General features: G+C 39.1%; 3 protein-coding genes across 10 annotated transcripts; 1 reads left to right on the forward strand and 2 right to left on the reverse strand.

Annotated features, from left to right (window-relative positions):
* Positions 1-90289: 90289 nt before the first annotated feature.
* CCDC90B (coiled-coil domain containing 90B) lies at positions 90290-139707 on the forward strand. Of its 5 annotated transcripts, none has more exons than XM_047070813.1 (9): positions 90290-90748; positions 95484-95603; positions 97785-97888; positions 116950-117051; positions 117696-117737; positions 117830-117901; positions 117997-118050; positions 119293-119407; positions 134273-134486. In XM_047070813.1, exons 1-9 carry the CDS (start codon positions 90649-90651, stop codon positions 134419-134421), a joined length of 858 nt encoding a protein of 285 aa, XP_046926769.1. In that variant the 5' UTR covers positions 90290-90648; the 3' UTR covers positions 134422-134486. The 5 variants fall into 5 exon arrangements, with proteins under 5 accessions (XP_046926769.1, XP_046926765.1, XP_046926764.1 ...); XM_047070809.1 differs by lacking the exon at positions 134273-134486 and adding an exon at positions 139210-139707 and having other exon boundaries at positions 90297-90748; positions 118004-118050; XM_047070808.1 differs by lacking the exon at positions 134273-134486 and adding an exon at positions 139210-139707 and having other exon boundaries at positions 90303-90748.
* Positions 139708-142436: 2729 nt separating this feature from the next.
* Positions 142437-217122, reverse strand: ANKRD42 (ankyrin repeat domain 42). The gene is made up of 14 exons (XM_047071972.1): positions 217086-217122; positions 216100-217053; positions 212639-212802; positions 200417-200524; positions 197130-197249; positions 195667-195802; positions 185942-186142; positions 182012-182137; positions 177848-177953; positions 173742-173917; positions 150873-150999; positions 147683-147824; positions 144030-144109; positions 142437-142473 (listed from the first exon to the last, which is right to left on the reverse strand). The coding sequence occupies exons 1-14, from the start codon at positions 217120-217122 to the stop codon at positions 142437-142439; spliced, it is 2514 nt and encodes an 837-aa protein (XP_046927928.1).
* Positions 217123-224569: 7447 nt separating this feature from the next.
* Positions 224570-247630, reverse strand: PCF11 (PCF11 cleavage and polyadenylation factor subunit). Of its 4 annotated transcripts, none has more exons than XM_047072556.1 (16): positions 247142-247630; positions 243306-243431; positions 241211-241399; positions 240663-240857; positions 238600-239717; positions 238032-238212; positions 237835-237925; positions 235332-236896; positions 233685-233784; positions 231032-231151; positions 230420-230522; positions 228346-228529; positions 227681-227836; positions 227338-227430; positions 226794-226829; positions 224570-225681 (listed from the first exon to the last, which is right to left on the reverse strand). In XM_047072556.1, the coding sequence occupies exons 1-16, from the start codon at positions 247331-247333 to the stop codon at positions 225466-225468; spliced, it is 4665 nt and encodes a 1554-aa protein (XP_046928512.1). In that variant the 5' UTR covers positions 247334-247630; the 3' UTR covers positions 224570-225465. The 4 variants fall into 4 exon arrangements, with proteins under 4 accessions (XP_046928512.1, XP_046928511.1, XP_046928510.1 ...); XM_047072555.1 differs by having other exon boundaries at positions 230420-230525; XM_047072554.1 differs by having other exon boundaries at positions 237442-237925.
* Between the last annotated feature and the right edge of the window lie 40728 nt (positions 247631-288358).

Below are 288358 nucleotides of genomic sequence, written 5' to 3' on the forward strand. Positions count from 1 at the left end.
CTTTTCTACCACACCACAAGCTGCAATGCCAGTCATTTTTAAATAAACTCCGTATCTTAGAATAGTTTTAGATTAATAGAAAGAGTACAAAAACAGTACAGAGGATTCCCATGTTGTGGCAGGGTCCCCTCCCAAAGGGAAAAAAACCTCAAGGCAACCTGGCTATACACGGATGTGACAACATCCCTGGTGACCTTGTAACTTGAGACCACTTAATCAGACTGCCTGTTCATGTTACCATATATGGGAGACAAAGAAGTAAAAAGTATATAAAAAACTACACCACGTGACGTTCGGGTCTCAATTCTTCCGGTACTAACCCAACTGAGTGGTGCTGGCAGGAATAAAGTTGCTTCCTGGAAAGAAAAGCCTCGGTGTCAGGACTCTGTGCAAGAATCCTGCTACAATATGTCCATCAACCAGTTTCTTGTATTGCTAACTACTTGTCCTGATTAATTGAAGCAATGCTTATAATGTGTTGTTAACTCAAGTCCATACTTTATTCAGATTTCCTTCATTTTTACCTTTTTCTCCTCCTGGATTCCATTCAGGATACCATATTACATTTAGTCATCAACTCTCCTTAGTTCTCTTGGCCATGATAGTTTCTCAGACTTCCCTTGTTTTGTTTTGTGTTTTTAAGTTTATTTATTTATTTTGAGAGAGAGATAGCATGAGCAGAGGAGGAGCCGAGGTAGAGGAAGAGAGAGAATCCCAAGCAGGGTCCACACTGTCAGCGCAGAGCCCAGCTCAGGGTTCGATCTCACGAACTGTGGAATCATGACCTGAGCAGAAATCGAGTCAGAAGTTCAGCTGACTGAGCCACCCAGGTGCCCCAGATTTCCCTTGTTCTTGATGACCTGGACAGTGCAGAGGAGTACTGGTCAAGTATTTTATAGAATGCCCCTCACTTGGGCTCTGTCTGGTGTTTTCTCATGATTAGACTGGGGTAATGTGTTTAGGGAAAGAAAACTACAGAGCTGAAATGTCATTCTCATCACATCATATCTAGGGTACATGACCTGATCACTGTTGATATTATTAACCATGTTCTCCTGGTTGAGGTATTTTTTTTCAAGTTTTTCTCTGTAAAGTCACATTTATCCCCTGTTATGAATGTTTTATAATTTGGGTTATAACTCAATACAACTTTATTTTGTTACTCAAATTGTTTCAGCTTTGGCCATTGAGAGTGCTTTCATTTGGCTCCTGGGTTCCCTTCACATATCCCCATCAATGTGGATTTTTTTTTTAATTCTTCCTTATTTTCTGGCTCTATGAGAGGTCCAGGCTCATTTTGTATATTTTTTGCCTGTATCCTAAAATGAGCCACTTTTCTAAGGTACCCTGGTTCCTTTTATTGGAGAATAATATTAGAAACTGGAATCTTGGAACTAAATGTGCTCACAGCTACTAGGGTGTCATTTCACAGGCTGGCAGAGCAAGGGGATAAATGTGTATACATTATATTTATACACATACCTACAATATTTCCAAATGTAACCATCTGTATCTATATTAAGCTAAGCATGAGTTCATACTGATGTCTCCATTCTTATCCATTACCACATGGATTATTCCAGCCTTCTCCCCTTGCTTCTCCCCTACTCACAACAGTGAGAAACCTAATGTCAATCATTTTTTCATCTCTTTATTTCACTGTGACTAGCTGATCCAGGATAGGACCTCTGCTCAGGAAAGTCATAAAGAACCTTCTAATCTCTCACCTTGTGGCTTTTTATTAGTGTCTTGATTATTTCAGGCTCCCACTACTTCTTTCCAAACTTGATAAACATCTAGACTCTCTCCCATCCAGAGCACAGAAAAATAGCGAGTAACTGATTTAAAGGGCAACAAATCCCACCTCATATGAGAGAGAATTTCAGTCAAAAATTTGAGGGTTCATATTGTTTCTTTCTTTATCACCACTTCAACTGATTAATTCTTAGCCTTTGACTTGCCTTGTATCCTAATCATGTTTAGATGAACTCAAATACAGTAATTTATACAATGATTAGAATTGTCAACTCTCTTGCCCCTGCTTCCCACAGTCTCCACAGATGGCACCTGGGTTCCAGAGTGTTTACATCACTTGATGGCATCATGAGGATGGGTGAGCTTCTGTTCCCCAAACCTGACCAGAGTCTCCTGCTCCCACTCACTGCCAATATGATGGTCCCATCTGTCTCTCTTTATACTCTGGCTCAACTCCCTTTTGGATCATTCTTGAAAAGGCTTTAGCAAAAAGGAAAGATGAAATTATCCACAAGCGAATTGTGAATTGTGTATTATGCTGCTTGTATAAGTTAGGCTTCTTTAGTCAAAGGTGTAAGAAGAAATATTTGGAAAATATTAATGTAGATTTACATCCACATAACCTGGTCCTCTCCATAGCCAAGTTACTCACCTTTCTTGGCAGAAGGTAGGGGATGGGGTTGACAGAGGGGGAACTGGGTTCTTAAAGAAGGAATAGAAAGAAAGGTGGTAATCAGTTACTGACATTTTAAAACCAGGCAAATGGATTTGAAAGTCTACATTTCTTTTGTTTTTATTTTACATATCAGCCTGATATAGAATTTTTCCCATGGTATAAATAAGAGGGCCTTAAAACTAGAGACAGAAAAGGAAGTATATAAAATAGAAGTAAAAGAGAAGCCCACCCCTTATAATCCAAGGCTATTGAAGACAGAAGGTGGGTTAGAAGCAGAGAAAAGAAAGAGGTGAAGGGGTAGACAATCAGACTGTGCACTGTTCTTCTCCCTGGGATGAAACCCTGGCAAGACGAAGAAAACAATTAGGACAGAGGGGTCCCAGCCCACTCCCTATTTGGAATCCTAAGAGGAGGTCACTTGGTGGGCTAGTCACCCCAATGTGTCCATAAGAACCTGGGGACTGGCCACATCAAAGTAAAGCTTGAGGTCCAGCATGGTCAGAAAAGGATGACCAAAGCTCAACTCTCCCAGTCTTCCCTCTTCTTCCATAGGATATATTGGAAGCCAGCAACTCCCACTGGGCCCTGGGCTGGAGAAGTAGAGGTAACTGAGTCTGAGAGCCAGGTTTCTAACCCTGAGATCTACTGTAGTGAGAGGTGACTCAGCAAAGAATGATGGGCTTTACCCCACACCCCATCCCACCCCAACCAGTAGCCAATGGAGGATATGCAGAGGTGCAGTGGAGATTTTAGAGGTGGGATTGGCAGCCAAGAAGTACCACAGCCTCTGCCAGCCTAGAGAGACCAGACTGCAAGTAACACCAGCTTTGACTTTAGACACAAATGTCAGCAGGGCAAGCATCGCTGTAGTGGACGAGGAACATCCTGGAGATAACAGACTAGTATCATGGAAAGCAGGGAGGTCAGAAGATATCACATAAACCCAAAGAACCCTTTTCTTCCTGCTGCCAAGAGGACACAGTGAGCCACACCCTGTCTCATTCACCTCTGACCGTAAACTCCAACCAACTTAATCAACCAGTGTTATGGAAGTCAGCTGGGCAACTCACAGAATTAAAGCTGCAGCAGGAGCCTGGGATGGAGGGGGAGGGGGGGAAATAACTCCAGCTGGTGGGAACTGAAGAGAGAAAGGCCCTCAAGAAACGAGGGATACTCTTACTAGACACAGAAGGAAGGGAAGCTAAACGGGCAACACAGCAGATGTTCACGGCTTTCCTGTTAGTGAACGGGAGGCCTGGTCCAGAAAGCAATCATTCATTCATTCAACAAATACGTATTGAGCTGAGTGGTGGAACAGGACTACAAAACTGAATCAGCCGTGGCCCCTGACCTCCAGAGTTTACAGTCCGGTGGGAACGGCCAGTGGGAAGAGCTCTATCACCTGCCTGGAGGGTGGAGCATCCTCACAATGGGAGGAAAGAGCAGTGAATTCTCATTGGAGGTGTCAGGAAAGCCTGGCGTCTGAGCTGTGCCTAGGAAGCAGAGCAGTGAAAGAGGAAAGGAGGGTAGGGAAAAGGCAGGAAGCCTGAAGAGAAGCAGACAAGTTGGAAAGCACATGCACTATTAGGGAAATGCCAGTAGGCAGGCATGGCTGCCACGCAGAAGGCTTGATGAAATGTTGAAGAAGCGGGAAAGAAAGGCCAGAAAGAGAGCGTCGTAAATGCAAGGTAAGAGAGTGTGGCTTCGCCCCGCGGGCAACGGGGAGCTACTTCACCTTTTAAGATGAGATCTGTGTTTTGGAATGTTCGCTCTGGCAGCGGTGTGGGGAGCGGGTTTGGGAAGGAAGAGATGGAAGCCTCTAGTCCGTGGATCAAAGGACAAAGGATGAAGAGGGCAATGGACTGTCAGAGCTGCTGGAGGAGTTTTCCCCAGAAAAGGGTGTTGGCAAGGGTTCTTAACTCTCCGCAGCACCCTGTCAAAGGCCAACTCATCAGCAGACACCCAGGATCTCTCTACTTTTGCCTTTTCATGGGTCGTAGCCCTGTCATTACACCCTGGCTCTTCCTCACCAGTCTGTCCTCCTCCTGCTGGCTCACACCAATGTGCAGACACACGGGGATCTCTCTTCTCTGAAAATATTCTTTTTTTCAGATAATTTTTTTAAATTCCAGTTTAGCATACAGTATTATACTAGTTTCTAATGTACCATATAGTAATTCTATATGTACTATATACTGATTCAACAATCATAAAAATACCCTTGATGCTATAGTCTACTGCCCAGTCTTTCTGTTCTGCCTCCTTAGAAGGGGCTTCTGTCCTCAGGTTTTTTTTCCTGGTTGTGATACGGCCACTGCAGTCCCCATCATCTTGTCTGCCATCCAAGCAGAAGATGGGAGAGAGCTCAGTCAGTCCCTTTATAAGAGCTTTTATATACGTAAAACTTCCTGCCCCTTGTCAGGTACTCCGTAACTAAATGTTTGTTGAGTTATGGGTCAAAACAAAAAGGTAAACATACAACATTTACATTTAATTTCTCCCAAAAACCTTGTAATTTAGTATCTTTATCCCCATTTTATAGATGAGCAAACTGAGGATCAGAGAGTTTTAGGCTGCTTCCACATCTCTCCAGGCGATCAGTCACCCCAATGGGTCATTTTTGTGCTTTATAGTTGACCAGAAAGTCAAGAAAACAACACTTGTTGCTTAATAGGAGGCAAAGAATTGAAAAGTCATCCAAGATTTCATTATCTTCCCCCAGCTAATTGGGACTCATTAAAAAACCTGATTCTGAAGGCAGGAAGAAATCATTTTAATTAGCAATGAGATAGACTTTTCCTCCTCAGCAACAAGTCCAGAATCTCAATTTATGCTGAAGGAGGCTTTAATTACCAAGAAAAGTGGCTGTTTCTGTGAAGGATAGAGAAAATACGGAAGTTGGTCCCCGTCCTTTGCGACTTCTAAAGGCATTCTACATCTCTCAAAGATTGCAGTTGTCTGTGGTAGCCAGTTTAACCACAAATATTTCCCATTAGATGGTTACATTTTTATCCACCTCATTCATATTGATCTGTGTAAGGTCAGGAAGGGCAAAGCTAGGCTAGAAAGTAACAATTAAATGCCTCCCTTTACTTCCTCTTACACTTGCTACCAATTTTATATCATTTTGGGCACTTCAATTAGTGTGTTAACAACTCTAAGAAGCCTTACTGTTAAGAAACGTTTTTAAATTCTATTTAATCCAGATTTCCCAAACTTACTTCAGCATGGAACTCCTTGCTCACAGTATGTGTAGTAGATGGTCTCCAAAGTTGGCCACCAATACTTCCTCCATTCCTGTATGCACATGCTGTGCCCCTCCATCGATAGATAGTCTATCTCCTCTCCCCTTGAATGTAAGCTGGCCTTGTCATTTACCTTGTTGAATGGAATGTGGTAAGAGTGATGCTGTGTCAAATCTGGGTCTAGCCCTTAAGAGACATGACAGATTCTTCTGCTCTCTGGGAAACTGTTACCCTGAAAAAGCCCATCTACATGACTAGAGAGAGAAGTCTAGCTAGGAGTCCATTTGGGAAATGATTTTCCTAGCATGACCTAGCTACCTGGGCCAGATCCAGCTCTCCTGATTCCCTGTCCAGTGCTCTGTGTGTGATACCACTGATCTGCCTGTCAGAGAGCTTGTTGTTGATCTCACAGATGGTTTAATTCAACACATTGGGATTTTTTTTATTTTAAATATGAAATTTATTGTCAAATTGGTTTCATACAACACCCAGTGCTTATCCCAGCAGGTGCCCTCCTCAATGCCCATCACCCACTTTCCTCTCCCTCCCACCCCCCCCCATCAACCCTCAGTTTATTCTCAGTTTTTAAGACTCTCTTATGGTTTGCCTCCCTCCCTCTCTAACTTTTTTTTTTCCTTCCCCTCCCCAATGGTCTTCTGTTAAGTTTCTCAGGATCCACATAAGAGTGAAAACGTATGGTATCTGTCTTTCTCTGTATGACTTATTTCACCTCACATAACACTTTCCAGTTCCATCCATGTTGCTACAAAAAGCCATATTTCATTCTTTCCCATTGTCATGTAGTATTCCATTGTGTATATATACCACAATTTCTTTATCCATTCATCAGTTGATGGACATTTAGGCTCTTTCCATAATTTGGCTATCGTTGAGAGTGCTGCTATGAACATTGGGGTACAAGTGCCCCTATGCATCAGTACTCCTGTATCCCTTGGATAAATTCCTAGCAGTGCTATGGCTGGGTCATAGGGTAGATCTATTTTTAATTTTTTGAGGAACCTCCACACTGTTTTCCAGAGTGGCTGCACCTATTTGCATTCCCACCAACAGTGCAAGAGGGTTCCCCTTTCTCCACATCCTCGCCAGCATCTGTAGTCTCCTGATTTGTTCATTTTAGCCACTCTGGCATGAGGTGATATCTGAGTGTGGTTTTGATTTGTATTTCCCTGATGAGGAGTGACGTTGAGCATCTTTTCATGTGCCTGTTGGCCATCTGGATGTCTTCTTTAGAGAAGTGTCTATTCATGTTAACACATTGGGATTTTAAGTCATTAGAGACTCTTAGAAACTTGAGTCTAGTTCATTCTAGACTCATTATTGCAGTTTTATTTACTTTCCTAACTTTTCCCACTAAGAAGTCTCCACTTATTCTTGTGGTTTACATAGAAGCCCTCTTCCCCTCCTGATAACATCTAAATAGTAGTAAAGAACTCAAGTTCTGTATCATTCACTCAGAATTCAATTCACTCCACTTATTGTCCACTAGACAACTTACTGGCTTACAAAAGTTCATTCAGCCCTCTGAGTCTCAACTTCTTCATCAACAAATGAGGATATAAAAATGCCTGCCAATTATTTAATTATTAGTACTTTTTATTTTGTTCCACTGCTATAGTTTTATTACTACTGATTTTTTTTCCATTTTTTGTGAACCAGAGTCAAACTACCAATCAGAACTTGAGATAGATAATCAGTGTTACCCCTGTGAGCTAAAATAATTTTTGCTAAAAGATAAGAAGATTGATGTCTTGGTTCACCTGAGTGGACTTTGGCAGGTAAATAGTTACTATTTGCTGGGTTTGGGAAGATACTAGAAAGAATTTGGTCTATCGTTATTTACAGTGACCCCTAAAGAAGCACTGGCCAAGAGAACACCCTTTCCAGCTTTGATGTTCTAAAATTATATAGACATCCTCCTTCCCCCCAAAATTCCCTGTCAAAGGTGCCACAACTTCCAAAAGGCTCACATCCCTCCATGGGCTGCACAGGACTCTCCCCAGTGAGGTAACCCCATATGCATGGATGGTGGAAGGACAGCCTGCAGATCTATGGCCCAGTTTTCAGGTATAAATTCATGTGATCAGTCTGCCATTTGGATCCATTGCTCTTTGTACCAGAGTTGATCTTTAAGGATAAGTAAGTACTATCCAAGTAAAGGGGATTTGGAGGACAGTATCTCAAGGATAAGGGGTGAGTAACAGCCTGGTTGCTAAGTGTCCAGTAAGAGGGCAGGTTAAAAAATCCATTAACAACCACAGCCTCTTAAAATAACCTTTTTAAATGAAAGTTGCCCCATCAATATCCCTATACCTACATTTTTTCAGGAAGTAACAAGATTCCCCCCCCCCCTTTGGGACTCAAATGCCAGAGTGAAGTACTCTCTGATATTTGTGATTTGGCATTTGTTTTCAAGGTCTTTTGCATTTCTTGTTTGAGAGATGTTTTTCTGACTAAACTTGATAGTCTTTTTTCTGCAATTTCAAAATAACCTGTTAGCCTCCACAGGCTTGGTTATTAACTTTCCATTACTATCACTCTAAAGCTATCCATCAATAGCTTCAATCCACTGTGCTTAAATCTCTATGAAAACTCCCACCTCCCTGCTTTTGCCCATACTGCACCCCCCAGTATTTGATTTCTTTTCTAACCCTCCTCAATCTTCATTTGTACAAGTCCCACGTATCTGTATCCTTTTTTCTTCCATGTTGACTCTGAACACTCTTAAAGCACATTATTCTTCTTTTTATGTTTATTTTTTTTTGAGAGAGCATGTACATGACTGGACGAGGGGCAGAGAGAGAGAGAGAGAGAATCCCAAGCAGGCTCTGTGCTGTCAGCTCAGAGCCCTACACTAGGCTCCATCTCACCAATTGTGAGATAATGACCCAAGCTGAAATCAAGAGTCGGATGCCTAACCAGCTAAGCCACCCAGGCGCCCCACTCTTAAATCACTTTAAAATATTCTCCCTTGTATTGCTATCCTGGTGAAGACCACCAACTCTGGAATTAGCCCTGGTTTGTATTTCAGTTCTAGAATCTATTACACATGTAACCTAGGGCAAGTTACTTAATCTCTCTAGACTTTAGGTTCCTCATTTCTGAAACATAGGTAATAGCACCTGATTCACAGAGACTGTTGTATGGATTAAATAAGAAAGTGATCAGAAGTGAATTAGTCAGGGTCCCAGCAGTAACCAGACCACCCAACCATAGTAAGATAATTCTGGGAGATGAGGGCAGAGCGGGGAGCAGTATGTTGGTGCCAGCTCATAAGATGAGATAGTTAGATTTTCAGGAATTTTTTGCAAGCCAGTTGTTAAATATGGCCATTATTTTAAAAATTGTATAAATTCAAATAAATTACATTTAGAACAAAGGTAATAAATACTTAAAATCCATTACTCCCTAATTATTACATTTTACTATCATAAATGCCCTTGTGGATATTTAACATCTATTGTATCTGTGTGGTAGGAATATTATATAATGTATGCTACAGTGGATCTTTTCCCAAATTCATGCCCAATGACATGCCATTGGCACTCTGAAATCAGCCATGGCGGGAATATTCACATCAGAGAAAGTGGCAAATGCTATACAAATCAGGACTTTCTCCTCCCACCTCCCCTGCCCCCAGAGACCTGGCTGTTAAAATATTTATCATCAGGAGCATGTATAGGGAAATCACAAGAGATCTTACACTACCTGTTGGCTTTTATCACCTCTAAATTCAAAAAGACGACAAGAAGAAGCAGTTACCCAGATTCTAGGAAAGAGTAAGTTGTGAAGAGAGGTGTACTACAACAGGTACTATAACCTCTTTGGTCAAGGAACACCACCAAACAGAAGTGACATGGGAAGAAGAGAGCCAGAGGCATAAATCCCTGACCTCCCTCTCCTCCTCCCTTTACTGCTTCATTCTCCCACCTCCTTCCAATGAGGGCTAACCAGATCTCAGATGGCAAAGGGGCCCAAACAGGCCAGTATCCTGGAACAGAGAGTGGGGTACAGGAGTGACTCGGTCAAATGGAAGGACAAATGGGGAATATCCTACCTGGTAAAACAGTGCTGTATCTGGTACATAACAGAGGCTCAGTGAACATTCTCTATTATTGTTAGTTCAACTCAACAAAAATGTATTAAGTGTTATGCTGAACATCCTTCCCTCAAGAAGTCCACAGCCCAGTGAAGAGCTATATAAATAAATTATACATCAGTGTGCAATGTACTATTATTAATGAAGATAGTCTTTCTCTCCCATTAGATGACAAGCCCCAACAGAGCAGAAACTATGATCAACAATCAATAAATATCTGTTGAATAGATGTACTCTCACTTCTCCTCAGTGCCCAGTACTGTTTATTATGGAATCTTTTAAAGGAAGCAGGTAGGAAGGCAGCTAATAATTTCTGAGTGCCTCTATGTACCAAGGACTTTCCATATATTATCTTATTTCATCACCAAAATAAAAGAGTGTAAAACAGCATGTTAAAATTGAAGTTGATAGTGAAGAGCCAAGATGATAAATATCAGATACAAAATAGTGCTAGCCCCACCACGAGGAGGAAGTTTTCAAATTGATGGCCAAGTAATAGTTAGACAACCTGCACATATCAAATACCAGGTTGTTGAAAGAGAGACAAGATTTTGAGTACTGATTTTGTGAAGATGATTTTGTATTCAATGGAGTGCTGGGAGCCCCCTCTGTGGGGACAGAGAGGGAGTGTTCTTGCTCTCTCAACTCAAGCTTAATGTGGAGCACTTCAGTATGACTACATCCAGATCCTAAGCTTTGTCTCCTGGAGTTTGGAGGCATAGGAATTTGGCATCAGAGTCCAATCCAGGGAATCTAGCAGCCAAGAGAAATGGCTGACCAATTCCTTTGGTAACACGCCTGGCAAAGTTGTAGCTTCTGAGATCAGGTTGAATTCCCTGAGATTTTTGATGAGTGGGCATTCCTAAGTACCAGACGTCAAACATACAGAAGATGCCATTGTGGAGGCATTCTAAATTCTGTCCAAGAGAACCTCCTAGTGGGTACGAGGGGACCCAGCAGGTAGTCTGTTGGAGCACCACTAAAGAACAGGAAACTAGGAGTGCAGGGTCTGAGAAACAGAGTTGCAGATGAGAGAAGTCAGCAGGAGGGCCTCCAAAGATACACAAATGGCCCACAGGAGAAAGAATCAGTAATTGCACACCTGTAACTCAGAGATGCCAAAGAAACAGCGGTAGCACCCACCATGTTCCCTTTCCCCTTGATCCCCTCTCCTGCTGCATCTGATCCAGGAAGGGACTGAAAGAGATGCCAGAGGAAACCGGAAATGGTGAATACAAACAGAAAGCAGGCCAGGCAGCTACCTCACCCCCAGACTGAGTTGCAAGTAGGGGAGAAGATTTAACTTAAGTTCATAGAATGGATTATTATGTAAGACTGTAAACATTCTTAATTACCAAATAGAGATTGTATTTTTTGGCTTAATATGACCTTCGGACTTTCTATCACCTAAACGTAAGCATAGCATTTATGAAACCTGACCAATTTCATTCAGTGGAAAGCTAAAAATATCATCTATTGAATAAATTTTAAAGGAACTATGGAAAACAAAATTAAGTTGTATCTGATTATATGCCACATTTGCTTGATTTAAGGATTATAAGAGGTATAAGTATCCCCATTTTATAAATGAGCAAATGAAAATTCATACAAGAGCCCAAATCGGACAACCCATAAGTGGTCAGACCAGAATTCAAAACAATTCTGACCCTAGTGTCACTGTTCCTTGTTTCTACATTAATTCTGCCTGTGATCCTGGAATGTTACAGCTGGAAGTGATGATTATTTTAGCTTATGTAACCTTACTTTCTCATGTTAAATAGCAAAAAGTTTATATATATTGGCGCTTATTATATAACTGGCATAGTACTAAACATTTCATATGTATAATCTCCTTACAACACCTCCCATGAAATACAGATCTCTGATATGCAAATGAGGAAACCGAGATCCAGAACAGTTAAGTATTCTCAAGTTCATACAGCTAATAAATAGCAGAACCAAGATTTGAACCCTGGTTATCTGACTCCACACCCACTATGCACTAGCCACTAAGCACTAAGACTCAGAGAAATTAAATCTTTTTAAGATTATACCAGAAATGAGCCAAATGTAAACTGGTTCTTCTGATTCTTAAGCCATTACCCTTTCACTGCAAAAGCTACAAGACAGAAGAAGAAGGAGATTATAAACACTTATTAATGTATGCTGATGCATGATGTGATAGTTACCAAGAGAAAATTTTCTCTCATGGATATTTGAACGATGGAACAAAACAATTAGCAAGATGACACAATGAGATGGGAATTTAGCCCTAACTTTTTAAGTACGTGAATCTGCCAAACTTGTGTATGTACCTTATACTGACAATTTTATTACCTTTCTCCCGGGGCCCCCAAAAGTATCAACATAGCCAGCCCCAAACCTCACTTGCTTTTGGACTCTACTTGTCTGACTGGTAATGGACTTCCTTTCACTCCTTATTTACTTCTGTTGTATTTATAAAATTTCATGGTTCACTTCTAGCAAAATGTTGTGAAGAGCACAGTCCATGCTACCAAACGTGATTTCAAAAAAACTCAAGTCTATTACTTGTATATCTCAAACACCATGAAAGGACCACAAAGTCAGAACCTTTCTTAAATCCCCTTTCATCTCTCCTAGCCTCTGCCTCCCATCTGGCAACTGGTCCCTTCTATATCTTGCAACACTTCCTTTGAATTCCAGCCAGCCTCCTTGCCACATACTTCCTATGAACCTCTCTTCCCTTTTCCTCCAGGTTCTCCATTAAAAAAGGCCAACAACTGGTAAGGCAAGTAGAACCTGCTCAATGGGAAGGGTACCAGTTGGGAGCTTTCATACTTTGATAGATGCATCTCATCTATCAGTGGAGTCACCAGAACTCTTACCTAGTTTGGCCAATAGATGAAACCAGCAGGTGTTTTGAATAGCAGCTCTTAGCAGATGCTGTTGAACAGGAATGCTTACGTTTCTCTTGGAGTTGCTTATTGAAAGACTAGGGATTCATGTTGAACATCAGAGGAGACTCAGTCTCCACTTTGCTCCTCTGGCTGCAATCCAGGAGGGTGGACAGAGGGCTGTGGGTGGAGGGGGAGCAAGGAGGCTGAAGTCTGGTCAGGTTGCCAGGAGAGCCAAACAGGATTACTACTTTGGTGGCAATTTACACCTATTATGTGTGTCTGCTTTGTTAAACCTGTAAGTCTCCCTCCCCGCCACCTTCCGACAAAGAGGTTGGAATTTTATTTCTGATACCATAATGGGGGAGGACTAACAGGTCCAGTCAGGGAAGGGAGAATAAATCTTTTGAACCGGTGACCCTCCAAATGGTGGATACAAAATTGCATATACAGCCACCTAAAATGGTGTTTTTGAACAGCATTGAACAACCTTGGGAAATGCTCACAACAAAATAAGTAGGATACAAATTGTGTAGCTTGTTACAAGCATAATCCTGATTGTTTGGAGAGAAAGAGTATGTACCTGGAAAAAAAAATTAGCTACATTTATCTCTGGAGCTAGATGATTTTTTCCTTTTATTTGTTCTTCTTTGCATATCCTAATGTGTTATCATTTTAAGTAAAAGTTTTAGAAATTAAGAAAAATAAGTAGGGGGCCTGTGTGGCTCAGTCAGTTAAGCGTCTGACTTCGGCTCAGGTCATGATCTCACGGTTCATGACTTGGAGCCTGCCTGGGGCTCTGTGCTGACAGCTCAGAGCCTGGAGCCTGCTTCGGACTCTGTGTCTTCCTCTCTTTCTACCCCTCCCCCCACTCACGCTCTGTCTCTCTCAAAAATAAATAAACATTTTTTTGGGAATGCAAGCTGGTGCAGCCACTCTGGAAAACAGTATGAAGGTTCCTCAAAAAACTAAAAATAGAACTACCCTACGACCCAGCAATTGCACTTCTAGGCATTTATTCATGGGATACAAGTGTGCTGTTTTGAAGGGACACATGCACCCCCATGTTTATAGCAGCACTATCAACAATAGCCAAAGTATGGAAAGAGCCCAAATGTCCATCGATGGATGAATGGATAAAGAAGATGTAGTATATATATACAATGGAGTATTACTCGGCAATCAAAAAGAATGAAATCTTGCCATTTGCAACTACATGGATGGAACTGGAGGGTATTATGCTAAGTGAAATTAGTCAGCCAGAGAAAGACAAAAATCATGACTTCCCTCATATGAGGAATTTAAGAGACAAAACAGATGAACATAAGGGAATGGAAACAAAAATAATATAAAAACAGGGAGGGGGACAAAACAGAAGAGATGCATAAATATGGAGAACAAACTGAGGGTTACTGGAGGCGTTGTGGGAGGGGGGATGGGCTAAATGGGTAAGGGGCACTAAGGAATCTACTCCTGAAATCATTGTTGCACTATATGCTACTAATTTGGATGTAAATTTTAAAAAATAAAAAATAAAATTAAAAAATAAATATATAAATAAATAAATAAATAAGTAAACATTTTTTTTAATTAGAAAAAGAAGTAAAACATAATCCAGACAGTGAGTATGTCTCCAGTGGCCCACAGGTGCTCAAGGACCTCACCATTCAGACTCACCTATGCCCTCAAATGCTCCCCAGTCTCCTGGAACTGCTCCATGGGGTCCTCACCGGCTCACCCCATCAGCCCTTCCTCCTTTCTGACCAGCACTGGTTCCCATGGTCCTAACTCTACCAACACCTTGCACTCCAGGGAAGATGTAGACTTTGGGGGTATTTATAGTAGGCAGCAGCTATGCAGAGGGCAAGGCAGGTAGGGAGAAGAAGCAAGTGACTGGGCTCATTTTATGTAGCAAATGACAGCAAGATGCTCATGGTCACATTTGCCTCTGTAAGGAGGTAGAGCACGGCATCTGGAGAAGCCTCCTCTGACACACAATCAAGGGCATCTCTACACAAAGCTAAATCTAGCTGCTGTATCTCCATGGAAACAAATGCAGTCTTTATCTTAAAGCTTCTTTTTAATGAAGCACAATTTGTGGGCAACATGATCATCTTCAATATGCCTATAAACGTTTCCAGAAAACATGGCTGCTGGCCAGAAGAACGTGGGGACTCGAGTCTTGGAGGTTGAGGGCCTGATTTTGTCAGCTCACCAGATAGCCCCGTCTCTCCTATATGAACTCAAACAAATAAGCTCATAAGAGACTGATAGGTGATGAGAAAGCCAACTCATTAATTGAAAATTAAAATAACATTAAATATAGAGTTATGGCCATATGACCTAGCAATTCCACTTCTGGGTATATACCCACACTAAAATGTGTACATGAATGTTTATAGCAGCATTATTCATAATAATCCAAAAGGAAAAACAAATCAGCTGATGAATGGATAAAGGTGATCTGTCCATATAGTGGAATATTACTGGATGATAAAAAGGAATGAAGTGCTGATAAATGCTACAATATGGATGGACCTTGAAAAAATTATGCTAAGTGAAGGAAGCCAGACACAAAAGGTCACATATTGTAGGATTCCATTTATGTGAAATGTCCAGAACAGGCAGATTCACAGAGACAGAAGGTAGATTCATGGTTGTCAGGAGTGGGGAGGAGGGAGAAATAGGGAGTGACTGGTAGCAGGTGCAGGCTGGCTTTGTGGGTCAGTAGAAATGTTGTGGAATTGGATAGTGGTGATAAAAATCCTGGCTGCTTAGAGGACAAGATCATCACAGTAGCTCACCCTCCAGGCCCCTGGATGTGAATTGAATCATAGCCAGAATATTTGATAAGCATTGATTTTGAGCAAGAAGGTATTTTGCTTAAAAACTGTAGTAATTGATCCGATCCCTGGGCGTGGCCCTGCTCACTGCTCGGATAGAACTACTTGGCTGGTACACAGGTCCCATGGCTGGCCCCCAGCCACCCAAATGGATACAAGCTTGAAAAAAGGATCAATTCTAGACCATTCCTGCTTCCATTTGGTGATGTTTCTATTACATTTCAGCCTGACCCAGGATTGTTCAGGCCTCGAGCATGACAGAACCTGCCATTCTTGTCTGTATCCAGACAGGGATGGGATGGGCAGAACAAACAGAAAGGAGGTGTTAAAATATGACAATTCTTACAACCATCCAGCCGGAAACTGACAGCTAGTCTGAGGTCTAATACCCCCATTCCATATAGACAGCCTTCTATGGACACTTGGGGCCCATCTAGAACCATTCCAAATTCTTAGAATCTTGTTATGAACAGCTGAAACTTCTGAGTGAGCATCTGGCTGAGTTTGGGGCAGCCTCCTGGAGGGTAGAGTGGAGAAACAGCCATCACATTGCCTGGTACACTCACTGCACAATTAACCCCAATGAGCCGTTTATTTGTTGACCTTGGGCTAGTTGATAAAGAATGACAGATCGAGAAGGATCCACTGGGATGGCTATGAAGGCAGTTTTCTCTTCTGAATAATGGATCTGTCCTATCAACACAACTGTGCTTTGAAAGCAAAAGTCTCTGACCCAACTAGAAGCATCAACAGCATGAAGAAGCTAAGGCAAAGCCAGACATGTGGTGCTCTCCATTGGATACCCTTTCTCACTTGGTGAAACCCATCTTCCCAGCTTTCCTGCCTTCTTTTCTAAACTTTAACACTTACAGAAACAGCAGCTGTTAATTTAGATGCCTCTCTTGCAAAAGGCTGTCATGTTAATTTGGTCTGTATTATCTCCGCTCAATTCACGTTCCCCACCCTCTAGCTGCACACCCATGGAGCTACATCCCTCCGTCCTCTTGACTTCTTCTTGGCCTCTTTCAACAAAGGATTTCTACAGAAATGACTACATCTACATGGCCTTTGAGGGATTTCCTTTATTTCTTATGAATTAAGGAAATAGATTTCTTAAACTATAAAATACATTTTTTATCCTTCCCTTTTAAATAATAATGAAAACTTCCCAAGAAACTTAACATTGCCACCAGAATTAATCACAAGTAGAGGTAAAGAAATGTTTTAATGTGTCCTTGTTTCTCCTACCCACTTCTTTGCCTCTGTTCCCATTTCTCTTAACTGGTGGCAAGTTAGGAAACTTAATTTTGTCCTAAAAAAGCTAAACAGCCACATTGGAGTATCCGGGGTGTCACTTTAGGCCAGATACAGAGAATTAAAACACCACATATATTTTATAATTGAACCCCAGTCAGCATTATTTTTCTACAATCCCTTCTCAATTCAGTCCCAGCTTGCATCACCATAACAACTTATATCCCATAATAAACAGAAAAATCATTAGATGAATGACAGCGGGAGAGGCTAGCTTACTATTTGTTTTTTGGGATTTTTTTTTCTGGGTGAGGAGTGGGGATATCAGTAAAGTATACTATCTCATTTCATGACATACATGCTAACTCATTTAGGCTCAGAAATTTCAGAGCTATTTAACCACTCCCAACTTCAGTCACTGACATGACCCTTGATGTGTGTGCCTCTTCCAATCATCCAGATCATAGAAGGGGTAAAGTTTTCTTGTTTTATTTTTATTTTATTTTATTTTATTTTATTTTATTTTATTTTATTTCATTTTAGAAAGAGAGCAAGTGGGGAAGAGGAGTAGTGGGAGAGAGAGACTATTAGGTGGGCTCCACGGTCAGCTTGGGGATCTATTCCACGAACCTGAGATCATGACCTGAGCCAAAATCAAGAGTCAGACCCTCAACTGATTGAGCCACCCAGGAACTCCAAGTTTTCTTGTTTTAATCAGCACAGCCTTGGATAGGACAACCTGCAAAACAAAAGAGCCACAATGAGAGACAAAAGAGAGTTTGTTTGGAATCAAAGAATTGCAATTCAGGGATCACAAATTGGGGTAAATATCCAAATAATACTCTTTCTCCCTCTGCCCCTCCCCTGCTCACATACTTGTTCTCTTTCTCTTTCTCTCTCTCAAAATAAATAAATTTAAAAAAAATAAAGTTCCTGCTTATAGGGTGAAAACAAGGTTTTTATGAGGAAAATAAATGGGGCAATTACATGAGTTGAGAGAAATTAATAGTTTTTCTATGGGTGTTAATAAATTTTCTCTGGGTGTTAACAAGCTAAGCAACCCTAGGTAGCTAACAGCTGATTTTATCTTCAGAAAGTCCATAACTATCAGTCTTGTGATTAAAATGTATTTGCCTCCTGACTTCTCAAATTTCTGTTTAGAACAGTCACTATTTTGGGGCGCCTGGGTGACTCAGTCAGAGTTAAGAATCTGACTTTGGCTCAGGTCATTATCTCATGGTTCGTGGGTTCGAGCTCTACATCAGGCTCTGTGCTGATAGCTCAGAGCCTGGAGCAGACTTCAGATTCTGTCTCTACCTCTCTCTGTCTCTGCCCCTCCCCCACTTGTGCTCTGTCTCTCTCAAAAATAAATAAACATTAAAAAATTTTTTTACAACAGTCACTGTTTTGCACAGTGCAAAAATTTCAACCCAGTTCAAACAAAAGTAAGTAGGCTGGTTTCTCTACTATGGCCACTCAGACTCCATTTTAAAATGGCTCTAGTCATGTCAGGTTTTCACATGTGTTCTGACACCAGTCTGAACATTTTTCTATGTTCTACTCCACTGAATTCTAATGATATGTTTACTTAATTACCTCTCCTCCTAGACTGAAATAGCCAGGAGAGCGGGAGCCATATCTTCTTTTTCACTTGAGTTTCTATGCCTAGAACAGAGAAGGTGCTCAATAAATATTGCCTGGAATAGAGGCATTATTGGATTTAAAAATCATGGGTTCCAAGAAGATCAGCAGTAACTTAAAAATAACTGAACTGGCCACTTGTTTATGGAAATTAGGCATAAATTACCAGTGCATTGACTACCTGGCCCAAGCCATTCAAGGTCATAGTGGAACAACCATAGTCATTTTCCCCTAAACTTTGTTATTATAAAAAAGTTTCATACATGAAGAAAAGTTACCCAAACAGTAGTATAATGAACATCTTTACACATACAAGCTAAGTAACAAAATGTTGACAGTCGTTAATGTCTAGCCATATTTGGCTTATATCTATAAAATTCTAGATATTTTTTAAAATAGCTATCATGTTTCATAAAAAGAAAGTCTTCATAGAACATCTAAAGCAAAGCTATTAAAAGATCATTCTATTGGGGCACCTGGGTGGCTCAGTGGATTAAGCATCTGACTCTTAATTTCGGCTCAAGTAATGATCTCAGGATTGGTGAGTTTCAGCCAGCATCTGGCTCTGTGTTGACTGCCAGGAGCCTGCTTGGGATTTTCTTTCTCCCTCTCTCTCTGCCCCTCCCCCACCCTCTCTCTGTCTCTGTCTCTCTCTCTCTCTCTCTCTCTCTCTCCCTCAAAATAAATTAAAAAACATTAAAAATTTTTCTTTAAAAGATCATTCTATTGCCTACGAAATGAAATCCAGATCCCTGATACAGGTTTTCAAGGCCTTTTGTGATCTGCATCTTATTAACTTTCCTTTTTGGATTTATCTGTTCCTGCCCTTTCACTGTATACTCTTCTCTAGCCAGGCTGAACTGCTTTAAATTCTAGAACCCACATCCAGTTTTCTCCTTCCTCTGGATCTTTGTACATGCTGTTCACTTTACTTGGTACATTTTACCTCCACCTGCCTTCATCTAGATTATTTGTACTTTGCATTTGAATGTAAGTATCTTCCCCTTCTGCCAGGTATTCCTGACAAGTCCAGTGCTTAGAAGCTTCCACCATTGTTCCCCTGGTCCTCCTATCAGAGTTCTTAAAACGTGGTGTGCCATAATTAAAAAAAAAAAAAAGTTGTTTCTGCCACCCTTTCCTGGCATGCAGTTCTTAAAACCCTTGGAATCTCCAAATTGATAAGTACCAGTCTGTATGCTAATAAGGCTGGGGTCTAGGGGCTCCAGAATAAGGCTTGTTGCTAGGTGAATGAATCCCAGGTTTAGAGGGTTGGAGTTTTCAGCTCCATCCCTGACTTCTGGGGTGGGGAAAGGAGCTAGAGGTTGAATCAGTCACTAATGGCCAGTGATTTAATTAATCGTGTTTACATAATGAAGCCTCTGTTAAAAAAAAAAAAACTAACTGAAAGTGTTCAGAATGCTTCTGGAATTGTAAACAGGTGGAGATGTTAGACAGGTGGTGTGCCTGGAGAGGGCATAATGGAAGCTCCTCACTCACCCCTTCCCACATACCTTGCCCTATGCATCTTTTTCATCTGGTTATTCCTGAGTTGTATGCTTTTATTAATTAAAACGAAAAACAAAAAACAAAACAAAAACCTGGTAATCCAGTAAGTAAACTGTTTGCCAAGTTCTATGAGCTATTCTAGCAAATTATCAAACCTAAGGAGGGGTTGTGGGAACCCTCAATATATAATCAGTCGATCAGAAGTACAGGTGACAAACGGGATTTGTAACTGGTATTTGAGGGGAAAGGGGGGAAGTCTTGTGAAGCTGAGTCCTTAACCTATGGGATATGAGCCTAACTGCAGCTAAGGTGGCATCAGAATTGAATTAAATTGTAGGATACCGAATCAGGGCCTACTGACAATGGGAAAATAGCTTGGTGTGGCAAATCCATACATCCGGTATCAAAGGTATTGAAAGAAGCAGAGGAAAAACAGGAGTTTTCCATTAATTGGTGAGTAGAAGGAGCAGAGGAGTCTTTTCCTTCACCTGGCCTTTGTCTTTGTCCCCTAGACCTGACTTAGATAATAAGGACTGTGTGTCATTGATCTCTGCATCTTCCGTACCTAGACATGTCTTTCTACATAGTAAGTGTTCAGTGAATATTTGTTTTAAGAATAAATTCATGAAGAAGCGCTAGACTAGACATTATAGAACTCGAGCAACCTTATGTCGTTGGCAAAACTTTCCCTCTTTTGGCCTTAGTTTCCCCATTTGTGCTCAGTGATCTGTAATGTTCCTTCCAGACCTCAGACATCATCATTGCATAGTGTAGAAGGGAGAAGCCTCTACAGCTACCAAATGCCAAACAGTTCCTATGGCAACCGCAGCTTCCATTAGCCCAGATCTGCAGAATTTCTACCTGAATGCCTTAGACACTAGGAGATTTCAGAGGTCCTCCCTTCTTCCAGAGGCCACCCAGAGGCAGATTATATGATCTGTCTTCACCTCTTAGCTGACCCTTCCATCCGGGGTCTGTTTCTGAGGCCCCCAGAGATTTAGCAGATAGGTGCTATAGAAGCAGCATGCCTGCAGGAAGCTTTTCCCCTCTCTGTGCCCACCACTGCTGAATATTCAGGTTAGTTCCTGCTGAATGCGAGACAGAGTCCTAATAAAAGCTGACTCAAAGGGGGGGAACCAGGAAATCACATTAAGTATAACATATGGCATTTGTAGAGAGCTTTCCACTTACACCAGCTCAGCTGAGTCTCATGTCAACCAGGGAAAGCGATTGTTGTTATCCCTATTTCACAAATGAGGAAATCGAAGCTTAGCTCAGAGAATTAAAAGGATTTCCTAAGGTCACAAAGTTAGACTGAGGAAAGAATGATTTAAAGACAAGTCTGATTTGAAAGCCTGTGTTCTTTTGTGTTGTTATTGGTGTTCTTTTTGTTTTTTGCATTGTCAGCACAGAGCCCAATATGGGGCTTGAACCCACAAACCATAAGACCTGAGTCTAAATCAAGAACCCGATACTTAACCAACTGAGCCACCAGGTGCCCCTGTGTTCTTAACCACTGGCAGTTACTGCCTCACAGTCAAGCAGGTACCAGTGAGACCTTAGCACTATATGCTTGCAAAAAATGGGATTCCTGGAACTGATGAGATATCAGGGCCTCACCAGCAGTCCAAGCTCCCAACTATAAAAGAGACTTTAAGGCTGTCTGGAGCTCGTTCAATGTCCAATTGACTAGATAAGGCAGAACCTTGAATATACCAGACTCTGGAAGAATGCAAGGCTACAGGATTGTGAGGACAACCACAGCTTCCCAACACCCTAGGTGTCACCTTTACTTCATTTAATTCTCTCAAAAAAATCTATGAGTGGCAGGTTATTGTGCCCATTTTACAGATAGAGACAGTAAAGCTCAAAAAGTGACTTGTCCAAAGCTAAATAACAAGGAAATCACCTAAAGAGCTTATTCTAGGGGCGCCTGGGTGGCTCATTTGGTTAAGCATCTGACTGTTGATTTCAGTTCCTGTCATGATCTCAAGGTTGTGAGATCAAGAACAAGCCCTACATCAGGTTCCATACCTGGCTGGCAGCCTGCTTAAGATTTTCTCTCTCCTTCTCTCTCTGCCCCTCACCATGCACATGCACCATGCATGTGCAAGAAAGAAAGGAAGAAAGAAAGTGTATCCTAGATCTTCTGATTAGAATCCCAGTGTCCAAAGCACTAGAATTTTAATCATTCTGTTAGAAGGTGGAGAAGAGTCAGTAAAGTATCCTCCAAACTGAGAAGTCACTTTAAGACTGAAAAATGAAGCAAATGACTCCATACCAGGAGTCATTTTATTCAGGGTTACTTACTGACATTAGGGGATGGAGCAGGTGACATCCAGGTGCTATGCAGCTATTCTCCACAAAGCCCAGACCTTAATCTACAGCTTTTATAGAGCGAGGGATATTGTAGTTAGGTTAAACAGTAGTCACATAAAGTGGTGCCGTCTGTGTGCCAAAGGGAAGACCAGAACAAGCCTTCCTGCATTCCCATCAGGGCATACTAACCTCCAAGGGGCTTGGAACATGTAGCCCTGACGGAGGTCTTTACACAGACCTGGACAAGATAGAGGGCCAAAGATGCAGCCAGTGCTGGTAATGCTCCTATACATCCCTAATCACAGAAGGCATCATCAGCCTAGAGGATAATGATAACGGCCACCATTTATTGAGAACTATGTGTCCCAAAGGCTAGAAAGTTAATGGACTCATCTAATGTTAAATATTCTCTCCCATTCTCACAACAATCCCAGGGGGTAGATATGACTGTCCCACTTTATAGACTGGGAAACTGAGGATAGGTGAAGTATAATATTGTGATTTGTAATAAGAAATATTTATTTAGTCTTTATTTCTGGCACAAACCTACTAAAACCCTTGGAATCTCCTAAGCAATGAAAACAATAAAGATGTCTTTCATTACATTGATGAGATGAGTTTTGGGACCATGTCTAAGGATGGAGGCTGGTTGTCAGGAGGGATTAGGAAGTTGGAATTTTCAGTCCCACCATTTGACCTCTGGGGAAGAAAAAGAGGCTTGAGATTGAGTTCAGTCACCAATGATCACTGATTTAATCAATCACGTTTATGCCTTCTAAGAAAACAAAATACAGGGTTCAGAGAGCTTCCACGTTGGTAAACGTGTGGAGATTTGTGGGAGAATGGTGCCCCTGAAGAGGGCATCGTTGTTCTGCACCCTTCCCCCATACATTGCCCTATGCATCTTTTCCATTTGGCTTTTGATTTGTATCCTTTAATACCTCTTGTAATAAATCAGTGGTGAGTAAACACATTTCCTGGGTTCCATGAGCCACTCTAGCAAATTAATCCAACACAAAGAGGGGAATATGGAAACTTGTGATTTATAGCCAGTTGGTCAGAAGTACAGGTAACAACCTGGGTTTGTGACTGACATCTGAAGTAGAGGGTGGTTTGTGGGACTGAGCCCTTAACCTGTGGAATCTGATGTTATCTCCAGCAAATTAGTATCAGAATTGAGTGGAATTATGGAACACCCAGCAGGTGTTGAAGAAATTACTTGTTGGTGTGAGAAACGCATGTGAGCACACACACACAAATGGGTGCTCAGAACTTTCTATGAAAGAACTTACCTAAGATCACATAGAATGTAACTGGTAGCAGATGATTTTCAACTCAGTCTCCTCCAGATGGAACCCAGACTTGTAAGGAACTGACAAAAATTTACTTTCTCTCCACCTTGCTCACACTGATAGATTCCTCAGTTTAGCAAGCTCTGTCTGTATCAGTGTCTTCGCTGCATGTGACCCAAAATAATAATAGCTTAATGATTGGACATTAGTTTTCTTTCACACAAGAAAGTCCCAGAGATTGGCAGCCCAGGGATGGCATGGCAACTTCAAAATGATCAGGAACCCATGCCCCAACCAGTACACTCCTCTGCCATTCTTAGGATGTATTCCTCACCCTTAGAGTCCAAGGGGTTGTCCGAATTCCAGCCACCGTGCTCAAATTCCAAACAATAAGATAAAGGAAGGGATGGACAATAGTGTACTGCCTTCCATTAACAAACTCTCTGGAATTACTATATAACATATGCATTCCCTTATCCCTGGCCAAACTTAGTCATACCTAGCTTCCACACTTATCTGCTAGGGAGGCTGGCAACCATATCATTCAACAGGGCATTCTGTTACTAAGGAGGAAGGGAAATGTGGAAACTAACAGTGCTAGTCAGACCATCCTACAAAACTCAACACTAGTTTCATCTCTTCCTTGAAGCTCTTCTGACCACTGAAGCGTAATGTGATTTCACCCTTCTCTGAACCCTTATCACACTTACCGATATGGCTTTTAGCATGCACTGTATTAGCTTCTGTATTATTTATGTGCCAGCTATCATGCTAGATAGGAAAGGTAGAAGGATGATAGCAGGATAGACATATCTGGGTCATGAAAATGGATATAGGTATGGATATGAATAATCTAGATGTAGCTATAAATAAAGATATAAATACAAACTTTCAATGGGTAGTGGAGTGGTTTAGAAAAAGCATGGACTTTGGAGTCAATTAGATCCAAGTTCAAGTCGTATTTTTACCTGTAATTTTTACCTGCAAATTTGTACATTAATTAACATAAGCCTTGATTTTGTGATCTATAAAATGAAGGACATAATTACACCTACCTCATAAAATTGTGATGGTTTCATAAGATAATGCATGTAAAGGACTTAACACTATGCCAGGAGCATAGTAAGTGCTCATTAAATATTAGCCACTTTTCTTCTCTTTCATTCCTCACAATGGCCCTATGAGATTGATCATCCTTACTTATAAAAGAGGAAAATGAGGCTCAGAAAGTTAAAGATCTTGCCTAGTAACAATGCTAGTGGGGGTACTTCTGAAACATAAACTCAAATCTGATTTCAAATCCTGAGCTCTTAGTTCATGACCCCTGTCTCCTGCCTCTTTTCACCCCTGGCATGTCTAATACACAATAGGCTTTCTGGTATTGTCTGCTGTAACAAATCTTTCTGTTCAAAGGCCTTCTAGGTTATTAGCTCCACTGCACAGTGAAATACAGGGAAAAGTATTTTTAATTTTCAGGATAAGGATCATTTCCATCTGAAATCCATATAGGGTGGAAAATCAGATTAGAAAGATTTTATTTAGAAAGAAATTAGCTCAAGGCAGCCTTTTTGACTAGCAGAGGAATAATGAGGAAAAGCAGATGCATCTGCGTAAAACATCAAGCTGCTCTCCCTTGGAGATGAAATTTTGCATTCCAAGCTGCATACTTCATCTGCTCCAGGTACAAAACCATTTGAGTGTCTTTCTCACTACGAATCAAGATATTTTCATAAGCAATAACTCAATTTTGAGACATAATTGCCCTTGGGAAGGGAAGATTCAGCACACCCACATTCAAATTTCTAAAACTTAAGAGGTAAGCTCAGTCCGTTGTAACTGAAAACCGAAGCAGGAGGGCGCTCCGGCTGAGCTCTGATGGGCTGGGGTGCAGACTAGATTCCCTTTACAGTCCTCTAAGTGCAGTACTTCATGTGAATAGGCACAGATTCCATATCAAAACTCTGGATCTCTAGCTCCAGACACTGCTATGTAACAAGCCACTTTCCCTCTTTGCATTTCAATTGTAGCTCAATAAAATGAGAAATTTGGGCTCTCTGACCATTTAGGTCTCTTCTAGCCAAAAGCATATTTTATAAACCTGGGATTAATTCTGGGCATTTACAGAGGATTAAGTAAGGCACATTAAATGTCCCAGGTCAGTTATTAATTTGTTTTGTCTGCTGAATTTGTTTTTTCTAAGATACCATTTTTCCTTCATATTTTTTCATCTTTGAGGGAGTGATCTTACTCAAGATTCACACTCTATATAAGATATTACATATTGTTGATGTTTTTATGAATTGTTTTTAATCTAACATCTCTATAGCATTTTACACTCTCCAGAGCAATTCCACTGTCATTATCTCTCTCAGTTTTCACCATTAGCCCCTGAGACTAGAACAATATTATGGATACAGTGGGGGAAAGCATGAATTTGAGAATCAAGGAGCCTGAGGACAAATTCTAGCTCAACCCTTTATAAGTCAGGAAAACCTTTCCAAACCTTCCAGTTTCCATATCTGCAAAACTGGGAAGATGGTAACAATAAAATGAGGTTTTTGTGTGTAAAACACCTAGCGGCCTAATAGCTGGTTTTTACCTTTATCTTGGGAGGTCACTAAAAGGCCAGAGAGTTAGGAGACTCTTCTAAGGTTAAGAGCTGCTCAGGGCAACATCAAACAAGAGGGCGGTGAGGGACTGACCAAATTTGAGATACCTACAAAAAGTGTACTTTGGTTTTCTCATATATTTGTTTGAAAGATAAGGAATGCATAAGTGAAGAGGGACTGAGGAAAGTGTCCATCTACACTGGGGAGCTCAAGAATTCTGGAACATCTGGTCAACCCAGTCATTCATCCTTGCATCCAAGGAACATTGAGGATATACTATTTACAAAAATACCTGCCAGACCTCTGGAGGGGAAGAAAAAAAATGAAAACACTTGGGGGTTAGAATGAGGCCTAAGGCACAGGTTTCTTTTCTCTATACCTTATTGAGGTAATGGAGTCCACAGGGCTGGTGGTGAGCTCTGAAAGGGTTCCTAAGTCACTGGTTAATCCAGCACGACACTGGGTACTGGAGACATCCATACTTGTCCCCTTCAAGTTGTTTGTGGTCTAGAGAAGACACAACAATGGTCCCAGGAAAGATATGAGTACTCAGAGATGTCATGGAAGGGAAGGTGCTTCTGTGTGGGAAGATCACAAAGGCTTCTCAGAGAAGGTGATATTAGAGCTGAATCTTGAAGGTAAGTCTTCAGAGGAGTTTATCAGACTGACAAGAGGAAGAAATCATTCCAGGCAGAGGTGAGACAGAGCCTAGAGCATTTTGGAAACCACAGTTAGTTAGGGATTTATAGGGAAGTAGAAGAGATAAGACCAGAGATAGGTGGTCGGAGGAGATCCTAAAGGCTTTGGATGAAATTGGAAAAGACTTAACTCTATAGGCAGTGAGGAGCCAGTGCAGGTAAGTGAGGAAGTAATCCATCCACTTGCTCTCTGATAGATCCTACTGACACTCAGAGATGGACCTCAGTGGGAGAGAGAGAAGATAAAAACGAATCATACGCAAACTTGTGGACATTTCTAGTCACCTGAAAGGAACAAAACTTTGGTTATTTTTCTTTAAAATTTAGAGGGAAACTAATCACTTTTCCAAAAGCTTCCTCTTTCCAGGCAGCTGTGTTTTAGTAGGCTAGACTTGAATCTAGTTTAAATATTGGCTTTCTCACTTTCTATATGTGTGGAAGTGGACAGATTTCTGAAACTCCCTACCTCAATTCCATCATCTGTATAATGACAATTTTCCTAACTTGTGGAGTTATTGTGTGATTAGGATAATGTATATAAAAGATTGCATGTTCAAAAGTTACCTTGAAGGGTGCCTGTATGGCTCAGTCAGTTGAGCAACCTATTCTTAATTTTGGCTTGGGTCATGATCTCACAGTCATGAGACTGACCCCCAAATCAGGCTCTCGGCTGGACATGGAGTCTGCTTAAGATCCTCCCCGCCCTTCCCCCACTGACTCATGCATGCTCTCACTCTTGCGCTCACTCTCTCTCTCTCTCTCTCTCTCTCTCAAAAACAAAAGTTACCTTGATAAATGATATCTATGTTATTCTACTGTTTTCATTTTAATTTGCCAGAGTCAGCACCCCAAGTACATTTAAATATGACTTAATTTAGGGTGTTCAACATATAAAAATTCAATTTACCCAGGGTGTTCCAGAAACACATTTATTCTTTAAAAGGAATTGTGCCACCGTCTTCTTTGTAGCTCTCTATCTGTCCCTGAAGGTCAGATTCTTAAAATGTTGGGTGGGAGTTGGAGAAGAGGGAAGATACGCAGGAAACTGTTAAATCATTAAATTAGACGTTTCATTTGAATCATATGGCGACACCTAACCTTTCTCAATTTTCTTTTGATTTTTCTCTTTATAGCTCTAGTCACCTCAGACAAACCAATTAAACTTCATAAACCCTTGAAGGATTATGTGTTCCCAGCTCAGCCTCACTTAGAATTTCAAATGAGACGCCATCTTCGCAGAGAATACTCAATTGTTCCTTTATCAACTTCTGTGATTTCTCAATGTCAGTCATTCAGGCATCCTTTATTAGGTGATTTCTATTCCTGGTGGGGAATATAAAGAGGACAAAAAGGCAAATTATTCAGATGCAGAATTAACAGTCTGGGCTCTTTGCAAAGCCCCCAAAGGGCTTTGTATACCTCCCAGTTCAAAGCCACCTTACAGTTTACAAGTCACTTTGCAGTTTTTAAGGCACTATAGTTTTTAATTCCTTGCAAGAACTCTGGGATGTATTCTAATCAGCATTTTGCAAGTGAGGAACTGTTGGTCAGGGAAGGTTTGTGACCTACTCAGAAGATCAAGAGTTAGCAAGACACAGAATTGGTGCTTCAACCCAGGTCTCTCAGACTCAAGGTTCAGGTCTGCTAAAACACAGTGGCCTGAAAACCTGAGCCTGAGAAAATTTAATGAAAAGGCAAATTATCCTAGATTTATTTAAATACATTTTGCAGCCAATGCAGCTACATTTTCTCCAGAGGAAAGTAGACTTATTGAGTTACAATAATATATAGACACAGTTTGGAAATGTGTCTCTTTTCACTTAATAACTACAAAATGTTTTAAAGGCTTTAAAAAAATGTATTCATTTAACACATGCTTACTGAGTGCCCTGTAAGCACCTGGCACTGTTGTTATGTATTAAGAATACAACAATGAACAAAATAGGCAAAACCCTCATTCTCGGGGAGCTTACATGCTAAAGAAGGAGATGAACAGAAAACAAGTGTATAAGATGGTGATAAAGGCTGTTAAGAAAAATAAAGCAGGAAAAAGGATTATGTAGGTGCTGGGAAGCCAAAATCATTTAATATAAACCTCCATAAGAAAGAGCTGTGGAATTGATGTCAGTGGACACCGAGGCTCCATCACTTTGTAGCTTTGAGTTGTGAGGAGTTATTCTAATTACCTAATGTGAGTCTCTCTGTCTTCATCCATAAGGCTGCACAGGGTTATTGGGAGACTTGATGACGAAGGTAGTACCTCTTGCACAAAGAAGGCCCTCAGAAAGCATTAATATCCTTCCTATCTCCCGTTAGCATTGTTAAAAGATAAACTGAGGCATACGTAGGGGAGGAAGATTTTTTCCTCCTTCCCTTCTAGGTTCTTTGGCCAACCTAATAATTAAATTGACCTGAGACAGATGAACAGAAGAAAAATTTAATTTCATATGTAAGTGAACTCATAAAAATGAGACTCAGGGGCGCCTGGGTGGCTCAGATGTTCAAGCATCCGACTTCGGCCCAGGTCATGATCCCACGTTTTGTGGGTTTGAGCCCTGTGTCAGGCTCTGTGCTGACAGCTCAGAGCCTGGAGCCTGCTTCAGATTATGTGTCTCCATCTCTCTCTCTGTCCCTCCCCTGCTTGTACTCTCTCTCCCAAAAATAAATTTAAAAAAAAATGAGTCTCAAACGATCAAAGCAGGCCACTTTTACACATTTTAGACAAAAAACAATAAATTTGTGAAGAGTTGACAAGATAAAGATGTTTGGGCTTGAGGCAGCAAATTAATCAAGAAGTAGGAAGGTTTGTTTATACAGCCTTCTCATCCCTGAGTTCTCTCTCTCTGGCAATAAGGATGCCTATACCCCTCCAGGTGCAGGGAGGGTACCCTTCACATGGGGAATTTTTTTCCTGGTCTCAGGAGAACAGAGTATTCTTCTTTAAAAATTTTTCTTTTGAAGGTTATTTATTTTTTGAGACAGAAAGCATGATCAGGGGAAGGGCAGAAAGAGAGGGAGAGAGAGCATCCCAAGCAGGCTCTGCATTGTCAGTGCAATGCCTAATGCGGGGCCCAATCCCATGAACTGCAAGATCATGACCTGAGCTGAAACCAAGAGCTGGACACTCAACCGACTGAGCCACACAGGTGCCCCCAGAGCATTCTTCTTGCACTGGTTATTTCTTAAGTAACCTTAATTCAAAATAATCAGTATGCCAAAATTGCTTATTTGGGGACTGCCTGCCTTGAACCCCATCACATATTGAAAATTTTAATAGGTTATTTGAGGCAAAGTCAATTCTAATTGGGCAGCACCAAACTGGAAGTTGTTAGGAATTCTCCATCCAGTGGAGCCAGGGACCCACAGAAGTTGTGAAGTAATAAGTATTGTTTTTAGATACTAAGTTTGGGGTGATTTGTTATGCAGCCATAGATAACCAATAAATTTCTCTTCCTTAATATTTTATTCCCATTTTGGATATAAAAAAAGCCAAACAAATATTTCAACTTAATTTTGAATTAGAACAGGTATCTCAAATGTTGATTTTAACATCTTTACCTGTTTTCATCCTCCCATTAGTGATCAGGGTGACTCAAAGAGATGTTGGTGGATTCTCATATGAAAGAGATCTTGAGTCCAAGAAGATTTCATCATAAATAAGGCATATGGGGCGCCTGGGTGTCTCAGTCAGTTAAGTGTCCAACTTCAGCTCGGGTCATGATCTCACAGTCCATGGATTTGAGCCCTGCGTGGACCTCTGTGCTGACAGCTCAGAGCCTGGAGCCTGCTTTGGATTCTGTGTCTCCCTCTCTCTCTGCCCCTCTCCCACTCATGCTCTGTCTCTCTCTGTCTCTTGAAAATGAGTAAATGTTAAAAAAAAATTTAAAATAAATAGGGCATATATATTTTTAAATAAAAGTAACACAAGTAAACGGTTTAAAAATACAGAGAGCATGCAGAATTAAAAGCAAAAGACATTTTTCCTGCTAGTCCTAGTATTACTTTCCAGAAATAATGCCTATTAACACATTTTTAATCTTTCCAGGAAGTAAATCTCTCACACATATACCACATACATGCTTTTCCATGTACACATATGGAAATAAACTATTCATACTGTTAGTTAATTTTTTGACCCCTTTCACCCTGGAGATCTTCCTTTGCCAGTCCATGCATACCTATGTTCATGGTTATTTTGTAGTCTGTTTTGTGGTTATACCATAATTTTTCTAGTTCCTTGCTTTTGGACCTTTAGATTGCTTTCCTTCTTTTTTAAAACTCTTAAAACTAGTGCTATAATGACTTGCATATGTCAGTAAGTCTATAGAAACATTCTTAGCAGTGAAATCGTAGTTAAAAGCATGTACATTTGAAGTTTTATGAATATTAATAAATTCAGGGTGCCAGGATGGCTGGGTCGGTTGAGTGACCGACTTCGGCTCAGGTCACGATCTCACAGTTTGTGAGTTTGAGCTCCGTGTCGGGCTCTGTGCTGACAGCTCAGAGCCTGAAGCCTGCTTCTGATTCTGTGTCTCCCTCTCTCTCTGTGTCTCCCACTCATGCTCTGTCTCTCTGTGTCTCAGAAATAAACATAAAAATATATATATTAATGAATTCCTCTTCAAATTATTGAAACAATTTACAATTCCACTGTCAGTATATAAAAGTGCCTGTTGGTTTTTTGTTCTTGTTGTTAACCTACCTCACCAACACTAAGTGTTAATAAACTTAAACTTTTGCCTATCTCATAAGTAAAAATCACAAAGTATTTTTCTAGGAATTACTCAAAGAGCTTTGGTTGGCTGTGGACCAGACGCTTTTATTTTTTATTTTTATTTTTTAAAGTTTCATTTATTTAGTTAGCACGAGTACAATAGGGGCATAGAGGGGTGGGGGGAGGAGAGAGAATCCCAAGCAGGTTCCACACTGTCAGTGCAGAGCTCTGTGCGGGGCTCAAACGTGCAGGATCATATGAGATCATGACCTGAACCGAAATCAAGAGTCGGATGCTCAACCAAGTGAGCCACCCAGGCCCAGACGCTTTTATTTTCAGTGGTTTTTCCTGAGCACTTTTAGTCAGCACGTATCTCAAGACATTTTATCTTTAGATGTTTCTGGTACTCCTGTGATTTGCACCTCTAAGTCAACACATATTCCATGGCACAGAGATAATATTATCAACAACAAAAAAATTCCAAGGGCAGGATTTTAACCCATTTACTGTGGGTAAGCTCCTTCTTAGACTAAGTGTGAGATATCTTAAATAGTCATTTTCAGTGGGTGAAATTCAATATCAGGAGAAAACATTCCACATTCAGAAACATGGAGAGAAGTCATTAGTAAGACATTAGATATAAAGCAAAAAATTCAGAACACTAGTGATATTCCTCTAAGATTTCATATTTTTTTCAATGTTTTTAAACAGGTCAGGTTTTCATCTTACATTCCTTATCTTTTCCTTAGGGAAAAGACCCAGATCTCTGAAAGCAAAAACACTTCTTAGATTTGCTTAACTTGAAATCTCACCCATCTAAAATATAGATATATAATGGGATTGGATGAAATGGAAGTTGTTAACAAGAAAAAATGTGAAAAATCAAGGAAAAGGAAAGCTAACATTTTTTTGGAGCACCTATTATTTGACAAATGCTTTACATACATTATCTCTTTGAATATTGACAAGATCTCCATGAGATAAAATGTATTATCCCTGTATTCCTTGGCTAGGGTTGCCATAACAAGTACCACAGACTAGGTGGCTTAAGCAACAGAAATTTATCATTTCATAGTTGTGTAAGAATTGAAGTCCAAGATCAAGGTGTTGGATGACTTAGTTTCTTCTGAGGCCTCTCTCCTCAGCTTGTGGATGGTTATTTTCCCTGTGATTTCACATGGACTTGTCTCTAGGCGTTTAGATGTGAGGCAGCATGAATGTCATAAATATACACTACAGGGACTTAATCTACACATTTTAGCAGTGGTCAACAGACCATAGACCAAATATTGCTTCTATAGGCACTCCACAAAGAAGAGTGCCAGGTGTTATCTTGGTAGGTAACACTAAGGACATGGCCAAAAATCAGAGCATGAACATATGGGCTACATCCTGGAAGGGAGAATGTGATGTGGAGGTCAGTGTGCCTGTATATTGAATTTATATTCCCAAGTCTATAATTCTTATCTGACCTAACACTCCAGATACATATATTCTTCCTATAATTATATGTAGGAAGACAGGTATAACACCATGAAAAGTGCAATGTGTCTTAAAGAGGCAGAAATTCATTCATTAATTGGCAAGCATTTATTCAATAGGCATGCTAGGCACTAGGAATAAAAATACCAGCATGACACAACCTTTACTCTGAAATTAGCCACAGTCTGGTGAAGGAAGGGACTATGATGTGAGGTAGCGAGTTCATATGTTACAAAGTCTGGGTGGAAGGTTGGGGGAGATCACCAGGGAGAGGGCTTGTGAGGGATGGCGGTCACAGAGGGTAATATCGGGATGTCAGTTATTCAACTGGTTCTTTCATTCTGGTATATACTTCAAAGCTATGGAAAGAGGTTGGGTTCACCTCTTTCATGAAAATGTTTAGAATATTTCCCCTCTTGCTTGTGTGATATTTTAGACAGTGAATCATGGACTTGCAAGATTCTTTGAAGTTCTTTGAAGGCTGGAATCAGATCTAACCCAAGCACCTTGAATGAATCCAGCACATAATTGGTACTCAGAAAACACTTTCCTAACCAGATGGAATTATATATAGAAGTTAAAGCTCTTCTCAGCTTTAGACCTCTGTTTTCTTCACTATAAAATAAAAGGTATAGACTAGACCAGGTAATTTCTGAGGTCCACTAGTGCCAACAATCTGAATGCACCTTGCATACTTTCTTAGAAGAATCAGGGCCACTTGGGTGGCTCAGTCAGTTAAGCATCAGACTCTTGATTTCAGTTCAGGTCATGATCTTGCATTGGTGAGTTCGAGCCCCACATCAGGTTCCGTGCTTACAGAGGAGCCTGCTTTGAATTCTCTCTCTCTCTCTCTCTCTCTCTCTCTCTCTCCCATCTCCTTCCCCTCCCCTGCTCTATCTATCATAATAAATAAACTTTATAAAGAATATTCAGCTTTTTGGCTCAGTTCAAGCCAAATATTTGCAAATTAATTTATTAGAAACCTGTGGATCCCAGCTGTTGAGAGTTTGGTAGATGGCTGATTTCTTTCTGTCTGGAGCAGCTGAGGCTATGTCTATGAAATGTCAAAATAACCATTGAGCTCTGTCAAACAGCTCATCAGTGCTGATTGAAGGGAGGGCAGCCAATTCCCCAGTCTGAAGGGAACAGTCAGTTCAGTTAGAATGCTTACTCTTATGACCTCAGGCAGATACAAATCTCATTCACTTGGTCTTTATTGTCCTCAAAGGCATAGGCTCAACATCCCTGCTAATCATTAGAAAAGGAAATTATGGTAGAGATTCATGCCTTGAGATCATTTATGTAAAAGCTTTTTTGCAACTATAACATGCCATCAGAATGTGACTTACTATATTACTGCTAATAGTGGTGGTGTTATGGAAAAAAATCTGGAAAAAGATAACAGCGAACTGCTAGCAGTGTTTATATATAAAAGGTGAGATTAAAAGGTACTTTCTTAGATTTGTATTTCTATCATGTTTGAATTTAAAACAATGAATTGATAAAAATTTTGTACTAAAAAAACCAATTGACATAAAAAGATAAGTAATGTGACCTTGTCTGGGTATAGTATTGTTTTGTAAGAATTTTAACAACTCCTTGTCCCTGGGCAGGGACTTACTTGGAGTCCTGATGTTGCCATATTCTAGCTGGTGGGGAGAGTCTAGCCACCCAACATTACGAACTTTGTTTCTTTATGTGTAAAATGAGGATAAAACGGTCCACCTCCCTGACCCAGTGAGAGGACTTTAAGAGGAAAATCTGAAAACACAACAGTCTAAAGAAAATCAAATTAGTATTATCATCTGACTGGATCTTTCCAGCAACCATGTTGCTTTTGGCTGGATTTCTTATCTCTCGATTTATGAATGATGCAACGAAAGCCCAGACAGGTTAAGTAAATGGTTTCAGACAAGAAGGCTAGTTAGCCCAGAGGTCTATTTTCTATTTGCATATTTTTGTGCATATGTTTTTATGCATTTTTATTTGCCCAGGGCTATGGCATCACTTGCATGTCATTGTCTTCAAAAATAAAAAAAAAAAAGAATGCAAGTATAGAAGAAGGAAATCTCAGTTAAATCTACCGTTAGCGAAAGAAAAGAACCATGAATTCAAGCCCTATTGAGGGCTGCCAAATGTAATTTTCCCCAGCTTTATTTATCTCCATAGGCAATTAAGTAGAAAGCACAAAAGATGAGAGAGAAAAAAATATCTCATTTCAAACTAAAACAAGCTATATTCTTTGTGCTGCCTCTTCCCTTCCCCCACACCCCACTTTAGCTGCAGCCTCTAGAAATGCCTGTGAATTCTTAACATGTTGAGGCTCGGTCTCATGTTTCACAGTTCCTGAAATGACAGATATTGTACAGGTTGTCGCCGTGAGTGGCAGATCCGAAGGCTGGGGGCTCAGCTGCCTCCATCATTCAGAGCGGAACTGCCAAGAGTTGTTTCTTTACCATTCCAGGTAGGCATGGTTGGCTCTGCCACCAGCCAGCTGTTTGGTCTTGGACAACACGTTTAACTTTTTTGAGCCTCTATTTTCTCTTCTGTATAGTAGGTATATCGATATGTACTTTGTAGAGTTTTTTGCAAAAATTATATGAGATAATGCACACAGGATTAACTGAAATTAATAACTAAAGTACCTAGTGGGGGGTTGGGATGTGGTACGTGCTCAAAAACTGCTTGCTGCCTGTAAGAAGTGTTGTAGTAGAAGAACTAAGTCCCTGACTCTGATCCAGGCAGCCTAGGATTGAATGCGGGCTCTGACAATTACTAGTGTGCACTTGACAAAGTCATTTTATCTTCTCTGCTCCACCCCTGGAGAGTGGAAATAATGGCAGTGCCTATATTATAAGGATTATGAGATGCTTAGAACAGTGTCTGTTAAATTGCAGAGAGGTCCTATATGATCTAAACTGCCATGTGGGAAGTAAAGAAAGAGAGGGAACCATCAAAGGCACAGTCATTCACAACACAACTGTCTTGAGATCCAACAGCACCCCCAACCTCTGAATCTGTCCCTGTTCCTCGCTCCCCACTCTGTCCTCTGTCAGCCACCTGGCTTCTGTCACTGACTTTGCAGCTGTCCTTAAGCCTCTTCAACAACAGTAACCTGCATTCAAATTCCTCAACAGAAAGGGCTTGATTGGTATAGTTTCTCCCTCATGGCTCCCTTTCCCTAAGGCACAGATTGCAGCCAGGTCACATTAGAAGCTGCTGGCCTGTCTCATGCCCAGTCAGTTCATAGTCATGACCACAGTTGCAAAGTCACAATCCAAAGCCCAGCAACTCCTGTCCCAGTAAGGTGGCCACAGGAGTGGCAAGCATTTTGAAATATGGTTTTGTAACCATCATAGTCATAGGTGGTGTTCTAGAGGAGTCTATAAATGCTAGGGAAGCCCAAAGGCAAGGGAGGTAGGTTAGTCCTGTGGGGAGAGTTGGGGAAGCATGCCCAGAGCAAGGCTTATCTGCCAGAGGCTCTGTGTGAGGAAAAGATGGGGAAAGCATTCTAGGCGGAAGGCAAAAGGTAGACGAAGGCAGGGGCATGTGAGCAGAGGTGGCCTTTGCACTTTCCATCACACAACATCCAATCATCTCTCCTACACCTTTGACAACACTTTTTATAAATTCCTCATTTCTGTTGAGGATTTCTAAAAAAAATGCCACTCAACTTTATGGAAATAAGTCTATTTCATATCTCATCAATTTACACCATGTTTTAGTGAATTATATATTAACAATAACTACAGTGGTAATAAGATCATATAGAACTGACTCTCATTAAGCAATCACTGTTAACTGGTAACTCAGTGGGACTGAAAGTCTGCACACAAACAAGAGAGTAACCTCTGACCTGCAAGAACTCGGCCTTCCACAGACATCAGTGAGAACGTTTACAGAGGAAACAGAGAGCCCCAGCTAACTTGGGAAGGTAACAACATGAAGGTTAGTTAAAAGAACTTCTATAAAAACCAAGGACACAGGGATGCATTTCTTTGGGAAGAAAGGTACACTGGATACCACAGCACTGCCAGAAGTGACCAGGGCTAGATACAGAATGCTTCTAGGGGAGGTCCTCTCTTCTACATACTCCTTTGACTAGTGGGCAGTCCCACTGCCTGTCACCACCAATCTGGCCTTTCCCAAAGTGCAATGGTTCTTAAAGAGACAGTTCTTCTGATCTCCTGCAGGCTTGCTTCCTGCCATCTGGTAGGAGGTGGCGGTAGCCATGGAGCTGGGCCAGAGCACATCTCTGCATATACCTGGCAGATAGAAGGCAGTTTTGCATTTTATGGAGAAAGGGGGAGCATTGGGGTCTCTGTGCTCATTTTTCATGGCATGCCATGCCTTCAGAAATAATATATACATAAAGAAGCATGTTAGGCTTGGCAGACCTCTGGTCCCTGAAGCTGTGTGCATGCAAGAGCAGCCTGTATTTCCTGGGAAGTTGGCCCCATTCCCTCTATGGGATGCTTGCCCAAGAAAGGACAGCAGACCAGGTCTGTCCCTGCAGCCCGGTAAGAAAAGCATGCCAAAAATGGACATGTCAAGTGACAGGGGACAGAGAGAACAAATGGTGACATAAAAGTCAGGGAGATTCATGCTTCAACCAGGAGAGAGATACACATGGAGTGAGCAGGAATTCTATAAATGTGTGGTGACTGGATAAATATATCCCTCTCTTGTTACGTGTGTGTGTGTGTGTGTGTGTGTGTGTGTGTGTGTGTGTGTCAGCCTGCCGTTGGGGGCCACCAAGTCTTCTGTGTTCTCATAGCATGGTAACCTATAACTGCTATATTAGGATGAGTCACAGTAACTTAATTATGTGCTTACTTGTTGATCTCCACACCAAACTGAAAACCACACAGGAGCAGGGACTATATACTTCATCCTTAGATTCTCAGGAACTAACACAGACATAAATGCTTATAATCGTTTGGTGAATGAAGGAAGGAATGAAAAAATTAATGACAGTTTATATAACATTAAAAAAATTAATGTTTATTTATTTTTGAAAGAGACAGAGAGTGAGCAGGGAAAGGGCAAAGAGAGGAAGACACAGAATCTGAAGCAGGCATCAGGCTCTGAGCTGTCAGCACAGAGCCTGACACAGGGCTCGAACCCACGGACCATGAGATCATGACCTGAGCTGAAGTCAGATGCTTAACTGAGTGAGCCACCCAGGTGCCCCTATAGAGCATTTTTATAGTCAATATCTCACTTGATCTTCTCCCTAAAACATGGTGAATTAGGAAAAGCAGGTTTCATTGACCCCATTTTATAGGTGAGAAAGCAACCTCAGCAAGGCCCAAGGAGCAACTGGAGTAAGTGACAAAGACTTTACTCAGAGTAGAACTTTAATCTCAGATTTCCTTCCTAGGGAAAAATAAAATGAGAAAATATCACCTCCTGATGAGGGAGAGGAGACAGAGATCTCTGGTCTGACTCCCTGGCTTTGTGGGCAGGGAGATCAAGACAGAACTAGTTAGTGGCAGGATGGAGGCTTGAACCCAGACCCTCGCTTCTCAGCCCCACCTATGGTCCTGGTCAGCATCCAGAGCCTCTCTCTGCCTATCTGGGTACTGGTCCAGTTGACCTGGATGCTGGTGCTGACAGAGTGACAGGCAAGGAATCGATGATAAAAGGCCAGGAGAACAGACAGCATGGGGCCTGTGTTGCTGTCAACTGTGCCAAGAGTAGGGATGCCAAGAAGTCACCTGCCCAGCTGTGCCAGACACCGTTTTGGTCCTGCTGCTGAGAGATACACTAAATCCAAAGGAACCAGGTTCCTTTGTTTAACTGTCTCCTCTGGAGTCTTAGCAGCTTTTCTCTTCACTTAAAAAAACAAGATAGAATTAAGTTTATCCTCCAACCTCTCACATAAATCATGTTAGCAGATATTTGTCCCAGTACCAGGAAAACAATACCCATGATCAGTGCTTTGGCCAGGAGTAGCTTGCAAAGTTTCAGAGGGGTGAGAGGAAGACAGCCCAGCACAGCAGCTCTGATACGGGTCCTGCTCTATAATAGCCACCATTGGGACCCAGCCCACACACCCTTCGTCCGGTCCATCAGCAGCTACAGTATACAATCTCCAGGACACTGCAGCTTTGACTCTGCATTTCTCTAGTCCCTCACCTGTGGAGGAGCACCTAAAATTTGTTCAGCCCATAGGGCAGCCCAGAAGTACCAGCCAAGGACCGTCTTCAACCAATGAGGGACAAGAGCCTGGAAAAATACCCCACCTCCAAATGGGACAATTTATCTAAACAATTGCCCAGGTGGCAACTCATCTAAATAATTACCCTGGGCATCTTTTAGCAGAACATATATAACTTCCTGATACTGGGATCTATAAGTGGTTTCTCATCTCCGAAGGTACAACAGAGCCAGATGACTGTTTGCAGGACATTGTAATCATGGTGACGGTTCCTATTATGGGCCAGGTGTTCTGTATTCTCCTAAGTCTTATAATAGCCCTGTCATAACAGTGTTACCATTACTCCATGTTGTAGATGTGGAAACTAAGGTGTGGAGGAATTAAATTAACTTAAAATTAACTTGCCCAAGGTCCTACAGCTGCTCAGCAGTAGAGCCAGAATACAAACTTGGATCTGCTCAGCTTTGAAGGAAGCCTGTGTATTCTTTCCAACTATCTCCTGCTGTCTCCTAGGCCTCAGATTGCATTATTTCCCACACTGCATTCCAGAGAAAAAAGCAGGTTGAAATAGGAACTGAGAGTCCAGCTTCAATCAAAGAGTCTGATCAGCAATATCTAGGGATCCTTCCAATTCTGAAGTTCAAAGACAAGACAATGTTTCCACACTTGTGCTTGCAGTCATAAAATCCTCTACAAAAACAATTTGCTATTAAACCTTTAAAACTTCTCTGATTCTCAGCTTGCAATGGTCTGTGGTCATTTGTTCCTATTTGCCCCCTCCTCACCTCTCTGTACCCCATCTCCAGTGTAAGAAGACCCACAATGTGTAACCATTTTGAACTTTCTGGAAGAGGTAACTGGGTGATTAAAAAACTTTATGTAATGTAGGAGTGGCACACTTTTTCTGTAGGGGACCAGACAATAGTAAATATTTTAAGCTTTGTGGGTCACATATGGTTCCACTGCAACCATACAACTTTGCCTTTGTAGAGTAAAAGTAGCCATCAACAATAGCTAAATGAAAGAGCATGGCTGTGTTCCAATTAAACTTTACAAAAACAGGCTACAGGCTAGATTTGGCCCTAAGGCCATAACTGCCCAACGTTCTGACCTAATTGATGCAAACAAAGAATTTGGAATTAATCTTTAGTGAATGTAAAGTTTCAGTTTGGGAAGGAGAAGTTCTGCAGATGAATAGTGGTGACGGTTCTACAGTATTGTGAATGTACTGAATGACACTGACCTATACACTTAAAAATGGGTAAAATAATATGTTTTACGTTATGTATATTTTAATCATAATTTTAAAAATACAGTATGGTTAAGAAAAGTGTGTGTATAGAGAAGAAACTTGGAAACACAAAAACATTTGCTACATTGGGTTAGGCTGTGGGTGACTTTCTTCCATATGTTTGTTGCTATAAAGTGTTTGCAAAGAATAAAAACTTTAACAAAAAAAAATGGGCAAAGGACTCGAATAAGTGGTTCTCCAGAAAAAGATATACAAATGGCCAATAAGCACAAGATGCTCAACATCATTAGTCATCAGGGAAATGTGAACCAAAATCAGGAGATACCACCTCACATACACTAGCATGGCTATAGTAAAAAAAAATAAATAAATGACAAGTGTTACAGAGAGTGTTGAGAAATTGCAATTTTCATACACTGGCTGGTGGGAATGTAAAATGGTGTGAGTGCTTTGGAAAACAGTCTGGCATTTCCTCAAAAGTTTAAATATAGAGTTACCACATGACCCAGCATTTACCTTCACTCCTAGATATGTCCTCAAGAGAAATGAAAACATAAGTTCACATAAAAAATTGTATATGAATGTTCACAACAGCATTATTCATAAATAGCCACAAGTGGAGACAGCCAGTCAGCTGATGAATGGACAAACAAAATGTATATCCTTACATCCCTTCTTTGCCTTCCCTCCTCACTCCACTGCCAAGCCACTTCTCCTTGTCTTCCCATCCTCTGTCCTCAACCAGCTGAAAGATTCTGTAGGTTGGTTCAGGAGACAGGAATGGCAAAGATGGGTTTAAACAGCTGCCAGCTATCACCACCAGTTATTTTGCTCTAGCAATGACCCATGAGCAGAATTCTGAAAGCCGGACTTGTAGGTGATGCCTGGTGTCTAGAGTGCCTCATTTTCACGTCACATCTGCCAACAACTAGGCCACCGATTTGCGACACTCATGCTTCTTAGATGAAGATGACTTGATAGGAACCACTCTGTCACTTCTTAGCTCCTCAACTTTCTGGGAATCTTTTTCCTATTCACAGATTGGCTTTTGAGTGGAAGCTTTGTTTCAAGAATGACCAGCCATGACCTTGTGCATCAAAAGTAGCTGCAGTTGGTCAACTTTTCTATCAATGCTCTGCTCACCTCAAGTCCTGACAAGTTGGGAGAAATCTCCAGATTGACCACGTCTCTGCTCTCAAACATATATATTGACAAGGACAGTGGTCAAGAAAGCAAGACTCAGCTTCTCTATGAGGATTGTAGGGGTCTTGAAACATCATTTATTCCATATCACTGAACTTCCATTATCTCATACTCACAGAGATAGAACATCATTTCTTGACAGTATTTTAAGTTCTGGCATCTACTAATAACTGCTCCCTCATACATTCCACTGCATTTTCCAAAGTGCTTTCACATCAATTATTTCTTTTCTGTTGTACTTTTTTGAGTCTAAAATCAGGCACTTATTCATTAAATTCTCCCTTATTATAATAGTTATTTTTATAAATTTCTAATTACTGATTTATCTGAACCTTAAAAAAATTATAGTAATTCTATTATAAATGTTCATTTCTATTATGGTTTCTCATTTAATCCATAAATTATTTAATAATGTGGGGTTTTTTTTTAGTTTCCATACCAGTTTCTTTTTTAGCTATTGCTTCTTGTACCCCACTCCTTCCCCTGAGTTCAATTTCAGTACTCCAAAGGTTTCAGAACCTTTAGAGGTTCTTTCAGAAAGAGTCTATGAGTGATACATTTTCTCAGCCTTTATCTGAAATTGTCTTCATTTTTCCTTCACTCTCTAATGAAAAGTTAACTATGTGTAGAATTTGTAGTTGGGGATTACTTTATCTCTCAGCGCTTAGAAGATGCTTATTCCATCATCTACTGGCCTTTATTGTTGACAGAGAAAAGTCTGCAGATTCTCTGCTTTTCCTTCTAGCTGTATTTAAGATTTTTGGTTAAAAAGATTTGATCTTTGGGGTTTCACATTTTCACTATAAAATGCCTACCTACAGTATTTATTTTTAAATTGTTATTATTATCTTTAATACTGTTTGGGACTCATTAGAATTCTTTTTTTTTTTTTAATTTTTTTTTTCAACGTTTATTTATTTTTGGGACAGAGAGAGACAGAGCATGAACGGGGCAGGGGCAGAGAGAGAGGGAGACACAGAATCGGAAATGGGCTCCAGGCTCTAAGCCATCAGCCCAGAGCCTGATGCGGGGCTCGAACTCACGGACCGCGAGATCGTGACCTGGCTGAAGTCAGACGCTTAACCGACTGCGCCACCCAGGCGCCCCTCATTGGGATTCTTAAATCTGAAGATGTCTTACATAAGTTCTAGAAAATTCTCAGTCATTATTTTTGAATGTTAACTATTTTTTTGAGCTCCTATGAAACCTATTAAACTTCTCCTATCCTCCCCCACTTATTAATATTTCACTAAATTTGCCATATCTTTATCTCTCAGTGCTCATTTTCTCTGTGCCTATAAATTAGATTTAGTGGATATTTTTAAAAGTAATTTAAAGAATCAGCTTTACCTATCTATTGACTTTTTTAAATTATTATAGCTTTCCTTTTTATTTTTATTTTTATTTTTTTGCATCTTTTTTTTAATATGAAATTTATTGTCAAATTGGTTTCCATACAGTACCCAGTGCTCATCCCAACAGGTGCCCTCCTCAATACCCATCACCTACCCACCTCTCCCTCCCACTCCCCATAAACCCTCAGTTTGTTCTCAGTTTTTAGGAGTAGCTTTCCTTTTTAGAGGTATAAATCATGATTTGTTTATTTTTGTTTTAGTTTTATAAACCCTACCTAGTACTTTTCAAATCTACCTGCTCTTTTTTGCACAGTGCCTTTTTCTTAGAATTTCAATTTCTTTTTTGTGCTTCTTTAACTATCTCTAAACAATACTTATAGTCTCTCATTTGGTTATGAAATTCTTGGCGCTCTCTCGTTTTTGTTCATTTTTGCTCATTGCTTCCTTATGGATTTGAAAGTTTGCTATCTTAAGCTTGCCTCCAGCCAGGCTTTGCTCTTAGAATCCTGTACAGCTTGGGATGAGAGAGATTCCTCTAAATTGTGACAAAAGGAATCAGGAGCCAACTTGAAGCAGCTCCCACTGGACAAAAATGGGACAACTCAAGCTTAAGAAGAATAATAGCTGTAATTCTTGGTGGGAATGCAAGCTGGTACAGCCACTCTGGAACACAGTATGGAGGTTCCTCAAAAAACTAAAACTAGAACTACCCTACGACCCAGCAATTGCACTACTAGGCATTTATCCACAGGATACAGGTGTGCTGTTTCAAAGGGGCACATGCACCCCCATGTTTATAGCAGCACTATCAACAATAGCCAAAGTATGGAAAGTGCCCAAATGTCCATCTATGGATGAATGGATAAAGAAGATGTGGTATATATATATACAGTGGAGTATTACTCGGCAATCAAAATCAAAAAAAGAATGAAATCTTGCCATTTGCAACCACGTGGATGGAACTGGGTATTATGCTAAGTGAAATTAGTCAGTCAGGGAAAGACAAAAATCATATGACTTCACTCATATGAGGACTTTATGAGACAAAACAGATGAACATAAGGGAAGGGAAACAAAAACAGGGAGGGGGACAAAACGGAAGAGACTCATAAATATGGACAACACACTGAAGGTTACTGGAGGGGTTGTGGGGGAGGGATGGGCTAAATGGGTAAGGGGCACTAAGGAATCTACTCCTGAAATCATTGTTGCACTATATGCCAACTTTTCCAAAATTTAATTTGGATGTAAATTTTAAAAAATAAAAAATAAAATTAAAAAAAAAGAATAGCTGTAATTTATTGGGATACTTCATATATGTTTAAAGTCATGAGTTATGACACATTAAAAAATTTTATTAGTCACCTTTTGGTGACTTATGTAAAGGTAACTGAAGAGTTGATAAGAAGTGTTCCTTTATAGAAGAATTCCAATAAATAGATGGAGAATAAATAATACAATGAGAAATCACCATTTTGTAACTTGAGTTGATATAAAAGTTGTCAATGATCATCAATGACTGCTAATGTCATACAGAAGTATGCAGGACCAAACATGCTTTTAAATAGAAATATACAATCCTATTGTCACCATTGCAACTTTTAACACAAACTTGAGTGCCACAAAGTTTCAGTTTTTGAATGGCAGAATATGATTTTAAGCATTTAAACATGTGGAGAGACCATTAGGCTTATTTTGTACTGAGTTATCAATATTTTCCTAAGAGGTAGTCATTGACATTGAATCATTTTCCTGTAGCATATAGCTACACAATTCAAAAATATATATTCTATATTCTGTAGGCCCAGTTATTTGAGCACACCAGAAATCTCAATTTGCTTCCTTTAGGTGCTTTACAGGTAACAACCCATACCTATTGGGTCCCCCATTGGGTAACCACATGGTATCCACAGCCATTTGTAGGACAACTTCCTATACCCATTAACCCTGCCCCTAGGCAGATAAGCTCAGCTTTAAATGACCTCATAGAGATAAATAGATTAAGAAAGAAATTTTAAAACCCACAAACATTAACAGGACTTAGTTGAGGCAGCAAAAGAATTGTGGCATCTAATTTTCTGTGAACCCAAGCATAATTTAACAATAGCAGTTTATTATTCATAGTCTTAGGAGACGCTCAGAGCCACAGAAAGTAGCTGAGCCCTTGGTGAGAAATGAAATCAGGCATCTCAAGAGAAAAGCTTCTAGAAAAGTCTGTTGCAGTTGTCCTCTTCTGATTGATACAATGAATTTTATTAACTCTTTTCTATTAATGATGTGAGGACCTAACCAACTCAATCAAAAGTCCTTATTTTTAATCCTCTCTGCCATTTGTTTCTGGTACATTGGGTTCCTGGGTCTTTTGTGAAAAGGCTGGGAATGTGAAAGGCAAAGTGTCAAGGTCTGAATGGAAATCAAGCATGAGGACTTATTATAGACCCAGGTGAACTGGAAATGAAATAAACAGTCACTATACCCCAAACAGGAAACCACTAATTAGATTTTTTTTTAGCTGAGCATAAATGCCTCCTAAGCTGCATGTTAATACAGGAACTCACTGTATATTGATTCAATTTACTTGAATCAAAGGATGCACTGGCTGATTGTGTCCCCAGAGGCTTAATTGTGCTGAACATCCTACATTATTCGTTGTATTGAAATGTAAATAATGTCATAAGCCACCATTTGTGTCTACAGTGTTTTGAAGCTGGTCATTCTAAATTATTATTTTTGTCTTGGCCTTGGGAAAGTGTCAAAAATGGCCAAAACTCATTCCTAGGTCAGACATACAAACACATCTGTATTAATAAAATGCAGAGCAGGACCATAAGTTTAAGTCCCTGGACTAGTCTGACAATCAACTAAGAATCTTCATCCATGAAACAGTCCTCAGTAAGGGTGTGAGATTGACAAAACTTAGAGTTGTTGTCAGGTAACAACGAAGCTCTAAAAGCATAGCCTGCTTTTGATAATTGTATTACATCAGGAGGGAAGCAGGAAGGATCTGAAGAGAGCTCAACTAGGACCTAAAAAAAGAGTAAATGCAAAGTGGGGAACTATTTGCTTGGTAGAAAGGCAACACAGGAAGATTGAACACATAACACTTGAAGACATAAGACTAACTTTTCATCCTGATACAGCTGAATTCAGTCCATCATCAGAATAAACTGAGAACCAATCAGACATACACACAGAGCTCAGAGGATAGGGCAAATATTTTGGATGGATGGATGGATGGATGGATATCCTTGGGTTAACTTTCTGTCAGAGCAATCTGTCTCCCAGGATCATCAAGGTTTAGAGAACAATGGTGGCTACCTAATTTTGAAACTTCCTCATATGCCCCCCACTGCATCCCCTACCCCCTGAGCAAGAAATCTGCAGGGAAGGAGCTTAAAACTATATGAGACCAGAAATGGTAACCCCAGGAAACATTTCTTTGGGGAGAAGTACAAGATACAAAGAAAAGGGGTGGACTAATTGGAGACAAGGCCATCAGTAATAGGAAAGAAATAATGGAGGAAAGTTAAGGATCCTACAGAAACAAAATATAAGACATGCCCATCCCCCCCATCAGAGCACCATTAGATGACACTATTTTCCATAAAAGAAACTGCATAGAAGAGGATAAAATTCATAGAAGAGGGTGCTCCTACACTATAAACTTTGTCCATGAAGTTAATTGGGATAGAAGCAGACACATCCATACAAAAATAACATAAAAATGAAAATGAGAAAATGCAAATCAAAGCCTTTCTACTGATGAAAATTCACTCTAAAACCAATCACAAAACTTAAGAAATCTGTACAGAGAGTGTAGCCTGTTTGGAATTCTCTTTCTCTCTCCCTCTCACCCTCTCTCTCTACTCTCTCCTCTCTCCCTCTCCCTCCCTTCCTCTGTTCCTCTCCCCCACTCACAGATTCTCTTTAAAATAAAATTTTTAAAAAATTTTTTTAAATTTTAAAAATTTTAATTTTTTATTTTTTTTCAACGTTTATTTATTTTTGGGACAGAGAGAGACAGAGCATGAACGGGGGAGGGGCAGAGAGAGAGGGAGACACAAAATCGGAAACAGGCTCCAGGCTCTGAGCCATCAGCCCAGAGCCTGACGCGGGGCTCGAACTCACGGACCGCGAGATCGTGACCTGGCTGAAGTCGGACGCTTAACCGACTGCGCCACCCAGGCGCCCCTTAAAAATTTTAATTTTAATTCAATTGAATTAAAATTAATTTATTAAATTAAATTAATTAAAATTTTAATTTTAATTTAATTAAAATTTAATTAAAATTTAAATTTTCTTAAATTTAAAAATTTAAGAAATCTGTAACACAGAACTCCAAGCTGAAGTAATATTCTCAAACAAGTATTTAAGACTATGGAAGACACCATGGTTCAGAAACACAAAACTTAAGAACATAAAAGGGGTATGGGGGAAATTAAATGAGAGTTGACTGAGCTAAAGGTGGAAAGAGAAGAAAAAGACAAATCACATGAGAAAAAAAGATCAGAATCGTCCCTCCTGAAAGTGTCAGAAAGAGTCTCTCTTTTGCCTCCCTTCCTTTATTTCTCTCCTTCCTTAAATTTTCAGCTCCATCCTGCTCTGCCTGCTGTGTTTATGAGGACAAGTTCTATACCACTTCACCACTGCTACAGCCACCATGTGAAATCCCTAAGTGTCCTGCATCCTGGAGCTTCCTTGTTTTCTTTCTTTTTTTTAATATTTAAAATTTTTTAAATATTTATTTTTGAGAGAGAGAGAGAGAGCACGTGTGAGCATGAGTGGGGGAGGGGGAGGGGCAGACAGAGAGGGAGACACAGAATCTGAAGCAGGCTCCAGGCTCTGAGCTGTCAGCACAGAGCCCGATGTGGGGCTTGAACTCACGGACTGTGAGATCATGACCTGAGCTGAAGCCAGACGCTTAACCGACTAAGCCACCCAGGCGCCCCAGAGCTTCCTTATTTTCAGAGTGGAGCATCTACAAAATAAATAAGCAACATAATTTTATAGCATTGTTATGCTAGAAGAGCCCATCCAAAGAATGTCAATTTCTTTCTTTTCTTACACCCTACCCCACCCCTACTTGAATTTTGGGGTATTAGTATTTATCTTTCCCTTATTTATGCATTTTATCAGGTAAATGCAGTCATATGAATAGAAACTCTCGGGAGTGTGCAAAAATAGTCCCTAGTGTAAACATAGGCTCCTGGGTTCCTATCATATTGTCCAATACTCCACACTCAGGTGAGCCTAAAAGGAGATGGTTTAAGAAACACTATGTAAAACCACATACATTCAAGACCCAAGATTTGTGATAGGTCAAATTCTAACCATTAGAGATTATTTTATGTTGACCACTATTATCATTCCACCAAGAAAAAAAAAATTGCCTTTTATTGCATACCTAAATACATTCAATGAATTCTCCCACTTGATTCCAAAAAGAAGCAAGTACTATTATTTTTCCCTTTTTTCAGATGAGGAACTTAGAGATTGTTCATAATATTTCCCAAGGCTACACAATTAGGAAGGGGTAGAGCCAACATTCAAAACCCAGGTTGGTTTAGCTCCAGTGCCGAGGATCTTTTCCTCCACCACACTGCTCTGGAGAAAACGAGAACTTTACTTAAATTGTACATAGTGATAACTTCTGACTCTAAAAAAAATCCAATGGAAATTTTTAAAATTAAAAAAAAATTTTTAACCAAAAATAAAAAGCAAAACCAAGTAGTTTAGACACAGATGAAAGGAGACTTTGTAAATTAGAAGACAGAATATTTTTTTTTAGATTTTTTTTTTTAAGTAATCTCTATACCCAACATGGGTCTCAAACTCAAAACACTGAGATCAAGAGTCACAAACTTTTCCAAGTGAGCCAGCCAGGTGTCCCTAGAAGACCAAATTTTTTAATTCCCAGAATGTGGCACTGAGAGGCAAAAGGATGAGTAATATAAAAGAAATAATAAGAACACATGGAGAATACACACCAAAGTCTCCCATGGATCTAATAGAATATTCAAAAAGAAATTAAAATAAATGGAGACAGGAAATCTTCAAAAAGATTATGGTTGAAATTTTTCCCAAATCTAATAAATCTATGTGCTCTCATTTCAAAAGTTCAAGTGACAAACAAGATTTTTTCAAAAACATACTACTAGATACAGTCTAGTAAAATTTGTGAAGATTAGAGATCAAGTAAAAGTATTCAAGTCTACAAGAAAATGAGAATTGGTTGGCAGAAGTGTAAACTAGGAATGGCTAAGAGGCTGTGATGTAGTCCAGGTAAGAGATGTTTGGACAAGACTGGCCTCAAGGGCATTGTTGAGAAAATAAACCCATTCAGGATATATTTTGGAAGTCAAAACTAACAGAATTTTATTCCTTTGTCTATTAAGTATTAGTGTCTACCATTTGCTAGAGGTATGCCAGTAGATAAAACAGAAGTGGAGAATGAAGGAAAGAAGTTAATCAAGACTGATTCTTACATTTGGAGCTTGAGCAGTTGGGTAGAAAGTGGTACAATTTCATACAGTTAGGAGCAGCAATTAGCCTTTATTAAGCCCTATTAAGACTATATACTAGGTACTTTATTAACATTATCTAATTTAATTCTCACAATAAACTTATGAGATACATATTTTATCCCTCTATTTTATGCACAGAGAGGGTATATTTGTCCAAGACATCACATTGGACTAAGCCAATATTCGAACACGGGTCTGTTCGAGGCCATATCATATCAAGCAGCTTTATGATTTACAAAGTGCTTTCATACCTGTCCTTTGATTCACACTCACAGCAATCTCATTACATAGGTAGGGAGCTCTCATCATTTTTCCCATTCCATGAATAAGAAAATTCAAGTTCAAAGAAGTTCAATGATTTGTCCTGAGTCAAGCAGGTAGTGAATGACAAGTCTTACACTCATACCCAGGACTCTCCTTCTCCATCTTTTGTAATCTCTCCAGTATACCTTGATGATGTCTCCAAAACCAGAGTCCAAGTGATTTCAGAGAGGGCAGTGTGATGATTCTCCATTCCTAACATGGAGGAGATCCTGAAAAGAATAAGAGGCAGAGAGTAAGAAGAAGAAGGAAGGAAATTTACCAAAAATGGATAAAGGCAATCAAGCTTCTCCCAAATCATTGGTTCTCAAAAATGGGTCCCTGGATTTATTAGCGTCTGCATTATCTGGGAACTTATTAGAAATGCAAATTCTTAGGCCCCACAGCAGGCCTATTATATCAAACTCTGGGTGTAGGTCTGGCAACCTGTTTTTAGAAGCCCTCAGGGGTGATTCTGATACAAGGCAGAGTTTGAGAAACACAGTCTTAAATCATTATCTTCCCAAGACTGTGCCCCTTTTCTAACCCAGCTGAGGAAGTCCCAGCAGCTCTCAAGTCAGCTGCATTTACTTCTAACAGAATAGTATGAATGCTGCTTAAAATCTGATACTGAAACTACATCTGAAGCTTTAGGAAAGGAAATGCAAATAGAACTTCTCTAGCAAACACTTACCCTGGGGTATCTACCCTTTTACTCCATGTGTTCATGAACCCTGATCTTCTAAACTCAAGGTGTATAATTTGATTTTTCTTCCTAATTTTATTGTCTTGCCTTACAGAAAGGTTCTGCAAAGAATCCTTCCAGGAAATAACCAGGTTAACTCCATGCATTTTTCAAGGCTAAATTAGGCAGCATATTGATGTGGCCTCTAGAAAATTAAATGAGTAATGTGTCATCATATATTCACAGTCATGGACATTATTCTTTCATAATTTATAAGCTCCATCTTATTAAGTATTTTTAAATCTGCTTATAATTTTTTCAAAGGATTTCTAGTATTATGTGTATAAACTTATATGTAAATATATATATATATATTTTTTTTTTCCTGAGGATTCCTATCTTAAAAACTTTTGGCTTTCTCACCTTTAAAATTAAATAGCAATACTAAACCCTCAAGATTATTGTGAAGACTAGACACAATACAGTGTTTGTCACCAGTATACACTTAATAAATGGCATCTAATGTGATAGTTTCAGCTTAATCTATTAAATCTAAATTTTCCAAATGGCCCCAAATTTTTCACTCTAATAAAGTTATTAATAGCCTGGGAGAATAATAGGAACTTAAATTTTTAATTTTAAGAAACTTTAAATATAGGAGAGAATAAGTACAGTAAAATAAACCTTATATTTCTCTTTTTCTTAACCATAATACACCAAGTAAGATGTTCTTAAGAGCTGTGGGTTGTCACTATCTAAGTGGGTGTGGAAGAGAAGAAATCACTAACAGAATGGCCCTAGTAGGGGAGAAAGTGCTCACAGAGTGAGGGACTTGAGGACTAATAGGAAAGTGAGTGGTTTCCATCCTACTTCTTCTCTACCAGAGAAGGGTAATGAATGTGTGCAGCCTGTGAGCTCAGGCTGACTGCCTTGGAATTTGGGTTCTATCACTTGCTAGCTCTGTGCTCCTGTGCAAGTCACTTAACGTTTCTGCACCTCATCTCTAAAATGGAGACCAAGGGGTGCCTGGGTGGCTCGGTTGGTAGAGCATGCAACTCTCAATCCCAGGGTTTTGAGTTCAAGCCTCACGTTGGGTGTAGAGCCTACTAGATAAATAGATAGATGATAGATAGATGATAGATAGATAGAAAGATAGATAGAGGCACCTGGGTGACTCAGTCAGTTAAGCATCTGACTCTTGATTTCAGCTCCGATCGTGATTTCATGGCTCATGAGTTCGAGCCCCACATCAGGCTCGACACTGACAATGAGGAGCTTGCTCGGGATTCTCTCTCTCCCTCTCTCTCTGCCCCTCCCCTGATTGCTCACTCTCTGTCTCAAAAAATAAGCTAAAACAACTAATTAATTTTAAAAAGTAAATAAATAAAATGGAGACCAAGAAGCACTTAAATTGCCTGGCACATAAGACAAAAATGTTTTCAAGTGTTTTATATGACCCAAGCACTCTAGGTATATGTGTACAAATTTTTTTAATCCTCAGAACAGTCCTAGGAACTATGATCATTTTACAGCTAAAGAAACTAAGTTACAGAGAAGTTGAATGATTTCCCCCCAGGGTCCCATAGCTAGTTCAGTTGCATACCCAAGATTCAAACCAAGACAGTCTGGATCCAGAACCTTCTTTTCATCTGCTACCCTATATCTCCCTTATAGCAAACAGGAGCATTTATTATCGTCACCACCACCACTTCTGCAGAAAAGATGTATATGTTGTAACTCCACAAAACTGACAACATTGACTAAGTGCCCACTGTGTTCAGAACACAATGTCAGGAACAGTTCTAGAGCTCTGTCACTCCCGTCAGCAGCTTTTTTTTTTTTTAATGTTTATTTATTTTTGAGAGAGAGAGCACGGACAGGGAAGGGTCAGAGAGAGAGGGAGACACAGAATCTGAAGCAGGCTCCAGGCTCTGAGCTGTCAGCACAGAGCCCCGACACAGGGCTAGAACTCACAGACCATGAGATCATGACCTGAGCCGAAGTCGGAGGCTCAACCGACTGAGCCACCCAGGTGGCCCCCATCAGCAACTTCTAATCTATTTGAGGAGATAAAATACACAGAAGTAGGCCAGAATCTACTCACTACTTATCAGATGTGCAAAGGAAAAAGAGGAGGAAGGGAGGAGAGAGAGAGAGAGAGAGGGAGAAGGAGAGGGAGAGGGAGAGAGAGAAGGAGAGGGAGAGGGAGGGAGAGAGAAGGAGCCTGTAGCTCTCATTTCCTATCACTTATTTCACCTTGCTCTCAAGCACTCATCCCACTGATGTGATGGGGGAGAACGTGGGAGGGAGACAGTTGGAAAACATAAAACCTAAGAGAAGATGTGCTTCTTCGCCTTGTTTCCTTCCAGTTCCTGCTGCCTCTGCTATTCCTTGGTCCCTGACTAGCATCCTGTGGGCCTCTCACTGAAGTTAAAGACTGATGTCTTGCTCACTAGCGTGGCCCTACCCTGGTTCTCACTGGGACCACTGGTCCTCTAAGACATCTGCAACTGCTTTGAGGTCACCAGTGCAGGTAGCTGGCCCTGCTCTTTGCTGTGGTATCTCTTCACTTTTAACTACTATGGACAACTCCCCTTCACCTTCTCAGTTCGTCACCCAACATCTCCCAAGTATCCCAATGCCCCAAGACCACACAGAACTTCTGGATCCCCTAGGGAACAGACCATAGAAAACTAAGGCCAAACTCTTGGGCACTTCTTTCAGCAATTCCTACTCTACCATCTAAACACTTCATAGTTAGGAATGTTATGCTAAATTTCGTATTTCTCTTTGGGGTTTACACTGTCTTTGGATCATGTGTGAGGACAGCAGGCCAGGAGATTACATGTTTTCTATCTTTATATTTCTATCTTCTTATCCACCAATATCTGATCCCAGAGTGGGGGGGGGGGACATCATTTGTATCTGCATTTTGCCTCCTCTCCTGACTCCCCTCTTTCACCCAGCACCAGAAGGTCTTCTGATTTCATCTTCCCTCCAGGAAGGGACATTCCTTATATCATAGACTCCTTTCCTCATTCTGGCCTTTTGGTCTAGTCCTATTAGAGAAAATATTTTGGGAAAATAAAATTAAGAAGAGAGGAAAATGCAACAGGAGTTATTTGAAAATATTTTCTCTGTTTCATAGACACACACCATTAAGCTGTCAAGGGGGTTGTGTTAAACACTTGATAAGGTGCTATAAAGTTCAAAGGAGTTCAAGGAGGGAACAATCATCAAAGGTAAAAATAATCCAGGAAGGCTTCCTGAAACCAATGGGATTCAGGCTGAATTTTTAAAATTTTATATTCCTTGGACAAATGGAAAAACCTAACATTGCAGGAAGGGAAAACCAGGTGAGCAATGCCATGGTGTGTGTAAGGTTTCCCATTTGAAGGAAGTGCAAAAGGTTTGTTTAGAAGAACAATGCAATGCAAATTGAGATTGGGCACTAACGGCCAGCTCATGATGGACTTTGAATGCCAGACTAGATGCTGTCACAAATGCTGCCTTTTTCATCCTCTCAGAAACCCCATTAGGTGGGCAATTCCTGTATCCCCATTTTACAGAGGAGGACAGAGGCTCCAAGAAATTAAGTGGCTTAAGACCAAACAGCCAGTTAGTTGCAAAACTTTTTGTCAGTAAGTCTCAGTCTTCACACAGACCAAATAAAGTTATGTTTAACAGCCAGTGCTTCCATCTTCCCCTGTGATGCCTTGCTGAGGAGAAGTTGATATCCATATACCTGGAGTCGTTTTCAGCCTCACCAACACACATATTCACACACGTGCACAAATACATACACATGTGCACACACAGAGTTAGTCTGAGGTCAGCATGGATTTTTTGTGCAGCTTGAACTTTCATCTGTGTGATGTAGGCAGGACAGATACTGTTGGTACTGACAGTTGAAGGCAAATTGAATTTTCTCCTCGACTTTTCCATAGGATGTCGTTTACCAAGCACATCCCTTTTCCATATGCCACAGGCTCTGAAAACATGACCACACAAGGCACAATCACATAATGTTGCTGTTACAAGCTCCATTCAATTTACTTTGAAATGTCATTAAAAATTGCTCCTGTCAGGGGCGCCTGGGTGGCGCAGTCGGTTAAGCGTCCGACTTCAGCCAGGTCACGATCTCGCGGTCCGTGAGTTCGAGCCCCGCGTCGGGCTCTGGGCTGATGGCTCAGAGCCTGGAGCCTGTTTCCGATTCTGTGTCTCCCTCTCTCTCTGCCCCTCCCCCGTTCATGCTCTGTCTCTCTCTGTCCCCAAAAAAAAAAAAAAAAAAAAAAAAATTGCTCCTGTCAGAGTACAGACCTTGGAAATGAGAAAGGCCTGTTGGTTGTTGCTGCAGCTGATGGGCTATCACTGTTTTAGGCCACAGATGGAAACGGGGCAAGGTGGAGAGCTGGGCACAGGGAGAGCCTTTCAACAGGGGATGAATATAAGGGTGTGGGGAGGCTAACAGGCACTGGAGGGGTGGGTAAGGTGCTCAGAAGGGACCAGAGTAAATCAGAACACCCCTCCCAGTCTCCGTTCCCACCTCCCAACTATCTTTATGATGAATAAGACTCTCAAAGCCCTACTCCCTCTCCACTCAACACCTCCACTTGGAAAATTGATAGAGGTCTAGGTATCCTTGAAATGTTCAACTCCAAATTTCCCTTAACCTAATTACAGTTACTTCGTCCCAATTAGGTTAAGTGTACCTACTTTCAATCCTAATCAATTTTTAGCATAGAGGTGTGGATTGTTTGATTCACATTCCTGTCCTTTCCTGCTCATTCCCTCTCTATTTTTAGCTTTTTCTCTTCAACTTCTCTCAGAAAATGGGGCAGAATTCTCAGCTGACTCTGTATCTTAATGGACTCCTGTTTCTCTTGCTTTTTTTCTTGTTTTTAAGCCTATTTACTTACATTATATAATCATACCTATAAGCACAAGCCATTTGTTCTCTAAATCCTACACCAATGGATTTGAGACAAGGAGCAAAGTATATTAAATGTCAGTGCTTTTTAGCACATATTCACCATGAGGGTCAAACCGGGGGTGCCACACACAGAAGACTGTCCTAGTCATAGGTGCTTATGGGGAGACCACTCTGAACTCAGAGCTCTCTCCAGCTCTGGATAAGGCAGGCCAGTTTCTCTGGGCGTGACATGAGTGCTATCTCAGCATTTGTTTGCCTGGTTTCCATCACTGGACTCTAGTGTACAATGAACTCTTTTCCCCAAGGAGAGTCTGTCTGTCCAGAGGTGTACACAGGCATATTATTGCTTTTCTTAACTTTTGAGTATTTTGTTCAATTGCTACATTTTGAATTTCTATTTGTCACCACTTTGTCCTGCACACATGGTCCTCAGGACACACTTTTCCCACACCTTTGGACATTTTCACATTGATCTCTCTAAGACCCTACCCTCCTAGAAAACAACTCCTGGAAAGCCTTCCCTAAGTATGCCCACAAGAGTACAGATGCTTCTTTGTGCTCTCATCATATTTTATACATGAAAGCAACTTTTAGGGGAATCTTCACACTGGAATACAATTGCTTGTTTGCATCTCTGTTTTAAGAGATGCTGGGTGCTAGAGAATAGGGACTCTATTAGGGTCTCCAGAGAAATAGAACCAACAGAATGTGTGTGTGTATAGAAAGAGAAATTAATTTATTCGATGACATTGGTTCATGTTACTGTACAAGCTTGGCTAGTTCAAAATCTGATGGGGGAGGAGGGTAGGTGACAGGCTTGAGACTCAGGAAAGATTTGCAGTTCAAGTCCAAAGGCAGTCTGCTATAGAACCAGAAAGAGGCGATGTTGCAGATGAAGTATGTTAACAGTCTGCTGGAGAATTCCCCTTGCTCAGGGGAGGAGGTCAGCCTTTTGTTCTATTAAGGCCTTCAACTGATTGGATGAGGCCCACCCATATTAGGGATGGCACTCTGCTTTACCCTATGCACATTGGTTTAAATGTCTCATCCAAAAACACTCTCACAGAATAATGTTTAACCAAATATCTGGGCTCCATGGCCCAGACAAGTTGACACATAAAATTAACATATCGCATGGACTTTGTCTCATTTGTCTTTGACATCCTCAGCACCCAGCAAAGTCTTAATAGACAGGATTTTTGTTGAATGAATGATGTCCAATAATTAGAGAAACAACTCTCAGAGACTTGAAACATCCAGTTTAATGTGACCCACACATTTCTTTTTGACTTATCAATAGAATTTTTTAAAATATCCTCTATAAAGTAGCAGTATTCTATTTAGAAATTGATGGAAAATCTGGACCTGTAGGCAAAAATGTTAGTAAAAAATCCTATTAAGAGAAAAATAAGCCTCTATTCAGGGATAAGAAAGGGTATGTCATGGCTGTCCTTAAAACTGAGACCGTATACTCTCATGGTCCTTCTCCTTCAAGGGCCCTGAGTAGAAATGGAAATACATACAGCAAGAACTTTCAAACTAATCCCTAGGCACAGCCTGCACCTTCTCTACCATTGCTGTTACTCTTAAGCCACATGAACCACCAGTAGAGATAGTAATTGATAGAGTGCCGAGTTTTGTCCAACAAATTCGGAGAGGCCACTTTCCCACTTCCTCATTCTTTGGTCTGTGTTTGACTCTTCAAACCTTATATATGTCCCCTGAACTCAGGGGGAGAAGGGAGGTGAATTGGATGTACCACTGTGAATTATACTAAGACTATACTTAATAGAATGTCTTTGAAAGACCCATTATGATATCATAATACAGAGATCACATGTGAGCATTCTACCTAACCAGCAAGAGAAGAAATACTCCCAAAGTTGCTTGAGGATTTTATTCATTTATTCCAGTCCCTTGTTTAATGGCACTAGTGAATTGATCTCCTTCTTTGGGACTCATTTTTGCAGTTTTGATGTAGCTGTACAGTTTTCGAGAGGAGCAAAGTGAGCACTTATTCATTCATTCAAAACCCACTTATTGATGCCCTGTGTTAATCCATGAAGATGAGTATGAACTAGCTCCTGGATTCAAATAGCCCAGTGGGTGGAGGCAGCCATATACAGATGGTATGGTAGCATTATCTGTGTTAACAAAATACTGGACACCAACCAAATGTCTCCAAGAAAAAATAGCAATTATGGAACAGACCCATAATCCCTAAACTTTGGAAACTGGAAGTGACTTCATAACTTACTTGGCAGCAGAGCCTGATATGAACTAACACAAAGCTATTTAGTGTCTGTATTATTCCTCTTAAAGTGAACATTCTCTACCTTTTAACCAGAAATATTCATGTGTTTGATTACCAAATGCCTCTCAAGACACTACTGGGGACATTATGTAATTGATGGCATATATATCCTATTATCTTTATAAAAACAAGCAAAAAAGGCTATATTGGGGGGACTCCTGGCTGGCTTAGTTGGTAGAGCATGTGACTCTTGATCTTGGGGTTGTGAGTTCAAGCCCCACGTTGGGTGTATAGCTTACATAAATGAATGAATGAATGAATGAATGAATGAATGGCTATATGTGAAAACACACTTGGCCCCAGGGATTTTTACTAAAGCCCGAGGACCTGTGTACTGATAGAGTGGGATTCTATCAGCAATGACAATGAATGAGTCACATATAACATCATTGAGTTCCAAAAACATGATGAATGAAAGAAAGCAAGTCACAGAACAAAACATTCAGTATGATACGTGTTTGCTAAAGTTCAAATCCTAACAAACTTAACACTATATTGCTTAGGAGTATGCATATTTTGCCAGTACTTAAAATTGTAACTAAAAGCACAGGACTCATAAACACAGATTGTGAATGGTGGTTCCTCTGTGAGGGGCCCTCAGTTTAAAAGTGATAGAGCAGTTGGTGCACTGGCAGCATTCTGGCACAAATGCTTGATGAAGGCATTCAGGCAGGGTCCCCACTTGGGGCCAGAGAGCATAGGAAGAGAGCCAGTGGGGTGTGAGATGGAGTTATGTGCTCTGCTAATGGGAGGCTGTTATAGTCCTCCTACAATGACTTCTTTGCAAAGTTACTGTGTTGAACCCATACCTAACCAGACAAGTGACTCACTTTTCTAGGCTCTCCTTTCTCTTTGCCCTAGTCTTAACTTCACATGCCCTGATTAGACTAAAGTGGAGTTGGTTCAGATAGAAGCTGGCAATAGGGGATACGCTAAAAATAAAGGCTGCAGTTGTGTGGGGAGCTCTGATGAGAAAGTATGCAATTAATAATCTCCACTCAACAGGAAGCCAAGGTATAATTGATTCATCTCTAAGTTTGCATTCCTGATGTTATGAGCATTTCAAACAATTTATGAAAATTGCTAATGAGAATGCAAACCAATTTGATATTTAGAACAGTTAGCCTCATTAAAAACCAATCACAATCTCTACTCACAGTCCCCCTACCTCATTCTACTTTTGCACACAGAGGCTGCCTCGTTGGATCTGACTGATGAGTAGAGCCTGAGATAAAATTGTAGAATTCTTAAATGTTATAAACTTTAGAGTCAGATGGCAGTGCCCTCAGTAGTTCTTGGGGAAGATGTAAACCTGATTGGGAACAGTGGATGTGAGAGAATAATATTTATCACATATCCTTCATTGTAACTTACTGCAGATTTTCATTCATCCATTTATCCATTCATTCTCTCCTTAGCCAGGCACTGTGCCAGACACTGCAGGTTGGAAAGTTGAATATGGCCCATGCTCTTAAAAATGCTCCCCATTAGAAATGAATACAGGGGCACTTGGGTGGCTCAGTTGGCTAAGTGTCTGACTTTTGATTATGGCTCAGGTCGTGATCTCACAGTTCATGAGTCTGAGACTGCATCGGGCTCACAGCATGGAGTCCCTCTCTCTCTGGCCCCCCATCTCGCTCTCTCTCTCTCTTTCTCTCTCTCTCTCTCTCTCTCTCTCTCTCTCAGAATAAATAACTAAACATTAAAAAAATGAATACAAACAAGAGAACAGACGATTACAAGCAATATAATAAGTGCTGTTACAGAATAAACACAAAGCCAACCGCTGGACAATTCTATAGAATAAATAGACTGCTATTTACTTATGGAATAAAATTAACTGTGCTCTCTGGAGACGTGCATTAAGAGGACCAAAGGTGCTGCTGAAATATAAGGAAGTGCTAAGCAAGGACAGAAAGGCTCCATTAGAAGGTGATATTGAGTTTTGAAGAATGAGTAGCAACCAGCCATGTGAAAGAAGGAAAATGGGAGAGAAGCATGAAGGAACAGTTTTGTTCCTCATGAAATAAGGTTTGTTCTTTAGCTTGAATTATTTGACCATGAAGATATCAAGTCTACTTCCTGTCAGTTCCCTTCATTTTTGAGAAATTTTAAGTTAAAGATTTTTTAGGTTATAAATCTGCAAATTCCATTTGGACAAGGAAAAATTCCTGAAGGTCCAACAGACCAAGTATACGTAACTATCCTGGGGAATCTGGAATTGAAAGCCTATGTGGGAACAAATAAATGTAAAGAATAATAAAAATAGTTTCTATTACTTTAGTGCCCACTCTGCCCCCAGGCCCTAGATGGGGCACTTTGTAAATAACATCTCAGTGAGCCCTTGCAAAAACTGCAAGTGGTGTGCTTTATAGACGTTGCAACTGAGGCTCAAAGCAATAAATTTACCTGCCCAAAGTCACAGAGATAGTACGGGAAGGACTAGTTTTGTTTGATCTCAAGGCTTTGCTCCTGACGAAAATGAAATGAATTAAGAAAGAAATAGTAAAAAGCTTTAAGAAGTCATATAAAGCTCTCGCTGTTCTGGATCTCTCTAACTGTAATTGTGTAGGAGAATCTAACCCACTCTATCACCTCCCATGACCTACAGAAGGACCCACTTCTCCTTGTGTAAATGTAATCAGAATAAAGTAATAGTTTTAAACTTGTATTCTTTTACACTCTTAAGTGATGCACATTTTTGAGAAGCATTTCCATCACTTCCTTACAGGTACAAAATAATCTGTGTAAGTTCCAAGGAAACCACCAGATGGTAACGCTAGCTTCAATAAAATAATCGAGAAGTTACTGTGTGCAGTGGATTTTATTACTGGTCAGAGTTACACAAATATATCCCACTTTCTCCAATGTACAACAACAGAATCCCAGAGAGAACATCGTCCAACAGCTCAAGGGAATAAATAAACAGTATTGATATCAAACCACAATATCCCCTGGCATAAACAACAAAAATAAGCCTTTACTTTCTCTTTTAAAAATTCTGAAGATTTACTTCAGCAAAACATTTCTGAAACACAAGCTTGAATAAAAAGACACCCTCCTGTAACGGTCAAGGTTGTCCAGAGAAACAGAACAAATAGGATGTATATCGAGAGAAAGAGACATTTATTTTAAGGAATTGGCTTACACGATTGTGGGAGCTGGCACTCCCAAATCTGCAGGACAAGCTGGCAGGCTGGAGACTGAGGGAAGAATTAATATTGCAGTCTTGAGTCTGAAGGCCATCTGGAGGCAAAATTCCTCCTTCCTCATTGGACCTGTCTTTTCTCTGAAGGCTTTCGACTGATGAAGCCCATCCACGTTATGGAGGGTAATCTTCTGTACTCAAAGGCTACTGATTTAAATGTTAATCATAACTAAAAAATACCTTCACAGCAACATCCAGACTGGCATTTGACCAAATAACTGAGTGCCACAGCCTGGCCAAGTCAACACATAAAATTAGTCAGCACATCTCCCATATCCCAAATCTCAATAAATGGCAGCACCATGCACCTGACTGCCCAAGTAAGAAACACGAAATCTTCTAGATCCTTTGTCTTCCCTCACCCCACATATGCAAGTTCTAAAAAGACTAACTCCCAAATATTTTTAGACTTAGTTTCTTCCTTCTCAACCCCATGCCTACCACTGAACATATGTATCTTACCTGAGTTATTAAAATGGCCACCTAATAGGATTTCTTGCCTCAAATGTCCTCCTCTTCTTACATTTTGAAATCATTAGACTCCTTTCCCTTCTTAAAATGCTTCAGTGATTCTTCATTGTTTTCTAAAGAAAATCCAAGCTCCCTAAATTATGACCTACAGGTCCCTCATGATCTGGCCCCTGTTTACTTCTCCTGCTTCATCTCCTACCTCTTAATCTTACCCCAAACCTGGACAACTATTTGAAGATGCCAAATACTCCATGAATTTTTCACATTGTGGTGACAGTTCACATGCTGCTCCCTCTGCTAGTAATGTCATGTTCATCTGGCAAATGCCTACTCCTCCATGCTCACGTCCCAAATTTTCCTTCTTCCTTGATCATGCCCACCTTCGCCACCCACACCTCATACCATGCATAGTTACATTCTCCTTTCCCTGAGTTCCCATGGTACTTCGTTCATATTTCTATCAATCTCATTTCATACACACATAATACATCTACTTATATGCTTGTCATCAGTGATTTTGTTAAAAGATTAGATTTTAGTCTTTATCTTTGTACCCACAGTTCAAAGGACAAAGATAATGCCCAGTATAATGCCCAACATGAAGCAAACACCCAACAAATGTTTGCGATGGACTTTTTACTTGTTTGTAAACATCTCCTTTTAGAATTAAGCTCCTTAAAAAATGAGAAAAATAATGGTGTCTGTTTGGTTTACCTGATGTTTTTGGCATAGTGCCTGGTTCATAGGACACAGCTAATAAAGATTTGTCCAATGAATGAGCACCTTTGCTATTAAATTTCATCATCTCAATCTCAAATATTCTTTCAATTTGTCTTTTACCGAAGTCTTCAGCTAGGTAGAAAGGCTCTTGTTGGTATGAACTAGTCTACTTTTTTGTTGTTCTTTATCCTCTTTCCCCCTACCCATCCTAGGTCTAGAAGAATGTTGGATACATGCTACGGATTTAATTGATGCTTTCTGATCAAATGATGAATAAGTTTTACACCTTTCTTGTGTATTCTTTTCTCTGAATCAGAGCTTCCCTATACCAAAACCTATCCCTGAACCTGTTATAGTGAACTGTTGAAAATCAGGCTGAGTGAGTCTACCCAACAAAGTCCACTCTATTCAAGAGAGATGGAGTGCATATCTCTTGTGATTAACCTGTACACGTCTCAGAAAGGCACACATCTGTACTCTCCAAGAGGATTATATTTCATCCTGATGCTCAAATGGATGATGAGGGCAGGGAGAGTCAGAAGGAGGAAAGCCTCTGCAGAAGAAGAGAGTTTCAGAAGGTACCTTGGGACTAAACTGAAGCCAGAGCTTTATGAAGTTGTGGCTTTATCTAGAACCAAAAAGCAACAGCTCACCCTGAGCCAAGCAACTCACTGGTACCTCTTGGGCAAGCATCACCCGGGAGGTAATAAGCCCTTTACATCAACAGTCTTTGATCAGAGTTCTGGGCATCCCAGCCACGTGTACAGCTAAAAGTTTGAACTCCCACATCTCATTCCCACTTTGACTCCTCACTTCTGCTCTATTCCTTTTGACTGTGTCTTCTATTTTAAGTCCAAGTTCAGACCTGAAAGGCCTAAAAACAAATATGACTTCTCCAATGTCACCCCCTTGAACATGGTTTTATAGGATAAACAGTATATCAGAATGGGGCTTTGGGTTAAGGCAGATTTAATAATATCTACTCCATAGATAATCTTAGTCCATTCAGGCCCCTACAACAAAATACCATAAACTGAGTGTCTAATAAACAGCAAACATTTCTTGTAGTTCTGAAGGCTGGGGGGTCTAAGATCAAGGTACTGGCGGATTCAGTGGTGAAAACCTACTTCATGGTTTATAGATGGAGACTTCTTGCTGTGTCCTCACATGATGGAAGGGCTAGGGAGCTTTCTAAGGTCTCTTTTATAAGGACATTAATACAATTCCTGAGGACTCCATCCTTAAAGTCCTGCCTCCAAATATCACATTGGCCATTAGGTTTCAACATATGAATTTTGGAGGAACACAACATTCAGACCATAGCAGGGTAATTTTGTTTATTAAATGAGATAAACAAAAGTAGCTATTAGCATCATTCACCTCTCTTTGTCCTCAAATGTAGGGGTAGATGAGCATATAACCAGACCCAGTCAATTGTCCCACCCTTTCCTTCTGATCACAGTAATTGATAAATGGGCATAAGGCCCAGGTATAACAAATGAGCTCAATGTTTATAAGGTTTGGAAATGGAAAATGGGAGATTAAGTCTCACTTTTCTTTGGAATCATAAGCTCTAAGAATGACATAAGAGTCTAAAAACAAACTCGATAGCCATCTTTACTCCCACATAGAAAGACCCTGGCTGAGAATTAAGCCAATAGATGAAATCTAACCAATACTTACAGGAACTGTATCTTAATATGTCTGAACTTCAGAATCTAGCAGTACATAAAGCTAACTCTGATCTTAGATTTTCCAGTACATGGACTATTGTCTTCCAGTACATGGACTAGTGTCTCTTTTTTGCTTACTCTAATTTGAATTGGGTTTTCATCACATGAAACAGACTATGGAACTATATAGAAGAAGTTCATTTCCTCAGTTTCTAGGGGCCAGATTCCAAAGATGAACAGTAAGGGAAAGGAGTCAAAATCCCTGCTTACTACCATTTGTTCTCAGATCAGGTACCATCTGGCCTTTCTGAAAAACTGTGCATTCTAAAATTTACTGAATCATGTGTTATATCAGGAGGATGCGTAACAAGGAGGATGATAAGAATTTTTAGACAAAAGGATCTACTCTTCTCAGCTAACCAATAAGAAAACCGGATCGTGTCTACAGATCCATTTTTATATCAGTCTGTGTATCTGTCTGGGTTTGGTCTGGCCACTCTAAGCATTCCACCAGAGGGACCTTAATATAGGAACCACTTCATGATTTATCCTGGTATTCAGAGATCTCGGAAGCCATGTAATTCATCTCCAACTTTGTATAGAGAGAAACTGATGCTCAGAGAGACAGTGGGGCATGACCAGAAGTAGAGCTGTTAGAGCTAGATTCAAGTCTAGATTCCTATCTAACCACCTGTCCCACCAGAAAAAGGGCAACCATGTATTTTCAATGCCACCAATACCACCCCTTAGAAGCACAGATAATGGTAAGACACTAAGCTTTAAGGATTTCCTTCTTTCATGCTATGAGATCCTGAGCAGGTTATTTTTTTTATATAAATTTTCTTAACGTTTTTATTATTTTTGAGAGACAGAGAGAGACAGGCCATGAGCAGAGGAGAGGCAGAGAGAGAGGGAGATACAGAATCTGAAGCAGGCTCCAGGCTCAGAGCTGTCAACACAGAGCCTGATGTGGGGCTCAAACCCATGAAGTGGGAGATAGTGACCTGAGCCGAAGTCAGCTGCCCAACTGACTGAGCCACTCAGGCACCCCTAAATCGTGAGCAGGTTATTAACCTCACTCCTCAGAGTGTGACCTCCATACCAGCAGCCTTAGCAATATCTGGGAGGTTGTTGGAAATGCAGAATCTCAAGCCCCACACCAGACCTAATGAAACAGAATCTTATTTTAACAAAATCTCCAGGCAATGTACATACACATTAAAGTTAGAAAAGTATGGACTTAAATTATCTGAACCTCTATTTATTTCTTCATCTGTTAAATGGGATAATAGTACCTACCTTGTGAGATTGTTCCAAAAATTATAAGTAAGGTAACTTGCAAACCATCAGATGCCTTGATTGAAAAGTTTAGATTTTTTTCAAGGAGATTTAAAGTTCAGCCACCTGGCAACATTACAATAAAGGAAATCTTGATACACTGCTTTAATTTAATTCAAATTTCTTATAGCTTATAGTAATGATTACAGTAGGAGCTAGAAAATAATTCAAATTAAGAAACAATATATTTAGTTGTTGGGTTTGGGGGGGGGTAGTCTGCTGTCTTGGCTCATTCCCTAGAGAGACAACCTGGAGCAAGGAATTTACCTTCATTCACTTGAGTATCTGCATCTGTGAAGCAAGGATAACAATGTGTTATGTAGTGATGAGAATTCAGTGAGATAATCCACGAGAAGCACTTGGCACATAGCCTAGCACATGGCTTGTTCCCAGAGAAAACCAGCTGCCATCACCATCATCATCGACTTTGTCACCATCTTTCAGTCGTGTCTTCTAATACGTCCCCCAAGGACTGTGACTTGGGGAGGTCCCAACACAAACACTCAGGACAGGAGCCTGTCTCTCTTTGACGTGAATAATGAATTGAAATCTTCATTTTCCTTTCATAAACATACACTCATCAAGGGCAAGTAAACTCAGGTTTCTCATATTTAAACTTCTCTAACTCCTTACTAGTTCTCTTTGTCCTGGCTAAGGACATTTTTTTTCTAAATGTGTACAGAAAAGCTCAAGATGTTTACATGCAGCCTGCTAACTTCGTTTTTATCTCCTTCAATAGAGCACAAATGATAGCATTTCAGGTGTTGCACAGCTACATTCAGTTCAGAATTACTATATTTTCACCAAGTTTTCATACTATCTGCAATGTGATTCTCCACAGGGGCTTTGCAGAATACTAGGATTCCAGTTACTTAATTTATTTTCCTGCCCCACCAATTATATAGAAAGAGCCACCTCCATTTTTCATATCAGAACAAGTTCCAGAAAAGGAGATTCAATCAGCTCACATTTTGGCATACATACTATATTACCTCAGTACAACCCCTAGGAAGTAACTTAGTCCCAGAGACCTTTGATAACTTAGTAAATGGTAACTGAGTCATGTTGGTAACTTGCCCAAAGTTGCAAAGTTGCAATGTTGTTAGAAAGGACAACACTCAGGTCTTAAAAATTTCAAAGTCGCACAGTCCAGGGTCTCCCAAACCATAAAGCTGGGTTATTCTTCCAGCTAATCTTCTTCTTCTGTAGTCTAAGCCTAATTTATCTTATCCTGCCACCTACATACAAATCTTCAGGAATTCCTTTTTAAGTGTCACTCACCTTTCCCTTCTCACAGATAGCTTCTTGGGAAAAAGTAGTTCAATCCCACTAACCTCAGAGCCAGCCATCTTTGAATGGGAGCAGGTGGACCAAAGTGTGATATGTTCACTCCCTTGAGGGTTAGGGTAAAGAAAGGAGAAGCCTATAAATTGTGAACACCCTGCAGTCACAATCTGGGTTTCTGACTCTGAGCAACTGAGAGCACAGGGAGTAATTGTAGACTCTTGCTTTTGTATTACGCCCGACAATTTTCAAAGCACATTCACATCCTTTGAATCTTCCAACCATCCCATGAGGAGGGCAGAACAGAATTATGGTGCCTCACACTTTCAGGTGAGTAAAATGAGGCTCAGAAAGGCCAAATGATTTTTCCAAAATCACAAAGCTAGTGAGCAATCAGGCTGAAACTAGCTGGAACCAGGCTATCTCTCACACATATTGAAAAAAAAAAAAGCTCAGGATGGATCCTGCTTTAAGCTACTGTTAGAAATGTTCTGATCATCACTTGCTGCTTTAATGGAGATGAACTGGCAGTTAGCTGAGAACAAGAATAGTACACAAACCTACTATCACAAGGAAGCCTGTAGTGGGGTTGGATGTAGAAAGGGGGTGTAGAGAGGAGTTACTAGAGCCAATATCTCAAACTCCATCATTTTATTGAAGACAAGATCTGACCATGCCAGACCAACCCATTTGCAAACGTTTTGGGCTCTGGTCCTAGATCAGGTTCCTGGGGAACAGGGACTTTATGTCTCCACTGGCCAGCACTCTGCTAAGCACAGAGTACATTCTTATACAGGTTTGATGAATGGATTGATTGATTGATTGATTGATTAAAATGTGTCCATGATAACTCCTGGATTTTCTATTTTAAGGTCATTGCCATCAGCTTTGGTTTTCTCCCCACTTCCTCCCTAGTCTCTCTAGCCCAGGGTGGTGTCTGGGCTCTTTTAGCCTATTAAATAGTGCAAGCATCCCTGGTCCTGAGACAGCAGCCTTCAGCTGAACCAGCCAGCAGTTCTTGTTCATTCCTCTCAGACACATCAGATTTGACATTTCCCCCAGCAGAGGGATTTCTTGCTGCAAAACAAAATGAAATCAATACAGTTTTATTAGCCATCTAGTGTAATAAATTTGACCCAGATGACAGCCTCTAGGCTCAATCCAGGCTGAGTCTGAGATCGCAAAGGAACATGTGTAAACACTGTCTACACCTCCAGCCCTCTCCTCTCTGTTCCCAGCACAGTCATCCTGATTCCATCTTTTATCACTCCGCCTGAACTTATGCACAGTCTCTAAATCACTCTCTAGGGCTCCAAGCACTCTGTCTTCTGCCCTTTCTGCACCTGACTCAACATTTCTCCCTCGTGTGGCGTTCAAGGTCCTTCACAATGAGGCTCACCTCTTCTGCTTGATTTTCTCACTGTTCTTTCCTTGCTTAATCATCCTACAGATCAATGGAACCATGCCCCAGATGTAGCACATGATATGTAGCCTCACCTCTGGGCCTTTGCTCATGCTAGTCCCTCTGCCTACAATGCCCTTCTTTACTTCTTTACTAGAATTCCTACTCATCTTTCAAGACCCAGGTCTTCTGGGAAGCCTTCCCCAAGGGCCCCAGAAAGAGGCAGTTTCTCTCTCCTCCATGTTCTCTCAGTATCTTATGTATATCCTGATACCTGGCATATTATCTTTTACTTTTCATTTACTTGTCTCTTCCTTTGCTTGTAAACTTCTGCAAGATGGAGTGTTATTCAACCTCTAGACATCCTTGAAGTCCCCATGCCTACCTTAGTACTCATAAAAGGCACACAAAAGTGTGTTGACCTACACTGAAAGAGTTATTGATTGCCCACATCTCTGGAGAACTTGGGAACGATTGATTCAGGCAATTCACATGTTACAGGCTGGTAAGAGCTACTGAAAGTTAAGGAATGCCCTCATAAGAGTATGCAAATTAGTGAAGACTTTTAGGGTACAATATAACAATATATTTCAACATTTTCAATGTGCAAACCCTGACTTGGCCATTCTACTTCTAGAAATTCTTCCTATAGACATTCTCACACACATGCACTAAGAAATACCTACAGGAATATTCAGTGGAGTTTTGTTGATATCAGAAAAAAAAAGATACAACTTAAGTTCCATTAATAGAAAGAGCAGCTAAAAGGATAATGCCTAACCTTTACCATGTAACACTATGCAATTACTAAAAAGAATGAAATAGACCTGTATGTACTGATTCAGAAAGACATCTGAGATATGACAGGAAATCAAGTTGCAGCACCGTGGAAAGAAAAATACCCCAAACTGTGAACAGTGATTATCTTTAGGACATTTCCATCTTTAGAACAATTTCATTCTGAACTCTATAGATTTCCATACCTTTTTTGTTTTTTAAGCAGAAGCCTCCCCACTTCCTCTCCAGCTTTCAGACTGGATGGACTGGAAGATAAGCCTGGGGCTATTCACAAATCAGAAAAGCTTTTCTGCAGGTGCTCCAAGAAGGAGGTACAGCTGGGACTGATGCTCCCTCCCAGTTGCCAATCAAGTCCCCCCTTTTTGTGCTTAAACATGGGGGGATGGGCAAAGGGAAGGAGAGTGGTTGGAACTGAACAGGAGGCAGGTTGGTGGAGAACTGTGACATCAAAAGCTGCTTCTGCCTCTCTATCCCCTCAAGGCTGCCTTGTCTACACCAGAATAAGAAAGGAAATGAACTTCAGGTACATCAACTAACTGCAAAAATAATCCTCCACCTTCACTTTCAGAGGTATTTCATCTCCCACCCCCCACCCCTCATCCCTCACATCCAGGGCAGTGTCACCCATGGCAGAGAATTCTGTAGACACAGAGGCTGGCCCACCCAGCACTGCCTGCAGAAGACAGGGACACAGCTCCTTGAAAAGAAAAAGGATACAACCACTGAGTGAATTACATGATTTGGTAAATTGCCTAATCTAAACTTTCTCTTTGGATGTATCCCTTGTCTCTGCTTTAAATGGTGGAAAACGGTGCATCTCTAACAAGTTTAGTCAAAGAAAAGACCCCAAAAATGAATATTAAGCTAAATGTAGGGAGATATTATAGACGCAAAGATTATTAAAATCATGAGAATAATTCTTTTCTGATACATTTGAAAGTCTAGATGAAAAATACTACTCTGTTAGAAAATATAAATTGCCAAAAATGATTCAAGAAAAAAAGATGAATTTCTGAATAAGCTACCAATAACCAAGGAAGATACTGAGAAGGGTTTCAAAATATCCCCTTTCAAAAGACACTTAGTTCAGACAGTTTTGCTAGAGAGTTCTACCAAACCTTTAGGAATAAATCAAAGGCAACAGCAACAAAGAGCTATCAAATACCTAGAAATAAGCTTAATAATATGAAAAAAACAATAAAACTTACTGAATGACACCATCGGTCTTGACACACCATATTCTGAATTGGAAGACTTGATATTATGAAATATTGATTCTCCCTAAATTGATCTATAAATATAATTCTTTTTCCAAGGATAATTTCAGTTGGATTTTTAATAGAATTTGGAAAGAATGAGGAATACACTAAAAACCCTTTTTAAGCCTTTAATCGTTTCAATCCAAATATCACCTTTACTTGTAATTTTCTTTATAAAACCTGTGTTTTCTAGTTAAAAATCACCACTTCCTTATATTCTCTTTATTTCCATAAGCAATTAGGTTTCTTCATTGGACTACTATTTTGCAAAAGAAGAAACAAAATTCATTATATTTATAAAATAAACTTAGCCTATTTAATATTTATTATATACCTTACCCTCTGTGTAAATGTAAAAGATTTACATTATCTCATGTAATTCATGCATCCCTCTATAAGACCCCTTCAGTTATAGAAAGTACCATTTCTTTATTTATCACTAAGAAAGAAAAATCTCCACCATTTCATCTATACATCCCAATGTCAGAGCCAATAAAATCAAAAAAGGAAATGTTTTTCAAATCACTGAAGGATGCTATTATCCCCATGGTATAGATAAGAAAACTGAAGTTTATTTAGATTTAAGCCACTTCCCCTCTATTAATTTCTTCCATGCTCTGGCTTGGAAACATCCTGTGTGGATTGTGTTTCCCCATCCATCCCCATCCCACACTTAGAGCTGGTTTTTTGCTTGTTCATTCATTTTTAATTAAGTATGTGCACAAAAACTGCACCACACTTTTCCAAGTAGAAACATTCAATATACTTAACTCCACAAAGGCCAGTACTGTTTTAGGCACTGGGTTCTCTGTGTTGAAAGGCAATTCTAATGTTTCATAGAACCTTAAGACTGGACCCCTCCCTCAGACTATTTCAGGTGCTAAATAGGGCTTTCCCTTTTAAAGCAAACATCTCAGTTTGGGGTAAGGCTGAACGGGAACACTTGAAAAGAGAAGCAGCTTTCCTTAGTTAAAAAAAAAAATTTTAAAGCATTTAGAGACATCTGGGTGGCTCAGTCGATTAAGTGACCAACTCTTGATTTCAGCTCAGGTCATGTTCTCATGATCAAGCCCCAAGTCCAACTCTGTGATTAGCATGGAGTCTGCTTGGAATTCTCTCTCTCTCTCTCTCTCTCTCTCTCTCTCATTCTCCTCTCAAAATAAATAAATAAATATTAAAAATAACATAACCAGGAAATATCATTTATTATTAACTACCTGCAACTTCCATCTTGTCCACTTCCTTGGTTATGACTTCTTGAACCATGCAGACTACGTTTGATTTGCACATAAGTGAAGAATGCACTTCACCCAAGTCTTTCCCAGATTAAACTGCACAGTCCCTTCAATCCTATTTTTTTGTGACATGATTTTTTGGAACCTCATGAACCCAGTCATCCTGTTGAAAATGCCATTTGTAAAATGTTTCTCTTTTAGTTTTTTAAGTTTTTATTTCCATTCCAGTTAGTTAAAATACAGTGTAATATTAGCTTCAGGTGTACAATATAGTGATTCAACACTTCCATACAGCATCTGGTGCTCATCACAGCAAGTGCCCTCCTTAATCCCCTCACCTGTTTAACCATCCCCCACTCCCTCCCCTCTGGTAACCATCAGTTTGTTCTCTATAGTTAAGAATCTGTTTCCTGCTTTATTTCTTTTAAAATATACATATTATTAAAGTGTCAACATAGAAAAAAATGACAGATTATGAAAAAATATTCATAGCATATGTTAGAGGAAGGATAACTATTTCTCTAGTATTTAAATGCCAAAAAAAATCTATACCATATATATACAATATATAATTTTTAAAAATTTAAGAACCTAATTGATACCTGGACAAAAGATATCAGGCCAAAACTCATACAAGGGGATTTACAACTAGTAAACAAACATCTAGAGAAATAATCAACCTCATTAATTAAAAATATAAAGACTAAAAATGATTATGAGGTTCCATCCTATATGTGAAATTAATAAAGGAAAAGAACTTTTTGTCACAATAACATTCAGTGGTATTAAGGGTACAGGGAAGCAGATGAATTCAAAAGTACAAATACCAGGATAAATGTATGCAATTGCTTATAAAACAATTTGACAAGGGGCGCCTGGGTGGCTCAGTCGGTTAAGCGTCCGACTTCAGCTCAGGTCATGATCTCGCGGTCCCGTGAGTTCAAGCCCCGCATCGGGCTCTGTGCTGACCGCTCAGAGCCTGGAGCCTGTTTCGGATTCTGTGTCTCCCTCTCTCTCTGACCCTCCCCCGTTCATGCTCTGTCTCTCTCTGTCTCAAAAATAAATAAATGTTAAAAAAAAAAATTAAAAAAAAAAACAAACAATTTGACAATATATAAAACAAGCAATAATATATATGCTCTTATCCCATAAAGTCAATTCTGGAAGTCAATCTTAAAAATTGAAAATATTCTGGGGCGCCTGGGTGGCTCAGTAGATTGAGCGTCCGACTTCAGCTCAGGTCACTATCTCACAGTTCATGAGTTCAAGCCCCACATCTGGCTCTGTGCTGACAGCTCAGAGCCTGGAGCCTGCTTCGGATTCTGTGTCTCCCTCTCTCTCTGCCCCTCCCCCATTAACACCCTGTCTCTCTCTTTCAAAAATAAATAAACATTAAAAATGTTTTTTTAATTGAAAATATTTTATATTGTTTATAAAAGAAGACTCAAATGTCCAAGAGTTTAAAACCAAGAGATTGGTTTTAAAAATTCAGTCTACAAGGACACCTGAGTGGCTCAGTCGGTTAAGTATCCAACTATTGGTTTAGGCTCAGGTCATGGGATCGAGCCCCTCCTTGGGCTCTGTGCTGATAGAGCATGGAGGCTGCTTGGGATCCTGTCTCTCTCTATGCCCTTCCACCATTCAGGCGCATGCACATGCAAGCTCTCTCTCAAAATAAATAAAATACACTTAAAAAAAATCCAACCGACATTGTCTAATATAATGGTTTAAAAGTCTCTGTGCCCACATGAGAAAATGACAATAATATACAACTTATATTAAACAGTTAATAAAGTTAATATTAAGTTTTTTAAAAAGTAAGCTATAAAGTTATACATGCACTGTTATTTATTGCAACTATGCTTTAAAGAAAAGAACTCATAAGAAAAAAGACTAAATAAATACACCAAAATGTAGATAATTGTTTTATTGAGATAGTGGAATTATTTTTACTTTTTTATTTATACTCTAGCCGGGAGATACACGGAGACTGTAGTCTGGTATACTCTGAGAGCCAGCAAAAATATCTAACACCTCTTCAGGAAAATTCAGTTCAGTGAATCTTTGCTTTGACTAAGAAATTTTATCAAAAGCATTTTTAAAATCACAATAATGCATTTATTTCAAAAGCAAGTGTTTCCAAAAACAATTTTCCTAAAACCACTTTACTCCAGTATCTGGAGGCTGGTAAAAAAAAAAAAAAAAAAAAAACATATCAGTTCGTGAGGGATGCATATATATTTGTATAAAAAAAAATGTCATGGCTATTTTCATTTGGGAACAGATCTTGCAGTTGAAATTATAAATCTGTGCTGTTTTTACCAGAAGTAGATAAAAATATTAAAAGGACAGCCAGGGTAATATCTTGTTAGGAATAACTTCCCAAACAGCTCCTTGAGAACATTTGGCTCTACCCATTTCATTTGCTGGCTATGGTGGAAAGGATCTGAGAGACCCTCTGATCCCACTTGGGACTCTGACCCCAATGCTGACAGATAATAAGACTTTGCGCAAGTTACTTCACTTCTCTAAACCTTAGTTCTCTCATCTGTAGAGTGGGAATAAGAATACTTAGTTACAGAGGCATTGTATCATAAGGAATAAATGAGAAAAGGTGTGCATTTTCAAGAACCTAGCAAAGCAGATGGTTGGACACAGCATCCCATCCTCCTAACAACGGCCCTGAAGATCAGCCAATGGGGCAACTGGCAGGAGATTGGAGACTGGAGGAGAGAAAGGTCACAGTATTTAATCTTTGCACACCCCAGGTCTGGTGACATCTGCCTTCCCCTGCAGCCACAGTTCCCCATGAGACAGTCTTTAAATGGCAGCAACTCTCATCCAGCCTCCAAGACCACCATCTCTTCTCCTTGCTTCTATCAGCCCAGGAGTGATAATAGCTTCCTTCCCTTGCTAGTTTCCAGGGACTCCTTGTGGGATCCTTATCTCTACACCTTTACAAACAATCCCTTCATTTCACACTTGTTTCAAAAATTCCAGCTGAGGAATGCCAGCCATCTCCTTCTGGGACCTGGACGGATCCAAAGCCTTACAAAGAGAAACAAAGAAATAGCACCCTAATGGTCTAGCAATAGAGTGAGGAGCTACACAGTCCTGCTCCTGAGGCCCTGGGTTCTTAATGCACCTCCTGTTGATAATGCATCCTCCTGTGCCTCTTGGGCTCCCTTATGCCTGACTGTGCTAAGGATACCTCGTCTCCCACAAGGTGAGGCCTGTCTTTCAACTTTCCAGTGCTGGGCTCACACATCTGTTTTCCTCACTACTACATATCTCTTCAATAAATGTCCCATTTTCTTGTCCTCACACCACCTTCAATGCCCAAGAGCCTGGAGGACAGGCCTCCACACACTGCTGGTGGCCCCTAGAGCCAGAAAAGCACTTTGCTGCAGCCCCCATTAGCTTAGCGCTTAGCCCGTCAGAAGGAAGAGAGGATGAGGATTCAGATTTGGGCCAGGAGACCTCATACTGTTATCAAGGAGACAAAATAAATGAAATAGGAGCAATTTAGGTCCTGTTACTAAAAGGAAGCTCATGTATATATATTCTCTTCTGACCTAAGCAGTATCCTCTCCAGCTCTTTCTGTGACCATGATTTTCCCATCCTCTACCCTTCAGAGAGGATGCTAGAGCACAGCCTTACATATGTATTCACAATGATCTGCCGCAGTAACTAAGCTGCAGTGGGAAGCAAGCTCTTACTATTCCTTTGTGTCCTGATTTCGTTAACATTTTTAAACTTGCTGTTATCTAATTTTCCATTCTTACACCTGTTCACATATTTCATCTGGATGGCAGCTTGCCACATATTGACCCATAAAATGAGAACCTAAAAACTAAAGGATAAAACCAAGAGTCTGGAGAAAGCTGAAAATGATTTTAACTACTCTTCAGGGATGCTGGAGAGGAGGAAGCCTGTGTAACCACCACGGTTGGACCAGCTAACCACCAAGACCCTTCCAGCTCTGAGAATCTTTGGAAGAGTGGCTTTTGCCTGGAAGGTTAATCTCATGCTAGCAGGCCCAGCCTCATTTACTGCCAGGATCTGTATCCCCGGCCCTCCAGTGGATGGGCGCTAGGGGTGCTCCTTGACTCCTGCCTGCATCACCGTCCTCACCCGGCCTCTAGAGCTGGTCCTGTCCAAAGGCAGGTCTGAGAGTTTCATCCTGAACATCTCCGCACAGGGTAATATCTTGCCCAAGGGGCAGGAAACAGGCCTCTGTACCTCTTCCAGTGCATGCCCTAAACACAGTGCGTTCTCAGAGAATATTTGCTGAATGAATAAGGCTGTGTAGTTCCCGATGCCTCATCCACATCTGGCAGCCTTCCCAGCAGCCACAGGGCAGACACAGAGGTGCACTGGTTTGTGCAGGCCCCTCCAAGGGTCTTTGAACAGGGGCTTCAAAACTGAAAACATAATTGCCCAAACTTCCTTTCACTCAGGTTCTGAATGTGATTTAGTTTCTCTAATCAGATGCCCTGTCCTGAGACTTAAATTCAGAAATTAATTTTGAATTAAATTCTGGGGAGAGAGACAAAGTATGAGGTATCAGTTCTCAGAGTAGAACATTGTTGAACCTCCTTAGGTTCAGAGACCACAGCCGGGACAGCAGCTTCCTGATTTTGGCAAAGGGAGGAACCCTGCAGTGTGATTGGGGGAATCATTTCTGGAAGCTCGTTTTATATTCTGTTTCTTTGACCCTCCCAGTAATTCTGTGAGCCATACGTGCTTTTTCACAAACCCTTTTCTGCTAACCAGGTGAACAGAGTCTGTTATTTCTATGACCTACCCATACACCCTCTCAGACTGATCCTGGCCTTTCACCTTCCATGATTATTCCCCAGATTCAGACTCGTACATGCTTCATCATGACTCAGTTTCCCTAAGCCATATTAACAACTTACTTTGCTAAGGGTCCTGGGCTAGACACTGGAGTTATGGGCATGACAAGGACCTAGTCACTGCCCTCCTGGTGTTTATAGTCTAGTGAGGCAGCTAATTGTGTATTCACATATGTATCATCAGAGATAGGGACTCCAAGAAGGTTTTACATGGGAGATACGTATGTTCTGGAAAGTTCAGTTGGAAGGCGGCACACCTCCAATGCACAAGTGTTCACTGCACACCACTCTGAGCATCTTCTGGAAAGTGAAACAAAGATGAGGAAATGTTTTACAGGATGAAGAATTTTTAAATCTAACACGTGAAAACAACACTTGCTCACCGTAGTGACGCTGACTTCCATAAGGACAACACACACACGTGCCCCACCAACTCTACCCTGTTTCTTCATAATATAAGCTCCTGCCCATTGTTTACAACAGTGCAAGGGACACTCAAGATTTTACCCACCTGTGGCTGCTGGAAAAAAGTATGCTGCTTGTCTTGGAGCTTCCAATGTCCACATTGTGCCATCTCAACCTTATTTCCTGCCACCTCTCCATTCACCCTGAGGCTTGGGAACATCCAACTTTCACCATCCCCAAAACATGGCCTGCCCTGTCCCCTGTGCCTTTTCCCCTTTAACTCTTAAAGTCCTACCCATCCTCCATAGCTCATCTGAGTGCCACCTGCATCAAAAAGACTTCAATCGATCCCTATAGACAGGAAGAACTTTTCCACGTCTGTATTGTAGACCCTTGACATTTACAGATTTTAACATTTTCCATTTTGAACATTTTCAAACGACCCTAAAGGTCTAAGACATGGGCTTCTCTGAAATTTTGTTAAGAAGATTTTGAATCACAGCTGCTGTAAGGCTAGTGTACCGGAAGGTATCACTGAGCTAAAAGGATGTTGAGAAGATTGATATAAACAAGGCCCTGGAGGACAAAGAGGGCAGAGAATGGTGGTGCTTTCTATTTCCACCATCACCTTTATCCCACTCTGTTAAAGAAAAAATTATAAGAGGATTGGTAAGAGATTAGAATCTAGTCCGTGAGCCCCAACAAATGGATCTGGAGGCATCAGGAGATACAAGCCAGGCTCTCTAAGAAGAGAAAAGGGGAAGGTTGGGTAGGGGGGATAGCCAAGGACCAAGGGGAGAACTGAGGCACTGCTGATTGTAAATCAGGGCTCAAGCACCAGATGTCAGGGAGAAGCTCAAGGCCTTAGGACCAGAGAGCTGACCAAGTCCCCAGGAATCTAGCATCAATTGTATTTCCGTAGTCCTTCATCATATCTACAAATAGAGCCTGATAGGATCACAATATTTCTGTTATATTTTTTCTGAATTCCATGTGTAATATGAAGCTATCGAGGATTCCTCAAGTGCAGAGACCCCAAAGACATTGGTACCCTCTGAAATATGAAGGTCCGTGGGACTTGGTGAATGCTTCCATCACTGTGCCTACTACTTGGGGGAGGTTGGGATCCAGCCTTCTTCAATAGACTGGCCAGGGACTTTATCTTGATGGTCTTTTGTGATCTCTATGAGACCACAGATCAAAGTGGGGCAATCATGGCAGTTGTCCACTTGACTATGTTGATTGGTCCGGGAGCAAAATCAAATTAAAACTGTCCTGCAAATCTTTTCCCTTTGGATGTTTGGACTTGGGACCAGAGAAAACTGTCAGTCTCTCTCTGATGGCCAAAGTCAGATGTAAAACTTCTGAGCTGTCAGATGCTGTTTTCCTATCATATAGGAAAAGCCAGACTGCAGTTGAAGAATAGTAATAATTGCTAGCGCTTTTTAAACACCTTCTATGTACCAGGGACCATGCCAGGCTCTTTATGTGCATTAATTCACAACAACCCCAAGAGGTAAATAATATGATTATCCTTGTTTATGAATGAGGAAACTGAGGTAAAGCAAGGCTAAGTAACTTGCTTCATATCACACAGCTAGTAAGTAACAGAGCCTGAGGTCAGCTGGCTCCAGAGCCCATCATCATAACCACGACTCTACCTTGCAGAACCGGCAAAAATAAGAGAGTGAAAATAAGAGATAGTAAGAGGCCTGGTCATGTTCAAGCCCCTGTTCCCGATGTTCCAGACTGCATCTGGAACCATTCTGCCCTGTGTGGGTAGAGAAGGAAGCATGTGCAACCAACATGCAATTGGCTGTCAAGGTGAGTTGGTGCCTCTAGCAACCAAAAAATTCCTGACAAAAAGGTAGAGTCTCCCCAACATGTAGCATGGTGTCCACCACCTTCTTACTCTAAATCTTACTCTTCCCACTCAACTGGACAATCAATGTGAGATTCCAAGTTCAAATAAAATCATAATTTTAAAACCTACAAACAGCCTTCCAGTGCCCCAGAAGAAAGTCAAAAGTACTCCACGTAACAAACAAGGTCCTTCAGGGTCTTGCTCCTGCTTCACCTCTCACCAGTCCCCTGCCCTTGCCCCTTTCCTGTGGTGATCTACAACTAGAAAGAGAAAAATGAGTTTCTATGCTCTCGGGTCCTCTCCCAACCCCACCACCATTTTATCTAAGCTCACCTCAGTTGCTCACAAGTAGTTTGCAGGATTGGTGTCTGCTCTCTGTCCTATTACTATACCTTTATCCAGGGACAGAATGCCAAAGACAGAAGCTCAAGACCTTTGCACTCCCAAAAAAGGACTGCTCCCTTGGCTGACTCTCAAACACTGTCCCCTCAACATTTTCTTTCTTTTAATGTTTATTTTTGAGGGAGTGAGAGAGAGACAAAGTGTGAGTGAAGGAGGGGCAGAGAGAGAGGGAGACACAGAATCTGAAGCAGGCTCCAGGCTCTGAGCTGTCAGCACAGAGCCCAACACGGGGATTGAACTCATGAACTGTGAGATTGTGACCTGAGCTGAAGTCGGATGCTCAACCGACTGACCACCCAGGCACCCCCCGTCAACATTTCTGCCTACTGTGCCTGAGATTTTGCTACCTAATTAAAATGACATATGAGTAAGTGCCCTGCACAGTGCCTAGAACATAGTAGTTGCTCAGTATGTGATATTATCCTTCATTTTTCCTCTCGTCATGTCCTGAGATCCCTATTATTGAAGGGCTATTGTCCTCATCCTGCCCCTGTGAAAGCAACTCAGACCAGACTCCCCACTTCATCTGCCCTGTGGCATATCTGAGAACTATCAGGCCTCCTGTCCAAGTCCTAGTGTCTGATAAGAATGGTTCAAATCCCATTGTTTTAGGTCAGTGTGGGTGCTACTCTGGGTCTGGGTCTGTGGCTGCAGGTGGGCACCAAACAGCCTAGCTGTGCAGAGGGAAGAGCTTCAGAAGCTGACACCCCAGCAGACTCGATAGGGCCTGCCCACACAGCACCTTTCCCTGACCCTAGAGTCACTATAAAAAGAACAAGCTCAAAGCAAGCTGTTCCGGAAGTACCATTCCATCTTCATAGCAATTCTATTTGTGTCAGCAGAAGAAAGAGGGCTGGAGCATCCCATTCTGGTACAATTGGAACAATTACCCCTTAAATGTGATAATTACAGTTTGATCATTTTGTAGGCAAAGGCAAGATTAGTTCCAAGATTTTCTCCTCCTTGTTGGAACTTTCTGTGAAGAAACTGTTTATGTTTCAGGGCCACAGGCTTCATATTTCAGATCCAGATGTGAATGTGCCTGCCTGTCCAAAAGGACATAAATTCTGATGTTTATCTTTGGTGCTGTGCTGCTATTTTAGGAGTGAGCCAAAGCAACTGTCTGGATAATTTAAACCAGAAAGGCTAGACCCTTTGCATCTGCCCATCAACTTAAGAGTTAGCTGTCTTGTCAGACACCATACTGACATCTTAACATCCATTTGACCAAGGTGGCAACGTAAATAGTGGCGTTTTTTAACGTTTTATTTATTTTTGAGAGAGAGAAACAGACTGCAATTGGGGGGGGGGGAGGTGGGCAGAGAGAGAGGGAGACCCAGAATGTGAAGCAGGCTCCAGGTTCTGAGCTGTCAGCACAGAGCCCAATGCAGAGCTCAAACTCATGGACCGTGAGATCATGACCTGAGCTGAAGTTGGATGCTTACCTGACTGAGCCACCCAGGCGCCCCATAAATAGTGTTTTTATCAAGGTCTTGAATACAGAAAAAAAACTGTATTCAGATCACATTTTGTACCTGTAAGTTGCATAAATGATCTGCCCATTCTGGACATCAGAATCTTATCTGCATGACTCAAGGTTTGAAACCTTGATCATGGCCACAAAAAGTTGGGAATAAACAAACCTAACCCATCAAATAAAATACATAGAAATTACTATGCAAATTTTTAAAGCATAAGTATATATGAAATCAATTATAACCACCACAGTGGGATGGGAAGTTATCTTCAGGAATGGCAAAACCATTTGATCCTGAGCCAGGTATATCTAAAGAAATATTTCTTCCCTATTCCTGTCCAGAAAGTCTTCATTTGTCATCCTGATTCTGCCTTACGATCCTTTTCTAGGCCCACACAGCCCACGTTCTGCATGTACTTGCCTTTCATGTCCACCTCTTAGTGTTGAGGTTTTGAGAATTATCAGTCACCCTTTCTGTAGTTCAAGTAAAACCTTAGATTGCAAGTAACTTGTTCTGTGAGTGTTCCTCAAGACGAGCAAACATTTCTAACAAACTTTAACTTGGTAAACGAACAATGTCTTGCAATATGAGTAGTTTGTGAGGCCGAATGTCACATGATCACAACAGAGCCAATGGTTCTTGAAATTCGCTTTGATGTAGAAGTGCTTTGGATTACAAGCATGTTTCTGGAACAAATCATGCTTGCAAACCAAAGTTTTACTGTAGTTCCAAGCTCATGCCTTAAGTGCTGATAGAATCACTACATCATTATTTTTATGGTTCGCATTTATGGCCATCATTCCTAATATGCCAATACAAACATCCACAAAATGCTCAAACTTAAAGAGGTTCACAATCCTGCTGTGCTTTCTGCAGCTGCTTAGAGCTGAACAGTGTCACAAGTGTGCCTTGGGAAGAGTACCACCTCCAGGTGAAGGGCCATCTTCAAGAGATGCCCACCACCCACAGGCTTTCTACCCCTGGCTACTTTTCACGCCTCACAAACATCCCTTCCTGCCCATAGCACTTTGGGGTACTATAGTTTCTCCACTTCCAGTTCTCTCATATCCAGCCACACCTGTTCTGTTCATCTGTAGAGGATACCCTTTTTCATCTCTGGATCTTCCAAAAGCAAACGTTCCCTTTCATAAGGACTTCCCCATCTACTTCAACAAGAAATGGGTCTTGTTGGGTCCAAATATTAAACAGAATTACCATATGACCCTGCAATACTCCTAGGTATTTATACCAAGGAATTGGAAACAGATACTCAAGCAAGTACATGCCCACACATGTTCACAGCAGCACTATCCATTATAGTCAAAAGGTGGAAAGTGCATAAATGGATAAACAAATTGTGGTATGTATATCCAAAGAAAATTATTCAGCCATAAAAAGGAATAGAGTACTGATACATGCTACAACGTGAATGAAACATTATGCTAAGTGAAAGAAGCCAAACACAAAAGGTTGCATGTTGTCTAATTCAATCGATTTCATATGAAACACCCAAAATAGACAAATCCACAGAGACAGAATGCAGAGTGATGGTAACTAAGGGCTGAAGAGCAGGGGGCAGAGAAACCCTGCTTACTAGGTAAAGGGTTTTACATTGCAGTGATGGAAATATTTTGGAACTAGATAGAGGCGGTGGTTGTAAAACATTGTGAATGTATTAAATGATACTGAATTGCTCACTTTAAAATGCTTAATTTGGGTGTGCCTGGATGGCTAGGTCAGTTGTGTCTGACTCTTGATTTCAGCTCAGGGCGTGATTTCGTGGTTTGTGTGTTTAAGCCCTGCATCGGCTCCATGCTGACAGTGTGGGACCTGCTTGGAATTCTCTCTCTCCCTCTCTCTCTCTGCTCTTCCTCCCACTTATGTACTCTCTCTCTCTCTCTCTCTCTCAAAATAAATAAATAAATAAATAAATAAATAAATAACTTTAAATTTTTTTAAATATTAAAAAATAAAATGCTTAATTTTATGTGAATCTCATCTCAAAAAGATAATTGTTTTTAAAGGAAAGAGGCTAAGTTACAGAAGAAGAAGCTACTAGTTAAAGAATGACTTTCTTGATGATGAGAGCTGAAAACAGGGTCAGGATGACTTGGCAAAATTAATCAAGGGCCCCCAAATTCTCACCACAGTGGTGAGATCAGCTTCCGCAAGGGCTGTGTGGAGTCTAGGGCTCCTCTCGAGAGCCTGGCGGAGCAGGCAGGTGAAGCCCTGAACCCAGAGTCTGAAGTCAGGGCTCCGCAGCTTACGAGCCAGCTTGACTTCTCTCGGAGCCTCGGGATCCCTCAGCCGCAAACCCAGAGAACTACCTCCCAGGGCTGTTGTGGGGGTCAGAACAAACAGTAAATAAGAAGGGACTCGTGGCCCACCACAAATACACAGCGCTTACTTTTTGGTTCAGGGTTCAAACTCTAACTTCCTCGTAGTGTGCCCCTTGAACAAGTTATGTAACCTCTCTAAACCTTGTTCTTATCTCTACCTACCTTGCAGGCTTGTTGTGAGGCCTGGCAATAATATGTGCACAGCTTCACACCCTACCTGCTCAGTCCATTGAAGCTAGTATTAAATGGGCAGGGACAGGTCCTGCAGGGAAGGGAAGGAATAAGGGAAAGTGAGCAAAATGAATATTGGGGGTGAAGGTGGGTGTCAGTGGACATGTCACGACCTAGCGCAGGATTGTGGAAACCCAAGGGAAGCATGATCTTTATCTACTAGAAATGGCATACGTCCTGCCCCTTCCCTCTCCTAGATCCATAGCAGACATTGCCAATCAACAGTAGTGTTCTTTCCTACTGCACCGGGATGTGGCCTTGTACAATCCAATGCTTTCTTCTGAGCGGTCCATCGAAAAGAGTTGTCATGAAGATGAAACCTATTTGCCACCCCTGTCTTAGAGAGTTTACATACTGAATGAATGAAAAAAGATGTGAAATAGCCTCTTGGAGGATGAGAGGTCATGTGTCCCTAACAGTAGCCATTATTTCACAGTTTGTGCCCTGTGCCCGATGAAAATAAATGGTGGAGGGGACAGTGATGGTGCGACTTCTCTGTACCGTGTGCAGTGCGTTCAGTTCTGATCTCCACTCCTTACTTGCTCTGTGAACTGAGACACAGGTCACTTCAGTCTTCTGAACCTCAGTTTTCCCATCTGTGAAATAGGAGCAATAATCCCCAACCCATGGAGTTGCTAAGGAGCTCAAATGCGTTCATGTATATGAATGGGCTCCCATGAAGAGATAAAGCAATGTATCAGGAGTTCTTTGGAGACGAATGTCCCACTCCATGATTAGGGAAGGGAGGACATGAGCCACATGAGGCTTTGGCGAGATTTGCCAACACCAGTGCAGAAATTGGCCCTGAAGATGAGGAGACCCTGAAGTCCTTTTTCCCAGGCAGGTTCCTTTGAGATTCAAGGCAGCCAAGCCATCCCATGAGGAAGGTTTCTCTGATCAGGCACCTTGAGGCTGGAGCTATGGACTCTGCCAGGCAAGGGTTTATCTCTGGCCAGGAAAGATCCTGGCTCTCGGAGATCCTCCAGGTTGGTGTCTAGGACAAGAGACCTAGGTGAAATGCATGGCCCTGACTCCCAGAAGTCTAGACGAAAGGACTGAGTAAAGAACAGGCAAACACCCTTTCTTTTTAATGACACTCCCCAGCCTAACACCCTTCAGCGAATCCTCCATAGCCACAAAAGGAGTCAAAGAGAGCTTGAGGGCCAGCCCCACCTGTTCCAACCCCAGCCTCTGAATCCCTCTATCCTCAGCCCATTCTCTCCACCAGCCATTCTCTCAAAAGAATCAGACTCTCCCACGTGTACTTCTGGGCTTTTGCAAGTGCTGTTTCTTTTTGCACACTTCATACCACTATCCACCAACTCCACTTAACTAAATAATTTTTTTACTCATCCTTGCAAATGAAAGACTTCCCAGGGCTTGCTTCCTGCTTTGGGTAGTATAAGCCTCTCTTACACATCCCCTTGGCACCCTTGTCCTTCATCATAGTATTGACTACAGTTAGGCTGATAGCAATCTGAGGGTAGGACTGTGTCTTATGTCTGGATTCTCATGACTTAGCACAGTGTCTGATACCATAAATAGTGCTCAATACGGATTAGTTGAAGGAATAAATGAATAATCAATGAGAGACACTGTCAGGTGTGATGTAACATTGCAAAATATAATAATGTTTTACCAATTCTTTTGTTTTCTTTTTCTTTCCTTTTCTTTTCATCTTTCTCTTTGCTGTAATCAGCAAACTTGTATTGGGTGTCATTGTGTCAGTGCCAGCTCCCTAGTACAATCAGGAAAAAAAGGTCCCAGATTTGTAGGGGATAGAGGATGGTCACTTTCAAGCCATGAAAGTGTGAAATGAAATATAAAATAGCACACAACTTTTGTGACAATGGGCTCTTCTGACTCAAGGATTCACAAAAACTGTAAAATTAGTTGCAGAAATAAAGACAAAGGATGGTCTTCTGTTCTGTCCACATACTCCCTCTAGTGTCAAAAACTCAGAGTAAACTAGGGAAGGAAAAGGAGCCCATTGGGTCCCATCTGTGTCTCAAATCCTCATTCACCTGCTTTAAAAAATGCATTTGGATTCCTTCAGAGCACCTATTCTGAGAGAAAAGGATAATGCAAGGAGTGGCCCAAGCTGCATCTTCTCTCCCTGAGGTCACCAGAGCTACATTCACAGAACTGGAAGGCTACTGGCCATCTCTTGCAATTATGTCCAGCCTGGGTTCCCAGACCTCTGGGCCTCAGAAGAAAAGTACTGGGGTCCTCAGGAGGGACTTGGAATTTCACAATGCCTGAGGAAATTGTACCATCACTGGAGATGAAACTGAAAACCACCAAAAAAATAGGCAAGTATTTTCGCCTTTAGTTGGACATCATCAGCAAAGTGTTGGATCAGCACTACATATGTCCCACTCACTAAGTGGTAGTTATCTATGTCTTAAAATGATAAAAAAATAGGAAATTAAGTAATGGCTTCATGTATGCAGTTGGTAAAGAGTGTAAGATAGCTTTAAATTTGGGATTCATAGGAATAAAAACATAATTAACAGTGGTCCTTCACAATGAAAAAGGTAAGACCCACTCCCCTGCTACACTGTTGGCCTCTGAGGTGTGGATAAACTAGGCTGCTCTCTGAGAGAGAGCACTTCTCATGGCCAGGCCACGTCTTCAGACACTGAGAAGAGCAATGATTCATAAGCCTGTACTACTGAATGGCAAAAAGTGTTTCCTGGAAAGGTACTCAAACCGGCTTTTATCAGTTTGGGTTTAAAAACTCAAAATCAGGGCACCTGGGTAGCTCAGTAGGTTAGGCACCCGACTCTTGATTTCAGCTCAGGTCTGCAGAATATCTGTGAGTGATAAAAATGAGTATCTCATTTCGTGTAATAACTTCTCTGAGACGCTTCCAGAGTCCTGTTTCAATATCAACATTTTGTCCTCAAGACTTTCATTTCCTGTTTTTGTTTGGAAATCTCTGAGGTCTAGAGGTACCTGGGCGGTGCAGTCAGCTAAGTGTACAACTTTTGATTTCGACCAAGCTCATGATCTCACCAACTGTGAGCATGGAGCCTGAGATTTTCTCTCTCCGTCCCCCTTTCCCTCTCCCCTTCTCCTGCTCTTCCATGTGCTCTTTCTCTCTCAAAATAAATAAATAAGCATGTTTTTAAAATAAATGATTTTTTTTAAAAAAACTTTCCAAATCTCCTGAGAGTCTACTGTACAAACTCACTTCCTTAGTCTTTTTATTCCTGTTTTCAGTTTTATCTCCACCCATCCCACCCAATTTTCCAAATGAATCCTGTGCCCCAGTCTATCAGATCTCCTCACCAAATTATGACTATATTTCGAACATATATTGGTTCATTCAACGCACGTTTACCGAAGGCTCATTATGAGCCAGGTATGACGCCAGGTGTTGGAGAAAACAGTGACAGATGTGTCTCGGCCATCATGGAGGATACAAATAGGAAGTGCAGGGGCACGGGCAGGGACACGGGTTCCAACAGGAGTTCCTAACAAAAACACAAAGTCTACATGTGACCGGGGGCACAAAAGAGCTGGCATTTAAACTAGGGTCTGAAGGATAGGAAAGAATTCACCAGGTAAAGAGGAGGAGAAAGTGCTCCAAGATGAGGGAAATACCATTTGTAAAAGCCCCGAAGTGAGGACTGTTGAGATTACTAAATTATCCTTGTTTACGCCAATCCTTTCTCCTAGATCTTATCCCTACAATCTGTGCCTAAGAAAAGCCATTAACACAGGGCTTAAATCTTCTCTCTCCTCGATAACCATGACTGAGAACTATCATCCACAATTGAACTGAAGGATTTCTTCTCTATAACACTTAGATGGCACTAGTCCATCACTGCATTGTGTGGAAGTTATTGGTATACTTGTTCTATTCTCCCAACTAGGTTACAAGTTCTCAGAGAGCAGAAATCTTTGCAAATAGTAGGAACACAAGCAATTGATCAAGCTATGTTTCTTTTAAGTTTTTTTTTTAATTTATTCTTTATTTCGAGAGAGAGACAGAGAGCGTGTGTATGCACACGACAAGAGAGGAGCAGAGAGAGAGCGAGAGACAGAGGGAGTGAGAGAGTGAAAGAGAGAGAATCCTAAGCAGGCTCCACAATGTCAGCACAGAGGCTGATGCGGGGCTCAAACTCAGGATCCAGGAAATTGTGACCTGAGCCGGAGTCAAGAGTTGGTCACTTAACCGACTGAGCCACCCAGGCGCCCCTGAGCTGTGTTTCTTTGCACTCCTCACAACATCTAGCCTTAAAGCTAGCTGGCACTCAGAGATTTCTGTGAGTGAAACTGAAAAAATGAAAATTGTCTTCAAGTCTAGAAAGGCAGTGATTGTTAAGAACTGTGAAGGGTCTGAGATCTTACCCTATTTGCAAATAACAAGTTAGCCAGCCACAATTTCATGAATGCTAACAGAAGACACGAGACTCCTTGGCCAGAGACAGGATGTAATTACTTAAGGCATGGCCAGCGGCCTGAGCCTCGGCATATTACGCAGCTCCCCCAGCCCCCACTCCCATGGTGGTGACATACACAGGCCCAGGCGTGTGCCTGAGTGTGCACTACATCACAGAGAGGAACTCTGAGCAGAAAAACCCAAATCTTTTATAATAGGCAGTAAGCATGGGACGTTTTGCTCCAGAAGGACACTGAATTTCCCAAGGCTCCTCATTATACAAAATTCTTTAAAAAGAGAGTCCATAGCAAAAGGCAGGGAGGGCCTCTGTGTGCAAGACATGCAGAAATGTGAGAGACTCACGGAGAATTACTTCCCAATATTGAGTAAAGTCAACAGGCATTATTAATAAAAGTAGCTCTTGCTTATTGGGTGTTTATATGCGCCAGGCACTGTGCTAATTATTTTACATGCATTACATCTTTTATTCCTGCCAACAAACTTATGAGGAAATATTAACAAATCTATGTGAAAATATTTTTATTAATTAAGGCTTTCAGCATACAAATGGAAAGCAACAATGGAGAGTTTGGAAACACACACAGGTACATCAGGGAGGTCTCAGGGAGTGGTTAGATCTGTTAGCTGAATACTGTCTGGACTCTCGCTCTATCTGCTATTCCTGCTTCTACTTCTGTGCACTTCTCCTGCCCACTGTCAGAGTATGGCTGTCCCAGCTCCCAAATTCAATTGCTGTAGTGCCAACCAGCTTCAGAAGATGATTAAGAATTCCTGACTCGGCTTGCTCGTTCCATGAAAGAGAATGATTGGTGCAGCTTTGGTCACGTGACTAATCAAAATTTCATTTCTGTCGTGGAGTTTTACAGTAATGTAAATAATAACCAATAAATATTAATGTATAAAGAGGTGTAGCTTTTTTCATAATCATTACTTTAGGTAATTAAAAATATTGTGGTCCCACTTACTGGTCTTTATCCTCCAGTAGTCTGTAAGCTCCTCCAGAACAGTAATCATCATAACATTAGGCAGAATTACAGTCATATTGGATATATATATACATGATGTGCATATATGTATACATATGTATACATATATGCATGTGTATATGTCATAACTTTGATGTATGTGTGTATATATAAAGAATTTTTTTAAATAATGATATCATACCGATGAGGTTTTGGGGTGATGGTGGGGGCTCGGGAGCTGGTGACCAAGAAAGAATTCTTGAAGATATCTTTGGTGCAAAAAAGTGATTTTATTAACGCACAGAACACGACCCGTGGGCAGAAAGAGCTACGTCGGTGCTGTGAAGAATGGCTGGTTTTACACTATGGAGTTGGGAAGGTAAAGTCAAAAGGGAGGCCTCCAGAGGGACTTTGATATGCTAAAGACGACTCCTAAAATACCCAAAAACTTGCTATTGTCAAGCTAAGATTGTTGTCCCTCTAGTAAGGCATTAACATTAAGACAGTAGGGGGTTCCTGGAGAAATATTATACTCTGTATTTGAGAATTTAATTTTACCTGCCATTTCCTTCTTGCCTTTGTTTCCCATATCACTATGGAGGGGTGATGTTGGGGGTCCAGGAAACAGTCTACAGGCTTCTGGAGATTAGCAGAATAGATAAGATTGCCTTTTTCTTGCAACTTACTAAGATATTTGCAAACTGATGGAGACCCATGGTCTGTATGACTATGATCTCTATCAATTGGCCATTTGTTTTCTTTCCTTTCCTTTGTCCTTGGTCAGCCAGAAGTGCCTGAGGAATATCACACACATTCCACCTTGGGGGTGGGAGGGGGGATGCTAGCTTGCACTTTGTCCTTAGCCCGCCCCATGCTCCCTCATCTATAGTGACGCTCATAAAATATTCCATGATTCTATAATATTCCCATTTGTATAGTAACTCCAATTATATGACTGTATACTATTCCAATTTGGAACATTTGTGCAAGTTGCTGAATCACCTTGAATATTTAAATTATTTCTTAAGTTTTACTATTATAAATAACATTCCAGGGTTTTAATTCTTAAAAATCTTAGCTACAGTTACGGTTATTTTTTCTCAGAACAGATTTTTAGAAATGAACCTCTGGCTATTCATTTTTATTAGAATTTCATGTATATTATTAAATTGCTTTCTAAAGGTACTAACTTACATTCTTGCCAGCAGTGTAAGTGACCTGATGTAATTGCATATTTGCTGGCATCGATAATTTTTTTTTTAAATTTTAATCAGTAAAACTGGTATATCTTTATGTTTGCTTTTTCATTTAACTGGTGAGATTAAACTGAGTTTTGTTTTGTTTTTCAATTTTTAAATAACCATTTATATTCCCTCTCCATAAATTGCCTGTTAAAGCCCTTGCTGGCAGGAATCAAGTGCTGTTCTTTAATGTGCCTCAGTGCTTACAATGGTGCTTGTTATGCAACTGATGCTGACAAAGCTTTGAAAACAAATAGCTAGAAAAATCTTATTAGAGTAACTGTTTACGGGGCGCCTGGGTGGCGCAGTCGGTTAGGCGTCCGACTTCAGCCAGGTCACGATCTCACGGTCCGTGAGTTCGAGCCCCGCGTCAGGCTCTGGGCTGATGGCTCAGAGCCTGGAGCCTGTTTCCGATTCTGTGTCTCCCTCTCTCTCTGCCCCTCCCCCGTTCATGCTGTGTCTCTCTCTGTCCCAAAAATAAATAAACGTTGAAAAAAAAAATTAAAAAAAAATAGAGTAACTGTTTACATCCTTGTGAGAATAATTAAGCCACTAAAACCCAACCATTGTGGACCACTTTAGAATTTACGAAGAACATATCAACATACTTGAACCCCAGAATTGCTGTGTGTTGTTATTTTTAACATTTTTTCCGTGTGGAACAAAGTCTGAGGTAACAGGTCTCAGAGGGTAAGTGATGAAAAGCAGCACCGCTCTGGAAACGGAGAAATTGTTTCCCTCAAGACCGAAACTAAACTAACTGCAGTTCATCCTCCTGTACACAAGAGGGCAAAGGAGTAGGCCATGAAGCAGCAAGAATGAGCACCTCGCTGGACTACGTTTCCCAGGTTTCTGCGCGATTTCCCGGAATACTCAGCGGATGAGGATTTCAGGTCCCAGGTTGCTGGGCAGTAGGGTGTTACGCAATCTCACACTCAGGGGCGTAATGGCCTCTGGGTTTTCCCCGGGGACTTCCGCTGTTGAGCTGTACCTCATTGCTAGGAAACGGGCGCCAGAAGGTTCTCAGACAAGGTCCCGCTTTCTTAGAGTGGTAACGTCGTGCGCCGGTTGGGAAAGGGCGGTGGAAGGAGCGGAGCCTCTGTGAACCATGCTCGCGAACTGTGGGCCCGTCTGTAAAGAGGCCCGTCTTAACGGTACCGAGGTTAGAATCTGCGCTGGGAAGGACTTTTGCTGCAGGCCGAAAACTACACTTCCCAGAATCCTCGTGGTGCCAGAACTACGTTGCCCGAAAGCCTGAGCGTGATTCAGCCAGCCTCTCACCTCCACCCGCCAGCCTGAAAACAGGAAATGTGGAGTCGCAGCGTTTGGCGGCTCCTGTGCTCTGACGGCTGTGCCGGCCGCCGGGTTTCCATCCTCGGCGGGCGTTTCTCGCCGGCCCTGCGGAGAGGTGAGACGAAACGGCTTGGTGTCGATGCCTGCGTGCTATTTGGGGATATTGCGGGTGGTTCGTGCCTGCTCCGGCGAGCGGTAGACAAGAGTGCCACGCCCCTCCCAGTCCCTGGTGCTGGTGACCCCGCCGCTGCATCTCGCCAGCTTAGATTGGGGCGGGAGGGGCTAGGACTGAGTAGAGAACCGCTTCTCCTCTTTTGAGAGCGAGCCCGTGAAAGCCTGGGGCTCCCACCTGGCTCCACCACTAGAGTCCCTCGGGCTTTTCTTTCTCTGCGCTTGGTTCCTTTTTATTATCAAATGAGGCTGGCAATCCCCGCCCTCTCCGAGGTCTGTCTGGAGTAATCTGTGTGCTGAGAGTTCTGGTTTCTTTCGTTGTTTGTTCAGACATAAGCTGTTATTTGGGTGCTGTCTCGGACCCAGGTTTTTGGTAGACACAGCATGCATTTCAGGTCAGGCCAGCTGTACTTCGCTGTTATTTCCAGTACTCGGCAATCACATTGTAGCCTTTCAAAGCAAAACAAAACGTGAATACTGGAACCTGCAAGTGTTGAACTTGTTAGCACCCTGTTAGCATTGTGTCCTAAAGGACAACCTGACTTGAGAGGTTGAAAGATGATTCCAGAGTCTCCCCGCACTCTTTAAAAACTCTTTAAGGTTGTCCGCGGAATGGGCACTTGGGACTAACCTTAGCATTCTCTGTTCCCCTTCTTAAATCTTCGGTGCCATGAGAAATGAGCCACCCTGTACCCACTATACTTTGTTCCATTTTGCTAATTGCTTCATTTTACTCACACAGTAAGATTGCAGTGGTTGATCTTGGATCTGTGAGACCGCTGTTTAGCTGCCAGGGTCTGTCACAAGGTATTTGGTTATATATTTATATATACTAAATGTGTTTAGCATACATACACATTATGATGGACTAATTTGAAAGCCTTGACCCTGACCCACAGAGGGATCTCCTTTATTATTCAGTTTCTTTTTTAAAGATGAATAAGAGAAGGCATGGGAGGGTGATGCAGTTTGTCTAAGTTTTAATAGTGCTGGATTCCTAGGCCATTACTACTTCCCAAACTAGGCAGAACAGAAATCCTGGGGGTACTTTTTAAAAATACTTAATTTTAAGTCCCACTCCAGAATAACTGAGTCAATCTTCAGGGGTGGAGCCCAGGAATCTCTGTGTTACTTAATTCTGGTAATTCTGATGTAGCTAGCAAAGCACATGTCATCTGACCAGCATATAGAAATAATGTATTAGTAACCAGCTGTGTCACTGAAGTGTTGCAACTCTGAATGTTAGTAAGTTAATATAAAACTTGTAGCTTAGATTTAATGAGACATCATTTTACTTGTGTTATCAAAAGTAAAATCTGGCCTTTTCTGGTAGTCTTGGTGCAAGGTAGGCCAGAGTGCTAATCCAAGATATACAACTTAGTAGCTTTGTGATGCTGGTTAAGTCTTTAAACTGTGAGTTTTTTCTCAGTCTTAAGAAAACTACAAGATAGATATGAAAGAATCGGAAGAAATAATAATGAAATGAAGGGCTTGGGGTTTTGTACAATTGCATACGTTTTGGGAACTTTTAAGGTATTAAGGACCTGTTATCCCACCCTGAGCTAAGAACAGTGATTCTGGTTATTTGTCTCCTCTACCTATTAGTGTGCTTTCAAAGACTTACTCTTAAAAGTGCTTATGAGTTGAAGTACTTGTGACACCCTACTATGGATATCAAATGGCTTTTCCATTTCCTTATTGCCTCTAAAGAAGAGTGCTCTCTAAAGTCCTACTGCAAAGGAGGGGGTCAGCACCCACCTCTTAGGATTGTGAAGACTTAACCAAAGATTACATGACTATTTGAGTACACCAAAGGAATGAATGGTCCACAGATCCTTCTGAATTCTCTGCCCTCCTCATCCCCATAGTAAATAGTGCCCAAGGTAGGAACAGCAAAGGTAATTCACGCATTGGTGAATTTTGCTCATCCTGTTCCTCCTGCCTGGATAACTCCTCTTTAAGATTTACTATCATTAGTATCTTTTCCAGATAGCCATTCTTAACCCTTTATTCTCATTGAGGGCCAAATGTCTCTTCCCTGTATTCCCTTATGGATATACCTTGATAGCACATGATTTAAAACCACAGCCTTTATCTTCATTGTACCCATAACACCTAGCACAGTTCCCTTTCAATGAGCAGCTTTCTACAGAACACTCAGAATTGTATTAGGCATTGGGGATTCAGTGATGAGCAATAACAGGTGTGGTTCTTGCTTACAGGGATTTCATAGTCTAATGCAGTGGTCAGCAAAGTTTTTCTGTAATGAGCCAGGTTACATTTTAGACATTGTGGGCAATACGGTCACTTGCGACTACTCTTGTCATGTTAACATGAAAGCCGCCGTTGATAATACGTAAATCAATGAGCATGGCTGGGTTGCAGTAAAGCTATTTAGAAAAACAGGTGGTGGTGGTGACCTGCAGGCTGTAGTTTGCTGATGTGATTCCTGACCTAGTGGGAAAGGTAAGCAGTTAACAGTCATATAAATGTGTAATTCATGAGGTGTGGCAAAACAGTGTTCTAGGATCCTGTGAACAAGCAACACCTGACGTAAAAGAGTCTGGGCAGGCTTTCTGGAGGAGGAGACATTCAAACTGAACTCAGAAGGATAAACATGAGCAGGCAAAGAAAAGGAGAGCTTTCTTAAGTTTTTCAGAGAATTAAAGAGTTAAAAGAATCCTTAAGAGCAGAGAGCCAAAGAGGGGAGACAGGAGACTGCAGCTGCACCCTGCAGATTGTGGCTGTGTTAGGTATTTGGTGTCTCTCCCATATTCAGTAGGAAGCTGCCTTTTGTGAAAGGCATTCAAATGTTTGTTGACTGAAATCAGAGGAATTGTGCACTAACCTGCCTAGCTCTGAGACCATAACATCTCAGGCAGTTACTTAGCACTTCTGAGCCTGTTTTCCTCATCCATAACATGAGAATTTTAAGGATAAGTATTAGGTGTGAAAGCAGTATCATGTCATATAAATATTACCCTCTCTCCTCCCCCACCAAGTAAACCTTGAATAAAATACTAAACTTCTAATCAAGGAGAGATAACTTCAGGTACTAATCAATCCTAATACAATTGTTACTGGAAATATTGCTGAAACCTGCCCCTCTTTTTCCTCCAATTTTTTCTTTTCCTCCTCAGGTCTAATATTGGCACACAGGCACATTGCTGAACTCTTCTAGATGGCACTCAAAGCCAAAAAGATTGCTGACTGCTGTGCTAATATGTGTGTGTATGTGTTCAAAATTGATCCACTTTTACATCTGATTCCCATTATCTCTAAACAATTTATCTGAGTATTTAAATAAATTGATCTAAAGGACTGGCCATCACTTTTTCATCATTTGAATTTAGAGTTTATATTTAGATAGGTACTGTTTTTAAACCTATCTTTCCTGCCCACTTACTAGTCCACAAAGTCAGCAAAGACATCAGTTATGTCTGGTTTTCTCATCATCCTCTGTACCTGGTGCTCAAGTGTCTGTTGGCTGGAAGGATATTGCTGGAAGGATATAGGAAAGAATTGCATTTTCCCTACAGTACCTACCAGCAAAGCAATACTTGAGGTTGCAGCTGTGTCTTTTTAAGTACCTACGTATATTAAGTGGTTTGGGATAAAAAAGAGAGACAGCATAGGGTGACAGAGCCTGAGCTTTGGAGTCAGAAGACCTGAGTCTGAATTCACTAATGATTCTGTGACTGGAGGTAAAATGCTTTACCTTAGGTTCACTTACCTTATCTAAAATGGATAATGCCACCTTGCCTTTGTAGTATATAAAACATCTAGTACAGTACCTTGTGTTCAATTAATAATTATACTAATTAGCTGTTATTTTACTTAATATATAGTAATAGTAATGAAGTTGAATGTAAACAGAGTTCTTGCTGAAAGAGAATACTTTTTAATGAAATTCACCAGCAATATATGGAAAAGGACCATACTGTGTCTAGGTTAAAAATTGGGAATTTATTGAAATGGTACATTTATTTCAAAGATAAGAAATTTGCTAGGGCTTTTGTGTTGCCTCTAGTAAATACTCCAGGATTTAAAATCAGATTCATTGATTGATTCAACAAAATATTGTGACCCAATTATTTGCCGAGTACCGTTCTAGGTACCGAAGATACAGTGATGAAAAACACAAAGTGTCCTAGAGCTTGTACTCTGGTTCAGAGAGACGAACAAGACGAGTTCAGATTAGAACTGAGGACTGTGATGGAAATAAGCTGGATATGTAGGAGAGTGGGAGTTCAAAAAGCTACTTTATGTGAGGATGTAGGTATAAATTATTATCATAGCTCTGTGAAAGACATCTTAGCACCTAGGAGAGTTGGATGGTTTCCACTCTTCCAGTAATGAGAGACATGACAGTGATATCCAAAGCTTTTGATGTATATTACATTACAACTTTTTACTGACTCTTAACAAATAAAACATCATACTGAAAGAAGGAAAGGAAGCATTTATTGAATGTTTGCCGTGTACAGAGTACTTTTAGACACTTTTCAGATAAAAGAGTCCAAGGCTCAGAGGAACCCGTTTTCTTCCTTGAAATTACAGAATTCCTAAGCAGAAGAGCTAGAACTGTATTGTAAATAGATGAGAGAAATGCTTGAGAAACTAAAGTGGCACACTTGTGTTAGTTCCTACAAGGAAAAAACCCTGTCTTCTCTTTTCAGACTTTTTCACCACCACAACCAAGGAAGGATATGATATGAGGCGAGTGGACCTAACTCCTTTAGAACAAAGGAAATTAACGTTTGATACCCATGCACTGGTTCAGGATTTGGAAACTCATGGTAAGAAACAGATAACTCTTGAAAGAACTTAACAACAGTCATAGTAAATTACCTAGTCAAGACAGTATAATTATTATGGACAATTAAGAATCCGTTGAAATACAAGTGCTATCCATACAGTGGAATATTTTACAGTCATGAAAATGGTATTGCTTGAAGAATATTTACTGATAATGAGAAATACTCAAGATAGAGAACTAACATATAACATTACATATGCAGTATGATTTCAATTATGTAGAAAAAAACTGCAGAGTTTCTAGGCTGATACTAAAGTTCATGTGTAAGTACAAGGACTGCTTAGGAATAGCAAAAAAGAAAAAGGAACAAGCACAAAAAATAACCAGTTGTCAAAACAATAATTTAAATTGTGTGATAATACAGGAATAGAAAAGTTGATAAATGGGGCACCTAGGTGACTCAGTCAGTTAAGTGTCCAGCTTCAGCTCAAGTCATGATCTCACAGTTCATGAGTTCGAGCCCCATGTCAGGCTCACTGCTGTCAGCACAGAGCCTGCTTTGGATCTTCTGTCCCCCTCTCTCTCTGCCCCTTCCCTGCTCATGCACATGCTGTCACTCTCTCTCAAAAATAAATACACTGTAAAAAATAAAAAATAAGAAAAGTTGATTAATAAAATAGAGTTGTATTCAGATAGGTAAACGTAGATATTTTTAGCTAACAATAAGGCATTACAAATTAGGGAAAGAAAGAGCTATTTAATAAATTGATAAGATACATGACTAGCCATTTGAAAAAATAAATTCCAGGTTGATTAAAAGTCAAATGTATGGGTTACCTGGGTGGCTCAGTCAGTTGAGCATCCGACTTCGGCTCGGGTCATGATCTTGCGGTCCATGAGTTGGAGCCCCATGTCGGGCTGTGTGCTGACAGCTCAGAGCCTGGAGCTTGCTTTGGATTCTGTGTCTCCCTTTCTCTCCGTCCCTCCCCCACTCATGCTCTCTCTCTCTCTCGCTGTCTCTCTGTCAAAAATAAATAAACATTAAAAAAAAAAAGTCAAATGTAAAAATATGAGGGAAAAGTTAAAAAAAATGCTAGAATACTTTAAGACTTTTAGATTGAGGAAACAAGACATAAAACTCAAAAGCAGTGAACTAAAGACTGACGTGTGACTACTGAAATATTTAAATCTGTATATCAAAGGGTATCATCTGTAAAGTTAGAAATATTAGGAATAGACATAATAATGAGCCTATTGCTTTAATACACAAAATTCATATGAACCAATAAGGAAATGTTCAGTATCTTATAGGAAAATGGGTAAAGGCCATAAATAGCACACAGAAAAATATAAATAGGCAATAAATATATGTAAGGTGCTTAACTAAGGAAATGCAAATTTTAAGTATAAATAACAATGCTATGCCATTTCATTTTTTAATGCCAATTATAAACTGAAAAAAAAAAAACTAGCAGTATCCAGTGTTGATATAAATATGGGGAAATGGATCAGTGGGAATTAAAATTGCAGAATGCTTTTAGAGAGTAATTTAGCATAATCTGAAATTTTTTATTGTAACCATTTTTTAAAAAGTAAAAAATTTAAGGGTGCCTGCGTGACTCAGTCGGTTAAGCCTCTGACTTTGGATCAGGTCATGATCTCACGGTTTGTGAGTTTGAGCCCCGCGTTGGGCTCTGTGCTGACACTTCAGAGCCTGGAGCCTGCTTCAGATTTCTGTCTCTCTCTCTCTCTCTCTCTCTCTCTCTCTCTCTCTCTGCCCCTTCCCCACTCATGCTCTATCTCTCCCTCTTTCAAAAATAAACAAATATTTTTTTAAAAAGTAAAAAATTTAAATGATGAGGAAAGTTATTCTAGCTGTCTATGTTGATATGGATATCATTTTTTAAAAATATAAACAAAAAAGAAAAAAAAAAAATAAAAAAATAAAAATATAAACATACGTTGGGCGCCTGGGTGGCTCAGTGGGTACACATCCCACTTCGGCTCAGATTGTGATCTCGCAGTCTGTGAGTTGGAGCCCCATGTTGGGCTCTGTGCTGACGGCTCTGAGCCTGGAGCCTGTTTTAGATTCTGTGTCTCCCTCTCTCTCTGACCCTCCCCTGTTCATGCTCTGTCTCTCTCTCAAAAATAAATAAACGTTAAAAAAAATTAAAAAAAATATATATATATATATATACACATATGTATTTGCTCTCTACAGGATTTGACAAAGCACAAGCAGAAACAATTGTATCAGCATTAACCACTTTATCAAATGTCAGCCTGGATAGTATCTATAAGGAGATGGTCACTCGAGCTCAACAGGTAATATTTTCATTATTATCAATTGTGACCATTTCATTAGACAATCTTTTTCATATGGCATCTCTGTCAACCCACCCACCTGCCAAACATACCTGCATCTTTCTCTCTACAAAGGGACCAAAGAACAAAAGCAAAATTCTTCAGTAAAGTTAGTATCTAAAGAGATTGAGGAGTTAGAAGAGTCATAATAAAATTATGGTCACACAGAGAATGAAATTTTGTCAAAGCTTTCGTTGTGTGAGATAATTATATATTATTTGAATTATTTGAGGTGGTGGTAGGTGATGAGTGAAACAACTTCTTCCCCACAGAATACCTACCACAGTAGAAAAGCTGACCTATTAGATAAAAACATTTAACTGCAGTCAGGTGTATGTTCTGATTAACTTTCACAAACGGAAGAGACTTAATTAAACATGGCTGGAAAGGATTTCATTAAGATGCTTTAGATTTGGTTGGGGCGCCTGGGTGGCGCAGTCGGTTAAGCGTCCAACTTCAGCCAGGTCACGATCTCGCGGTCCGTGAGTTCGAGCCCCGCGTCGGGCTCTGGGCTGATGGCTCAGAGCCTGGAGCCTGTTTCCGATTCTGTGTCTCCCTCTCTCTCTGCCCCTCCCCCGTTCATGCTCTGTCTCTCTCTGTCCCAAAAATAAATAAAAAACGTTGAAAAAAAAAAATTAAAAAAAAAAATTAAAAAAAAAAAGATGCTTTAGATTTGGATACACAAATTCTTAAAGTCAGATGATGCCATTTACTAAGAACTTACAGTGAGAGATGCACAGGGCTGTGGATTTCTCACATATTATCTTATGTAATCCCTCTAACAACCTTGCAAAGTAGATAGAATTATTCTACTTTGCCACTGAGGAGAGAATCAGATTAATTTTTTACAGTTGTCATTGTGGTGCTATGGAGAAAAAGAATAATTTTATATAAAACATAGAATAAGCTAAATGAGCTTGACTGTGGAATATAATTGATAAAACTCATAATCGTGAATTAATCACTATGATTAAAAATGTTTACTTTCTGTAATTTTATACACACATACATGTATATTTTCTTTCCCTTGGACTTGACAAATACTTCATTTTTACTTAGGAATTAAGATTTTCCTTCTTTTTTTATTCCTCCTCTCCCAAGAGATGCACTGTTAATACAACGTTGCATTAGTTTCTAATGTACAAAGTAGTGATACACCAATTCTATACATTACTCAGTGTTCCCCCATGATATATGTAGTCACTATCTGTCACTATACAGTTTTTTTTATAAGAGTCTGTTTCTTGGTTTGTGTCTCTCTTTTTTTACCTTTGCCTATTTGTTTCTTAAATTCCACATCTGAGTGAAATCATAAGGTATTTGTCTTTCTCTAACTATTTTACTTAGCATTGTAGTCTCTGCCTCCCTCCATGTTATTGCAAATGGCATGGTTTCATTCTTTTTTTTTTTGGCTGAATAATATTCTATTGTGTATATATACCACATCTATATCCATTCATCATTCGATGAGCACTTGAGCTGCTTCCATAATTTGACTATTGTATATAATACTGCAATAAACATAGAGGGGTATGCATCCCTTTGAGTAAGTGTTTTTGTTTGTTTTTTAATGTTTGTTTATTTTTGAGAGACAAAGTGTGAGCAGGGGAGGGGCAGAGAGAGGAAGACACAGTAGCCAAAGCAGGCTCTGGGCTCTGAGCTGTCAGCACAGAGCCTGGTGTGGGGTCAAACTCACAAACCATGAGACCGTGATCTGAGCCAAAGTTGGATGCTTAACCAGCTGAGCCACCCAGGTGCCCCTTGAATAAGTGTTTTTGTATCTTTTGAGTTAAACACCCAATAGTGCAATTACTAGATTATAGGCTATTTTTCATTTTTTGAGGACCCTCCCTACTGTTTTTTATAGTGGCTACACCAGTTTGCATTCCCACCAACAGTGCAGGAGAGTTCTTTTTCTCCACATCCTCACCAACATGTGTTGTTTCTTCTGTTGTTGATTTTAGCCATTCTGACAAGTATGTGAGGCGAAATCTCATTGTAGTTTTAATTTGCATTTCCCTAACAAGGACTGATGCTGATTGAGCATCTTTTCATGTGTCTGTTAGCCATCTGTATATCTACTTTGGAGAAATGTCTGTTCATGTCTTCTGCCCATTTTTTAATTGGATTATTTGTTTTCTTGGTGTTAAGTTGTGTAAATTCTTTATATATTTTGGAAACTAAGCTGTTATCAGATGTGTCATTTGCAAGTATCTTCTCCCATTTCATAGGTTGCCTTTTAGTTTTGTTGATTGTTTCCTTTGTGCTGCAGAAGCTTTTTATTTTTATGTACTCCCAGTAGTTTTTTGGTTTTTTTTTTTTTTTCCCTTGCCTTGGAAGACATATCTAGAAAAATGTTGCTACTGCTAATGTCAGAGAAATTACTGCCTGTGCTCTCTTACAGGACTTTTCAGTTTCAGGTCTCATATTTATGTGGTTAACTCATTTTGAGTTTATTTTTGGTATGGTGTAGGAAAGTGGTCCACTTTCTTTATTTTGCAAGTAGCTTTCCGGTTTTCCCAGCACCATTTGTTGAAGAGGCTGTCTTTTTCCCATTGCATATTCTTTTCCTCTTGTGTGAAAGATTAATTGACCATATAATTGTGGGTTTATTTCTGGGCTTTCTATTCTGTTCTATTTTGGGGACAATACTATACTGCTTTGATTACTACAGCTTTGTAATATAACTTGAAGTCCAGAATTGTGATGCCTCCAGTTCTGTTTTTCTTTTTCAAAACTGCTATGACCATTCGAGGTCTTTTGTCATTCCATACAAATTTTAAGGTGGTTTGTTCTAGTTCTGTGAAAAATGCTGTTGGTATTTTGATTACATTTAATCTGTAGATTGCTTTGGGTATTATAGACATTTTAACAGTATTTGTTCTTCCAGTCCATGAGCATGGAATATCTTTGCATTTCTTAGTGTTGTCTTCAGTTTCTTTTATCATTGTTTTGGAGTTTTCATAGTACAGGTCTTTTACCTTCTTGATTAAAGTTATTTCTAGGTATTTTATTATATTTGGTGCAATTGTAAGTGGGATTATTAATTTCTCTTTCTACTGTTTCATTATTAGTGTATAGAGTGCAACAGATTTCTATACATTGATTTTGTTTCCTATAATTTTACTGAATTCATTTATCAGTTCTAGTGGGTTTTGGTGGAATCTTTACGGTTTTCTATATATAGTATCATGTCATGTACAAATAGGGAAAGTTTTCCTTCTACCTTACTGATTTGGATGCCTTTTATTTCTTTTTGTTGTCTGATTGCTGTGATTAGAGCTTCCAGTACTGTGTTGAATAAAACTGGTGAGAGTAGACATTCTTGTCTTGTTCCTGACCTTTGGGGAAGAGCTCTCAATTTTTCTCCATTGTGTATGAAGTTGGCTGTGGGTTTGTCATAAAGGCCCTTATTATGTTCTCTCTAAACCTATTTTGTTGGGGCACCTTGGTGGCTCAGTCGGTTAAGCATCCAACTCATGATTTCAGGTAAGGTCATGATCCCACAGTTGTGAGACAGAGCCCCACGTCAGCAACAGAGCCCACTTAAGATTCTCTTTCCCTCTGCCTCTCCCCTGCTTGCACTCTCTAAACAAACAAACAAACCTACTTTTTTGACGGTTTTTATCATGAATGGATGTTGTACCATCTTGAATGCTTTTTCTGCATCTGTCAAAATGATCATATGGTCTTTATCCTTTTTTTTATTATTAATGTGATGTTTCATGTTGATTGATTTGCAAATATTGAACCAGCCTTGCATCCTGGGAATCAATCCCACTTGATTGTGGTCAGTGATATTTTTAATATATTGTTGGATTCAGTTTGCTAATATTTTTGTTGAGGGTTTTTGTATCTATGTTCATCAGAGATACTGGCCTCTAGTTCTCTTTATTTATGATATCTTTATCTAGTTTTAGTTTTCAGTGTAATGCTAGCCTCCTAGAATGAATCTGGAAGTTTTCCTCCCTCTTCTGTTTTTTGGAATAGTTTAAGAAGAGTAGATATTAATTCTCCTTTAAATGTTTGGTAGAATTCACCTGTGAAGCCATCTGGTGCTAGATTTTTGTTGGGAGTTTTTGCTTACTGATTCAATTTCATTACTGGTAATTGGTCTGTTCAGATTTTCTATTCCTGCTTCAGTTTTGGGTGATGATTTGTTTCTAGGAATTTATCCATTTGTTGTAGGTTGTCCAGTTTGTTGGCATATAATTTTTCACAATACTCTCTTACATTTGTTTGTATTTCTGTGGGTTAATTTTCTTCTTTCACTGGTGATTTTGTTTATTTCAGTCTTTTTATTTTAATGAGTCTGGCTAGAGGCTTATCAGTTTTGTTGATCTTTTCAAAGAACCAACTATTGGTTTCATTGATCTCTTTCATTGGGGTTTTTTGTTTTGTTTTGGTTTTTTTGTTTGTTTGTTTGTTTTTTAGATTCTTTGTCATTTATTTCTGCTCTAATCTTTATTTCCTTCCTTCTGCTGGTTTTAGGTTTTGTTCTTTTTCTAGCTGCGTTAGGTATGAGGTTAGGTTGCTTATTTGAGATTTTTCTTGCTTTATGAGGTAGGTCTATATTGCTATAAACTACCTTCTTAACACCACTTTTCTACATCCCAAAGATTTTGGACCTTTGTGTTTTCATTTGCATTTGTTTCCATATAATTTTTTATTTCATCTTTGATTTCTAGGTTTATCAATTCATTGTTTAGTAGCATGTTATTTAACCTCTGTGTATTTGTGCTCTTTCCATATTTTTTTCTTGTGGTTGATTTCTAGTTTCGTGGCATTGTAGTCCGAAAAGATACATAGAATGACTTTGATTTTTTTTTAATTTGTTGAGACTTGTTGTGTGGCCTAATATGTGATCTCTTCTAGAAAATGTTCATGTGCACTTGAAAAGAATGTGTATTCTTCTATTTTAAGGTTGAATGTTCTGAATATATCTGTTAAATCCATCTGGTCCACTATGTCATTCAAAGCCACTGTTTTCTTGTTGATTTTCTGTATGGATGATCTGACCATTGATATAAGTGGGGTGAAGTGGGGTGTTAAAATCCCTTACTGTTATTTTATTACTACTGATTAGTTCCTATGTGTTTGTTGTTAACTGTTTTATGTATTTGGGTGTCACCATGTTGGGTCCATATTTACAGTTGTTATATTTTCTTGTTGGATAGTCCCTTTTATTACAATATTGTGTTCTTCTTTGTTTCGTATTACCATCTTTGTTTTAAATTCTATTGGTCCAGTATAAATGTTGCTACTTCAGCATTCTTTTGATATCCTTTACATGGTAAATGTTTCTTTGTCCCTCACTTTCAATCTGCAGGTGTCTTTAGATCTGAAACAAGTCTTGTGTAGGCAACATATACATGGGTCTTTTCTATCTACTTTGTCACCCCATATCTTTTGATTGGAGCATTTAGTTCATTTACATTTAAAGTAATTATTGATAAATATGTATTTATTGACATTTTGTTACTTTTCTGTGGTTGTTTTTTGTACTTTTTCTCTTATCCTCTTCTTGTTCTCTTTCACAGTTTGCTGGGTTTCTTTAGTGGTAAAGTTGAACTCCCTTCTCTTTAGTCTTTACATATCTGTTACTGGTTTTGATTTCTTTGTATACCATTAGGTTTGCATACAACATCTCCATGTGAAGTTGATGGTCTCATAAGCTTGAACCCATTCTTTACACCCCCGCCCACCCACATTTTATGTATTGATGTCCTATTTTGCATCCTTTTATTTTGTGATTTCCTTGACTGATTTTTACTGATACACCGATTTTCACTTCTTTTGTGTTTCCTGCTTTTTATACAGCCCTTCATTTAGTCCCCTTTAATAATTCTTGTAGGGCTGGGTTAGTGGTTGTCCACTCCTTTACTTTTTCTTTTTTTTGAGAAACCATGTCTCCTATTCTAAATGATTGCCTTGCTGGATAGAATATTCGTGGATGCAGACTTTTTTCTTTTCAGCACTTTGAACATATCATGCCACTCCCTTCTGGCCTGTAAAGTTTCTGCTGAAAAATGCACTGATAGCCTTATGGGGTTTCCTATTTATGTAACTGTCTTTTACTGTGTTTAAATTTTTTTTTTTAACTTTTTAAATTTTTTTGAGAGAGGGATCATGCACACATGAGCACAGGAGAGGAACAGAGAGAGAGGGAGATAGAATCTCAATCTCCATACTCCATGCAGAGCCTGATGCAGGGCTCAGTCCCATAGCCCTGAGATCATGACCTGAGCTGAAATCAAGAACCAGACACTTAACTGAATGAACCACCCAGGCATCCCTAAAATTCTTTATCACTACTTTTTGTTGTTTTAATTACTATGTGTATTTTTGTGCACCTTCTTTGGTTAATATTGTTGGGGGTTCCCTGTGCCTCCTGGATCTGGATATCTGTTTCCTTCCCAGATTAGGGAAGTTTTGAACTATTATTTCTTAAGATAAATTTTCTGCCCCCTTTTCTCTGTTCTTCCTCTGGGATCCCTGTATTGTGAACATTAATTACACTTGTTGGAGTCACTGAGATCCCTAAGTCTGTTCTCATTTTGCACTTTTTTTTTTTTTTTGTCTCTTATATTTGCTCAGCCTGATTACTCTCTCTTACTCTGTTTTCCAGGCCATGAATTTATTCTTCTAATTCCTCTAGCCTGCTATTTAGCTTGTCAAGTATATTTTTGTTTTAAATTTATTGCTCTCTTCATCCCTGAGTGGCTCTTTTTTGTCTTTAAGGGTCTCACAGAATGTCCTCCACTCTTCTCAAATCCCATGAGTATCTTTATGGTCATTACTTTAAATTCTCTATCAGGCACATTATTTATCTCTGTTTTACTTAAGTCTCTTGCTGTGATTTTGTCCTTTTCTTTAATTTGGTTTGGTCTCTTCACTTTACCTAACTCTGTCTGTTTCTGTGTGTTAGGAAATTCAGCTACATCTGCTCTTGAGAGTAGTTGGTGGGATGCTCACTCTTAAGCTGGCTGGTCCTCTTTTATGCAGCTGCTGTGGGTACTGGAGTTGGCTTAAGGACATTCCACAAAGCACACGTGGGTGGGTGATGCAGTTTTAACAAGGTGCACACATCCCCCACAGGTGGTCGGAACACATTGTTGGCAAGGTTTGTGCTAGTCTTCTGGGGGAGAGGACCTTTAGCAGCTGGATTGAGGCAGGTTTAGCTGGAGAAGGTTGGGGTGGTGCAGTGCAAGCAAATTAGGCAGTGAATGCCCACAGGTGCTGGTTCCCACCAGTGGAAGGGTGATTGTGCTGGGGTTGGTGGAGGGAAATGGTACATGCCAGCTCCTTTTTCCCTGGAGATGTCCCTTAAGGAACTCTGAGATTACTAACTCTCCTTCTCAAATGCTCTCATTTTTCAAACTGCTGCCAGTTTTTTTATTGTGTGTGTTTAGGTTTTTTTTTTTTTTTTTTAAACTGATGCTTCTAAGCTGTATCTTCTGGGCTTTTGATGGCTATCTATTTAAGTGTCTCTTTAAGTGTGGGACTCAGCGTTCTGCTGCTCTCAGGGATTTTTAAAGTTGTAGGCTTTAAATCCTTCTGGTTAAGAAATCACCAAATCTAGCCCCTCTCATTTTCAAAGCCAAATCCTGTGGAGATTCGTCTTCCCTGTGTAGGTTCCCTGATGTGATATTCTGTTTCTCACCCCTCTCTGCACCTCACAGCTCCCTTCCTTTGGCAGCCAGACCCATGGGGTTCAGCTCCCCACAATTTCTGTGCCTTTCTACCCTCTTTGATGTGGCTTCTTCTCTACAGTTACTTGTGGAGTTTGTTCTGCTAATCTTGGGTCATTTTCTGGGTTATTTGCATTGATGTGAGTGTCACCAAGTTGTATTCATGGGACAAGGAAAATTTAAAGGCTGCCTATTCTGCCATCTTCCTCAAAAGTCCAAGCTATTGACATTTTTTATAATATTCTTAAATTAGATTTTTAAGTTTACCTATAACCAGTGAATTAAAATTGTGGCTTAAGGAAGTTTTATGCTGGCAATACCATTTAATCCTACATTCAAAGTGCTAAATTTTGGTGTTTTTATGATTAGTGTGTGAAATTAACATCTCATTCCGTCATTGAGCCTAATCCAATTGTTGACCCCACCCCCACCCCAAAGATGTCATGAAAGATGGGTTTGAGGCTCAGGGCCTTGTACTTGATCACTGCAGAAAGACTATACTGTTAAGTACACTCAATCCAAAAATTCAGTTATATTCTGAATTCACATAAAAACTGAATTATAGGGTTTTTTGGTTTTTTTTTTTTTGGTGGAGTTTAGGGCTTAGGGTTCTATGTATAGTATCATGTCATCTGTAGACAGTGAGCATTGTACTTCTTCCTTACCAATTTCTATGCCTTTTATTTCTTTTTCTTGCCTAATAGCTGTGGCTAGAACTTCTAGTACTATGTTGAATAAAATTGGTGAGAGTGGGCACCTTCATCTTGTTCCTGATATTAGAGGAAGAGCTCTCTGTTTTTCACTATTGAGTATGACATTAGCTGTCGGTTTCTCATATGTGGCTTTTATTGTGTTGAGTTATATTCCCTCTGCACCCACTCTTTTGAGAATATTTACATGAATGGATGTTGTATTTTATCAAATACTTATTTTGCATCTATTAAGATGACCATATGGTTTTTACCCTTCCTATTGTTAATGTGATGTACCACACCAATTGGTTTATGAACACTGAACCATCCTTGCATCCCTAGAATAAATCCAACTTAATGGTGGTAAATGATCCTTTTAATGTATTGTTCAGTTCAAAGTTTGGTAATATTTGTTGAGAATTTTGTATCTGTGTTTATCAGAGATGGGCCTGTAGTCTTTTTTTTTTTTGTAAAGTCTGTTTGGTTTTGGTATCAGTGTAATGCCGGCCTCATAGAATGAATTTGGACGTTTTCTGTCATCTATTTTTTGGAATATTTTGAGAAGAGCTGTTAACTCTTCCTTAAATGTTTGGTAGAATTCACCTGTGAATTTGTCTAGTTCTGGACTTTTGTTCATTGGGAGGTTTTTTTTGATTATGTGTTCAGTGTCATTACTAGTTCAGATTTTCTGTTTCTTCCTGGTTTAGTTTTGAAAGTTTGTATCAGTTTCTAGGAATTTATCTATTTCTTCTAGGTTGTCCACTTTGCTGGCATGTAACTTTCTGCAGTATTCTGTTATACGCTTTTCTATTTCTGTGGTGTCAGTTGTTACTTCTGTTTCATCTGATTTTGTGTCCTTTATTTTATTCGCAATGAATCTGGATAAAAGCTTATCAGTTTTGTTTATCTTTTCATAGAATCAGTTTTTTGTTTCATTAATCTTTTTCTATTGTTTTTTAGTCTGTATTTCCTTTATTTCTACTCTCATCTTAATTATTTTCTTCCTTCTACCAACTTCGGGTTTATTTTGTTTTGTTTTTTCTAGTTCCTTTAGGTATAGGGTGAGATTATTTGAAATTTTTCTTGTTTCTTGAGGTAGGCCTGTTTCACTATGCATCTCTTTAGAACTGTTTCACTGTGTCCCACAGACTTTGGAGTATTGTGTTTCATTTTCATTTGTCTCCATATATTTTTTTTTATTTCCTCTTTGATTTCTTCATTGAAGAAATTTGTTGTTTAGTAGCATTTTGTTAACCTCCCTCCCCCCACCCAACACCCTGCCAACAACCCTGTTTGTTCTCTATATATGAGTCTCTTATGGTTTGTTCCCCCTACTTTTTAAAATCTTATTTCTGCTTCCCTTCCCCTATGTTCATTTCTTTTGTATCTTAAATTCCACATATGAGTGAAATCATAGAATATTTGTCTTTTTCTGACTCACTTATTTAACTTAGCATAATATATTCTAGTTCCATCCACATTGTTGCAAATGGCAAGATTTCATTTTTCTTGATCACCAAGTAATATTCCATTATGTATATAATTATATATACATATATATATACCACATCTTTATCAATTTATCAGTCAATGGATATTTGGACTCTTTCCATAATTTAGCTATTGTCAATAGTGCTCCTATAAACACTGGGGTGCCTGTGCCCCTTCAAACCACCACCCCTGTCTCCTTTGGATAAATACCTAGTAGTACAATTGCTGGGTCTAGGGCTAGTTCTATTTTTAATTTTTTGAGGAACCTCTATACTATTTTCCAGAGTGACTGTACCTCTTTGCATTCCTACCAGCAATGCAAAAAGGTTCCCCTTTCTAGGGGCACCTGGGTGGCTCAGTCGGTTAAGCGTCCGACTTCGGCTCAGGTCATGATCTCACGGTCCGTGGGTTCGAGCCCCATGTTGGGCTCTGTGCTGACAGCTCAGAGCCTGGAGCCTGTTTTGGATTCTGTGTCTCCCTCTTTCTCTGACCCTCCCCTGTTCATGCTCTGTGTCTCTCTGTCTCAAAAATAAATAAATGTTAAAAAAAAAAAAAAAAGGAAAAAAAGGTTCCCCTTTCTCCACATCCTCGCCAACATCTGTTGTTGCCTGAGCTGTTAATTTTAGCCATTCTGATGGGTATGAGGTGGTATCTCATTGTGGTTTTGATTTGTATTTCTCTGATGATGAGTGATGTTGAGCATCTTTTCATGTGTCTGTTAGCCATCTGGATGTCTTCCTTTGAAAAGTGTTCATGCCTTTTGCCCATCTCTTCACTGGATTATTTATTTTTGGGGTGTTGAGTTTGATAAGTTCTTTATAGATTTTGGATACTAGCCCTTTATCAGATGTGTCACTTGCACATGTCTTCTCCCATTCCATTGGTTGCTTTTTAGTTTTGCTTATTGTTTCCTTCACTGTGCAGAATCTTTTTATTTTGATGAGCTCCCAATAGTTCATTTTTGTTTTTGTTTACCTTTGCCTCTAGAGATAGGTCAAGTAAGAGGTTGCTGCAGCTAAGGTCAAAGAGGTTGTTGCCTGTTCTCTCCTCTAGGATTTTGATGGCTTCCTGTCTTATGTTTAGGTCTTTTCATCCATTTTGAGTTTATTTTTGTGTATGGTATAAGAGACTGGTCCAGGTTCATTCTTCTACATGTCACTGTCCAGTTTTCCCAGCACCATTTGCTAAAGAGACTTTTTTCCATTGGATATTCTTCGCTGCTTTGTCAAAGATTAGTTGGCCATACGTTTGTGGGTCCATTTCTGGATTCTCTTTTCTGTTCCATTGATCTGTGGGTCTGTTCTTGTGTCAGTACTATACTGTCTTGATGATCACAGCTTTGTAATACAGCTTGATGTCCGCAATTGTGATGCCTCTAGCCTTGGTTTTCTTTTCCAGGATTGCTTTGGCTATTCGGGGTCTTTTCTGGTTCCATACAAATTTTAGGATTATTTTTTCTAGCTCTGTGAATAAGGCTGGTGTTACTTTGATAGGGATTGCATTGAATGTGTAGATTGCTTTGGGTAGTATAGACATTTTCACAATATTTGATTTTCCAATCCATGAGCATGGAATGTTTTTCCATTTCATAAGCTTTCTATAGTTTTCAGTGTATAGATCTTTCACTTTTTTGGTTAGGTGTCTTATGGTTCTTACTACAGTTGTAAATGGGATCAATTCCTCAATTTCTATTTCTGTTGTTTCATTATTGGTATATAGAAATACAACCTATTTCTGTTACTTTGCTGAATTCATGTATCAGTTTTACATGAGGCTGAGCATCTTTTCATATGTCTGTTAGTCATCTGGATGTCTTCCTTTGAAAAGTGTTCATGCCTTTTGCCCATCTCTTCACTGGATTATTTATTTTTGGGGTTTTTTGGTGGAGTCTTTCAGGTTTTCCACATAGAGTATTATGTCATCTGCGAAGAGCAAAAGTTTGACTTCCTCCTTGCTGAGTTGGATGCTTTTTATTTATTTGTGTTGTCTGATTGCTGAGGCCGGACTTCCAGCACTATGTTGGATAACAGTGGTGAGAGTGGACATCCTTGACGTGTTCCTGACTATAGAGGGAAAGCTCTTAGTTTTTTCCCATTGAGGATGATATTAGCAATGGGTCTTTTGTATATGGTGTTTATGATCTTGAGGTATGTTCCTTCTATCCCTACTTTCTTAAGGGTTTTAATCAAGAAAGGATGCTGTATTTTGTCAGATGCTTTTTCTGCATCTGTTGAGATCATGTGGTTCTTAACCTTTCTTGTATCAATGTGATGTATCACATTGATTCACCTGCAGATATTGAACCAGCCCTGCATCCCAGGAATGAATTCCACTTGATGGTGGTAAATAGTTCTTTTAATGTATTGTTAGATCCGGTTTGCTAGTATTTTGTTGAATTTTTGTATACATGTTCATCAGAGAAATTGGTCTGTATTTCTCCTTGTGGGGTCTTTGTCTGGTTTTGGAATCAAGGTAAAACTGGCTTCATAGAATGAGTTTGGAAGTTTTCCTTCCATTTGTATTTTTGGAACAGCTTCAAAAGAATAGGTGTTAACTCTTCTTTAAATGTTCGGTAGATTCCCCTGGGAAGCCATCTGGCCCTGGACTTCTGTTTGTTGGGAGATTTTTGATTGCCGATTCCATTTCTTTACTGGGTATGGATCTGTTAAAAAATTTTTGTTTCTTCCTGTTTCAGTTTTGGTAATTTATATGTTCTTAGGAATTTGTCCATTTCTTCCAGATTGCCCAATTTGTTGGCATATAATTGCTCATAAAATTCTCTTAATATTGTTTATATTTCTCTGCTATTGGTTGTGATTTCTCTACTTTCATTCATGATTTTACTTATTTGGGTCCTTTCCTTTTTCTTTTTGATCCATCTGGCTAGATTAACAATTTTGTTAAATGTTTCAAAGAACCAGCTCCTGGTTTCGTTGACCTGTTCTGTTTTTTGTTTTTTTTTTTATTTTAATACCCTTGATTTCTGCTCTAATCTTTATTATTTCTCTTCTGCTGGTTTTTGGCTTTATTTGCTGTTCCTTTTCCAGTTCCTTTAGGCATAAGATTGTGTATTTGAGACCTTGCTTCCCTCTTTAGGAAGGCCTGGATTGCTATATACTTCCCTTTTATGACTGCCTTTGCTGCATCCCAGAGGTTTTGGGCAGTCGTGTTTTCATTTTCATTCACTTCCATTTACTTTTTAATTTCCTCTTTAACTTTTTGGTTAACCCATTCATTCCTTAGTAGGATGTTCTTTAATCTCCAAGTATTCATGGTCTTTTCAAATTTTTTCTTGTGGATGATTTCCAGTTTCATAGTGATGTTGTCTGAAAATATGCTAGGTATGATCTTGATCTTTGTGTACTTGTTGAGGGCTGATTTATGATCCAGGATGTGATCTATTCTGGAGAATGTCCCATGTGCACTCCAGAAAAATGTGTATTCTGTTGTTTTACAATGAAATTTTCTGAATATATCTCATCTGGTCCAGTGTGTCACTCAAAGCCATTGTTTCCTTGTTGATTTTCTGCCTATATGATCTGTCCATTGTTGTCAATGGGGTATTGAAGTCCCCTACGATTATAGTATTATTATCAATTAGTTTATGTTTGTGATTACTTTATATATTTGGGTGCCTCCACGTTGATATACAATTGTTATATCTTCTTGTGGATAGATCCCCTTTATTATGATATAATGCCCTTCTTCATCTCTTGTTACACTCTTTTGGTTTAAAATATAGTTTGTCTGGGGGCACCTGGGTGGCTCATTCGGTTAAGCATCTGACTTCAGCTCAGGTCACGATCTTGCAGTTCATGAGTTTGAGCCTCACATCGGGCTCTGTGCTGACGGCTCAGAGCCTGGAGCCTGCTTCAGATTCTGTCTCCCTCTCGCTCTCTGCCCCTCCCCCACTCATGCTCTCTCTTAAAAATAAATAAACATTAAAACACATTAAAATAAAATCTAGATTGTCTGATAGAAGTATGGCTACTGCAGCTTTTTTTTGATGACCATTAGCAGTATAGACAGTTCTCCATCCCCTTATTTTCAATCTGAAGGTGTCTTTATGTCTAAAATGAGTCTCTTGTAAGCAGTATATAGATGGGTCTTGTTTTCTTATTCATTCTCTTACATCTTTTGATTGGAGCATTTAGTGCATTGACATTTAGAGTGAGTACTGAAAGATAATCATTTAGTGCTATTGTGTTGCCTGTAGAGTTGGTGTTTCTGGTGACGTTCTCTGGTCCTTTCTAGTCTTTGTTGCTTCTGGTCTTCTTTGTCTTTTTTCCACTCAAAGTGTCCCCCTTAAAATTTCTTGCAGGACTGGTTTAATGGTCATGGACACCTTTAGTTTTTGTTTGGGAAATTATTTCTCTCTCCTGCTGTTTTGAATGATAGTCTTGCTGGATAAAGAATTCGTGGCTGCATGTTTTTCCAATTCAGCATGTTGAATATATCCTGCCATTCCTTTCTGGCCTGTCAAGTTTCTGTGGATAGGTCTGCTGTGAACCTGATCCGTCTTCCCTTATAGATTAAGGATGTTTTTTCCCCCTTGCTGTTTTCATAATTCTTTCCTTGTCTTGTGTATTTTGTGAATTTGAGTATGATATGCCTTGGTGATGGGTTTTTGTTGAATCTAATGGGAGTTGTCTGTGCTTCCTGGGTTTTGATGTCTGTGTGCTTCCCCAGATTAGGCAAGGTTTCTTCTATAATTTGCTCACATAAACCTTCTGTCCCTTTTGCTCTCTCTTCATCTTCTGGGACTCCTATGGTTTAGATGTTATTCCTTTTTAATGAATCCCTGAGTTCTCTAAGTCCTGTATTGTGATCTTTTGCTTTGTTCTACCCCTTTTTTTATCTACTTTGTTTCACTCTTTATCTACTTCATCATTCTCCATAATTTTACCATCTATATTGCCGATTCGCTGTTCTGCTTTGTCCATCGTTGCCATTGTGGCATCCATTGAAGATTGCATCTCGGTTATAGCATTTTTAATTTTGGCCTAACTAGATTTTATTTTTTTATCTCTGTAGAAATGCATTCTATGGTGTCTTTGCTTTTTTCAACCTGAGTTAGTATTCTTAGTATCGTGGTTCTAAATTCTAGTACAGACATCTTACTTATGTCTGTGTTGACTAAATCCCTGGCTGTCATTTCTTCCCATTCTTTCTTTTGGGGTGAATTCCTTTGTTTTTTTTCATTTTGGAGGAAGGATAAAAATTAATAAAATAAAAAATAAAAATTATAAACAAAACAAAGTCAAAGGAAGCCAGATCCTAGGTTTGTTTCAATCTCCTTGTTGAAAGAAACTTTATAGAATGTAGAAAATAAAGGAAAAGGAAAGGGGGGAAAAAGTGTAAATAAATAAGTTTTTTCTCTGTATTTAAGAGATAAAAGAAAACCAAAGTAAAGAAAATGAGCAAATAAATGAGCCAGCAAATAGAATGAAACCCAAAAGAATTTATATCCACTTTCCCCTAGAACTGAAACTATGAAGCACTCTATAGTCCATATACTAAGCAGGTGGAGTGACTTGTGCTGGTCTTCTAGGGGATGGCTTGGAGGGCACAGTTGGGCAGGGCTTGGTGTAACAGCTCCGTTCTCCACTAGATGGTGCTGCTTAGCTTGCTGGGCTGGATCTGTGTGTTTGTGTACCTGTGCATGTGCGGTTGAGGTGGAATTGACTTCACCCAGCTCCCTAATCTCTGGCTCAGGAACTTCGCAATCTCACCAACCCACAGTCAAGCACCGCTCCTTTGTCTCAGGTCCTGTTCACTCCCTGCCTCTACCCTGTCTGTCTAAGCTGTCTGCCTGCGAGACAAACCTCCTTCTCGAGATTTATCTCAGATGGGGTTGTGTTTCAAAACCCCACACTTTGGAAACCCCCACCGACTCTCTGGGGAGGGTCTCACTGAGCATTGGCCGGAAGCCAGCTTGCCCCAGAAAACGTTTGTGTGGTCACACGGTGGCAGAGGTTCAGAGATTATGGCAGTCCGTAACACACAGTTGATGCCAGGTTTCACAGCACTCTGGCATCTTTGTCCCAATACCAGCAAACATGGCTGCTCTCTGGGGTCCTCTGGGACCTTTGCCCACCAGGAGGCCGTATGGTATCTACCAAATGCACTCCATGCAGGGGAACCACTTTTCCCTATGTGGCATATGGACCCCTCAAACCCCACTGCCTGCTCCTGGGGATTCTCCCTACTTCCTCACCAGAGCACCACCAGGCACGGGGCTCTGAATCTTCAGACTCTGCGCTCCACTGTGTATAGAATCCTGGTGGTATTGAAGCCCTTTCCTTTCTCCCTGTCAATGGTTTTGGGGAACAGATTTCTTGTTCAGTCCCCTGCAAGTATTTTTACTCTTTCTCTCTCAAACTACTTTCAGGGCAAGTGCTTTTCTTGTGCACAATCCTGATGTACCACACTCTACCCCTTTATTTTTTCTTAGTCTTCTCTCCACAAAAACAGCTCCCTACCCTCTGTGGCTTTTCTCTCCCCCAGTTCACCTCTGCACACCATGTATCTGCCGAGTTCTGTAGCTCAGGTTATACGGATTGTTGCATAAATCCTCAGATCAATTTCCTAGGTGTTCAAAATGGTTTGGTGCTGATCTAGCTGTGTTTCAGGGATGAGACAAGCTCAGGGTCTCTATACTTCTCTGCCATCTTAACTCCTTCCTCTGGCCTGTATAATTTCTGCAGGGAAATCAGCCCATGGTCTTATGGGGTTTCCTTGTATGTAACTCATTGCTTCTCTCCTTCTGTTTTTAAACTTCTCTCTTTATCTTTAATCTTTGGTATTTTAATTATTACTTACTGTGTGGACCTCCTTGGCTTCATCTTGTTTGGTACTTCTGCACTTATCGAACCTAGATACCTGTTTTCTTCCCAGAGATAAGGGAGGTTTTCAGCTATCATTTCTTCAAATAAGTTTTCTGCCTCCCCCCGCACCCCGTGTCTTTTCTCCTTCTGGGACCTCTATAATGCAGATGTTCTTGCTTGATTTTGTCTAAGAGAGTCCTTAACCTATCCCTGTGTTTTTTTTCTTTTTACTGTTCAGCTTGGGTGCTTTCCATTATCCTCTTTTCCATATCATTAATATGTTCTTTTCCATTCTCTAATCTGTTGATTCCTTCCAGTTTATTTTTCATTTATTGTGTTCTTCAACTTGGTTCTTTTTTTTTTAATTTTTTTTTAACATTTATTTATTTTTTGAGACAGAGAGAGACAGAGCATGAATGGGGGAGGGGCAGAGAGAGAGGGAGACACAGAATCGGAAGCAGGCTCCAGGCTCTGAGCCATCAGCCCAGAGCCTGACGCGGGGCTCGAACTCACGGACCACGAGATCATGACCTGAGCCGAAGTTGGACGCTCAACTGACTGAGCCACCCAGGTGCCCCAACTTGGTTCTTTTTTATATGCTATCTCTTTGTTCAAGTTCTCACCAAGTTTATGCACTCTGCTGTCCAGTCCAGTGGGCATCTTTATGTCCATAATTTTGAAGTATTTATCAGGCATACTTATTTCCATTTTATTTAGTTCTGTTTCTGAGGTTTAGGCTTTGTTCATTCGTTTGAAGCAAATTCTTTTGTCTCTTCCTCTTGCTTTACTTTGTGAGTTACACACAACAGCTACCTTTTCAAAGTAGGATGATCTTGTGTATAGTCAAGTCATCCCCTGTGGAGAATGTGTGTCTGGTGACATTAGCTGGCTTTCTGAATATGTGGCTGTCATGGGTGTTGGGGCACTTCATGTTAGGGCCACTTTGGTGGGATGGCCAGAGCCAAAGTGGGTACAGGCCAGAACTGTCTTCGGGCTTTCCACATAGAGGTGCATCCTGGCCAGACAGCTGAAGTTGAAGTGGGTGCAAGCTGGAGGTTCCCAAGGCTCTCAGTGCAGAGGGCCCCCAGGCAGGACAACTGGTGCTATAAAGGGTATCATTTGGGGGGCAAGCCCAGTGTTCTTGCCATGGAACATACCCTGGTAAGATAACTGAAACTGAAAAGGTTCCAATCTGGGAGGTCTTGCGACTCTCTGTGGAATTAATGCCCTGGCAAGACAGTTTAAGCTGAAGTGAGCATGAGCCAGGGTGGTCCGGGGGCTCTCTGCATAGACGGCACCATAAGAGAGTACCTGGTGCTGAAATGAGTGCAAGCCAGGGGTAAGTGCAAGCCCAAGACACACCCTGGTCAGGTTGCTGCAGCTGCTGCAGGGTATGGACCACTGGATCCCTGGACACACTCCACAGAGTGTGCCCTGATGAGTTGTCTGGAGTCAAATTAGCCACGAGCTAATTTGGAAAGGTAACAGGATGCTCTGAGCTGGGGGTGTCATGCCACATCATCTGGAGTTTAAGTGCTGGGATCCTGGAGTGTTCTGGGGTGCTTTGTACCTGCCTTACCTCGGAAGGTGAGCTGTTGTGAACACTGACCAGGGGTATTCTGGTGTCTCCACGCTGGGGCCACAACACTGTGCTGGTTTGGGCTGGGGGCCTAGTGTTTGCTGAAGTGGTAGGCTGGCTATGGTGCCCAGACCCTACTCCTGTCTGTGCTCTAAAAATGGAAGGGGAACGTAAACAGTGATGCTCACCAGCCCCTCAGAACTAGAGAGTCCCAGCAGCACTCTCTGGAAGAGTTCGAGGGCTGGATCTTTTATATTCTAGTTGCCCTTTTAAACCTCAGCATTTTTTCTTTATCCCAGGGCAGATGAATCTGCTCATGGTCATTCAGTACTGTCCCTCTTACTGCAGTTCTCAGTGTCTGCAGTTCTCAGTGTCAGGATTAGGGATTCCCTTCATTACTGTGCTTCTGTCTCTCTTGCCTTTCTCTTTGTGGTATATTTTTTGTTGTGCAGAAGCTGGCCGGTTAGCCCTGAGGTGTCCTTCAGGAGGAAATGCTTTATAAATAGGTATAGATTTGGTGTATCCATGGAGGAGGTGACTTCAGGGTCCTCCTGTGTCACAACCTTGGACTGGAACCTCCTTTTCATTTTTATATATAGGTTTCATATGGTTTTGTTTAGTTAGCCAAGCAACATTACACCTTGTAGCATAACAACAGATTCTTTTACATTCCATGAAAACAATTCTGTGTAAGGTGAAAGCATTCCATATATCACTAGGTTATTTCAATTTTGCTTTCCAGGAAATAACAGTACAACAACTAATGGCTCATTTGGACTCTATCAGGAAAGACATGGTCATCCTAGAGAAAAGTGAATTTGCAAATCTGAGAGCAGAGAACCAGGTGATACTAGTTTGTTTATTACTAATAAAATAACTGATTTCACATGTGTTCTAATAGGACCAAGTAATGATTTTATGTGGTCATTCAGTAACTTTCAACGAGTTTTTTGATCAAAGTATGCTAGATGTTTAACCTATAACTAATCTTTCTATGTATCAATCATAGTCTAGACCAAAGAATAAGAGTTGTATCTTACACATGTAAAAGTCAAATGTAAGGGGAAATCTTTATATATAAAATGTTTCATATTATATATAAGATTTCTAATATAGCTCAATATAATGTTCTCAAAATTGAAAGCAATGTGCCATTTTATATGAATCTGCAGTAATTTTTGTGAGTTAAGAGAAAACTGCTTCTGTAATTCATTTGGAGTTTTAATTTTTTTTAATTTTAAATATTTTTAAATTTCAAATATCAGTCATGGTTTAAAACTAACTAGAATACATTTTTTACTGTTTTGTTCATAAGAATTTTCTGAATATGATGAAATACTACTTTCCTTTTTTGTCTATTTTTAGTGCTTCATTAGAAATCTGTAGATCATCCAGTTTTTGCTAATGCAAGGTTTCAGATTTGTAGAATAAATCATGCTATGGGCTTTTGGCTTAATGGCAATTGCATGTGATTTTTCCTATACCTAGAAAATGAAAACTGAATTGGAACAAGTTAAGCAGCAGCTGATAGTAAGTTTTACTTTTCTCACTTTAAAATATTTTATTAATTTCAGAACAAACATTATGAGATTGCTTTTTTAATATTTTGATTTTCTGTAAAGAATGAAACCAGTCAGATCAGAGCAGACAATAAACTGGACATCAACCTAGAAAGGAGCAGAGTAACTGATATGGTAATGTGCTTCTAAATATACTTTCTTGGTAACTTATTAATTCCTTCTAGTCTTTTTTTTTTTTTTTTAACCTCCTGATTTGTCATATCCTTTAGTTTACAGATCAAGAAAAGAAACTTATGGAAGCAACCACAGAATTTACCAAAAATGTAAGCTAGTATGTAAAAATTCTCTTTTATACCACTCATGTATTTTATGTGTTGTATCTGAGCTTTTTTTTTTTTTTTACATTTATTTATTTTGAGGGAGACAGAGAAGGCACCTGCAGGGGAGGGGCAGAGAGAGGAAGAAAAAAATTCCAAGCACTAAGCCCAACATAGGGCTCAAACCCACAAACCGTGAGATCATGAGCTGAGCCCAAATCAAGAATCAGGTGCTTAACTGACAAAGCCACCCAGGTGCACACCCCGCTCCCTCCCCCCCCCCAGCTTATTTTTATATAGAAAATAACTATTTTTTGGAAGACCTGGATTCACATTTAAATGAGGGCACAGGTTCAATGAAATTATCTTTAAAATTTTAAAATAGTGAATATTTATTGAGTGCTTACTATACATCAGATAGTTCTACCTGCTTTACTTCTATTAATTCTCCTTATCAGCCTCTGAAGTAGGCCCTCTTTTTTCTCATTTTACCAGTTTGGAAAATGAGACACAGGAAGTTAAGGTCACACAGCTAATAAATGGTGGAGCTGGAATGTGAGCCCGGATTCTAAACTCCATACTCCACTACTATTTACTTTCTCCTAATGCTAAATGGTAATCATTGCTTAATTTCTATGGTTTGAGTGAAACGTAGCTTTTTTTACTCGGCCATCGTCTTAATAAAAGCCATTGGGTCTACATTCTAACAGAAGAGACCTCCTTCTTAAATAGAAGGGAGGGTCTCATTTGCCTTTCCATGTATTCTTTTATATTCTCTTACTTCTTGTCAGGATAGAGGAGATGAACAAGGAAATCAACAAATTCTCTCAGGGCTAATTTCTGAGCTCTTCTACCCCTTAACCCCTCTACACATAGCATTTGTTTTTACCCAGCTAGCATTTCTGCCAGTTCGCATTATAAATCTGGTTGAGTTTTTTTCTTTTACACAATTGAAAGTTTTAACTGTGATATCCTAAGGAATTTAAGTTCTAGGACTAACATTTTTCCCTCTTAGGTCTCAAATTTCTTCCTAATGAGGCTTTTAATAGAATGTACTCAAAATGTGATAATCCTAATAAATAATCTCCAAATATTAAAAATGGAAGGAATTTTTGTCAGTTTATAATGTTCATGTAATGTTTTTTTATCACCACTAAAATTTTTGCAATACACAGCCCATAAGTAAGGGTTTCTAATGTAAATATTTATGTCATATGGACAAAATTTTCTCATTCTTATTTACTGCAGGATACCAAAACCAGAAGTATTATTTCAGAGACCTGTAATAAAATTGACACTGAAATTGCTTCTTTAAAAACACTGATGGAGTCTAACAAGCTTGAGACTATCCGTTACCTTGCAGGTAAGGTAATTCCATATTTTGTTAAAAAACAAAAATCAGGGGCGCCTGGGTGGCGCAGTCGGTTAAGCGTCCGACTTCAGCCAGGTCACGATCTCGCGGTCCGTGAGTTCGAGCCCTGCGTCGGGCTCTGGGCTGATGGCTCAGAGCCTGGAGCCTGTTTCCGATTCTGTGTCTCCCTCTCTCTCTGCCCCTCCCCCGTTCATGCTCTCTCTCTGTCCCAAAAATGGATAAACGTTGAAAAAAAAAAAAAAAAAAAAATCAGTGGGGTACATCTGAAGATCTAATTGTTTTGTTTTCAAGTTTATTTCAAGAGAGAGCACAGGTGGGGGAGGAACAGAGAGTCGATGCAGGGCTTGAACTCACAAACTGCAAGATCATGGCCTGAGCCAAAGTCAGACTTCTAACTGACTGAACCACCCAGGTGCCCTCTAATTGTTTGGGTTTTTTTTTTTTGTTTTTGAATGATTTGAGCATCCTCTTATCTAGCAAGTAGAGGGAAAGTGGGACAAGAAAGTTACTAGCGAAAGAAAAGGATTGTTCCAGGCAAGGTCACTTTCTCTTAAGGGTAAAAAACAAGAAGTCTTACGCAGATTACACTTTGAGGAAAGGGAGAGGGCTGTGTGGCAGACCCACTGTAACTAATGGGAAAATTCCTGACTGACCAGTTTGGACCAGTTAAACTACAATTAGATTAGCCATTAAGCCCTGGTTTTCAGACTAGGCCTGAGTGACACCATCTCAGTTTAACAGTTCACCCCCTTTGTTAAGTCTCAGTTTAACTAAAAAATATGATCAAAACTTAAAGCATTAGTGCTACTCTCAGTTACCACTATTTTGTTGTTCTTTTCTACGGTATTATCAGGGAGGAAGAATGTCCTTTGCAGTTGACATCAGACAGATTAACAGGAGAAAACAGACATGAAATTCCAAAGACATTCAAGCAACATAAGGCTTATATGACATCCTGAGCTAAGGAAAGGGGTTTAGGGGTCTGAGGATACATAGAGAAGGATGGCCATTGGCAGGAAGGTGAGAGGAGATGTTTGGAAAATAAAAGTTGCTGTTATGCAAATACTAGATATCTTAGGTAAAGAGGAATCTCCACTAATAGTTGTGTTCCTGGTATATAGGCTGTCCGTTATGTAAATGTAAATTTAGGCAGTTGAATGGGAGTAAGAAGCTTTTCCTAATCTGCTAGGTTTGACTGCTTTTAACTCAAAGTAATATTCATGCCAAAATCACCTGTCTTGGGGCAGTCTGCCCTTGGCACTTGAAGGAAACTTCCCTGAAGTTTCACACATGAAAGTTGAGCACTGGTAGATTGTCCTGTCTCATTGAACCAGTCTGTACAACAGATCACCTAGTACAATAGATCAGACAATAGATCAGCTCAGTTAAACTCATTTCAGAAGGCCATGAGGTAGGGATATTCTCAAAGCTAGGCTTGTGATTTAAGTAATCAGGTATTAAATAAGTAATCGGGTGTTTTGGTTCTGTCAGAACAAAAGAAAACAACGGTTAATGATTGGATCAAGGGTAGTCATGACTTCTAGTTGTCAGGCTGGAAGCATTTTCAGACTGAGTCAGAGCAAGCAGTGAGTCTGACGGATTTTCATTTATAGTTCAACTATCTCTGATCTTTTGAGTGACCCATAGAATGACAGGCATGAAGGTTGTCTCTAGGTGTGAGCTAGTGTGATTTTTCTGAAGTTTAGTTTGCAGGGTTTCAGGGAAAAGAAAAGTTTTAGTTCTTAACATGATTCCAAGTCAGAAAGGTAGGAGAAAAATTGAAAATACTAGTTTAGACAGTTGTAGCCAGTCATTGGAGGAAACTAGAGGCAATCAGGCTCTACTCCAGTTTGATGAATAATATTAAAATCTAATACACAGGTATTAGACACAGGTGTGTCTTTCTTTCTGTAATCACCTTCATAGCCAAATTGACACTAATTGTATTGCAAAGTAAGTTTAATTTAAAAACAAAAAACAAAACAAAAAAATTTGGCCTGATTATTTACATAAGTGCAGTTGACTCTGTAGGCTCTTTAAGATCTCCTTTGCTGCAACTACTCATCAGGATTTCCAGATTGAACTTTTAACAGCATCTCAAGGCCAGAAGCCAAGCCAAATACTTGCGGTCAGACTTCACCTGCAATACCTATATATTTGGGTGAATTCTCTTCTCAAGGTTCCTGCACTGACCAGGAAGTGACCTTCTTTACTCACCTGGTAAAGCTGCTGGGTACTCTGTAAGCAAGGTATCAATCAGGATGATATTTCCAAAGGGGCTTTTTAGGCCCCATAAAGTCCATCTTAGTTCCTTAAAGCTATCTGCTCATATCTGAATCTATGCAGATCTGTCTAAAATACAACATTCTAGTCAAAAGGAGAAGAGATTTTTAGTTAACTTATGCAAATATACTGTCATGAAAATAGAATACTCACTGGGTTTCTGAATGCTGGAGGGATCAGGTAGGGAGAAAAAGATAAATGTTTCAAATTGCTATTAGCTTAAGAAAAAAAGTTTCCATATATCTGGAAAAACAAAATCATTGTTTCAAATAAAGTCTTAAAAATAAATCTCCATTCATTCAGTCCTATTTAATAATTTTTGTTCTGCTTAGATCTGGTTTTTTCACTAGTTCAAAAATTCTTACCTGGTTCAGTTATCTTAAAATTATTGGAAACCTGTACTCAGAGTTCTTTACATGAGTCACTAAAGACATTTGCAATAGCATCAGACTAAAACAGTAACATGACAAGACTTAAATATGACCATGGTTCTAGATCTGATTACAGTTGATAAGGAAATTTAGTTATTTCTGTGGTATACAACACTTCAAAGATAACAGATTTTTAGGAGTTTCACCCATTTTAATAACATATCTATATAAACAATCTAAGAGGGTTTAGTGTTGACAGTGCTTCCCATGCAATTTAATATACCAAATTTTTACAAAATCTTTTACATTTAAGATTATCGTCCAAAAACTTCAGAATTTTATTTTTGGAAGTTTATCAAAAATATTTAAAAGGTTTGTATATTTGATTAAATAGGGTCACAAATTATTTTGAAACATATTTAATTATTTAGCCAAAGTGACAGTAAAAGATTTCAAAGGCAATTAGAGACAGTTACATAGTTGTGAGCAAAATTTAGCACTTTTTTGTTTATTTTTTAGAGTGGGAGAGTGAATGGGGGAGGGGCAGAGAGAGGGGGAGACAGAATCTGAAGCAAGTTCCAGGCTCTGAGCTGTAAGGACAGAGCTTGACATGTCATCTGCAAGATCATGACCTGAGCCAAAGTCAGACACTTGCAGGCGCCCCAAAATTTAGCCCTTTTAATATCAAGACTCAGTTTTCTTAAGTCATTGAAGACCAAACACAGAATCCTTGTTTTCTAGGCAGGTAACTTTAAATGTAAAGAAAAACTTTGTTTGCAATTACTTATTAAGAACAGACCAGTAGTTCAGGAAAATTTTGTTCTTTTAACAAAGTGACAAAATTATTTACTTAACTTCATCCTAATCTTAGCCAGTACTGACCACACATAGAATTCTTTTCTCAAATTTCTTGTTCCATAAACCTTCTACAACTTTCCCTCTTTAAATAACCTTACTCACTTTAGGACAAAATTATTTTCTTTTCCTTTAGCAAAACTGTATTTTGTCAAGTGAAAGAAAACCAACTTCAAAGTATGCTAATAAATGCTTTTTTTTTTTTTTCTTACTGAGGACTGTAGTCTGGGAGATGGTCTTTCAGATTGCTCTGAAGAACTGCTCAAAAATTTGTGAGCTACAGATTATATACATAAAAAGGAAGGAGTTTATGTGCTTGTAAGCATTCTCCAAATACTTGGGTGTCACAAGGTATAATCTGTTACAGTCCTTAAAATTCAGGTTTACTGATAGACACAAGAAAGACCCTTAGGTCATCTTAATACATTGTTTCTATCATATCTGATTGTTTGAAAATATTGCTTGCAATTTTGCTTCCAATTTGCCAGTTCTACCTGTGTGATTCCTCCTTAAGGTCACCTGAGACCTCAAGTCAGAGAAGGGTGACATCAGTTGCATACTGCAATTTTAGTGCACAATTTTTATTCCTCGTACTTTGTCTCACCCAAAACACCTATTTTACTTTCCCGGCATACACAGTTGTTTCCTTTATTTCTAGGAGTCTTAATTATTACCATTTATTAGAATCCTTAACTCTTAGAAACCTTAATTTCTAGTGAAAACTAAATAGTAAACAATTGTGAACTGTTTTGTGAGTACATTTCATAATTTCTAGAAACATGTGCTTTTTCACAATGAATTCCAAAACATGTTTTCTAACATCTAAACTTATCTCTAGTTTCTCTGTAATAAAACAAAAGTAGATAAATTTATGTTTAGCTTAGCAAAAACATTAAAGTTTCAGGTTACCAAAGATTCTGGAAGCAATTTAAAAGTTTATATGCAGGGGCGTCTGGGTAGCTCAGTCAGCTAGGTGTCTGAGTTCGAGCCCCACATGAGGCTCTGTGCAGACAGCATGGAACTGCTTCAATTCCTTTCTCTGCCCCTTCCCAGCTCGTGTTACCTCTCTCTCAGAAGAAACAAATTTTTTAAAAAATCAAAAGTTTACATACAAACCTTTTTTTAATCTTACTTACATCTAAATTTACTTGTTCTTAACAATTATGTTTACCCACAAAAGTTCATGAGGCAGTAAAGTTACCCACTGTCCTCTAAGTTTTTTTTTTTTTCTGATAAATTTTCCAACAGAGATAACATGGACTTTTTTTTAATACTGATAACTCTTAATTAAAGATGTGTCTTTAATAACTTTAAATTGGCCTTAATACTGAATTTTTTCCCAGATCATATGAACTTGAAATTAGGGTTAGTTTCTAGCTTTCTGAGTTTTAGAACACTCAATTATAACCACTTGCCTTCACACCAACTGAAATAGAGCTATTACAGGGGCGCCTGGGTGGCGCAGTCGGTTAAGCGTCCGACTTCAACCAGGTCACGATCTCGCGGTCCGGGAGTTCGAGCCCCGCGTCGGGCTCTGGGCTGATGGCTCAGAGCCTGGAGCCTGTTCCGATTCTGTGTCTCCCCCTCTCTCTGCCCCTCCCCCGTTCATGCTCTGTCTCTCTCTGTCCCAAAAATAAATAAATGTTGAAAAAAAAAAAAAAAAAGAGCTATTACAGATTTTAATGTTACCATTCCTAGGTAGAGAAAATATCTCACACTTACAACATATACAGACCCATATATCCAGACAAGATGCAAAGAAAACTCTTCTGTTTTTACTCGTATTTGTGGAGAGGACATTACAGTCCCAATTTCCAAATACTTCCCCCCCCCTTTTTTCTCCTGATAAAAAGCTTCTCCCTAATGTTTGTATTTCAAAGAATGGCTCTGACATCCTAGAGATGATGGGGGTAGAAATTTTATATCCCAAAGGTATGGAGATATTATCCAAGTTTTCTCCAAGGTGGAGATGGGACATATCTACTCCATTATCAATGGTCCTAGAGTCTGGACACAAGAGCCCATTTAGAAGTTTGCATTTTTAATTTTCAGTCTTAGGCAATTATGGACTATATATTTCCATTTTAAAGACATGGTAAGATTTATAATTTCGAGAGACTGAAAGAATACAAAACTATTTTTTTTCTTTCAGTTTCAGGGTAACTCCTATTTAAGATTTAGCTTTTTTTCTTTCTTTAAGCAGGACAATTTCATTCCAATATCCTGATCTTTTCTAACACCTACAGACGTTGTGAGAGGAATGGATAGGATTTGTTTCTGTAGTTGCATTTCTGGCTTTATAGGGTTTTTTTTAATGTTTTTTTTTTTTTTTAATTATTATTTTTTTTTCAACGTTTTTTTTTTTTATTTATTTATTTATTTTTGGGACAGAGAGAGACAGAGCATGAACGGGGGAGGGGCAGAGAGAGAGGGAGACACAGAAAGGGAAACAGGCTCCAGGCTCTGAGCCATCAGCCCAGAGCCCGACGCGGGGCTTGAACCCACGGACCGCGAGATCGTGACCTGGCTGAAGTCGGACGCTTAACCGACTGCGCCACCCAGGCGCCCCTTTAATGTTTATTTTTAAGAGAGAGAGCAAGCAGGGGAGGGGCAGAGAGAGGGAAACAAAGGATCTAAAGCAGGCTCTGCATTGACAACAGTGAGCCCGATGTGGAGCTCGAATTCACAGACCTCGAGATCATGACCCACTGAGCCATTTAGAGATTTTTAAGACAAAGACAGTTGTTACCAATTCCCAAAGAATGGAATTATAGCCTGAATATCAAGGGCTTGGCCTGTTTTAACTAAATTTGCTTCTTTATATCAGATTTTTAACAAAAATTGGAATCAAAAGCTTTATGCCTTGGTAAAATCTTTCTAAAGCACTTTATAACAAAAGCCTTTTTTCTGGGTATACAATTCAACCTTGGCTTTATCCCCTATCAGCCCCTGAATATTGGCTCTTCACAGCCCATTTGTAGGAGGGTCTAGGAGAAATTTTGGTCATTGTTTCTCTCTGAAGAGGGTTTGTGAATAGTCATTAACCTTTTCAATTCTCTAAATTTGGTAGGATCCTCTGAGAGGTAGAAGGGCTATATAACTTAAAAGACTTTTCCGCTGGCCAGATTTCTTTCATGTGATTTCTTTTGTGGTGAGTGGTCTGGAATATACTTGTAAAGGACATTGCATAGAAAGGCCTGAAGCTGGTGGAGCCCGATTACAGAGCCCTGGAAGGTAGGAGCAAAGAGAGCCTTACTGACAGTCTTGGGCACTTTAGTTAACATTCGTTTTCTGGCTTTCAGCATTCACGTGAGCAACCTGTATACTTTTAACCTAGAGATTATGCCAGACTTCTCTGTAAATCTTATAGGGAAATGGAAGTTTAAAGAGGCAGATAAGGCTAGATTTTAAGAAGGGGCATTATGTTGGATGTGGACATTGATTTTTGTCTTCAGTTTGATTTCTGTTCATCTTGTAAGGGAAGTCCCTAAGGCTAGTCATTATACTAATAAGATAATTGAAAAGCTCACTATAAAATATACATTTTTAAAATACAGCCAATTTAAATTGGCCATTGACAAATAATATCTATTAATAGCAACTCAAACCAATAAGCCTTTTAATAGCTTAGCCAAAGCCACAAGAGGCACCCAGAGAACATGTAGATAATGTAGCCCCTGTGATCCAAAGGTTCACTCCCAAAATTAATCGAAGGAAGCAAAGCCCTTTGTTGCACAGGTAGTGAGGATAATGCAATGAAAACAGTGTCTCTGGTCTCCCACAAAAATGAGACTCTTCCCATCACAAACTCACTAATCTCTTAACACCAGGCAGGCCCTACTAGAATGGAACTTTCTAATTACTAATAAGCAACAGAGGTTGAGATGACAAAGGTCCCTATGGCCTGGGACCTCTCATAAGACACCTGTGCTGAGCTGGCATGGCAGGGTAGAGAGACTCAGAACCTAATGGTGCATTAGGGTGCACCCTGGATGCTGGAGACCAAAAAGGATATACTGATTGGTCACAAAGCTATGCTCTTAGGACATACAGTAAGACAAAGGAAAAAAACCATCTGGTTTTTCTTTTCGCTAAGCCTGTGTCTCTTGGAGCCACACTAATACATAGGAGGCTTATGCTATGGATTGTGAGGATTAAGGACTGTGTGTTTTACAGTGTACCTTGTTGCACAGAAGTTTTCTTGAAGTTGACAGGTGACCCAGTGCCAGCCTCCCCTGTTCCATGACCAGCTTATCCTAACCTGGGAGTCTTTGAGCTGGGTGGCAAGCACTCTGACAGCTTTTAAGTGTCCAACCTGTGCCCACTAATTTTGCAACTTTGGCTTCCAAGATGTCCCTTAGCAACAGTCTTTACCTAATGTATGACAAACGACATAAAAGAACAAGAATACAAAGACCACTCCCAGGATGAAATGGATCAGTAACCAAAAAGTTCTCTGACAAATTTATCAAGAGTCACTAAGGCCAAGGAACTAATTCCACAGATATTTTCTCCTGCTCGTATAAATTTAGAAAAAGGGTTCTCACCAGTGTCACTCTCTCAGACTCCAAAGATAGAGATTCCAGGAGACAGACAAGATAGGAAATCTTACCTCCTGCGGGCTGCATTTCAGATTTCCTGGGGAGTTCTCTGCTGCAGCAGCACCCAGGGATAATGCCATCAGCAGGTTATCCCACCAACTATGCCAGCTGTCTGGAAGAAGGAATGTCCTCTGCCCTTCAAGGTTCTTTTAGCTGGACCAAGAATCAAATTGACATGAGACAGTTTAACGGGAGGAAATCAGATTTAGTTTCATATATACACAGGGAGTCCCTACAGATATGAAATCACGAAGATAGGCAATGTGAGGTTACGTGACATCCTACGCTAAGGAGGGGGGTAGGTGTGTGGGGATACAAAGGAGAGGAAGACCATTAGTACCAGTCAAAAGCAAATAACTCAAAGACTCACTTTTTAAGCTAAGCAACCTGTTCTTCGATCTTTTTTTTTTTTTTTTAATTTTTTTTTTTTTCAACATTTATTTATTTTTGGGACAGAGAGAGACAGAGCATGAACGGGGCAGGGGCAGAGAGAGAGGGAGACACAGAATCGGAACAGGCTCCAGGCTCTGAGCCATCAGCCCAGAGCCTGACGCGGGGCTCGAACTCACGGACCGCGAGATCGTGACCTGGCTGAAGTCGGACGCTTAACCGACTGCGCCACCCAGGCGCCCCATGTTCTTCGATCTTATATAACTGAGTTTCTGCTTCCCCGTAAGTATTACTCTAGGCATAGCAGATAGCCCCCACAGCATAGACACCTCTTTGCTCAACTGAAACGTAAGAGGTATTCCATTATCAAGGACAACTTTGGCTGCAGAATCTAAGATCTTTGCTGGGCTGCTATTTCTTTAGCAGCAAATTTTATAATTTAAGAATTAAGGAGAAGTTCTTGATCGCCGTCTCATTTACCTTTATCCCTAACCAGGGAAATACAGGGATCTGCCAAAAGGAGTGAATCCCAAATCACAAAAGCATCCAGTGTAGGTCCTTTTTAACTCAACAATTTAAATTTAGGGGAGCTAAAACAATGAAATGTCTTACTTTGCTTGTGAAAAGTTGAAGGCACAGTTGTTAGATTTTCTCCTACCCTGAAATAAAAGGTTGTTTAAATTCCAGAGGTTACCCCACTTTAGCAGTGGCCTGGGAGCTACAGATGAGGGTGTTATCTTTACAGGCCAATGTAGAATAAAGGAAAGGAAAAGAGGAAGAAGGTTTTATGTTGACTTAGAGTATGAAGTCTTGATCTGTCATCTTGGGCAGAAGCATTCTATGATGTCAGCTACTTCTCTTGTCAATTTGATTTTGAGGTCGTTAGCATCTTCTAGATTTGCAATAGTGCCAGGAGCACTTGGGAAGGAAGGTCTCTTCCAATAGGGCTCAAGGGTTGTCTTCCTCTGGTGATATTTTTAAAATACCCAGGCACCAGGCTACAGATTGTGACTGAAGGTTTCCTTTGAATTAGGATCCAGGAAGGCTTCTCTAACCTGTTGATGACAGGCTTGAGCATAAGACATTAGAGACTTACTGTAGCTGGTCATGCCAGTGTGAGACAACAGAGACTCAGCGGAAGGTTGTGTAGAATTACGATAGAATTGGATTCAATTCTAATAGAATTCCAAGAAGTTGGTGAGGTTTTCATTAAGGCTAATATGATTTGCCCAGTGAAGTGTGATTTACGTAGTGCTTTGATTATTAGAGACCATGGAAGGTATACCCCAAGAGAGTATTTCACATTTTCTAGCAGTTTGTCTTTTTCAGTGTGCCTTACAGCAGGAAAAGGCTTCAGCACATCTGGAAAACACACATACAATAACAAGAACACTGATAACCCATACGAAGTGAGAGTTGAATAAAGTCCACCTGCAGGTATAAAAAGCGTCCAGAAGGAGATCTGAAGCCTCCAAATACAAACAGTTTTTCCATGATTATGGACCAGACAGGTCAGGTCTTGGTAGACCGTTTTTGTAATTTTACACAAGCCTCACACCAATGCCTTTTCATAATTTGAGTCCTCTTAAATGTACAGTAGGTGAAGGTGTGCAAAAAATGGGAAATGGGGTTTGTCAGGGAGCCAGAAAGAACCAAGCTGCTGTCTTCAGTTTCTTTTGCCCCAACTGTAATTTACAGCCATTGCTTATCCCCTCTTACTTTCTCAGATTTGAGTACATTGTTGCCATGTTACAAGGACATTAGGATGGCAAAAGTCTGGCAATAAGGGACCATTTTTGCAGCAACCAAATGGACTTCATCCACATGTGCCACATCTTACAAATATAAGCAAGACTTTGTATTACTTGTTTGCCAGTGCTTTCCATGTAATATGCATATCAAGTAAGCCTAATTGGTTTAGCAAATCCTTTGGTGTATGCGCTGTCAAAAAAAGTTTTTAAAGCACTTGCCTGAAGGATCACGGATCATTATGAAATTTAAATATAAAAGGTAAAGAAACTTTTACAGTCTTATCAAAAGCAGACCAAAAGTGTAAGAAAACTTCATCCTTTTTTACAGAGGGAATACTACTTTCTAATTTTGTACCAGCTTATTTTTGATATTAAAACATTTTAAATAATTTTTATCTTAACCACCTTGACCACACATAAAACTCCTTTTTAAAGATTGCTTTTTCACAAACCTTCTATCCAACATTTTCTTTTTTCCTGCATTCTGATTTTGTCCTGTTTTTTCTCTTTAAACAACCAGGCTCACTTTAGGACAAAATTACTCTCTTTTACCTCAACAAAAAATACAAAATACGTCTCTGTTTTTCATACCTTTTTTTTTTTTTTTTTTTTTTTTTTGCTGAAAACACATCCTGTTTTCCTGGCATATGGAGAAGTTTCCCTTATTATTTTTTTTAATTTTTTTTAATCTTTATTTATTTTTGAGAGAGGGACAGCATGTGAGCAGGGGAGGAGCAAGAGAGAGAGAGGGAGACACAGAATCTGAAGCACGCTCCAGGCTCTGAGCTGTCAGCACAGAGCCTGACATGGGGCTTGAACTCACAAACTGTGAGATCATGACCTGAGCTGAAGTCAGACACTCAACTGACTGAGCCACCCAGGCGCCCCTCCCTTATTATTTTTAGTAGCTTCAACTACATATATTAATTAGAATTCTTAACTTTTGGCCGCCTGGGTGGCTCAGTCATTTAAGCGTCCAACTGTTGATTTTGGCTCAGGTCAGGATCTCAGGGTTATGAGATCAAGCCCTGCATTGGGCTCCCCACTGGGCATGGAGCCTGCTTAAGATTTTCCCTCTACCATGCTCTCTCTCTAAATAAAAAAATACTCTTTAAAAAAAATTGTTAATAAAAAAATTTAAAAATAATTCTTAACCCTTAGAAACCTTAATTTCTAGTGAAAACTAAGCATTTGTGAACATCTGTTTACCAGCATGCTTTTAATTTGCAAATTCATGAATACATTTCAAATTTTCTAGAATCATTTTAAATGATTTAAAATTTTCTAATGTAGCTTTAATACATCCAGATGTCTTTTAGTTTCCCTGTAGTAGAAAACCAAAAGTAGATTAAACCTATGTTTAGTAAATTAATGTTTTAGTATTTTGTTTTATTTGGAAGTAATCTAGATATTTAATGGATTTAAGTCATTTAGCAAAACTTTAAGGTTTCAAGTTACCAAAAAGATTTGGAGAAACTTTTTTAAAAGTTTCCTTAAAACTTTCTATTTACTCGTTCTTTAAAATTATATTTAAATTACTGGGGTGTCTGCCTGAGTGACTCAGTCAAGCGTCTGAATTTGGCTCAGGTCATAATCTTGCAGTTTGTGAGTTTGAGGCCTGTTTCGGGCTCTGGGCTGACAGCTCAGAGCCTGGAGCCTGCTTTGGGTTTTGTGTCTCCCTCTCTCTCTGCCCTCCTCTGCTCATGTTGTCTGTCTGTCTCTCTCTCACACACACAAATTTTTTTTTAATTTAAAAGTGCTTAAAAAATAAAATCATATTTAAATTACTTACTAAAACCTCATTGAAACATTAGGCAAAGTCAGCCATTATCTGAAGCTATTATTTTTTATTCACAGATCTTATAAAAGAACATGTACTTACTTACTTGGCTAGTAAATTCGAAAGTTTTATATATAATGTTGATAACTCTAAAGACATGTTTGTCTTTTTTTTTTTTTAATGCTTATTTTCTGAGAGAGAGAGAGCGTGCGCACGTGCACAGATTATGGAGGGGCAGAGAGAGAGAGGGAGACACAGAATCTGAAGCAGGCTCCAAGCTGCTTCAGCACAGAGCCCGACGCTGGGCTTAAACCCATGAACTGTGAGATCGTGATCTGAGCCAAAGTCAGACTCTTAACCCAGTAAGCCACCCAGGCGTCCCAAAACATGTTTGTCTTAATTAAACCATCAACCTTAGGGGCGCCTGGGTGGCGCAGTCGGTTAAGCGTCCGACTTCAGCCAGGTCACGATCTCGCGGTCCGTGAGTTCGAGCCCCGCGTCAGGCTCTGGGCTGATGGCTCAGAGCCTGGAGCCTGTTTCCGATTCTGTGTCTCCCTCTCTCTCTGCCCCTCCCCCATTCATGCTCTGTCTCTCTCTGTCCCAAAAATAAATAAACGTTGAAAAAAAAAAATTAAAAAAAAAAAAAATAAACCATCAACCTTAAACTAGCTTTCCTATCAAATATTTTTCCAGATTATATGAACTTGGAAAATACTTGGATTCGTTTTTATCTGAGAGTTTCAGAGTCCTCAGTTTTGTAAGTGCTTGCCTTCAAACCAACTAAATAGAGCTCTATTACAAATTAATTTTAGCAATACTGTCCAGAGGTAGGAAGTAATCACATAATTACAATGCACATATATAGACTTATGTAAACATACCAATGCTTATAGAGATCTTATAGCTTGTTTTAAAATTACTGCCATGAAATAGGTACTAAATTTGCTAGTTATAAAACTTGGGTCTGAATTTGTTTTTCTGGTAGATGGAATAATAGACATCTGGCAGATGTCTAGATGGCTAGAGCTGTTTCTAGTATGAGTGGAGAAGACACTTAAGATTTATATTTGTCCTTAGCAAGTCAAGTTCCACAAGATTCTTCCCTTTTGTTTTTACTTGGTAAGAATTACCTCCCTGAAATTTGCATTTTAATGAGATGGACTAGGTAAGAGTTCCTGGAGAAGACCTGGTAGAACATTTTAAAGGCACAGGGAAATAAAGTACAAGCTTCTCATAGAAGAAATTTTTGTTTCCTTAAGGCCAGAATTTTTACATTTAAAAACTTTTGAGATAAATAGGGGAGGTTTTGGGGGTGGTAAAAAAAGATTGGAGGTCTTTGAATTGGTTTTGGAATCACGGTCCTGATCCTGTAAAGACTAGATATATAAAATAGGACAGCTATTTTTAATTCCTCCAAGAATTGGGTTGCCACCTCAGTGATGCCAAAGGACTGACAAACCCATCCACCTATGAGAATGTCTTCTTTCCCTCTGGTACATATAACTAAGGGGAGAAGGCCTAAAAGTACTCTGTCAAGCTATCAATGTCAGCTTTCAGTTTAAACTCCTGGTTATTGAGTCAGTCTGTCAGGTTTCATCTGGGACAAATAGTAAATATTTCTGGCAGTATTAAAGAACTTCAGGGACCCAACAGGCATCCTCAAAGAGGGTGTAAAAGGTACTACCTTCACAAGGTCTAGAGTCACTCCCAAAGAGAGCAAAAAGAAGAACCAACAACCTTCAAGTCCTAGGCAGGCAGAAAACCAAGCCATATTTAGGATGTAAAAATAACAAGCAAGAAGGAAACAGCTCTTCCCACAAAAGATCAATAATCAGTGGATCTAGATTTGGAAAGGAAGTGACAGTGTGAAATTTTATTACCCTCTCTCAAGTGAGCTCAGGAGGTAAGGTGTTCAGAGAAACTCTTAAGGATCCTCCCTGAGTTTAAGAAATTCTCTAACTACAGCCCTTAATTTGGCCTTTGACCAAAGGGTGAAAGATCCTCTATAACCTCAGGTGGTCTTATTTTAAAAGGTAATTGTTGCCACAGTCTCTTTAGAGTGGAAATGCAATGTAGACAGAGGATCACTGGGATGAGTACTCAAAGGATAGAGGGGAGAAGTAGGAGTTAGTTACAGCACATCTTATTAGTCTTGTTTTAGATACCTTTTCTCTTTTTCATTAGCTTTTTTAATGAAACTATTATAGAATTTTAAAACCTTTTAGAGGATTCTGCTTGCTAATTGGACCATTTGTTCTGTTTAATTTGAGAGCCCTTGCTTTCAAGTATTCTTCTTAAATGAATGAGGTTGTCTAATTGGAGTGTTCCCCCATAATGGCCATTGTAATTCCACATTGTTCTCAGTAAAATTTATTCATTTTACTAGTTATCTGCATCTTTTAGGACTAAGTTTTTAGACACAAAATAAGCAGCTGTGCCAGAAGGTGGCACACTCAACTCTCTGAACATAAAGAATCTCATTTCTTTAGCTAGGCCTTTGGGTTTCTCAGAGCCAAACTAATACCTAAGAGGGACTTGCTGCTGTTTTGGGGGTTATACATGTGTTACAGTGTGCCTCATTACACAGTTTTCTTGACGTTGGCAGTTGACCTAGTATCAGTCTACCTCTTCCATGACCATCTTTCAAACACAAGAGTCTTTGGGTCAGGTGGGCAAGTACCCTAATAGCTCTTAAATGTCAATCTGTGCCCACCAATTTTTGCAGCTTTTTGGCCTCCGAGATCCTAGCAGTAGCCTTTATGTACACAAGACAGACATACATGCACCTCAGCACACCAGTAGTAACCAAAATAATGTCCCTGCAGACTGTCCAAAAGAAGGCCATGCACACCACCAGCAACTCCTAAAGTGGACTCCAGCAGATTCAAGGAGACTGTGGACTGGAACTGGGGGAAGGATTCCAATGTGGAATTATAGATTGGACCAGGGCACTCCATTAGAGCCTCTGCTGTAGGTCTAAACTGACTCCTGAACCCAGGACTGGAGAATCAATTAGATCCGCAACTTGAACACAAAAAGTGGAGCTGAAACTGAGAGGGACTTACCAGTGGTCTTCAGAAATGGCAAGGACAGCACACTCTAAGGTTTTCTGGGTGCCACACCTGTATTTCTCATTGTCCCCAAATGCCAACAGATGTTCGCTGCCACCGGATGTGTTAAAAAACAAAACTAAGTAAACTTGAAGATCTAATTGGCTTTATTAAACAGTTCATGAATTGGGCAGCATCTCATCTAGCAAGTAGAGGCGCACTCTCAGAAGTTGTACAGAATGGAAGGTTTGGGGGCACCTGGCTAGCTCAGTTGGGAAAGCATGCTGACTCTTGCCCTGAGTTTGAGCCCCACACTGTTCTGGGCAAAGTCCCTTTCCCTTAGTGGGAGTGCAGGTAGTTTTATCATGCAAATTACTTCATCTTCTTTTAGGGGATGGAGGGGACCCTTGCGGATGACCGCAAAATTCCCACTGACTGGTTAAGACTACACTTCTGGGGCAGGTTTAAACTGCAATTAGATTAGGTAATAAGCTTCAGTTTGGGGACCCAGCCTAAGTGACATTCGGGGTGTGTGGTTTTTCCTTTTTAATACTGTGTTTGTCAGAGAAAGTAATTGCTGACATTTGATTTTGAGATCTGTTAGCTACTATCTCCCAGGGTAACTATGGAGTACACAAGAAAAAAAGGAAGTATAACAGGTTTCCTTTATCACTTGCAGTGGAAGTTTAACAAGCAGTTAGTATATAAGTTTAACGGGCAACTCTGCAACCTACTAATAGGAAAAAGCATATAGATGTCTAAGAAATGTATAAAAACAAGTACAGAATGATGCAAAAAAGATAAATTGGTTGCTCCACAGTGGAAAGAAATGAAAATTTTATTTTTATTCCTACATTCTTCCATAAGGATTTGAGTGGACCTCCAGAGAACGATCACTAAAATAGATACAGGCAAAAATGATAACAAGTATAGGGGGGGAAATTACCTTTTTACCTTAAATCCAGCTGAGCACAGATACTACCCAAAAATTAGACTGTCACATACTGAGCTCAGGTACCATGTGACCTGACCCAGTTACAGGGCCCGAAGGAATGAGAAAAATGCCCTACATTCATAGTACTTTCTTTTTATAAAAAGTAATGTGTTTTCATAAATTGTGTCCTATAACCAAAAGCAATATAGTTGAAGTGAAAGCCTTCCACTCCCTCCCCACATATATTTACTATTAGTAGATCTCTTTCTAGGCTTTTTCTTATGTATATAAACATTACAGATTATTAAAAACAATAGATTGTATTGTACAGACTACAACTTTTTCAAATTTAACCAAATGTTTTAAGTATCTTTGCGTGGCAAAACATATGTATCTTTTTACTCAAAAGCAGAGTATTCCATTATATGAAAAAGCCATAATTTATTTTTCCAAACCTCTATTAACATTCTTCCAGTTTTTCATTATGAGAAATAGTGCATCCAACAGCCATGTATGTGTAAACATTACATTCACAGACACACATCTTTGTGTCTTTATGCTAGTATTTCTATATAATAAATTGTTTATGAACATCTAAAATTGGGGGTCAAAGAGATAATGCACATTTAAAATCATTTATATTATTTCCCAAAATCAAATTGCTGATTTATACCATCAGTGGTTTTCTGGGCAGCCACTAATTATGTTGACCTGGCAGGAGTAGAAGTGGAGCCTGCCCCGCTCCCCTGCCCTCAGTTGATACATACCCCCTTCCTCTCTTCAACTTGAATCTTTTACAATGTTTTGTCTTTTTAAAATACTGAGCTTCTGTTGAAGATTCATTTGAAAAATACTTCTAAGACTAAAACAGGTTTTGAAAACCACTTTTCTAGCAAAGTCTCTGGAACCAGACATCTTTAGTTCATTGGTGATGTTCAGGGGAAATTACAAAATAGCCCAGTTTGCAGCATGCAATTCCACCTTCAAAACAGATCTCCGAGCAACCCAGGTTAGGAGGAGCTTCAGATTCCACTCAGCTTCCTCTAGAATATTTATCCAAAGATCAGTATCTTAGTTAAAAATAAAGTCCCTTTTACCTTCAGTTTGAAGATGGTGGTCATCTCCAGAAAGCTTTCTTTCAGTGATGGCTGTATATAAGACAGACTTGTATAGATTTATTGGCAGTGACAAAAGAAATTAACAAGTTATTGTTTAGAAATTAGCCAGTCATTCGGGCACCTGGGTGGGTCAGTCTGTTGGTAATCCAACTTCAGCTCGGGTCTTGATCTCATGGTTTGTGAGTTCTGGGCCTGCGTGGGACTCTGCTGACAGCTCAGAGCTTGGAGCCTGTTTCGGATTCTGTGTCTCCCTCTCTCTCTGCCCCCCTTTCCTGCTCACGTGCTCTCTCGCTCTCTGTCTCTCTCAAAGATAAATATTTAAAAATTAAAAAGAAAAAAGAAATTAGTCATTGTTTACAAAAATACATCTAAGTTACCTTCGTTTCCTTCTTTTCACTGAGGATTTGGAATCATCCTCTTTGAAGGCATTTTCTTTCCTCCTTTTCCTTCAAATATATGTTATTGCTGAGGTTATTGTTAAGCCTTTTAGGAAATTAGAATCTCATACTCAGCAGGTGGGGAGGTAATGTCATGAGTAGATCAGTTGGGCATAGAATACCTGAGATGTTGCACATAAAACAGTAATACTCCACTTACCTGAGATTCACATACTGAATTCAGTCTTGAGCAGAAGGAAAAAAAAAGGAAAAAAATACTAATAAAGCCCGAGCATTAAAGATCTTAGATTTCCCTTAGAGAAGAAACCCTTATAAATTGTAATCAGTTTGGATAATTTGGTTTCCCATCATGTATCAATCAAGACTCTTAGTTTCAATGATCATACATCATACATAGGCATTGAAAGAAATTCATTAGTTTACATATTGAATTCTGGAAGGGCAGAGGTATAGCTTGAACTCCAGGATAATTAGAATCACAGTTTACTCATTATCTTGTCCCTGAATATCTGCCTCATTCTCTTATCCATCTTTCTTCCTGGGTTGGAAACATGGCTACTAATAGCTTCCAGACTCCTATCGTACCAGTTTCACCAACCAAGAAAATTTACCCCTTTCCTTATGTCCAATTCAGAAAATCCCCAGGAGGAGTCTCTATGGCCCATCTTGGGTCAAACACCAACCTTTGACCCAGATCACTGTTGCCAAGGAGATAAGAACTGTTAAGACAGTGGCAGTTTCCATTTGATCTATATAGTTAATGTGGTAGATTCTGTTCTAGGCAGACAAGTAATAACAGGAGCTAACATTTACAGAGTATTTAAGAGGTACCAGGTACAAGGTCACCTGAGCATCCTGTATAGGGCTGTGTTCTTTACAGGCCATAGAAAATAACAAATGTGAAAGCTATTTGGGTGGCAGGGTAACAGTAATGGGAAGTAACAGCTGACAAGAGAAATGAGAAACTTAAATACAGAACCATTATGTTGTATATTGTACACATCAGGCTCTGCGCTGACAATGCAGAGCCTGCTTGGGATTCTGTCTCCTCTCTCCCCTTCCTGCACTCGTGCTATCTCTCTCATGCTCACTCTCTCAAAATATAAATAAACGTTAAACAGCTTTGGACATAGGTACACATAATGTTGACTCCTTGTCCACCACTTGCCAGCAATATAACTTGGAGCTTATTGGCTTATCTATACGGTGGGACACCACCAATCTTGTTTTAATCGTGGCTATATAAGATAATGTTTATAATTGTTCAGCACACTGCCTGGAACATGGCAAATAGTTTCAGGATCCAGTAGGTGAATGTATAATTGAATTGACCAGTGGCAATAAGACAAGAAACTTAAGTGTTATTCTTCCTCTTCAAATATCCAGCCTCCCTGTGTGTTGTTAACCAAGTTTCAATTAATCTTAGGATCACATGGATATACATTATATATTAAAATTACAGTAGCTTTATCATGAAAGGCTGTTTCTTGCATCTTTAGTCAAAAAAGTTTGCCACTCATCTCAGAGTCTCTATTTTAAAAGTTAAGGCTGTTAAAACACACTAGAAAAACTAAGGAGTCACTAAAAGCCTCACCCAGATTTAACTTCTTAAAGGAGAACAAGGTTTTCTACCTAGAATGATGTAACAAAGAATAGGTAGTATGTTAACTACTTGAAAAGCCTGATGCCTTTTCTGCCTTTTCATCTACCTCACTGAGATTTTTTTATAGGCTTTTCATTAAAATTTCATTTATAAATTTGTTAATCATGAAATTGTTTTTAAATGTACTGAAAAAGCAATTAAAATTTTTTCATGGATAATACAGATGTCTATTTTATTAGCTTTACATCATTTTTTCATATATAAGAAAGTTTTTCCACTTATAAGATCTAAAATTCAATTTCATAATTATTTAAAGTAGTCATTAAATAAAGTATTTAATAAAGTATTAAAGTAGCATTGTTAATGCTAATTATAATGACTTTAAACACTGTTCACAGAATCTAACTGACATAATTTGTAAACTATCATCCTTACTGAGGTTTTAAATACAGGAAGCTTTTAAAAATTGGTATTAATCCTGCCCTAAAGGATAGCCTTTATCCTTAGCTTAATTTTCTGGGAATAAAAAACGTAAGGTAGAAAAAAGATTGGATTTCCTTTGTCTTTTGCTCTTCATTTAAATTGAAGATGACATTGTTGTGTTTGTCTCTGTAAAATAATCACAAATGCATGACCCATAACCTGGTTTCTTTTCACAGCCTCAGTGTTTACATGCCTGGCAATAGCATTGGGATTTTACAGAATCTGGAAATAGCAGAGAAACTACTATATTCTTCTGCTGGCCACTGCTATTGACTTCTTAGAACACTACACCAGGAGAGATTACTTGGAGTGGAATTTGCAGCAGGTACTTAGTAAAACAAGATTATTCAAAGCACATATGGACTAAAAAGAAATGTTTTAGAATGGGAAGATGTATTTTATATGTGTCTTTATTTTATCATGTTGAAAAGCTGTTCAAAGTCTGATTGAGATAAAAGGCCTTTTGTCTTTATCCTTTTAATAGTTCATAGAAGCTGAGCCTGAGCTTTCTTGTGTTTGCTTGAACAACTGTATATCATATAGGATTTCTTTGATGTCTGTTGCAAATTTAAAAACTATTCCTAAGCCTACATACTTGTTACTTTACTCAACTTTCCTGGTAACTACTGCACCATTACCTTTTCATGTAAAATAAAATGTTGTCCTGGATGGAACTGGAGAGTGTTATGCTAAGTGAAATAAGTCATACAGAGAAAGATATGTTTTCACTCTTAGGTGGATCCTGAGAAACTTAACAGAAGACCATGGGGGAGGGGAAGAAAAAAAAAAAAAAAGAGGTTAGAGAGGGAGGGAGCCAAAACATAAGAGACTCTTAAAAACTGAGAACAGGGGCACCTGGGTGGCTCAGTCGGTTGAGCTTCCGACTTCGACTCAGGTCACGATCTCACTGTCTGTGAGTTCGAGCCCCGCGTCGGGCTCTGTGCTGACAGCTCAGAGCCTGGAGCCTGCTTTGGATTCTGTGTCTCCCTCTCTCTCTAACCCTCCCCTGCTCATGCTCTGTCTCTCTCTGTCTCAAAAATAAAATAAAACATTAAAAAAATTTTTAATAAAAAATAAATAAAAAAACTGAGAACTGAGGGTTGATGGGGGTGGGAGGGAGGGGGGGTGGGTGATGGGTATTGAGGAGGGCACCTGTTGGGATGAGCACTGGGTGTTGTATGGAAACCAATTTGACAATAAATTTCATATTTAAAAAAAAAAAATTATGGGGCACCTGGGTGGCTCAGTTGGTTAAGCATCCAACTTTGGCTCAGGTCATGATCTCGCAGTCCGTGAATTCGAGCCCCACGTCAGGCTCTGTGCTGACAGCTCAGAGTCCAGAGCCTGTTTCAGATTCTGTGTCTCCCTCTCTGACCCTCCCCCATTCATGCTCTGTCTTTCTCTGTCTCAAAAATAAATAAACATTAAAAAAAAAAATTTTTTTTTTAATTTAAAAATTAAATAAATAAATAAATAAAATGTCATAAAAAATTGTTTGGATTTTAAAGGCAACTTACCATCTAACTGGAGATTTGGGGTTTTTTGGTAGTGGATTAAAACAATAACCTTTAAAATCATGTGTACCCTAGTGCAATTATATGACAGTATGAAATCTAAAGAGTTGCCAATGTCTTGAACTCTGAGTATTACATACACTTTTTTTGATTCACAAAAGCCAATTTATCCCTGCTTTTTAGGAATTCATCTTAAACTTATTACATAAAATGAAGGGTTTTGTTTGTTTTTTTTATGATTCCCTTAAATTCAGTAAACTTCCATTCGGTGACAAAGTAGATCAGGCAGAGTTTTATAAGGATCAGTTGAGAGTCAGTAAAAACCCTTCAGTGTATTTAAAAAGCAAATCAAAGTTTATAATTCCCCTTTTGTCAGTCTTTAAGAATTTAGATATATAAAAGTTAGCAGTATTTTTTTTTTAATATAAAGAAAAAATGAGGCAACGGAAAAAGCTATGGTCACCAACACTAAACTGATTGTCATTTTATGGACTAATAAATAAAAGGTTGAAACTCTTGATTTCAGCTTACATCATATCTCACGTGTGGGTTCGAGCCCTGTGCTGGGCTCTGTGCTGACAGTGCAGAGCCTGCTTGAGATGCTCACTTGCTCTCTCAAAAAGTAAATAAACTTTAAAAAACACAACAATATTTCTACTTCTATCTCTAACATCTTTTTTTCACTTCTATTTTTGTTTTTCATTAACATAATTTGGCATAATAAAAATATATTTGGTCTTTGTCCCCAGTTCCTGGCACAGATCTCCTAAAACCCTTACCATTTCTTGATAGAGGTAATTACAGGCTTCTTTCCGTTTTCTTGGCACACAGCTCCTGAAATCCTTTAAATCTTTGGAATGATAAGAGTGGGTTTTGTATGCTGAGATGACTGGTGGCTGGGAACCCTTATATAACTTCAGAATGGGGACCGGTTGCCAAATAGACCAAGGCATGATTAGAGGGTGAAACTTTCAGCCTCCCTGACCTCCCAACTCAACTCAACCTTTGGGGAAGGGAGAAGGACATGAGAGGAGCTGGAGGTTGACTGAGTTCAGTCACTACTGGCCAACCCAAGGAACACATCAGGCCACTGGTGACACAACGGGAGAAGGCATGGAAGCCTCATGAACTGCTCACTCCATACCTTGCCACCTGCCTCTCCTTCATTTGGTGGTTCCTGAGACGTAGCCTTTCTAATAAACTAACAGTAAAGTGTTTCTCCAAGTCCCTTCCAGCAAATTGTTGAACCTGAGGAGAGGGTTCCTGAAACCTCCAAAAGTACCGCTGATTAGTCAGAAGTACCAATGACAACCTGGGACTTGCAAAAGGATGTCTGAAGTGGGGGAATTCTTGTGGGACTGAGCTCTTAACCTGTGGAGTCTGATGCCAACTCTGGGTAATGTCAGAACTGGACCGTTGAACATCCGGATAGTGTCAGAAAATCCAAGAACTGGTTGTGCTGGAAACAGCACACATGACAATACATGTATGCGATTTATGATTAAATACATGTAATTTGAGGGTATTACAATCTTGAACTAGCTGCTCTACTAAGACCCAAAATAATAGTTGTTTAAAGAACAAAGAGGTTTAGTTCTCACTTACCTGCAGTCCAAGTGTAAGCATTCCAGGGCTAATATGCCAGCTCCGTGGTATCTGGGCACAAGATCCTTTTCATCTTATTACTCTACCCTTCCTGGTGTTGCCCTCATTCACAAGGTCCTGTGACTCACCACCATATCCACATTCCAGAAGTAGAAAAGGGCAAGATGTAGGCAAGCCCTTTCCCTTTAAGGGCAAGACCCTGAGGTTTTATATGCCATTTTCGTTCATACTCTATTGGCCACAACTTGGTGTCTTAGCTGCAAAGGAGATTGGGAAGTTAGCCCTTATCCTGAGCAGCCACAAGCCAGGTAAGTCCTAACACTGTGGGGGAAAAAGGGAGAACAGGTACTGGGGGGCAACCAGGGAACCTCTGCCTCAAGGGTGCACGTTTCTATGACCACACTCATCTAGTTCTTCCCCACCTCTCTGCTACAGAGAGAGACGCGAGATGTGGCCTGGAGAAAACCAGAGCAAGAATAACAAACTAGAGTATAAAGCATTAACTTAGGGTCACCGGGCGGGAAGGAAGAAGTAAGGCTGTACGTAGTCCCAGAAGGTGAGAAATAATGGATTTGGGAATTCCTGTGGTGGTCAAGAATGCAGATGCTGACCCTTCCCCACTAAGGTTAGGGTCTTCCACATTGCTGTGTGATTCTGAGCAAATCAATCTTCCAGCTATAAAATATACCTGTCTCCCACTGCTGTGGTGAGAATTAAGAGATAATATGTGGAAAGGACTTACACATAGTAAGTACCAAATAAATGTTTTATTATAGATTGAAGGCCTATTGGAAACCACAGAGAAACTAACACTAATGACTATAAAGGTTATCAAAAGGATAGTTCAGGCATTTTTTAACACCTGTTTACAAACCCTTGATCAGCCTGATCTTAGCACTCCGATGCACCCATGTCAGGGCAGACTGGTCCTGATGACACTGTGTCAGAATGGCCTTCAGCATCCATGTAAATAAAGCACATGCCAGGACCCAGAGGGTGAGCATCTGGTGAATGGTGAGAAAGCTGCTCCCTGGGAAGCCCAAAGCCAACAATCAGCTCTTCAGGAGGAGGCAAGATATAGACAACTGCCCCACGACCAAATCGGCTACATCAAGGAGGGAGCAGGTAGAGGTAGGAAGGGAGGGAATGAAGTCCGAACTGAAATGAAATGCTGGGTTCTTTTTTGGTCAGCAATGTCAGGGGGGAAAGGAGGAAGAAAGAATAACAAAACCATGTGTCTTTTATCCTGTCCAGTCTGCCTCATTTCTGTGTTGCTTTCTTATAAAGCTTGTGAGACAAGGCAATGGTTGAATTCTAAAACAGATTATTTAAATAGGTATCCTTAGCAAACACATACTATGATTTTTTTTTTCTTTTACAAGAACAGATTTTCACTTTACATAAAACTTTCCTGAGATACTTGGTTGTTACTGTAAAGACGTCCTTTTCTAAAATTTACTTGTCTGATGCTGCATTTTCTCCTAAATCCACATGCTTTCTAAAAGTCATTTGAAAAGTTAAAAAATGATAGTCTCTAGAAAAAGAAAATTCTCTTATGGCTTCATAATAATTTTTAATGTCTACATTTCTTTTGATTACTGACTGTACCACCTTATATTTTAAAGTTTGTGTGATTACTTGCAAAATTAATTACTCATAAATGTGGAGTCTTGCCTACATAAATATATAAAAGTATATCGGGAGAGGGAGTATAGCTAAGTGCATGCAACTTTAGCAATCCCTTTGATAGTCTATATTTCTGCCTTCATAACTGGGATAGCATATATAAGAGTAACTCTGAAGAGAACTTATATAGGTTTTATATCAATTTAAAAATGAAAAACAAGTTTATTTAAAGTTATTTCATTGATGAATACCTTCTCACAAAAACTCCCCCAGAAGACACCTTTTTCTTCACTCGCCTTTTATCTTTGCTTGAGTCAGTAGAGTCCTCTTCCTACAAAGAAAAAGGCCAAATGAGAGATCTGCAGTAGACACAATTTCATCTTTCTACATGATCTGTTCCAAAAGAAGAAATTTAGCCAAACCGTTATTTTCAACTCTGGGTTAAAATTTAGGCTTTTGTATAAATAAATTCTCAAATCTGAAGTATCAGTCCATCATACTGTGCTGATTCATGGACTAGGTAGGAGACACCTAGAGAAACCAACCAGTGCTGGCTCTGCCTGATACATCCCCAAAAGAGAACAGCCCTATTTCTGCTTTTTTTTCTTAGCCTGTCACTTCTCAATATACTGCTAAATGACACACACAGTGTTAGAATGTCATCGCCTGGATTCTTTGCAAGCCTGGTAGTAGTAGAAACCACATCTAGTTCCTTCCCTTCCTTCATTCCACATCCACTCCATTCCTTCCTCTGTGTTCATACAACATCCTTCTACTGCCCTTGTCTCACTCTCCACTCTGCCTGCCACCACTGTTTCCAAATATTTCTCATCCATCATGGTATTCTCAGGACCTAGCACAGAAGATCCACTTAATGCCACAAGGAGCAAGAGAGAGCTAGAAATAAGGTGACACTCAGCAGATGCTACTCATCCATGAGTAATTCTCCCAGTCAAAAATGCTCTGCACCCAGCTGGTCAGGACACAGCTGAATGCAGGGGCTCCAAGAACCACACAAGGCACATACATGTCCATGGGGAGAGCTCGTGGCTGGGGTTAGGATTCCACCAGGTGTTCCTGCCCACACCTTTGCACTATAAGTATGGTCACTATTATCAAAACCAATTGCTGCTGTTGTTACTATTATCAAAAACTATTTAAGTACATTACAGATGTCAGACGATCCTAAGAAACTACCCTGAGAATTTTTTCCTGGATAAAAATTATACTATTACAGACTGTTGCAGAGAAAAGTCTTCAAGGCACAGCTGAATGCAATCATAGGTCCTGACCAGAAGGTGGCAGGAGATTTGGTCAAAATTTCTTAAATCTGTATAAACGAGCACTGAACGGGAAGTTCATTTTATTTATACGTTATGTATTTAGACTCCCAAATAAACTAATTCTTCCTACTCTCAAGTATAGGGCTCCACACATTTATTTATCTACCGACAATGTTTATGCAGCTTGAACATGGAAAATGAAAAGGAAAGAAAAAGAAAAGGATATGAAAAAGCGTGAATGTACTCCTATGAATACTACGAGACAGAAAATACCTCAGTATTGCCACTTAGTCTTTCATTTAACATCAATACAACTTTGTGAGACCGGTGTTATTCCCATTTCAAAGATGAACTGAAGACTCAGAAGCTTTTGCAGAAGAGAAGCAGTGGCAGGACTGCAGCTGCCAAAAAAGGTTGGTGACATTTGCTCATTTATGAAAAATCGATTAACCTAAAGTAGGACTGCAAAAGACGGTGAGCCCAGAGTACAGTGAGCTTGAGTCGGCTCTCCTGAAAACCACATGGTTGGTAGAAAGCAGAGCTTTAGGGGGGATGTGCGGTAGCATGTGGAATCGAGCCCAACCATGAGAACAGATGTTCTGGGGTAAGAAAATAATATTTTAAATAGCTACTAAAAAATAAAAATTTTCTAGGTAGACAAATCGATTTGGAATGACTCAAAGATGGTGAGGCTTGGGTAATCTCCAAAAGATGTAGGATCTGGTGCTGCCAGGAGGCGGAGGCGGCGGATCTCCTGCCGCAGGTTGAGGCGGCACATCAGGATTCAGACTGTAGGGGGTAGTTTATGAAATGTGTGTGTCCTCAGGTCCCCGGCCAATACCCAGTGACCGCACAGGCTGGCCTCTCTACACAAAAGCTTCCCATAGTGGCTAGGAGTGGTGCAAGGTAAGCACTGCAAAAATGAAGAGAATGGGTTATAATTAATTCTGTCTCTTGGAAAAGTAAGGGCTGGTAAGATACCAAAACTGAGAGAAAGTGTGTGAATGCATGCATGCAGAGAAATACACACAGGTGTTTGTAGATGAATAGAATGCTGTTGACACGAGACACACCAAACCATTACCAGTAGCTTCCTCTGGAGAGTTGGACTTGGTATGGGAAGGAACGACTGCCCTGCTTTTAACATTTTATAACAAGCACGTGTTAATATTTTTAAAGTGGTTATTAAAGAGACTAATGATAAGTTTGTACAAAATAAAAAGGAGCCAGGAAGTTCTTCTTATAAATCAGAGTTGAGAATTAACTCACCCACGATGACCAAAGAAAACATTTCCCTACGGAAAGAAAACACGAAATGCACCTGAATCGCTACCCTGTGTCACATGAGCTTCCACAAAGGCTACATCAAGCTGTCTTCGTTCACAAGAGAGAGTGAGGGTCACAGAGTCTCCCCAGTTTGCATTCTGCCTGCTCTGCTCTGAGACCAGAGGGCCGTGATATGAGCACCACTGTGGGTCACCTGCTGTCACTTTCACTCTATTTTCCATACTCTACCTGCTTTTCTGTATTTGTTCTTTCTATCTGACTCTTATATCCATTTCTTTTCAGCTTCCTCCTACACATTTGTCCTTTTTATTTGTCACTCTAAAGCATTTTTCTAGATTTTAGAGCTACATTTTGAATTCCAAATTCATAATTCTAGCCGAGAATTATAAGCAGAGCTAAAACTATGGGATCAAAAAGTAGAGATTAACTACTGATCTCACCATTACTAGCTGTGTGAATTTAGACAAGTCACTTAAAGTCTCTGAGCCTCGGTTTCCTCACATTAAATGAGGGCAGATCAAATGACATATGCTAACACATGAAAGAACTTTGTGAAGGTGAAGCGTTACAGATGTTAGTTTTTACTACTCTGCAATCTGAACAAAGGGATGCTATGACCACTCCCACGTTGGCTCCTTTCTACTCTTCCAACTGCTTTTGCATCCAACTGCTCGCATCGGCAGCACATATACTAACAATTTCTTTTGAGGAGCTGAAGCTTTATTACATGGAATCATTATTTTGGCTATTTAGAATGTTAAAGTATACAGATTCCAGCTGTCTGAGAATTATTATTACTCTGCTTATAAAAAAATATTTTTCCTCAGGGCACCTGGGTGGCTCAGTCAGTTAAGCCTCCGGCTTCAGCTCAGGTCATGATCTCACAGTTCATGAGTTTGAGCTCTGCATTGGGCTCTGTGCTGACAGCTCACAACATGGAGCCTGCTTCGGGTTCTGTGACTCCCTCTCTGTCTGCCCCTCCCCTGCTGAAGCCCTCTAAATAAATATTAAAAAATACATTTTTTCCTCATGTGTCACAAACAATGACACTGCACACCTCTGAGGATGCTATACTAGCCAGTATATATGTATATGTAAGTATGTGTGTGTACATATAAAGTTTTATACTGTTATACACATAACTCCTTTAATCTTTACAACACTTTACCAAGTACAAATTATTAACTATGGCTTAAAAATAAGGCACAGAGAGGTTAAATGACTTGTCCAAACTAAAAAGGGTTATGACCAAGATTCAAACCCTAGCTTAGACTCTTAGCTACTCTTATATACTACTTCTTGAGAGAGATAAATGTGTTAAGAAGGACACCAACCACAGCAAAGCTGGAGACCTGAATCTTTTCCAGTGTCTTCCTGAGTTGATCTACCTCTGCGCGATACTCATCCAGCTGACCTTCTAATTTTTCTCTGCGTAGCCGTTCATACTGCAGCTGGCCCTGCAGCTCCTTGATTGTCCTATCAAAAAAAGTTGTTTTCAGTCAGTCTTCAATATGAGCTACCAATTATTTTTGGCAATAGCGAAAAGCATACATGCATTGTATTTAAGGCAAATAAAACAAAGAAATAATTTATTCAACAAATAGGTACTGAGAGTCTAGTATGAGCCAGCACTGATCTAGACACTGGGGAACGAAACAGGCCAAATCTGCCTTCCTCAGGCTTATCTTAGCTATGGAAGAAGACAGTAAAGAAACAAGTAAATAATATGGTATGGGGGAAGGTGATGAATGCCAAGGGAGAAAAAATTTAAGCAAGAAAGAGTAATATAAAATGTCGCCAAGGAGGGGATTAATACTTCAGACACAGTGGCCAGGGAAGGCCTTCCTGAGAAGGGGGCTTCTGAAAAAAATCCTAAAGGAAATGAGAGAGGTAATGACGTAGACATCTGGGGGAAGAGCATTCCAGAGGGAATAGCATGCGCAAAGGCCCTAAGGCAGAAGTATGCCTGGCGAACTGGAAGAAAACCAGAAGCCAACGTGGCTGGAGTAAAGTATAAAAGCAAGAGTAGTAGGTCACAGAGTCAAAAGAGAGCCAGAATAAGCAGGGCCTTCTAAGTCACAGCAAGAATCTAGGCTTTCACCCTGAATGAAGTGGGGAAGCCATTGGAGGGTCTGGGCAGAGAAACAGCATGAGCTTAGACTTTTGTTTTGCTTTCGTATTTTTTTGATGATCTACAATTTGAGTAAAATACAAATATTAACTGAACAATTCAAGGAGTTTTGATTAATGTGTAAACCTTGTAATCACCACAACTGCCAAGATACAGACTATTTTCATTGCCTCAGAAAGTTTCCTCGTGTCCTTCCCAAGTGATCTTCATTTCTCATACGCAACCACATTCTGAATGTCTATCACGTTAGATTAGTTTTGCCTATGCTTATAAATGAAATTGCATATTACATACTTTTGTGTGCTTGACTTCCTTCAGTCAACAGTATGTGAGATTTACTGGACCCAGATTTTAACATGATTACTCTGGATGCTGTGTTGAAAAAGACTTCAGGGTTTGGGGACAGAGAATTAGGGGGCAGGGACAGGAAGCTGGAAATGCATCAGGGAGATGTTAAAATAAATCCAGACAAGAGATGATGACACTTGAACCGGGATATTTTTCTGCCTTGTTGCTGGATAGTGGGGGGGGAACAGAATTTCCGAAGAAGGCTGGGTGGGATGTCAGGTTCCTGTGAGGGCGATCTAAGAGCATCAGTAGTAGCTCTCTCATGGAAGTGAGCGGGGTTGAAACTGGGAATAGGGAAGAAGAATGTCAACTGATTCAGCAAACAAGAAGGGAAATTCATTCCTAGGACAGAGTAACACCACTGGTGCTTTGCTGTATTGTGACTCTGATCTAAGTGATAACAAAATCAAAAGGACGTCCCTCAAACCAATGCTTATCCAGTGTTTCTTTCCAATTAGACCTAAAAGCACGGGTTTGTACCTAAAGAATAAATGTCTTAAGATGTACTCAACACAAAGTGGTGAACAAATGCTACAGAAGAATTAAAGCTCACTCAGAAGACACTGAAGTCTCAGCTGACATGAAACTACACTCGGCACAAAGGCTAAAGCAATCTTTGGGGGAGAATCTGTTCAAAATCACATCAACAGGATAACCATTTCACAATGAAATGTGAATATTAGCATTAAAAGTTCCATTAAGGACTGTTAAAAATCATAATCATCTCAGATAACAGGTTTGGAGTCAAATAGACTCAGGCTCAAATCCTGGCTCCACTTCCCATCCTTTCTCCTGCCTTTGTGACTTCATGAGACTCACTTAACCTCTATATTAAGTCTTGGTTTCCCATACACGTAGTAAGACAATAGCTCCTGGCCCCGTGAAGGCTGCATGAGATAATGTATCTAAGAAGCTTATCTAGTGCTCAGCATACAGTAGTGCTCAGAAGTTATACAAACAGCCATAGAAGTACTAAGCTACCTTAGAAGGAAAGCAAAGAAAACCAAAGTTTAAAGCTCATTATCTAGGGGAAAAAATGCTCCAGTGTGAAGAACTTTTCCAGACCACAAGGGTTTTCACCCAGGCTCTTAAGCAAAGGCCAATACTAAAAATATTCTACACCTCAAAACACTTTAATCAATGTAGAGGCAGTGAACACCTGAGATACCAAAAAGACCTCTAATTAAAAAGCAATTCTTCTTTTTGTTTTGTTTTGTTTTGTTTTGTTTTGGTCTGCCACAGCTTCCTAGTGTCTAAAATCCCACTAAGAGGGCATTTTGGCTTACGGCTTTGACTTCAGTTTAAATTCCCAAGTACCTGAGGCTACATTGAGAAGAGGGTGGAGGAAAAGGAAACAGGTCCTAAGAGTGTGAGGGACTCAAGCAAAGGAAAGGGAAAGCAGAGTCCATGTGGGCTGCTCTTTACAGACCCATGTTTTGATTAGGCCAGAATCCCTTGTCCTGTCTCCCCTTGTTCCCCATCTGGTGGGAGGAAGTGAGCACGAGGCACCCTCTCTTCCAGCAACACCAAATGTGCAGCAAGGCGATTCAGGGTGTAGGCAGTGACAGGTGAGGGCAGCTATGGAACCCCTCACTGCCCCTGGACACGACCACATTCTCTGATTGGGCAGGACAGTCGGGGAGCCCAGGACCGGGTCTCAGATTTACAAGCAATCAGTCCAATTTGACAGGAACAGGTAGAGACTGTTGGTTGATAAGCTCAAAGTAGGTGTGGTCTCAAAAAAATAGAGTTTCAGTTTTACAAGATGAAAAGAGTTCAGGAGATCGGTTGTGCAAAACTGTGAAAGTACTTAACACCACTGAATTGTACCCTTAGAAATGGTAAAGATGATACATTCCATGTTATGTGTATTTTACCACAACCAAAAATCATCTTAACATCTTCTCCATCTGGGGGCTTAAGAGAAAAACTGGCTGGAACCTTACACCCTTTGGTGAGGATGGAAAAACAGGTGGTCAACAAACCCTTACACAGCATTTAGAAAGGTAACTAAAAGCAAACCATAATAGTTCGGAGGACATTACTTTTCTGACTCAAGCTGTTCTTTCTTCTGCTTTAGATCTTCTTCTGTTATCCCTCCCAAGTGTTTATAGTTGCTCTCAGCAATTTCCAGCATGTGTCTCAATTCAACAATTTTCTTATAAGCTCTCACTGCAAGACAAAGTTGAATAGGAACCTTGTTTAGACAGATAACAGCTCATGTGTTCACAGGATGCTGGTCCTGAAACATGCTTCTTTGAGAGCCAGTGCCTCAACGCTCTGGGGAAGGGGGTGAGGGGAAGATGGCATACACATAGAGGATAAATATCAGTAACAGAAGATTAGGGTGAACAAGCAGTGAAATACCTGATCCTTTTCTTGCTATGGGAGGATGTATCAAATTGCTATGGTTATTAATACTACAAACAGGAAGGCTTAAAAAACACCCTGGTTTCTTAGGATTAGTGGTGTATTTGAAGACCATGCACAATCTACTATATGTAAGAAAATTAGAAAAACTGAAATATGCTTGATTTATTTTTTTTTAATTTTTTTTTTAACATTTATTTATTTTTGAGACAGAGAGAGACAGAGCATGAACAGGGGAGGGTCAGAGAGAGGGAGACACAGAATCTGAAACAGGCTCCAGGCTCTGAGCTGTCAGCACAGAGCCCGACGCGGGGCTGGAACTCACAGCCCTCACGGACCGCGAGATCATGACCTGAGCTGAAGTCGGCCGCCTAACCGACTGAGCCACCCAGGCGCCCCAGAAATATGCTTGATTTAAAATAAACCAGATCTAACCCAGCCCCCCAATTTTTTTTTAAGTTTATTTCTTTATTTTGAGAGAGCGAGAGCACACAAGCAGGGGAGGGGCAGAGAGAGAGAGGGAGAGAGAGAATCCTAAGCAGGGTACACACTGTCAGCAAGGAGCCTCATGTGGGTTTCAATCCCATGAACCATGAGATCATGACCTGAGCTGAAATCAAGAGTCAGGCACTTAACAGACGGAGCCACCCAGGAGCCCCAGCCCCCTAATTTTATCATTAGTCACTTGTAATATCTATTTAAGCAAGAGAATACTGAGGGAAGGAAGTTTTGAAAGCTGCTTTTAGCTATTATCCAACTACCAAAACATTTTTTTTAATTTTGTTTTCTAATGTTTATTTTTAAGAGAGAGAGAGAGGGACAGTGTGAGTAGGGGAGGGGCAGAGAGAGAGGGAGACACAGAATCTGAAGCAGGCTCCAAGCTCTCTGCTGTCAGCACAGAGCCCGAAGCAGGACTCCAACTCACAAACCGCAAGACCATGACCTGAGCCGAAGTTGGACACGTAACCAACTGAGCCACTCACACGCCCCCCAAACTGAGTTTTCTATCCTTGTGGCAGTGGTTCTTAACCTTGGGTGATTGTCTCCTCCAAAGGCCATTTTTGCTCGTCATACTTGGAAAGTAACAGACTGTTGGCAGCTAGAGGCATGGGATGAAACTAAAATCTTAAAATGCACAGGAAAATCTCCCTCAACAAATAAGCATCTGGACCAAAAGATCAATAGTGCAGAAGTTGAAAAACCCTGCTTTATGGGACCAGGTTAGCAAGTCACAGCCTCTTCTCCCTAACACTTAACACACGGATTTCTCTCTCAATAGGTTATAGAGCTGCAGGTTCCAAGCTACATACATCAGAATCAGGGTCTCTTTAAAAATGTATGTGTTTGTGCCTCATACCAGACTTACAACTTCAGGTACTGGTACTAAGCCCCTCAGACAATGTTGATGGGCAGACAGGTTTGGGAACCACGATAACCAGCAGCAACAGTAGAATTTAAGAAAAGAGAGGTTAAAGAAGATCAAAAGAACTGTGGCTATTTAGCTCATATAAGAATTCTTTAATATCCAAAGGCTATGTTTTAAAAGAGCTGTCCTATGGGGTCATCAGAGTTAAGAGCTAGGATTAAATGAGATTAGCTCCAGGAAGAGAGATTTTTAACTCAACAAGGAGAAACTTGTCAACAAAAACAGTAAGAGCTATTATGTATTTCTGGAGTGCCTGTGATGTGCAAGACATTACATTAAGTTCCTTACACATTTTAATCCTCACAAGAATGCTGTCAGATGAAAATGGGATCCCTGGAAAACAATGAGTGTCTTGTCACTGAAGGTGACTCAGTGGATGCTGGATGACATGTGACAGCAATGTTGAGTCAAGAGCCAAACTTCAAATGGGTATAGGGTTCTATGATGCCATAGTCCTAAATATAATTTACTAAAGAATGCTCTAAATTGAGGCTCAGTCCCAGGAATTGTCTATGTCAAGAAATCCAATCAGTCCCCTACAGGTGCTCTGGCAAAATGCAGTGTCCCAAGAAGAGGTCGTCTTGTCCTTCAGGTTTTGTTCTGGAATAAAATTAAATAAGGACGAGAAAAAAGCCCATAGTTTCATAACTTCACTAGCTACAAGCACGCCAGCTAGGTACCAGTGAGCTTCACTGTACAGCAAGAGTTTAAGACTGCATTTGTATCAAACACACCACAGTAGGAAATGGTTCTAGTCACATTCTTGGTCTGTCCTAAAACATCTTTTCAAAACGTTGTGATTCACTGACAATGATCCCCTTACAAATCTCTCTTACTCAAATAATTTCAGAAGTAAATTGAAAGTCTACAAATCAACTACTCATTCTCTGAGGCTCTAAGTTCATGCTACTTCCCAAAAGAATCACCAAAAATTAATTTCAGTACAAACAAAATAAAAAGTAGATAATTGAACTTTATCAAAATTAAAAGCTTCTGCAAGATTTCAGTCCAACAGACATATCAAATCTATACCTATTTATAGAGCAGTTGCTTCTGAATAAGAAATGAGGGCTGACTGAGCAGCTTCTGCACAACAAAAGATGGAGAGACCACATAGAAAACAGCAAGAGAAACAGAGACATGGTAATGAAGGGAATTCCCACTCCCGATGTTGTAAACTACAGTAGGAAGGGACTATGAGCAGATTCGTCTGCCCAGAGGCACAGAAAAAAAAAAACAGAGTTTAAAGGGGCAACTAGAACATAAAGGAACCACCATTAGAACCCTGCCAAACAACAGGGGAGCTGTTGGAACTCTCTCTGAATCAGAAGGGCTGGCGAGCTGCACAGTTCATGTTCCCACTCTACCCTGATAGCACAGATAGATGCAGGGTCTGATGTCCATAGCCAGCCTATCCCCTCAGTAATCCTGGGGCCCCTAGCCCACAATAGCCCCATCAGTTCCACCAAGGCAGGCCTCAGTGAGGTGCACACTGGGACCCTCTGGTCTGCACTCACAATAGTTCCAGCCATCTTGCCAAGGTGACACAGGCTCAAAGTGCCATGCAACATTGAGGTCCATACCATATTGGCTCCAGATAACTTGCCAGAGCATCCCCAGCATAGCACAAGGAACCCCCGGCCTGCAACTACCCCAGCTCTAGCCAATCAGCAGGGAACCCTCTGAATTAAGCACTTTGGGACACTCTGATTTGTACCCATTTCAGCTCTAGCTATCCTGCCAAGGTGCCTTCAATGCACAGAGCCCTGAGCCATATTCACTTCAGCTTCAGCTGTCCAGCCAGGGTGCCCTCTGCATGCACAGCCCTAAGAATGCCCCCACCTACACCAACCTCTGCTCTGGCCATGACACCAGGAGAGCCCCAGCACAGAGTGCTCCAGGACCTCCATTCAGCCAAAGTTCCAGTCAGCCAGCCAAAGTCTAAACAGCATGCTACTCAACAATGAATGAGTCAATGAGGACATCAAAGAATAAATTAAAAAATGCATGGAAACAAATGAAAATAAAACACAATGATCCAAAATCTTTGGGATGTAGCAAAAGCAGTTCTAAGAGGGAGGAGTATAGCAATACAAGTCTACCTCAAGAAGCAAGAAAAATCTCAAATGAACAACCTAACCTTATACCTAAAGGAGCTAGAAAAAGAACAACAAATGATGCCTTAAGCCAAGAGAAGGAAGAAATAAGAATCAAAACAGAAATAAATGATATAGAAACTAAAAAAAAAAAATAGAAAAGATCAATAAAACCAGCTGTTTCTTTAAAAAATTAATTGATAAACCTCTAGCCAGACTTAGCAAAAAGAGAAAGTAACAAAATCACAAATGAGAGAGGAAAAAAATAACAACCAACACCACAGAACTACAAACAATTATACGAGAATACTATGAAAAACTATATGCCAACAAACTGGACAACCTATAAGAAATGAATAAATTCCAAGAAATAAATACATTATCAAAACTGAAACAGGAAGAAATAGATAATTTGGACAGATTGATAGCAAAGAAATTGAATCAGTAGTCAAAAAACTCCCAAAAAATGAAGTCCAGGACCCAGATGGCTTCAGAGGCAAATTCTACCAAACATTTAAAGAAGAGTTAATGCCTATTCTTCTCGAACTATTCAAAAAAACAGAAGAGGGAAGAAAACTTCTCAATTCATTCTATGAGGCCAGCATTAGCCTGATACCAAAACCAGATAAAGACACCACAAAAAAAAAAGATAACTACAGGCCAATACCTCTGATGAACACAGATATAGAAAACCTCAACAAAATACTAGCAAACTGAATCCATGGGATTTATTCCTGGGTTACACAGGTGGTTCAATATTCACAATCAATTAGCATGATAGATTAATAAAAGAAAGGATAAGAACCATAAGATCATTTTGATGCAGAAAAAACCATTGACAAAATACAACATCGATTCATGATAAAAACATTCAACAAAGTACGTTTAGCGAGAACATACCTCTACATAATAAAGGCCATATATGAAAAAACCCACAGCTAATATCATCCTAAATGGGGAAAAACTGAGAGCTTTTCCTCTAAAGTCAAAAACAAGGCAGGAATGTCCACTCTCACCACCTTTATTCAATATAGTACTGGAAGCCTAGGCACAGCAATCAGACAACAACAACAAAACCTAAAAAGCATTTAGGGGCACCTGGGTGGCTCAGTTGGTTAAGCATCTAACTTTTGATTTCAGTTCAGGTCATGATCTTGCAGTTACTGAGTTTGAGCCCCGCATCAAGCTCTGTGCTGACAGTGTAGAGCCTACTAGGGATTCTCTCTTTTTTCCTTCTCTCTCTGCCTCTCCCCTGCTTGTGCTCTCTCAAAATAAATAAACTTAAAAAAAAAAAAAAACTGAGGATAACAAAAGGCTCAGAATCACTTGCTCAAATATTGCTTCTCCACCAATCTTTCCATTCTGGTTTATGGATATTTGAAAGTCTCATTTTATCATCTATTATTTGTATAGCAGTGTTGTCCAAAAAAACCTTTTCATGATGATGTAAAAATGTTCTTTATGTGTGTTATTCAATATGGTCACCTGTGTCTAGTGACTACTACCCTGGATAGTATTGCTATAGAGTACTAGTTATTCTATTATTAGTTTTCATTTATCTTTGTCTATAAGTGCTGAATTGAATAAATTCATAAGTACACCCTAAAAATAATAAAAAAAAGAAATGGCATCTAACTTGGTAAGAAATAAGTAAACCTTTCACTATTTGCAAATGGCATGATACTATATACATAGAAAACCCAAAAAACTCCACTAAAAAATTACTAGAAATGATACCCCAAGTTAGTAAAGTCACAGGTTACTAAATCAACGTACAGAAGTCTGTGGCATTTCTCTTACACCAATAATGAAACATCAGAAAGAGAAATTAAGGAAAGGATCCCATTTACAATTGCACACAAAAAGTATAAGATACCTAGGAATAAACCTGACCAAAGAGATGAAAGACCTGTACTCTGCAAACTACAAAACATTAATGAAGGAAATTGAAGATGACATAAAGAAAAGACATTCCATGTTCATGGAATATTGTTAAAATATGTTAAAATGTCTGTACTACCTGAAGCAATCTACACATTTAATGTGATCTCTATCAAAATGCCAACAGTATTTTTCATAGAACTAGAACAAACAATCCTAAAATTTGTATGGAACCACAAAAGACCCTGAATACCCAAAGTAATCTTGAAAAAGAAAAGTAAAGCTGGAGGCGTCATAATTCTGGACATCAAGTTATATTACAAAGCTATAGGGATCAAAACAGTATGGTACTGGCACAATAATAGACACACAGATCAATGGAACAGAATTGAAAACGGAGAAATGAACCCACTATACGGTCAATTCATCTTCAACAAAATAAGACTATCCACTGAGAAAAAGAATGTCTCTTCAACAAATGGTGCTGGGAAAACTGGACAGCAACAGGCAAAAGAATGAAACTGTGCCACTTTCTAACGTCATGCACAAAAATAAATTCAAAATGGATTAAAGACCTAAATATGAGACCTGAAACCATAAAAATCCTAGAACACCGGCAGTAAACTCTTTGACGTCAGCCATAGCAACCTCCCTCTAAATATGTCTCCTGAGGCAAGGTTCACAGAGCAAAAATAAACTTTGGGGACTGTATCAAGATAAAAAGCTTCTGCACAGCAAAGGAAACAATCAACAAAACTAAAAGCAACCTACAGAATGGGAGAAGATATCTGTAGACGACGTATCTATCTGATAAAGGGTTAGTATCAAAATATATAAAGAACTTATAAAACTCAACACTCAAAAAATGAATAATCCAATTTAAAAAATGGGCAGAAGAGGGGTGCCTGCTCAGTTGGTTAAGAGTCTGACTTCAGCTCAGGTCATGATCTCATAGTTCGTAGGTTTGAGCCCCTCATTGGGCTCTGTTCTGACAGCTCAGAGCCTGGAGCCTGCTTCAGATTCTGTGTCTCCTTCTCTCTCCACCTCTCCCTGGCTTCTGCTCTCTTTCTCTCTCAAAAATAAATAAATAAACCTTGTTTTTTAAATGGCAGAAGACATGCATAGACATCGTTCCAAAGAAGACATACAGATGGCCAACAGAAACATGAAACTGATCAGGGTAATACAAATCAAAACTACAATGAGATATCACCTCACATCTGTCAGAATGGCGAAAATCAACAACACAAGAAACAAGGATGGCAAGGATATAGAGAAAGGTGAGGCCTTGTGCACTGTTAGTGGGAATGTGCACTGATACAGCCACTGTGGAAAACAGTATTGTGATTCCTCAAAAAGTTAAAAACAGAACTACCCTACAATCCAGCAATCAGACTACTGGATATTTACCTAAAGAATAGAAAAATACTAATTCAAAGGGATACATGCCATCCTATGTTTATAGCAGCATTACATACAATAGCAAAATTATGGAAACAGCCCAAGTGTCCATCAATTGATAAATGGATAAAGATGATGTAGTATGTATATGTATACACACACACACACACACACACACACACAATGGAATATTATTTAATCATTGAAATCAATGAAATCTTGCCATCTGCAACATAAATGGAGCTAGAGTATACTGCTAAGTGAAGTAAATCAGAGAAAGACAAATACCATATGGTTTCACTCATATGTGTAATTTATAAAACAAACAAGCAAAGGGGGTAAAAAGAGAGAGTGACAAACCAAGAAACGGACTCTTGGGCCTTCTTGGTGGCTCAGTTAAGCGTCCAACTCTTGATTTCGGCCCAGGTCATGATCTCACAGTTCACACGATGAAATCCATGTTAGGCTCTGTGCTGACAGTGCAGAGCCTGCTTGGGATTCTCTCTCCCTCTCTCTCTGCCCCGCCCCCATTGATGCACATGCTCTCTTGCTCTCTCTCAAAAAATAAAGACCATAACAAGAGAAAAACAAGGGCATTACATGATAATTCACAGGTCAATACAGGTCAAGAGGATATAATAAATGTAAGTATCTGGGCACCCAACATTTCAGCAGCTAAATACATAAAGCAAATATTAACAGATATAAGGGAGAGATGTAATACAGTAAGAGCAGAGGATTTTTTTTAAGTAGCCTCCATGCCCAACGTAGGACTTGAACTCATGACCCTGAGATCAAGAGTTGGATACTCTACCAACTGAGCCAGCCAGGTACTCCTAAGAGTAGAGGACTTTAAAACCCCACTTACATCAATAGACAGATCATTCAGGATGAAAATCAGTAAGAAAACACTGTCTTTCAATGACACATTAGGCTAAATGGACTTAGCAGGTTTATACAAAACATTCTTTCCAAAAACAACAGAATACACATTCTTTTCAAGTGCACATGGAACATTTTGCAGGATAGATCATATTAGGCCACAAAACAAGTCTCAATACATTTAAGAAGACTGAAATCACATCATCTTTTTCAACCATAACATTATGAAACTAAAAACAAATCCCAAGAAAAAAACTGGAAAAAAACACAAACACATGGAGGCTAAACAGTATGTTACAAAACTATGAACAGGTCAACAAATAAAAGAGGAAATTTAAAAAGAAAAAAAAGGAGACAAATGAAAATGAAAACACAACAGTCAAAAATCTTTGGGATGCAGCAAAAGCAATTCTAAAAAGGAGATTCATGGTGAAACAAGTCTACTTCAAAAAACTGGAAAAACAAATAAAAAATCTAACTATGTGCCTAAAAGAACTAGAAAAAGAACAAAGCCCAAAGTTAGTACACAGAAGGAAATAATAAATATTGGTGCAGAAATAAATGAAACAGAAAGTTAAAAAAAAAATTGAAAAAATTAATGAAACCAAGAGCTGGTTCTCTGAAAAGGTAAAATTGATAAACCTTTAGCCAGACTCATCAAAAAAAAAAAAAAAAAAAGAGGACACAAGTAATATTTGAAATGAAAGGGGAGAAGTAACGGTAACCAACACCACAGGAATATAAAGGAATATAATAGAATACTACAAAAAATTACATGCCAGCAAAGTACCTAGAAGAAATGGATAAATTTATAGAAACATATAAACTTTCAAAACTGAATCAGGAAGAAAACAGCCTGGGTGGCTCTGTCAGCTAAGGATCCGGCTCTTAATTTCAGCTCAGGTCATGACCTCATGGTTGGTGAGCTCGAGCCCCACATGGGACTCTGTGCTGACAGCATGGAGCCTACTTGGGATTCTCTCTCTCCTTCTCTCAACCCCTTCTAGGCTCATTCTCTCTCTCTCTCTCTTTTTCTCTCATCTCTATATTTTTATCTCTATCTCTCTCTCAAAATAAAAATAAATATTAAAAAAAAAACTAAATCAGGAAGAAACAGAAAATCTGAACAGACCAAATACTAGTAATAAAACTGAAATGGTAATCAAAAAACTCCCAATAAGCAAAAGGCCAGTACCAGATGGAGTCACAGTTAAAATCTACTAAACATTTAAATACGAGTTAATGCCTATTCTCCTCCAACTGTTCCCAAAAATAGAGGGAAGAAAAACTTCCAAGCACATTCAACAAAGCCAGCATTACCCTGACACCAAAACAAAAAAGAAACACTGCAAAAAACAAACAACCACCACCACCACCACCAACAACAACAAAAACTACAGGCCCACATCTCTGATAAACATAGATGCAAAAATTCTTAACAAAATATTAGCAAGCCACATTGAACAATACATTAAAAGTATCATTCACCATGATAAGTGGGATTTATTCTGGGATGCAAGGGTGGTTCAATATTTGCAAATCAAGCAACATGACACACCACATCAACAAAGCAAGGGATAAAAACCATATGGTCATCTCAATAAATGCATAAAAAGCATTTGACAAAATTCAACATCTGTTCATGATTTTAAAAACTCTCAATAAAATAGGTATAGAGGGAACAAACCTAAATACAATAAAAGCCATATATGACTAACTCCTAGCTCACCAGTCAATGGTAAAAAACTCAGGGCCTTCCCTCTAAGATCAAGAATAAGATGAGGATGTCCATTCTCACTGTTTTAATTCAACATAGTACTAGCCAGAGAAATCAGACAACAAAATAATTAAAGGCATCCAAATTGATTAAGGGAGAAGTTAAACTGTCACTACTTACAGATGACATGATACCATACATAGAAAATCCTAAAGACTATCAAAAAAATATTGTAATTAATAAATGAATTCAGAAAAGTTGCAGGGGTGCCTGTATGGCTCAGCTGGTTAAACATCCAACTCTTGATTTGAACTCAGGTCATGATCTCACAGTCCTGTGATCCAGCCTGGGTTGAGCTCCACAGTGGATACAGAGCCTGCTTAAGAGTCTCTCTCCTCTTTCTACCCCTTCCCTGCTTGCATACATGTACAGGCACCCACATGTGTGCACACTCCTGGTCTCTCTCAAAAAAAAAGAAAGGAATAAAGTTGCAGAATACAAAATTAATTCCCAGAAATCAGTTCCATTTCTATACATTAACAATAAAGTGGCAGCAAGAGAAATTAAGAAAACAATTCCATTTACAACCAAAAAAGAATATCTAGGAATAAACTTAACCAAGGAGGTAAAAGACTGAAAACTATGTGATGAAAGAAATTGAGATGACACAAACAAATGTTAAGACATACCATGCTCATGGAGCAGAAGAATTAATCTGGCTATCACACCCATACTACCCATAGCAATCCACAGACTCAAAGCAATCCCTATCAAAACACAAATAGTATTCTTCACAGAACTAGAACAAATACCCCTAAAATTTGTATGTAAGTACATAAGATCCTGAGTAGCCAAAGCAATCTTGAGAAACAAGAACAAAGCTGAGGGTATCAGAATCCTAGATTTCAAGATAAACTAAACTGTAGAAATCAGAACTGGCACAAAAATAGACACAGAGATCAATAGAACAGAATAGAAAGCCCAGAAATAAATCCATGTTTTTATGGTCAATTAATTAATCTAAAACAAAGAAATAAAGAATACACAATAAGGGAAAAGGCATTCTTTTCAATAAATGGTGTTGGGAAAACTGGATAGCTACATGCAACAGAATGAAACTGGACCACTTTAGTATATCATATACAAAAACTCAAAGTGTATTAAAGACCTAAATAAAACCATAAAACTCCTAAAAAAATGCAGCATAGTAATTTCTTTGACATCAGTCTTAGCAACATATTTATGGATAGGTCTCCTAAGGCAAGGGAAACAAAAGCAAAGATAAACTATTATGACTACATCAAAATAAAAACCTCTGCACAGTGAAGTAAACCATAAACAAAATAAAAAGACAACCTAGTAAAAAGGATATTTGCAAATGATATATCTAATAAAGGGTTAATATCTAAACTATATAAAGAACTTATAAAGCTCTGATTAAAAATCTGATTTAAAAACACACAGAAGATCTGAATAGGCATTTTTCAAGAGAAGACAAATGGTTGGCAAAGCTCAAAATCAATAATCATCAGAGAAATGCAAATCAAAACCACAATGAGATATCAGCTCATACCTGTCAAAATGACTAGTACTTAAAAGACAAATAATAACAAGTGTTGACAGAATGTGGAGAAAAGGGAACCTTTGTGCACTGTTGGTGGGACTGTGAATTGGTGCACCCACTGTGGAAAACAGTATGGAGGTTCCTCAAAACACTAAAAATAGAAATACCATAGAATCTAGTAATTCCACTACTGGATATTTACCCAAAGAAAACAAAAACACGAATTAAAAGATATATGCACCACTGTGTATGTTGCAGCCTTATTTAAAATAGCCAAGATATGGAAGCCTAAGTGTCCACTGATTAATGGATAAAGGTATAATTTACATATACAATGAGATATTACTCAGCCATAAAAAGGAGTAAGATCTTACCATTTGTGACATGAATGGACCTAGAGAGTAGTATGCTAAGTGAAATAAGTCAGATAAAGACAAATGCCATATGATTTTACTTAGTTTTGAAATCTAAAAACCAAAACAAATAAACAAAAACAGATTCTTAAATATAGAGGGAAAAAAACAGATTTTTTTTACATTTTTTTGCATTCATAATTTTTTTTCAATATATGAAATTTATTGTCAAATTGGTTTCCATACAACACCCAGTGCTCATCCCAAAAGGTGCCCTCCTCAATACCCATCACCCACCCCGCATCAACCCTCAGTTTGTTCTCAGTTTTTAAGAGTCTCTTATGCTTTGGCTCTCTCCCACTCTAACCTCTTTTTTTTTTTTTTTTTCCTTCCTCTCCCCCATGGGTTTTTTGTTAAGTTTCTCAGGATCCACATAAGAGTGAAACCATATGGTGTTTCCGATTCTGTGTCTCCCTCTCTCTCTGCCCCTCCCCCGTTCATGCTCTGTCTCTCTCTGTCCCAAAAATAAATAAACGTTGAAAAAAAAAAAATTTAAAAAAAAAAAAAAATAAACATTAATTCGAGCCCCGCGTCAGGCTCTGGGCTGATGGCTCGGAGCCTGGAGCCTGTTTCCGATTCTGTGTCTCCCTCTCTCTCTGCCCCTCCCCCGTTCATGCTCTGTCTCTCTCTGTCCCAAAAATAAATAAACGTTGAAAAAAAAAAAAGTTAAAAAAAAAAAGAGTGAAACCATATGGTATCTGTCTTTCTCTGTATAGCTTATTTCACTTAGCATAACACTCTCCAGTTCCATCCACGCTGCTACAAAGGGCCGTATTTCATTCTTTCTCATTGCCATGTAGTATTCCATTGCGTATATAAACCACAATTTCTTTATCCACTCATCAGTTGATGGACATTTAGGCTCTTTCCATTAATTTGGCTATTGTTGAGAGTTCTGCTATAAACATTGGGGTACAAGTGCCCCTATGCATCAGTACTCCTGTATCCCTTGGATAAATTCCTAGCAGTGCTATTGCTGGGTCATAGGGTAGGTCTATTTTTAATTTTTTGAGGAACCTCCACACTGTTTTCCAGAGTGGCTGCACCAATTTGCATTGCCACCAACAGTGCAAGAAGGTTCCCGTTTCTCCACATCCTCTCCAGCATCTATAGTCTCCTGATTTGTTCATTTTGCCCACTCTGACTGGCGTGAGGTGATATCTGAGTGTGGTTTTGATTTGTATTTCCCTGATGAGGAGCGACGTTGAGCGTCTTTTCATATGGCTGTTGGCCATCTGGATGTCTTCTTTAGAGAAGTGTCTATTCATGTTTTCTGCCCATTTCTTCACTGGATTATTTGTTTTTTGGGTGTGGAGTTTGGTGAGCTCTTTACAGATTTTGGATACTAGCCCTCTGTCCGATATGCCATTTGCAAATATCTTTTCCCATTCCGTTGGTTGCCTTTTAGTTTTGTTGGTTGTTTCCTTTGCTGTGCAGAAGCTTTTTATCTTCATGAGGTCCCAGTAGTTCATTTTTGCTTTTAATTCCCTTGCCTTTGGGGATGTGTCAAGTAAGAGATTGCTATGGCTGAGGTCAGAGAGGTCTTTTCCTGCTTTCTCCTCTAGGGTTTTGATGGTTTCCTGTCTCACATTCAGGTCCTTTATCCATTTTGAGTTTATTTTTGTGAATGGTGTGAGAAAGTGGTCTAATTTCATCCTTCTGCATGTTGCTGTCCAGTTCTCCCAGCACCATTTGTTAAAGAGACTGTCTTTTTTCCATTGGATATTCTTTCCTGCTTTGTCAAAGATTAGTTGGCCATACGTTTGTTGGTCTAGTTCTAGGGTTTTTATTCTATTCCATTGGTCTATGTGTCTGTTTTTGTGCCAATACCATGCTGTCTTGATGATTACAGCTTTGTAGTAGAGGCTAAAGTCTGGGATTGTGATGCCTCATGCTTTGGTGGTCTTCAAAATTACTTTGGCTATTCGGGGCCTTTTGTGGTTCCATATGAATTTTAGGATTGCTTGTTCTAGCTTCGAGAAGAATGCTGGTGCAATTTTGATTGGGACTGCATTGAATGTGTAGATAGCTTTGGGTAGTATTGACATTTTGACAATATTTATTCTTCCAATCCATGAGCACGGAATGTTTTTCCATTTCTTTATATCTTCTTCAATTTCCTTCATAAGCTTTCTATAGTTTTCAGCATACAGATCTTGTACATATGGTTAGATTTATTCCTAGGTATTTTATGCTTCTTGGTGCAATTGTGAATGGGATCAGTTTCTTTATTTGTCTTTCTGTTGCTTCATTATTAGTGTATAAGAATTCAACTGATTTCTTTACATTGATTTTGTATTCTGCCACTTTGCTGAATTCATGTATCACTTCTAGCAGACTTTTGGTGGAGTCTATCGGATTTTCCATGTATAATATCACGTCATCTGCAAAAAGTGAAAGCTTGACTTCATCTTTGCCAATTTTGATGCCTTTGATTTCCTTTTGTTGTCTGATTGCTGATGCTAGAACTTCCAACACTATGTTAAACAACAGCGGTGAGAGTTGACATCCCTGTCGTGTTCCTGATCTCAGGGAAAAAGCTCTCAGTTTTTCCCCATTGAGGATGATGTTAGCTGTGGGCTTTTCATAAATGGCTTTTATGATCTTTAAGTATGTTCCTTCTATCCCAACTTTCTCGAGGGTTTTTATTAAGAAAGGGTGCTGAATTTTGTCAAATGCCTTTTCTGCATCGATTGACAGGATCATATGGTTCTTATCTTTTCTTTTGTTAATGTGATGTATCACGTTGATTGATTTACGAATGTTGAACTAGCCCTGCATCCCAGGAATGAATCCCACTTGATCATGGTGAATAGTTCTTTTTATATGCTGTTGAATTCGATTTGCTAGTATCTTACTGAGAATTTTTGCATCCATATTCATCAGGGATATTGGCCTGTAGTTCTCTTTTTTTACTGGGTCTCTGTCTGGTTTAGGAATCAAAGTAATACTGGCTGCATAGAATGAGTCTGGAAGTTTTCCTTCCCTTTCTATTTTTTGGAATAGCTTGAGAAGGATAGGTATTATCTCTGCTTTAAACGTCTGGTAGAACTCCCCTGGGAAGCCATCTGGTCCTGGATTCTTATTTGTTGGGAGATTTTTGATAACCGATTCAATTTCTTCGCTGGTTATGGGTCTGTTCAAGATTTCTATTTCCTCCTGATTGAGTTTGGAAGAGTGTGGGTGTTTAGGAATTTGTCCATTTCTTCCAGGTTGTCCAGTTTGTTGGCATATAATTTTTCATAGTATTCCCTAATAATTGCTTGTATCTCTGAGGGATTGGTTGTAATAATTCCATTTTAATTCATGATTTTATCTATTTGGGTCATCTCCCTTTTCTTTTTGAGAAGCCTGGCTAGAGGTTTGTCAATTTTGTTTATTTTTTCAAAAAACCAACTCTTGGTTTCGTTGATCTGCTCTACAGTTTTTTTTAGATTCTATATTGTTTATTTCTGCTCTGATCTTTATTATTTCTCTTCTTCTGCTGGGTTTAGGCTGTCTTTGCGTTTCTGCTTCTATTTCCTTTAGGTGTGCTGTTAGATTTTGCATTTGGGATTTTTCTTGTTTCTTGAGATAGGCCTGGATTGCAATGTATTTTCCTCTCAGGACTGCCTTCGCTGCATCCCAAAGCATTTGGATTGTTGTATTTTCATTTTTGTTTGTTTCCATGTATTTTTTAATTTCTTCTCTAATTGCTTGGTTGACCCATTCATTCTTTAGTAGGGTGTTCTTTAACCTCCATGCTTTTGGAGGTTTTCCAGACTTTTTCCTGTGGTTGATTTCAAGCTTCATAGCATTGTGGTCTGAACGTATGCATGGTATGATCTCAATTCTTGTATACTTATGAAGGGCAGTTTTGTGACCCAGTACGTGATCTATCTGGGAGAATGTTCCATGTGCACTCGAGAAGCAAGTATATTCTGTTGCTTTGGGATGCAGAGTTCTAAATATATCTGTCAAGTCCATCTGATCCAATGTATCATTCAGGGCCCTTGTTTCTTTATTGACGGTGTGTCTAGATGATCTATCCATTTCTGTAAGTGGAGTATTAAAGTCCCCTGCAATTACCACATTCTTATCAATAAGGTTGCTTATGTTTGTGAGTAATTGTTTTATATATTTGGGGGCTCCCATATTTGGTGCATAGACATTTATAATTGTTAGCTCTTCCTGATGGATAGACCCTGTAATGCCCTTCTTCATCTCTTGTTACAACCTTTAATTTAAAGTCTAGTTTGTTTGACGTAAGTATGGCTACTCCAGCTTTCTTTTGACTTCCAGTAGCATGATAGATAGTTCTCCATTCTCACTTTCAATCTGAAAGTGTCCTCAGGTCTAAAATGAATCTCTTGGGGCGCCTGGGTGGCGCAGTCGGTTAAGCGTCCGACTTCAGCCAGGTCACGATCTCGCGGTCTGTGAGTTCGAGCCCCGCGTCAGGCTCTGGGCCGATGGCTCAGAGCCTGGAGCCTGCTTCCGATTCTGTGTCTCCCTCTCTCTCTGCCCCTCCCCCGCTCATGCTCTGTCTCTCTCTGTCTCAAAAATAAATAAACGTAAAAAAAAAAAAATTTAAAAAATAAATAAATAAATAAAATAAAATGAATCTCTTGTAGACAGCAAATAGATGGGTCTTGTTTTTTTATCCATTCTGATACCCTATGTCTTTTGGTTGGTGCATTTAGTCCATTTACGTTCAGCGTTATTATAGAAAGATATGGGTTTAGAGTCATTGTGATGTCTGTAGGTTTCACACTTGTAGCGATGTCTCTGGTACTTTATCTCACAGGATCCCCCTTAGGATCTCTTGTAGGGCTGGTTTAGTGGTGACGAATTCCTTCAGCTTTTGTTTGTTTGGGAAGACCTTTATCTCTTCTTCTATTCTAAATGACAGACTTGCTGGATAAAGGATTCTCTGCTGCATATTTTTCTGTTCATCACATTGAATATTTCCTGCCATTCCTTTCTGGCCTGCCACGTTTCAGTAGAGAGATCCGTCACTAGTCTTATCGGTCTCCCTTTATATGTTAGGGAGTTTATCTCTAGCTGCTTTAAGAATTTTCTCTTTATCCTTGTATTTTGCCAGTTTCACTATGATATGTCGTGCAGATGGATTCAAGTTACGTCTGAAGGGAGTTCTCTGTGCCTCTTGGATTTCAATGCCTTTTTCCTTCCCCAGATCAGGGAAGTTCTCAGCTATTATTTCTTCAAATACACCTTCAGCACCTTTCCCTCTCTCTTCCTCCTCTGGAATACCAATTATGCATACATTATTTCTCTTCAGTGCATCACTTAGTTCTCTAATTTTCACCTCATACTCCTGGATTTTTTTATCTTTTTCTCAGCTTCCTCTTTTTCCATAATTTTATCCTCTAGTTTACCTATTCTCTCCTCTGCCTCTTCAATCCGAGCTGTGGTTGTCTCCATTTTATTCTGCAGCTCATTTTTATCATTTTTTAGCTCCTCCTGGCTGCTCCTTAGTCCCTTCATCTCTGTAGCAAGAGATTCTCTGCTGTCCTCTATACTGTTTTCAAGCCCAATGATTAATTTTATGACTATTATTCTAAATTCACTTTCTGTTATATTGTTTACATCCTTTTTGATCAGTTCGTTAGCTGTTATTTCCTGGAAATTCTTTTGAGGGGAATTCTTCCGTTTCGTCATTTTGGATAGTCCCTGGAGTGGTGCAGAACTGCAGGGCATTTCCCCTGTGCTGTCTTGAATAACTTGCGTTGGTGGGCAGGGCCACAGTCAGACCTGATGTCTGCCCCCAGCCCACCACTGGGGCCACAGACTGGTGTGTGCCTTCTCTTCCCCTCTCCTAGGGGCGGGATTCACTGTGGGGTGGCGTGGCCTGTTTGGGCTACTTGCACACTGCCAGGCTTATGGTGCTGGGGATCTGGCGTATTAGCTGGGGTGGATCGGCAAGGTGCACAGGGATGGGAGGGGCAGGCTCAGCTCGCTTATCCTTCAGAGATCCGCTTCGGGAGGGGCCCTGCGGCACCGGGAAGGAATCAAACCTGCTGCCGGAGGGACGGATCCGCAGAAGCACAGTGTTGGGTGTTTGCACGGTGCAAGCGAATTCCCTGGCAGGAACTTGTCCCTTTGGGATTTTGGCTGGGGGATGAGCGAGGGAGATGGCGCTGGCGAGTGCCTTTGTTCCCCGCCAAGCTGAGTTCTGTCGTCTGGGGCTCAACAACTCTCCCTCCCATTGTCCTCCAGCCTTCCTGCTCTCCGAGCAGAGCTGTTAACTTATAACCTTCCAGATGTTAAGTCCCGCTTGCTGTCTGAACACACTCCGTCCGGCCCCTTCGCTTTTGCAAACTAGACTCGGGGGCTCTGCTTTGCCGGCGGGCTGCCCCTCTGCCCCGACTCCCTCCCGCCAGTCTGTGTAGCCCGCACCACCTCTCCGCCCTTCCTACCCTCTTCTGTGGGCCTCTCATCTGTGCTTGGCTCCAGAGAATCCGTTCTGCTAGTCTTCTGGCGGTTTTCTGGGTTATTTAGGCAGGTGTGGGTGGAATCTAAGTGATCAGCAGGACACGGTGAGCCCAGCATCCTCCTACACCGCCATCTTCCCCCCGATTCTATCAAAAACAGATACTTAAATACAGTGAACAAACTGGTGTTTGCCAGATGGTATGCGAGTGGGTGTGTAGGTGAAATAAATAAAGGGGACCAAGAGGTACAAACTTCAAGTTATAAAATAAGTAAGTCACAGAGGTGAAAAGTATAATAGGGAATATCATCAATGATATTATAAGAATGTTTGACAGTTATAGATGGTGACTACATTTATCATGGTAAGCAATATATAAAATTGTCGAGTATATATATTGTATCCCTGAAAGTAACAAAACATTGTATGTTAATTATACTTCAATTACAGAATGTAAAAAAAGAAACTACAATGAGATCCCACTTCACACTCATAGACTAGCCTTAATCAATCAAACAATAACAAGTATTGGCTAGGATGTAGAGAAAACGGAACCCTCAAACATTGTTGATGGGAATGTTAAATGATGCAGCCATTTTGGAGAACAGTTTGGAAGTTCCTCAGAATGTTAAACATGGAGTTACCAAATGACTCAGCAGTCCCAACTAACTCCTAGGTTTATACCCAAGAGAAATGAAAAAAATATGTACACACAAAAACATGTACATGAATGTTCACAGCAACAGTATTCTTAATAGCCCAAATATGAAAACAACTCTAACATCCATCAACTGGTGAACGGATAATAAAATGTAGTGTATCCATACAAGAACACTATTTGGCAATGAAAAGTAATGAAGTACTGATCCACGTTACAGGATATATAAACCTTGAAAACATTGTTCTAAGAGTAAGAAGCCAGTCTCAAAAGACCACATATGTATCATTCCACTCATATGAAATACCCTGAATAGGCAAATCTATACAGACAGAAAATGGATTACTAGTTACCTAGTGATGGGGTCTGGGGGGAAGGGAGAAGAAAGCAGGAGTAAAGGGGAACGATTACTAACAAATGTGGGGTTTCTTTTGGGCGTGACGGGAATGTTTAAAAATTTACTATAGTGATGGTTGCACAAATCTATGAATATGCTAAATAACATTAAGCTGGGTACCTTAGATGTTGGTAAATTGAATGGTATGTGAATTATGTCTCAATAAAGCTACTGAAATTCTGAAGGGATCATTAACTCTGAGCTTCACTACGGGGTGATCTAGGTGGACTGTTTGTTGGGAGCCCCTGATATCAGCATCTTCGGGTCTTCACTTGCTTGCATCTGCCAGGGAAGAGGCTTTCACCATACCCTGGAGAGTAATGATCTGCCTGACAATGCTCTGGAAATTCTTAACAACATTTTTTTAATTTCTTTGTTCATTTCTTTTGTTTTTTAGATTCCACTTACAAGTGAAATCATATGGTATTTGTCTTTCTCTGTCCAGATTATTTTCACTTAGTGTAATACCCTCCAAGTATATTCACATTGTCACAAACTGCAAACAAACAATAAAGAGAGAAACAGACTCATAAATACAGAGAACTAGTGGTGGCCAAAGGGGAGGGGGGTGGGAAGATGGGTGTTTAGGATTAAGAAGCACAAAGTTCCAGTTCTAAAGTAAATAAGTCACCAGGATGAAAAGTAAAGCAGAGGGAATATAGTCAATAATAGTGTAATGCACATCATGGTGAGCATTTCATAACATATACAATTGTTGACTTACTATGTTGTACACCTGAAACTAATTTAATATTACACATCCACTGTACTTCAATTAGAATTTTTTAATTTTTAATTTTTAAAAATCTAGACGGGAGTTAGAAATTTTCCTTAGAGAATGTAGTTTTGGTCTAACTAGTTCTTCCTGCCCAACAAACCAAAAATACTTTCCACAGATCAAGAGGAAGGGAACAGACATTTACTGAGCCTCTATTAAGGGCTAGGCACATTCCATTCTCTAGTGTATTAATCTTTTTAACTCTGTGGGGATGACATTATAACATTCTCATTTTTATAGATGAGGAAACTGAGGTGCAAGGATTAACACAGCTAAGAGTGGTGAAATTCTGATGTCTGAATTCAGTGCCCAAGCTCTACTCACTTTTTTTTTAATTTATTTATTTTTGAGAGAGAGAGAAGGAGGGACGGAGAAAGAGAGAGAGAGAATATGCCAAGCAGGCTCCATGGTTCATGGGTTCAAGCCCCGTTGTTGGGCTCCATGCTGGTGGTACAGAGCCTACTTAGGATTCTATTTCCTTTTCTCCCTGCCCCTCCCCCACTCTCATGCTCTCAAAATAAATAAATAAACTTAAAAAGGAAATTCCTTTAAGGAGCACCTGGGTGGCTCAGTAGGTTAAGCGTCAGACTTCAGCTCGGGTCATGATCTCATGGTTCATGGATTTGGGTCCCACAGAGGGCTCTGTGCTGACAGCAAGGAGCCTGGAGCCTGCTTTAGATTCTGTGTCCCTCTGTCTCTGCCCCTCCCTCGGTCATGCTCTATCAAAAATAAACAAACTTAAGAAAAAAATTCTTTAAAAAAAAAAGGCTGCATGGGAATGCAAGCTGGTGCAGCCACTCTGGAAAACACTAAAAATAGAACTACCCTACCACCCAGCAATTGCACTACTAGGCATTTATCCATGGGATACAGGTGTGCTGTTTCAAAGGGACACATGCACCCTCATGTTTATAATAGCACTATCAACAATAACCAAAGTATGGAAAGAGCCCAAATGTCCATCGATGGATAAATGGATAAAGATGATATATATATATATACACACCACATCATCTTTATATATATATATATATATATATACACACACACACAATTTATTTATATATATTGTATATATGTATAATATGTATGTATATATGTATAATATGTATTATATATACAATTTATATATATATATACACACACACACACACACACACACACACACACACACACAATTGAGTATTATTCGGCAATCAAAAAGAATGAAAATTTGCCATTTGCAACTACGTGGATGGAACTGGAGGGTATTATGCTAAGTGAAATTAGTCAGTCAGAGAAAGACAAAAATCATATGACTTCCCTCATATGAAGACTTTAAGAGACAAAACAGATGAACATAAGGGAAAGGAAACAAAAATAATATAAAAACAGGGAGGGAGACAAAACAGAAGAGACTCTTAAATATGGAGAACAAACAGAAGGTTACTGGGGGGGTTGTGGGAAGGGGGATGGGCTAAATGGGTAAGAGGCACTAAGGAATCTACTCCTGAAATCATTGTTGCACTATATGCTAACTAACTTGGATGTAAAAAATAAAAAATAAAAAATAAAATTTAAAAAAAAAAAAAAAAGGCTGCAAAACCAGAATGGAGCTTTCTTTGTAGCATCACTGGTAGTTCCAGGTCCACATCAGAGACCCCTGGAGCCCAGGAAATCTGTGCAGACATTCTGCATCTGCTCTTGTACAATTTTAATTTGGTGTCCTTAGCAAATTTAAATTATATTAAAAACTTCATCTAACCTTAGACTGGCAGGTGAGTATGTTCTCTTCCTGCCCATTCATAACCCACCTGAAATGCTATGCTCTCCCCTACCTCCCAGTCTACTCTTTACCCAGCAGCTAGAGTGATACTACTTGTAAACATAGATCAGATGATTCCCATCTCAAACCCAACCAGTGGCTTCTATTTAAAATAAGAAAAATTTAAAAAATTTAAAAACCCATAAAATCCTAATTAGGCCCTATACAATCTGACTGTGCCCCTGCTTACATCCCCAACTTTATGTTACCACTTCCTTGCTAATTGTACTCCAGCCACACTTATTGAGCTCAAGTCCACCCCATAGCCTTTAAACACACAGCTCCTTCTGCTTAGAATGTTCTTCCAAGATCTTCATATGGCTCATCCTCATCACTCAGAGGTCTCTCCTCAAATGTCACCCCCTCAGAGAGGCCTCCTCTACTGGTTATCTTATCTTTGGCACTACTATACCTTATTTTCTTTGTGTACTTATTTTCTTATCAGCTAGTCATCACCTTCCCTCAACCACCACCACCAGTAGAATGAAATTTGCTGGCAGGGCAGGGATTTTGTGTTGTTCACTGTTTCATCGATATGTGCAACAGTGTCTGGCACACAGTAGACACTCAATAAATATTTCCTATTATTAATCTGTAAAAATCATTTGCCAACTAACCATGGAAATCCTCGAGATGTTTACTTCCCTGTTTCCTATGACCCACTTAAGTATTTTTTCCTCCTTATAACTTTTTCCTCCCTGAGGGACAGAGATTATGTCTTACTTTTTTTTAAACGTTTATTTACTTTGAGAGAGAGAGAGAGAATGGGGGGGGGGGTCAGCAGAGAGAGAGGGAGAGAGAGAATCCCAAGCAGGCTCCATGCTGTTAGTGCAGACAGAGCCACAAATTGTGAGATCATGACCTGAGTCAAAACCAAGATTCGGATGCTTAACCAACTTAGCCACCCAGGCACCCCTCTTACACTCTATGTGTTCACAAACCCGTAGCACAAACATTTGTACTAGTCTGGCTTCCCCCAAAAAATATCAAAGTATTTTTGTTTGCAGATGGTTAATTAGAATAATTTCCAGATTTGTGGTAAAAACTGGCTATGGTATTTCTTAAACAATAAATCAACATAGAGTTGGCACACTTACTTCTGGCGTTTGTCTTATCCAACTCACTGAGACATAGATCATCCTTGGCATCAGTGCTTCCCTCAACACCGTGTCTTAAGAAAAACTTTGTATCATTTTCATCAATTTCATTCTCATCATCCAAGTCATATTTTTGTAGCCCCTCTAATAGCTTTACAGCCGCTAAATGGGCAAACCTGTGGGAAAGAATCAGAAATTAATAAGATCCACAATCTTCTTCAAACTGAAATGACAGTTTGAACTTAATTTAGCAGATTACACTCTGTACATTATGCCACCAACCCATCTACCAGTAAAGGAGCAAAACTGTACCTGGGGGTGCCTGGGTGGCTCTGTCAGTTAAGCATCCAACTTCAGTTCAGGTCATGATCTCATGATTCGTGAGTTCAAGCCCTGCATCAGGCTCTGTGCTGACAACTCAGAGCCTGGAGCCTGCTTTAGATTCTGTGTCTCCCTCTCTTTCTGCCCCTCCCCCGCTCGTGCTCTGTCTCTGTCTCTCTCTCAAAAATAAATAAACATTAAAAAAAAATACAAAAAAACACAACTGTACCTGAAGGTCAGTGACAATTTGACATACATCCAGCTCAAAGAGTTACTGGACACTAAGGACAAACAGTCCTATTACAGGCTATTTCATCATTTGTATTGGCAAAAATCCAAATGGGAGAGGAGACCCAATATCAAGACAATATGTGGTGTGCCCTAGACACAGCTGGTCAACTGTATAGAAAGCCCAGAACCACCTTATTTGTTACCTATATTTACTACCTTTTTTGATGGCCTAATTTAGATTGCAGAACTAGTTCTGTTTCCAGTTTTAGGGTAACTATATATCTACCCCCTTAATTTTCATCCTTCCTCAACCCAAAATACTTGGCATGGTTTTGAAATGTAATGGAAAAACAGTGACTTTTTCTATCCATGTTTTCTATTTTCTTTGATCTTGCCCACATCTCCATGAAGCTTCCAGTAATATACCCTAGGTTTTGGAGCTGACATGATTGTATGTAATCTGCATATTTTTCTCAGTCATGCTAATTGAAGTGCTTAATGTTTCTTCTTATCACATGGAGAACTACTCATTAAATACAAAATCTCTTGGGGCGCCTGGGTGGCGCAGTCGGTTAAGCGTCCGACTTCAGCCAGGTCACGATCTCGCGGTCTGTGAGTTCGAGCCCCGCGTCAGGCTCTGGGCTGATGGCTCGGAGCCTGGAGCCTGTTTCCGATTCTGTGTGTCCCTCTCTCTCTGCCCCTCCCCCGTTCATGCTCTGTCTCTCTCTGTCCCAAAAATAAATAAAAACGTGGAAGAAAAAAAAAATTTAAAAAAAAATAAATACAAAATCTCAAATCCTATTTTTTTCCACATACTTACATAACCATATGCACACATATGTCCTCCCCTTTCACCAGGTACTGCAAACATTAACAAATACTTTAGGAAGTTGTAAGGTTAACAGAATTCATTATCTCTACTACTAGGTTGCAATTTAACAGCTATCATTTACTGAGTACTTGCTTTATGCCAGATTCAAGTGTATTTGTTTTTTTTTTTTTTAAGTTTATTTTGAGAGAGAGCGTGCATGCATGCATGTAAGTTGGGAAAGAGGAGGGGTTGAGGGAGAGAGAGAGAGAGAGAGAGAGAGAGATTGAGAGAGGGAGAATCCCAAGCAGGCTCTGCACTGTCAGTGTGGAGCTCAGACTCACAAACTGTGAGATCATGACCTGTGCTGAAATCAAGAGTCAGATGCTTAACCCACTGAGCCACCCAGGAACCACGCCCACCCCACTTTTTTTTTTTTTTTTTTTTTACAATTTATTCAAGGTTATTTCTATAATAGTACACATACACCTAAAATTTTGGTGCATGAATTACAAAATTCTAATAGGTATACAGTGGAATCTCATTGTGGTTTTAATTTGCATTCTCCTAATGTAAATGATTTTGAGCATTTTTTAAATGCATATTTGCCATTTGTTTTTTTTGTTTTGTTTTGTTTTGTTTTAATTTTTTTTTTCAACGTTTATTTATTTTTGGGACAGAGAGAGACAGAGCATGAACGGGGAAGGGGCAGAGAGAGAGGGACACACAGAATCGGAAACAGGCTCCAGGCTCTGAGCCATCAGCCCAGAGCCTGACGCGGGGCTCGAACTCACGGACCGGGAGATCGTGACCTGGCTGAAGTCCGACGCTTAACCGACTGCGCCACCCAGGCGCCCCCATATTTGCCATTTGTACATTTTCCTCTGGTGAATAAACAGTATCAAATGCTTGCAAGAAAAAGAAAACAAAAGAAACTCACTGCTAGTGAGAATGCAAATTGGTATGATCACTTTTGAAGGCACTTTCGCAGCTTCTTATAAAATTAAACATACTCACAAACTTCGCACATGACCCACCAATCCTACTCCCAAGTATTTACCCAAGTGAGCTAAAAACTTACGTTCACACAAAAACCTGTATGTGAATGTTTAAAGCAGCTTTATGCATAATAAACAACAAATGGATATAATCAAGATATCCATCGATAGGCTACTGGATTATAGAACTATTAGAATACCATGGAATTCTACATCTAATGGAGTATTACTCAGCAATAAGAAAGAAATGAACTACCAATACACATAAAAGAATCTCAAAATAATGATGCAGAGAGAAAGACGCCAGATTTATAAGAGTTTGTACTGTACTCTAGGAAATGCAAACTAAACTACAGTGACAGAAAGCAGATCTGCATCTGCTGGAGGAAGGGGAAGCAGAAAGCAGTGGAAGGAGAGAGATACAAAGGGAGCACAAAGAGACTTTTGAGGATGATGGATATATTCACTCTCTTGACGGTGGTAATGGTTTCATGGGTACATACGTTTATCAGAATTCATCAGTTGGTACTATACAAATATGCATACTTTGTCATATGCCAATTATATCTTGGAAAAGCCATCTTCCAAAATAAAAATAAAGTGGGCCTGAGTTGATTATGATCCTAGGTATGTGGAACCGCAAAACCATGCTCCAGGACTTCAAAGAAATCCCTCAAAATTTTAAGGAACATGAACTCACAAAAATTGCAGAGCAATTCAGTGAATGATTACGTTCTGGCATCCTGTCAAACCTCATTTGCAACTTTTAGCCCACATTTCTACCTTAGATTCAAACAGTTCTGAACCACATACAGCTCCTCAAACACACAAGGTACTATCTTACAATTCTGCCTTCTTAAAGCACCAGCATAAACACTGCTTCCTCCAAAAAAAGCCTTTTCCCTGACCTCTATATAAATTCCATCTCCCTTCAGGTTCCTTCATAACTCTTACCATCATCTGTGTTAACATTTCTCTCCCACAACTTTCAAATAGGAAGATCTGGGTACTTTTTCTCCTAAGTTCTTACTGTATCTTACACATATATTATAATGATTATAGTTAATAATTATTATTATGTACATTGTCTCCTCACAAGATTGCAAACTTGAGGGGAAGGACTACGTTTTTTCATCTTTGTAATCCTAACACTAACCATAGCACTAGGGACACACTATGTATGCAGGGAATTGAATGAAAAACAACCAAATGAACAAATGGATTGACTGAATTTTCCTTGAGGACCTGACCTGAATGAGGGGGTGTTCAATATTAGGTGTTATATTTAATTCAAACATAAACATCAAAATTTGTTTCAAAACCTATGTGACTCCAAATTGATTATTCCTTTTTATCACACAGTATTTCACACAGTATGAGCATTTGTGGGACACAACTCTCCATTGTGTACCACTGTTTTAAGCACTGTAGAATGTTTAGCATTCCTGGACCTGACCTCACTATATATCAGTGTTGGTCTCCAATCATTGTGACACTCACTCCTCCACACATTTCCAAATCTCCTCCCTCCCCCAGGAAAGGGGACAATATTATCTCCCACTTGAAAATCATCACTTTAGAGAGAACAGTTGATGTCTCATCCAACGTCAATTCAGCTTGAAAATTGTCATTCCATCAGTATTTGACAGAGTCCTAAAATTCCATTAAATCCTCAGAGTTTTCTGAGTATAAGAGAGTATATACAAAAGTTTAAAAACAGAAGAAAGTAGTAAAGCAGATAGGGATACCTCTTAGCCACATCGCTGGGTTTCTCCCCTGCTTTGTTTGTAATATTACTGTCTGCTCCCATTTTAATTATCCACTGCAAACACTCTATGTGGCCTTGCCCAGCAGCTGTTTCAAAAATACAAACGGGAAATATAGACAAAAAAAGTTAGTAGTAACAATTATCTGAAAATCTTGGACAATCCCATTACAGAGTATTTTCACAAATACTGATCCTTATAATAAACAACAAAAGTAAGTTGGGCAGATGTTACTTTCTCTGTTAATTTACATATTCATTAGACAAATATTCTATCACATATCTACTGTGCTAGTCTCTATACAGAGGACTTTCCCTACATATATAAAAGCTGAAGCTCAACAAGGTTATTTATTTAACATCACACAGCTAGCAAGGAATGGATTTGAAACTATAATCTAGGTGTTCCCAATCCTTATCCAGTATTTGCCTGCTGCTATTTATAGGTCCTGACTAATCTTGTATCTGACCAGAACGTGAGCACAATCCAGCCACAGGGACCCACAAGGACTTCAGATATCTTGCATCATCTTATGTAAAGAGGTTATTCTACTGACTCTCAAAACTCAAAATTTGCAGGCCCCTGATTATCAGAACCATTTACCACCTTTTTCAAAATCTTGTTAACACATGCACTCAATACTAATTTTCACCTCCATAGCTCTGTTTACATGTCTTCTCACCTAGTACTCAGCACTCAACCAGTGCTCATCTAACCTCTATCCATCCTTCTAGATTCATCTCAAGACTCTGGGAAACTGGGAGAAAAACTTAATAAACTTAAAAGACCTGATTTTAGGTCTACTAAACAATGAGACTGGAGGACAGGACAGAACTTAGCAAGTGGCTGGCACATAAAGACTCTCAATAAAGTCTGTAAAGTTGATGAGTGAATAAATGAATGACAATATTAATAAAATGTCAGCTTTGCTCTTACCAGCTAGCTGTACAACCTCAGTCAAGAAAACTGATTCCTCTGGACCCCAATTTCCTTATCTTTTACAAAGATGATTTCATATTTATAAGGAGGGTACACTGCTGCTTCATAAAATTACAAGGATTAAATGTGATGACAGTTTTGCATCCCATTAAATATCATATAAAATATTATTTCTGAATTCCCATGAACTCTCCTTTAATAATTTAACCCTTACCAAATTTTTCTTTCCTCAGTTCCTACTCTTGCATTCTTATTGCCTGTATTTTAACAACCAAATCCTTTTTGCCATTTATTACATCCTAACTTCTACAAATCTCTAGTTGTTCATATTGTAAGTATGTGGCTCCTTAACAGGAAGGTCTGGATCTCATAGAGTCTACACAGTGCAAGCATATGGTTGGTGCTAAATATAAATGCCTCTCTAAAATAAATCAAAGACTAGGAACGTCTGGTATATCTTTGGCGTCCCAAAAAGTGAATTCACCTCCAATACTGGCAACAGAGAAAAGAGGACAGAAAGTCAGAAACAGTGACAGAGTAACCCCATCACTACTGTACGAATTCTTTCACCATTCTCTTCTTCACTCAGAGCCATCTACCAAACTCAGAGTTGGCCCCTGAAAAGCCTGGGCCTTCTTCCTGTCTCCTACAGCAAACTCAAAATCAGTTAACAAAGAATACTATAAGATTTCCCAGACCTTTAGAAATAACCCCACTTTAGACAAAGATGGCAACATACTCTGTTTTTAAGATTTACAAAATAGTATTTATGTATCATGGATAACAGTTTTATAAGACAGAATGAGCTTAACCAAACATTTCCATGTTATTACACAAATACTGTTTACAAAAAAGGGAAAGGGAGGCAAAAGAATTTCTCTAAAATGAATTACAATAAGAGGATTTTTACCCAAGATCCTTATTGTATACTGGTTAGGATATGTTTAAGAATTTAATCCATGTTTTATAAGAGAACAGATAAAATATGCAGTGGCTAGAAATTTTTAAGAAATTATTTGCAATACTTATGGCTTAGCAAATGAAAGGAAGGAGCAGTCATGGTGGATTTAAAAATCATTAAATGATTAAGAAGAAAGCCTCAATAATAAACACAGCAGCTTATTTACTGAATCAATATATAAAATAAAGGAAAAGCAGAAAGATTGATAAAATGTGGGAAAGGTGAATTAAATCATAAGGAGACATCAACTTTTATTTGACCAATTTGGCTATAATCTAAACATACAGATGTTTGCCAGGAAAGGCAAATGTACACAAAATGCCCCTTCTCCCCATTATAGCCACCTCTCACCCCTCTACCACACCACCTGATCCACTCCTGGCCCTAGGTGTCCTCAGTGGATAGACTGACAAGAGAAGGGGTGAAGAGCAAACACTACTGGTTCCTCCTCAGTTTTCACCCTCCCATCTCACAATGGTTGCATCCCAAACACCCTATCGTTATACATCAGTCCCTTTAGAACCTTCTTCCAGATCTCTCATTTCCATCTTAGTTCCAGTGGTGAAGAAGTGACTGAGAAAGGCTGAAAACCAGCCTTCAATGAAACTTAACTGTTCCTGGAAAGATGCATATTAAGCATCATGAGCAAGCCTATCTTTTGCTACAGTGTCTAAATGATACTCCACATTATCATAATATTAGTAATAAGAAGTGCTTATATCTAGGATATGAAATGAGGGCTTTGCTCCAGGGCACCACATTTTAAACTATCCATATATAGAGCACATTTTAAGTCTCCTCCCCATTCGCAAATCCCATGGTGAAGAGTTAAACCCCTAGACAGCCAGTAGAGACAAAGGAGTGAGATTTTCCAAGTCTAGGGTAGAGTGTTTGCCAAAGTGGAAACCTCTTTGTGTGTAGGGGAAATCTCTTTGCATTCCCCTTCTTCTTATGCCACCTAAGCTTTCTCTTCCAAAACTACTGGTACACATGGTACTTAGATTCTATACTGGAGATTCCTTATGAATTAAACCAACTTTAATAATTAAACTAAGAACCTAACCGACAGGAACATAGTCTGTGATCAGGACCAGCAGAAGTTATTTATAAAAATAAAAACCTAATCCAAACACATGACTGCAGGGGTGTCAGGGTGGCTCAGTTGGTTAAGCACCCAACTCTTGGTTTCAACTCACCTCATGATCTCACAGTTCGTGAGTTTGGGCCCCACATCGGGCTCTGTGCTGACAGTGTGGAGCCTGCTTGGAATTCTGTGTCTCCCTCTCTCTCTGCCCTGCCCCACACTCACCCACACTCATGCTGTCTCTCTCAAAAATAAACAACTTTTTAAAAAATTAAAAAACACATGACTGCATTAACTAGACTACTTACTGTCTTTTACTCTAACATTTTTTAAGGGCTTTTTAAGAAATCTCTATACCCAAAATGGGGCTACAGCTCACGACCCCAAGATCAAGAGTTGCATGCTCCACTGACTGAGCTACTTGGCAGGCCCTTTAACACTTTTACAAGAATTACCTGCTGCTAGATTCTGAAGGAACTTATAAATCACAAATGAGGCAGAATGGAAATTTCAGATGGGGTAAAGATTTGGTTTTTGATTTTATAAATACAAGGAAGATTGGCAAGAATAAATCCTAGAGTACATACTCTCAATAAGGACTGACAATTTGACAGTCTGATTAAAAAACCAAAAAGCTAGTTAACATGTTAGAATTTCACATAGAAGGAAGGAGAGAATGCAGAGAAAAGTGGTAGACATCTTGAAGATATGTTCAAATCAAACATTCATTGATATTTCTATGGAAGTAAAAACATTTTTTCAGAGTCTAAGACAGAAGAAAAATTTGCTACACCTTTTTCTCAAGTTCTGGTATACCTTTTTCATGCCTTAGCATGAATTAATAGACCATTTTTAATCCAAAGAAAATGTCAGCCCTAAGAAATTTCTCTAGCAGTCAATTTCATATCTAAACATGTCAGTATCACAAGAGAATTTCTATTGGAATTACCCTAAATGTGACAATTTCTGACATCATAAAAGGAATATCACACTTCAATTGAAAATTAAGCTCTCTGAGTACCATATAAGGAAGACTTAAATGTCCTAGGATATCAGGAAAAGTTTTACATTTTCACATGTTTCTGAAGTATAATTATTTTAAAAGGTAAATAATTCAAAGGTAATTATGTCAGAACTGAAAACAAAACCAGGAATAACTCACCTTTATGCATAGGAGTTGATCCATTATTATCACGTTCATTAATATTGATTACTCCATCTTCTATTAATTTCTTAAGCATTTCCAAATCACCCTTAAAGGCAGCCATATGACCTGGAAATGCTAAGGCTATGAATAGAAATTCAGTATTTCAGTAAACACATGAGTTCATTCTATTTTTCTTGACTCAAGCAGTCACACATTTCAGATTTCAATATTAACTCAATTATGATAATGTTATATTGGAATTAGTTTGATTGATGCAATAACAAGTAATAAAAAGGACAATCATAAAGTAAGATTATTATTAATTGTGTAGCCCTTCCACCCCTCAGGACCTCAAACATGCCAAGTAATATTGTACCAGAACTATGCTTAGCTATATTCCATTCTTCCCTCAGGCCACCACAAAACACACGATGGTCATTTTCAACCCTTCACATAAAGACATTTTTGGTCTAAAGTCCTACATTTGCACAGAACACTCACTCTCTGTTTGCAAGGAAGTGAAGAAAGCAAAATAAAGTGGAAGCAGATAAAGTATACATAAGTATGTATACAAACACACATATACACATGCCTGTGTAAAAGGGGCTGACCTAGCTCCTAACTACACATTAAATACCTGATAAGATGTTTTTACTGATAACAACTCCAAGATCAGGACCTGAGCCAAAATCAAGAGGTGGATGCTTAACCAACTATGTCACCCAGATGTCCCTATTCTCATTTTTAAATCTGAAAAGGAAACAGAATAGCCAAAGAATATTAAAAAAAAATGTTTAATGTTTATTTACTTTGGAGAGAGACAGAGAGATAGAATATGAGCCATAGAGGGGCAGAGAGAGAGAGGGAGACACAGAATCCAAAGCAGGCTCCAGAATCTGAGCTGTCAGCACACAGCCCAACGTGGGGTTTGAACTCACAAACAGATCATGACCTGAGCTGAAGTCATATGCTTAACTGAGCCACCCAGGCGCCCCAACCAAAGAATATTTTTAAAAGAAAAAGTTAGAGACTTACACTACCTGATTCTAAATCTTACTATATAAAGCTAGAGTAATCAAGCTGTAGTATTGCCAGATATATCAAATATGGTACATCTATACAATAGAATACTATTGAGCAATAAAAAAGAATGAACTATTAATATAGAGGAATCATTCTCAAAATGGTTCCATTAGAAAATTCAAACTAATCTATAATGACATAAAGCAAATCAGAGGTTGTATGGGGCCTACATCCATACAGTTGAATACTGTTGAACAATAAAAAGGAATGAACTATTAATATACATAACAGGGATGAATCTTAAAATGGTTCTACTAGAAAATTCAAACTTAGGGCACGTGGGTCGCTCAGTAGGTTAAACATCTGACTTTGGCTCAGGTCATGATCTCACAGTTCATGAGTTCGAGTCTGGCGTCAGGCCGTCTGTTCTCAGCACAAAGCCTGCTTTGGATCCTCTGTCCCCTTCTCTCTCTCTCTCCCTCCCCTAGCTTGCATTCTCTCTCTCTCTCAAAAATAAAACATTTAAAAAAAAAAAAAAAGAAAATTCAAACTAATTTATACTAACAGAAAGCAACTAAGTGGGCCAGGGTGAAAAGAGGGGTGAAATATAAAGGGGTATTATAAAAAAAACCTTCAGAGGTGGTGGAAATGTTTTCTATCTTGATTGTGATGGTTTCATAAGTGTATACATCCAAACTCACCTAACAGCACACTAAATGAGTACAGTTTATTACATGTAAATCATACTTAAATAAAATTCATTTTAAAAAAAAGGAGGGGGCGCTTGGGTGGCTCAGTCGGTTGAGAGTCCAACTTCGGCTCAGGTCATGATCTCACGGTTTGTGAGTTCAAGCCCCACGTCGGGCTCTGTGCTGACAGCTCGGGGCCTGGAGCCTGCCTCAGATTGTGTGTCTCCCTCTCTCTCTGCTCCTGCCCTGCTCACACTCTGTCTCTCTCTCAAAAATAAATAAATATTAAAAAAAATTGTTTTAATAAAAAAAGGATATCCCCTTAAAAATAAATAAATAATAAATAATAAATTAAATAAGTAAATAAATAAATAAAGGATATCCTCATCAAAGTGAAAAAACAAGCCACAGTGTGAGAGAAAATATCTATATCTGATAAAATTAATAAAGGATTAGAATCTAGACTATATAAAGAACTCAAATTATTTAGAAAAGGGCAAAGAATACAGTTTTTAAAAAGGGAGAAAAGTATAGGCAGGCAATTCATAGAAGAAAAAAACTAGAAGAACCAATAACTTACAGAAGGATGTTCAACCTCATTCACAATCAAGAAAATGCAAATCAAAATACAAATTAAACCTTTTCATATCCAATCAGCTGGCAAACATTTTAAAGTCTGACAATATCGAATATCATTTCTCTAAATTCCCATCAAACGTTGCTGATTAGAGTGCAAACTTCTACAAGCACCTGATGAAGAATGTAGCAATGCCTGTTTATACTGACAAAGGGCATATCCCACCAAGCAAACCCTAAAGTAGAATATCACACCTATTTACCCAAACAGGGCTCTTAACTCTCAGTCTTCAGAGAAGACAGGCAGTTCCACCAGCAGCCTCATCCAACAATCCCAATGTGCCATAAAAATATTTTCTATGTGGGCTCTGTGTTAAAAAGGTAGAAAAGCACTTCTCCACAGAATCTCTTATAGGTGTATATAAGAAGACACATACAAGAACATTCCCAACCACATTACTATAATAGTGAAAAACAATCTAAATGTCAAATTGGAAAATGGATAAATAATGGTTTTCATAAAATACAATACTATACAAACACTTAAAAAGAATAGGTATATCTATCAGCTTAATAAAAACCCCAAAACATAGTATTTTCTGGAAAAAATCAAGGAATAGAAGAATGAATACTGTTTTATGTCATTTCCTTAAGATTTTAAGTTTCAAAGACTACTAGTCATCCACTAAAATCCCCTTCCTTCAATAATAAGGGAGTTGTAGCTGAGTAAGTCTTCTCAGCTAAATACTGAATTCTCCAGGTTTCCTCACAGCTAGTATGCCCACGTGGCTAAACTTTTGCCAATGGAATTGTTAGCAAAAGTGATGGATACAAATTAGACCTTTAAAATCTCTGGTCCTAACCTTACAGTCTTGCTCCTCCCCACCTCCTACTGAATTAGCTACAACCAGAGAGAGCTAGTTGGAAAGAAAGCCAGTTCTTGAATGACTGCACAGCATAGATTCACTCTCCAATCTGGGCTGTCATATAAATCCTTAAGCTGCTGAATTTTATGATTTCTTTGTTAGAACAGGTTAAGTCTCTTACTCCAAAAACACAGAGTAGTGCATATTTTTGTAAGTACATATACATTAAATATAAAACATGTAGGGACACTGGGTGGCTTAGTCAGTCAAGCATACGACTCTTGGTTTCAGCTCAGGTCATGATATTGTGGTTTTATGAGTTCAAGCCCTGTGTCAGACTCTGCACTGGCAGCATGGAGTCCGCTTGGGATTCTGTCTGTCTGTCTGTCTCTCTCCCTCTCTCTCTGCCCCTCCCCAATTTGTGCTCTCTCTCAAAATAAATAAACTTAGTTAAAAAAATTAAAATTAAAACCTGTAGAATGGAATTCTAAATTGAAAACAATATTTACCTCTGAGAAGGAAGAAAAAGAATGATATGAAGGAGATAGAACCAAGAAACTTTAACTATATGTATAACATTTTATCCTTAAATTAGTGGCATAAAGAATGTTCATCACATTAATCTCTATATATTTCTGCCTAAAATATTTTATAATACCAAAGACAAACTGAATGAATGGGTAGACAATTATAAGTAACATATTTAAATACAACATTTTCCTTATAACTTATTTTCTTTTTCCACTTACTCTACTTATTAAATGCTACCACACTCCAGGTTTATTACTTACTTTCCTGATCTTTTGAATCACTTTGTTCATACTCAGCCCCTTGGATAAACTGCAAAATGTTCTGTTTAAAGAACCTCTGGGCCAAATCCAGTACATTTTCTCCATTATCATTGAAGGCTTTTAGAGCCTGTGTGGTGCTGTTCATTCTACTGAGTAGGAATTTAAAACAGTGAAGGTGGCCTTCCATGGCTGCTAAGTGAACTGTAGGTGAGAGAGAAAAAGAATTTAATTTTTAAATTGACAATAAGATAACTTGAAGAAACAAAGAACAATATTGGCTCTAATCCTCACCAGGAGATGACTGTCCCTTCCCCATGTAACAGGGACATACTGTAAGCAATGGTAACACCTTCTCTGCAAGCCCACAAGTCCTTACTCAGCCTTCTAGTCATGCTAAAGCAACAGACTAAGTGGAATTACACTTACTGTCAGAGTGCAGAGGCCAGATGAGAGATACCAAAGAGCAAGCCCCAGAACATTTTCTTGAAAAGAGAAATCCCAATTATGCAGCTTATAATTACATGAGAAAATACTTGCTAGGTAAGACAGATGATAGATATATTTATTTTAATGTTTTGGAAAAAACGGAAGAAATAAACCAAAATAGTCACTATGGGGGCACCTGGTGGCTCAGTCTGTTGAGCGTGTGACTTTGACTCAGGTCATGATCTCACAGTTTGTGATTGCTGCTATCAGTGCACAGCCCACTTTGGATCCTCTGTCCCCCTCTTCTTGCCCCTCCCCTGCTTGCACACTCAAAAATAAACAAACATTAAAAAAAATAGTCACTATGCAAATACGAATGTTATTTTTATCACTATGTATTTTGTCACTTTTCCATAGGCATTTACTCTTTTTATTAAAAACAGGAAGACTGGATCAAAACTGCAGACAAAGCGCACATACTGCCTCACCATTTCTACTCTAAATCCTTGAAAACAATAGAAAAGAGACTTTCTGAAGCCAAAAAGATCTAGAAAAACAAACAAGAACTCCAAGAACAGACAAAAAAATGTTAAGGAATCCCTGAAAGAAAATATACTGAAGCAGGCTAAAGGGGAGCCACAACCCAAAATCCACAAAAAAATAAGAATGGTTCTGGGGGATTACAAGCTTAGGGCAGTGACTACGAGGAACAAGAGCGCCTTTACATCTCTGGAGAAGGAAGTATTTGGGCAGCAGCCCAATCAATACGCAAATCTTACCACTGGAGAAGTAAGGCAGCACCGAAATGACCAGTGTAGTGCAGGAGAAACAAGATGTAACAACACCCAAAAGAGAAGTTGCTGGCACATGCCATCTACACTTTCTCAGCTGACCTTCCAGGAAAAACACCAAAAAACTCCCCCTAAAATTTGAGAATCCTCTAACAGCTTACTCATCATATATACACATACATGTCTTACAGGCATTTCTAACTTAACACATCAAAAACTCAACTCCTCATCCCTCTTGCACACATTTTCCTTACATAGTTTTCCCCATCTCACTTAATAGGAACTGTCTCTTTTCCATGTAGTTCATGCCCAAGACCCCGGAGCCATCCTTGACTCCTCTTTCTGTCACTCTCTATGTCTAATCAATCAGCAAATCTTATTGGCTCTATCTTTACAAAATACACAGACCCCAGTTACTTCTCACAATCTTTGCTGCCTCTACACTGCTCCAACCAAAGAGCAGCATTAAGTTATTATATCAGTCTCACAAGTGGTCTATTTCTCCCCTTGCCATCCCCACACCCACACCCACAATGCAATCTATTATAAACAAAATAGCCAAAATGATGCTCTTAAATGTATTCAGATCATGTCACTGCCGTGCTCAAAATTCTTCAATGGCTTCTGTTACCTCTCTGACCTCATCATCTATTACTCACTCTCTGATATCTGTTCCAACCACACTGACTCACTGTTACTACTTGCTGTTACTCAAATACACTAGGAACACTCCTGCCTCAGGAGCTTTATATTTGCTATCACCTCTTCCTATAATATTCTTTCCCCACGGTAGTCATAAGACCTGCTACCTCAACTCTGCCAGGTGTTTATCCAATTATCACCCCCTCAGTGAAGGCTTCCCTGACCACACTTTTTTAAACTTCATCCTCTTTACTCTCTTCTCTGATTATCCATACACATATCCCTACTTAATATAATTTATATTCTTTTGATTATTGCCTGTCTCCCTCTGACCAGCATCACATGAAGGCAGAGACTTTTGCCTGTTTTGTTTGCTGTGATATCCCCAACACACAAGAGGGACTGACACATAGTAGATGCTCAGGAAATAAATGTTGGATTAATAATTTAAGACAGAGAGGAGCCTGGGTGGCTCAGTCAGTTAAGCATCTGACTTTGGCTCAGGTCATGATCCTGCACTGGGCTCTGTGCTGACAGCTCAGACCCCAGAGCCTGCTTCATATTCTGTGTCTCCCTCTGTCTCTGCCCCTCCCCCCCCAAAATAAATACACATTTTAAAAACTTAAAACAAAAACAAATAACAATTTAAGATAGAGATTTGAACACAAGCAGTGTATACTAAAGCCACATTCCTAATCTCTATACTATTAAAAAATATACTATATATAGTCATAAATGTTTTTATATGCTTAAAGAAATAAAAGTTGGAATTTTTTAATGAGCAGGCAAAAAGACTTTAACAAATGATCAGGCACATTTAATAAAGAACCAACTAAAAATGAAATTACCCCCTACCTTGTATTACAGAAAAGTCAGTTCCAGGTGGGCTGGTGATCTACATGTGAAAGTGAAATAATAAAATTTCTAGAATATAAAAGAATGTTTTCATGACCAAAGCGTAGGGAAAGACTTTTTTTAACAAGATTCAGAAAGGAATAACCATAAAGGAAGAGCTTATTAAACTTGACTACATTAGAGTGAAAACTTCTATTCATCAAAAGATATCTTAAAAGAATGAAAAGGCAAGACAGAATGGAAAAGATATTTAAATAAAAGATATTTGCAACACATAACAGAGAGCTTGTATCTATTATATAGAGAACCCATACAGTTAATTTTTAAACACAGAGAAAACTCAAAAAAAAATAGTCAAAACATTTGAACTGGTACTGCACAAAAGAAAATAATGAGGGGTGCCTGGCTGATTCAGTCAGAAAAGCATGCAGCTCTTGATCTCGGGGTTGTGAGTTCAAGCCCAAGGTTGGGTGTAGAGATTACTTAAAATAAATATATTTTTAAAATTAAAAAAGGACAGCAAACACTAAAAAAAAAACAACCAAATGGCCATTGAACATATGAAATGATGTTCTGTAATACCAATCAATAATTGTTTTAAATGTAAATAAACTATTAAATACTCCAATCAAAAGATACAGTGTGACTATACGAATTAAAAAAAATAAGACCCATCCAGACACCTGGGTGGCTCAATTAAATGTCCTGACTCTTGATTTCAGCTCAGGTCATGATCTCATGGTTTCCTGAGATTGAGCCCCACGACCGGGCTGTCAGCACAGAGCCTGCTTGGAATTGTGTCTCTCTCCTCTTTCTCTGTCCCTCCCCCCACTCTCACTCTCTCTCAAAATAAATAAACTTAAAAAGAAAAGAAAGAACAATCCATCTATATGATGCCTACAAGAAACTCATTTCAGACCTAAAGACACATGCAAACTAAAAGGAAGGGATGAAAAAAGATATTTCACAAACAAATGGAAGCCGAAGAAAGAAAAGCTGAAGTAAAAATCCTTATATCAGACAAAATGATTTTAAAACAAAGACTGTAACAACAAACAAATAAGGACATTACATAATGATAAAAGATCTGTGCAAAAAGAGAATTTAACAACTGTAAATAACTATGCATCCAACACTGGAGCACCTAAATACATAAAGCAAATATGAACAGACATAAATGGAGAAAATGATAGTAATACAATAATAGTAAGGGCCTTTAAAACTCCACTTACATCAATGGATAATTATCCAGGATGAAAATCACTAAGGAAATAGTGGCTTTGAATAACAGATTAGACCATATGGACTTAACAGATACATACAGAATATTCCACCCCAAAACAGAAAAATACTCATTCATTTCAAGTGCATATGGAATATTCTCTGGGACAGATCATGTCAGGCCACAAAACAAATCTCAATAAATTTAAGAAGACTGAAATCATATCAAGCATTTTTTCCAATTACAATAATATAAAACTAGAAATCAAGCACAAGAGAAAAAAAACAGAAAAAAACACAACATGTGGAGGCTAAACAACCTACTACTCACCAACCAACAGGTCAATGAAGAAATCAAAGAGGAAATCAAAGTATACATGAAGGCAAAAGAGAATGGAAGCATATTGATCAAAAATCTTTGGAATGCAGCAAAAGCAGTTCTAAGAGGTAAGTTTATGGTGATACAGGCCTACCTCAAAAAACAAGAAAAATCTCAAATAAACAATCTAACCTTACACCTAAAGGAACTAGAAAAAGAAAAAAAAGAATACCAAAGATTGCAGAAGGAAGGAAATAATACAGATCAAAGAGGAAATGAATGAAACAGAGACTAAACAATAACAAAAACAACAATAACAGTAAAAGAAAAGATTAATGAAACCAAGGGCTGGTTCTTTGAATAAACAAAACAAAATTGATAAATCTTTAGCCAGAGTTATCAAGAAAAAAATAGAACTCAAATAAATTAAAATCAGAAATAAAACAGGAGAAATAACAACTGACACCACAGAAATACCAAGAAATATAAGAGACTATGAAAGATCATATACCAACAAACTGGACAACCTAAAAATGAAGGATAAATTCCTAGAAACATAAAATCTTCCAAAACTTAAATAGGAAGAAATTAAAAAACTGAGCACACTGTTTACTAGTTAAAAAAAAAAAAAAAAAAAAGAATTGGTAATAAAAAAAACTCTCAACAGGGGAGCCTGGGTGGCTCAGTTGGTTAAGTATCTGACTTCAATTCAGGTCATGATCTCACAGTTCATGAGTTCGAGACCTGCATTGGGCTCTGTGCTGACAACTCATAGCCTGGAGCCTGTTTTAGATCTTGTGTCTCCCTCTCTCTCTCTGCCCCTCCCCCACTCATGCTCTTTGTCTCTCAAAAATGAATAAACATTCAAAAAAAAAAAAAAAAGCCTCTCAACAAACACATCCAGTATATGAAGGATTTACAAATAAATTCTATCAAACATTTAAGGAAAAGTTAACACCTATTCTTTTCAAAATATTCCAAAAATTCAGAGAGGAAGAAAAACTTCCAAATTTGTTCTTCAAGGCCAGCATTATCCTGATACTAAAATCAGACAAAGATACTACAAAAAAAAAAAAAAGATGATGACAATAATGATGATAATGACTACAGGCCCATATCTCTGATAAACATAGATACAAAAATTCTCAACAAAATATTAGAAACTGAATACAATAATTCACTGAAAAGATCATTCACCACAATAAAATGGGACTTAGTCCAGGGAGCAAAGATGGTTCAATATTCAAAAATCCATCAGTGTGATACAACACATTAACAGGAGGAAGGATAAAAACCATATGGTAATCTCACTAGATCCAGAAAAAGCATTTGACAAAATACAACATCCATTCATGATAAAAATTCTAAACAAAGTGGGTAGAGGGAACATACCTCAACATAGTAAAAGCCATATAGACAAACCTACAGCTAACATCATACTCAATGTTGAAAACCTGACAGCTTTTCCTCTAGATCAGGAATAAAACAAGGATGTCCACTCTCACCACTTGAATTCAACATAGTACTGGAAGTCCTAGCCACAGCAATTAGACAAGAAAAATAAAAGGCATCTAAATCAGTAAGGAAAAAGTTAAATTATCACTATTTGCAAATGACATGACACTATGCATAAAAAAACCCTAAAGATTCCACCAAAAACTATAAGTAATAAATGAAGTCAGTAAAGTGGCAGGTCACAAAATTAATATACAGATATCAGTTGTGTTTCTATATACCAATAATGAAGCAGCACAAAGAGAAATTAAGAGATCAACTCCAGGGGTGCCTGGGTGGCTCATTTGGTTAAGTGGCCAACTTCAGCTCAGGTCATGATCTCATAGTTCATGAGTTCAAGCCTCGCATCGAGCTCTGTGCTGACAACTCAGAGACTGGAGCCTGCTTCAGATTCGGTGCCTCCCTCTCTAACCTCCCCCGCTCTGTCTCTCATTTTCTCAAAAATAAACATTTAAAAAAATTTTTTTTAATTTCCATCTAAAATTGTACCAAAAAGAATACCTAAGAATAAAGTTAACCAAGGAGGTGAAAGACCTGTACTCTGAAAACCATACATTAAAGAAATTGAAGATGACACATATGAAAACAGACACCAGGCTCACAGACGGAAGAATTAATATTAATAAAATGTCCATACTACCCAAAATAATCTACAGACTTAACACAATCCCTATCAAAATACCAAGAGTATTTTTCACAAAACTGTAACAAATAATCCTAAAATTTGAATGGAACCATAAAAGACTCTAAAGAGCTGAAGTAATCTGGGAAAACAAGGACAAAGCTACAGATATCACAATCTCAGATTTCAAGAATAACTACAAAGTTACAGCAATAAAAACAGTATGGTACTAGCACAAAAACAGACACATATATCAGTGAAATAGAATAGAGAGTCCTGAAATAAATCCACAATTACTTGGTCAACTAATTTACAACAAAGAAGAATACACAATGGAAAAAAAGACAATCTCTTCAATAAATGGCACTGAGTAAACTGGACAGCTATATACATAATTATGTAATTAGACCACTTTCTTACCCCATACACAAAAATAGACTCAAAATGGATTAAAGAACTAAATGTGAGACCTGAAATCATAAAATTTCTAAAAGAAAACACAGGCAGTAATCTCTTGGACATGGGCCTTAGCAACATATTTATGGATATATCTTCTCATGCCAAAAAAAAAAGCAAAAATAAACTACTGGGACTATACTAAAATAAAAAGCTTTTGCACAGCAAAGGAAACCATCAACAAAACAAAAAGTAACCTACTGAATGGGTGAAGATATTTGCAAATTATATCCAACAAAGGGTTAATATCCAAAATATATAAAGAACTCAACAATAAAAACAGAAATAATCCAATTCAAAATGGCAGAGGATATCAATAGACATTTTCCCAAAGAAGACATACAGATGCCCAATAGACGCATGAAAAGATGCTCAACATCACTCATCATCAGGGAAATGCAAATCAAAACCACAAGTTTTGGAGAGGATGTGAACAAAAGGGAACTCTCATGTACTATTGGTGTAAAGGTAAACTGGTGCAACTACTGTGAAAAATAGTATAGAGTTTCCTCAAAAAATTAAAAATAGAAATACCATAGGTCTAGTAATTCTACTACTTGGTATTTACCCAAAGGAAATGGAAAAAAAAGTAATTCAAAGGGATATATGCAACCCTATGTTTATGGCAGCCTTATCTATAAGAGCCCAGATACGGAAGCAAGCTAAGTGTCCATAGATAGATGAATGGATAAAGAGGAAGTGGTATATATATACAATGGAGTATTACTCAGCCATAAAAAGAATGAGATATTGTAATTTTCCACAAGGATGGAACTAAAGAGTATTATGCTAAGTGACTGAAGTCAGATACAGAAAGACAAATACCATACGATGTCCCTTATATGTGGAATCTAAAAACCAAACAAACCAACAAAAAAAAAAAAGGAGAGAGGTAGAGAGAGAGAGAGAGAGAGAGACATTCATAAATACAAAGAATAAACGGAAGGCTGCCAGAATGAGGAAGGCTTGAAGGGATGGGAGAAACAGGTAAAGGAGATTAAGAGATAGAAACTACCAGTTACAAAATAAATGATGGAGATTAAAAGTACAGCATAAGGAATATAGTCAATAATATTCTAATAATGTTGTATGGTGACGGTGACTACACTCATCATGGTCAACACTGAGTAATATATAGAACTGTCAAATCATTATGTTGTACAACTGACTAATACAGCATGTATGTCAAACATACTTCAATTTAAAAAATGAGAAAAAAAAATTTTAAAGAGAGGTATAGACTTCCAGGAAAAAAAAAATGCTGTTCTACATTTTTAATCAAAAAAATGCAAATTATAACCACAATAAAGTATTACACCCAAAAGAATGATTAAAACTAAAAAAAGTAATAATGACAAGTATTAATGAGAGAGTAGAGTAACTCAAAGTCTTAAATACCACTCAACAGTGTATGAACTGATAACAATCACCTTGGAAAGTCAAGTCAGACAAAAAGGAATACCAGTGTATTATTTTATCCCATAGAGTTCAGAAAGAAAAAAGTACTAATTTTTATGTTGGAAGTGAGATGAGTAACATTGGAGACTCTTTCTTGGTAACCAAAAAGAGGACATGAAAGAGGCTATTTCTTGATCTGGCTAATGGTTACAGAAAACTACTCATTTGTGAAAATTCAATGAGCTGTGCATTGAAATTGGGTACTTCTGTTTATACTTCAGTTTTTTTTGTTTTTTTTTTTTTTATTTTTATTTTTGAGACAGAGAGAGGCAGAGCATGAACGGGGGAGGGGCAGAGAGAGAGGGAGACACAGAATCGGAAACAGGCTCCAGGCTCTGAGCCATCAGCCCAGAGCCCGACGCGGGGCTCGAACTCACGGACCGCGAGATCGTGACCTGGCTGAAGTCGGACGCTTAACCGACTGCGCCACCCAGGCGCCCCTATAGTTCAGTTTAAAAATTTATTTAAAAAAAAAGAATAAGAGCAAAACAATTTCCAAATATATAAAAATTGAGAGTCCATACCAACAGATCTTTTCTATATGAACACTAAAGGATGTACTTTGGAAAGAAGCAAAACAATCCCAGAGAGTAGGGTAAAGGGGTGGAAGAGGAGGCCAAGGTAGGAGTCAAATTATGAGCATACAGCACGCCAAGCTAAGAAATCAGAGCTCCATAGCAATCTAAGAAGTTTTTAAGCCAAAAAGTGATTTGAGTGAAGCTATTCAGATATGAACAAGTTTGCCTAGGCTTCCCCCTTCACTTGTTTTGCTACTTAAGATTCCTTTAAGACATAATTCGAGTATAGTTTTTAGTAACCTGCACTCCACTCTGTGACCTATTCCTCTTCTGAATTTCTACAGCACCTCTTAGAGGAAGACAGAGTGTTTAAGGTACAGGTCTCAAATAGCCAGTTAATCGCAGGCTAGCCAACTGCAGTTAGAAAATTAACTCAAATACATGAGTATCCACTATTTATATGATTTTTTTATACACAGTAGTCTGGGAAGTGAAGCTGTATGAAGTTAAAAAATAATAACCCTAGCGTCAGGCTCTGAGCTGACAGTGTGGAGTCTGCTTGGGATTCTCTCTCTTCCTCTCTCTCTGCCCCTTCCCTGCTCTCTCCCCTCACAAATAAATAGACATTAAAAATAATAATAATAACCCTAGACAGCAGATAAACAAAACAGCTGGTGGGAAGAGTAAATCCAAGTTTAATTTTGCCAATTTCTCTTTTGCTGATACGGTTCCAGAAAAAAAAAAATCTATCATATGACAGGTATATAACATAGGTGTAAGAGTAAAAAATGTTCATGTCAATGTATTTACTACTTTGGTTTTTGAGGGACTGTTAAAATGATGACAAGCTTAAATTTCTTAAACACAATCAATCATTTAAAAGTTGCTTTTGTAAAGAATACCTGGAAGGTTTCCATTGTAGTCCACATCTTCTATGCCGCATCCCCATTTAACTAGAAGCTGCAAACAGCCGAGCCTCCCATGAAAAGCTGCATAGTGCACAGGTTTCCATTCTCTCTTATCAGTCACACTGGGATCCTAGAGGTAACATTCACAAGAACTCAGTTTTTTTCCATTTGTAGAAGAAACAATAAGTCAAGCAGCTTAATTCTGCAAATGAAAATTGGAGGCTGTTCTTAAAAATATAAGGCAAACAACAAATTTAATAGAAAAATTTACTACTGATTTAAACATATGAGCTAATAAAATACTAATGAAATTTTATAAAATAGTCTTTTAAAAAAACAATAGCTAGTTTCATAAAAATAGTTTTTAAAAAGGGACTTAAAAAGAACCTGTGTTCTTGACCAATAAAATGAAAGGGATGTACTCAAATGATCCAATCATATCTTTGAGAGCATAAACAGTTAATGACAAAATAAAAATGCTTAATAGTCCTTTAACTTTTTCTCAACTCTTACCACAATGTCTTCAATATGGTTAGTTCTTTTAAGTTTTTTTTTTTTTTTAACAACCACTGGGAAATATTAAAGTAAATATTACAATAAAGAAAATTTCTGGGGCACCTGGGTGGCTGTCGGTTAAGCGGCCAACTTCGCCTCAGATCATGAACTCGTGGTTTGGTGGTTTGCGTTGGGCTCTGTGCTGACAGCTCATAGCCTGCAGCCTGCTTCAGATTCTGTGTCGCCCTCTCTCTCTGCCCCTCCCCCGCTTGCATTCTGTCTCTCTCTCTCTCAAAAATAAACAAACATTAAAAATCACTTTCTAAATTAGTGTATGAAATAAGTTACAAAACAAACAGGCAAGCACACAGAAATTCAGAAAGATTTACAATCACTGGTTAAGATGTATTTGAAAACTTCAGAATCTTCCCAGTTAAACTCTGAACTGACATGAAGAACCCACAGCCTCTGAAATACTTTGCACTGCTAAATTGGAGTTGGTTTCTATTTTTTAAAGTTTCTTTATTTTGAGAGAGAGAAAGTGCACATGCACAGTCGGAGAAGGAGAGAGGGAGGGAGGGAAGGAGGGAGAGAGGGCGTAAGGAAGAGAGGGGAAGAGTGAGAGTGACAGAGAGAGAGAATCCCAAGCAGGCTCCATGTTGTCAGCATAGAGTCCAATGCAGGGCTTGATCCCATGACCCTGGGATCATGAGCTGAACCGAAATCAAGAGTCAGAAGCTTAACTGACTGAGCCACCCAGGCGCCCCTAAACTGGGTTTTTTTGAAGCTTTATCTAAATTATTGCTCCCATGTTTAAAGACAGAAAAGTTAAAGAGATATATCAAATTACTTCTCCAAAGTCATATAAGAGATTTTAAAAGTCAGGAAGAGATAACCAGGCTACCAAATGCTACTCTACATATCTGATTATACATTCTCACATATTAACAAGAATCTCTTACCACTCCACTTCGAAGCATTATCTGTAAAGTGAAAGAATGTCCGTGTGTTGCAGCAAGGTGTAAAGGAGTGCATCCATGATCATCTTGAGCTGCCAGATTTGCCCCATTGATTATGAGAGCCTCAAAATAGATATATAACAGTTTACATAAATATATATATATATATGCTAAATCATAAATGCAGATTCAGATTATTAGGCAAGCAATTTACCAATCTATAGCTAGATTACTATATAAATTCTTACACATGTGCCACAGGCAAAGTATGAGAAATTCTTAGCTAATACTAAGAAAACACTTGAGATCCTTTTTAACCTTGCCTAAGAGATATTTATAATACCTGATTTCACACTCTGATTTGAGCATGTACATATAATTTATAAGGCACGCTTTCAGGAACAGAGATTAATAATCACTAAATTAAATACGTTAATGCTAAGCTAATAAACTAAAAAAGTAAACTTCCACTATTTCAAAAGCAGTATCTTTTATTACCTGAGTTTCAAAATACTGTAAAAGGATTATTTATTAAAGTAACTAGCTCTAGCTCCAAATAAAATTTCTAACTGCATCTGAGGAAATCCCATCATAATTTACAATTGGCCTAGTTTCTGTATATGTGTTATATCATATACATAGCCCATCTCTCTATATAGTATACCAAGGATTGGTTTAAAAGAATTATTAGTTAATATTTTTTAATATTGTATTTCTTTAATGTTTGTTTATTTTTTAGAGAGAACATGAGTGGGGGAGGGGCAGAGAGAGAGAAAGAGAGACAGAGAGAGAGGGAGACAGAGGATCTGAAGCGGGCTCTGTGCTGACAGCAGACAGCCCAACAAGGGGCTCAAACCCACGAACCTTAAGATCACAACCTGAGCTGAAGTCAGATGCTTAACCAACTGAGCCACCCAGGTGCCCCTAGTTATACTCCCTCAGACTTTGTTTCTTTTTTAACCAGTCTGTATTTACCAGTATCTTAGCAACAGACTCAGTCATAATTCTTATCAAGTTTTAAGAATAGTCTCCATAATTAACAAACTAGTCAATAATCATCACAAACCATATTCTGAGTATTTGCTGTGTTTTAAAAATCACTACAAAGAATATGAAGACATGTCAACCTAGGGAATTAGGACGTACATAGAGACAAAGATCATCAACTATACAAAGAAGTCCTTGATAAGCAACAACTACACAGTATAGTACCAAAAAAGTACTACAAAATCTCTGAGAATGAAGAGAACAAAGGGAATGGTTTCATCTAATGATTAGAGGAAGGAAAGCAACAAGTAAAGCTTCATTCGACCCTGATGTTCCCTGAAGTTACTACGGTATTTGCTCTTCCATTGCCTACTTCTCAAACTAACACCTCAATGCCTCAACTTCAGATTCCCCTGCAAACCATGTGCCACCCCTAACACTACATGGAAATACAGCAATCTCGCCTGATAGTGAGCTCTCAAGTCCAACAGCATTTCCTTAGCTTCATCCTGTAACTGTGATACTCTACCTAACTTCTTATACTTCCTCCTTCATTTGCACAGCCCTAATGAACCCTGGCTCTCCTATCTCCCACTTCTTCCTCTGAATTCTTTACTCATTTCTCCACTTCCTACCATCACTGCTAGTAACATTCTTCAAAATTCAATCCTCAATACTGCCTTTTCTTCTCTATACTTTATTACTCCTGAAATCTTTGTCTCCAGCACCCTTTTCAGCTGCCTGGACCTTCTGCACATGAATTACCTACAGGGCCCCTAAACAACATGTGCCAAATTGAACTCAACATTTTTGCTCCCATATCTCCCCTGCCTTTCAGATTTATGTATCTGTAGTGTCATACTTATCTGTCATTCTGTCTTTAAAATTAAATGAATTTAAATTTAATTTTAATTTTTAAAATAAATTTTAAACAAATTTAAATTTTCACTCTATTCTATCAATGCCTGCTTTGCAAGATGTCTTCAATCATTTTCTTTCTTTCCCAGTGCCACCATAAAATTTCTCCCTCTATGGGTAGTGATGACACCAAAAGTCTCTAACTGGTCTTCTTGCCTCCAAATCATCTCCTCATCCTAGGTAATCCTTGATAAATCTTGTTAGAATAATCTCCTGAAAAACTGCTTTCATTACTTCATTCCTCTATTAACGCTTGTGTGCATGTGTACGTGTGTATAAGTATGCATGTATTATATGTATGTGTAAGAGTATATATTAGTATGCATATAAAAACTCTGTCTCTTATACAAATTAATCTTTATTCTACTTCTAAGATATTCTGCATACCTGGCTATGCACACTTAATTCATAATAGTATATAACAACAAAACATCTACAATTCAAACTCATATAATAGTTTATCCCCTGAACACCCTTATTTTTCCAATTCCAGTATTTCACATAGAATTATAGATAGAGGTTAATAGAATAAAATCTATTCTAGAATAGAATCTATTCAGGTTCCAGTCCTGGCTTTGTCACTTACTTAGGCAAAGTACTTAACTCTCTGAATCTGTTTTTTTATCTATAAAAAGGGGAACACATAAGATTGTTACATTAAATGATGCGATGCATGGAAAACTGTAATCGACACATAAAAAGTGATAATCATTATTTTTATTTGCTCCTGATATAAACTCTACTTACAATGCTTCCTCACTATTTAACTTTCTGAAATCAACCTGTTCTTTTATACTTAGATGAAGTTTTATTTCCTCCATTTATGATTCCTCTATTACCTTCCAATCATTAGAATCTTAACCATAGACTGTGCTCTGTATTGTTTTATAACTCACTGAGTAAATGCTTACCATTCCCAAATAGAATCTCAGGCTTCTTATACCCAGGAACTGTTTGCTTATACAATTTTGTATTCCTCCAAATTCCAGTTTATTTCAGTACACTGATTATATCTAGTTACTCTAATAAGCTAGATCCTGCATATATTAATGTGTAACTCTGGTAAAAAAAAATATATTAAATAAGAAATTTTAGACGTGGCAAGCTATGAAGGAGATAATCTGGGCATGTCTATGTCAGCCCTTAAAACAATCTATCAGATAGCCAATAACTTCAGAGATAAAAGGATCCCCAGTCTCACGTAATTTGTTTAAGTTGTATTTGATACCAAAATATCTGAGTCATAGAATTCAGTAAGTTCTTGTTTAGGACAAAGAACTAAATCTATGGATCAAATTATTAGAATAAAAGCAACAACCCAACCAAACTATGCTAAAGTAATTAAACTTACCAATTTTTAAAAAAGTAACCAAAGTTATTATTACCTGCATACAAGCATCTTGGCCTCTGATTGCAGCTATGTGAGCTGCTGTCCAACCTCTCATGGTTACTTGGGTGATATCAGCTCCATGCCAGAGGAGCCAGTGAAGACACTAAATTAAGAAGATAATCATGTTAACAAGTGATAAGGCAAAACTGGTTTTTTAAATCTTTAGATCTTTGTTTTTTGTGGGGTTTTTGGGGGGTAAACATTAGGGAATGGTGGGAGCTATGGCAAAGTGAAGATCACATTCCTTGTCCATAAAATGTAGATGCTACTTAATCCCAGCCAGTTGTTGCTGTAAGTGAAATGCTGATCCAAATCTTTTATTTCACCAATACTGTGTAAGCCAAACAAAACACATCTGTGAGTCAACTTCACTCAATGGCTGCCAATTTGCAACCTCTGTCATAGATCTTTAAAGGAGGCCAAAAGCTTCTGTCAGAGCAAACATTGTTATTCTGATGACACTAAAAAAAATTTTTTTTATTTATTTTTTTAACGTTTATGTATTTTTGAGACAGAGATAGACAGAGCATGAATGGGGGAGGGTCAGAGAGAGGGAGACACAGAATCTGAAACAGGCTCCAGGCTCTGAGCTGTCAGCACAGAGCCCGACACGGGGCTCAAACTCACGGACCGCAAGATCATGACCTGAGCCGAAGTCGGCCGCTTAACCGACTGAGCCACCCAGGCGCCCCAAAAGAAATTTTTTTTAAGTGGCTTTAAAAAATGGTTGAGGCAAGGGTTGGGGCACCTAGATAGCTCAGTAGGTTAACCATCCAACTCTTGATTTCAGCTCAGGTCATGATCTCACGGTTCCTAAGTTCCAGCCCTGCATCAGGCTCTGTGCTGACAGTGTGGAACCTGCTTGGAAATCTCTCTCTCCCTCTCTCTGCCCTTCCCCCAACTGATTCGCTCTGGCTCTCATTCTCAAACTTGGAAGGAAGGAAGGAAGGAAGGAAGGAAGGAAGGAAGGAAGGAAGGAAGGAAGGAAGGAAGGAAAAGAAAAGAAAAAGAAAAATGGGGCAAGGGTCAAATGCATCCTTATTTAATATTTTAATTAACATAAGTCTCAATAGATTACAATACTAGAGGTCTGAGCCACATACGGTATTACTGTCTTCATATGTTCAAGTTTGGAGATTCTATCTGCAAGAAGTTTCTTTTTAAAGAATTTATTGTCAGGGCACTTGGGTGGCTCAGTCGCTTAAACAACCGGCTTCAGCTCAAGTCATGATTTCACAGTTCGTGACTTCAAGCCCCACATCGGGCTCTGTGCTGACAGCTCAGAGCCTGGAGCCTGCTTCGGATTCTGTGTCTCCCCTTTTCTCTGCCCCTCCCATGCTCATGCTCTGTTTATGTCTCTCAATAATAAATGTTAAAAAAATTTTTTTAATTAAAAAAAAAAAGAATTTATTGTATGGGGGCACCTGACTGGCTCAGTCGGTAAAGCATGAGATTCTCCATCTTAGAGTCATTAGTTCAAGCACCACACTGGGTTGGAACCTACTTAAAATTTAAAAAAGAAAGAGAGAAAGAAAGAAAAGAAAGAATGAATGAATGAATTGATTGTATCATTGGGATACACCGTCACATCAGTTATAGCTGCATCACTTGTTAAAAGGCTTAAACATTTAGGTATCATTTGCCTGTCAGAGAGATAAAAGGCCAATAAAATATGATGACAAAAAAAGGCTCAACTTCACTACTAATCACAGTAAGTGATTTACTTATTACACTACTAATGCACTACTACTAATGCACTACTTACTTATTACACTACTAATGCACTACTAATCACTACTAATCAATTTATCAACAAATATTTAGGGACAGACTACTGTATGCTAACACCATTCAGTTACAGGAGAATAAAATCATTGCAAACATTCATGTATAAGTTTTTTATTTCTCCTAGATAATATGTTTAAGCAGGATTGCTGGAACATAAGTAAAGCATATGTTGAACTTTATAAGAAACTACCAAGCTGTTTTCCAAAGTGGCTATACCATTTTACATTTCTACTAGCAATGTACAAGAGTTCCAGTGGCTCCCTATTCTTGTCAATACTTGGTAGTATCATTTTTGTTTTTGTTTTGCCATTCTAATAGGTATGTAGTGGCATCTGACTGTGGGTTTAATTTGCATTTCCTTAATGGCTAATGATGTTGAACATGTCATGTGCTCAATTGCCATTCAATTGGTACTTTTGAAGTGTCTATTGAAGTCATGCACTCATTTTTTATTTGGGTTTTTTGTTTTCTTACTACCAAATTATAAGAGTCTCATATATTCTGGCTACAAGTTCTTAGATATATGATTTGCAAATATTTTCACTTATGTTTTCTCCCAGAAGTCATACAAGATTAAGTTTTACCTTTGTTTGTGATCTATTCTGAGTATATTTTTACATGAGGTGTCAAATATAAGTTGAGATTCATTTTCTCACATACGACTGTTCCATTGTGCCAGCAGCATTTAATGAAAATACCATCTGTTCTCCATTGGATTGCATTTGTATCTTTGCCAAAAATCAACTGACCAATCAATAAGATTTCAGAAATGGCTAAATGAGGAGCTTGGCAAATCCTCCCCAAGAAGCAATGATAAAACCAGATAAAGTTTTCAAAAACAACAATTTAAAGACTCTGGGAATTCATCAGAGACATATAGCAAAATAAGAAGCATTTACTCAAGAAAATCTTCTGAATCTCAGTAACAACAAGTGGAATCTGTGGCAGATTAGCCTGAGACTACAACTATCCCTACCCCACAGCTATAGGGTACAGAATTTCTCCCCAGCTGAACAGCTCACTGTCTTGCTGGAGGGACTGAAAATTTCATGCCCAAGCACATAGTCAAAAACAACTCCAAACCCAAGTGGCCAATAATCTGGGAAAGCCAATATTAGAGCTCACCTGAAGTCACAATACTGGGTAAGACAAAAAACAAAAGACCTCCCATAAAACTAATAGAAACACCCAAGAAATTAGAGAGCCAGTGGGCCTTGCTAAGATTCCACTTATCCCTTGTAATCTAAAAGGCCATCTACATATACAAAGCTGCTTATTCTCAGGAAAGACTGAAGAGGGCCCAAGTTGGCTATATATCCCTGGCTAAACACATTATTTTAAAAAATTTAAATTAAAAAAAAAAAAAGCAAAGTCAAGCTGACTTATAATAAACTGCTTGGACTTGGAAAACGTTCCCCAAGCCACACACAGACTCATCAGCGAAAGACAGAAACCTTACAGGCTCAAGGTACCTAAGCACAACCTCTGATCAGTCACTGATGCAATAGTAACCCCTAGGAAGCCAGGCTTAAAGATAATAAGAATTTTCTTTAAAAAAAAAAAAAATTATAAAAAAAAAAAGTTTGGGGGCCCGGGTGGCTCAGTCAGTTAAGCATCTGACTCCGGCTCAGGTCATGATCCCACGGTTTGTAGGTTCGAGCCCCGCATCAGGCGCTGTGTTGACAGCTCAGAACCTGGAGCCTGCTTCCAATTCTGCGTCTCCCTCTCTTTCTGCCCCTGCCCCACTCACATTGTGTCTCTGTTTCTCAAAAATAAAACATTTTTTAAATTTATTTAAAAAAGTAAAAAAATTTTTTTTTTAATAATAAGAATTATTTTCATGTGTCTGTTGGCCATCTGGATGTCTTCTTTGGAAAAGTGTCTATTCATGTCATCTGCCCATTTCTTCACTGGGTTATTTCTTGGGTGTTGAGTTTGCTTTGGATACTAACTCGTTATCTGATATGTCATTTGCAAATATCTTCTCCCATTCCATTGGTTGCCTTTTAGTTTTGTTGATTGTTTCCCTTGCAGTGCAGAAGCTTTTTATCTTGATGAGGTCCCAATAGTTCATTTTTGCTTTTATTTCCCTTGCCTTCAGAAATGTGTCAAGTAACAAGTTGCTGCAGCTGAAGTCAAAGAGGTTGTTGCATTTTCCCCCCTCGGGTTTTTTTTTTTAATTTTTTTAATGTTTATTTATGTTTCAGAGACAGAGTGCGAGCAGGGGAGGGACAGAGAGAGAGATACAGAATCCAAAGCAAGCTCCAGGCTCTGAGCTGTCAGCACAGAGCCCAATGCGGAATCGAAACCACAAACCATAAGATCATGACCTGAGCTGAAGTCGGTGCTAAACCGACTGAGCCACCCAGACGCCCCTCCTCTCTTGGGTTTTGATGGTTTCCTGTCTCACATTTCCTTTCACCCATTTTGAGTTTATCTTGTGTATGGTAATAAGAAAGTGGTCCAATTTCATTCTTCTGCATGTTGCTGTCCAGTCCTCCCAGCACCATTTGGTAAAGAGACTGTCTTTTTTCCATTAGATATTATTCTTTCCTGCTTTGCCAAAGATTAGTGGGCCATACATTTGTGGGTCCAATTCTACATTCTCTATTTTTTTAATTTTTTTTCATGTTTATTTATTTTTGAGAGAGACAAACAGAGCATGAGAGGGGCAGAGAGAGAGGGAGACACAGAATCAGAAGCAGGCTCCAGGCTCAGCTATCAGCACACAGCACAATGCAGGACTCAAACTCATGATCTATGAGATCATGACCTGAGCTGAAATCCGACACTTAACTGACTGAGCCACCCAGGTTGCATCCTCTAGTCTCTTCCAATGGTCTATGTGTCTGCTTTGTGTCAAAACCATACTATCTTGATGATTACAGCTTTGTAGTAGAGGCTAAAGTCCAGGATTGTGATGACTCCCGCTTTGGTTTTCTTTTTCAACATTACTTTGGTTATTCAGGGTCTTTTGTGGTTCCATACAAACATTAGGATTGTGTGTTCTAGCTCTAAGAATAATGCTGGTGCAATTTTGACTGGGATTGCATTGAATACATAGATTGCTTTCAGTTGTATTGACATTTTAACAATATTTGTTTTTCCAATCCATAAGCATGGAATGGTTTTCCATTTCTTTGCGTCTTCTTCAATTTCCTTCATAAGTTTTCTATAGTTTTCAGCATACAGATCTTTTATATCTTTGGTTAGGTTTATTCCTAGATATTTTATGAAAAGATGCTCAATATCACTCATCATCAGGGAAATACAAATCAAAACCACATTGAGATACCACCTCACACCAGTAAGAGTGACTAAAATTAACAACTCGGGAAACAACAGACGTTGGCAAGGATGTGGAGAAACAGGAACCATCTTGCACTGTTGGTGGGAATGCAAATTGGTGCAGCCACTCTGGGAAACAGTGTGGAGATTCCTCAAAAAATTAAAAATAGAATTACCCTACAATCCAGCAATAGCACTACTAGGAATTTATCCAAAGGATACAGGAGTGCTGATTCATATGGGCACATGTACCCAATGTTTATAGCAGCGATTTCAACAATAGCCAAATTATGGAAAGAGCCCAAATGTCCATCAACTGATGAATGGATAAAGAAGATGTGGTTTATATACACAATGGAATACTACTTGGCAATGAGAAAGAATGAAATCTTGCCATTTGCAGCAACATGGATGGAACTGGAAGGTATTATGCTAAGTGTAATAGAGAAAGACAGATATCATATGTTTTCACTCAAATGTGGAATTTGAGAAACTTAACAGAATACCATGGGGGAAGGAAAGGGGAATAAATAGTTTCAAACAAGAGGGAGGTAAACCTTAAAAGATTGTTAAATACAGAAAACAAACTGAGGGCTGATGAGGAGACTGGGGAGAGGGGAAAATGGGTGATGGGCATTGAGGAGGGCACTTGTTGGGATGAGCACTGAGTATTGTATGTAAGCAATGAATCATGGGAATCTACCCCCAAAGCCAAGAGCACACTGTACACACTGTATGTTAGCTAACTTGACAATAAATTACATTTAAACAAATTTTTTTTATTTAAAAAAAATAAGCATTTTAAAAAACAAAAACAAAAAAACTAAGCAGCAACTGCACACTGTGGGGAACAGATTCCATACACTTAGTCCAGGTAAGTCAACAAGCAAACACATAGCAACAAGCACACCTGAATAAGATCAGAATTCAAAGCTGCTACAATATATAATCTAAAACGTGCAGTTTTCTGGGGCGCCTAGGTGGCTCAGTCAGTTGAGCATCCAACTCTTGATTTCGGCTCAGGTCCTGATCCCAGGGTTGTGGGATCACGCCCCACATTAGGCTCCAGGCCTAGCATGGAACCTGCTCGAGATAGTCTCTCTCACCCTCTGCCCCACTCGAATTCTCTCTACCTCTCTCAATTAAAAAAAAAAAAAAGCGGTTTTCAAAATGTCTAGGCAAACAAAAAAAATTATGAGATGTATACAATGATCAACAGAAACAATATCTGAAAGGGCCCAGGGTTGGACTTAATATGGCAGTCATTATAAACAGTTTGGGATAACTAAAAGGAATTTTTTTTAAAGAATTTATATTTAGGGGCGCCTAGTGGCCCAGTCAGTTAAGCATCCGACTCTTGGTTTCATCTCAGGCCATGATCTCGAGGTTTTGTGACTTCAAACCCCATGTCAGGCTCTGTACTGGCAGAGCCTGCTTGAGATTCTCTGCCTCCCTGTCTCTGCCCCTCCCCCACTCACACAGTCTCTGTTTCTCTCAAAATAAACTTTAAAAAATAAATAAAAATGAAAGAATTTATATTTAAAGAAGTAAAGGAGGGGCACCTGAGTGGTTCAGCTGGTTAAGCATCTGACTCTTGATTTCAGCTCATGATATCACAATTCATAAGCTCAAGCCCCACGTCATGCTCTGAACTGACAATGTGGATCCTGCTTGGGATTCTCTCTCTCTCTCTCTCTCTCTCTCTCTCTCTCTCTCTCTGCTCCTTCCCCACTAGTGCTCTCTCTTTATCCCAAAATAAATAAACATTTTAAAAAATTAAAGGAAAGTATGATGACAATGACTCATCAAGGAGAAATAAGTCAGTCAGAGAAAGACAAATACATATGATCTCTCTCTTATGTGGAATTTAAGAAACAAAACAAACGAGCAAAGGTTAAAAAAAAAAGAGAGAGAGAAGACAAACCAAGAAACAGACTCATAACTATAGAGAACAAACTGATAGTTATCAGAGAGGAGGTGAGTGAGGAGTGGCTGAAACAGCGATTAAGGAGTATACTTATAAAAAAATTTTTTTAACACACATACATATAGGAGCCTGGCTGGCTCAGTCAGCGGAGCATACAACTCTTGACCCTGTGAGGGTTGTGAGTTCAAGTCCCATGTTGGGTATAGAGATTACTTAAAAACATAAAAGGGGTCCCTGTATGGCTCAGTTCATTAAGTGTCCAATTTCGGCTCAGGTCATGATTTTGCAGTTCATGGGTTAGAGCCCCACCTCAGACTCTGTGCTGACAGCTCAGAGCCTGGAGGCTGCTTTGGATTCTGTGTCTCCCTCTGTCTCTGCTTCTCCACCGCTCATGCTCTGCCTCTATCTCAAAAATAAACATATAAAAAAAAAAAAAGAGTGCACTTATTAAAAAAAAAAAAAGGAGGGAGGTACCTGTGTACTCAGTTGCCTAAGTGTCCATCTTAGTTAGGCTCAGATCATAATCTCGTGGTTCATGAGTTGAAGCCCCACATCAGGCTCTGTCCTGACAGCTTGGAGTCTGGAGCGTGCTTCAAATTCTGTCTCCCTCTCTCTGTCCCTTCCCAGCTCACACTCTGTCTCTCTCTCTCAAAAATAAATAAACATTAAAAATTTTTTAAATAAAATCTTTAATAGAAATAAATACACACTCATAAAAATGTATTAATTGAATTAAAGTTTTGCTTAATTCATGCTATGTTTGGCAAACAATTAAATTTCAAAGTTGTGGATAAAAATGAATTATATGAATTATAATAAAACTATAAGTATCTATGTTTTTGAGACTATTGTTCAATTATAGATTATTAAGATTCATTTTAATTTCAAATAATTGTAATTATTTTGTGTCCATGAATATTAAAATATTGATTCCTATCCAAATATATGAAATACTATTATATTTCCAAGTTAACTTTAAAATGTGAAAGTAGTAATACAATTGCAGAAAATGAAAAAAAAAAGAAAATATACACAGACAAGTTATTTTTATTTTTAAAACATTTTTTTTAACGATTTATTTTTGAGACAGAGAGAGACAGAGCATGAACGGGGGAGGGTCAGAGACAGAGGGAGACACAGAATCTGAAAAAGGCTCCAGGCTCTGAACCATCAGCCCAGAGCCCGACGCGGGGCTCGAACTCACAGACTGTGAGATCATGACCTGAGCTGAAGTCGGACGCTTAACCGACTGAGCCACCCAGGCGCCCCGAGACAAGTTATTTTTAAAAAAAGAAAGAAGAAAAAGAAATTCTGGAAGTAAAAAATATATCTGAAATAAAAAGTTTACCATAGGGGCTCAAGAGCTGATTTCATCTTACGAAGAAAAAAAAAATGAAGTCTAATGAAGCATAGTTTTCACTAGTTGTTTATCTAGTGATTATATTACCAACATAAGTACCACAGTCTTAAGAAATTTCAGAAAGGATAACAAAATGTGAGAGCATTAATGTAGTAGGCAAGTAGAGAATGAGGAGATGATCTTTAAATGGAAAGGTAGACAGGAACCAAAATGTTTTGGTTTAACTTATTTTTGTTAAAATTCAACAAACATTTCTGGAATATCTGTTATGCACTATGCTAACACTTAAAATATAAATTTAAGGGGTTCCTGGGTGGCTCAGTCAGTTGAGCATCTGACTCTTGATTTTTGGCTCAGGTCATGATCTCAGGGTTGTGGGATCAAGCTCCATGTCATCTCTGTGCTGGGCATGGAGCCTGCTTGAGATTCTCTCTCTCTCTCTCTCTCTCTCTCTCTCTCTCTCTCTCTCTCTCTCTCTGTCTCTCTCTCATTCTCTCTCTCCCCCTCTCCCTCCCTCTCTCCCCACTTGTTTGCTCTCTCTCTCTCTCTCTAAAAATAAATCTTTTACTTTTTTTTTTTTAACATTTATTTATTTTTGAGAGAGACAAAGCATGAGTGGAGGGAAGGACAGAGAGAGAGGGAGACACAGAATCTGTCAGCACACGGCCCAACACGGGGCTCGAACCCACAAACCATGAGATCATAACCTGAACCAAAGTCAGACACACAACTGACTGAGCCACCCAGGCGTGTCCCAAAAATAAATCTTAAACACACACACACACACACATATATATATATATATGTGGGGTTTGTTTTTTTTTTAATGTATATATATTTAGTTCAGCAAATTCAGCCATACAGCAAACATTTATTGAGAATCCAATATGCCAAATGTGGAAAAAAAGAGGAACAAAACCCAAATGGTACCTTCCAAGAGCTCAAAATCTAAAAGAGATTCAAAGTGATCAATTCAATGTGATAAATACAAATAAATATAGTTTTAAAAATATGTGTAAGATTTAGGTGTAGCTCCTAGGTAGGTTACTAAGGGATGTTGGGGGGGGGGGGGGACACAGAAAGCTTTGCCAAGTGGGTACTGCCTGACCTGGAATTCAACCAAGTAACCAGTAGGAAGAGGTGAGTGAAACCAGGCAGATAAAACCGTATGTGTAAAGTCTAGGATAACAAAGAACAGCAGGCTAGTTTGGGAAATGACAGTAGTCACCAATATTACAGAATAAAACAAGTATGATGGGAGATGAGGTTGCAGAGAGAAGTCTCTTATATTAAGTCGCTTGAACTTTATCCTATAGGGGATAAAGAGTCACTACACAGACTTAAAGGTTTCAAAAGAAGAAAATCAATTAGACCTAAAGCAGTGGCTAAAAGGGTGGAGAGGACAAACTCAGGAGACAAAGATGGAACAAAATCAATGACCTAATGATCAGTTCTCACTGCATTATCAAGTGCACCTTCAGACAAATGTTGATATTGTGTTTCACTTCTGGAAAAAATGGAGACAATGCAATAATGATGCCAAGTCAATAGCCTGGAAAACTAAGAAAGGGAGGGAAAAGAGTACTAGTTTAGTTTCAGACCAATTAGAGATCCAGTCAGATGTGTATGTGCACCTGATACATAAGCAGAGTTCAAGAGAGAAAGCAAATCAATAATTATGTAGTAGTGATAAAACCAAGGAATGCTAAAAGACTGTCTAGAGAGAGTACATAAAGTAGGAGAGAAAAGGCTATTAGCAGAAATATAAAAAATACTTATATTTATAGAGTAGTCAGAGGAGGTTAACCAAAGAAGACTGGGAGTAATCAGAAAGGCTGAAAGGATACCACAAAAGAGAGGAAACCCCACTCTCTTTGAAATCATTAAAAAAAAAAAAAAGCAAGAAAAACAGGAATAAAACTCTATCCTTGATGAAACTAAGAAACATCTGAAGCTACAAAACAAACGGGAAAGCTGCCAAAGTGTAGATCCAATAGGGATATGGAAGGAAACAGAGAACATACCCACCCAGGGCTACAAACTGAGAAAGAACCATCATGGCACATACTTCCTAGATGAGAGGAAGCCACTAATAGGCCAAATCAAAAAATCCTTGTTTACAACAGTTCAAGTGGGGCACACAACTGGCGGAGAGATTCTCCAGGCCAGATTCAGTTTTGAGAAGCAGAGAAACCCAAACAAACAAGAAATCACACAGAGAAGCCATTTTCATAGAAAGCAGTCTCTGTGTGGTAGGGGGGAAAAAACAAACACTTCATAGCAGACCTCCTGCAGCCTACCAGCTAGGGAAATGTGGTAATTAAAATAAGTTCTCCACACATAATCTCCAATCATGAGGAAAAAGTGCAGTTGGCCTTGTACACAACCTGAGAATAATTTTTGCATAAAAATACTCAGTAAGCACTGCCTGTACTAGCTAAAAAATAAAACCAACTAAATAGCCATTGAAAAATGGATATTAGTCTAAGAATAATTATAACATGCCTGAAAGAAATGCAGTACATAAATGCCATCATAGTTAAGCCTCAAAAATACATTGTTGAACACAAAAAGCTGCAGGATGATGAACATAGTCTAATGTCATTTATATAAAATGTTATTAAAAACAATGATACAATCATTTAATAACAACATAAAACATAGAATTTTTTTTAATTTATTTTGAGAGAGAGAGAAAGGGAGAGCATGCCCAAGGGCAAGGGAGGGGGCAGGGGGAAGGGAGAGGGAGAGAGAGAGAGAGAAAGAAAGAGAGAGAGAGAGAGAGAAAGGAGAGAGAGAGAGAGAGAGAGAGAGAGAGAGAGAAGCCCAAGCAGGCTCCACAGTGAATGGGGCTCAATCCCATGACCCTAGGATTATGACCTGAGCCCAAATTAAAAGTCAGACGCTCAACTGACTGAGCCACACAGGTGCCCCTACATGGGAATATCAAACACCAAATGCAGGGTAATAGTTACTTGTGGAGTTGTTAGGGGAGGAATGGCACCCGTGAGGGGTGCTAAGGGACTTCAAATACATCTGTGAGGTTCCATTTATTTTCTAAAAATCTAAAGCAACCATAGCAAAAATATTAAGATTTGATAGAATTAGGTATTCATATGTTACCCTCTGTAAGTTACCCTCCAGGCTTGCCTTTGGAACTCAGCCACCACATTGTGAGGAATCACAAATTAGCCCAGGTGGAGAGGCCTCACATAAAAGTTCACATGGAGAGGAATTAAGGCAGCCAGCCTGTAGCTTGCATCTTCCACCAGACATCTGCGTGAACAAGCCTTCAGAAGATTTCAGCCTCAGTATTTCAATCTTCTAGCTGAAGCCCCAGACATCATGAAAAAGAGACGAGCTATCCATGAGATTCAAATTCCTGATTCGCTTCTGAGTATCAATGCTTATTTTATGCCACTAACTTTTGGGATAATTTGTTACAAAGGTACAGTAACCAGAACAACAAATATCACGATGAATTGAAAAAGAAAAATACTTCTGGGGCACACGGGTAGCTAAGTCGGCTGAGCATCCAGCTCCTGATCTCAGCCCAGGTTGTGATCTCACAGTTCGTGGGTTTGAGCCCCCTTGGGGCTCTGCTCTGACAGTGCAGAGCCTGCTTGGAATTCTCTCTCTCCTTCCCTCTCTGCCCCTCCCGGCTCACGCTCTATCTCTCTCAAATAAATAAATAAATAAATAAATAAATAAATAAATAAATAAACTTTAAAAAAAGAGGAAAAAGAAAAATATTTCAAATACCTAGCATAAAGTCTCAGTCCTAGTTGCTAAATCTTCAAAATTGCTAACAGCTGTAAACTTACTTCAGTTTAATAATTTATACAGCTTCTTACCTCCAAACTTCCAGAATGTGCTGCCCAATGTAAAGGGGAAAACTTATGGAGAATGTCAACTTCATTAATGCTGGCTCCACGTTCTATTATTTCTGAAAGCTGCTTTACATCTCCAGCCCGTACTGCATCATGTATGTTACCAAAATGCACTTTCTTCTGGGCACCTATTGAAAAATTGCTTAAAATATATTACAAAAAAAAAAAAAGCCTAAAGCAATGATTCAATAGAAAGCACAAAATCACTTTGATTTTCCAAATAATTTATTACAAAGATATTTGTGGTTAACATCTTAATCAGACTTCCATTTCAGCTCTAACACATAAAGAGCATTGAAGTTGTCACTCGCATAGATACAGGAAAAAAAGCTGTCAAACAGAAAATCAATTACTTTTCTTGGACTTATCAGAGAACTGAGGTCTCAAGGCCAACTGCCTCCTCAAGTCTGGAGAGACACACAAATACAGAAACACAAACAAGTTCAGCTTACCTGGAGCAGAAGCCACTGGAGCCATAAACTCCTAGAAGCACTGAAATGGTAACTGTGACAAATTGCTAGATGTCTGGAAAGCATTAGCCTACTAGTGAGAAACTCTTGAGGCCACAGTCTTAGAAGGCCCCCACATTTTCATAGATTTTACCCCACTAGGGTAAATCCCACCAGGTTATCACTGTGAAAAGTCAAGAAGACTCTTTTCATGTCTTCGGCAGGGGAAGGGGGAAAGTAATGATTCTGAAATATACCCAGTGCATTCTCTGTAACAAAGGCCTACTCTCCAGTGATAAAGACTTTACAAGAGCCTCACCTCACATAGGCTGATACATTCTATCAATATACTTTTCTTATCTTTCTCATACTACTACACTAAGAAAGGAATGGCAGGTCACAATTTTTACTTCATACACTCTAGGGGTCTTATGTTTTATAATTTAATGTTCCAAACATCACAAGACTGCATTGTGACTGTGAAATATTTTTTAAAAAAATTTTTTTTCCAACGTTTATTTATTTTTGGGACAGAGAGAGACAGAGCATGAACGGGGGAGGGGCAGAGAGAGAGGGAGACACAGAATCGGAAACAGGCTCCAGGCTCTGAGCCATCAGCCCAGAGCCTGACGCGGGGCTCGAACTCCCAGACCGCGAGATCGTGACCTGGCTGAAGTTGGACGCTTTAACTGACTGCGCCACCCAGGCGCCCCCGAAATATTTAATGTGTACTGTAAGCCAGAAGCAATACAGATATCTCAGCATGAACAGATGTTGGGGGAGGAAGAGTACAGAGTTTAATCAAAGCATTTCCTAAACAAAAAGGCATGATTCCTGACCTCAAACTGTTTTCAAAAGAACTCACCAACATTTCTGGTAGAAAATCTAGGCAACCTTGTACTACTACTTATCCATGTGTATGTCCTTTCTCAATAACTCAAGTGTTAATTTCTTTGAGGGATGGAATTGCATCTCATGCCACCCCTTAGCAAAATGCTATAACATTTTATTCAAAATCCTTTCTGAGCATCTAGCACGTTCCAGGCACTAAGATAATATGATGGCAAATGAACAGGGATTTAATGCATTTTATTTCCACCAACACTTTAAAATGTATTTGGATAAATTCAATAAAATAAAAAAATGACAGTATTGCCCGGAGTATAGGTGAAATTAAGATGTTGGGAGTAATAAACATGTGAGCAAGATCTTGAAGAACAATTAAGAAATATGCATATGGGGAAGGGAGTAAGGAGGGCACCAAAAATAACCAAGCCAGTTAATGATGTTTAATGACGTAATCCCCTAGGTCAGACTTTCATTATTCTCCTTTAAACTACTAATACAAGATCTACAAATGATGTTCTACTCACTCTAATCCATTTTATACAGGACATTCTAATCCATCATGTACAAGGACACTATCCTGATCACTCCATGCCTCTATTCCACTAACTGCATCTGGTTATCCACTGCTAGTCTAGAGAACAAAGCCCAAACCCTCAGTAGGACAATGTACGCCCTCCACTAACTTGGCTACATCTAACTTTACAGCCTTTTCTCCCCCACCACATTCCATCCCAATTCATTCATTCATCCACCCATGTATCCACTCAACATTAATTTGGTCTCTACCATAAAGATAAAAAGATGAAGGCAACATGGTCTCTATCCTCAAAGAACTCACAGAGAGATACAAACAAAACAATTATAAAATAATGCAATAAGAACAATGACAAATATTCATAAGAACTTATGGAAGCACAGAAGACTTCTAAGTCAGCCAGGATAGAAGGAAATGAGAAAGAAAAGGATTTCTGGGGAAGGTGAGTTCTAAGATGAATCTTCAAGGATTAACAGGAGTTTGCCAGATAAAATGGGGACAAGGGAAAGGCATCCTAGACAGCATGAATTGTAGGATGTGGTCAAGAAACCACACACACACACACACACACAAACCCATCCTATTGCCGAAGGGGAGCAAAAAGGTAAGACTAGAGACTCAGGAAGACCTTGTAAGAAGCTACAGTGGTCCACACCAGAGAGGCTGAAACTCTCAACTGAGAGTAACAGCAGGAACAGAAAAGGAGACAGATTCAACAAATATGGAAATAGGATGCATACAGTGGGTGAAATAAGGAAGGCATAATGGGATAATTCCAAGAAGGACGGAGAGGGCATATGGGCACAAAATCCTATTTTTCTCATGTTGATCTTGAGGTGCCAAAGAGTTCCAGAGGGAGCTGTATATATTTGTCTGCAGCACATCTCAGTGGTAGGTGTCTCTCAGTATTCATACATAGTTTTTTTCTGATACCTACCCTCACCCCATTCTGAAGCCAAAGACACTGTACTCTTCTTTATAATATTCATCACACTAGTCAGTATTTGCTCAGTATTTATTTTTCCTCCTAAAATGTAAGGAATTTGTCTGTCGTCTTCACTGATATATCCTTAAGACACAGCAAATAGTAAGCCCTCAGTAAATATTTACTGGATGGTTGAATAATAAAGATTTCAAAGGGGTTGAAGTCATAGTACACGACCAGGAAAAAAAAAAAAAAGCATCAGTGATGGCACTATCGGGGGGGGGGGGAGGAACAGCATTTAAGGAGAGGATGGTAGAAAAGTCTTCAAAGGGAAAGGGAGCGTCAGTAGATTGGAAGAAAACTAGGTAAATCTAAAGTCATCTCCACAGGGTCAAATGCTGCAGAGAAGCCAAGGGTCCATAAGATTTAACAAGCGTTGATGTCAATCTGGGTAGGAAGTCTCGGGAATATAGCAGGTGGAAAGAAAGTGAGGAAACCTGGAGGGAGGATGAGAAACAGGTGAACAGCCTTGGGACCCACTTAAAATATGTCAGAGGGAAATTAGGAGTAACAGCTGAGAAACGAAACTACCAGAAAGGGCCAACGGTGATGTGGGTGAAGTGAGAAGAGAGGCAGAGACAGGGGCAAGAGAAGTAGTCTGACTCACTTGGGGTTGCAGTCTCCCTAGAGGAAGTGGAGGGGCCTGAATCTGACACCCCGGGCATGGTGCGATCCCGCGGACTTCGGGGAGGAATCGAGTCCAGGCCCCTACTGCTACGGTGATCTTCACTTGCTGTCACCCACGAGCCACTGCAGCGGCTACCGCCTTCGTCGTCGCTAGCACCGGGGCCGCCGTCCTCCCTGGTTCCCTCCCAGGAGCTCCCGCAGCGGGAACCCTCGTCTATACTTTCTCCCTCCCAGAATCCACTGAGGCGGCGGCTGGCGTCTATGCTGACGCTCAACGCAGAGGAGTCGCTGGCCGCGTAGCCGCGATCTTCACTTACTCCGTCCCAGGAATTATTGAGGCTGTGGCCGCCATCGGCACTCCCTTCCTCCCAAGAGTCACTGAGGCGGCGGCTGTGGTAGTCACTGCTTCTCTCCCCGGAGTCGCTGGTTTGGGGGACTTCTCTGACCCCCTCCCAAGAATCACTGAAGCGGAGGCCGCGGTCTTCTCGGACCGGTCCCTCACAGTCACTAGTTTGGTGGCTACCGACTTCACTTAAATTCACGTCGCTGCTGCTGAAGCCGCGGTCTCCCCTTAATGTCTCCCAGGAGGTGCTGTAACAGCGGCCACCATCTCCCCTAACTCTCTCCAGAGGGACACTGCCAAGGTCTTCATTGACTCTTCTCGAGTCACTGCGGGAGAAGCCTATGTCTTCACGTACTCTTCTAGAGCCCCTATAGAGGTGGCCGCCGTCTTCACGGATACTTCCCCTGTCTTCGCTAACTCTTTCCCTTAACCGGCCGCCGCTTTGACCATGTCGGCCGTTTGTCCTCCAAACGCGATGACTAGTGAGGCGGCCGCCGTCTTCGATTGCTACTCTCCAAGAGTCGCTCTGGCGGCGGCCGCCGTCAGCCGCTACCCTCTCCTCGGAGGTGCTTTCCAGCGTCCCGACTACAGCTAACCGGTTGTAGTTGCGGTGGAGCCGTTGCCCTGGAAACGGGTAAACTTCCGGCGTGCTGCGGTCATTTCCGGTTCCTCACGACCTTGCGTCACTTCCGGCCTCCCCTCAACCTTTTTCGAGGCTTCGCCTCTAGAGAAATCGGACGGTGGTGTGGGCTGGTGTTCCTGAGATTCCGCGGGGTCTCACATGCAGCCTGTCTAGGCCCCGTCTCTCTAACGGCCTGGCATCGATCACGCCTTCCATGGCTCAGCGACGCAGATGCGGGCTCCAGGACTGCAGTTTGCGTAGGTGACCTGTGTGGCGCGGGCCGGGCGGGGCCTTTCTTCGTCCTTGGCAAACCTAGTATAATTTTTCAGTGCTTGTTGGAACATTGGAGGAAATTTGTTCTTATCCTGTCATTTCACAGGTACTGAGAAAGACCCAAAGGAGAAGTTAGCTGCAGCCGCTTTCATTATTGAATGCTTTATTAGTGCCAGGCTCTTGGATAATTGCTTGGTACTTAATTCTGAGCATAATTGTGTAAGGTAGGTGTTAGCCCTGTTTTGTATGTGAGGCGATTCAAGGTATCAGTAATTTGCTAAAGCCAAACAGCAGGTAAGTTGTGGAGCCAGTATAAACACAGGTCAGTAGTCAAAAGACTGCTCCATGATTCCTGACTCTAACTCCTAGGTTCCCTTTAATGTAAAATGATACTTGCAACAGTTTCGCTCAAATCTTTTATTTCTCCAACCTTATTATTTAACGGGTATTCTTCCATTCACTCTTTATTGAAAATACATGGTTCACGGGGCACCTAGCTACCTCAGTCGGTAGAGCACGGGACTCTTGATCTCCAGGTCTTGAGTTCGAGCCCCACCTTGGGCGTGGAGCCTACTAAAAAACGGAGACAGAGAAGAAATATGTGGGTTGGATATAATGCTAGCAGCAGAGAATACAAAAATTAGAATTCTCTGCCCTTTAAGAGCATCACCCACCTTAATTGCCCTTTCATTCTTTTTTTTTTTTTTCCATCCTCAGGGTTTGTTCCGTAAACACGTTTGGGATATTCCCCAGACCCTATCATTCCTCTCTTGAAGTACAGTGAATTGGCTTTCTTTAACTTCCATAGCCTCTTGTAATATTAGTAATGTTAACAACTGCTGTTTGCTGAGTTCATGTGACTCTGGCACTTTATACTTTGTATTTGTTTTGTTATTCAATCCTTAACCTACCAGGACGGTATAGAGACAGAAAGAGAAATAAAGCATCAACATTACTTGCCTGAAGGTTCACAGCTAGTATTAAGTATCTCAATTAGGTTTTCAACCTAGGTCTTTGATTTTGCTGCACATACTTTTCAAAGTCTGAATTTCCACAGACTTTATTAAACTACTTACCATATTACATTATAATTACTGTTTAGTAGTTGATCTTCACCCCTACTCCCCAAGGACTCTGAGCTTCTGGAAGGTAAAGACCTTTTCATTATTCATCTTGGTGTTCCTGACATTTGGAATACTTAGTTCAAGTGGAAGGCTTAGTAATTGTGGTGGGGGTTCGTGGGTGGCTTGATCAGTTGATTGTCTGGTGGATGAACTGATAGACTGAAAATAAACTTTTTCGCACTTGGGAGGGAATTTGGGATTAGTCATCCCAATCCCCTTATTTTTAGAAATAGGGCAACTGAGGTGTTTTATCTTGCCAAATACCTACTGAGTTACTAATAGGAGCAAGTTTCTATGCTAAATGATTTGCAAATAGTTTCAAACTTAATGTGTATTATTATTTCTGTTTTACAGATGAAGAAACTGCTCACATTTGGCCGAGATCTCATAAGTAGGAAGTGGGGAATTGGAACCCACTCTGACTCCAGATTAATACAGACTTTGTAGCCTGCATAGGCTACATAGGCTAATGGTAAAGGCTTCATATGTTGCTATGTTGTGTGGATAAACTCACTGAGGGTCAGCACATCCTTAAAAGATACACACATGGCAGGAAGGATCAGAAAAGAAAACAGAAACAGCAAAGAAGCAGAAAAAATAAGATCTCCCAAAATAAAAGGAATTAAAAATAAAAGATATTAATGAAATAGAAAATAAAATTAGTAATAATAGCTGTTGTTTGAAAAGAGTAGACACTTAGCAAATCTAAAGAAGAAAAGGAGAAAACAATTTTGGAAACAAAGGGAACATATTATGGATATTAGGGACCTCCAAAATTAGAAGTGAATTTAGCCTAGCCTTTTTTTTTTTCTTTATAATGTTTACTCATTTTTGAAAGAGAGAGGGAGATACAGTCTGAAGCAGGCTGCAGGCTATGAGCTGTCAGCACAGAGCCCGACGTGGGGCTTGAACCCACTAACCATGAGATCATGACCTGAACTGAAGTCAGATGCTTGACCAACTAAGCCACCCAGGCACCCCTAGCATAGCCTTATATACTAATAATCTTGAAAATTGACTTGGATAATTTTCTAGGAAAATACAGATTTCAAAAAATTGAAGAGTTAGAAAACCTTAATAAAGGAAGCATAAAAGAATGCTCTACATACCCCTGACAAAAGTCACCAGGAACAAAGCATAGAGAAGAATGTAGTATATCCCAGATATGAAGGTAGCAGAACTGTAACAGAATCTAAACAAGGATACTGGAAAAAAAAACCCAGCTCAGTGCCGCTTAGGAATATACCTGCAAAGAAATTAAGGAAACTAAGAAGCCACCAGTGCATTTAGAAAATAACATAATAACCAAGTTGGGTTATGGTCAAGGATGATCAACATTAGACATGTAATGAAAATTTCCTACGTTGAAGAAGAAAAACTATATAACCTTAATTGATACTGAAAATTACTGATTTCTTAAAAATACAGTTCATATTAAGTAATAAAAGGAAGCTTGCTTAACTGGATGAAGGGTATCAACCAAAGATAAACAGCACACTTAATTGCATTGTTTAGGTTATCTGCTGTCATTCCTACAATTAAACATTGTTCTGAGAATTAGGGATCCACTGTAGTAAGGTAAGGTATGAAATTGGAAGGGAAGAAATTAAGGTATATGATAATGTTTACCTGGAAATCTAAAACAACTAAAAAACTATGAAACATTGGAAGGAAGATGGTAAGCTCTCAGAGCAACATTGAGATTTTTTTATAAACCAAATAATCAACTTCTAAAGAACTATTCACATTAGCAGCAACAATGGTGAAATCTATCAAGAAAAAAGGAAAACCTACATCAAAACATAAAATTTCATTTATGTATGTTACAGAAAATCAAAATAAATGGAAAGAATGCTGTGCCCCTACATGAGTAGGCTCAGCAATGGAAAGTTAAGATTCACCTCAGATTATAAATTTTTTGCATTTTGAGGAAAAATACTTAACAATTTTTAGTGGAAATCAACAAGATGATTTTTATTATCTGAAGTTTTAGGGGTTTTTTAAAGTTCATTTATTTTGAGTGAAAGCACAAACGGGGGAGGGGCAGAGAGAGAGGATAGAAGGAATCCCAGCAGGCTCTGTGCTGTCAGTGCAGAACCTGACATACCATGGATCATGACCTGAGCTGAAGGATGCTCAACTGACTGAGCTATCCAGGCACCCAACAAAATGGTTTTAAAGTTTCTCTGGAAGAATGTATGTGCAAGATTAACCAAAATGTTTTTTAAAAAAATACAATAACCCAAATACACATCACAAGTACAAAGCTAGAGTATTTAGAACAGGGAGGTATTGGAATAGGACTGGACAATTCGATTAATTGTCGAACTGAACTGAATTCTGAACTAGAATTCAGAAATAATCCCATGTGTATGTTCATTATAGAGGTAGCATTTCAAATACAGGAATGTAGGCTCTTCATTTCCATATACAAAAATTTAAGAATTAACGGTTGTTTTATGCATATTGCGAAGGCCTTCCTAAGCAATATGAACCCTGAAGACCACAGAGAAAAAATTTATAAACATAAAAGGCTACAAGGTATGTTAACATGCAGTTGAGATCAAAGGTAGACCAGCTTTATTATCAAGTCTGAAAAAGAATAACTCTAGAAGTAATGCACAAAAAACGTAATTAAAAATAAGAGCAAGTACACCTGAAACTAATGTATGTTGTATTAGTTGACATCAATTTGAAAAAAAAAGCAAGTCGAAAGATAGTCAAATGCACAAGAAAGAATGCTCTTTGCACATCGCTAGTAAAAACTAAAAAAATGGATAATGAGTATTGGAAGAGGTTTAGACAAAACACCCTGCTGGTGAGAGATTAAATTGGTGTGACCCAAGAAGGACAATTTGGCATTGTCAAAATTCTAAATGTACACTGCATACTTGGTAACTTTATCCAGTTGTAAAAATCTCAGAAATCAGTTACAGTAGGATAGTCGCTGCGACACATTATAGTTGTGAATAGACACTTGAGTATCAGTGAAAGAATGGGTAGATTAGGCTGCATTCATATGAAATATTACACAGTTGTAGAAATGAGGATCTACATCAACATGGAAAAAGATACACTGAATTTTTAAAAAGGCAAACTGCACATGCAATCTCAAATTTTTTCAAAAAAAGGATCTACAGAAGATAAATTCAGTAGTTACTTTATAGAATAAGAAAGATGTGAAAGGAGACTTTGTTATTTGATTTTTTTAATTAAAAAAAATTTCTTCCTAAGTAAAAGTACAAAAGGATAGGAAAACATGCACTGCTGTATAAAGCAGAAGAAAGTACTTTTAAGGAGTATATGGGCCAGGAGAGATTAAGAGACTAAGAAAAACACTTGTTTTGGCAAGGAGTCATTGGGAATACTTAGGAGTCAAGATGTAAAAACTCAGAATGCACAGGATTTCAAGGTAAGTGAGGGACTGACTGAAGGAAATTTCTCAAGTGAAATTCCAGTGGGCATCTCAGCATTCCAGAGAAGTGGAAGCTTATGGTTCCACCTCTCAGGTTTTCCAAAGAGGGGTCTGCCTAATCCCCCATAGATAAACTCTGCATCTAGTTCCAGAGGAGGGAGTAAAGCCAACACCAGGTAATCCTCTCCCTTCTGTGTAGGCACTCTCTTACTTCTCCAGCATCCTTGCTCTCCCTTTGGTGCACACCTGCAAACTGACTAGACACTCCATGGGTGCCTTGGTTCTTGCTCTTTCCCACCTGCACAGCAAAGTGACCCCGTATAGGATTAGGAGAAAACCCTACTTCTACAGAAGTTCAGGCCTTGACAGTAACCTGACGTTCCATTTCTACATCCAGATTCCTCTTTAGTCCGCTAAATCTTTCCACTTGCAGGAATGATTAGATAGATGTCTTCTTACATTTTTTCTGAATATTCTGTATAAACCTCTTACAGCATTTAATAGATGCTAAATGGTTTGTAAAAACAAAGTCAGCCAGGAAAGCAAAACTGGAAGCTAGAATGTTCTATTTTAGGCTAAGCTGTTACATGGAAATCTTAGAATTTTTATTATATAATTAGGTCTTTTTTTTTTTTTTGCCAAAGCTTATTTTATTTTTAGCTGAATAAGGTTGTATTTTAGTATTTTCCAGAACATTGAAATTCAAAGTTTTAAGTAAGCAAATTATGTTAAAATCAGAACATTGTAAAGAAAAAATTTGTAAGTTTTAGGAAATAACCCTTTTATTCTCACAAACTTCAACTATTACTTTAAAAGACAATATTCCATCTTCCCTGAGGCTTCCTTTGGCTTTCTTTGCTACACTTCATATTGTAGGTTACTTACTAGTTCTAGTTCCCAGGGGTATGTGTTGACTTACTTTTCCATTTTGGGGGCCTATAATTCAGTGTTGCTTCTTTCTAGGTAAGTTATCAGATCTAGCTGTTCATTAAAAATCAACTATGGTGTTTCTTTTAATTAAGATTTAATTGACATTATTTTCAGGTATAACTGTGGAGCTTCTTAAATGGTAGAGGCACCTGAATGAATGAGAATCTACTAAATGAGACCCTCCAAACAATCTGTTCTTAATATTCACTGATTCTAATGCAGTGAAATTTCAGGGCCACACACCTAAATCACTATCCAACATCCAGCCTCCTGTGTCAAAAACTAGGAACTAAATTTTCAATTCCAACTGTAAATACCTGTAATCATCTCATCAAGTATTGTCCATCTGCCACTCCAAAGCTAATTCCTTTTGTGCTGTTGATAATCTCTTTCCAACTCTGAGATTGGTCAATCATCTGTCTTCAACATGTCTCTCCAATGAACTCCTTTTAATATACATGTTAACATCTCTTTTTTGCCTCATTCTAACTACAGTTAAATCTCTAGTTAAATTTCATAAGAGTTGCTCTTACTATTGTGTTACCTCTCACACAACCCATTGCTACTGGTGTTGGCACCCATACCTAGCTGTTCTTCAGTCAATTGTTTCTCAGTCATTCCATATTTTCTTGACTTGTTTACTACCCAGTCTTTAAACTTTTGTTTTGTTTTACCATTTTACCATTACTGGTTTTATTTTTTCAGTAGGGCTTCTTTCTCACCTTCCCACCTAGGAGTCTAAATGTTTGCTCCCCAGGGACCTGTCCTTGACCTTCTTCCTTGGTATGGATACTTTTGGTACACTGGTAGGTTTGAATGTCACCTTTCTTTTGATTGTCATACCTTTAAGCCTTTGATAAAAGTTATGGTCTCCCCAAAGGAAGGTACAACAGAAAATTTTGCCTATGTTTTTGGATGCAGACCCCAGCCTTTCTTCCATGACAGTGTTCATGTATATTCCTAAGTTCAGCTATCACAAATATGTTACCTCTCAAATCCACTGGACACCTAAGTTTTCTGACTGAACCTCTCTATAATAGCATTTGACAATCTCTTGTATTCATTTGAATCTTAAAAAAAAAGAAAAACATGCAGATAGGGTCTGTTTACAATTTCTAGTGGCTCCCATGCTCCCCAGTGTAATACAACTAAGCATGACAAAGAAGACTTTATAATTTTCAAAGTTGTTTGGTTTTAACCACATAAAAAACATTTGAAAGCACGTGTTTTCAAGATTTTGTTTGCTGTTCATTCTCCATAGATATGTGGACTCCTAGTTATCCTCCAAGACTCAAATACCACCACCTTTAAGTCTTCCTTAACCAACTTTCAGGTAGTTTAGTGTACCTACTTATTTTTTTAATTGCAGAAATGAAGTAGTAATCGCAGTAAAATGAAGCAAAGCCAGATCTACATTCTTGTTCAACTGTTTTTAGTGACTCAATCTGTACACTGGGGGACACACTCTACTATGTAGTAGTATCTGTAAATACCACAGAAAATATATGTAAAAAGTTTACCAATGCCTACCACATAGCAAGTGCTCAACAAACTGACTTTCACTGTTTTGTATGCCCATCTCCAATAGATGACAGGAAAGATTAATCTTGCATCTCAGAGATCCTGCCTTATACATAGCAGGTGCCATGCTCAGGTTTTAAAGAACAGAGTGATGAACAAAGACGTAAGAAAAAGAAGCCATTCTAAAGCCATTGAAGAAATAAAAAAGATACAAACTTGAAGTTTCTTCATCATTCTATTTATTACATGTATGAATATTAACATCTCATGGTATCCATCTAATTCAGTCAAAACCAACAAAGGAAAAAGGTTAACCATGTTTCAAATGAACATTCTTACAGATCCCCCTGTAACTTAAAATAGAAATATGTTCATCTGCATTAAATTGTTTGACAAATTTGAAAAATGTCACTTAAAAAAAAAATCACCTTTAGTACTTAAATATATTTGTTAATCGCTTGATGGTATCAGTGTCCAAGTTCAATAAAAGTTGCTTCATTAGATACTTTTCAAAAATGGACATCTGGATGGTTCTCTATAGCTGGAGAGATATATATGCAAAGTCCTATTTCGGTTTAAAAAATTTTTCAAGTCTGGCTTTTCTATTTGAGAAAAGTCCTGCAGTGCTCTCTCACAACCCTCATTTGAAGGATAAAACTAACCAGAATTTGCTTCTTTAATCATGTGAAGCTACTAGAAAAAAAAATCTTTTATGTTGAGGTTGCTGTTTAATTCCATTTTCACCCAATAAAAAGTACAGAAACACTGTCTTTATTTGATGGTGTGCATAAATATTACACTCCATGGATAGCAAAAATATTTTTTATTTATAATTTACAGTTTCACAAGTGAAAATCGTACATTTTTACACATACAATTTCATTTTGTTAAATTTGCACACATCTACAGAACTTTCACACAACAAGCACCTGAAACTGTGCAGGCAGTAGGAAATGCAAATACTAAAATGTATTTATTAACCAAATGATAGCTGAAGGCCCTGCCTCAGCTAGACAATTTATATAGATATATGTCTATATATACATAAAAAATTCTTCACCTTCTAGATCCAACAGCAGCTTTTTTTTAAAAAGAAAAACATACCTTTCTCATTTTATTTAAACTGACTCGACTGTATCACTTTCTGTTTTAATTTCAGTGGGTGTTGCTATGCTTTCCTCTGTACAAGCTGGTGGGGTATCAATTCGTTCTTCCTTAACTTTGGGACTTTCACAGGGTTCCTGCAATTCATTTTTGACAATGTTCAACATAATGTTCAAAGGGTTTTCAACTGGTGTCTTGCTGGGAGATGGTGTACAATCAAATGAAGATGTCTACAAAATGAAAAGCCCTGTGAGTTCTAATTCAAGTTCAAAAGTACCACATTAGTTTTATTTATAAGACCTTTGTGTGGACAAAGAAACATACACATAACAAATAAATAATACCTGCTTCCCCATACATTATAAAAGCAGGCAAATAAATATACTGAGCGTTTAATACATCCTCAGCAGTGATCTGAGCTAAGAAAAGCAGTAACCACTGTCAGGCCAAAAGAAGTTGATTAGATATACTTCTATATTTAACCCCACAGAGATAGTAACCCCTACATATACTATGGAATTGTGACTATCGTAATTTCAAATACTCTGACCTCACAAACCATCAAATGTCCTAGAATGTCTACTCTCTTTTGATTACCTAAATGGATCTTCCAAACTGCCTTTTTAATTTTTATTTATTTTTTTAGTTTTTTTTAAGTTTATTTGTTTTGAGAGAGAATAAGCAGGGGAGGGGCAGAGATAAGAAGAGAGAATTTCCCAAGCAGACTCCGCACTGGCAGCACAGAGCCTGAAGTGGGGCTCAAACCTATGAACTGCAAGATTACCTGAGCCAAAATCAAGAGTCTAACGCTTAACTGACTGAGCCACACAGGTGCCCCTCAAACTCCCTCTTGAACCAGTTAGTGTTTATTGTTTGGTTTTAAGAAATGGTTACTCTCAAATATGAAAATTTGAACTTCTGAAGTCAAGACAGGTCTTTCAGATTTCACATTTCACATGTGATCACTTTAAAATTATTCCTATGCTATAATATGCTAAGTTTAAAAAAAAAAAGGGGCCGTAAACACTACCCATAACTCTAGAAATCTGTTCACATTATGATCATCCTCTTCAGTTTCCCTCACATTTCTCTGGGCCTACTGTTTTAGTAAAAAACATCAAGACTCAAGTGAATAGAATGCAAGGAATACAGAAATTTCAAAATCTAAATCAGATCCTATCAATCTAGCACCAATATTTAGTGAACAACCTAAATGCTACATCAAAACACAAAACAGCTCAATAAAATTAAACAATATTGCTCTGATGCAAAAAAAACCAAAAAACTGAAAATAGAATTTATTAATGTACATGAGAAAAAACAGTAATCAAAAAGAACTTACATTTTGATAATCCTCGTAACATGATGGATGATAAATCTGAAGCAAAAAGAAAAACAGTAAGTAGGTATTCACATGTGTGTTCATTTCCAATAGACTATTCTGATAGGATTGTCTTTTTTAATTTACACCAAAAAATAGCTACCTTAGAAAGGTGGCAAAAATCACTTGGTCACATATGTGGATAAAACAAAAATTTCGTCCAGTTTCTCTGTAATCTTGCTTTATACATTTAAGTAGATAACATGGTATACTTTTAAGATAGTAACAGTTTTTTTATGATGAATTATAAATTCAGAATTAAAATGATGTGGTTTAGGTAAAAAGAAGATTGACTAGATTCAGATCTACTCTGGGTTTATCGTTAACTAATTCTGCAACTTCTTATATAAAATGAGTATAGAACCAATTGCTAAAATAACTTCCAACTCAAACACTCTATACCTTTTTTATAAGAATCAAAAAACAAAAATTTTTCTTTCCAACTGGTGAGCTAGCCCCTACAAAAAAAATCTAATCTTAACACTTATAAAGAATTGAAAATTACCTTTCCATCTACTCTAATAGCATTTTTTAAATGCCATTCCTCCTCTTCTTCATCCCAGTATTGTTCAAATTGTTCTTGACAGATTTCACAACTCTAAAATAGAATCATAAAAATGAAATTTACAGAACACATTCAATCAACTTAGGTAAAAACATATAAACATTTTATTAAGTGGAAGAAAACTTAAGTGTTATCTGGAAGTTCAATATATAAATACAAAATAAGTTCTAAGGATTTTGCATTCTTCCATGCAAAAATAGTTAACATTTATTTTGCTGTTGTTGGTCACTGATAAGGAAGTCAGGGATGACCAGAGGTAGAAAATTTAATATTCTTTTCTTACCTCAACTGCTCCAGCTGGTCCAGCAGGTACACTTTGGAACTCCTTTTCTTTTGCAGCCTCCTGAGTTTTGAGCACAACTTCTTCATGCACCTTTTCAAAAAACTGGCTCTTTGCACGTTCTTCCAAATCAGCTATTTCCTCAAATTCTATCCAGTCCTTAAAAGGAGTTGATTTAAAAGGAATATTTTCATTTGTTTCTAAACTTTTACTGCTTATCTTCAATATAATAGCATTGAAAGATAAGGGTACATTTACCTATAATATGCTTTAATATTATTTAAAATTATACTTTCTCTGTGAACCCCACAACTTAGAGACAATACAAAGCAACTACTGAACAGTTAAGTTCTTAATGTTCATTTTCCATTACCTCTAGAGTTACAACTACTAATTTAAACAAGATAAATTTCACATAAAATTTTTGACAAAAAAAATAATGTCATAGGAAATTGGAATTTTACAGCTAGTAGAAACTTACGTCCTACTCTTATCTCAACAAAAAGCAAATACATACTCTTCAAATTTATTTTAAAAACGTTTTATATTCTAGGGATCAAATTCTATTTAGAAAATTGATGAGATAGCTCCCAGCAATTATTTAACACTTTTTAGAATGATAAGATTTAAGGGTTAAAAGATGGTTTAGAGGTATACTGATTACTTACTGTTAAACTGTAGTACCAACGTCTATGAGTGACTTTTCTGCTAACATCTTTTTCAGTTCTGTTTTGCCGATAATGCCAGTCCAAGTGGTCTGCATATACATCTGTCTGTGATGTTGTAAACCTCATTCCACAAGAGTAACACTGAATACCAGTGTACAGTCGATTTATAACGCTATCATAACGTCTATTTTGAAAAACAAAGAAATCATCTTTAGTTCTGATAATGTGGAAAAATGGCCAAAAGCTGGCTGAAACAATACCTAAGATCAATATTGTTCTCTAATATCATGTCACTGACCCTCTTTAAATTAACTTTGGTGAATTTTAGAACATGGAGTCTATCCTCTTATTGATAGGCCTGGCCCACTTATTTCCTTTCTAGCTAAAAATGGAATGATCATCTGCTAACTAATAAGCCAATAGCTGGCCTGCTCTTAGATTAGTGTCAACATCAAGGTGGACATGGCAGATGGGTATGGCAGAATAAATGGATTTCACCTCTTCAGATCTTTGGAGTTCTGAATGACTCAACTACCCCACCCTCATCTAAAGAATGGTGAAAGTAGTACAAAAGAAATAATAGTATACATAACTAAAAAGAAAAATTAGACTCATGGTAAACTGAGGTCACCATCAGTTCTTACAATTCTGAGCTTCCTATTTGGAAAGAAATAGGTATACAGACCAACTAACTGAATAAATAGGGCAGTTATGAACTGTTAATACTAAATAATGATTTAATAAAAATGGTTTTATAACTATATGGGGAAGAGTTGGTAGGACAGTAAAAGAGCTGGCTAAATCTTCATTTTCAGGAAATCAAAAGATAGTCTAAATGTGATAAATCAAGAAATCAAGAAAAATATGTATCTTTTAAGAAATAGAGAAATGCAAGGAACCATAACTAACAGTTAAAAATGGTTTAAAAAAAGCGTCTGGGTGGGGGTATTGGATGGTTCAGTTAAGCATCTGACTCTTGATATTGGCTCAGGTCATCTCAGGGTTCGTTGAGAGCGAGACCCGCATCCAGCTCTGCGCTGACAGGGTAGAGCCTGCTTGGGATTCTCTCTCTGCCACTCCCCACTCACACTCCCTCTCTCTTTCAAAATAAATAAATAAACTTAAAAACAATTATTTTTAATGCTTCTGGGTAAAGAGTAAAGCGAGGAAAAAGGGATACTATCTTTTATTATAAGCCTTTATTAGAAGACTTTCATTATAAAGCTTTAATTCCATGAATTACAGTTAAAAAAAATTGAGTTTTAAAAGGTGTAATCCATTAGGTGTCTATATTTTTATGAAGTATTCATAAGGATATAATAAGTCCATAAAGCACCTTTAACTTTTTTTATAGGAGTAATACACACAAATAAAATATTAGGAAAAAATATGCACCAAATGTTAAAAGAGTGGTTATCAGTAAAGTTGGAATTGTAGGTTAAATTTATTTTCTTGATTTAACTGAATTTTCTAATTTTCTTTTTTTTTCCTTAAATTTTTTTAAGTAGGCTCCATGCCCAACATGGGGCTTAAACTCACAACCCTGAGATCAAGAGTCACATGCTCTACAGAGCATGTAGGAATTTTCTAACTTCCTACAATGAATATGCATTACTTATGAAATGAAAATAGATTTTTTTTAAGTTCTTAAATACTAGACTATAAAAATCTCATTTTCCTATCTTCAAAAGCACAAGAATATCAAATACAGAAAAAATGATTAAGAGAAATGGAGATAAAAGGAATACATGATGATTAATACCTATTATTGTAACTCCTTATATTTCCTATACCAAATACAGATATTAAAAAATTGAAATTTGGGGATGGTCTCTTGGCCTAAATACTTGTGCAGCAGACATATTTTAAAACGAAATTTAAAAACATAAAGGCTTCTTGAAGTTTATGTTATGTATATTTCACTACATTAAAGAAAAAGAAAACATGCTTCCTAAATTTTATAAACACTTGAAAGAGGGGTAAAATGAATAGCACTAATAATAACATCCACTGTTTAATTAAAGTCATTGTCCCATTTATCTTGGAAAATTAGAAAGAAAATTAGATTACATACTGTTTCAGTTCTTCAATTGTAAAATTGGTAAGATCTGGAACATCTTGATCTTCATTTTGATCTTCCTCCTCTTCAGGGGCAGGCTGAGCAGCAACTTCATTTACTTCTTCAATTGAAAAAAAAACAAACTTCTCAATACCGTTCTCTAAGCATTCATTATAGAGGAATACTAAAGTGTCATAAACATACAGAGAACCCCATCTTGTCTATTCACTGTATTTACTGACCAAGGAAACAAATACAATTCTTTGTTTTGATAACTGAAATTAAGTCTGATTTCTTAAAAGTCAATTTTCATGAAATTTTATTTCATCAATATTCAAATTATTTTTAAAAACTAAATCAATATAAAATAACTAGTAAAAAGTCTGCACATGGCATTTGCACGAACGTTAAATGAAACAATGCCCACTATAAAGTTACTAGTACCATCTTAGAAAATTTTTAAAGTATTTCATTATAAGCCAATTATATTTCATTTCCAGAAAAAAATTAAAAATGCAAAATTTTAATGACTTTTATCATAACTTATAACATTATAGCAAATCATACATACACCTTTAAAACTTAATAAAGTTTTGTGTACATGCAGTATAGAAAAACCATACTCACGTGTTGTAGCTGAATCAGGCTGGGACAATTTGAGAATTCCTGTTTTTAGCAGTTTTGAAAATAATTCATTTACATCCACCTGACTGAGATGATTATCAGGATATGCCTTTGGAAGGGCTCCTTTAAAAAAATAGCACTCTTAAAATGAAAGTAGAACTCAAAGATGTAAATCATACTATGCATTTTTCAAAGTTTTCTTCAAGATGCCCTATCAATAATAAATTTGGGGAATGCATGGGTGGCTCAGTCAGTTAAGCGTCTGACTTCAGCTCAGGTCCGGTCAGTGAGTTTGAGTCCCATGTAAGGCTCTGTGCTGACAGCTCAGAGCCTGGAGCCTGCTTCAGATTCTGTGTCTCCCTTTCTCCCTGCCCCTCCCCCACTCATGCTCGCTCACGCGGCGCATGTGCACGCTCTCTTTCTCTCTCTCTCAAAAATACACCGTTGTACACTGTGGGCTAATTAATATTTGTTGAAATGTCTGAATACATGAATGAATAAATTAACCTCAACAGTCAATTACAACACCATTTCACACCCTAGTTTAACATTTACATTTCACTGGGATTAGCTATTTATGTTTCAGAGTTGTAACCAGCTATTCACAAGCCTGTGAGCAGCTGAGTTGAGTGATCAAGGGCATGAACTATGGAAACAGACTCCTGGCATTCTAACTGGAAATCCCATTTTCTAGTTGTGTGACATAACCAAGTTGCATATCTGTGCCTCAGTTTTATAGGTAAAGAAGAGTCATCCTAGAACAATACCTAGCATACAGCAAATGATCAATATGTTTAAATATTTACTACTAGGAGGTGTTTTTACTTTCATTTTCAAGAAGAAACCTTAAGAGAAGCTGAATATAGAACACTGGATGCTTTTCACACCTCTTTAGTAGGAGTGAGCAGAACCTGAAGTAAGGCATACTTAACATCTCACTCAATTCCTCCAACCTACAGGAAAAAGATGTGATTTCCTCTGTGACATTGCTATGCCCTGTGTGTATACACATGCACCCCAAGGTTGTAAAAACAAAAAGAAAATTTGCAGTTTTTGCACACTATCTCGTGCTACTCACCCCAACATAACAAATCCTCTACTCAACAAAAAAAACAGAGTTCTAAAAAGAATACGTTAATACAGTACATGTTATGAAGCACTTTTGCATATACTACCTTATTTGACTCTTAAAAAACAAACTTCCCAAGCAAATACTGACTTTATTGTCTGTCAAGAGGAAGCAACTGAATCCCTGAGAGGATATTTGCTTATACCCTGCCTACCTATAAAGTAGTAAAGTATAGCTTCTAACACTGGTCTTCTGACTTTAGATCCCAGTTCTTTCTTCCCTTTTCAATACGGTGACAACAAAAAAACATTTAAAAAATATTAATTTACCCTAACTGTCAATCTAGGAACTAAAAACACAAGTGTTTTTCAAATTAATTACATGAAATACTTGTGATGACACAATTTAAGAACTAAAGCATAAACTAGAACTTGACTGACTAGGCTTTCCCTAGTTACTTCAGAAGTTTTGGAAAACTCCCTAAATTTGTAAACTAAATAGTGCCACGCTACAGCATGTTTCTGAAAGTGCCTATTTTAATGATTAAAAAAATAAAGCAAGTACCACTACAATTTGGTTGGGCTAGTTCTCAATACACTAAAGCTTTGCAGTTATTTTATAAAATACCATAATTTATATACTTCCCATTGTTTTCAAATTAAACTTAAAATTCACTTTTTTTTTTTCCGTTTATTTTGAGGAGAGAGAGAGAGAAAGAAAGAGCGAGAGAACAAGCAGGAGAGGGGCAGAGGGAGATGGAGAGGTAGAGAATCCCAAGCAGGCTCTGCAGCATGGAGCCTGATGGAGTGCTCAAACTCATGACCTGAGCCAAAATCAAGAGTCAGATGCTTAACTAAGACACCCAGGCACCCCAAAACTAAAAATCGCTTTTAAAGCTCTCATACCCAATACAGTTACTGTATCCATAACAATACTGTTATGCCTCATCTCACAGTAACAAAAGAGCTTCTCAGGGGACCTGGCTAGGGACTCAGGTTTTTCTACTTTTTTGTTTTTTTTAAGAAGGCTCTACACCCAACCCAGGGCTTGAACTCACAACCCCAAGATCAAGGGTCACATGCTCTACCAACTAAACCAGCCAGGCACCCTATTTCTACTTTTTTAACATGTTGTGTACAATTATTATTTGAGTGCCCATAAAGACATATGAATGAATCAACTTTATAAAGCAGAGTCCCTAGTATTCACTTCGTGTTTGCTGGATCATCACATATACACAAAACAAAAACTCAAAATATCAAATAACTGAGATTTCTGAGGTTTGTCATTTATTTCATTTTACCTCAACACAAACATCACCCTTTACTCCACCCTCCACAGGTTTCTTTCTTTTTTATGGTCTACAAAACCCTGGCTGACCATGTCTAGCTATAAACAGGATCCAAGTGAATACACATAAACAGTGGAAACAAACTCAAAAAGGGAACACAAATTTCTAGCCAGATTAAATTTCTCTAAACTGCATATCCCCTCTCAAAATTGTCATTTCCTAAAACTGACAAAAATAGCTACTCAACAAAACAGTATTTGTTTTTTGAAAAAACGCTAAGTTCAGAAAGTACATACCTGAAGGATTCTGAACAAATGCTCCAGGATTTTGTGGATGAACTGGTAAAAATTGTTGTCCTTGGCCAAATGCTACTGGCTGAGCAACACCAGTAAGAACCTTTAAGAGAAACCTTGGTTTTAAAAAAGAACGTCCTTTCTGTATTTTAACTAAAACTTTAACATTCTGATCATATAAAAATACCGACAGATATCATAAGGTCTGGTTTCTACAATAAAAATGGATAAGTGTAACTTAACTGGATCACTTCATTTCTAGACTTTCTACAAAAATGAAACAATACTCCCTTACCTGTTTCATGGGTTATAAGATACATGAGAAGTTTAAGATACCATGCAAACATAAGATAGCCAACAGTCTGTGTGACCTTACACAAATCACTTTACCTTGCTGATCCTTTCCCTTATTTTACAAATAGAACTGATATCTAGAGATATGACCTGTACACAATCGTAATGGCTAGCTGTCAGCAAAGCTGAGGCCAGAACTGCTGACCAGACTCCTTCCCACAGATATGAAAAGCCTGCTTTAATCAGCAATCTCTTAACTCTTTTTTGATCATCCTGCTTGAACATGATACTTTGGGTTGCAAAGTAGACTGTAAAAGACAAACAACTACTGTACAGACTGCTTGCTATCAATAATGTTTATAACACATTTTAAAATCTTTTTGTTTTACATTTTCTTCCATGAGACATTACTACTATAAAATGAATCTGTCCTAGTAAGAAAATGTCAGTGCCTAGAAAAAAAGTGAATTTAGCCCAGGAGAATTTCAGCAGGCAAGCAAAGTAGTCATTAATCACACAATGTAAGCACACTGCTTTATAATTATTTCAATATGCATTTTAAAATATATGCAGAACAAAAGCAAAAGAATACCAACAGATGATTGTGCAAGTTGAGGTGATGCACTGAATGTATTTGGGAGACATGTCACAAGTTTCCTGTGTTTACATTAATATCACACAACTGTATTCAACTGGAATCACTGGAAAGGTGGTGAAAAGTAGGAAGAAAAGAAAAAGAAAGGCTGTAAAAGCATGAGCAGTTTGATTTTATTTAACTCAGGTTAAGGAAGTTCTTAAAAGTCTAAAAATCCAGCTCCCTATAACTTTAAGGGACTCCACAGTTCTACAATGTAGCACGAGTCTATGAAACAAACTCACAATTGTGTAATACTCTACTACCTTTGAAACCAAAAAGGAAAAAACATAATGGGGAGGCTATGCATGTGTAAGGGGTAATATGGGAAATCTCTGTATTTCACAGCTCAACTTTGCTGTGAACCTAAAACTATTCTAAAACAATAAAGTCCATTAAAAAACAAACACTGTGTGTGTGTGTGTGTGTGTGTGTGTGTGTGTGTGTGTGTGTGATAGAGACAGAGACAGAGACAGAGACAGAGACAGAGACAGAGAGATTTCTACAGATCCTGGGAGAGCTAAAATCACTTTTGGATTTAAATTGCAAATTTAAGGCTCAAGACTCTCATCCCACTTGCCTAGCATGTGGACTTTTGGAGTACCTTACAAACTGTCAATCTACAGAATAAATTATCTCCTAAAAATCTTCAAACCCTAGAAACATTAAAATGGTCCACATCTGCAAAGAACATCATTTTAGAGTAACTACAACAGACTTACCTGTTGAGACGCCTGAATATTTCCTACTGTTATTGGAGCAGGTAAATTGCCAAAGTTTCCAAATTGGGAACTCTGGAGATTCTTTTCATCAAAATAGTGTCCAGAAGCTCTGTTAAGGGGATTCGAGAAACTCTGGTTTCCAGGGCCATGTGGTCCATTAAAATTTGGTCCTTGAGGTGAATCAAACATTTGTTCATGTCTTTGGAACTGTAGTCCTTGGGATGGGGCATTAAAAGCATTGCCAGGTGGATCATTATATGGACCAGACTGATTGAAAGATACTGATTCAAGCCTTTGTGAAGGATGATTGTCAAATCGTGTGCTTTGAAGACCAAGAGGAATATCAAACCTTGATGCTTGCTGGTGTTGTGGGCCATCAAATCTTTGAGGTACACCATCAAATCTTGGTTGAACCTGCTGTCCAGGTGGTCCATCAAATCTCTGTGGGCCTGGCTGACCAGTTCTTTCAAATCTAGGACCTGGCTGCCCATGTAATCCATCAAATCTTGGCAAGAGTGATGGCTGACCTGGCTGCCCATCAAACCTTAAAGCATGACAACCTTCAAATCTTGGACCACCTTGACCTAGAGGCCCTTCAATTCTCAGGCCACCTCCTGGTACAGAAGGACCCTCAAACCTCATTCCACCTCCTTGTTGGACTAACGGTCCTTCAAACCTGATCCCAACCCCTGGCTGACCATGTGGACCCTCAAACCTAAGGTTCCCACCAAGTTGATTATGTTGTCCTTCAAACCTCAAACCAGCTACTGACTGACCATGGGGACCCTCAAACCTCATTCCAACTCCCTGCTGTAGCAAAGGGCCCTCAAATCTGATCCCACCTGCTGGCTGACCATGAGGTCCATCAAACCTAATTGCAGCCCCTGATGGACCATGACCCCCTTCAAATCTAAGTCCACCTACAGGCTGACCTCGGGGATTATCAAATCTAAGTCCACCCACAGGCTGACCATGAGGTCCCTCAAACCGTAGACCACCCACAGGTTGACCCCGATGTCCCTCAAACCTGAGACCACCCACAGGCTGGCCCCCTGGTCCCTCAAATCGCAAACCACCTGCAGATCCCTCAAACCTCAGACCAGGTGAACCTTCAAACCGAAAACCACCTCCTCCTGCCTGACCAATCGGCCCCTCAAACCGCAGAGGCGTCCCTACTGGTCCTGGAGGACCTTCAAATCTCAAAGGACACCCACCTCCTAGCTGACCTTGTGGTCCTTCAAATCTCAAAGGGCCACCTCCCCCCATTTGTCCTGGTGACCCATCAAACCGAAGAGAACCTGGTGTAGGAGGTCCATCAATTCTAGGGCTTAATTTATTAGGTCCTTCAAAAATCATCTTGGTTGGGCCATCTCTTGTTACTGATGGCCTACTAGGTCCATCAAATAATGGTCTGTCTTCAGCTAAAGCTGTAAGTCGCTGATTTGTATCGAGGCCGGCAAATCTTGATGCTGGGCTATCTACAAATGGTTTATCTGAATCTTCATATCTAGGTCGCTTAAGTGGAAAACGATCATTGAATGGTGACCTCTGCTCTTCTCGTACACCTTTTAAAAAGAAAAAGATGTTATTTTCCCTGAATCTGAATTTTTATTAAATTATCTTAAATCTTTTTATTTTCATGTAAATGTTTAGCCAAAAATATCCAAAACTATCTCACTTTATTAGAGGGGAAGGAAAAGACAGCATATCAAGCAGCAAGAAAGAGGATGCCCTCTACAGTCAGACACACCTGGGTTTAAAAAAAAAAAAAAAAAAAATCCCCATTTTGTCAACTAATTATTTGACTTTGAGAGCAAGTTATTTAACCTCTCTGGTCTTGCTTCCTATCTGTAAAATGGGATAAAATATATTTAATTGGGTTATTGTGAGGATTAAATCAGATTACATATATAAAGAACCTAAGTCAAGTACCTAACACATAGGGTGGCCTTAAGTATTAGCTCCCTTCCCTTCCCTTTGAGGGGAAAAAAAATGAAACAAAATAAACAAAAGGTAGTCTGAATAGTCACAGAAATCCATCCCCACTTAGCTTGTTCATTTTCCCTTCACTGCTGATTCAATAGGCATAATCTGATTTAACTTTTTCTACCTTTAGCAGAGACTTGCTCGTCATGTCTTCTCCGGCCCTCATGGGGTGAAAGATTCTCAGCATAAGTACGACTCCCAGATATAGGAGAAAGACGTCTTGCTCTTTCACTAAATTGTTCTTTTCTGTCAAACTGTGCTCCACTATTCCTACTTGCATGTTTACTTTTGGATGGCTCACATTCTATTCCAGACAACAAGGCATCGGTCAAAGGGTAGTCAAAAATATCAGGATCTAAGAGATCAAGTCTTGGAAATGAATGCTGAACCTGTGTCCTTTTCAGTTTTGCTTTATGTTCATAGTAGGTTAATTCAGCATCAGATAAGAGAGGTTTCTTTTTTAATCCACCTTTATTTTCTTCTGTAGGACTATCCCGTACATTGCATCTATGTTTACCTTCTTGATACTGAAATAGCTGTCGAATTTGATGCACAACAACAAGGAACTCATCCTGTGTAATTTCACCAGATGCTAAACGTTCACTCGTCTGTGTAGGGGTGATAAAAGGAAATCAAATATTTTAAGGATAAAAAGCACTTACAAAAAAACTTAGACAAAAGAGAATAATGACTACATGTGGTCATAGTAACTACCTTTTGAAGTAATTCTCTTTTGCTTGCAAGAGTTAACTCTTTAGGAATCTGAAGATTGGCATCTACACTTAATCGATGCTGCTGCTTTGGGGTTCGAGGTGACAAGATTCCTTTAGTGCTTGACCAGCTCTCCCTATGCCTTAGATGAGGAGATTTACTATGTTCATCACCCTGTTGTAAGCTGAAACCACAAAAACATGTTACTTCATGAAAATTTTTTCAATTACTCAGGACCATATTCCAAAGGATCTGGTAAAAATGAATACATGTAACTACAAAAGTTAACTAAATGATTAAGAACACAAGGTCTGAAGTCAGGAAAATCAGACATAAATTCTACTTCTTGCATGTCCTAGACGTGCAGCTTTAGGTAGACTAGTTAACCTTTCTAAACTTGTTTCCTTATCTGTAAAATAGGAATACTAATGGTATTTCACCCAGTTACTGAAAAATAAAAGGAAAAATAAAGCACTAATTACAGCATCCAATAAATATTACCCAATTTTAAAATTAAGACTGTCTTTAAAACATACGTTATTTTACTTAATTAAAAACGTTAACATCCTACCTTTTATTTTCTTCCCAACCAGATTTCCATCTTTTGGTAGACTTGGAACTTTGCCAATTTTCTATATTCTCCTTTGGTTCAGTGCCGGATTTTGTAGAATGCTGATTCGCAGCTTCTTGTGGTCGTTCCTCTTCAGTCTTTTTTATTCGCCTCGGATCTCGAATATCTTGTTTATTACTCCTTTTAGCATTTCGCTCTTCCCTGGAAGGTAGCGTAAACTCTTCCATATGTGATTGCTTGACTCCTGATTGGCGAATCTTTCCAGCTTTGGGTGTGGAACTTGGAGACATACTCCTCTGCCTTCGTTTGGGTGACCGCCTATCTCTTCTCTTTGGAGAATGTATAATTGGTGATCGCGACTTGGGTGATCGTGATCTTGACCGCTTTCTAGTACTTGATCTCCCTGGTTTTGTCCCTTGTTTTTCTGATTCTTCCGTTATTGTATCCTGCTTTTGTACGATGCCATTGATGATTTTATTTCGACTTCCAACGAGTCGGTGTTCAGATGATTTCATGTGCTCATCTTTGTCCTTTTTTTCTGCAGTTTTTCTCTTGTCTTTTACATCATCATCTTTGCTATCAGTCTTATCCTGAAGATGTTTTTTTAACCTAGGATCTCTCTTGCTCATATCCGACACCCTTGCACTTTCAGATTCTTGATTTTTCAAGTCTTTTGTGTGGGATAATTTGTTTTTCAAAGGTGATGGTGATTTAGATTTAGATTTAGATTTAGAATCTAATTGGTCAAGTTCTTTCTTGGTTATTTTTTCACCTGATTTGCTCTTCTCTTGCTTGGATGAATTTAGTTTTTCAGAGGGTACAGTTTTACTTGTCTTAATATCAGATTGGTTCAATGTGTTCATTAGGAATTCTTTCCTGTGACTCTGATCTTTTCCATGCGAAGAATGTTGACTCATCCTATTAAGACGGGGATCCCGATTAGTTCCTTTCAAATCCTGAATTTGTAAGGATGGACCTGGACGGCTTTTCTCTGGTTGCACAGGAACTTGATGGGGAGGTTTAACAGCCAAAGGGGGAATTTGTGGAACATGTAATTTGGATGGTGCAGATCCAGGACCTAAGTTGGATGTCTCCTGCTGAACGCTAAGAGAAACTGCCTGAAATACAAAATAAACGTTTATGTTAATACATAAAACATGCAGATTATCTGTCAGGAAAACAAAAAATAAAGAATGTAATGTTTTTTCAATAAATCCATTCAATACTACAGTTACACTGTATACTTCTAGTGTTTAAGTGGAGATTAAAATGAAGAGAGAAAGTTCATGTACTTATGGGGCTTGTTATTTCTTACTAGTCCTTTACTTTGGGGTTTTTGTAATGTAATCTTTAAGAGAACGAAAAAAACATCCTCCCTCTTCCTAATTATGCAGGATTCTGAGCCAGACTGCTACTAAGAAATTACCAAATAAATCACTGCACCCTAGGTGCACAAGAATCAGAGTCATTCCAGCTAAATTTTAGGTCATAAAATTTAGTTCCTCCTAATGTCACTGATAATGAACTTGATAAAATCTTGCCTTCCTGCACTTCCTCACTCTCAAATTCAAGTGCTAAGTAAAATAACTTAGTAAAAGGTCATTCATGCATGGAAGTAGGTAATCTTCCTGGCCTCCTTAATTTTGTGATGGCTTTTCTTTCATAGGCTTTAGGAACTGGATTTCTACTCCTGAAACCTAAGCTCATAAAACATTAAAGACTACGCAAAAACATTCACAACAACACACCTAACCATCTTGGGACAGGTCTTAAGTCCACTTGATATAATGTTAATTAAACTAAGGTGTTATCTTAAAAGATAGCAATTTAACAGAAAAAAGTACTTGAAAGAAACTAGTGTATAGTTTATACTCAAGTGAGTTTTATAATAAGGAAATAAAAATTTGGTGTAATAAAGGTACCATAATTTACAAAATAAATGTGGAAAAAGAATACACTCACTAATAAAAATAACATGCTAATACAATTCAAATACAAAATAATTACTTCTCTATCTGAAGACAGGTTTAAAATATTTAAAATGCCAAAGCTCCTCTACTTACCAGTTGTGCCTTAGCTTGCTCTAGCTCAAGCTCCAGCTTTTTCTGCTGAAGTTCTAACAACTGTTTTTGTTTTGCCAGTAACTGCTGCCTTATTAGTTGTTCTTGAGTAAGATTCTTCTGTATATCAGGAACAATTGGAGGAGTGGAGATGCTAGGGGAACTGACCACTGTGCCAGGTGTTGAAGGCTCTTCGGGCTATAAGAGAAAATAATGTGTTAAAAATATATATTTCACGGCTAAAAAGGAAGCTAAGGAGGAACTAAAAATTATCAGCTGACCTCTTAATAAATATTATCCATAATCATAAATGGCTTGTCATGTTTAAAGCACACAAAAAATCTTCCAAAAATTTAAAAACCGAAATAAGGATATTATGTAACACCTCAACAAGAAGAATGTACTTTAAATGCACTGTGAACCTGAGTGAAAAAAAAGTTTTTTTGTAACGAGACTAATTTAGCACGGGGTATTCTTGAGATTTCAAACAAGAAATTTTAGGTAAATCGAAAGCTGATAAAGTATTATATACCATTCATATTAAAACTTACCGATTTATTTAAAAATTTAGGATTCACATGGATGCTAGATGTATTCACATTGGGGGGCAGAGGTTTAATAGGCCAAGCAGGATCTAACGAATTGACTCTGACATCCAGGGCATAAAGTTTCTTCAAAGGGAATATTTCATCCCATGTGGAACGTAATTTAAATAAACTTTTTCTAGTATTTTCATCCACCTAGAACAACAGAACAATTCTATGGCTTGTTAAGTTACTATAGAATGTTTTAATTATTAAGAATTAAAGCTATATAAATCTCTGTTCTCAATACAGCAAACATACTACTCATTCATAAATATGTACAACAGTAATAACTTATTAAAGGTATATTTGGTTTGAAAATGTAAAGTTAAATAAGAAACTTCTCCTTCAAAAAAATTCAGAAAAATTAAAGTCATTGTCCCCTGGCCTTTATGAAAGCAAACAACTAAGCAATTCTATTTTTAACAGTACAAAATGTTTCCAAATTTTAGGGCTTGATATAGTATTCCTTATGTTACTCTTACTCTGGACAAAAGTATAAAACAACTAGGAATTAGTTGAACCTGTAAGACAAATCTGTCTCCCTAACCAATCTTCTGCAATACAATATGGTTGGCACCTATGAACAAGTTATTTGTGGTATGGAAGGCACCATAAAAATTGAAATTCACAGGTATCTTACCCACTGTTGAGCTTCAGTGTTACCTAACTATGACAGGAATAACAATAACAATGATATTCAGAAACTAGTTAGCAGAGACACCTAGTACTTGGGAAAACTGAATTAGAATTTTAACTTTAGGATAATAAAGCCTGGCCTATATTCAAGTCTTTAGAGAATTATATTATAGTCATTTTCATCAACTGCAGGGTCAAAGCCCTGTTAGATTCAGTAATATTCTACCAAACACCCAACTAAATTTGAACATAATGAAACTGAAACCAAGAAGCTGGTTTAGCTCCCCAACTCCTGTAATGCAAAGTTGGCTTCTTAGACTACAGCTTCAGGTAAGCAGTATTTAGCCAAGGTCTACAATACACTATTCATCAACAAGCCCCTTAATACAATTTGAAACCCAGCTTTCCAAATTTCTTCTGCATGTACTTACTAGCAGTATTTTTTTCTAAGAACTGAGAAGAAAAAAATTACTCAAGTAGCAACTACTTGAGTAAAACAAACAAGTAACAAACAAGTAAAATCTGTTCTAACAAACAAGTAAAATCTGGTATGTCTTTCAAAATAATTCCAATTCTCCAAGTCTGACAACTGTAAGATTTCTCCAAACACAACAGGTTCAGCTAATAAAAGGTAAGAACTACCATTTTTTTTATGTTAGGTAACAAGATTTAAAACTAAATTACTTATGTCCTTTTGCTAAGTGTGAAAGATCAAGTCTGACAGGAAGAGAATGGATTACTCCAGCAAATCCCTTGTCTTCCTCAGCCTAATACTGTATTAAACAAACTACCAGATACAATGTTATGGAAGGAAGAAGTTGCAATCTCTGGGTATAGAAACTAACAAGCCTTTCTTCTAAACACTAAGAGGGGATAAAAAGTATTTCCAAAATAACTTAAAGCAATTAACTGGTCCACCATTCACACATACCTATTACATTCACAGAAAACACACTTGAACAAAGTAACAGGAAACATTTCCGGGGGCGGGGGAGGGGGGGATCACAAAAGTTTCAGGCACCAATCACAGGCTGGGACACACAGGAAGATTATGCTTTTCCAGATAGGAAGAGTCAACATCCTAACACCAAAAACTGCAACAATGAAATTTGAAGTATTCTTGATAGCTTCAGATATTTTTGCCCATATTCTAGTGATGGAACAGACCTTCAATCAAATGAACTCAATTAAAAACAAAACAAATTCTAAAAGCAAACCCTATCTATTCTTGAATGGATAATGGAAAAGCCCTAGAATCTGCTTTAAAGATCTAACATAAAACACTAACTTTAGCATGGTACTTGATAAATATCCAAGAGAATAAAACATTTCACCACCCAAGAAAACCCAACACAAACACAAGTATTTATTTAATCAGGAACACATTCTTTAAAAATTCAAATGTTTCTAAATGCATATATACCTTTTCAAACACACAAATAAATGTTGCAACTAGATTTTTAGTAAAGGCAGTGAGATACTCTCTTCCAACGTTTTTCACGATAGAATCCATAAGGTACATAACAGGAAGCTTCTCTGAGGAAGGAGCCTGAAGTGATAAAAAGAAACTGAGAAGTTTAGTATAATGAATTGTCACCAAAGAATTACTTTAAAAGTGAGTTTTCAAACATACAATACAGATTTCTATTCTTGTTGACGCTAAATACTTTCGAATTAATATTAACCTTTATGAAACTTAAATGTTCAATCAAGGTGTCATCTCTTACAATGATCTTTAGTTGAGCATATAAAATTAGCTCAGAAATACCAGAAAGACAAACCGTAATCTTTAGCACATTCATTTAACACTCGATGTAATTTCAGGTTCATTCGGTAAAAAGACCTGTGTTTTAAGTGAGCAAAAAGGGGAAAGGGTATTTTCTGTAACCCAAGTGTAAGCTTTGTGACTCCCATTAACTTAGAATAGTGTGCCTAGACTCAACGAAGTAAAGTTTCCAGACTTCTGGCAGAAACCCTAATTTTCATAGGCATATTTTATATGTTAGACTCTATGACGCTTTTGTTACCTGTAAAATCATTAGGATTACTTTTCTATAATCCAATGAACAAAGAAATTAAGTACACTTCACATATGAAGTTAATGGCAAAAAACACTCTGAAACTTGCACAAGGACATGCAGGAAGGTGCAAGTTGTTACTGATACAAGAAAAACTGGATGGAGCAGCTGCTGAGTCATGTAAATCAGGTTGAACTTGACTCTGGAAACCAGGATTTGTCCTGAAGATTTTCTTCACAGCATGGACTCTCCGTCGAAATATTTTTCCTCTGACATGCACAAACCAGTGTTTCTAAATTTGTGCAAAGCCAGTGTGGTGATGCTGATACAGGTGGCCCTTTCCAAAGCAAAGAAATTTGCCCCCAGTTCAACTGCAATGCCTAACCCACCACTGGCTTTTAGAATGTACAGCAAGTTTCCAGAAAGCATCAGCAGGTTCACAGACTTGAGGAGCATTAAGACACACCATAAAAAGTGTTAACTCCGACTCCACAGGAGCACCCATGATTTAAAGACAAAATAAAAAAAAAATTATCCCCATTTACCCATCCCATGTGTATCGGAATCTTAACCCTGAACAACACTTACCCATAGCTATCTGTAGCTAGGGTAGGCTCACAGTTCTGCAGTACACAACGCCATCATATTTCACAAAACCAATTGCCCATACAAGTGTGTGGAAGTGCTCTTGCTTCTGATAACACCTTTACAACCAAAGTTGGCCAAGGAAACCTTTGAGTAACTTTGTATGAAAAATTTCTTTTAGGGTCCTAATAAAAGGGTTCACAAGGCCACTGCATGTGGGTATACTAGTAAGTACCAACATGTCCAATGCTTTATTGCTGTGTCTTTATCTTACCATGTCATGTTTTATACCATTTTAGTCATTGTTGTACTTATGAAGACAGGCTCTCTTTAAAACCAAAATCTGTTCAGTAGGCTAATTTTTTTATTGTACAAGTGAATCCTGTATGTAATATTTTTTCACTACTACTGCCTCATGGGAAGAGTCAAATTAGGTGTGAATCCTTTAGTAATGCCGAGACGCTAGAGAATAAGGACACAAACATTCACCTCCAGAAACACAAAACCAAGCCAGTTTGCTACCAAATGACAGAAAATCCCTCCCCTCACCCTCAACCCCAACCCTGATTATTTCCCCAGTGACTTTTACATCTTTTCCTCAACCTGGCTTTCCAAAAATAACCAGGAAACGTGTGCCAAAAAAATTTCAGCTTTTATCAGCAAATAGTCCATCTATTTTCACCACTCTGTGTCGCCATACACAAATACAAATTTTAATGTGGTCACTATCGTCAGCATTTAGTTTTCACTTCTCGAAGGTCTTCTGGATCCATTAAAAACCAGCAAGGAAACTGTTGAGTGACAACCTGAACTGCTAAATATTAGACTCTGTGGAATATTAGTAATCCCCAAACTACTAGGTAATTAGATTTTAAAAATCAATGTTATTTAAAAAAAAAAAAAGAAAGAAAGAAAGAAACGCAAGTGTTTTGTTTTTTAAAAAAGGCATTCAATGTCAAGGTAAGCCTTCAACAAGGCAAAAACTAAGTTTTCACGTCCAACATGTTTGTGATATCAATAAAAAGGATGTTGCGTATGAGGAATGCTTCCTTTTTAAGTCTCATACTTTAAAAAAAGAACAATAGCTGTTTCACAGACATTCACAGGAAAAGGTGAATGAAGACTTGTATTTTAGCTGTCAGACTGAGCATGACAAACTTGTTGGGCCCTTAAAAACAAAACAAAACATCTTTACTTTTTTGTCCTCTTTAAATTAAGGTATGAAAGGACCACCTGAAACCGTGTATCTTGTGAACAGATTTACCCAAAAGAGTGGATGGAACCTAAAGAATGAACCCAAGTCACTTAAAGACTTTTGTTTAAAACACACAACCACGTAGATAAAAATAAGTCTTGGAAACAGATTCTACACCTTACAAAGGTAAATAAAAAAGACAAATACATATTTTATATGTTTTATTCACAAATTTTATAATACCAGTCACACATTTCAAAACCATTTATTAAGAGTCAGACCACTCAGTTGTACACTAGACAGAAACCGCCTCTAAACAATATATTGGTGGTTGTTGTTAAAGTGGCCTTTTAAAAGGGGTTCACTCTGCTAAAAGGAGGCTCATCCTGTTAATTTCAATCACTAACAACTAGAAAAAACTGAACCATAGTACAAGCTTGAAAAATAACTTAAAACGTAATACTGGGAAGCTATTAAAACTCATTATGATAACGAAGTTTAACAGTAACTTAAATGACATCGCTCCCACATGAATCCACAGAAGAGGAGGACTACAGGGAAATATAGGGTGGCAGAGGACCACTTCTGTCAAGGGGTGAAGAAAAGCACGTCTTCACTATCAGGGAAGGGAGGAAAAAAAGAGAAAAGGAAGAGGAGGAGGGACTGAACTTTTCAAAAAAAAACTGCAAGTACTTGTTACCCACTGGGCCAGTTCTCCACCTACAGGTTGGATAAGATCTCCTCCCCCCACCCGAACCCCGCCCGAACCCCCAATTTCCCGTATTTTGGGGCAAATTAGACCCTCCGATAGGAGAATAAAAGTTCGATCTGGCCGCCCCCACCCCAAAACGGGGCTGACGGGTGTGAGCAGCTGCCTGGCTGGCAGGGAATGGATTCTCCTCTCTTCCCTTTCGCATCATGTGCTTTTCAGGCGCCATGTTGGGCTCCTAACAGGCGGCTGCTCCACTCGGGGCCAATTCCCTACTCCCACCCACCAACAGCTCGCTCCCAGGTCCCCCTTCACCTCCTTCCAACCCACAGAGCACAATTACCCAAAAGGGTAAGGGGGTGGGGGCGGGGAATGGGAGAACCACCACTCCCCACCTTCCCGGGGGTTAAAATGGTTTTAACTCTTACTTCCCCACACCACAAACTGCCTTTTAAGTACCCCCCTCCCCAAAGGGCTCTATTCAAAACGTGTGTGTCGGGATATACAATGCGGTGGCCTAAATAGGGAGTTGGTAAGCGGAAGTGGGACTCCACCCTTTATCCTCCCCACTCCCTCCCCCCCAAGAGAGGCCCACGCTCGAAGCCTGGGCCAGAGACCGAGCCTGAGTTGGAGGTGGAGGGTTGGAGAGGAGGAACACTGTCCCCCTTTGGATGGAAGCGAGACCTGGGATGAGGCTGACACTAAAATCAGGGAGTATTAGAAGAATAGGAGGCTGCGGGGTGTATAAAAACCTTGGCGGTTTGGGCCTCGATGAGAGAGACGATCTCCTTGGCGAAGGGCAGGTTCTCCTCGGCTAGAATGGTCAGCATATTGATGTGCGGTTTGCTATTGAAGGTCAGGTCTTCGAGTGATGATTGATAATCCCGACAGGCGTCCTCCCGGGCCCCCGCAGTACCGGCCTCGGCCGGCGTCTGCTCTGACATTGCGCCGCGGCCCCCCTCCGAGGTCCGCCGCAGCTGAAGCTGAAGCCGCTCTCGATACCCCGCCTCCCTTCCGACTCCTCTTCCTCTCCCCGGGTCTCTCGCGGCTCCGGCTTCACCACATGCTGACCGCGGAGGGGGGTTAGGGGACGACACAGGGGGAACCTCGGGTATGAAACGCCGCCGTCTCAAGGGTGATCTCCGTCCACTTCCAGCCGCCACAGAAGCTTCTTTCTCCACAGACACAAAATGGCGGCGGCAGTGGCGGCTCCAGCTCCGAAAATGTCTGTGTTCCCAACCGCTGCGTCGTGCGAAATGAGCAAGGGGAGGGGAAATGTGCGGTAAAAGGGCGGGGCCGTTGAGAAAACCAGGGGTGATTGGTTCATCCAGTAACGTCACAAGCCCCGCCTTCGGCCCTTCCGCAGGGCGTCCTGGCACCGCCTTCTTCTCCCGGCCCTACCCGGGCTTTCGCAACACCTACTGTTCAGAGGTGCGGTGAAAAAGACGGCCCCTCTCATTGGCTGATTCATAAGGGACTGTTCGGTCATTTGTTACCATAACAACCCATTCAGGGAGGCCAATAGGCTTGGGGGAGCCTGTTCCCGAGGCCCAACCCAACCAGTTTAAGGAGAAAGCTCAGCCGTTCCCTCCCCTCGTCCCTCCCTCCGCAATCCCCTAGCCACTGAGCGGTTCCGTCAATCATCCTCCCTCCCGCCTGGCCTGGCGGCCGCGGCCAGGAGGTGGGGGCTGAAGGGAGCGAAGGCTTTCGGCCCGCCACACCCCACCTCGCCGCTGGCGACTCAGGTGCTCCCGAGAGCCTGGGCGGGTCCAGCTGCGGGGCAGATTGTCCCTCCTGGAACTGACACAGGGAGTGAGACGCCGAATTTACCCGGAACCTGGGGAAGTGGTCTCCACGCTGCTTCCAACATCCACAAACAAAAACACCTAGGCCAGCTTTCTTGAGTCGAATCCCCGGGAAAAGGCTTTTATTTAGAGTTGTGTGCGAAAGGCTTTTCCGTAGGGATTTGGAGATCTTTGGGGAGCCGACTCAGATCTCTAGGAAGGGTTTCTCAAAAGCCACACCCAGCCTCTAGCCTGATATCTCCTCTGTCTCAATCTTCACTTCGAAACAGCCTTAGAATACGCTATTTGGGGCACGTAGGAGAGAGTCTCTTCGTGCGAGCGTCTTTTCCCAGACTTCTAAAATCCTATTTGGAGGCTGGAAGTGATGCTCTCGAAACACAAAGCATTCAAATAGTTCTGCCCTGGAGCTGCATCATAACACAATAAACTAAAAGGGTTGACTGTTTTTTGTTTTTGTTTTTTTTCATTGAAGAGATGGTAACCTAAATGTAGTTAAAAAAAAAAAAACAACAGGTATTAATTACGTAAAATTTGATTCACGATTGTCCTCCTTAGGCTACTAGGGCCTGCAGAAATACCTTGTTCTCCAGTGGAAACCGCTCTTAAGAATTAAGTGAATTCCTTTATTTGTCCCATATAAAGTAACCTTATCATGTCTTATTTTTGTTCGGTTTTTGAGTTTTTTAAAGCAGCTTTATTGAGGTATATAGTAAACTGCACATACGTAAAACGTACAAGATTGTTTTGACATGAGACTATTTTGACGTGCTACCACATATGAATGAGAAGTAAAGTCTGGGTAAAGTAAAGCTTGTCTTTTCTCATTTGAAGCTAGGAAATATTGTTGCATAGGTTTTATTGATTTCAGTAATTTCATACCACTGTTAGTGGTGATATTTAGATATAGTAAGCACAGTTAAAATTAAGGAACTTTGAAAGTTCCTGCTTTCTGGAGGGTAATGTCCCGGGTAAAGCAGTCCTCCAATAAGTTTCCTTGTAATTTTAAAAGTGAATTTAGTTACTAAACTTTGAGTTATAAAAGCTGTCCACCTTTTGTTATTTTTTATGTTCTGTTAACAACCAAGTGCACTTTAAAAAGAGTTTTCAAAGCTCTAATTTTGCTTCTATTGTATCCCTAACACATTGCAGAGCAAACAATATATGCTTAGGATTTAAATCAACAAATCTGTGTACCCTCAAAAGACATGAAAAACTCAAGTGCTGTAGCAATCTCTTTAAAATCATGTGCTAAACTACAACAAGAACCTTTATTATTATTTTTTTTACTTATTTATTTTATTTTTAAGTGAGCTCTGTGCCCAACCTGGGGCTTGAACACACAACCAAGAGTCCATGCTCTACCAACTGAACCAGTCAGATACCCCAAGAATTTTTCTTTTTTTATATCCTTAGGACCGACCACAAATTAGATCATCACTATTTTTTTTTTAATTTTTTTTCAACGTTTATTTATTTTTTTGGGGACAGAGAGAGACAGAGCATGAACGGGGGAGGGGCAGAGAGAGAGGGAGACACAGAATCGGAAACAGGCTCCAGGCTCCGAGCCATCAGCCCAGAGCCTGACGCGGGGCTCGAACTCACGGACCGCGAGATCGTGACCTGGCTGAAGTCGGACGCTTAACCGACTGCGCCACCCAGGCGCCCCAGATCATCACTATTTTTAAATTTACAAATGAATGAAACTTCTCCCATGATTTTCAGCGCCAATTCTTTCATTAGAATATGCAGCTAATGCACTCTTTGTACCAACCTTAAGCCCCAGTTATGTGCCCTCTCTATGCTAGGTGCAGTGGTGAGCATGGCAGGCCCATGGACTGACCTTCATGAAATTTACAGTCTAATCTCATGGAGTAGTATGAAAAAGTACTGCATCTGACAGTGGGTTTTCCAGAGCTGTCTTCAAAAATCAAACCCACTGATTCTTGTGTTTCCACAAAATGTGAAGTCTTCCATTTTTTTGAGGAAAATAACTATATTCCTCCTTTGGTTCACAAAGTGTTAACAAGAGGAGTTAATTCCTCCCAAAACAACCTCTGTTCTAGACAATCAAGTACCCTTCTGATGTAAATAATTAATTAGCACTGCCAGCAGGTGGTATTTCCCCTTCAATATGTGAATCCAATGTGTGTAAATAATATGCAGGAAAAATATTTACATGTATTGATATATATTTATACTATATTTTTATACTATGCACACACATATATACTGTGTACACACACACACACAAGCAAACACACACAGTTGACCCATGAACAACATGGTGGGTTGGGGCACCGACCAGTAGCATGGTGGAAAATCTACATATAACTTTTAACTCTCCATATACTTAACTAATAATCTACATTGACTAGAAGCCTTACCCAAAACATAAAGTAGATCAACACACACTTTTGTATGTTATATGTATTCTATACTGTATTCTTACAATAAAGTAAGCTAGAAGAAAAAAATGTTAAGAAATGGATAAGAGAAAATACATTCATCGTACTATAAAAAAAAATCCACCAATAAGTGGACCCAGGCAGTTCAAACCCATGTTGTTCAAGGGCCAACTGTATATATGTACATATGTATGTATATATATATATGTATAAAATATTTACACATTATATATAATATATATTTTTACTAAAACATGAACAAGCATTTTACCTATTTAAACATTCTTTATTGTTTACACATTTTATAATTACAAAATAATTCGTGCTTATTCTAAAAAATTCAAGTACAAGCACATAAGTAAAAAATGAACGTTCTCCCTCTCTGCCCTTGGGAACAGGGTATCTACAGTTCATAGTCTAATATGCATCCTTCTGTGCCTTTTTCAATGAACACACACACACAAACAGGGTGTGTATAGCTTTTTGTTTTTGATCTTTACTGAAACAGGATCATTATATAATAGTTTATTACTTGCTTTTTAAATTCAAGGTATCATGGACATTCTTTCATGAACAGTCCTAAAACTATATAATTCAATCTTTTTTTTTTTTTCAAGTGTGTGGCTTAGGAAGATAGCTATCACAAGAATAGAGCCATTCTGGTGTTAGCTCAAAAGGAGACTCTAAAACTGTCCTGTAGTAAACATTCAATGAATATTTGTTGACTGATCCAGACCTTCTGATTTCAATTTCACCTTGCCTGTCCCTGTTGTATTCCTCTAGTTCAAATAGACAAATACAGGATTAGCTGAGAACCTAGACTAAAGATTGGACTTGACATTACAGAGTTTAGAGACAGAGATTATCAGGGAGGGAGGCTGACTGACAATTCAAATGATGCAATCACCATGTTCCAAAAACCAATTCATAGTTCGGGGCCTTAAAATTTTTATTTTGCCAGCAGTGCTAGTCTTAGCAATCTTTTCACATATTTTCAGAAAAATATGACTGAGTGAAAATAATTTCTCAATTTAAGTTTTGCTCCCATATATTTATCTTAACCATGTTTCATTTCCTTGTAGTTGTGGATGAAAGAGCAGAAAGACATGCAGTGAATTAATACTAACAGAAAACCTCCCAAATATTATTTCATAACAAAGTATAAATAGATAGATTTTCTCACAAAAAAGTGTTCATTTTTTCATTAGTTCATTCAACATGACCCTGCTGTCAGGGAGCTCAAGTCTGCTGGGTGAGATAAACAAGTAAACCAACAATTACCCTACAGGATGACAAGAGTCAGACCACACACAATGTGACAAAATAGCAGCATAGACTGGGAGCATGAAGGAAGCCTCTAAATCAGACTGGAGTGGTCAACTAAACCTTCCCTGAATTGTTGACAGTTGGCAGGTTTCAAAGGAATGAATTGGATTACCTAGATTAAGGGAAAAAAGGGTATTCCAGACCAAAAAACAAAAACAAAAAACCAGAAGTAGATCTAGGTTTTGTGGGGGCTCGAAGCATATACAATTTGGAAGATATTCTTGGGGAAAAAGAATACAATATTATAAATATAAAATTTTATGGCTCATGTGAGGGAAGTTTCATTGTATATCCACTTGTTTGAAGAGGCTTGTTCAAAGGAAATAGATCTTTGAGATCTGTATTTCAAAAGAGATCAAAATGTGTGTAGGAGAGTTTATGAGATAAGAACCAATCATGAGTAACCTCTTATGAGCTTTATAATACAAGGAATGGGAGTCCACTGAAGGATTTTTATGGGGAGTGGCCAGATTTTTGTATCAAAAAGATTTCTGGCAGTGCCAGATTTGGTAAAAATTAAATTACATTTCTTTAAAAACACTTAGGTTTCTCTTCTTTGTGTGTTTAAATGGAAGATGATGTAGCTTAATTACAGGTAACAGTACAGTATAAGTTTCATGGGGGTTAAAGTGGATATACATCATAATATTTTGTTTTGACATGTAGGTTTGTTTATAAAGTTTACTCAGAATTATGTGAATTAGTTTTAATTAACTGCATTGCCTTCTAAAATTTATTTCCGAGATTGTGTGGTGGTTGAAATTCTTGTGAGTCAAAATAAAAAGTTCTATTCTTCTTATCACTTAAGAAGTTTTCTGGTATGGACTTTCGCTTTGAGAGGCCCAGTGCATCTAATTCCAAAACTGTTCTATGCCAGGAAATAACTTGGGCCAAGGAGAATAGAGCCTGTTATCAGATAACTGAATATGTACATGTATTGCTTGGAGAAACCATAGCTCAGAATAGTGGCTCAAAGCGTGCAGTCTGCTAAAATGGTTTCACTCCTGTCTCTGCAACAGCTTCTTAGCCTGATGACTCTAAGACAGTTACCTCACTTCTTTAAGGCCCCATTTTCTCATATCTAAAAAAGAATTAATGACCACTCTCACCTCATAAGGTTATTACAAGGATGAAATGAGACCATATACACTTTTGTGAGAGTCTACCAAGGTATATTTGACGCAGCAATTCCACTTTGAAAAACACAAGACAAAGTTTGTCACATATGTGAAAAATAAAATGTGTAAAAGTTTATTCATTTCAGCATGGCTTGAAGTTGCGATTAATTGAAAATAAATGAAATGTCCATTCAGAGGGAACAGGTTAAATTAAGGTACATCCGGGCAACAGAACAGCAGTTCTCAAAACTTTTAGCCTCAGGACCGTGTTACACTCTTAAAAATGACTGAGAACCCCAAATAGTTTTAGTTAATATGGATTACATCTATCATTGTTTACCATTTTAGAAATTAGAACTTAGAAGTAATAAAAATATTTATTCATTTAAAAATAACGATAATAAATCCTTTACATGGAATTTAAACAACATATTTTTAAAAAATAACTATTTTCCAACACACAGAAAAATCAATTTAAAAAGTGGTATGGTTTATATTTTTGCAAATCTCTTTAATGCCTGGGTTAATAGAAGACAGCTGGATTTTTAGGTCTGCTTCTGCATTCATTCTGTTGCAATGACACAGGACATATAGGCTCTGGAAAACTACTCTGGTGAAAGAGAGTAAAAACGAAAAATAATATCTTAGTGTTCGTATAAAAATAAAGTCAACCTCAACACACTCCTATCATTTTGAGAAACATGGCACTGGAATATTACATGGCTTTTTAAAAGAATGAGGAACCTCTTTATGTGTTGCTGTAGAACAAGCTCTAAGATATGTTGTTAAGTGAAAATATACATAAATAAAAGCAAGTTACAGGGGTGCCTGGGTGGCTCAATCAGTTAAGCATCCAACTCTTGATTTCAGCTCAGGTCATGATCTCATAGTCAAGATTAAGCCCTGCATCAAATCCCATATCGGGCTCCACACTGAGCATGAAGCTTGCCTAAGATTCTCTCTCTCTCTCTCTCTCTCTCTCTCTCTCTCTCTCTCTCTCGGGCACCTGGGTGGCTCAGTTGGTTAATCATCTGACTTGATTTCTGCTCAGTGCTGAGTGTGGAGCTTGCTTGGGATTCTCTTTCTCCCTCTCTCTCTGACCATCCCCTGCTTGCGGTCTCTCTCTCTCTCTCTCAAAATAAATAAACATTAAAAAAAAAAAAAAAAAAAAAGAAGGGCACCTGGGTGGCTCAGTCGGTTAAGCATCGACTACAGCTCAGGTCATGATCTCACGGTTTGTGAGTTCGAGCCCCACATCAGGCACTGTGCTAACAGCTCAGAGTCTGAACCTGCTTCAGATTCTGTGTCTCCCTCTCTCTCTGCCTCTCCCCTGCTCATGCTCTTTCTCTCTCAAGAATGAATAAACATTAAAAAAAATTTTTTTTGTTTAAATACATTCTCTCTCTCTCCCTCTGGCCCTCCCCAACCTCATGTGTGCATACATGCACAATTGTGCTTCCTCACTCTCTCTCTCAAAAAAAAAAAAAAAAAAAAAGGTACAGAACCCTGTAATCGTATATTAACAGTGAATTTATTTTAAAAAGTCAGGGAAACTATATACATATAAATACGTATTAAGTTTGTATGTACAGGTAATATCACAGAAAGAATATACAAAAATCTGATAAATTAATTGTCTCTAGATTGCAACCTGGGAAATGGGGTGAGAAGGAATCTTTTCACTTCGTTCCCCTATTTGTCTTTTGAACTATCTACTTTATGAAAGTATTAACTAATCAAAAAATTAAATTTGTTTTTAAAAGCAGGGATGATATATATACTTTCCACGGTGCCTGGCAGATGCTTAATAAATTATACATAGTGCCTTTTTATTCTGAGGTAAAATAATTTTTTTTAATATTTTATTTATTTTTGAGACAGAGAGAGACAGAGCATGAGCAGGGGAGGGGCACAGAGAGAGAGAGACACAGAATCCGAAGCAGGCTCCAAGCTGTCAGCACAGAGCCCAACGTGGGGCTCGAACTGACAAACCACAAGATCATGACCTGAGCCGAAGTCAGCCGCTTAACCAACTGAGCCATCCAGGCGCCCCTGAGGTAAGACAATTATTTTAAAAGCTTTTCAACAATAGGAAAAAATATAAAACAACTGAAAATATTTTATTCTGAATATACATACTCTTATTAAACTGACTTAGATTATATACACAAAATCTAGGGGCGCCCAGATGGCTCAGTCTGTTAAGCGTCCAACTTCAGCTCAGGGCATTATCTCAGGGTTCACAAGTTTGAACTCCATGTTGGGCCCTGTGCTGACAGCTCAGAGCCTAGAACCTGCTTCAGATTCTATCCCCCTCTCTCTCTGCCCCTCCCCTGCTAAGCTCGCTTTCGCTTTCTCTCTCTCTCTTTCTGTTTCAAAAACAAACATTTAAATAAATAAATACACAAAATCTAAACAGCCTGATAATTGTGGTTATTTAAAATCTGTTATAAAATGATCATAATGATCATTGAGATAAGCAAACAAGTATGTAAAGATAATATCCAATTCAATCATGCAGCAAATAGATGACCTACGAGAGAGAAACCTTAGACAAATTAGAAAACTTCATAGAGACAAATCAGCATTAAACTTTTTAAAAATATCTGGGGCACCTGGGTGGCTCAGTTGATTAAGTACCTGACTCTTGATTTCAGCTTAGGTTCTTGAGTTTGAGCTCCTGGTCAGGTTTTGTGCTGATAGATAGCACAAAGCCTGCTTGGGATTCTGTCTCTCTTTCTCTGCCCCTCCCCTGCTCATACTCTCTCTCTCTCTCTCTCTCTCTCTCTCTCTCTCTCTCTCTCAGAATAAATAAATAAACATTAAAAATAATTTTTGTAAATGTCTAATACTAACCATTGGTTTGAAACAGTTTTTCCTGCATATCAATCAATTTTAAACACCCTGGGGCTTTTAGTCGTGAGTTTGAGCCACACATTAGGTACAGAGATTACTAATGCATAAGTAAATAAATAAATAAATAAATAAATAAACTTTAAAAAAATAAATAATTTTGGGGGCACCTGGGTGGCTCAGTCTGTTAAGCGTTAGACTTTGGCTCAGGTCATGATCTTGTGGGTTCGTGAGTTCCAGCCCCACATCCGGCTCTCTGCTGTCAGGAGGGAGCATGCTTTGGATCCTCTGTCCCCTTCTCTTTCTTCCCTTCCTCCTCTTGTTCTCTCTCTTTCAAATAAAAAAAATTTTTTTTTAATTAAAAATAAACTCTCAGGGGCTTTTAGCAACACATGTTGATTTCCTCTCTCACAGGTCTGTAGGCTGGATGCAGCTTTGCTAGGCTTGACTGGAATCAGTTAGGCTTGACTCCAGGCTGCTGGTTGGGTACAAGCCCACTCCACATATTTCCTCATTCTCCTTGGACCAGTGGCTACCTGGGACGTGTTCTTCTCATGGGGGATTACTGGAGTCCAAGAGAGTAGGCAGAAACATAAGATGCCTCTTGAGGTTTTGGTCCTGGAACTGGCACGCTTGTCTCTTTGGTCCACATCTCACTGACCAAAGCAAGTTATAAGGCCAAACATGTCATCCGTTGCGGTGAGGGGAGATGTCTTCTGCAATCTCAAGTGGGAGACACTGAAAAGTCATGTGATAAAAACATGAATGTAGAATTCCAATAGAGGAAGGTCATGAAGTATTTGGAATAATGATTCAATCTATCATATCATTTTAAAAGAGTTCCATATGTTCCTTAATGGTTCAAGAATAATGGCTAGGTATATGCAGCCCAAGGTATAACATCTCTGGTCCATAAACAGTCTTACCCTGCTGAACTGGTAACCTAGGTTTCCTTGGGGTGGTAAACATAGAGACAATGAAGTAAATCAAACGCTTTTGGAATAATCTATACCTGTTTGGTATTTATTTAGGGAAGAAGGAACCAAATTAGTGGCAGTAGTAGGAGTTTGTGGCCAGTATGAGCTGCCACCTTGCTCTGGCCCCAGGCTGGTTCCTCAGCTTTCAACCTTGCTGAGAATAGCAGCTCAAGGTGCCTCTGCCATCACAACCTGGGTTGTCATGAAAGACAAGAAGGTCCAGCAGCAGGATATTTGCTGTGTGTGGCAGAGCATGAAATTGAAGGCTGGGCTAAATGGCAAAGACAGGGTGTTGTGGTACTAAGTTCTCAACATGCTACTAGAAGAGAGTCCTCTAATATACACAGAATCTATTTTTCCCTCAAGACAAAACTAATTAAAGATGTAACCCATTCCTGACCACCTCAACCATTGACTGGACCAAAGTGATCAGCAACTCATCCTAAAGGCCTAACGAAAGAAAAGGTGGGGAGGTTATATGTAGTCCAATCTCTATGGTTTTTTAAAAACAATGCCTACCTGACATCAATTAAAAGCTAAAAGACTTGAAAAGAAGCAGAAATATGTGACCCAAAATTAAGAGGGAAAAAAAGCCAATGGAAACAGATGACCCAGACATCGAATTAAAATAAAAGGATTTTTTTGTAATTTTTATTGTATCCCAAAGTTATGTTCACACTTCATTTTTTTTTTAATGTATTCTTAATTTTGAGAGAGAGACAGAGACAGAGCATGAGCAGGGGAGGGCCAGAGAGAGAGGGAAACATAGAATCTGAAGCAGGCTCCAGGCTCTGAGCTGTCAGTGCCCAGCCCGACCCTGGGCTTGAACTCATAAACCACGAGATCATGACCTAAGCCCAAGTTGGATGCTTAACCAACTGAGCCACCCAGGTGCCTCAATAAAAGGATTTTAATACAGGTATACCTTGTTTTATTGCACTTTATTGTGCTTCACAGATATCTTTTGCGCAAATTGAAAGTTTGTGGCAATGCTGTGTTGAGCAACTTTGTTTTTCTAACAGCATTTGCTCACTTTGTGTCTCTGTGTCACACTTTGGTAATTCTTACAGTATTTCAAACTTTTCCGTTATTGTTATACTTGTTATTGTGATCTGTGTCCAGTAATTATGACTCATTGGAAGGTCAGATGATGGTTAGCATTTTTTAACAATATAATTATTTTTTTAATTAAGGTATGTACTTCTTTTTACACATCATGCTATCACACACTTACTGGACTACAGTATGATATAAACATAACTTTTATACACTCTGGGAAACCAAAAAATTCATTTTACTGGCTTTATTGCAATATTCACTTTATTATAGTGGTCTGGACCCGACCCCACAATATCTCCGAGGTATGCCTGTATAGCTATTATAAATATGTAAAAAAAAATTTAGAGGTAAGAAATGAACAGAATGAAATAAAAGATAAAAGGTCTTAATAGAGAAATGAATTTCTAAGAAAAGGAAATTACAGCAAAAAAGAAAAAAAATGAAGTTACAAATGCTACTCAGTAAATTTCTACCATTGTTTCCTAGTCACCATGATTCAATCTGTGAAATAGTTTGGGACAGCTGATCTAGCCTTGAGAAACACCTTGATCTCAACAGCAACATGTCAGCTCTAAAGTAAATCATTTCTTCAGAGGATTTGTTTCATTCTCTTTATGTTAACGAATATTTTACTTTTTGCCGAACTCTGTGAATGCACCCTGTTTTGGACTCATGACCTCGTACACACATTTACTGCCAAGAACATTTCAGAGAGAGTTCTATTACAAACAAACAAATAACATGTATTTATTTTTAAAATTATTTTTATGTTTATAGATTAATCCAGAAAACTCAGCTGCCCTACGATCTCAGAGGAGCCAGGATTTTCACATGCGTCTTACTCAATTCATTTCTTTTTAATGTTTTATTTCGTTTTTGAGAGAGAGAGCGCCAGGAGGGGAGAGGCAGAGAGAAGGGGACAGAGGATCTGATGCTGGCCCTGCGCTGACAGGCTGACAGCAGAGAGCCTGATGTGGGGCTCAAACTCACGAACAGTGAGATCATGACCTGAGCTGAAATCGGACGCTCATCCATCTGAGCCACACAGGTGCCCCTCAATTCATCTTAAATCAAAGAAAAATTCTGACTATAAGACATTTTACATGGTTTTATTGTTACCATCCTTAAAATATTTTTACTCTCCCTGCAACAAATCAAAGGCCTCAACAACCAAAGCCTTTTCTAAGAACATCTGCATCCAGGGGCATCTGGCTGGCTCAGTCAGTGGAGTGTGTGACTCTTGATCTTAGGGTTGAGTTCCACCCACATGAGTGTAGAGATTACTCAAAAATAAAATCTTAAAAAAAAAAAAAGAACATCTGCTTCTAAACCAGAATTGTAATACTATGCCTCAGATAATATACTCTATATGACAATAGAACTCTCATTGTTTTGAGATGAATAGTATTATTTAAATAAATTGAATATTAAAAAAATTTTTTTAATGTTTATTTACCTTTGAGAGAGAGTGTGTGAGAGAGAGAGAGAGCAAGCACAAGCAGGCGAGGGGAAGAGAGACAGGGAGATACAGAATCCGTAGCAGGCTCCAGGCTCTGAGCTGTCATCACAGAGCCCTACGCAGGGCTTGAAACCATGAACCATGAGATCATGACCTGAGCTGAAGTCGGACATTTAACCAACTGAGCCACCCAGGCACCCCAAATAAATTGAATATTATATCACTTCAGTAAGTCACTTTTAAAAAATACTATTTATAATTTTACAGAATTTAGTATTTTAAAGAATCAGACATATGATTTTCAAACAAAATATGTAACTCAGTGATTTTAGACTTATGAAACAATTTTACTATTCATAAATTACTCCAATATTTAAAAGAACTCAAGAACTTGGAAAGGTTACCTATGAGATCAAGCATATAAAGTGCTTGAAAGAAAATAGAATGTATTGAGTTTACAAATGCAGTTTAAAAGTTTAAATAAATGCAACTAACCATGTTGGAAATAGCTTTAGTTGTCTGATGAAAATGTATTTACTCAAGTGGAGTTGATTGAACATTAATCAGGCAATTTGTAACATTTTCTAGGTGTATAAATAAAGTAATTAAATTTATTATTTTAACCTAAAGACATAAAGAATACTATGTTTCTTTAACTGCCATCTTAATATATTGAATATTAATTTTTAAAAACTTCAATACTGATGAAAATTCTCTTCTATATATAGAGTGACTCTTGGACAGTTGAAAATTCTCTTTAGTAAAGCCATGTGTCGAACTAGGTTAGGTAATAAAAATTAAAACTATCTCTGATTATTTGAAATGGATATATCATTTTTTTGTTTAAATAGCACAATAATCAGCCTGTTAGAAATCTTGCAGTACATTCTTGACAGCCTGACCTTCTTCACTTTGCCAAAGAATTTAGAGGCCAAGCAGTATGGTGTAGGTTCCTATTTTCTCTATTCTGCAGCCAGAGCCATCATTCTAAACATCTGCTGCAAAAACTTACACCCTTCCAAGCTTCCCATTGCCCTCAGGTTCAAGTCCCTAATCTCCTGGCGCTTGTTTACTGGAAGCCAGTCTGTCCTGGTTCTGTATATTCCAGCCACTAAAACAAGGCTCCAAGCCTCTTCTTTTCTCAGGGCTTTAACAATGCCATCATCTGCTTGGATAACTCCCCTCAGTATTCCCCAGCCCGAGGATGTGCCTGGCTACTGTGACTTTCCCAAAGAGGCCTTCTCTGACCTCCAGACTAGGTTAAGCACTCCTGGGTGTAAGCCTTTGAAAAAGCTCAATAGAAACCACCTCTTTGTCATAAGGTTGTTCAGGGAAATTTAGCCAATCCCCTCTAAAGTATATTCAGGTCGTTTATTGTGTTTAACTATTATATGCAATGACTCAATTAACACCTTTGTATATTATTAGTATACTCCAACAGATGCTATCAAGTGCCCTGAAGATGTTTCCTTGGCCTTCCCTGTTTCCTTATACTTGGGGTTCTCTATTTCAAGTGCCTGTGAGTCCTCCACCTTAGGCTTTCTCAGTGGGAGGAGAGAGTTTTGTCCATGCATGGACAGGGCATTAACAACCCAGCAGCCCACCATCCAGTGATGAGTATTTGTGGAAAATGACCTCAACTTCTTGGGTAAGACACCTCTGAGGCAAATTCTGTATAGTCCTCCTGAGTACGATTGAGCCCCAGTTGGCTGCAGTAGTCATCTGTTAATTAATCTTGCACCCTGTGTGGTGACCATCCCTTTCCTCTCACTTCCCTATGCCCACACCAGTGATTCTGGGGTCACTGTCCAAAGAAGTCACTACACTGAAATCTTTGTCTCAGGGACTATTTCAGGAAGAACCCAACCCAAAATATAGTCATATATTTGCTTGCTTATATTCACTTGATAACTACTAAACTAATTGGCTTAAGGGGTAGGCTCCTGGCTCAAGGGGTGAGCATTTTAAATTTTGATGTATAATGCTCAATGGCTCTCCAAAAAAGTTGGTGTAAGGAATTCCTATGTAACAAGGACCATTTAAAATTTTAATTTTTTAAAACATATATCCTATTTTATTTCATATAGAACTTGAGACACATTTCTAGCAGGGAGCAACTGTTTGCTGAATTATTTACTAGGATCTTTTGGTAGCTTATTAAGAGAACAAGGGCTTTGGAGTCAAGAAAGCCCAGGTTGGAGTCCCAGATCTACTTACTAGCTTACTTGTTAATCTCACTTGTTAACTATGTGACCTTGACAAGTTATTCACATCTCTAAGCATCATTTTCTTTATGTCTAAAGTAGGGGCACCCAGGTGACTCAGTTGGTTAAGCATCTGACTCTTGATTTCGTCTTGGGTCATGAGCTCACAGTTTGTGAGTTCAAGCCCCACATCAGGCTCTGTGCTGACAGTATGGAGCCTGCTTAGGCTTCTCTCTCTCTGCCCCTCCCCTACTCATTCTCTCTCTCTCTCTACCTCTCTCTCTCTCTCAAAATACATAAACTTAAAAACATAAAACAAGCCAAAAATTTCAAAAAAAAAAAATAATGCCAATTTCACAGAATTAAATGAGATGATATCATTTAAAAAAACAATTTATGGGGCGCCTGGGTGGCGCAGTCGGTTAAGCGTCCGACTTCAGCCAGGTCACGATCTCGCGGTCCGTGAGTTCGAGCCGCGCGTCAGGCTCCGGGCGGATGGCTTGGAGCCTGGAGCCTGTTTCTGATTCTGTGTCTCCCTCTCTCCCTGCCCCTCCCCCGTTCATGCTCTGTCTCTCTCTGTCCCAAAAATAAATAAAAATGTTGAAGAAAAAAAAAATTAAAAAAAACAATTTAGGACATTGCTTGTGAGTAGTGAGAGTCCAATAAAGAGTAATTATTACTATTACTGGAAAGAAAGGATAATGACCTAATCATACTTATGTCTTATAGTACCAAGCACAGTACATGGGACCTAGAAAATGCTCAAATGCTTATTGAATTGAATTACCTAATCTACACAGCTGTTGTAGAGACAAAGTGCCAGGATGTGTATAAAAGTGTTTTGAAAACTAGAAAATACTGTAGAAATGTGGTGCTACCTGTCACCTACCTAACCCTTGACTGGTCACAAGCCTCACTTTTTATTTTCAGAGAATAGTTGGCTAAGTGGGTGTCACTTTTCCTGATATTCTTAAAATCAATAGTTAGAGGCATTTTTAGACCTCACTCTGTGTGAAACTGCCATTTCCTCCCCTCTCCTACTTCCGGTTGCCTCACTAATCTGTCGGGAGCAACTGCTTCAGTGTGGACTCCTACTGCCAGTTATCCTGAATCAGACTCCACCAGGCCAATTGTTTGTGCCACACGCAGTCAGATTGGGGTCAGAAGTACAGAGATTTCAAAATAAAACATAACAAAAAGTATAGATATTTGATCCAGAATTTTTGAGACAGTCCAAATTTTAAATATCCAAAGATTTTGTGACTTGTTATATTTTTTCATATAAATTTATTACCAATTTACTCCTTCCTTCTTTAGATTTTTATTGAATACCTATTATGAGAAAAGCAAGTTACAATATTGAACAAGACAGATAGGATCCTTGCCTTCGTGGAGCTTAGAACCTTGTAATTACACGAACCACTAGATAGGGTATAATTTTTATGCTTTTATACAAGTTTGTCTATGAGTAAGTTCACAAACTAGAAAAACAAATTTTAAGGCTTGTGTCTACATTTTTCATTTAAAAAAATGTGGTCACTTTAGGGGTGCCTTGGTGGCTCAGTCAGTTAAGCGTCTGACTTCAGCGCAGGTCATGATCTCGCAGTCTGTGAGTTCGAGCCCTGCGTGGGGCTCTGTGCTGACAGCTCAGAGCCTGGAGCCGGCTTCAGGTTCTGTGTCTCCCTCTCTCTGCCTTTCCCCCACTCATGCTCTGTCTCTTTCACTCTCAAAAATGAATAAATGTTTTTAAAAAATTAAAAAAAAATACATGGTCACTTTAGCTATGAAGAGGTGCAAAGGATCATATAAACTTTCCCAATAGTCCTCTCAGAAAGAGAAGGAAGAGAATTTTATTTTAAAACCAGGCACTTCACTTAAGCTATCTAATTAAATCATAACAACTTGAGAGGAAGATGTTCTCATCTCCATTTTAAGAAGAAGAACTGAGACTCAGAGAGGCTAAATGTCTTGCCAAAGTCTATCACTAACAAATGCCTTTGCTAAAATTAGACCAAAGCACGGTCTGATTCTCCGACCTAAGCTCTTTCTCCAGCCCCATTCTACCCCAAATCAAGAAACCAATTTATTAAGCCCAATAACTATTAATGTTATGTGCCATGAGTGAGATACAAAAGAATTTAGTTCTTAAATTCCAAGGGCTTGAATCTTGTTGTGACAGAAAAATAACATGCTCATGCTCATGCCCTGACTGTCTCTCTCAAAAATAAACATTAAAAAATTAAATTTATTTATTCTTGAGAGAGAGAGAGACACACACAGAGCATGAATGGGGGAGGGGCAGAAAGAGAGGGAGACACAGAATCTGAAGCAGGGTTCAGGCTCTGAGCTGTCAGCACAGAGCCTGACGTGGGGCTTGAACCCACAATCCATGAGATCATGACCTGAGCCGAAGTTGGACACTTAACTGACTGAGCCACCCAGGAGCCCCCAAAATAAATAAACATTAAAAAAAATTTTTTTTTAAGAGTAACAAGGGAAGAGCACTTTAAGTGGGGGTGATATTGGGGCAAGGGTGAGGAAGTAGAATTGAATATGGCGAGAGTGATAGAAGTCGTCTGAATGAAACAGAGAGAGAAGTCTGAGAAACTAAATTCCATAGTTGTTCCAGTGTTCATGAGGGCATCTGTGACCTGGAAAGGAAGAGTTTTTCGATCCAAACAACTAATCTGAGATTATAGGCACCTTAAGGGAAAATGGGAAAAGGTGGTCACAACTATCACGAAAACAGAAGCAGTAGGAGCACTGGAGAAACGTGCAAAATGCTCGTGATCTCCCAACAACAACCCGGACCCACTGCATGCGGCCAGCCCAGAGGAAACAGACTGTAGCTATCACCTCATCAGTGCTGCTAGACTGCATTCCAGGGCTGAGTTAGTGATCCCATCTTTCCATTTGATCCTTAAGTACAGCTCTAGGTGAGGCCCACGAAAACATCCCTGCCCTTCTTCCACCCTCCCCACTAACTCATAATGACTCCCTCTTATTGGCTGAGTTGTTAAATTCCTTAGCCTGCTGGAGCAAATCAAGGTGAGACTCAAAGGACAAGAGAGAAATAAAATGAGAGTTACACTCTTTCTCGCTGTATTAACAAGAGGCCCAAGTTTTAGAGGCTGAGGCAGGCTGAAGCCAGGTAGCCCAGGTTTCAAGCACAAGGAGGACTCGGATTTTGGCTGCTATTTATGGCTGGATTTTGTAGGGGAAAGAAAAGGTCTTGTCTTAAATATTAATCCTAAATGAAATGGGTACATCTCTAGGACTGGCTACATCAAGCGGAAAGGATGCATTCGAAATCAGAGGCCTCCAAATGGAAGACAGTGTCCCAGAGAAAGTAATGATTAAGCTAAAATTAAGATATAAGTGGGAGTGTGCCTTGTGGACAAGGGAAAAAAGGCATTCCTGGCAGAATGAACAGCTCATGCCAAAGTGTGGAGGTGCGAAACCATATTGCTTCAGTGTAATCATACCACGCTATTCAGCATAAGAGTTATACTTTCTGGTGTAACTCCTTCAATCAGCAGCGCCCATCTCTGCATTTTGCACCAGGTAACATTCATTCATTTTTTTCATTCATTTGGCAAATATTTAACGAGCCCCTGCTGTATGGTGGACTCTGTTTTAGGGGCTGGAGATATAACAAAACAAGCAAAATATCTGCCCTTAGGGAGCCTACATTTTAGTGGAGGGAAAAGGAAATTAAAAAAAAACAAAATATTGGGGGGTAATAAAGGTTATGTAAACAGGTAGCCACCACAGCATAGATTCTCAGTTCCAGGAATACATAATTTAAGATGTGTTTGGCTATCTATAACAGAAAAACCCTATATAATAGAGGCTTACACAATATAGAGTTCATTTCTCATGTAAAAAAGGTAATCTATGGCAGTTATTTCAAGCTATTAAGTTGTCAGAGATCAAGGCCCCTTCTAACTCTCTATTCCACCATCATTAAGGTGTGGCTCTAATCTTCACGTTCCCAGACATGAGCTGGAGCTCCAGGAATCACATCATCATCTAGACAGCAGGATGGAGGAATAGAGAAGGGAAGCCTCTCTTCCTTTTCAAAAGATATTATTCAGAATAATAATATATCACTCCTACTTACTTGTGGTTCTACCTAGCTACAAGGAACCTTGAAATATATATGTATATTTTATAAATATATATATATATAAATATAATATATATAAATATATAAATATATATAAATATATATATATATATATTAGCTAAGTAGCAATGGACTCAGTTAAAAAGACATTCTGCTTCTGAAGAGGGGGGAAATTAATAGTAGGAAGTATTAACAGTCAAGTTCCCAACAGAAGAGTTAATCTCAAAATAAGGCTGATTTATTTTCAGAGACTTTTCTTTTAATCCCCATCACCTATTTCATCCATCACCCCATTCACCTCCTCTGTGGTAACCAGTTTGTCTTCTATATTTAAGACTCTGTGTTTGCTTGTTTGTTTGTTTGTTTTTCTCCTTTTTCTTTGTTCATTTGCTTCTTAAATTCCACACATGAGTGGAATTATATGAGGGGCGCCTAGATGGCTCAGTCGGTTAAGCATCTGAGTTTGGCTTAGGTCATGATCTCATGGTTTGTGGGTTCAAGCCCCATGTCAGGCTCTGTGCTGACAGCTCAGAGCTTGGAGCCTGCTTCAGATTCTGTGTCTCCCTCCCTCTCTGCTCCTCCCCTGTTCACACTCTGTCTCTTTCTCAAAACTAATTAAACATTAAAAAAAAAATGGTATTTGTCTTTTTCTGCCTGACTTATTTTGCTTACCATTATACCCTCTAGATCCATCTATGTTGTACAAAATAGCAAGATCTCATTCTTTTTTATAGCCAAGTAATATTCCTGTATGTGTGTGTGTATCACATCTCTTTAACCATTCACCTATCCATGGATTCTTGGGTTGCTTCCATATCTTGGCTATTGTAATTAGGCTGCAATAAACATAGGGGTGCATATATCTTTTCAAATTAGTGTTTTCATTTTCTTTGGGTAAATAACCCAGTAGTGGAATTACTGGAGCATATGGCATTTCTATTTTTAACTTTTTGAGGTATCTACATATTGTTTTTCACAGTGGCTGGACCAGTTTGCATTCCCACCAACAGGGCACAAGGGTTCCCTTTTCTCCACATCCTCACCAACACTTGTTTCCTGTGTTTTTGAGGTTAACCATTCTGACAGGTGTGAGGTGGTATCTCTTTGTGGTTTTGATTTGCATTTTCCTGATGATGAGTGATATTGAGCATCTTTTCATGTGTCTCTTGGCCATCTGGATGTCTTCTTTAGAGAAATGTCTGTTCATGTCTTCTTCCCAGTTTTTAATTGTATTATTTATTTTTGTGGCATTTAGTTGCATACATTCTTTCTATATTTTGGATACTAAGCCATTATCAGCTACATCTTTTGCAAATATCTTCTCCCATTGTCTTTGTTTTGTTGATTGTTTCCTTTGCTGTGCAGAAACTTTTAATTTTGATATAGTCCCAACAGTTTATTTTTGCTTTTGTTTCCCTTGCCTTAGGAGACATATCTAGAAAAATGTTGCTAAGGCCAACGTCGGAGAAATTACTGCCTGTGCTCTATTGTAGGATTTTTATGGTTTCAGGTCTCACATTTAGGTCCTTTAATCCATTTTGAGTTTATTTTGTGTATGGTATAAGAAAGTGGTCCAGTTTCATTCTTTTGCATGTGGCTGTCCAGTTTTCTCAACGCCATTTGTTGAAGAGATTGTCTTTTTCCCATTGCATATTCTTGCCTCCTTTGTTGAAGATTAGTTGGACATATAATCATGGGTTTATTTCTGGGCTCTCTGTTCTGTTCTATTGATTTATCTATGTGTCTGTTTTTGTGCCAGCAACATACTGTTTTGATTACTACAGCTTTGCAGTATATCGTGAAATCTGAGAGAGTGACACCCCCAGTTTTGTTATTCTTTTTCAAGATTGCTTTGACTATTCAGGGTTTTTTGTGGTTCCATACGAATTTTAGGGTTATTTGTGCTAGTGCTGTAAAATATGCTGTTGGTATTTTGGTAGGGATTGCATTAAATCTGTAGATTGCTTTGGGTGGTATAGGCATGTTAACAATATCTGTTCTCCCAACCCATGAGCATGGAATATTTTTCCATTTGTTTGTGTCATCTTTAATTTTTTTCATCAGTGTTTTATAGTTTTCAGAGTACGAGTCTTTCGCCTAAAAGAGACTATTATAGGGGCACTATTAGGTGGCTCAGTCAGTTAAGCATCCTACTTTGGCTCAGGTCATGATCTCACGGTTCATGGGTTCAAGCCCCACACAGGGCTCTGTGCTGACAGCTCAGAGCCTGAAGCCTGCTTCAGATTCTGTCTCCCTCTCTCTCTGCCCCTTCCCCACTCATGCTCTCTCTCTCTCTCTCTCTCTCTCTCTCAAAAATAAAATAAAAAACTTTAAAAAGAGAGAGAGAGAGACTCTTGATGTGAAGATCAAGGTCTACTGCACAAGGTACAATGCAGTAACCTGGGGGCTAATAGCATCTGTGTTGGTACCAACCCAAAGTCCAAAGAGACAAAGTGAAGGATTTCAGAACCCAGAAGGAGATAAGGATGGATACATCTGATGGCCTAGAGAGGAACTGTGGCCTTGGTTGAGGGACTCAGCCAGATAGAGGTGGCTCCGCTGGGAGGAAGCCAAGAGAATAAATGCCCTGCCCTCCCCTGCTGCCCTCCCTCCACTTTTGTCCTAGGGCTTCCTTATGCCAATGGGGAAGGAAAGTGAAGAGCAGATCTAGGGACAAACAGGAAACATTAAGCACAAGAGACAGTGGCAGTTCCAGCCAGAGAGGCAAGTCTGGAAACACCAGACTTCCCTTTCCACCATGAGTTTTACATTCAGTCCGATTTCTCTCACACAGGTCTTCTTCCTCTTTATTCTTTTCTCTGGTGACCCCTAGGCCTTCTCCCTGCCTTTTTCTAATCATGCTATTTGGACTCTTCCTGATGAAGGTTCTACCTTTCCAACAGACCACATTTTATTAGATTACCTCTCCACATGGCACTAAACACTCTCTTACTAAGAAACTACTCTCATAGGGCATGCTCCCACTTCAATCTATTTCTATTCTGAGAGTAGGACACAAAGTCTGAAACCTAGACAGTTCATGAATAATGATGCAAATTCAAACATGGTGATTTCAGAATTTTAGTTATCAATTTTGCACCTACCATCTTCTTCCTAATCTGCTATTAACTGGGCTATTCTGCTGGTCTCTGTGCTTGAGCTAGTTTAAATCTAGGTGTTTGCTAATAATAGAAATACAGAATAGTTCCTCATGCTTCACAGTAACTGTTTTAATGTTCTATGATGAAGATACTGATGACCAATTTAATAACTAAACCCTGAAACAGGACAGTCAACCCAGGCACAATATCTGATTATGAGAGGAGCATCAAGGCGTATGAAGTAACTGTAAATCCTGGAGAAAAACCTTGGATGTTAAGTAAAGATCAAGCATTTCCAGGAGTCTCCTCTTTTGTGCTTGATTTTTGTGAGAAGTCTATTTTTAAAAAGTTTAAACAAATCCTTAGATCATAATTATCCTGTTTCTATAGAGAAACCCCCATTAAAACTTCAGTAGTAATGTACTCAAAACAGAATTAGTATAATTAGTTTCAATAAAGTGCCAACCACTTCATGTGTGACTCCAGGCAAGTTACTTCAGTTCCTAAGTCTCAGTTTCCTTATCTGTAAATTAGGATAAAAACATCTACCTCCCTGGAGGTTATAAGGATTAGGTGAGACAAAGTTTGTAAAGCTGGCATCACAATGCTTAACATTTAGTAGGCATTTAACAAATGTCTGAGCTCTTTTTCCTCCATCCTTCATGACACTATCATTTGATAAAAAAAATTCTGTAATTACAACACATCTACTTCCTACCAGGTCTGGGCAGATAGCCTTTGAATTCTGGAAGAACTTATTAGCAAACAATATTAAGTTTAAAATTTCCACTGTTATATGTCAATTATACCCCAAGTAAAAAAAAATTCTTCCAGACATTCCTTCTCTTTACTAACACAATACCTGGCAGATAATAGGTATTCAATAAATGTTGAATGAATGAATACATAACAGAATTCTTTCTTCTTTGAAGTCCTGTATCATGCTGTTTGTGTTTCTCTCTCATCTTTAAAAATAGACTTTATTTAAAATTTTGTAATGTTTTATTTAGTTTTCAGAGAGAGAGGGAGAGAGAGCATGAGCAGGGGAGGAGGAGAGAGAGAGAGGGAGACAAAGAATCTGAAGCAGGCTCCAGGTTCTAAGCTGTCAGCACAGAACCTGATGTGGGACTCAAACTCAAGATCGTGACCTGAGCCAAAGTCAGATTCTTAACTGACTGAGCCACCCAGGCACCCGAAAAATATACCTTATGTTTTAGAGAAGTTTTAGGTTCACGGCAAAACTGAGAAGGTACAGAGATTTCCTATATACCTCCTGGCCCCACGTACTGATAGCCTCCCCATTATCAACATCCTCCACCAGAGCAGTACATTTGTTATGGTTGGTGAACTACATTGATACATCATTGTCATCCAAAGCCCAAAGTCCATCCATCCAAAGTAAACATTAAGGTTCACTCTTGGTGTGGTACATACTGTGGGTTTGAATTTATGATAACATGTATCTACCTTACAGTATCATACAAAGTAATTTCATGCCTAAAAATCTTCTGTGCTCTGCTTACCCATCCCTGCTTCCCCCTTAACCCCTGGCAATAATCCATTTTTTGGTTTTGCCTTTCCCAGAATCATAGCTGGAGTCATACAGGATTCAGATGGGCTTCTTTCACTTAGAAATACACATTTAAGTTTCTTCCATGTCTTCTCATGGCTTGATCGTTCATTTCTTTTTAGCACTGAGTAACATTCCACTTGTCTGGATATACCACACATTATTTATCCATTCACCTACTGAAGGACATTTTGGTTGCTTCCAAGGCTTGGCAATTATGAATAGAGCTGCTATGTGTGTAGGTTTTCATGAGGACATAAATTTTCAACTCCTTTGAGTAAATACCAAGAAGTATGATTGCTGGATTGTAAGGTAAGAGTATGTTTAGTTTCTAAGAAACTGCCAAACTATCTTCCAAGTAGTGGTACCATTTTGCATTCCCACCAGCAAGGAATGGAGTTCCTCTTGTTCTTGCAAAATGGTGCCACTACTTTAGAAGATAGTTTGGCAGTTTCTTAGAAACTAAACATACTCTTACCTTACAATCCAGCAATCATACATAGGTAAGTATGTGTATTTATATGTATATGTATATATACACACATATGTGTGTATATATATATATATATATATATACCTTTTTTTTAAGTTTATTTATTTATTTTGAAAGAGAGAGAGCACAAATGAGAGAGGAACAGAGAGGGAGGGTGAGAATCCCAAGCAGGCTCTGCACTGTCACTGCAGAACCCAAAGAGAGACTTGAACCACAAGATCATGACTGGAACTGAAGTCCCACACTTAACTGACTGAGCCACTCAGGTGCCCCCCCTTTTTTTTATGTTTATTTATTTTGAAAGAGAGAGAGATAGAGGGAGAGGGAGAGTGAGGGAGAGTGAGAGTGAGGGAGAGTGAGAATGGGGAAGGGACAGAGAGAGAGAAAGGGAGAGAGAATCCCGAGCAGGCTCTGCACTGTCAGCATAGAGCCCTATGTGGGGCTCGAACCCACGAACTGTGACATCATGACCTGAGTCAAAGTCGGATGCTTAACCAAATGAGCCACCCAGGTGCCCCCTCTTGCTCCACATTCTCATCAGCATTTAGAGTTGTCAGTGTTCGGGATTTTGGCCACTCTCATAGGTGTGAATTGGAAACTCGTTGCTTTAACTTGAATTTTCCTGAGGACTTATGATGTGGAGCATCTTTCCATATGCTTTGTGTTTCTCTTTTGACATTTATAGTGTTTTACATTTTATTTTAGTGGTATTTGTATACTTACTTTATCTTTGCAATTAACTTCATCCTATGACTTCCTCTAAGGATACTTCAATTTATTACAGTGTTAAAGCCATTTGTTCAACATTTGTCAGGATTGCTTCAATTTCATTCTTTTCAATAAACGTAACTTTACTATTTTCCTACTACTATAAGATGCTTCCAATCAAAATAATAGTACTAGTAATAATGATGCTGATGATGACGACGATGATGATAGAATCCTGTATCAGATGTCTCAAATTTTTATTCAGATGGCTTCCATAGTTATATTGAGCCAGAATATCTAAAAAAAGAAAAAGCTAATAAATCCAAACGACACACATAACAAAGGGAGGTAAAGTTAAATTACCTTATATAGCAAGAGAATTCATCAGAAAGCTGAGTGTATGTTTTGTGAGTAATTTGAGTCCAACACCCCATAGCTGCTTTGTCCAAGGTGGGCTACATGTTAACTAGTCTTCACCAGAACAGTGGTTCTCCTGGCATCCTGGCTAAAAATGCAGCTTTCTAGGTTCCACTCCAGATATTCTGATTCAAGTAGTTGAGGATAAAACCCTGAAATCTGTGTACATATTTTTTTGAATCTGCATTAAAATTTTTTTTTAATGTTTATTTATTTTTGAGAGAGAGAGAGAGAGAGAGAGAGAGCACGAGCAGGGGAGGGGCAGAGAGAGAGGAAGACACAGAATCTGAAACAGACTCCAGGCTCTGAGCTGTGAGCACAGAGCCCGACTCAGGGCTCGAACTCATGAACTGCTAGATCACAACTTGAGCTGACGTCAGACGCTTAACAGACTGAGCCACTGAGGTGCCCCTTAAATCTGTATTTTAAAAGATATTCCCAAAAAGAAAAAAAAGCTTCTCTGGGGTGATTTTTTAAAAAATTATTTTGCTTTATAGCTTTGTTTTCTAATTTTTCTACATTGACTGTGTATTGCTTTTTTAAATAGGGAAAGAAAACTAGTACTTTATTTTTTTTAAAAATAAATCTTCCAGGCTGTGTCCTGGAAAAATAGCTTTTGGCTATGTCCCAGCATAGAGTTTAGAGGATTAATTGACTCATTCTCTTGGGTACTGAAGCAAACTTTGAGTTATTTCTTGAGACTTCTTGAGGTGCACTATTTGGCCTATCCCCTTTTAGATTACTCCCAATCAATTGACACATTTGACAGCATTTTCTGAAAGTTGCAAGTCAATACCACAAGGCTTAGGTCCCAGTCACTCATTCTATTGTTAATTTGTTGTTATTGTTAGTTGTTTATTTATCACGAGAAACTATTCCATAACCCAATATTCATGTGTCATAGTTCAGGAACATAGGTTAGTGACAAACTTGCATGGAACTCAACTGAGAAAAATTCTTTACATTCCAACATCACTTTGCACTCTGAAAGATACCAACCTCCTTCATCTCCTCAAAATCTTTCGTGGAATCATAATTTCTGTAGAAAACTGCATATTCTTTCTTGCTTTGTTTGGTCATAGCAAACATATAGAAAGATGCAACCTTCAGCTATATAGAGAAAGTTCCAACAATATGAAATCGCAGATGCTTGGCAAGAAGCTTCGCCTCTGAGGTTTCATCAAAGCTCAACATCAACCTCAAACCCAATGTCCTTCCTGATACATAAATGCCCACCATTAAAGCATTAAATGAGGAATGTAGGTTTAAACTAAATGAAATAGAGGAAAGGTAGAGGTTTAAGAGCCTTGATTAAATGAAACATAAGGATAGTGCATAAGTCTGTATAGATTAGATTAGTATTTTCTAAAATACTGGCTTTAGAGGGATGCCTGGGTGGTTCAGTCAGCTGAGTGGCTGACTCTTGTTTTCAGCTCAGGTCATGGTCTCGTGGATCGTGGTATCAAGTCCTGTGTTGGACTCTGTGCTCACTGTGTGGAGCTTGCTTCTGATCCTCTGTCTCCCTTTTTCTGTCTCTCACACTCACATGCTCTCTCTCTCTCAAAAATAAATAAACATTAAAAAAATTAAAAAATTACTTAGAAATCAACGGTCAAACCTTTTAATTACAAAAATTATATGTAGTTACAATTATAAATTAATGCATACTCATTAAATACAATTTGGGAAAACAGAAAAGAAGAAAATTATTAATTTCCCATTAACTACAAATCAAAAAGAACCACTATTACATTTCAGTCATTTCCATCCTTTTTGTTTTATTTTGTTTTTTGTTTTTGGTAATACAGTAAAACTTTGGTTTGCGAGCATAATTTGTTCCAGAAACATGCTCGTAATCTATAGCACTTGTATATCAAAGTGAATTTCCCCAGAAGAAATAATGGAAACTCAGATGATTTGTTCCACAACCCAAAAATATTCATATAAAAATTATTACAATACTGTCATATAATAAAAAATAATAAAGAAAATATAAAATATAAAGAAAAATAAACAAATTAACCTGCACTTGCCTTTGAAAACCTTTGTGACTGGTGTGAGGGAGACAAGAAAGAGGAAGGTTATTGTGTAGAACAACTTCCATTATCACTAATGAAATCACTGCTATCTATTGGCTCAATGGAATCATTTTCTTTTTGTGCAACTTTAACAAAAAACCTATCCAGTGACACTTGCTTTTGCCTCCTTTTGAGCATTTCACAGAAATGTGACACTGAATTGTCATTAAACAGATTCATCACTCGCACTGCTACAGCCTTATTCGAGTGGTGCTTTTCTACAAAACTTTGCACTGTTTCCCACATTTTACACATCTCCCTAATCTCATTTGAAGTGAGAGATTCCTCCACCTTTTTCTCTTCCTCCTCTGCAGACGATATGCAGGCATAGACTTCTTTAAAAAAATTTTTTTTAATGTTTGTTTTTGAGACTGAGAGAGAGAGAGCATGAATGGGGGAGGTCAGAGAAAGAGGGAGACACAGAATCTGAAGCAGACTCCAGGCTCCGAGCTGTCAGCACAGACCCTGACGCGGGGCTCGAACTCACAGACCATTGGATCATGACCTGAGCCGAAGTCAGAAGCTCAACCAACTGAGCCACCCAGGTGCCCCAGGCAGGTATAGACTTCTTACAAAATCTTGCAATTTCAGCCGTTCGCATACCTCGTTTGTACTTCTCAATGATTTCCTTTTTAACTTCCACCGTAATCATCTCTTTCTTCTTACCGCCTTTCTTTTCAACCTGTTTCTGCATGGGGACCATTGTATACACTCATGCGAATGTTGACTACCATACGGTATTAATAAACTCTTGTCATATACTGTATTTAATGTAACTGGCAATAAGGCAGCAGAGGAAGGGGTCTATATCTGCAGGCAGCCTGACCTAAAATGAAGCAAAGCATTCCTAAGCTTACTCTTGTATGGAAAAGCAAAGGATTGTCCATGGGTGCTTTGAAGTGACAAAAAATACACAGGTGCCAGTTGTGGGCACCTTCCAACGTTCTGAAAAATTAGATTCTGTCAAACACCATAGCCTCAGACCGAGCATCTAAGCATGGGAGATGATCACCCACAATCCTGCAGAAAGAGGGAGGGAGAGTGAGAGAGACAGAAGAACCATAAGCTCAGTTGTGATCATGTGACATTTGATGTCACATACTACCATATTGCAATACATCGCTTGTTTATCAAGTTAAAATTTATTAGAAATGTTTGCTCATCTTACAGAACACTCGCAGAAGAAGTTACAATTCAAGGTTTTACTATATACATAAAAGTATACTATATTTTGAACATCTTCTTTGGTCTTGCTGATTTTATTAATTTATACTTTGGGACAATAATACTTTTCACTATCAAGCCTTTTTTTTTTTTTTTAAGTACACATAGACCTCACCCCTTACCATCATGGATCCCAAATTTTGAAAAATATTGTTAACCAAACTATATTAATTCACAATAATTACTTGTTTCATTATTTCTTAAATAGTTAAGTTTTAAGCCCATCAGGGCTGATCTGTCCTACTGAGTTGACCATTACAAACCCAAAGTTACCACTCTCACAGACCCCTTGAGTACCCAGGAACCCCATACTGTGAGTTAGTCTTAGGGAAAAAGTGTTTGCTAAGCTAAGGTAAATTTATCCTAAACCTAGCCAAAATTATTACCACGAGTCTAAATAGACGAAATCTAGATTAATGAGTGTTCAGAACTCATTTGTTCTTACACTAAGCATGCAATCTTCACCTTGGAACTTGACACATTTCTCATTAAAAACACGCCTTGAAATGGAATCATTTTGAAATTTCTTTTTGAATGGAATGTAGGTTATGCTTGAAAATATAAATTTGTGGAACTTCTAGTGGTTACATCATTTACTTCAAGAAAAGTCAGTGTCCATAATGATTTCAACAAGAAATACCAAAGTAAAAGGTGTCAACCATATTCTAGCCACACTCTTGAATGTCTTAATGCACACACAGCAAAACCTACCGGGCAAGATGAAATATTAACATTAATGAATAAGAATTAAATACAACTGGAGTCCAGGGCTTTTACAAGTAGTCTTTCTGTAGGAGTCTGAATCTTCAAAGTATTTTCATATCATTAATTTGATTGATAGAGTCACAGACTAGCTAGAACAAAATGCTTCCTGGCCCTTATAATGACTTTAAGTTGTAGCTACTAACTTGATGTCCTGAAGACCTACTCTAAATGTCATCTTCTTCACACCCTGGGGTGTTTATCATTGTAGAGTCACTAGCCCTGGGGGAAATAGACCTTTGACAATAAAAAATACCCCATTTTTCCCAAGGCTCCTTTGCACCAGACTGGGTTGGAATTTTATCCTACGTGCAAAGTAGCCAACTGTTTTGATCAAAGAATAGGTAGGTAAGGGCTGCTTTCCTGGGAATGTGTGGTGGTTCTCTTTGCTTTGGTCAAAGGGGTTAGAAGGAAAGATGTGAAGAGATTTCTCCAGTTCCTAACATGTGCAAGGCATGAGTGAGAAGCGTACAATGCAGCAGTTAATGAGCATGAGCACTGGTACTAGATTGCCTGCTCCACCTCTTACTGTGAGACTGTAGGGATGTCAATTTCCTCATTTTTTATTTTAACATTTATTTATTTTTGAGAGAGAGAGATACAGAGTGCGAGCAGGGGGGGGCAGAGATAGAGGGAGACACAGAGAATCCAAAGGAGTTCCAGGCTCTGAGCTGTCAGCACAGAGCCTAACATGGGGCTCGAACTCACGGACCGCGAGATCATGACCTGAGCCGAAGTTGGTTACTTAGCCGACTGAGCCACCCAGGCACCCTGGTCAATTTTCTCATCTTAAAATTAGGGTTATAATAGCCCCTGCTATGAGGATTAAATGAAGTGATGCTTACAATGTGTGTTAGTAGACTATGTGGCATGTAGTAAGTACTATGTGTTTGATAAATTCATTTCGATTGTGTGCAATGTTTATTTATATATGTCTTGGCTTTTTCCCCACTGAATTATAAATCCCCACAGAATGAATAAATCTTGGAAAGAGAAGGGGAAATTCAAATTTCCCTTTGTGCTAGAGAATGCCCTTAAATCTACTCTGACTTAGATTGTATCTTATGCTTTACACACATTTAATTCCAACCTCCTGAGACAGATGTTATCATCTTTTTACAGTCAAAGAAGCTAAAGCTTAGCGAGTGCATTACTGGCAACAGATTCAAATCTGGTCTAATGACAAACTCCATGCTCACCACCTTAATAGTTACGAGGATATGGAGGGGAGGATCTTGTGCTGCTGTCATGATCACATTCTGCTCTTGTTATTATCTCATATCAGTTGCCCTACAGCATTTAGTGTATGTTTCTGAAAAAAACACAAGGACACATAGACAATATGGGCCAATAGGTCATAAGCACAAAAGCATTCATCCTGCTTTCCTGAAATAAATACAACTTTATGTGAGAGAAAAAGAAAAGAATAATAATTATATTCCCGTTGGGGGGGGGGAGTGTTAAAGGAGTGGAAGGGATGGAAAGGGGGCAAAAGAGGAAGGGAGGGAGGATAGTTTGCTGACTAATAAATGCTATAAACTTAATTTCTAAGATGGATGAACACAAACATGCAGGAAGGATCATAAGGAACATAAAATTAGACTCTGCCTGGAGGAAAGAAAAAGCCAACACACAAGCATATCACGGGCCACCAGGAAGCACCCATGTGAACAGACTCAAGTGCAGTCAAGCATAGGAAGCATTCCAAGGACAGCTGAGTTTCAAGGTAGGTATTAATAAAATAAGAAGCAGAAGTGAGGAGAAGACTGGGACCCATTGTCAATGCTGCTGACCTTCAGGTAAGACTGACACATCAGACACAACAGTGGGTTTTGGAGTTGGGTTTTGAAAAATGTTGTTCAGACTACTTATGAAAGATTGTTATATAAGACAAGGAGTTTAATGAGAAGCAGAAAGGAGATTAAGAGAACAGATGTGGAATAGGCAAGATGAAAGGAAGAAGGGAAAAAGAGAATGGGGTCAGTAGAGAAGAATATTAAAAGTACAGATTAAAAAGAGCAGAGCATCAGTCATATTTTAATTTAGCACCTACTACTATATGCAGAACATTGAAACTATCTGCTGAGGACACAACAGAATAATAACAGATACCACCATTTTTTGAATGTCTACAAAATATCAGGTACTATGGTAACAAGTTACACCCTTTTTTCCTGTTTTAATCTTAACAACTGCCCTGTGAGCTGAAGTTTCTAGGCTTAAACGGTTAATCACAGCTAGTTACTGGCAATCGTGGATTCCTAAACCAGGCCTGGGCAGCTCAGTCAGTTGAGCATCAACTCTTGATTTAGATTCAGGTCATGATCTCATGGCTATTCATGAGACAGAGCCCTGAGTTAGGCCCTGTGCTAACTGTACAGAGCCTGCTTGGGATTCTGTCTCTCCTCTGTCCCTCCCCCTGGCTCACACACACTCGCACTGTCCCTTTCTTCAAATAAATAAATGAACATTTAAAAAAAGGATAAGATACCTTCCTTCTCCTCTCTCTTCATCTCTCTTTAATTTTTATGGGATTTTTAAAAACGCATTTGTGTATATTGTTACTTGTAAAAGGGATACATATTTGTTATAGAAAAACTGGAAAACACTGTTAATATGATAGAAAGGTAGTAAGATTTTTAAACCCATGCTATTTTAAAGAAGTATAAAAGGGGTGCCTGGGTGGCTCAGTCGGTTAAGCGTCCGACTTCAACTCAGGTCATGATCTCACGGTTTGTGGGTTCGAGCCCCACGTCGGGCTCTGTGCTGACAGCTCAGAGCCTGGAGCCTCTTTTGGATTCTGTGTGTGTGTGTGTCTCTCTCTCTGCCCTCCCCCATTCATGCTCTGTCTCTCTCTGACTCAGAAATAAACATTAAAAAAAATTAAAAAAAATTAAAAAAGAAGTATAAGAAACATCCTGCTAAAAACGTGTGTGAAAGATCCTGTTCTTGCACTCACATCAACATTGACTATCATTCTTTTTTTTAAATACCCATTTGATAAAGGGAAAGAAAGCTTACTGTAATTTTAATTTCTCTAATACTACTGAGGTTTTATGGCTTTTTATGTTCCTGGCCTCTTCTGCTTTGTGTCTGTGTCTGACACACAAACATCTTTTCTTCATTTTCTTTTGGAATGTCTGTTTCTTACTGATTTGTAAAATTATACTAAGAATACGAACTTTATTTTATGTAGCAAAGAATATGAACTTTATTTTTCCCAGTTTCTCTTGTTTTGTTTGTGGGACGTTTTGACACAAAGAAGCTTTTCATTCTTGTGTAAGCAAATCTATTGAACAATTTGTGTTTTCCTCTTTTGCCTTCTTCCCTGTGGAAAGGCTTTCTCCATCCCACAGTTGACTTTGTTATCTTCTAATGGGCTGGGTTTTGAAGGAAGCAAGGGACATGGATTGACCCAGAGGAGGAGGAGGGGATTTAAGGACTCAGGGCAGATGCAATGATGGGGCTGATGCAGGCAGGAGGAGGAATGAGGCCCAGGGATTGGCAAATAGAAATGGGATTGCATCAGTCTATGGAAGGTAGGCAAGGCAAGGAAACTTATAGGCTTGGGGCCTTGAAGGCCAGGTCGTGGAGCCTGGTATTGACTTGTTAAACAGAAAATAGAGACTCATGCCAGCTTCTCCCAAAGGGGAATCCCAGTGGGAAAAGAATAGTAAATAAGGATAAATTTGCAGAAAGTTGCGCAGATACGGCAGCCAGAAGGGCTGGGACAATTGCTGCAATCCAAGCCCCAGGTGATGACATACTAAATTGGCACAGCCGGCTGGAGAAGTGGACTGGAAGAGGCAGGTCCAAGAAATGTTTCTGTAGGGAAAACAACAAAAAATGCATAACAGCAACAAGAACAAACCCAGGACATCAGGAGACATACAAAAGACAGACGCTGTAACTTCTGGGTGCTGATGGCACATCCGCAAGCACCTATCCAATGGCTTACTGGTGAAATGAAGGAGGCTTGATGTCAAGCAGGAAACAGGGGTTTGGTTCTCTCTTCCCCAACACATGACTATGAGTAAGACCTTTGCTTAAAGGAAGATAAAGCAGCTTTCTGTCTCCATAGGGATGTTTGGAACCCAACTGATTAATGAGCACAGAGCCTAAAAGGTGTAATTTTATGAAATGACAATATCCATGTTGGTATCATTGCTTATGGTAAGACCCTCTAAGAAGGGTTACCAGATGAAATACAGATCTCAGTTACATTTGAATTGCAGATACACAGTAAAAAATGTTTTAGTACAAGTATGATCCAAAGGTTATACGGGAGATGGTTATATCTACAGAATTATTGGGGTGCCTGGGTGACTCAGTTGGTTAAGCATCTGACTTCAGCTCAGGTCATGATCTCCAGTTCATGGGTTCAAGCCCCGTGTCAGGCTCTGGGCTGACAGCTTGGAGCCTGGACCCTGTTTCAGATTCTGTGTCTCCCCCTCTGTCTGCCCCTCCCCCACTCACACTCTGCCTTGCTCTCTCTCAAAAATAAACATTAAAAAAATTACAGAATATTTACCGTTTATCTGAAATTCAAATTTAACTTGGTGTCCTGTATTTTTATTGACTAAATCTGGAAACCCTTCCTATAAGAGGAGATTCCAGAAGCCTCCAAGAATATGGCAATTTTTACCCGAGGTTGTTGGCAGCTGGGAAATGGAAAACATGGCAGGAAATTTCAACTGCCTAAAGAAGAGAAGATGCCAATCAAGCAGGAGTAAGGATGATAAATGCTGAATTGATGAATCAATAGATTCTTGTTTCTTGAGTACTTGCTTGGAAGTGTGCTAGGTACTACAGGGGCTTCACTCAGGAGCTTACAATGAATTTTATTTTATTTTATTTTATTTTGTTATGTTATTTTTTTTAAGTAATCTCTACATCCAATGTGGGGCTCGAACTCACAACTCTGAGATCAAGAGTAGCATGCTCCTCCAACTGAGCCAGCCAGGTGCCCCTGAATTTTATTTTATTATTATTTTTTTAATGTTTATTTATTTTTGAGAGAGAGAGAGTCAGGAGAGGCGCAGAGATAGAGGAGTACAGAGAATACGAAGCAGGCTCTGCACTGTCAGCTCCAACTCGTGAACCGTGAGATCATAACCTGAGCCAAAGTCGGAGGCTCAACCAACTGAGCCACTGCGGCACCCTTGAATTTCAAATTAATTCCCAGGGTGCTTGGGTGGCTCAGTCAGTTAAGTGACCAACTCCGGCACAGGTCCTGATCTCGTGGTTCGTGAGTTCAAGCCCTACATCTGGCTCTCTGCTGTTTGCATGGAGCCCTCTTAGGATTCTCTGTCTCCCTCTCTCTGCCCCTCCCACACTCACGTGTTTGTGCATGTGCTCTGTCTCTGTCTCTGTCTCTCAAAATAAACATTAAATTCGTTCCTAGAGTTAGTCATTTTAACAAGCAGGTATTGAGAACCTATATGCTGGGTTCAGGACTTGGCACCAAATTCTCAGATGAGGAAGATAGTGTTGGAACTTACAACGATAGGGAGACTAGAATAAGGAAAAAACATTTGGAGACCAATTCAAGACGGAATCTAATTGACATCTAAATGTGTGGCTTCTAAGAGCAACCGGGTGAGCTAAGAAGTGCGGTCTCTATCTTCAGGGCTTTCCTTAGTTAGCTTCAAAAGGCGGCCATAGTTCAAAGGATATAGCGATCAACTGAAGGTCACATATTAATTAAAGGACAGGGGCTCTGAGCCAAGTCTTGGGTCACTCTAAAGTTCTTTCCAGGACACAACACTGCTGCTATAAGGAAGAGCTCATGAAACATGCCAGTTGTTTGTCCCCACAGGAAGATGAGCAGTCTGTCCTCACAGGAATATCTTCTGAGAAGAAAGTGCTAAGCAGGAGCACTCTTCTCCAGCCTCCTCCTTACTCCCAAGACCTTGGATTCTCTGTGAGACTAATTTCTTCTGTGAGGAAGCTGAGAGTGTGGATGAGTTTTCCTGATGAGGATGAACATTGGTGAGGGATTCCTTGCTTGACAGACCTGGAAAAACTGACTAGCCTTTCCTTCTGCCAGAGCTCTCTTTCATGTCCTCCTCTATCAGCCTGATACAGGCACAGGCACAGGCACAGGCACAGATACAGATACAGATACAGATAAGAGGGAAACCTGGCGCCTTACTGATGGCACCACATCTCCTTTCTTAGGGCACAACTAGTATAGGATCAGCAACAAAGGGTCTAATATTTTTAAGAGTACTTCACAATTTATAAAGGGCTATAATCCATGCATTTCCTTGTTACTTGTTTTCAGATGGGGAACCCAGATCACAGAGATAATAGGTGATTAGTCCAAGTGTGCGCTGCTGAGAAATGCTAGGCTTGGGACTTGGGGCGTCGGTTCTTCTAATGGTAAATCTCACACTTTGCTCACATCACAGCTGCCTGTCTTCTAGGCAATTCCTTGTAAACATACCAGTAAAACCCTGTTCCTGGGGCCCATCTTCTGAGGACTTGAGCCCTTGGATATGAGAACTTATAAGGGATTTGCCTCTAATTCTCACCTTTCTCTCTCTGGTAATAAAAGCTAAGATTTACTGAGCACATTCTGTGTACCATACCTCATCATGCTAAGTAGTTTACAGTCTCCATTTATTTAATCTCCACTACCATCACATATGTGTATACTCATATACACTGTGTGTGTGTGTGTGTGTGTGTGTGTGACTTGCTCAACCTCACATACTAGTAATTGAGTGGGGCAGAATTCTAGCATTTTATACTTTATTATTATTGCATGGACTTTATGTTATATACTTTCCCGTTCCTTTTCTAGACTGTTGTTCTCATCTTTGAAATGCACAAAGTGACAATCAAACATGCTTTCATTTTTAAATTTTCACATTTCTTTTCTACATGTTTATTCTGTCACAGATATAAGAAGAGAACAAACTGTAATCTCCCAAAGGACTCTCAATTTGGATTTTATTTTACTAGTTGGTAAAGAACAATCATTCGTGAATACAGTTTTAGGGTCATGTTTATATTTATCCCGTGTGTCAAAAATATTTGTTTAACATCTCCAAAGCTTAACTATTGACTTATTCAGGCTTAACCACGTGTTTTTCCAAAACGTGAGTCCTTCTGTCTCCAGCAATGTTCTAGTCTTTCAAGAGTCTACCTTTAATAAAGACTCTACCACAGTTTCTCAATTACATATGAATGGCCCAACTTTTTTAAGTTTATTTGTTTATTTTGAGAGAGACAGAGAGAGTGAGAAGGCGAGGGGCAGACAGGGAGAGAAAAAATCCCAAGCAGGCTCCATATAGTCAGTGCAGAACCCCATGCGGGGCTCAACTCGGGGAGCTCAAACTGAGGAACTGTGAGATCATGACCTGAGCTGAAACTAAGAGCCAGACACTTAACTGATTGAGCCACCCAGGCGCCCTGTGAATGACCCACTTTTTAAACTTAGGGTGGGGGTGCCTGGGTGGCTCAGTTGGTTAAGTGTCCGACTTCAGCTCAGGTCATGATCCTACGGTTTGTGGGTTGAAGCCCACATTGGGCCCTAGGCTGACAACTCAGAGCCTGGAGCCTGCTTCAGATTCTGTGTCTCCCTCTCTTTGCCCTTTCCCCATTTATGCTCTCTCTTTCTCTCTCTCAAAAATAAATAAATATTAAAAAAAAAACTTAGGGTGAACTTTACAGGACTGGCATTTCAAGGAAGGGTCAGAGGTTTGTTTGCTTGTTTGTTTTCTAATGTATTTATTTATTTTGAAAGACAGAGAAAGTGTGCATGTGAGAGGGAGCGGGGGGGGGGCAGAGACACAGGGAGAGAGAGAATCCCAAGCAGGCTCCCCACTGTCACCACAGGCAGGGCTTGGTCTCACAAACCAAGAGATCATGACCTGAGCCAAATCAAGAGTTAGACGCTTAACCAACTGAGCCACCCAGGTGCCCCAGGTTTTTTGTTTAAGGCATACGTCTTCTTACCTTTCATTGAGGAGGTCCCTGTGTTGATTTCTAAGCTTCAGGATGAGAGAGGAAGTCACAAAGAAGAGAGAGGGTCTGGGGCAGGAATGGGGGCTGGTACCTTCTTGATAAGAAAGATCCAGAATGGAGTCCCTGCATGCTCACCCCTTCTACTTGGTTGATTAACAAATATATACTGAGCACCTACGATGCCTATGTGCTGGCTGTATAGGGACCCTGGCCATACCCTCCCAGCACATAGGGGTAAACAGAAAAGTTAATAGGTCATTTCAGGTTTCCTCTTCCTACACAAAATGCATGCAGACTATAATAAAGGATCAGTGCCCCACTTTAAGTTCTAATCACAGATCCTGATCTGCCAGTTGGAGACCATGGGTTTTTTTTTTCTTTCTTCAAGTTCACATATTTTGAGCTTTTACTATTTGCTGGGTGATGTGCTAGTTGTATATTCTTCATCTAAAACTCTGTTTCCTTGTCTGTAAAACAGAGGCAATAAAGTTAGCTACCTCTCGGGTTTATATTAAATGAGATGATAATAATAGCTACAATTTGTTGAGAGTGAGCACCATACCAGGAACCATGGTAGGTGTGGTAATTATTTCATTCCACCCTTGCCAAACCCATGAGGTAGGTCCTTGCGTTTTGGCCACATTTCACAGAGAAGCACACTGAGGCTCAGACTGGTTAAGTAACCTGCCCAAGCTTACACATAAAAAAATAAGTGACAAAAGTTTGGATTCTAATATAGGTTGGTCAGAGGTTCAAGCTATGTACTCGGCTAGTGATCCATGGTGTTTTCATAACAAAAGTACAGGAATATTAGAATGCACGGTTTGGCAATGGCTGCTCTCTGTTGGTTCTCTTTAATACATTCTGCAACACTATGGATAGGTTTAAAAATTAAAATCTATCATTTTCTTTGTTAAACAATATTCAACAGATTTATTTTGATCAAACAAGTAGAAAAACAAGGTCATCCTTTGGGCGCTTGGAAGCTAAAGTAATTTCCACTGCAAGCTCCCTTTTAGCCTTAATTAATTTTTTCCTGGGTAAACACAGGCTTTGGTGACCTTTAGGAGCAACACTGAAGGGGAAAAATTCACCAAAGAGCAACACATAGACTGAACTAAAAGTGAGAAGTTAGAGAGTGGGAAGGGAATTAATACTTATTAAACTCTTCTATATGTGGTCATCTTAAATATGTAATTCACTCACTTTGCTCAATAAGATTTCTTGAGCATCTGCTTCTGCTTGGAACTGTGCTGCTGATGATCTATCAAGTTCTCGCCACAACATTGCAAAATGAGGTCGCAGAACCTCAAAGTGAAGTAATTTGCCCAAGATCACATGATCACTTGTTGACAGAACCTAGTTTCAAACTCTGGTCAGACTACTTTCAGTGTGTGCTATTTTCATCATACCTTCCTGCTTTGCCCAGGTGATGATGGGAAAGGATCCTTTGAGATTCTAAGTTGGCAAGCCCATGTTTAAGTCCCAATGGATACATTCAAATTGCTCCCCTGTCCTTTGGTTTCCATTGGTTGACTCATACTTCCAGAGAAGGTGGGAAATTAGGGGAGACCAATAAAAGATTTCTGTAAGAAATCTTTCTTACGGATTCAGGAAACTAAGCGTTTCTTGAAGCACTATTTTGTAAAATTTTCAGTAACTCTGAATTTGGCTTTGAAGAAATAAATGCCGTTTAGGCATTGCTGATTGCTTTGGAAATTCTCTAAATACCTCAGTTTCCCAGAGGCTGGAAGTTTTGCAGTGAGTGTAGTGAATGCACATCTCAGAGGCAGGTCACTACGGCTGGTGGGGACACAGGCTTCTTCACTGACGTGTGACAGAATTCTCCAGGCACAAACAGGCTAGGGGCCAGGCAGTGCTCTGAGCAATCCAAATGGAGCTAGAAACAAGAGGCAGTGAGTAAAAATGTTTCACGAGATAAACCACAGGGTCAGTCTTACACTCGCCCCTGTCAGCTATGTGGAGAAGCACATGTTTTTAGAATATTTTGAATTATTCTCCTACGCGCTGGAAAACAAACATCAAAAACCCCAGCTTGCTCTTCAATTCTGTGGCTGCAGTGTTGACCATCACCATCTTGTTTTTTCCTTCTTACATTGCTTGGTATGATGAAGACACAAATCAAAATAGTCTACCTTTGTGGCATCTGGCTGGTTCAGTTGGTTAAGCGTCCGACTGCAGCCCAGGTCATGATCCTACGCTTCATGGGTTCAAGCCCCACGTTAGGCTCTGTGCTGACAGATCAGAGCTCAGAGCCTGAGGCATGCTTCGGATTCTGTGTCTCCCTCTCTCTCTCTGCCCCTCCCATTTGCACTCTGTCTCTCTGTCTCCCCAAAATAAATAAATATTTTTAAAAAAGATAGTCTACCTTTCAGAAAAGAATTTACCTCTCCATAAATATCTCATTGCTTAAAGAAAATCTTCCATGTCAATAAACTTTTATTGAGTTCTTAATATGTGCCAGGCTGATGATAAAGTGATGAATGGCTCCTGCTTTCAGGAAGCCTCTAGTCTAGTGGAGAAAAAGCATAGATATGCAGAGTAATACTCAGAATACAATGGAGTATTTTTCACAACTGAGGTATTTTCAAGGAAGGTTGAAGTGTGCTGGTGCCAGGTAAACCTGGGCTTACGTCCCTATGCTTCCTAATGACACTGAGACTTTGATCAGTTACTCTCATCAATCAGCAGCTTATTCCTCCGTTAGAGCTAAACATCTCATAGGACTGTTGTGAGATGCTGTACAGTAGCAGTCGCCTATGTTATCAAGGTGATAGGCCATAATTTGCTTAACCACTGCTCTGTTTTTATTTTTGAAAACGAATATGTGTGCCTGATTAAAAAGAAAAATGCAAACAGTAGTGACGAGTATAAAGTGTAAGCTCTCTACATCTTGTCCCAAATTCACCTCCTCAGAGGGAACCACTCTCTTCCAGCCTTTTTATATCACCCCAGAGATGTTTTAATACTTACAACATATATGCACATACATATATTTTAAAATTCCATATAGATGATAGCATCCTATATACACTGTTCTGCACTTCACTTTTTATTAATTTTCAAAATCTTTCTATATGAGTGCACATAGATTACATCATTCCTTTTTTGTGGCTCTGTAGAATTACATTTTAGGGACATGCTGCAATTTACATAACCATTATCCTGTTGATAGATCTTTTGGTTATGCTCCATCTTTTGCTGTTACAATGGTGCAAGGAATATTCTTCATGTATATCTTTGCATGTGTATTTCTGCAGGATAAATGGGATGCTGGGTCAAAGTTATGGTCATTTTTGATAGATACTGTCAAACTGGTTGTTTAAAAAGATTGTACTCCTTGGGGCACCTTGGTGGCTCAGTCAGTTAAGCATCTGACTCTTCATCTCAGCTCAGGTCATGATCTTACTCTTCGTGAGTTTGGGCCCCTCATCAGGCTCTGCATTGGGAGCATGGAGCCTTCTTGGGATTCTGTCTCTCCCTTTCTCTCTACCCCTCCTCTGCTTGTGCTCTCTCTCTCTCTTAAAATAAATAAACTTTAAAAATAAAATAAAATAAAAATTAAAAGATTATACTCCTTTACATTCCTATCAACAATGTATTAGAATATTTCCCCACACCCTAGCCAAAATAATGTATTGTCAAACTTTTTCATCTTTGCCAACTGATGAAAAATAATATCTTACTTAATTTTAATATTCAGATCTCTTAATTTAAGTGAAGTTGAATATTTTTGTCATGTGTTTAAAAGCCACCTAGAGATCCTTTTGTTTAGAAAGTTTGCCATAACTTAATCCAAAAACAGAAAATTGAAGAAGATAATAGAAGACAGTGGTTAACATAGAACCCTGTTTGACATCAAAGACAAAAGTTGAAGGAGACAAATCTGTGCAATAAAGATTGGGCATTAAAAGTATTTAGGCAAGGGGCACCTGGCTGCCCCAGTTGGTGGAACATGTGACTCTTGACCTGGGAGTTGAGAGTCTGAGCCCCACGTGGAGTAGGGAGCTCCTGGGTGGCTCAGTCTGTTAAGCATACGACTTAGGCTCAGGTCATGTTCTCACAGTTCGTGCATGGGTTCGAGCCCCGCATCGGGCTCTGTGCTGACAGCTCGGAGCCTGGACCCTGCTTCGGATTGTGTCTCCCTCTCTCTTCCCCTTCCCAGCTCATGTTCTGTCTCTCTCTGTCTCAAAAATAAATAAACATCAAAAAAATAAAAAAATAAATAAAAAGGCATTTAGGCCAGAAAAGTTGACTCATAATCAGAAATGTGTTTTGAGGAGCTC

Source organism: Lynx rufus, unplaced genomic scaffold (assembly GCF_022079265.1).
Source record: "Lynx rufus isolate CCGP_SWC_20201006 ecotype Redwood Valley unplaced genomic scaffold, mLynRuf1.p SCAF_9, whole genome shotgun sequence".
In the NCBI taxonomy this organism is placed as follows: domain Eukaryota; kingdom Metazoa; phylum Chordata; class Mammalia; order Carnivora; family Felidae; genus Lynx; species Lynx rufus.

Coding starts and splice junctions, on each gene's coding strand:
- CCDC90B (XM_047070813.1), top strand. CDS start 90,649: ATGTGGAGTCGCAGCGTTTGGCGGCTCCTGTGCTCTGACGGCTGTGCC. Junction 95,604..97,784: donor TCAGGATTTGGAAACTCATG/GTAAGAAACAGA, acceptor TGCTCTCTACAG/GATTTGACAAAGCACAAGCA. Junction 117,902..117,996: donor GGAGCAGAGTAACTGATATG/GTAATGTGCTTC, acceptor CATATCCTTTAG/TTTACAGATCAAGAAAAGAA.
- ANKRD42 (XM_047071972.1), bottom strand. CDS start 217,122: ATGACCGCAGCACGCCGGAAGTTTACCCGTTTCCAGG. Junction 173,918..177,847: donor CCCAGCGATGTGGCTAAGAG/GTATCCCTATCT, acceptor TCTTTCCCACAG/GTTTGCCCATTTAGCGGCTG. Junction 144,110..147,682: donor AGGTCTCCAGCTTTGCTGTG/GTTGGTGTCCTT, acceptor TTTTCTTTGTAG/GAAGAGGACTCTACTGACTC.
- PCF11 (XM_047072553.1), bottom strand. CDS start 247,333: ATGTCAGAGCAGACGCCGGCCGAGGCCGGTACTGCGGGGGCCCGGGAG. Junction 238,213..238,599: donor GGTTGGGAAGAAAATAAAAG/GTAGGATGTTAA, acceptor TTGTGGTTTCAG/CTTACAACAGGGTGATGAAC. Junction 231,152..233,684: donor ATTTGTTCAGAATCCTTCAG/GTATGTACTTTC, acceptor ATTTTTTTAAAG/GAGCCCTTCCAAAGGCATAT.